The following is a 260,678-nucleotide window of genomic DNA, read 5'->3' on the forward strand; positions in this document are numbered from 1 at the left end:
ATGGAGCAGGTGATGACTGCCCTGCGCAGACATGAACACAAGGGGATAACTGTGCAGGGAGATAGATTTTTGCCCATACAAAGATTTGGGGAAAGAGCATTGGAATAACTTTGCAGCTCACCTGCCATCTCATCCCCAGCTTTTGCTGTTACCCAAGGTGTCTATGAGCATTTTGGTAGGAAGGGCCATGATGGAAAGCCTCTGTGGTCCTGCATTTGTAATTCTGTGTCATAGTTTAATCCCAGCCAGCACTTCAGTCCCACAAAGCCCCTCAGTCACTCCTCTTCCCTGGTTAAAGAGGGAGATAATCATAAAAGTGGGAAAACTCATGGGTTAAGAGAAAGACAGTTTAGTAGGTAAAGCAAAAGCTCCATACACAAGCAAAGGGAAAGTAGGAATTCAGTCACTACTTCCCATGGGCAGGTGTTCAGCCACCCCCAGGAGAGCACGTGACTTGGGAAGACAAACACCATCACTCTGAATGTCCTTCCCATCTGCCTTTTCCCCTCACCTTTACATGCTGAGCATGACTCCATATGTTATGGGATATCCCTTGGGTCACTCAAAGTTGGCTGTCCTTCCCAGCTCATTGTGCACCCCCAGCCCCCTGCTGGGGTGGGGTGAGAGGCAGAAAAGGCCTTGGCTCTGTGTAAGCCCTGTCAGCAATAACAAAAACATCCCTGTGCTATAAACACTATTTCCAGCCAAATCCAAACCACAGTTCATGCCAGCTACTAAGAAGAAAAGTAAAGTAACTCTACCCCAGCCAAAACCAGAACAGCCTGGTTCTATGAGAGAGCCCAGTTATTAAAAAGGAGGTACAAGGAGGTCCCTTAACCACAATGTCCTATCTAATCCTTTTCCTTTAGAACCCAAGAGAGACACAATCAAAAGTCCACATCTTCACCCAGCAAGGCTGCAAATAAAACCAAATGTGTTTAATTTATTTACCTCAAAATCTCCACAGCAGTATACTCATTCCAGATAAACACTTACACAGCATGAAAAACAGGTTTTCTTGGTGTCAGGCAATTAAACCTTTATCAAGGTATAAATCAAAACACCAGGTTACAAATCATTGTCATCAAACATTGCTGGAGGTTAAGTTTGCCTGAATCTTTTCTACAGCTTACTAATCATATTTTTCTGGAATATGCTCTTTTAGATTTGTCAGAGAGTAACACAGAACTTGAATTCAGGTATATGGATGGGGCTTAAAATACTGGAAATAACATTGTGAACATTTGTTAAAGCTGCTTGTGCCTTCATTTATTGGCTGTTATAGTCACTTGAACCCATGTCATGTTATGGAGAAGTATGCACAGATATAAAGCTGTCAGATGTGTCACAGCTTATTGTGTTGGACTCCAAAGAGCCTGAGGGTCTGTCCTGTCAGCTGGATTGTGCACCTGCAGCTGGATTGTGCACGTGCCCCATTTATACATGTTGGGAAGGTGCCCAATGAGGAGCTGGGGCATCTGCCAGCTCACTGATTTCTGACTGTCACAGGCTGAGGTCTGTGAAATTTGACTTTGCTGTGCTACACAATTACTTAAGTGCATTACCTGCCCTATGAGGCAAACAAATCAAATTTGCTGCTGCTGCTGTACACTGTGTTGTACTGGGCACTGTGCCTTTTCTTTATTCCAGCCTTACACCATCAAAGCATTCATTGAAAGAAGTTGTAAAATGGAAGTCAACAAAATGTCTGCATTAAGTGACATTTTACTGTGCAAGTCATGCTGGATGGAGTCCTGTTTATCTCCTCTCTGTTGCTCATAGTCAAATCTTTTAGAAAGGAGAATATTTTGCATGGTTTTATCAAATATTTTGAACGTAGTTCATGCAAAGGTCAAGTGTTCCTATGTGGTCAATAAGTGATAAGCTATGTTTAAAATGCATCAGTTAAAAGACAATCTTAAAATGCTCCTTTTCCAAAGGATCATGCAGAATTCAGAACATGCTGAACTCAGAAACAGGCACATTATGACTTCTGTGGGAAGTGGAGGCCAAGCAAAAAGGGACAAGATGCCTGTGGAGAAGAGGTATAAATCTTGCAGGAACAACAGCCAACTCCACTCATCTTTCACAGGGTATTAATGCTGACTCTAAGAGCTTGCCTTGGCTCCCCTGAAATTAAGAACCAGAGCCTGTGTCTCTCCATGTCTCCTGTGTGCCAGAGTGCTGCGTTTCAGCCCGTGCAGAGGTACCTTGCAGAACAGCTGGGCTTCCTCCTCAGCTTACAGGCACTGCGTGTGGAAAGGATCCTCCACTCCAGCTCTGCAGTTTGGGCCCCAATGTAAAGCAGCATTTTGGAAAAGCATCTCATTGGCTGCTCACACTGTGATTTAGGGTTAACAACTGTTAAGACAGAAGCAGCATGTACATGTTTTTGTTTGTCGCAAGGGCATTTAAAGCCAGACCTTGTAAATCTGCAAACAACAGTGGTATTGGCAACACACTGTGCTCTGTGCAAGGGAGAACTCTGGCCAACCATAGCTGGAGCATGATGATCACAGAGAGGAAGGGAATGGGGCCAGAGAAGGGAGAGATTAGATAATTAGATGTGCTCTTACAAAGCATTTTGGCTGGTTCTGTGCTGCAGGAAAAACCTTTTTCTTTGCAGCACCAAGCATGTTTTCGCTTATTTCCATACGTGGATCAAAAAGCATTGGAAAAACAGTCATTTCACAGTGGTGTAGAAAAAGATGAGAACTTAAATACAGGCTTGGAGCAATCTGAAACACAAAATGAGAGAGAGGGAACAAAATCATGCACAGATGCAACTGTGCAAAGTGACTCACCTGAAAGGCAAAAGGCTGAACAGCTCACAAGAGTCTCAAGGAGCAGAGACCAAGGGCACGTGGAGTCAGGATCCATAAGAACCTGTGAGGGAACACTTCTGTTTACTGAGGTTTTCCCATCTGATGGGGTAACCTTAGGTGTTTTCATTCAGGACTACAGCTGGGCCAGGCTCGCCCAGGATTAGAAGACAGTAGGTGACAGACTGAATCAGGATGTGCCTACCTGTTCAAAATTACCATTCCCTTAGCTAGGTGCAAAAAACAGGTAGGCTCTGCCACCTCCTGTCATAGTAAAGTCAAGAACTAAGGCCATTCTTAATTTTTGTTTTCATAAATATTTACTATAATTTCTTTCAAAACAATTATTTTTAAAATAGCCTTCTGAATTACCCTCCACTTGGTTTTGAAAACATTCAAATAACCCTCCTAAATATCATCCTAAGTAGTTAATCCTGCTCATGTGGATTAAGCACAGTGTGACATTTAACAGTGCAACTATCATACCTCCACCCTGTGAATGAAGCTAAATGCAAACATTACTTTCCTCTCCCTGTATTGAGTTGTCCTGAGAACTAAGCAGGTTTTTCCTTCAAATGCTGACAATAAAATTTGTGTTATTCAATCAGCACAAATGTAGAGTTTTGGAATAATCAGAAATGGAAGAAGATGACAGCAGCAGATATTCTGCAAGTGCAGAATCACAGCACTCCAGATTCCCAGTGCCTGTAATGGGCCTGTACAGAAGGTAGATGGCAAAGCAGCTCAGATCACACACAGAGTATGTTTCTATATGACACTCTCATGCCAAAACCAAAGATTACACACAGCTGAAGCTTCCATTCAATGCTGGACATGATTTTGAATGCATCCATCTTCCTGTGGACGCAGTGCCATCCATGCTAAGTCAACATGAGGATTCTCTGAAATTTCCATATGCTTTGGGTCAGCACCTGCAAGTTCCCAGGCTCACTTGTAAACACAAGATTTCATGGAATTGTTTGCATTTCAAAATGATGCTTCAGGATTTCATTTTTCATGTGGGCCCTGTTTTTTCTGGTTTTATACAAACATGTAATTTAATTTGAATTTTACTTCAGTTTTGGTCTTACAGAAGTGGCATGGATTTACAACACTGAATGCTTATTATCCTATTCTTATTTGCTCTTAAGATAAAGCAGTAACACTTTCTATAACAGCAGGCTGTGGTTAGAGTAACAACTGGTAAGCAAAGATGAGTAGGAAATAAAAAGGAAAAGGAAATAAAAACTGCTAGTAAGTACCATAATACCACAGACTGGGTCAAACATGAGCTATCTTCTGCACAATTTCTACTTTGAGAAATTTGTGCTGATTTCTGCCTTCAAACCCATGAATACAAAGTAGCAACTGCTTTCAGAAAGCACTGTTTTTCTGTGTCAGTTCTAGAAAAGACTTTCTCTTGAGAGTTCCAGGAAGTAAAGCATGGCCAAGCAAGAAGCTACTCCTACACATCAGGCTTACCTAAAGAAACAAGTATAAGAATCTCTTAAAGGATGCTTGTCAGCAATTATCTCACTTCACAAACCCTATTTTCCAAGTCTGCCCCCAGAGACCCCAGCACTGCTGAGGCATCCAACGAGGCTCCCACTGGGCTTATGACAAACACCAGGCAAGTGCCCTCCATTCGGACCACTTTAGCATATTTCCCCCGAACAGCATTTGTTTTCTTGAAGGTGCTCAGCTCAGTTCTGCTAAAGCTGCCTTAAATCCCAGATGTCCATAGCAAATAAGGAAGCCAATCCAAATCAGAATGATTACATAATTGGAAAGCTTTGGAGAAGAGCAGGAGATGTTCTTTACGTTAATGATGCCTCCAGAATTCTCCATCATGAATGGCTTTACATTCTTATTGATCATAAATGATGAATATGGGGTTGAATGATAAATTATGTGATGCCCCAGACAGTTGAGATGTAAAACAAAAAATAAAAGAATGCAGGCTGTGCAGCGAAGAGCTATGCTTGCTTTCTTTTTTAATGGGGAGCTACAAGTCACAATAATTGTCTTGTAGTGGGGGTGAAGCGTAAACAAATGAGAAATAAACTCCCCATTCCTCGGGGCTGTTGAGCCAATGTGAGCATGGCCAGCTCCTCCACCCCTCCGGACGCCTATGCCAGCTCAGCACCAAGAGGTGTGTCCTTGCTCGTCTGGAAAAATGCCTGGCAGGCAGCGAGCTTCCCTCTGAGCTCCAGGCTGTTGGGCAGTGAGGAACTGCGCATGATCCAGCAGTGCTGGAAACGAGTGCCTTTAATAGTGCAAGGCTGATCCGTATCCAGCAGGATACTTAATAGCATGCATTGATCGCTAAAGAAGAGTGGTTGCCAAGGAAACCATTTAAAAGCCTGCTTTAAAATATTTGCTACATATTCGAAAGCCACGATCATTTCCTGCTGTCAAATTACAACAGCTCTTCAAAAATCATTAGCAATATTCTTTAATCATCAAGGCAGAAATAGCCACGTGGTTCTTCTCAGCAGGCAGACGACTGAATTCTGAACTGGAATATTATCTTTGTAAAACTGAAGCTATGATACTGAAACAAAATCAGCTGTGCTGCTGTGCAACCATCCCAAAAATCAGATCTTCCGATTTCATATTCCTAATACAAAGTTATCATGCATGGCATCCTCATATTTTGAAGTATCACAACTTCGAACTTATGATACTTCCTAATAGAATCATACAATCATTTAGGTTGGAAAAGTTCAAGGAGAAATTCAATTTACACAGCTAACATGCTGTAGTTGGAGAATGCCAAAGGCACAATGTGAAGGGCTAGGAACATTCTGTTCTAACTCACTTTTCCCTGCGTTTAACAAGGCATATTCTTCACTAGGGGCACAAAAAGCTCAGCCAAACCTTTTTTTTTTCTGTTTCCAAATAAACTGCTTGAATACTCTAAAACCATTTGAAGTCAGGATAAACAATTCAACCATTTTCTTTTACTTTAGAAAACTCAGTATACTGGGTTTTAACTTTCTTGTAGTAGCCCTCAGTGCTGTGGTTTGTATTTGTAGCTGGAGTGGTGTTGAAAACACAACAGTGGTTTGGCTAGTGCTGAGCAGTGCTGGCACTGCTCGCTCCATAAACGTAAAGAGCATGAACTTGAGAATTAAGTGTTGCACATCATTTGAGCAGTGTCAAAACCAATTTTTTTTCTTGTTTCTAAACAGAATGCTATTAGCTTGCTCAGTCATGTTTCAGTGTTAACACTGTGATTATTTGTGCAAGGGCAATACCTGGCAAGAGTGCCAAAAAGCACATTTCTCTGGAAGAAAAAAGCTGCTTTTTACCCACACCCTGAGGACTGTGTGCAGCCCTTGTCAGCAGGGAGAAGCATGGCTTCTCCACCAGGGCTGGGGATAAGGGGGATGCTGAGGCAGGCAGGGACCTCCCTGACAGCTCCATAGTACCTAAGGAGAACCAGGACAGCTGGGGACAGCAACAGGGGTCAGGTGCAGTCCAGGGACCACCGAGCCTCACCATAGAGACTAGCCAGGTTCGAGGTAAAGATGGAAGATCCATCAGCCAGGGAAGCACAGGATCAGTGAGGTACAAGGCCAATCATGGGCACACCCACAGCACGGCTAAGGCAAGGGCCTGAACTTAAATTTGACTCCTGATTCAAGGAAAAGAGATCCCCAATGAGCTTTCCTGCAGCTCTTTTCTTATCACCAATGTCCACGCTGAGAGCTGGACTATCCAGAGCTATCCATGAGCACAGGCAGTCAAATGGCCATGGCAGGGGTGACACAATAGCTCACCTGATTTTGAAGGGCTGCCTTTGAAAAGTGCTGTGAGAAATTATAGCTGTTGCCAGTTATTTGAATATTAGTGTTAAAATAGTGACCACTTCACCACAGCCACAGGGTTTTTTCTGGTCTCTTCTGACCTGCTAGCAGACCTAGATTGTACAGACAGATAATTAGCCATGAGTGTACCATAAGGAAAAATTCTTCACTTATGAGGATAGAAAGCATGGTGCAAGAGTAAATTCTCCAACCTTTTAACATCATGTGCTGGTGAGAAGAGCATGGCGTTCAGAATCAGCTTGCCCTGCATTTATAGCTTGGTCTGAGATATGATACATGGGGATTAAAAAGGACGTTTATTTTCCTGCCACCAGAATTCCAGCTGCTGTTTATTCAGTTACAATGCTGGGTAGAACAGCACATAGACAACCAGCCCCAGGAGTCTGGTTTGTTTTCCAGTCACACAAGACGGTCCCAGATTAAGGGTTTAGAATTCAAAGATGGAAGCATGCAGGAAAGATGAGTGAAAAAGGGAAGAGGCAGCAGGAGAGACATAATCATAGAAAAATATGTGCAAATCATTAATAAACTTTAATAAAAATGAGAAAAAAATAAAGTAGAATAGGAGGCAAGGGAGGGAAAGCTCAGGAACTTGACAAAGCAGCAAAAACAGAGGCAGTAAGACAGAAGAGAGAGAGAACCTTGCAGGAGCAGAAATTCCTTGTTAGGAGAGCTGGAATCTAGGAATACTTAACTCATCCTTTAGAGGAAAAAAAACTTGTGAGGGGAAAGACTAAATTAACTGTTTCCAGTCAAAACCAAATATTGCATAGTACAAGTTCCTGCCTTTCCTGTTCCTAAATTTTTTTGCCTCCTGTCCTCCAAGTGATATCAGAGGCCCTTCAAAGTACCAAACGCTGCACTGCAGCCCATCCTGCCTGCCCTGTGCCCTGACCTGTTCCTCTGCGTGTTCTTGCCATTGTGCCCTGACCTTGTCTTCAAGCCTTCTGCCTTCTCACAAAGCTATTCTTATGCTTGCTGCCTCTATTTTTCCTGCTGCCTCTCCAGATGCCTCCCACTTGCCTTCCAAAGCCTTGTAAAGATAAGAGCAGTTCTACTGCATATAAAGGCTCAGCATGAAACATTTATCATTTCCATGCTGGCCCTTCACTGCCAACTCAATGGGGCAGAAATTGTCTCCCAGCACTCATGCCTCCATATGGTGTAGGACCCTGACACTTCTGAGAAGACCCCACTGGTGCTGCTCTGTAAATAGTAATACCTGTTTTACAGATAATGTGCTGGTTCTCAGTAATTCACTGTGTTAGCTTGGATATAGCCCTGTATAGATCCTTTGTGCTCAGAACTGCTGCTCTCTGCCCAATGCCAGAAGAGTTGGCAGGAGAGCTTTGTTTTTCCTGTCTTGCTGAGGACAAACGGGAACCAGAGAACAACCTGCAGTGACAGATGACACTGTTGCTATCCCCAAAAGACTCACAGGATCAAATTCCATTCTAAGTGCCGAGTGGGACACCACACATCTGGAAATCAGAATGATCTGGTACGTGCTGTCATATTCACCTAACCCCTTCTTCTACAAGTAGAGCTGTACAGTGAGAGGTCTGAGAGGTATTTGCTGCTTTTCTGGCCAGGTTTTGCAGCAACCAAAAACCTCATTCCAACAAAACAAAGGTTTCTTTACTTCAAAAATATATAGGACAAACTTGACAGCGACCTCCGTAAGCTCCTATGGAAATTGCGTTGGCTCTTTCTGTTTTCGAGTACTCTGGTCTCCAGCAGACAGCACGAGGTGTCAGCATGTTTCAAAGGCTTTTGTAATCAGAGCCATCTGATTTGCCAAATTGCATTAAAGGTCAGAGACTGGCAGTAGCACAGCGTGGAGCAAATGATCCCTTTAAAATCCTGCTCGGACATGGGTCACGTCAGGAGGCAGCAGCGCTTTGCTCATGGAAACAGCTGCCTCGAAGCAGCGCACACAACTGTGCTTTAAATCTTTCAGATATTTGTTGCATAAGGGCATCACTGCTGCTTCCAGAAGTCTCTTGGGCAGCCCGCGGGCAGCAGCTGCAGGCACAGCCTGGCTGTCCTGGCCCTCGGGCTTCCACCTGCCGAATCCAGGCCGGAAAGGAGGCTGCAGCCAGGTGGGGGTCGGGCTCTTCTCCCAGGCAACCAGCGTCAGGACGAGAGGACACGGCCTAGGCAGGGTCAGGAGTGGGTCTCTCCAGCTCAGTAAATTCGTGATTCTGTGAAATTAGGGGGAATTTCTTCACAAAAAAAAAAAAAAAGGTGATTAGACATTGGAATGGGCTGCCCAGGGAGGTGATGGAGTCACCCTCTGCGGATGTGTTTAAGGAAAGACTTCATGTGGTTGGACTCAGTGATTTCTGCGGTCTTTTCCAACCTAAGCGAGTCTGTGATTCTGTGAAAGCAGGGGCTGTGCAGGGTCACCCCGGCCACAGCCACCGCCGCGTCCCTGCTCCTGGCCCAGCCGCAGGCCCGCGTGAGGGGCCGGGCGCGGCCGGCGGGCGGGCCGGGGGCGGTGGGGGAGGCTCGGCCGGCGCGGCCGCCGCCGCCGGGGCCGATTGGCCGGACGGGCTCGGCGGGCGGGGCCGGGCGGCGGCGGCGGGGCCGCGCTGCAGCCTCGGCCGGGGAGGTGCCGCTCTCGCACCGCTGAGGCGCTGCCGCCGCCGGGCCCAGGAGCGGGAGGAGGTAAGGGCCGCCTGCCCGGGTCATGGGCCGGGGGCGAGGGAGGGTGAGGGGCCGCGCTCGCAGGCGTCTCCTCCTTTTGCCCCTTCCGCTCGCACCGCTCTCCCTTCTCCTTCAGCCGCGGCTGCTGGGCGGGAAGGGCCGCGGCAGGGCTGGGAATGTCAGCGAGCGGGGCTGGGCAGGATTGGCGTTCCGCAGGGGCTGCCGGCGGACGCCGCAGTTTTGATACTGCACGGAATAAACGCGGTCTGAGGTAATTTGCGATAAGCAAACTGCAGCAGAGACGTCTTTAAATTGCTGCTGTCTGTGTGCAGTTTGCTGTCCAGGCAGGGAGGTGAGACTAGATTGTTACGGATTTAAAAAAAAAAAAAAAACCAACAAAACCCAAACAACAAAACAGCAACGCACCTGCTTTATGGCGAGGTTAACACCCAGAACCGTACGGTCCTGCCCACATCCGTGGGGTTGGGAAGGCACGCGAGGCAAGTGCACTTGGGCTTGTACATTCCTTTTTACATACGTCGGATCCCCTGGGGCAGCAGTCATGCCTTCGCTTTCTTCCGGGTTTCCTTTTCTTCCCCTTTTCTTCTGGCAGCCTGGAAAATTTCCATCTGCCGAGCAGCAGCCAGCCTGTAAAACTACAGTCTTAATCACCTCATCCCGCTTTAAGTGCTGTCTTTCCCTGCCTGTCTGTAGGAACTGTTTTCCTCCAAGAAAACATGTACAGATGAACAGGATCAAATGGAGCACCTCAAAGCAGATTTCTGTCTAGAACTGTCCATCTTGGACTTTGTCTCTGGTACCCCCCTTTTCATTACCTCGGTCTTGTTTTGACCAGATGGGTCTGCCCAGTCTTTGCAGAAGTATCAGCTGGGAAAGTACAGACTGTTGTGTGTCCAGAGCTGTTTACATAGCAAACTAAAGAGCAGGTTCCTACTTCTGACTTGCAGAGACACTTGGAAGGCAAAACTATCATCACTATTATTACTTGCCTGGTGAGAGTTGAATTTGATAGGGAACAAATGCATTAATTAGCTTATGAGTTTGGATTGATCCTCTGATTCATGCTGTGGATACTGGGTAGTCTAAATATAGCGAGCATTTCATGTTCTCTTCTCAAGCTGACAGAAGTGAAAGCGAGTGTGGGTTTTGCTAATTGACAGGCTTTTAGTTTGGTCCTGCTGTGTTTCACAGAAGGAAGTTAACCTGCTGCTGTTACAAGTCAAGGATAGCATGAAAGAAAAAGCAGCTCCAGGAAGTAAACCAGGTTTAAAATACTTGTAAGTATGCTAAAATAAGGGTGTGATATTGCAATCACCCTGCAGTAAAATGGAAAATCTAAAGATCTCAAGTAGTTCCATGTTCAGCTGATGCAACAACAGTAATTTCCAGAACACCCAGCCTTTTATCAAGTCAACAGTTAACCTCTAAGTGCTAAGTAAAGAAACCTTTCCTCTTTTCATGCAACCTAAGAATTGCATGAAAGGTAAACCCACAGCATCTGAAGCAACATACTTTGAACATACTGGGAACAACATGTTTATTGAAGGCCTTCCAAAAGCTCTGTCACTGCCATTTTCTACTAAAGCAACCCCTTACTAATTTACCTTTGATTGCATGTTTTTTTTTTTGTGAGTACACAGATTCTTATCTAGCAACTTAAAAACATAGTTTTAACAAATATTTCAGATCTAGAGATGCAGTTGTGATTGGCTTGGGCAGAGGACAACAGCAAGGCACTCCAGCCCAGAATTAAAATGTCTCTGGAGTACAAGTGTTGCTGTTTGCTGCCCAATTATGTCAGATCACCCTGCTGTCTTTTTTTAAAAATATTATTATTATAATTATTTTTCATTCACCATAACCCTAGGTATATTTAGATCTTTTGTTATGTTATATTATACTTATCACTCATAATTTTGCCCTTAGCAAACTTTGAGTAATTAAGTTAGAAATTCCTCACTGGGTTTATATCTTTAGTGTGGTTAGTTACAATGATCTGTGTGGTCCAGTTCAAGTTACTCAATTGCAACATGTAATTATTACAAATTGCATCCTTGGACTTGGGTGAAGTTGGGTGTTACTCTACAAAAGATCAAATAATCCAATCTTTCTACACTTTTCAGCATGCTAGGTGAGTCATCACTAGCGAATTTTTGTCTGTGCTGAGCCAAGTGTTGAGTTTGAATTTATCTGGACTGGAAAAGACATCTGAGAAGCCAGTAGATCTTGTCTGCCTGTGTTAGCCCATTTCAGGGCTAGGTGGCAGAGAACTTCAAGCCAGACAAAACAGCAAATAGCTGCATGGGTGTTTTGAGCAGGAAGTTTGTGTGTACAGCTGTGGATGTCCATGGATACAATCTTAGTAGTCATTATTAGAATTAAAAAAAAAAAAAACCCAAACCACAATTAACTTAACAGCTCTGTGTTAAAAAGTATTGTTCAAGATCTCCATAAGTGTGACAGAAACAAATATCACATGCAGATAAAAAAATTAAAATCTAAGCAAAGAGATTTTCTCTCCCTTCCCCCCAGAAGTCACAGTGCAGATATCTCAGCTGGTGTTTGCAGAGCATGCATGATAAGCTCTATTTCTCAGCCTTCTCTCATATTTTCACATATTCATATTTTAGGATTATCATCACTCCCATTTGCTCCATCTCAACCCCTTCAACCTTTGAAAACTCAGGATGTCATTCTGCAAGGGGCCAGCAGAAGTGCCTCCCTGGCTCTGTGTGGAGAGCTGGGGTTGGATGTGGGCTGCTGCTGGGTGTGGGATAGTTTCCCGGTGAGTCACGCAGATCCCGCTGCAGCCGCTTCCAGGGAGTGCTGTGCTCCGCATGATTAGCGAGCTCTCTCAGGGTGACATTGTTTCCTGAATGATGCAACTGAAAATTCCCTTTCCTGTGCTTCTTGTTTCCTGATCGTTTTTCCCTCGTTCTCTAACACATTCCAGCAGCTGCGCATCTTTTGCTCCTGGTCTCTTTTCCCCTACGAATCTCTGAGAAGACAAGTTATGTCCACAGCTACTCTAATTAATTTGGTACGGAATGGAGGGTTCCAAGTAAGAAGGAGAGCCGCGCTCTCGTCCCGCTTCCTGCAGGACGAGAAGCGCCCCGCAGCCGCCTGCTCCATCTCCACCTGCGAGCGCCGCGCCTCCCGCTTCGACCCCGACGGGAGCGGGCGGCCGACCACATGGGACACCTTCGGCATCTGGGACAATCGCATCGATGAACCCATTCTCCTCCCACCCAGCATAAAGTACGGGAAGCCGATCCCAAAGGTGAGCCTGAGCAACGTGGGCTGCGCCAGCCACATCGGGAAGCGAAAGGAAAATGAGGACCGGTTCGATTACGCTCAGCTGACAGAGGATATCCTGTACTTCGCAGTGTACGATGGGCACGGCGGGGCGGCAGCTGCTGACTTCTGTGATAAGTACATGGAGAAATATATTAAGTAAGTGCTCATCAAGGCAATGTGTGTCAAATAAATTACAGCCGAGATTCCTTCCTTAGGGAATCAATGGGTTGTACATTGTAGCTAATCCTCCCAGGATTATGCTTGCAGTGCACACTGTTAGTAAAATCACGTTACCTTTTCACTCAAGCCCAGCATCATTTAGTGGGTGCAGGTAGGAGATAAGACTGCAAAACAGATTGATCAGGATGTATGTTTCTTGGAAAGAAGTTTAATTTCTTTGTTTACTTGCTTGCTTCCAGGGAATTTCTTGCTGAGGAGGAAAACTTGGAAAATGTTTTGAGCAAAGCTTTTCTAGAAATAGACAAAGCATATGAAAGACATGCTAATCTCTCTGCTGATGGTAGGTAAAAAAATATTCTACTCATATAGGTGTGGAGAATAAAGTTTGTTTTTTATTTGGTCAGTAGTTTTGCAGTAAAATGTCCAAAAAAGTGCTTGAAAATAATTTTACTTAACACAGGATTTTGCTCTGGTCACTTACTGCAAATAAAACAATTATGCTTTACCTCCTAAAAATTAAATAACTACTGTAAGTCTCAGTCAAATTTACTGGAGGAGTTATGAATCTGAATGTTAGCATAATCATCAATTAATTTCTCTTAATGTGATTCTAAAAAGAATTATGTCTGTCAAGGTAGTAAAGAGTGATTTAGACTTGCAAAGACCATAATTTTACTGGTAAGAAATGTGGAGAGGGGTGTTTTTGATTTTTTATTAGCTTTTTTTTTGATTTTAGGAGTGGGGGGTGGGTGCTTTTATATGTTTGTTTGTTTTAAAGCTGTTACTCCTGTGGATTAAAAGCAAGTGTCAAAATTCCCCTTCCTAACTTGGCTGCTGCACTTGAGGAGGAACGTAAACCAAAATTAATGCAATCAATGTTGCTTCTGCACAAACAGAATCACAGGAGTAGCTGAGTGGGAAAGGGAAAAAAAGCAGTGAAGAGGAAAACAAGTTTGGCTGTGGTAAGGCTGTGGTAAAGCTGGTACCAGCCCTTTTAGACTCCCATTTAATCCTGGCTGTTAATGAAGTTCTTGTATATGTGTGTAGAGACTAAGTAGATCTGAAGTTCCAGTTGCAGCAAGCACAGCTTATAGAGAGTAACTTAGGAAGGGAGGTAAAAGTCCCTGCCCCAGTTCTGTCACAGGAGCTTTCTCAGCCATGAGTTACAATTTTGAGAGTCAGTTTAGCCAGTTTTAAAAATAAAACCACAAACAAACCAAATTAAAAAAAAAAAAAACCAAAAAACACCTACCCACAACAGGAAAAAAACAAAAAAAACAACCCCCACAAACAACCAGACAAAAAACCTGTCCCCATGCTGGTGCAGGCATGGGCAAAATAACTGAGGTTTTACCAGAAGAACAGAAACTGTAAAAGTCTTTCCTCCAAGAAAGACTGGAAACCAAGAAACCCTGCAGGGACTGAAGTGATACTGTATTCTCAAGCTGCTTTTCTGAAGCAGTGGCTGAATACAATCAAGTAATGGTGTGGCTTTCTGCACTTTAATTGCTAGATGAATCTAAGTAGGCTCAAATGCAGGTCAGATAGCCTGACTGCTGCAGCACTGCCTCTTACCCTAGCCTGCACCAAGGATTGGGAAAAAAGTCTTAAATCCTGAGATGCAGCCCTTAAAAAAGGAGGATTGAATCCATAAAGGTAATTTTCTCATTGCATTTCATGTTGTAAAAAAGACCAGAGTTACTTTTGACATATGAACTGAGTTTTAGCTGAGCTCTTGAAAGACATCAGCAGAGCAGATGTGCTTCCCTGGATCAGATAATTTAATTTTCAGATCTAACAGTCCCCTTCCCTGCCCCTTTGTGAGTAAGACAGCTCTTGGTTTGGCTCATGGTAGTGATCTCTGTGTCAGAGCAGCTCCTTGAGCAGGACTGAGAACTGTACTGGATGCATTATTCTGTTTTTCTGAAAACTATTTCCAACCATAACGCTTTGTAGGTGAGACTTGCAGAATTGGATAACAACAATATTTGACAAACTGTGCAGCAAGCAGCAAGCATTTTAGAACTGCTTATAGGATTTTTTTCATACCATTTAACTAACTGGTGTTGTCTAATGCCAGAAAACGTATGCAATGGTTACCAGGATACTGCACAAGCCCCCTTCATTAAAAAAGCAAAATAGAGGGTAAAAGAATTGCCAAACATCCACAAGGGCCATGGTCTGGCAGGCACTCAGTGTTTCTCCAGCTGAGGCTGAGCACCTGCAAGCTCTTGCAGGAGCCTGGGGGATCTAAGAGAGCCCATTGCTCTTGGCTGAAAATCAAGCTCTAAGGCAAAGAATGGAGTAACAGGGTGCAAAGTCAAGTTTGGATTTCTGAACAGATTAAACTTTTCATATATCTGTTGTTAAAATAACTCAATACTTTGTTGACTGCTTTGTGTAGATATTTTTGTTGTTGCTGATGTTTTGAAAGTTACATAAAATTTCGGTGCTTGGCATATGTCTTTGTTAGAAGCCTGTGTCCAAACTGATTCAGTTTGCCAGCAAGTTCTGATTAAGTGTGGCTATTCTGGATGTGACAGTCAAGACAGTTGCTAGAGTATCTTGAAGTTGGTGGTTGATTATGTAATTTGGTGTATCTGGGTTACACTGGATGCTCTCCAAGTCTGACCTCCTTTTGGAACCTGGCCATAGCTGATGAAGTGCAAAATAATAGCTTTGACTTGTTCCAGTAGATAACCCTTCCAGGGCTCACTCCCTTCACTGTGTCTGCAAAAAAAAACAGTGCACATTCAGGATGTCCAGGTCTTTACTAACACACAGCCAGCTTTAAAACTTGTACCTGGGTGTTTGAAGGAAACTAAACCCTGGGACAAATCCCTGTAGCCAAAATGGCATGCTTGAGGCATTGGTTATAGTACTATTTAAGGGGTAAAGCCTTAAGGCACAAATTTAACAGGACTAGAGACATGCCTTGTTGAGAGACCCCAGCTATGTCTTCAAGGGCATGGCCCTCTGTAGGTCACTTAACAATGATACAGTATTTGAAATTAGAGATGGAAAATACATAGCATGGTAGTTCCTGTGAGCTTTCAATAATAAAAATTGTTTATGTGTGTGTTCCAGGTACTGCTGCTGTGTCTGGCATGCAGTTCACCAGTGCTATTGCCAGCTGTATTGGCCTGCTGGGGCCTGGTCCAGTAACCCCTCTGATAGTGACCTATACCTGTCGTTCCACACAAAAGCATAAGAAACTTGCTGTAGGCAGGTCTGGGATAATCTGTGCTCTGCCTAAATCCTGTGTAATCATTAACAGCTGAGAGCTATGTCTGAGCTCTGAAGCTTGGTGTTTGATACCTCTTCAAAAATGCGTTTTCATTCACTTCCATGCATTTAAATATAGGCCAGTCACTTTCAAGTCACTGCTAAAGTTAGGTATAGAACATAAAGGAAGATCACATCCAACAAATTACATTATCCATGGCCCCCAGAGATGGGCAGAATTTTCTGCTATTTTTACCAGCCATAAAAACTAAAATGTAAAGGCTGAAAGCTTTGCTCATCAAGGATAGAGATAAGAAATTAAATTCTGTGCTTGAGGAAATTTGAGCATTTCTCTGAAGAAACATGAGACACACGCTTTCTTGGCCTACTGGAGTCCTGCCAGGTAATGTTACTGCTTCTGTTCACTGTGAGCCACAGAAAGCAAGAGGGAGTTTGTCCATCAACCTCCACATCCAGTGCATCCAACTCTAATCACATTGGCCACTCACATCTGGAATAGCCATCTTATTAAAACATAGCCAGGTATTAACTTGTCTACCCATGTTTGAAAGGATTCTTACTCTTGACTCTTAATACGCTAACAAACAGCAGAAGTTACTTTAAAGTAATTATATTTTTAAAGTAATGTTTGTTTTGTTGGGTTTTTTAAAGTTACCATTCAAAAAATGATTTTCATTTCTTTAAATATGTTAACCTGCAACACTGAGGGAAAGGGAGAGCTGCAGAAGTTGTACTTGAGTATTTAATAAATTTATCAGCATTGCAAAGGCAGCCTTTTTATCCAAGGACTCTGATTATTACCTAATCAGTTTAGAAGACACTAATTACAATATTAAAAGGATATTTGTTTTGCCTATTTTTCCATTAGTCAGAACAATTCATAAGCTTCTAATCAGCCTTTAAGATGGCCCCATTTCATTTGGCACTGGTTTGAATTCCCCATATTTGTGTAATTACCTTGAGGGAGCAGATGTTCTTCTGTGGCCACTCTTGCCATATATGAGACAACTGGTCCTCTGGCATTGATAAAATTCTTCATTTGATCTGGTGGTTGGTTACTTATCTCCATAGGGGAAACAAAATTTAGATTTTATTTGGGCTGAATTTAAACTGGTTTTTCCACACAGTTTTAGTGAGAAGGCAAGAACAGTGGCAATTCCTCAGAAATACCAAGGCTGATTTACCAAGGCCAAAGATACAGATGCTTCCTACATGACCTGCACAGGGCAGTGCAGGCAGATCTGAGAGTGACTGACTCCATCTACTGTTCTGCAGCCCTTATTCTTGCATCTCCAGTGTTGCAGGTTTATTTTGTTTGAACAAAGTCCCTGGGTGAATTTCCTATTTGCCTCTGTGTGCGTGTTATTTGTGGCAGACACTGTACCTGGTCAGCAGCTCTAGAACTGGAGGCCCTGGACACTTTAAGCTGGGCTTCAGTGGAAAGAGAGATCTGCTTAATTTTGTCCCAGGTGAAGGAGTCCAGCGGTTCCTAGCCTGGACTACTGGAAGGTTTCCACATCCTCTTTGTCACATTAGTTGAGATGACTTGCAGTAGAAGTTGTCCAGTGAGTGTTAAGAACCTATTGAAAGATCTTAGTTTTATAGTGATATTGTTAGGAAAACAAACATTTTAATTGTTAAAACCAAAACGTGTGCTGATGCAACATATTTTGTGTTAAACTAGTAGCAGTTGTAGAAAAGCATTAGAAATGTTATCCCATCATCATTCCTGTGGTTTTGAGCTCTGCTAGAAATCACATAATGCTGTATCTGGCTTCATGCATGTTCTTGCATCCCTACCCAGAGCATGAACTGGATCCAAGGAAGAGATTGTGAGCAGCATGTATTTTTTTTCCTAGGAGTGCTATTTAACTACTAAACATATAAAGTTCAAGTCACTATGTTCTTTACCACAATTCTGGACAATATCTTGTTCTTTAGTACCAGCCCTTGATTTTGTGATAGCAGCTCTTTTCTTTGGGAGTTTGCACTGAAAAGATGCAGATTCACCTTAATTCCAAATATTTCCAGTCTTCTGTGAATTGAAGACTATGATTTAACTTTTTATATATTTCTCAGCATAGTTCTAAACCCACAGAATGAAATGGGAAAGTAGCAGCACTTCTGCATTAATTTTAATGTCTAAATAAAAGGTATCTTCTATAAAATAGAGGTAGTTTAACATAGGTTGTTCTATTTCACTTGTTCTAACTGTTTGCTAAAACAGGTATTTTACTGGTTCTACTAAAAGTTCTAATTGCACTGGTACTTTTTAATATCTTATTTTCAAAATGTGCCTCAAAGTGACCCTGCACTGGGCTAGTCCTTGCTTCAGATGAGAAACAGGATGTCGGTGGCCACCAGTGCCACCGGTCAGAAGCTGCCACATCCAGTTTCCAGTGTCCCAGCCTGCATGGCCCTGGCACAGCCCAAGGTGTGACCATGGCCAATGATGGTCACCCCTGACCCGCTGGTTCAGCGTTCAGCTAAACCCAGTCCTCGCTGCAGTAATAATACCTGTTTTAAATAATAACATCAGCTTAATTAACACCTGTTTGTGAGGGTTTGTGTTTGGGTTTTTTTGATTCATGGACTCGCTGCTTTCACTGCACAACAAGGCTCAATGCATCTTCCAAGGCTTGGTGAATTCAGTTTACTCCCAGCCCCGTTTGACTTACAGGGTGCTGAGACCTCACAGGGTTAGGAAAGGAAGGCTGTAAAGATCTCACAGCTCTTGCATTTCTGTTGCTATCTGTTGGCATCTGGTCAGATTTGGGGCTGCCTGGCCTTCCTTGGGATCAAATACAAAGTCCTGTCTCAAATCTGTCCCATGTCCCCGGGGTCAGGGCTGCAGGGCCAGAGGTAGGAGCACATGTAGTTGTAGCTGATCTCTGCAGAAGCAGTGGTGAAAAGACAGTGACATGTTAACTGTTAGCACATGAAAACAAGAATATAATTGGGAAGTCACATTCCTAAGCAAGCCCAAAACTCATCTCAAATTGGTTTGCTTTGAAAAACCAGAACAACTGGAAAAACCCAGAATGCAGGTGACCTACAGAGGGCCTTTCAAGGGGATTTGCATTGGCTGTAGATGCAAATGTGTTCCAGGCAGTAGCTGGTCCTGTCCAGACATTTTGGTGTAATAGCTCAAGTCAGCAGGGGCTTTCTAGGCTTCTCTTGCTGGGTTTCCTCTGCAGAATTTGCAGATAAAGACGACAATAACTGTAAAGTGGGACTTGTCCTTTCAAAAAGCAAAGAAAACAAGGAAAGCTGGGCAGTTTTTCTGGCATTTCTTCGCTGCAGATGATAGAACAGATATTTTTCCTGAAATAGGCACTTGCATTTCTCTTTTTCAAGAGTTTTTTTTTTTTTTTTTTTTTTTTTTTTCTCCAGACCATTGCAGCAGTAGAAATGAGAAGCCCTTAAATCTGCTTGTATGAGTGAATCCAGGCAGGTCCATGAGTGCATGTCAGCCAGCTCAGCTCACTCCCTTGCTCTGTAGAGCAGAAGGGCAGCACCAGGGCTCTGTTTTGCCCTCTGGGCACTCACAGTGAATCCCTGTCAGGTGATCCCAGCAGTGCCCTGGGCAGGCTTCCCAGACAGCCACTGCCACCTGCATCAGTTTGCAGGCACAAGGCAAGACTGAATCTCAGAATCCAGCTTCACCTTTGCACTGGGACCTCCAGCAAGTTGGCAGGATGTGGAGCACCTTTCCTGTAAAAAGCCAGGCAGCCTGTTGGCTGAATCCTCCACTGAGGGAAGCAGAGGGGAAGTGTAACAGCTCTGACAGCAATAGGAGGATGCCACAGACTGATCTACTGCTTTCCCCCTGGTGATATATATGGAATTAAAATTACTGTAACTATAATTTATATATTACTATATAATTGCCCACTTCACTATCTAACAGAAAGAAGGAGCCATCACCTTTATGGTGACCTACTTGTGCAATCAACTCTGCCCAGGGATAAGAACAATAACCCTGTAATTTGAGGTGAGCACATGAGGCTGAAAAACTCTACTACAAACTGAAAGGAAGCTACTGTACCTTGTACTGCTTTTATCCCATTTGCCCTGCTTGCATGGAGCCATGTTGTTGCACAGAAACACACAATCCTTCCCACCTCCCCTTCCTCTCTTCCTCCAGTTCTACATGCATGCATGTTTGCTTTTTTTTTTTTTTTTTTTTTTTTTAATGTGTAAATTTAGTTTAAACTTCAAAGCAGTTACTTGCTGATTAGGTAGAGCACAAGTTGTCTTTATTTTACCAATTGAAACTGTTGCTGTTATAAAGGGCTCCACTCTTTGAGGCAGTGCTAAACCTTCTCTCTTTGATGACATTTGTAGCAACTCTGCTGAGCTCTGGGACCACTGCAACAGTGGCTCTGCTCCGGGATGGAATTGAGCTGGTTGTGGCAAGTGTGGGAGACAGTCGTGCTCTGCTGTGCCGGAAAGGAAAGCCCATGAAACTCACCATTGACCATACTCCAGAGAGAAAAGAGGAGAAGGAAAGGTACCTGCTGGCTGATGATGTGGCTTCCCAGAGCATGGCCTCAGTCAGGATGGACTTGTGCTCTGCTGCTGGTTGGGACAGGAAGAAAGCAGAGTTGAATATAGAGCTCTGAGACCACTCTGAGCTGACAGTAAGCTCCAGTTAATGCACTGGGTCCCGAGGACCAGGGATGTGGAAAGACCTCCATGAGCGTAAGATCTCAGCAGTAATACCAGCATCACTGAGATTCAGAACAGAGCTATGACCACATGGTTCAGACTTGTCCAAAAGTGCCAAGTTAGAGCCATCTTAGAACCTAGTTGGAAAATGCATAGAGTAAATGCACTGTGATTCCCAGGCCAGGACTCAGCCCACCAAGACACATCCCTTCCATAGAGCCCTTCAAACAGCTAAAGCCAACCCTCAGCCTCCCAGCTTAGGCTCTCCGTACATCATTCCTCATTCTAGCTACTGACAGAAATAGAAGATAGAGATAGGAGTAATGGTGTGAAGCAGTAACTCATGTGCTTTTTCTTTTGTGCCTCTGGACAGGATTAAGAAGTGTGGTGGCTTCGTTTCCTGGAACAGTTTGGGACAACCTCATGTGAATGGTAGACTTGCAATGACACGAAGCATAGGAGATTTGGATCTTAAAAACAGTGGTGTGATAGCCCAGCCAGAAACAAAAAGGGTTCAGGTAAAAGAAGGTCTGGTTTACAGGGACAGCAGCACTTGGACTAACGGGCTTCATAGGTATTTGATGCAGTGGTGGTACCCACACAACATGAGCCCAGGTGAAGCCTGATGGCCACACATTGATTTTTACTGAAATAACCAGAGAACAATTCTCATTAAGTTGTTTCAGAGTAACACTAACAGCACAGAAAAGAATCTGGTACTAAATTCAAACAGATCAACTTCTAAATCTCACTTCTCACAGCAAAATATATGATGAGGGAAGAAAGGTAACCCATGATAAGTATTGCAGGTGTTAGTCTGTTTGGGTCCTGTGGTCAAATGAATAATTTTGAGGTTAATGCTGGTATAAAACCATCACTGAGAACTGAGTGGGATATGGATGGGCTGCCATCAAAAAAGTAAGATGTGTAGAGATTTGCACAGTTGAGAGAGGAAGAGGAGGAGGAAAGGACAGCTGCATGTATCTTACCATAGCTCTGTAGTCATCTAGAAAACAAATTAAACACCCAGAAGGTGTTCAGCCTCCACTTCGGCAGGAAGCTCTCCTGTCAATTCATATTCTGTTTGTTACTTTTCCCCAATGAACCTCCCAGGGCCCCAAGAACTTCTGTTGTTTTGGTCCCAATAAAGTGCCACCCACTAGGGATTAAGGGAAATTACTGTAGTGCCATCATGTCTTCCTTGAAATCCTCAGCTTCAGGAAAAGTTTTGCAGGAGAGCACACAGTATCCCAGAAAGTAAAAAACTGCTTTGCAAGAGTGTAAAAACATGGGGGCAGTTCCCTTGCCTTGCAGCACTCACCCAGGGTCGTGCATCCCATGTGCCTCTGTTGCAGCTGCACCACGCAGACGACAGCTTCCTGGTGCTGACAACCGATGGCATCAACTTCATAGTGAACAGCCAGGAGATCTGCGACTTCATCAGCCAGTGCCATGACCCTGCTGAGGCTGCCCACGTGGTCACTGAGCAGGTAATGCCAGTGCTGCTCTGGGCACCAAAGGGCTCCTGGTTGGGCTGGTTTGGCTTAAGAAAACCTAGGATTTAATTTACACAATACCACACATTCAACTGAATTGAACTGTGCTGGCTGAGACATTCACCAGTCCTGCTGGCCAGCCTTTTCCTTACCCTGGGTCTTGCCACATCCTTGCCAAGCATCACATCAATTACCTTGTTTAGCTCACTGTCCACTGAACTGCATGGGGTTGTAACTGCAGCTTCTGCCTGTGCTGAAAGTATCATTGTCATAGACAGAAATGGCCAGTTTCTGACCATGGTTCTGGATGGTGGCATATCAGAATGGAGTATCAAGGTTGGGAAGGGGCAAGGGAGTCTCCGACCTCGGGGTGTGCTGTCCCAGGTGAAGCCAGACACTTATTTCCCTTTCCAAGTGAGACACTGATGCTGACACTTTGTTTCTTCTCTCAGGCAGTGCATTTTGGCTCTGAAGACAACAGCACAGTTGTCATAGTGCCATTTGGAGCTTGGGGCAAGTACAAGAATGGGGAGATGACCTTCTCCTTCAGCCGCAGTTTCGCTTCCAGCGGGAGGTGGGCGTGAAGACAATGCCACAGCGATCCTTTCCTGCCGTCACCTGGACACAGCATGCTACAGGAGAACTCCATCTATTCCTAGGCTGACTTAGTGTCTTGTCCATCTCTTCTGTTCCCAGTGTTAGAAGATGCCACTGCTCCCTTGGTGCGTAGTGCCCGTTGTTGCTTACGGCTGACCGTGTCTTGCTGCCCGTGTTATTCGCAGCGGCATCGGGGCAGCGCCCTGGGTTTATCGCCCCAGCAGCTCCACACATCACTTTGTTCACAAAGACAAGGTTCTGGGCTTTCACCTGAGGCTGGAGGGGGTGCACAGTCATTTCATGCCTACTTGTATTCCTCAGGACCCTCAGCTCCCTGGCAGCTGGCTTCCTTGTCCGATAAAACACAGGGGAACAAACGCACAATGTTCTTACGTAGACAGAAAGAGGGTTTGTTGTCTTCTTTTGCTGCAGCCACCTGAAACTCCCCTGTGCTCCAGGAGAAATGGGTGAAAAATAAAGGAGACGTTTCAGAAGGTTTAGGTTCTGATGCCAGTGGCAGTTGGTGTAGCTGTACAAGTTCCTGAGACAGTGCTACTTTGTGCTCTCACTGCCATCATCTGTGATCCTCTAGCTCCAAGGAGACAGACCAGGCTGGAGCCATGTGCTGTTGGACAGATGGGAACCTTTCTCCATTGGGTCCAAAGCCTGTGCAGTCTCTGTGGACAATGCAGCAGCCCTTTGCACTGTCTTCTCTTTGCTGTCAGTGCCTGACAGAAGCACAGAGAAGGGAAAAAGACGCACAGTTTTGATATCCAGAGACTCTCATCAACTTGAATTTCTTTTTTTTTTTAAATAAAGAAAGTAAGCTAATTTCAAAGAGTTTACTCTTCAAGATCTGATGCGTAAGACAGTTTATTTCTTCATACATACATGAGGATTTTCCTGCCCTCTGCTGAAGGTGTCTGAGTTAGTTGTGATCTCTCATGTCTCTCCATGGTACACAAGGAGGTATAAAATGCCCCAAACAAGCTAGAAAAAGGAGAGATCATTATAACAATGTAAGGTAATTTTTGTAAGTTTTGGGTATTGTTTCTGGTAGGTGTCAGATATTCAGATACCAGAAAGGAGTTTTATACTTAGAGGAAGGGTTTTCACTTCCCCTCTTGGAGGGGAATCTGTGTCCAGTGAGTCATGGGGAGACCAGAGCTCTGATCCAGCTCATATCACTGCTGTGACATGGACTGCAGGTGACATGTTGGCACAGGTGAAGATTTGTCCCAGTGTGCCTCATTCAGACCTCTTCCTTCCTCCATTCTATTTCCATGTCAGCTGTCAGCTCCTGTGGCAGTGAAATATGGGCAGAGAAGAATTGGTCTTCTCTCAGCCTTTCCACAGTATTTTTCCTTCTATGGATGCTTCCAATAGCACAATTGTAAAAATTGTAAAAACAAAACAAAATGAAAGAGAAGTTGCCTGATACTAAATCACCTTGAAAAAAAAAAAATCTGCCTGGACTGATCCTGATTTTCCATTGTGAAATACATATCTTCATTACTTTTGTCCCTTTCCTTTAGTCCAGGGTTATCCCTTAGGCAATCAGTCCATTAGTTTTTCCTTGTCTGTGGTGGAAGACCCAGCAGCACCCAGCAGAGCACCGTGTTGTACTGACAGCATGAAGTACTGGATGTGCAGAGTGCCCTGGGTTTGCCTGTCCAATCACTTGGTGTGTTACGTGGTATGCACCATGTACTTATTTGGGTTGTAACTGCAGTGGTGTGTGTAAATCTCTGCTGTACTGGATGCTGATGCCCATGCCTGTGTAGTGAGCACACCACTGGTTTACAATCCTAATTCCCTCTCTCTCCTCAGATTTTCCCCAGAGTTGGGGTTCAGTGTTCACCTGAGGTCAGGATTGTTGCTGTTGGGGGTTTTTACTTCTCCTGACATCATAGTTGTCTTCTCAGGGGAAGGATCCATCCATAACTTCTTTGAAATTTTACCAAGGAAGGGATAAGACAAAGCTCTGTGAAACAGATTATTATTAGATTCAGGTGTATTGATGGTTGCTATTGCTGCTTCTCTACTATCACAGAAACACTTGGATTGGGAAGGACTCCTGGGCACCATCTCACCTCCAGTCCTTTCTGTTGGACCCATTGGTTTTTTTTTCCAGTTTCTTTTTCACTCCTGGGGCAGTTCCTGTAGTTGCTGCTGTTGTTTGAGTCCTGCTTCAAGCCCAACCCTCTCATAGCACTGAAGTGAGGCACAGACCAGGCCCCAGTATGGGGCAAAAGCTGCTGGTTTTCACTGGGGTGGGCAAGGCACCCCTCCATCCGGTGACACACCAGTTTGCCAGGGTTGTTGCCCATTCAGGTGTGAAGTCCCAGGCTCTGGGTGGTGATACCTGTGCTAGGAACCTGCCCAAATCCTTCCACACCCTGCCAGCCAGGGAACAGCTGCCTCAGGGCACATTTCAGTATTGCCTCACCCAGGAATCTTCTCTTCTACCATGATGACACCAGATTCCACCAACAAGGACCCCTGGAACCTGCACAATCATCCGCACCAATCCAGAGCGGGGAGAGGGAGATGTATTCCCTCATCCTCTTGTGGAGACAAGACAGCTCCCGCAGCTCAGCAAGGCCATCCATGCCAGGACACAGCCCAGAGCCATTGTTTGTACTAGCACATTCCCAGCTTCAGCCTTATAAAGGATAAGCAGTGCAGCCAGCAAACTCCCTGACTCCCACAGGAGTTTGCTGCTGCTGCAGCAATAACACACTGGATACAAAGCTGCCGTTGTCTGTGTCCCATGCTGGGTGCCAAGAAGGACCATGGAAGATGAACCTTGGCTGGACCACCATCATCTGCCCACCAAGCTGCTCTTATCATTCCCCTCCACAGCAGAGTGGGGGCTGGGGGGAGAAAATAAAATGAAAAAAACCCCAAACCTGGTCAAGATAAAGATAATTAATAAAGAGTGTTACCAGCCTCTTTTCAGGTGCCAATACGCAGCCCAGCACTGTGAGGATGCTGTGGGGAGATGAGCTCCATCCCAGCCAGGCCCAATAAACACTTTAGGTTTTCCATCTGGTCACTAGGCCTACTGCAGCCCATGGCAGCTCTGCAAGCACTCAGCTCCACTGGTACCCCCCCAGGGACTGGCAAGATCCTCCTGCACAGCAGAGCTCCTTCAGCTTGAGGACAAAGAGCAAATTGTCCTAAAACAACAGCTGCCTGCCAGAGAGGTTTATTATTCCAGGACAGTGAAAGATCTCACACTTTGAATGAAACAAAATGGCATATTTGCTCTGTAGCTCACTGTCTTTCTGGAGCATCTGAGGTTACAACAAAAAGAGTATTTTTTGTTTATGACAGACTGAACCAAACATTAGGGGTGACCAGCTGAGCAAACTGTAAAAAATGTTTGCTTTTTTCTACCTTTTAGGGGGTGGATTCTGAAATCCATTGGATTTGGTAAGAATATTTTCCTGCCTGAACACACCCCCTGAAGCAGCGGAATCTCTATATAGGCACTGCAGGAGGGTGGGCTGTGGGTGAGAAAGGCAAAAATGCTGTCCAGCTAGGTATTCATTTTTACTGTGGGGATATGGAAGGCATGGAGGTCATCTCATGTTGCTGGAGGATTTACTAGGAGAGGTGTTGAGACTGTAGATGGATTTATTTCCAGCTTAAGTCTCTCTGCCACTTGCAAAGATGGGGGGGTTCATGCTTTATAGAGGGAACTCCCAAAAAAGTCATTTGCAGCCTGGATTTAGGAGAGCTGGCCTCCCTGGATGATGAACATAGCACAAGAGACTGAAAAGGGGCAGAGATCCAGTAATTAATATAGGCCTTCATTACAGTCAGTCCCTTTGGGCTGAAATGCTCAGGGCTGGAGAATAATCCTGCAGCAGCTGAAAATGGGGGTGTGGAGAGAAATCAGCAATATCACTACTTTTTACATATTTGGAAATTGAGAGGAGCTTAGACTCACCACAGGATTTCTGCTGAGTTCCCCAGGATCAGGGTTCCATGAGCCACATTTTCTGTCTCAGCTGCTGGATGTGCTGTGGTCAAAAACATTGGGATTTTTAGCTAAGGGAAAAGCACAAAACAACAGCTACCAGTGAAACTGGTTTAATAATGATTTCTCTTAAAAACCTTCAGTTGGGCACTGCCAGGTCATTGCTCACTCACCCAAGAAGCCAAATGTACAGTACAACAACACTCTGGGTATTCCTTGGTTCCAAACTGCTGTTCTGAATGCAGAGATACCCATCAGGTACCCTCTTGACCCGGGACATGGAGTGCTTGGGCAGTGGTGCCTGTCATAACTTTCTTACAGTCTTAAGTGCAATTGTGTACATTTCTTACATGCTTTGCCTTGGGGCTGTGTGTAATTTCTGTGGTTTGATGTTTATCTTTGGTGTAATCAGTGTTCGAATTTCATCTACTATGACATTTTATGGAGGTGCCCATCTTGCTTTTTTTTTCTTTAAAAATGTTTTTTCATCTTCATCAACTCAAAGCTACAGTAGAGCAGCTAAGTCTGTACTGGAATGCTTACAAGACCTTTCAATAAAGAATTGGCTTCTAGGAGCTGTGTCAGTGCAAATGGATTTTTCTTCTTCCACCGCATTGCCAACTACCAGAAAAGCCACAGCTTCTCAAACTGTGTCACAGCTGTCCTGTTAGCCCTCAGGGCTCAGTCCTTGCCATAAAAAGTTTTTGATAACCAAGGCTTTGGCTACAAAGATGTTCTCCCAGCGATAACCAGTGCAAAGTATCTCCTGTCTCTGGGCTGTGCTGTACCAGGGTGTCACGTTCTAACTTGCTATTTCTGTCTGCCTGGGTGGCTGTCATGGTGAGCAATGCCAGCCTCTGACACAGGGCAAAGAAACAAATTGGGCCTCTGCAGGAAAATACAGTTTTGCTGCTCATGAATTTGAAGCTGCTCTGTTACATTTGAGGAAACTATAAGGAAAAAGTAAGAGCCGAGGGTTTAAACTCAGCTGCAGAAGTAACCCTGAGATCACTGGTATTTTTAGTTAATACAAGTTTTCACAGCTGGGCTCAAACCTATTTCACTCTCTTGAAGGCAGCAGCCTTGACTTCAATGAGGTCTTAGTTTGCTACAGCTGAGCTCCAGCATTTCTTTTTAGGAATAGAGTCCTTTTTCGCTCTCCTTTCTTGCCAATCCACATCTCAGCTCAGTTTGGAGCTGATCAGCTCTGGGATATACGCACATATCCCATGGTGGTCTTGTAATCACTGCTCACATGGGTAAATTTGGAGAGCTTGGATGGTGTGTTGAAAAACCTGCTGGCCAGCTCTGCCCTTTCACAGGACTTGGGAAATGGCTCCCAGGTTTCTCTGCAGTTGGAGCATTTATCCTGTAATGAGCACCCCTGTGAGCTGCTGCTTTGTAAGAAGCACCATGGTGGTTCCCTCCCCAGCTTCAAGATAGTCTGGGCAGAGCAGCCAAGCTTTTAGGAGAGCTTAAAGCTCTCAGAAGCTGTCCCTGAGAAGGGCTGGGAAGTCTTCCCAGAGCTCATGTGAGCACCACCCCCTGCACCTCACCCACACAGGATTTTCATCACTGCTGTTAGGCAGAGCCTTACTACACCTCACCCCCACCTGTGCTGGCAGTGGAAACACTTCCACCCAGATTGTCTCTGCTCCTGTCTGGCTCCTGCACCAGGGGCTCTGGTGCCCTCTGGTACAGGCAGGACTGCACTTAGGTTTATCCGTGACCAAGTTTTGGTGCCATTCTTTACAAATTGCCCTTTTTGGGGGGCCAGCCCCACATTCAATGCAGTGCCACACAACTCTTCTCCAGGAAGACAGGGCAAGATTTGGCTCCCAGCACATCAGCCCTGTTCCTGGGCTTGCTTACCCCACCCTCCTCCCTACACAGTGTGGCACAGTAACCTCACTAGTGAATCAAATCTGTATCCTGACATGGAGATGTGTCCCACTGCCAGGAATTCCTTAAAAACATTCATGCATTTTATACAGAACATGGAGCCTGGAAAGCAGCTCAGCCTCACCTTTCTGAACTGAGTCATGAAAGACAATTTGGTCACAGCAAATTTGCCACAAATTTGGTTTTACCTGGTAAATGGAATGCCTGGTCCCAGACAGTACTTCCACCTGGCAGGAACTGTGCTGGAGCCAGAGCTAAAGGCTGGGACACTTGCAAGGAGCTGCCCTGTACTCAACAAGTACTTCGTTTCACTCCAAAACTGGCCGCTGGCCCAGCTGATGCCTGTTGGGATTTTACAGGGCTGGGACTGCACTTTCCCAGGATTGTGGGCTCCACCACTTCCCAATGCTTGTTCCTGGCACCTCCACTCTCCACCATGCCTGGAAAATGAGCTTGAAATACTGAATATAGTAATTGACCCAGATGCACAGAGCACCCTGTAGCTGCTGTTAGTAGGAAATCTCTCCCCAAAAAGAGTGGGAGGCAATGCCAGACCCACAGCCCAGAGTTGGTATGGTTACCTGGCTCAGAGTGCTTCGGTGACATTCATCCATGACCTGCTCCCTGGCAGCAGCAGAACACTCAGGCTGCAGCTGTTAAGTGTCTGAAGTTGCTGAGCACAGTTAACTCCCCCAAAACTGTTGAAGAGACAGCGTTTTTTTTTTTTTTTTTTCTGCATGTGGAAAGATTTAAAATGTGGAAATGGCCGAATGTAAAATACTTGCATGTATGAAAAGTGGACATTACCATCCTATATAACCAAGACATGGCTAAGCAAGGCCATGGAAATGGCTTCGCTAACTCCCTCCTTTTCCACTGCCCTTGTCCAGCATGACACAAATAAGTCTTTTCTGTCTGCTTTGGCTGTATTGGCAGAGCCTGTTCTTCTATGCACTGTCACATTCTGCTGTTGCAGCGTGGCAGGGTGGTAGAATTGCTGCGACCTTCTTTGAGGTGTCTCCTTCAGAAGCCGCTCAGAGTAAGACCACAAGAACAGCCATTTCAAGCACACGCACGCGCCAGAGACAGCTCAGCAGAGGAAAGACAGGAAGGGTCTTTGCATGATATATTCCAGTGAGGGGTTTATTGCATCCACCACACCAAAGGGACAGAGACAAAAGACAGGAGCATGTCATCTGCACGACTTAAGTGTGGGGTCAGTGACCAATGACCTGAGGGCAAAGGGCAGGGCCTGAGAGCCCCCCCCCGGAGGGGGATAAGGGATGAATAATTGGGGTGGGCAGTGTCAACTGGCCAATGGGGGAGGCAGTCTGATGTAGTTTGGCAGTAGTGCTGCAGAGCATCACGGGTTAAGTCTTCTCTATCAGCCTACGTGGGGAAAACTCTATGGTATCAGAGGATTCCACATTCTGCTGAATTCACACTCTACAATTTAAAGCAAAAAAAGAACAAACTAAGGCACATGATTTCATGCTACACCATCATGGATGGGCATACTCGCATTCAGAAAGCAAAACAGTTGACAAGTACTAGAAACTTACTCCTCATGATGACACAGAAAAATGTTACTCATTAGTTACCATTCCCGAGTTAAAAACGTTTATTCAACTGTAAATGTATCTTTCCAACAAATGCAAAACAGCTTTTTGGTGGTAAATAGCAGGTATTTATTTGAAATGGAAAAAAAAATACTTCAGTACCTGAACTATTGCATTTAATCATGTATTGTTGTAATTGTGTTACTCTACCTTTTTGCATTGGAGACAAATATACAATGAACATTCAGATATCACAGATTGCACACTAGATAGTAAATCGTCAGGCCTTTTACGTAACCACCAAAAAACAGATATTGGATTCTGCAATATAGTACAAAATTCCACACTCCAGTCTTAGCCAGTTATCTTCAATTTACTCCTGATGCTGTACAAATAAATGGCCATTTAACTAGGGCTTACAAGTTAATAACAGGACAAAAAAAATATACATTGCACTGACACAAAAAGTCAGCTGTGTTAATAGTCATGCAACAAGTAACCAAACTTGCTGAAATTAAAAATACTTTCTAAAAACAGTTTTAACTGCATAAGTATTTTATACACAGTTCATTTACCGAAACAAAAGGAGTCTTTAAATGATACAAAGCAAATATAAGTTTCTACCAATTTTATACATAAGAAAGTGCAAAATAACTTATCTAAAGTGTTTTGCTATTGAACTGATGAATGTTGGCTGGAGGCAGCCAACCCCTCTCAAAAGCATGACATTACAGTTGCACACTACATACAAATGTTAGGAGTACATGGATAAGTTTACTACAAAGAACAAGGCAGGAGAAGACATGTGAGGTACTTGCAGAGAATACAGTCTACTAATGTTAGTGTACATGAGTATATTTTCGCTCAACAGATTTTTACATGGAAAACAAAGCAAGTATTTGCATTAGAAGCTCGAATGAAATGGAAAAAAACCCCACTCCCACATTATACCACAGTTGCCCACAGCACCAGCTGCCAGAGGGAATATGAGCAGGTGTGTTTGTCCCCCTCCACCTCCAACAAGCAAAAACGTGTTTTTTTTTGGGAACAGAATTAAGTCAGAGGGCTGTGGTGGTTTGCTTGCAAAATGTAAACTGGGCCTAGCCTGCACACTGCAGAATTTGTAAGGAATAAGGATTTCTTTAGTGCGCTGCCAACGCCGCAGGCACGGAACAACACCCATACAACGCGTCTGTGGCTGACAGCCCCGTCCTCAGGACCCCACAGCAGCACTCTGTCCTGGCTTCAATGCTGGACCACATCAGTGTTGTTGCCATAGCCTTGCTTTTATTAGGGTTTAACCATGTGGCTGTACAAGCTGCAGTCCACAGGAAAGAAGGCTTCCTTAAATTTGGGGATGATTTGTAAATCTGGAGGCAAGGGGGGAAAAACTGTGGACTCAAAGGCATTTAAGAGTTGTTAAAACAGCCTTTTCTTCAAACAGAAAACGTTAAGGCCACTAGCCTGTCTTCTGAACTATGCTGGTTTTGCATCATTTTGGGAAGGGTGAAGGCAACGTTAGAGAAAACAGCTGAACACAGAAATTCCAGTGCTCTGCACATGCTTACTGAGGACCTCTTCCTGTTTTTAGGGTCAAATCTGCCAGGTAGCCAGTAGTCAGAGTGGCTACTTGACCATCACTCTTTGGATCCAAAATTTGGGTCAGCTAAGCTCAACAAACCTGCATTTACTCAACAGTGTGCAAGGGCTCTAGAGAAGCCTTTCTGTTCATTTGGGGACCTAGTATACATACCAAAACAGGAATATATCTCATTTTACAGACCAGCACATACATAATAAACAAACAAGTATCAAAATACATATTTAACCTTCAGTGCATAAACATGTGATACCAGGGTAAATAGTAAGTGGTCAGAATTAACAAATTATTCACTGCTAAAAGCTCAAATCAAGAGAAGACAGGGGTGCTCCCACAGTGCCAGGGACCCTCTGGAAGGAGCTCACCCCAAAGGAGAGGGCCTGGAATTTTTGATGGTGCAATTCCAACAACAATGCTGGTTTTAAGGATTTGCTGTCCCAGGGCCAGAGCCTGCCCAAGTCGTTCCAAGTGAAGGATAATCTCATCCCTTTGAGTGACAACATTCACTCAAGTACTGCCAGAATCACCTGTCTTCTATTGGTCTGGGTCATATCCTTACCTCTATTTAAAATAATCCATTGTGAATATACCTAGCTCTAGATCAGTTTGTCACCCATTTACAAAATATATACACATATGTTAAAAAACAAAACCAAACTGACCACCAGCCTGCCTGCTACCCTCCCTCTACCCACTTGCCCAAACAAAAACCCACTGGGGCAAGACCTCATGCAGAAATTAAGTCCATGGGCCTATCCCAATGCACATGCTCCAATCCCAGTGGATATCAGTGTCTCTACTTCATCCCACATGTAGTGCAAAATAAATGACAGAGTAGTAAAAAAATACTGCAATTAAATTCATATTGAAACTTAAAAACCATAATGGAAATCTACTGCTGTTCTCAAGCTGATGGCGTGTGCTGAAAGACAAAGAGAGCTCCGAGGAGCATGTCTAACATGACCGAGATCACCCTGCTTTACAGCAATGCCTGTTGTTACAAAAAGGTTTTTTGCAGAGAAGCTATGGGACAACAGCAGTTCAGTTTTATGCACAAGGAATTAATTCTGTACCTATATGCAAAAGCCAATTGCTATTGACTAAAGAAGATAAAAGCTGGTTCTTGCACTGCATGAATCAGCTGCTAATGAACAGTAAGTAATTAACAAAACTGCAGCTTTGATATATGTATAAAAGAGGCCTTATTAAATATGAACAACACTGAGGTGGTAAATAGTTTGGTATAAAATGCAACACAAGTATACAATTTAGTTCCTGGTTATCTTACAGCTAGAATAAAATACTCCAAGTTCCTATTCTCAAAAATGTTTTCTTCTGAAAAAATCTGTGTAATTCTATGAATAGCCTCACTTAAATTAAGATACTGTGGGCAACTGAAAGAACAAACATGCACAGACTGGATTTTTAACAGAAATACACATAATGCCTTTGAGTTTTGTGGTTTTTTTTTTTCTTCCTAACATTCGTATTTAAATTGATAAATGAGATAAAGATGCCAGACAAAGTACAGTGGTTAATCTGAAGTCCCATGTAACAGGCAGTTAAGTTCATATTTAGATAAAAAGGCCGTTATACCTATTTACAATATACACAGTTGCTTGCGAAGAAGGCAGATTTACAACTATCTTCTAAAAAGCCTTGCCCTCCCTCCCCCCAGTTAAGATGACTAACTCTACAAAAACAAGACAAGAAGGGGTGTTTAGGATAAGTAAGGATTTTCGCAACAGCCACCCCAGCATGGGCTTAGGGGCTGCCAGTTCTGTTGGATTTGTGGTTATTAACCATGTCTTCCTGGGCCTTGCTCTTCTCCTTATGCTGTTCGCCTCGTCTGCCTTCTGTTAACACAAACCAATGCAATGATCCCTTTTTACTCTTAGTGCTTAGAATGAAGTATAAACATAAGTGTAAACAGACAATATTCCGATTCCTTCCGATGCCCTCACTGGTTCCTGGAGTGACAGTGGGGCTGGATGAGGTTTGCCAGGCCCCCATCAATTTCTGGGCCCCTCCTCTGAGCCCCGCTCATGCTGCAGGTTGTAGAAGCAGTTCTGGCACACCCTGACCGGTGATGAAATCTTCAGCCTTTTGATTTCTGACTGAAACCGGCTGCACCTGTGGAGAATAAACAACCATCACTGAACATGGGTCCTCTCAGTTTCTACCCAATTTCTACTGAGCTGTGGGAATTATCACCAGGACTTCAAACACCAGAAAACTGTCCTAACTCACCTTGACATGGAGATGCAAGGCATTGTGGCACAAGCAGAATTTAACTCAAATGATCACCACAGAGTCAATGCAATGAGACTGTGTGACAGATAGCTCAATAACAGCTGTTGTCATCAGTTTACACTCAGATAAAACTAGAAATATCATCTCTGACCCAGTGGATCAGAGACAAGACTTGCACTTCAGTCTGTGGGTAAGGAGAGCTTGCACACATCCTCTACATCATACATTTTGTCTGAGGCTACCTGCTAGTGGCCCCTAAATCAGCATCCTCACAGTCCTGCACACAGTTTAGGCAGCCTCAGTCTTCTGTGGTTTTTCACAGCTTTACCCCACCTAAAATCCTGTATGGAAAAGAGCCCAAAGGAGGCTGTTGGCTGCTTACTTCTGGCAGAATAGCTGTCCACAGTTCCTGCAGTGGTGCCGCCTCTCGGTGAGTGAGAAGCGCACGGTGCAGCCTGAGCAGCTGTCGCCGCCCTCGTCCTTCACCCAGTGGTCGGCTGCAGACCGGCCTGGCTGATCGCTCACTGACCAGCTGAACACCCTGCCCCGGCCGTCTCCGATCAGGATCCTGCTGTGATCCCTGCGAGGAAAAGCAAAAGCATTCCTGCAACAAGTCTGGCACAGTAATGCACAAGCACCGATGCCCGATTTTAAATATAAGAGGATGTAAAATGGAAAAGCACTGGTGTGGTGACTAATGCCCCAATTGCCCTGCTCTGTCTGAGAAATGGAGCTGCAACACTCTGTGTAACACAGTGCACCTGAACAGGTTTCCCTCTCTTTAGTGTTTTTATCTCAGTCCTCGAAGAAGGGTACCGCAAACAGAAACACCACAAAAGAGAGTTATGAACAATGGCAGCTCTTCCTGCTGACAATAGCCAAAAATGTTTCAAGTCCTCATGTGCAAGCTACTCACTTGGAGATGCCGAGCGCAGTGATTTCTGCTGGGTGTGCATTGTCTTTGCGATCAAATGCCGTGTGCATAGTTAGTTTGCTTCTGAACACCAGCTGACGCTCCCATCTGTATCCTACAAAGGAGTGGGAAGTGGGAGGGGATAAACCAAATTTGCTCATTTTCATTTTTGTTCCCTCCTCCCTCAACATACTTGTAACTGCAACTTTGTAGTAAGAACAAAATCTCCCTCAGAGATTCAAGTTTTTCTCTTTTTCTATATCATTTCACTTAGGAATAAAACTGAGGGCTGGGCATGGTTTCTTTTACCTGGTTTGAGCTTGCTGTAGTGCCGTGCTTCAGCATAGCTGGGGTGGGGGTGGTTAACCTGAGCATGGGGATGCATTTTCGCTTGTCCCTCCGAATAATTTACAAAGATAAATCCATCTTTCTCATCCAAGCTGAGCTGGTCTGACCAACGCCTGGAGTCATCAGAGCCGCTGTCTGCTGACCATGCTGCTGCTGCTCTGGCTGATGATGACCGAGGCCTGTGGCTGGTGCTGCTTGGTTGGCTCTGGCTCTCCTGCACTTTTGCGTCCTGGCCTATGCATGCATCGTCTGCCTCGGAGTCACTGCTGTCCTCTTCATGGGCTTCCTGCCCTGGATTGGCAGAACAGGGGACAAGGCACTTTTAGTGAGCCTGGTTATGGCCTGAGCTTTTTCCTTATTCTTGTGCTGCACTGCCTGCACCCCAACGGGCATCAGCTGCTGAGAGAGGAACAACTGCATGCAGGCATGTCAGAGACTTTTCAGAGATTTAGCTCCTGCCAGGAATCACAATAACAGCATTCATATTTTTTGCACTTTTCCTGCACTTTTTTCTGTTTTGCCAGAGAACGACACACCTTAGCTGAAGCTATTTCCTACAACAGTCTCTCTGAGGAAGGCTATGATAGACAAAAGGAGCAAACGTGTCAGAAACACTCATGTTGGCAAAACCTTTCAGCAAAACTTACACAAGTAAGCACAGTCAGCTATGCTGAAATTCTGACTGAAAAATATTATGCAGACTTGGACTTGTTAACACAAAAGAGCAATTAACTAAGACATTTATATTCTAAGTGATACTGAAAAAAACCAAAATCTGTATTTATATAATAATTACTAATGAGTATCATGAGATTCAGATCCAAATCCAGATCTTATCTTCAATACGAAGAGTGCAGGAGGAAGACCAGATGGCTAAAAGAAACAATCATAAGGCACAGACCAAAATCTTCCAAGAGCAAAAAAAGGTATCATTGCTTGTCTTGTTTAAGCTGTTTCATCAGTAGATTCAACTTGGCTGTTATGCTACAATTCCATTTCATACTAAAAAATATCTAGCTTTTGGACAATCCGTTGAGCATACCAACAGCCAAAACAAACACAGAGAAAAGCTCCACCTTCACAGAACAAAAAGCTACGATGGACAACATTTTTCTTACTTGTAGCAATATGAAACTGCCTTAAGCAAGGTGGTGAATACAGAAGGCAGATGCTCTGTTCATTGGGCCCACTGGATGTCTACTGCCTTTTGAGATAAAATCTCCATCATTCCATTCTGCACTGTATAACTTGACCTACCTATAGCAAAGATCAGATACAACACTTGTGAGGAGACATACCTATTTGTGCATCCTGACAGTCCTCTTGCATTTCCAGCATCTCCACAGGCTCTGGAGCTGGTGTTTCTGGCACTTGCAAAAACTCCATCCGCCAGAACTGGAAGGACAGGGGATAAGCAGAGTGGCACTTACTGAACTCTTGGCTTTTTCCTAAGCTACTTGAAGAGTTAAAATGGCTTAGTAGAACTGTGCATTCGCACTGGAAGCATGCAAGTCAGGTCCCATCTCCACACTAAACTCTATTTTTGAGGTCTAGAAACTGTAAGAGGACATCTGTGTTCATGCCTGAATCCACTCCACACAGCTGTCTGACAGCAGACTCTGGTTAAGGCTGCACCCAAAAGTACTGAAAATTGGGTTAGACTTGTAGTCATCAGAGAAGACACTAAGTTTCTCTTTTCTTTCTAGCCAAGCAAAATGAATTGTCTCAAGGTGTGTGAAACTAAAATGGTGAACCAAAACAACAGTCTCCAGGTATGAAAGCTGGTGACCAAAACAGAGCAGGAAGGGACATTTATTCACTGCTGACTATTGCTGGTTACCACATCCGAATGGGGGCATCAAAAAAGGAGAAAGAACTTTTCAAGTGAAACTCTCAAGTAAAGCAGGACTGCTTTTGGTCCTGGTCAGGACACTGTGCTGACCTGGATAGGCATGACTTTTTTAAATACTACCACCACCAAGGCATAAGCTTTATTTTCCAGGCAGTGATTCCTGGTACTTACCCGGACAACTCCGTCCGAATGCCCCGTTACGATGACATTCTGGGTGTCCCACTCATTCATCTCTGACACTAAACAACACATAATTTGCTGGCTTCGGCCAGTGAAGGTGTTTACACTTGCAGTAGGGCTGCCATTAATGCTCCACACATGGATGTAAGTGCCAGCACATGATACAATGTCTCCCTGCAAAGACAAATAACACCTCCAGATTTCAATACAAAGTTGCAGGTATTCTTCAGCAAAAAATATAAGTCAAGTTCATTAATAAGCCAAGTTGCAAGGCTGGCACTTTTCAGGAAGTTCTATACAAGAGGAGTCTGGCCAGCTGAAGAAACCTTTAGGATTATATGCATTTTTTTTTAACTCTACCTAGAAAACCACACTTAGCAACATATTTGTTGTATTTACAGCATAGAATGAGTTGATCAAGTCCTCCACATTTCATAGCATAACAATGCAACAGCCTATTTTTAGTACTTTCAGTTTCCAAATACTGCTCATGTTGACACCACTCTTTCTCACAAATACGCACCACCTTAAATTTCATTTGCTTCCTTACTGGGAACAGTCCAAACTAGTGCAGAGGGAGACAGGAGCTGCAGTCTAAAGCACTGGCAGCACTACAGCCAGACCACCAACAGCTAATAAACTGTACTTCCTCCCCTCTGCTTGCATTACAGCCCTTTCTTGTCTTGATTTCAACCACTGCATCTGCTCCGGATGCAACAGGGTCCATCCAGCCTTGATGGCCATGCATGGGGGCTGGATAAATGGTGACTTGTAACTCACAGGACCACCAAGGACACAAGCTTTTAGGATATGTCTGTTTCCACTACAAATGGCGCTGCATTGTCACCCAAGGTATCCCCTGTTTCCTTTAAATTCAGCTTAAGACAAGAAAAGCCAACCAAGGTCATGTATCAAAAGCTCTTCTTAGCTCCTGTGGCAGATCTAGCAGCTCACATGGAATGTCACACTAACTACACTGCCTCCAGCACCGTTAATAAATAACCTCTTCTGAGCTCAAGCTGCTCCGCATGGAATGCACCCACCCATTTGCTCTAGACAAATGACACAAATTATTCCCAAACCAGTTGTTAATCAGTTTTCAGATGAGTTATACAAGTTCTGCCAAATTAACAGGAGAGCCTCGTGGTTTTTTTTCCTTTGGTTTAATGATTTCCAACTCTTGCTACTGCTCCCACTGCAGCCTGGTGGACAGTTTGGCTCTCACCGTTAATTCATTTATACAGAGTGCTGAAATTGGAGCCCTGTGCCCTCGAAGCTGTGTCAGGAAGGAGAGCTTATTCAGATCCCAGATGATGCAGGTGCGATCCCGGGATCCACTCACAATTATGTGATATGCCAGCGATGCCGTTAAGCACGTGACAGTGTCAGTGTGACCCAGCAGTGCCTGCAAAACACAAGGCAGGAGCAAAAATGGAAATCAGGAGAGAGAGCACAAAAATTCCACATCAAAGCCTCTTACCTGAAAGATTCAGATAAAGTAACCAGAATATCCCATCAGAAGATGCACCCACCGTTTAAATATTTAGTTGATAACTATTTCCATAACTGAAAATGGTAGAAGTAATATTTTTTTCCATTTAAAAAGAGCTCTGACAAAACAAAATTTGAAGAGTCTAATGTTACAGATCCTTCCACTGAAGAAAACTCCATACTGCATCAGTAGCCTGTTTATAAGGTCAGAAAGTGTTCCAGGCTGCACCTGAAATTATATTCTGACTCCTACAGTAACTGCTGATGACTAAGAGAAGACAAAAGAGATGAGAAAGAGTTGCAGCCAAAAAAGCAAAGTCAGTTGGAAGGAGGAGAAAAGTATGAGCATCTACTCATATTAGGCCCTACTTCTACATTTTAGGCTTAATCTAACTATTGGAAAAAGAGTCTGAAATACAGTCAGGTTACTGCACCTTACTCAGTTAAAATGAACTCAGTTAAAATAAAACTCGCTGAATACAGTAAATGTGTTCAAATATGCTGCTCCAAAATTTAAGATACCATGTTTTATTGTGTGCAGTTTTAAAGTAAAACACTTCAGAAAAACAGCTTTGGACAGTTGATTACCGCACAAGGGAAGTTACTAAATAATTCCCTAAATGTCTTTTCATAAATTTGAGGGAAAGACTTCCTCTAAAAAACAGTCCTTCTATTGAGATGCTAATGGAACAGTAACACAACCTATAACAATGATACACAGCTGCCAGAATATCTTGACTTAGTTGTGGTTGGGTTTTTGTGGTTACATTTGTTGGGTTTGTTTTTTCTTTAGTAAACACACAAAACTTACTCTGCACTTAGCTGCAGCTGACTGTAAACCATGGGTGCTTGTTTTAGATTAAAAAGTGCTGTAATTACATGTAACACTACAAAGCAGATTTTCACAAAACTCACCTGTATAATTTTGTTAACATCACTATCAAATGCCCTTTGTCTCCAGAAAGCTCCTGGTGATCCACTATTCTTAAAAACAATGCAATTTTAAAGATGCATTTTGCCCACTTTCAATGCAGATCACTCCTGAGATCTGCTGGACTCATGGTTTCAAAGGTGAGCAACACCCATTACACAATTACTTTGATCTTATAACATTACTTCACAGCTTTACTGTATTTTACCTGTTTCAGTGTGAGAGCTTTAGCTTTTTCTTTGGAGACACCCATTTCCCACACACACACTGCTGTGCTTGTTCCTCCAGTGATAACTAGTTTGGGGTTGGGGCAAATGGCACACAGGATCTGACCCCATTCTGACAAGCATTCATAAACAATCACGGCCTAAAAATACAGAAAACAAATAATTACTAGCAGAATTAGTACTTTGTAGGATAAAAAATAAGAAACCTGGCTGCCACCTTGCACTCATTAGGTCACTAAGACCTGGTAAAAAACTATTATGAGTTAGTTGTATTCTGCCAGCATCCTGGTGAAGACCCTCAAGAGAGAGCAGAAAAAAAAAAACTGATGCAGCAGAAGATTATTTCATTCACATGTGAAATAAATGTCCATTGTTATGTTTTTTTTTCACTATTGGGTGCTGATTACTGGAACAAATTTCAGATTACAAACCTTGTCCGACTCATAGGTACCCAGCCTGCAGCTGAGGTCTGCATAGCCCCAGGCAAATGTTTTATTCCACGTGGGTGGGATGAGAACTTTGTTCTGTTCTACTGCCAAAATGCCTTTATCAGTACACACGATCTGCCCCACAGGCTCCTTGAGCTCTGAAAGAGAAGATGAGGTTATGTTTTATTGCTGGGAGAGACAAATACTATCTGATCCCTTTAAGTACCTGCTGCCCTTCCAAAGCAAGGTCTCTGTAGTGGCTATTTATACATTCTTTGCATCAGCTACAGTGATGGCAACTTTTGCTCCATTCCTAACAAATGCAGAGCCAAATACAGATTAGTGCTTTCTAATTTCCTGACTTAGAGTCTTCTCTCTAAGCCCTGCTATGCCCCATTTAATAGAATGGCCTTCTCTCCTTACAGCAGGGAGCCACAGACTATGCTTTACTCAGCTAGGAAAGAAATCTCTTTTCTATCATTTACCTGCCTTGCAGACAACGAACTTTTGTTCAGTCCAATGTCAGATTTGAAGTTAAAAACCACTTTCTTTTGTTTCAGTGCAGCTATACCATACTTTCCTGCCAACATTTCTTAGTATTTCTTGGCACTGATAAATAATCCCTTTGCTGTGAAAATCACAAAAATAGAGGCTACCACAGACCCAGAAACAAGGTACTCTGAATGCTGTTTGTTAAATTCAAACTTATAAAGAGGTGCCTGGGCTCCATTTTATCCCTCTATTTAAAAAATGTCCTATTAAACTGGTGTTTCCCAAGTTCCTTTAAAGTAGCTAAGAACATAACTGTACAGCATTAGGATATTTTGAATTTGTCTCTCTCACAAAACTATGGGCAGTAAGAATATTAGAAGTAAGAAAAAGATGGCAAAGTACGATCTTGCTGAAACTCTGAATGCTTGGGCAAAGAAACAGCAATAACCACTGTGAGTTTAAAGTTTACCTTTCACTGGGGCAAGAGATGGCCGCAGGTTGTCCAAATGATGGAAAAAGATCTTGTCACCTGTGGAACCAGGGGGCACAGAGGTTCCCACAGCCTCTCCATTCAGACGGCTTCTAACACGCTTTGGTGGGTGAGGTTTTTTGAAGAGCTGAAATTCATCAAGAAACTAATGACCATCAAAAATTACAGGTTTACAAGGGCACTAGCTTAAAAAGATCATAAATATATCCAATATATCTTACTAAAAATTCTGCAGGTAAGCAAATGCTTTACTGCTCTCAGTATTCACTAATAACTCACGGTGAACATTTCAAAAACCTTCAACAAACAATACGAAAACCAACAAGGAGCAAAATTGCTCTGCCCCCTCAGGCTGTGGCATCTTGGTACCCTCATGGAGTCTGTGAGAGCCCTCTTCCAAACACACCACCAGCTCTGCAATGTTTTGCATCGTAACTTTTAAAAATATAAACCCAAACTGCCAGGCACATTGCTAGTGGAAGAGATGGGGCAAAGAAGATGCATGTTACATTGTGCAGGAAAGGAGTGCAAAAACGCACAGCAGCCGTGTCACTGAGAGAGCCTGCCCTGGATCCCCTTTGGAAAATAACAGAAGGAAACAGCAAAACTCTACAGTTACATAAAAATGTGCTCTAAGAGCACTCACCATCAACAAAGCCTTAAGGAAGTTTTGAGTTTCCCAAGTTTACTGCAGTCTATTTCCTCTAGCAAAGCATTATGCAATTCCTGGTAGATTTCACCACAGCTTTGTACCTAACAGGCATCTGAGGATGCAGGCAGAGCTCTGGACTCAGCTGCAGTGCTCTTCTATGGCCCTGCCCTCTGCCCCAGTCCCTGTCTGTTCATCTGGCTTTAGCTGGGCCACATCTGATTATCATCACAACAAAGGGATTGGTTATTACGTAAGAGGAGAAAACCCTACAGACACAGAATTAGATTATTGAGAGAGAGCAACGAAGGGAAAGGAGAAAAGCCAGAGAAGACAGATGAGCAGTTCTTATCCTTCCTTCCAAGCAATGAGAGACAGACAGCTCTAAGTGGGCTGCCACAGGAAATATCTTGTGGCTGTCCTGAAACGTTATGTGCTGAGAGTTGAGTTTAGAGTTTCCAACACATGGCTTGAGTTCCCAGCCAATTGCTGAAGATATCTGTGGCTTCCACAGATCTAGGATTGGGAATATTTACCAAAGTCATTTCAGATTTTCACTGGATAGCAAAAAGACTCCAAAGAAATGCCCAATAAAAAACCCAAATCAAAACAACCAACACTGAGACCCCCCAAACCTGATCCCCCAGATTTAATGTTACATTGAATTATTTAATGTAGTCTCTTGAAGAGAACACAAACTTTAAAGCCGCACCAAAAACTGGTCTTTACAGCTCCTTAACTATGGCTGTCCTACAAGAGTGAATCACTCATGAGACTAGGATAAAAAAAAGAAGCAGAAGTTATTATAGAAATTGTTTTACTACAGGGTAACTTCCAATACTTTAGCACTAGGCATTACTTTGAAGTTGCACTTTCATTCCTCCCCTATGACTTTGCAGCAGGAACATACTTCCCTTTTTTTTAATGCTGATTTTTAGAGTTGAGGTATAATTCATTATGCCTTTATTTTAAGGATGTAAAGGGGAAAAAAAGACATTTCTAATCTCACAAGTAAAGCCCAAAGTCGATCTTTGTGTAATTTATGATTTTGTATCACTGGAAGAGTATTTATGAATAAACACTCCCAAGAAGTTTCATTCCTAAAACACTTTCCTGTTTTATATTAACACATTTCAATTTGAGTGTTAACTGGAAAATAAGAATTCTACAAAGGGCATACCTGCTTTGGTATCTGTCCAAAGTTATTAATGAATCCAATGGTAGCTGTCTCTTTTAAAGGATCATTGATGTTATAAATGTCCACTTGTCCCTCATAGAAGAGATGGTGAAAGACATTTACAGCTTCTACTGCAGCAGGACCTTGCTGTTTATAGCCAAAGATCAAGTCAATCCACTCATGCAGGTGAGCACTCACAAAGTCACATTCCAGAGCCTGAAATTCAGAAGGCATGCATTCAAATGAGACAAATTGCTCATTGGTTGAGTTTACTACGTTTGCCACAAGGAGAAATGCACAACATGATTTGACATATTTTTGTTACATTTTGACAAAGCTCTTCATTGAAGCAAGTCTTGCCTCAAAGTACTCTGTAGCCAAAAATGACGGAGAGGAAATGCTGGTTCTACAGACCTTTGCAATAATCAGACACCAGCCCCTGAACTCACAGACTGGCCTGTGACTGCACAAATTGAGCTTAGATTCATGTGCAGTGGAAAGTCCCAACAGACATTCTACTGTCACCAGTAAAATTCAAATTACCTCTCGATGGACTCTGATAAACTCACGAGGATCTCCTTTTGCCCATGGAGGGAGTATTACATCACCAAGTTTAGTGCCATTTTGTTTACAACCTAACAAAAAGAAAAAGAAGGTAAAAATTTGGACAGAAGCACTGAAACTGAACTGCAACAGAAAAAGGTTAAAAAAAAGTGGAAGAAAAAGAAAAATAATAAAATTCTAATATGCATGTATAAAGGAAGCCATTTCAGTCTTTTCTTTAAAATACTATCTTGGTTTTAAATGTCAGGCAATAAAACATGAAAAATTCTGCCTCAGTTGTTCATGTAAGATTGCTTTCAGGAGAAGGAATCCAAATACTCCTCACTAAGGCTTCTGAAGAGAAAACAGTATTTTATCATAGAATGAAATTGTCATTTTACTCCTGACAATAGCCTGTACTCCTGTGGTATGTAGGCAAATACTCATTTCCTAACAGTGCAGAGCTAACTGATATCCCCCACAAGCTCCATGCCCAAGGATACTGGCAATTCCCTGATATGCCCATGGCCTGGGCACAATACATTCACCCTGTCCTGGACAGCCCCCTTCTCACTCTGGACATCAAATAGTGGCATGCTGTGATCAACAAAAATCTATTTGATAAAACTCCTCAGTTATATTCTTGTTCTGTCACTTGTTGTCAAGAGACAATTCCACATTTCCTATTAACTCAGAGGAACACCTACAAATTTCCAACTTTACAGGGGCACACAAAAAATAAGTGCAATGCTCCAACAGAAACATTACATGCATCACCAAACTTCAAATCTTCCTTTCTTTTCATCTGGGAGGAAGGGAAGCAGGACTGCTACAAATTACCACAATCAAAAGTATCACAGTGTTTGACAATTGTTCCTAAAAGAGCCTTTTCTACTGTTGGTCCAAATACTGAATGAAGAATTTCCAGTGCTTGCAGTCCAAAATTATCAGATACAAAGGTAAGTGGACAAGAGCTCAACATTTTTTCAGTAATACCCATATTCTTTAGTGTAAAATATAGATGGAAGAGGTTTTGCAAGGTGTTCTTTGGGTTTTGCTTTTCTTTTTTTGCAAGGCTGTGCTTCCAATCTGTTCCAATAGATATTGAATAAAGGCTTACAGGCTATTAAAACCTATCATCTATTAATCTTTATTGTTGGTAATAAATTCACAGCACAGAGCTCAGAATATAAGAGCTTAATGTCAGTGTTAAGAGTGACATATAAGAAGTAACATGCATCTCCAACAAACAGGTCTCCTTCACAACTCCTGATGAATAATCACTGTCACAACAGCTGTTACAATTCAAAAAGCCATTAGGAATATTTTCAAATAAAGTTCTAAAAGTGAAGATTTGTCAAACAGATTTTGAGAAGCTTAAAAAAATAAACAATGAAGATGGTGAACACCCTCATGGAATAGGTTACATGGAGAAAAATGCAAAGCAGAGAAACTCTAAGTAAAACACGATTATCTGTGCATTTTGAACTGGCAAAAACCCCAAAATTGACAAAAATACACCGATCCAAACAGAAGTCTTTTCAGGGACTAGTTCTGCAGTTCTCAGAAGACACTTTGTATTAAACTGCTTACAAGGAACACGGCTGGAGAAAATACCTGAAGTCTGCCTGGCTCTGCTCTCCCACCCACAGCACTGCTATCAAGCTCTTTTTTGCCTACCTAGGTCAAAATTGTTGGAATTGAGCAGGAACTCGGGGAGGTAGAAGAACTCTGGGATGAGCTCCTTCACGTCTGCCATGTTGTGCTTGGAGGCGGAGTACCAGGCCTCGCGCACGCTGTGGAACATGCGGTCAGCCAGGTCGAAGTGACCGCCCTGCCAGGCAGAAAGAGGAGCACGTCAGAGTCACAGCATCCCTCAGCATGGCAGGCTTTGCCAGGAAGGCAAATCAGAACATCCTCTGCCAAATGAAGACACTAGAACTAGCACATTTCTTTCTTGAATGCAACCAATCTCATCAGCTGCATTACTTTCAGAAAATATAGATACATATATACAGAACTATACGGAAAGAGTCATCTGTCTGATTTCAAGTCTAGTCTCTTTCAGAGAAACAGCAAAATATCTTTCACAATAAAACCCTTTTTGGTTTTTGTCTGCTGCTACTTTGTTTTGCGTACATTTAGAAAAATGTTCAAACTACAAGGGAAAAAAAAAGGTGAAATCCATCACATTTTTTAAAAGGACATATCAAAAACCTGCCAGGCAATAAGAATTCTGCTAAAAGGTGTTTCTTCTATGATATTTGATGAAAACAAAGCTGACTGATCTTATTTCCCAGTGATGTCTGAAATACACAGCAAGCAAATAACTTGAAGTGAGGTGATGTCATTTTTACCTGTAACCGTAAGAAAATCTGAGTAAAAGGCTCCATCCGGACAAGATAGGAAGCCACGATCATGGCTGAGGAATAGTGAGTCCCATAGTGATAAGCTGGGGTTTCCCCTGCAGATTAAACATCATAAACATAGGAAAAATAAGGTAGCTAGGTGACAGAATCAGAACTAACGGGGAAAAAAATAAAAAGAGTGCATTTTAATTACTCTGTGGGTTTGGACACATTCAGAACTGGAATTTGTAATTTTCATTCGCAGATATCTGAAAGCTTTGTTTTCTCACTTGAGTTTGGGCTGCAGTGCAGTAGCCCTAATCCAACAGGGTTCTGCAAAGCAGTACTGAATGGTTACTCATTTTTTATTTTAACTAATTGAAATGCTGCAATGCAACTATGGTGATTTCTGCTGAAGAAACGTTTTTAAAAGAGATCTTTTTTTCAAGTTTTGGTTTTATTTTCTACTATGGATTTAAAATCTTGGGCAGAAATACGTATCAGAACTGTTGCCTACAGATTTTGTACAGCTTTTACTTTCTCAATTTCCTGGCAAAATGTCTGCACAAGCACACTTAGAAAATACTGATTTATTTCTAAAAATGAATGTCTTTGCCATCTACTGCTGTTTGACACAGAACAGCACTGCAATAGTTAAACAGGCATCTTATTTTCAATGAAAGCACACAAGAAAACTTGTCTTGCCAAACACAGAAGACTTTGTTGGACAGTCACAAAAAAACCCATGGTAGAGATCTGCACATCCATATCCAGATCTCTTTACCCACATTATAAAAAAAATCTGAGTCCTTCCTATGATGAGAGGCGCATGTTCCTCTGCTCTTTCTGCAGGGTGGATTATTACTTACCATTGGGATCTTCCCAATCCTTGTATCGCTTCTTGTACTGGGCTAACCTGTCCTCTGTTTGAGCTCCCATGGGCTTGGCCAGGTTTCTAAATGTTTTCGGATTTGTAAGATCCAGTTCCTTTAAAAATACATCAGACAACAGTTTTATAAAACCAAACCACATCATTTGAAAACTGCTGATTACCACAGTTAACACCACCTACCTCTTAAGGCTGTTATCCCTTGCTTTCTACACACACAGCAAGTGCAATGTTGGATATGCTTAAAACAGTCCTTCAGTATGATCCAAGACAGCGTGTTTTATCTGAAATCACATCTGGGCTCTGCACAACTTTTGCCCTGCTCCTCTTATCCCTGGTTCCCTCTATTTTTTCCACAAATACTCAATAAGCCCCCTAATAATATTTTATTTAATGGTTTGTGGCAATGGCTGTCCACAGAAGCATTAATAGGATGTTTCACCTTTTTCAAAAGCTGTGGGGCCAGATTTCATAGTAGCCCCTACCACAGTATTCTGGACAAGGATGGTTTCTCTGTGGGCTTAGAAGTATTCTTCAGAATACACAGGTTAAAGCTAATGCAGCCATTTACAGGAACTGCTGAAAGGCAGAGGGGCAAATGCCTCTCTCTGGATCTCAGCCCTCACCTGTGCATGGACCAACAACATCTGTAAAATCAGCCCAGCCAAGATTCTCTAATACCCTCCCTGTTGAGAAGTGGGAGAAACAAAATAGAAACCTTCAGTAAGATTACCAACAAGGCTGACAAGATATTTTATTTACCTCTGAGTCATAGTCTGCAAGGATCCAGGGGAAGACAGGGTACTGCATGAGGTCATTATAGGATCTGCCGGCCAGAGTGTTCAAGTGCATCAGGTACTGGAAGTTACTGATTTCTCCTCTCTTAAGGAAGACAGACAACAGCACAGTTAAGTTTTCACTGTGCAACAATTAAATGTCAACCTGGCAGACTGTCAATGTGCAGCCCTCCCCAAACATAAAAACTTACTTTGATATTGCAATGCTCACTCTACTTTTACTACAGCCCTCCCCCTGAAATTCAACAGTAGAATAATTTCCTATTTGATGATGATATCATGAAATACTAAAAATTAAATACTGAGATACACTTTCTACAACAGTATGTTCCACCTGTTAGAATAAGAGGATGCAACTTATGTGTAATGATTATTTATGTATCACTACAAAATGTGAAATTTAATACAAAAACTACCCCAGCATTTTCATACTTACTTCCCATCTTTGAGTAACAGATTTTTCTCCGACTAAAGTGCTAAGCAAGCCAGACCTAGTGGGAAGAAGAAATTAATTTCTTGACTTTGCAGTAAGAACTGAGTTACATCTTCACAAGACAACCCAAAATTTCAAGATTAAAAATTATAAATTTCAACTATTATAACAACATGTATCTTTTCATTTTTGCTTTTGCAGTACCTTTTTTTAGAATTCTAAACATACACTGTAAAAATTATGCATGTTAATGATGCAATTCAGTGCAAGTGGTGGCTGATGAGTAAAATATTTTTAACAATTTGGATAAATCTGATGGCTTCAGCACTCCAATTCCTTTCAGAATGTATCAGTATACTGATAACATTAATTCTGATACTCTCCAGATAATCCTGATATCAATGCAAGCATCATTTATTGGAAACTGATGAGCCACAGAGGTTGTGAGGAACAGAACCACCTACCCTTGCTCTACGCTGGTGTTTGGTCTCTGCCCAGACACCGACTCCGAGCTGTCGGTCAGAGATGGCACCACAGCCAAAAACCTGCAGCAGCAGTTAAAAGATTATGATTAGTGTTTCTACTCTCAGGATGTCATCTCCTGAAAAGCAGCATGCATTTAGTACAGTTACAGACATCCTTCTGAGCAGCTCCATGACGTCTCCAACAAAATCACAGGAGCCTCTTCTCAATGAAGGCATGTAGTGCCTTCTAGTGGCTCTTTCCTGCAGCAGTAAGGTGCTTGCAGGCACCAAAAAAAGCCTCCACATAGGTATTTGCAAACATTCATGTTAAATACTCTAATTTATTTTACATTACCTTTGATAAACTTTGTTTCTAACCCCTTTCTGGAAAGCTAGAAGATAGTTCCGTCCATCTCCTGAGAAAACTTCAATTGCAATTGGCTGAAAACAAAGAAGACAAACTCATGTCAACAATAACTTATTTTCTTGTCATCTCTGAATGTCAGGCACAGACCATGCTACATGTGGCACTAAATTACGGTGAAGCAGACTTTGCTTACTGCAACCGAATGTTTTATTTTTGGACCCCTGACGCTGACTAACACGCCCAATAAACTAAATCTGGGTAAGTTCCAACAAGGATGCCCAACCTAAACGCTTCAATTTCAACACAGTCAATAGCTTCACTTTCCAAATACTCCTCAGTTATGTACTGATTTTAATTTCTAAAAATTACATCGTCAAAACACTCCAAATATGCCTCCCCCTATCCACATTACCTGCAAAAGGTATCTCCTTTTATGCACCTCCTTGATATCTTCATATGCGAAAATGCTGCAAGTTCTTTTGAGTTGACTTGGACCTTGCCTTGCTCCCCTGGGTATGATTGGTTCATGCATCCTGTAAAGGAACATAAACAGACACGAGAGAAGTGATTAAAAAGAAGAGAAATTTTCTTCTTGGAAAAGAATTATCCAATTAATTCATATGAGAGTCCAGTTACAGAAACAGCTGATAATATATTTTCACAATATACCATACTACAAATTGCTCAGTACCTGAGGTTTTCCTGCATCTTACATTACCTTGGAGTTGACTCCCCAAAATCCTCTTTGAATACTTCTTGGTCAGCTTCTAAGGATCAAGGAAACTCTCTACGAGTGTACTCACTTTGGAGGCAGTGTCTCGATGTCCCGTATCTCCCTGTTGGCTGTCATGGTAAACCCATCAATGACATAGAAGTGCTCTTTCCCAAAAAGAAGCAGCCCCTCGCTGGTGTCAAGGCCCTGAACCCGAGCACAGCGGTACATGTGCTGGATCTATGAGGAAAAGCAGATGCTTAGGGAAATCAGGTTAAGGAGCACAGGCTCAGACCACTGCTCTTTTAGAACAAGTCCCAGACACTGCTGTCTCACGTGCACATACAGCAAAATTCCTGTCAGTGTCTCCTTTAATCAGACCTAATGCCAGCGACTAGTAACTGGGGAGGAGGTTGCATAAAGCCTCATTGGTATGATACAAATGTATCTATTTACCAGTTTATCCACTTGCACTATGCTGCCTGAACATGTTTTAGAATCTGCAGCCTACTCAACCATGATCACAATGCTATTTAATGGTATACTTCAGATGGACAAAGCCTGAAATACCAAATACACAGCATGGTAAATCAACACTGATCTTGGGGATAAAATACTACTTATCAAGGTTTCCCATTCTAATGAAGGCAACAATTAATTAGGAACAGTGTGCCAAATTCAGCATTTATATTTTCAGTGTTTGTTTTCTATCCTGATCATTAAGTTGACAGGACAATAAATCAAGCATGGGATAGTTCACAGCCTTCATTTCAGGACAGGTGAATTTTTCCCTTGCAGGCAGAAGATAAAAAAAAAGATAATGTTTCCAGTACAGAATTTTTAGGGTCAGGCACACAAAGTACACATTTTAAGGAAGAAGCTGATGAAATATACAGATCAAGGAAGATATATAGGACATTTATTAACGTTTGGGAGACATAATGAAGAAATTCCAACACATTCAGTTCTTAGTGTGTTTGAAACACACAGTACCTTCTCTCCTTCTTCAAGAAGTCGAAGCAAAGTTGTATTGTCAGTCTTCTCCTCTTCATCAATTGAACTCCCCTCAACAATTTGATCCTGTGATTGGTCCTGGTTCTCATCGTCTCCTCCATCAGGAGCAGAGCGAGATCGTTTCAGGGGAGGCTTCACCAGGCCTGGAAAAGAATAGAGACAGATAAATGTCATAAAGATACATAAAAAATTAACTTCACAAAACTTATAATCTTTCAAATTACTGACCCAATGCTAAGAGAGAAAAAACAAGAGTTGTTTTTCTTGCATAAGTCCCGCAGGACTTACGCCTGTCTTAATGCAAATGCATGAGAGGATGACAAACCAAACCATCTAACCTTTGACTCTTGCAATAGTGTCCTCCCCGTGCTCTGGCTCCTGCTGAGTTGTTTCACCCACTGTGTTCTCTTCTATGGCGTCCTGGAAGACCGCGGGGTTTCCGGAAGCCAGGCGCATGTAGTACTCCTTGCTGTCATAACTGATGGCTCTCCGGTAGCGAGCAGGTTTCTTGGGAATAATGGAAGAAATCACTTGGTCAGCCAACTCCTCACTCAGTCTCTAAGTGAAGGTCTTTTAGGAAAAGGGTGTGCAGCACAGTGCATGCCCATTGAGTGTTTTGTGCGTGCTCATACACCAACACAGAGAGGAACAGACTCTTCAGGAGATCTGATCTGTTGGCTAAATTGCAAGGAGCTATAGTGCCACTCAAGCAAACATGGGGTTGCAGAAAAGCCTGCAGTAAAACTAGAACATGGGGAGTAGGTGTAGCCACTTATGAACTATCATAATAAGCTGGGATTCCTGTGCTTAACACTGATAGCTCAGAAGGCCACTTTATCATCTTTTTACTCCTTAACAACATATGCAGTTTATTTGTTAGCCAGCTGACTTCTTTGTTAGGCAGTAATTTGAATAAAAATTTCCTTGAATAAAAATTTGAATACAAAAATGTGGAAGCTGGTATGAACTAAAAAGCACCAAGGGATTGGCTTTAAGTCTCAAAAATTCTTCATTAATTTAGTTGCTTCTTTTTTTTAGTAAAGTTTCTGATGGTTTATGGGGAGGAGACCAGCAAGAGAATATGCATGTACCTGAAGTAAATATTTGAGCATTGTTTGTACCTCTGTGTGGTGCTTTTGGTCTTTTTTTGTGGGTTTTTTTTTGCTTTGTTGAGCGTTTGTTGTTTTGGTTTGGGTTTTTTTTTTCTTTTTTGTGTGATGTTTCCTTCCTTTTTGTCTGTCCCAACCTGCATCACAGGGTAGTTCTTACATTCCTCACTTAATTAAGGAATCAAACTAGCTTTATTACAAGTTGATGCTCAGGATGATAAAGACACTAAGATCAGCAACACAGAAATTTATTATTCAGGTCAAATTGGCTGCTCCCAAAAATCAAAAATTTAAGGCACTGTAATTTAATTTGCTCACTTATGTTTAACCAAGTCTTCACTCCTTATCAGCACAAAATTGCCACTTAAACGATGCTTAAAACATTTGTGGAAACAACTTATGTATAACCTACAAAGAGAAATCCTTTATAGCACTGCTAAGGTGAAGGAAAGAAGGAAAACAGTAACAATTTATATTAGATATTCTGTATAATAGAATTCCTTGCATTTATATGAATTAGATAATTGTAAAAGGTAATTCAAAATGAGTGAATGCATATTACACACTGTACTTAGTGATGGGCAAGACTGCAACTCTAATTAACAGAGAAAGGCATAATACTGAAATGCTTGCAGAGAAGCCACTTCCAAGCATGTCTGTTCTTTTCACGAAAGGATTCATATTTTTTTAGCAAATGTTTGCATCTTATTAATAGCAAAACAAAGAGTCAGCTAAGACAAATATGGGCTTTAACAAAAGTCGACCTTTTAAAGCCCATTATGGACAAAAAGGAGAAAAAACACTCCCCAGATCCTCTCTTAGAAGGAAACACTTTCCCAGTAAGTGCTTCCAAGTGATGTGTTGCCCATTACTAAATGTGTTCCACTGACCAATAGTTTCAGGTCCCAAAGCCACAACACTCCACACAGTGAGAACAGTGGTAGCACAGCCCAACACAGCCTGTTAGTGTGCAGCAAAGAAGGGAAGGTCTACAGAAAGTTTTATTAGGTGAAGGTTGAGGACAGCACAGTAACATCTTCTAATATGATTACTGAAAAAACCCTTAGGTCTGGAATTGTTTACTGAAAGAGCAAGTTGAAAGCCAAACGTAGAAGCCTTGTTAAGACTGCCTAACATGCAGGAGAACTTGTATTTATTTTACATTCTTTCAGTCAGTGTACTTGTTTCTTTACCTTTTGAGGAATGGTATCATCAGATGTCTCAGGAAGTCTGTTTGAGATGTCAGACTGGAAACAGGGCATCAATTACATAAGCATCAATTACATCAGAGAAAGAACACTTTTGAGAAGAATGTATGATGGCATGTTCTCTACTTCATGTGAATTAGACTGTCACTACAGGTACTGTGTGTCAGACCACAAGCAGGCAATAATATCTAATAGTTTAAAATTGATTGACTTCAATGTTTTCTCTGCTCTTTTAAAAGTACTTTGACACTCAGACATAATTTGAGGGAAAAAAATCCTGCATGCATACACACAGGCTTAAAAAGAGATAATAAAGACTGCTTCCTTTCTTAAAAGCAGTGTTCCAAAATTAACAGGAACTAACTGCAAAGCTTTCAAAGGCCACAAACATTTCTGCTCCACAGTCCACATTCATCTTCACAGATTGATGAAAGTACATTTCATAAGTGCACCCAAACCAAGGCCTGTAGCCCTTTTATCAGGTTTTTTTTTTTTTTTTTATCACTGTTTTCCGCATTATTTAGATTAAGGCCAAGAACCCAGACTGAACCTCACACAGTAATGGAACTTTCAGCCTCTGAAGGCTTGTGAAGATGCCAGTGCTGTTTGTTGGCAGGATCACTCAGCACACCTCACATTAGATTACAATATATCCAAATTTGCTTGGTTTTGAGCCAAGTGACTCAGTCCCTTCCCTAAATATATCATGAAGAACAACTGGACTTTACCAACCATTTAGGACAGACAGAAGAATATCAGGTCTTATCAACAGAGTAAAGTATCTTTCTTAAGAAAAACCTATCAAAAAAGAAAAAAAAGCACTTTACAACAGGGTGTGTAATCACCCATCCCAAACTCCTCAATACTTACCATCAAGTTTGTTTCCTGCTCAGCCTCGGGCATGTAGGGATACTGAGTATAAAACATGTCATTCCGCACCATCTTTTTCCTCATTCTGCAGGGACCCTCAGTCATCTCCAGCATCCACTTGTCCAGGTGGGAGCCGATGGGGGGCCCCCAGAGCCCTCGCTCTCGCAGTAACTCGTACTCGATTTGAGACCACTCCTCAGCCACGTATTTCAACGCATTCTGCTGACGCTGAACACAAAGACATTTGTAAATACACGGAATTTGAGAAATGATTTTAAGAATGAAACCTGACAGGAGGACTTCCTGCCCTTATTTGCACAGGAAAGAGAAGTTCAATGAAGCAAAGTTCGGTGGTTGTTTTTTTTTTTAACAAATTGCTTTGAATGACGTGTTTCTCTCAGAAGTTATTTCTTAAGATTTATAGCACGTAGCTCAGCAACCAGTTTGAACGAAATGTCTTTGGGAATGTTTGGCAGACACCACAGGGTGAAACAACTTCATTCTGGAAGGCACAGACCAGCCACTTTCTATTACTGCATGATACCATAGAATTTTCTTTGTGTTACTGTGAAAGTAGCATTTAGACACAATGCTTCTCCACATTTCCTCTTAGTTTCTCCATAATGCTTTAGAAATACAGTGTATTTCCAATCTCTCTCTTTTGTTCCTTTTCTCTTTGTTTTTTTTTTTACACTTGTTAGGAATTTAAGCTTCTTTAAAAAAAATCACACTTAACATGTGATATTGCTACAAGAGTTTTCATCTACAACCAAATCAAAATTAGTTTCCTCATTTGTTTTTTTGATTGTACCTGAAAACCCTTTAAAAATAACAACTGTATGTAAACATCCAAGCATTTCACCTATAAGAGCCCAGTATTTCACAAGCCTCATACTGAGAAATGGCATTGGTACAACCTTAACAGGCCAAAGTATCAGCGTCAGGTAATCAGCACTGCAAGCCATCCATACCTCCTGGTATTCTTTATACTGCATATCAACCAGGTCCCGAACCACTGCAATGTGAGTAAACATCCACTGGGAAATTTCCTAAGACAAAAACAAGGTGACAAACAGAATAATACTTTATAAACAAGAGTTTGTTTGAATGAAAAGCCTAGGAATACACCACGTTGCTGAACTTGCTTACAAAGAATAGTTCCTTAAAATAAACATTTAGAACATTCCCAAACAGCCAAAGATTGGCACTGAGAAAGACTACTTTTCCCTTCTTCCTTTTAAGCAATATTTTGTGGATGGTGCCTAGCTTGCTGGAAATCCTCAAGACATCCTTTGTCCCATGGTATCTCTGCTTTCACTTACTGCTTCCTGTCCTTATACAACCAGGAACAGTTCCTGTCAGCTCTTTGTTAAGTTCTTCCCTTTCCCTTTCATTATATACCTGCTCACCAGGAAAAGGACTGAGAGCACTGAGAATTCATTAATTTCTCAAAGCCACTGACTAATTTTCAGCTCAGAAAGAGAACTAGCAACATATTTTCCCACAAAACTTTCAAATCCCTCTTTCCATCTTGAGGGCAGAATGGAAAAAAAACCCAACATCTGTATCACAGCTTCCATTTCAGTGCAGTATTGCAAACTGAACTTAAGATGCAGACTATCACAGCCATATACCAGAAGCAGCTGAGCAGTCTCACCGACAATGAAAGGTTGACTCTTAGCTTAATATTACAGATATGCAGATGAACCTACTAAATTAGACACACAGAAGCAAGATGCCCAGTCTGGATAGTCAAAAAAGGGAAAGAAAACCAAGCACAAGATAATACTTCCCACACTGCAAGATACCCCACCTTGGGGTATTCACCACAAATCCTGAACATACATTGCTGGATTTTAGACTGCATATTATTTCTTGACAGAAAATACCTGTGTAGAGAGGTTGTGTTTACTCAGCCCACTCTCCTTGCGGTTTCTCCTGGAACCAGTCAGTTTAGAGAGGCCAAATCCACTGCTGACTCTTGAAAGTTTGGACTGTGTGGTTGGAACCAAAGCCTCTCCTCTACTGATGCATTTTTTCTCATGAGCTGAAAATCAAAGTGTTGTGAGTACTTTTTAGAAGGTTTTTTTCCCCTCTCCCCATTACACTTGTTTTTTTTAGATAGAATGACCTTTTCTGTTGCTTCAAAAAAGGTGTAGCTGTACTCAAATGCTTTCTGCAAATATACTATACATACTGAGCAAACATCAGCCAGGAATACACGGAAACACAAACATTGCAAAATAAGTATTCCAGGTTTCCAAATATGTTTTCTGCACATCCAGGTAAACTTCAATTACTTCAGAACGGTGAAATTATCAAATGAGTCACATCTATGGGATCGTAATTTCTGCTGTCTAAACTCTTGCTAATTCAGTCAAGCATCAATTGATCTTTATTACATGAATGCAGAGCTAATTCTTCCGTAACTTGTTGTCCACCAGGATTCCCAGGTCCTTTTCCTGCAGAACTGCTTCCTATGCTGAACAGATTTCCCAGCCAAAGAATTAGTCATAGCATCACTGCTGCAAGAGAAGGACTGCTCAGCCACTGATTTCCCATCTCATCACCAGACCAACAGTTTGCAGGCTGCACCCAGACATACTCAAGAGGATCCCCCTGCCTGCCTGGCACATCAAATCCTGGGAATGGTAAAAGAGGTCATCACAATTCAAGGGTTCATGGGGAGGAGTTCAATGCCTCTACCACTGTAATCCACAATATGCCATTTGCTGACTCACAGAGGGCCCTGTGCACTGGAGTGTAAGAATATCCTGTTTATGGTCCAGTTTTTGAAGGATTCTATATTACCCAGTGCCAGTTTATACAGTATTTACAGCTACAAAAAAGTTAAGCCTATATTAAAACATCCAGTGCATACAGTTTATTCTGAGGAAATCCATCCTTCAGGACAGACAAATCCTCAGTCAGGACTTACCCAAATGATTTTGCCAACACTTTAAACTCGCTTCCTCAATGAAAGGTCTGGCAACAGTTATATCCACTTGGCCACGATCATTGACAGGTAGTGTCACTTTGAAAACTTCTTCCAAAACCTGTTTTTTACTGTGGATCAGCTCTGTCCACACTCTGTTTATGGCTTTTAAAAGAAGCTGGCGACCTGCATAAGTACAAGATCACAAAAAGCAAGCTCTCTACAGTGCTTGTAGAATTGGTATTTTTACAGTAGTTAAATGAATAATTTCTGTGATTACACTGTAGTTTCTCTTCCCCTTGCATGATGTGTGAAATACCTTTGGCCAGTGCCCCTTTTTTTGCCATTATGTATGCTATCAGAAAGTCTAACAATTAATTTTGGCAGTTTTCTCTCTGTGAATTTGAAACACTGGCTCTGATTAGTTTTGACTCATCTCCCACACCCTTCTATTAACAAAATGAGATTGCAAAAATCTTATAGGAGTCTGTGTCTGTAAATATATATATAATTCTATACATACGTTATGCTTCAGCTTTTTTACATATAATGTGTGCCTAAGTACCTGTGTCAATACTAAATACACACATTTAAGAATCACTGAATACTTTCTTCCATAGCTAGTTCATAAATTTCCTTTGAGTGAAAGATTGTAAGCGTGCCACAAAATACCAACTGTATAGTTTATACCATATATTTCTTATCTTAAAATGAGCCACTTCTATTGCATTTAAAAGAGTGGATATAAAACTGTATTTCTAATTCTGGAGCATGTCCAGAAATCAATGAAGAGTTCTTACTGTTTTAACAAAACTTAATTTATCCTCAATCTGTCTATCTTGGTATTTCCAAGAGTCTTTTCATCTATTTTTTACATATTTTTTTATACACATAGCCCCAATGCCCCTCCAGAGAGTAACTGGGTAACACACACATACCACAAGACCCTGCCCCAAGTCACTGGGGTAAAAGATTAGTGATGACAATAGAGAAGTCGCATTACGAGACATCTGTGGCTTTGTCAATCTCAGATTACCTTCACTGACATCTTGATTGTAGACTCCATCTGGTTCTATATCAGAGGGGATCATAATGTGCCAAGTTGTCATCCTGGCTTCTGCTTCCAATCCAAACCCATCAACATTGCTACAAACACACAATGGATTAACAACCACCAGAATAAAAAGACACAAAAACTCAAGCCAAGATAAAGCAGTTGACTTTGTATCAGATTCACAAAGATTAATACACACTACTACAGCAAAGCATCTTCACTTCTGTCCCTTTGAGTTGTGACCATTTGTGGTCACAAGCTGAACTGAAGGTTTATGAAGAGATGATGCGCCACGGATACTCATGTCACTAGCAGAAGATGGTGATATTTGAAAAAACACAAAACAGAGGAGGCTAGAAATGGAGAACACTGGGGTTTGATGACTGTTACTAAGTATCTTTGGATGAAACATAAATTGTGGATCTTCTTGGAAAGAACAAACGAAAATGCCAGGCTGGCATTTGCAGCAATGCAAGGAAAGTAGGTGTCTACAGCACTTGTCACAGACACCTGATTTAATGCACGACTGGCCTTACTCAATGCTATACAGAAGAAATACCAAGATATTGAACCTGTATGAAATGATTCAACAGACAGTAAATCCAGTGACAGAATCCTCTGACTACTAATTATCTAGCACCAGTGTTTCCTTTTATCTTTAAAACATTTTGATTTATAAACGGTTAATAACAAAATAGTTGGATAAACACATTTGTCAGTATTTAAAATATCTCTGCAAAAGGAGGTAAAAATATTCTCTATTTCCAGGTTCTTCAAACCTGATTTTGTCTCAAAATGAATTTCTTAAGCTTGCTTGCAACTCACTGGCTGTAAAATTATAAATAGCCCTCCAAAATTTGCTGACTTATGTGCAAGGTGAGAAAAAAAGGGTCATTTTAGTACTCCCCTGCCCTGGCTGTGGAATGCACTTTTGCCTGAGATATTTACCTTCCCACATGCAGATTAATCAAGCAGTGAGCTAGGCAGCTGATGAACTCCTGATCATGATTTCCAGGTCCCAAAATTAAGTTCCTGTTCACAGTAAGGACCCTTAGGGAATCAAGGAGAGCCACTTGCTGAGGAACAGTTTTGTGCGCTCTTGAGAACTGATACAGGATGGTTCTGTTCAGGCAGTGATAAATGGCATCCAGTGAGAGTCCCTGAGATCTTCTTTTTGACTGATGGGAAGTAAAAAAAACATGATCAGAAGTAGCAGCAACTCATTCTGCTGGCACAAAATCTTCCCTTGAATTGACCCAAGTTCATTTTCCAAAATTGGCATTTTACTGTAAGTGTCAATTCCATTAATTTCAAGGACTGAAATGACATTAATGATTAAACACTTTGAATTTTAGCATCTATAAAGATGCTGCTGATTTCTAACAGTAAGTCTTCTAACAATTTCCAATAAAAGTGTGTGAGGAAGGTTCCTAAAATGTCAAGGTAAATTTAGGGAGCTTCTCAAAATTCATGTGAGGCATATTTTATTGTTTATTTTGGGGGGATTTCTAAAAAATAATGTGATCTGAGAGATCAATTGCTCTTCACAGAAAGATGTGCTAAGAAAGCTCAGTAAAGAGAGAGTGAGCCTGAGAAAGAAAAGCATAATTCTGTGCTGACCCAAACATGTATAACTAGCAGATTGTTTAGTGACATCACTCCATGCATTTCCACATAATCTACAAAAATGGTTTTTCAGGCAGGATAATATAACAGCCCTGTTACCTGTGCAATGAGCTGGATTATGAAGTCCACAAGAAGCTTGGATTCTTTGTTGAACATGCCCTGCCAAAGCTTATCTACCACACGCTGTGTAAAATAAAACACATTGTTCACCAGCACTTGGTAGCTCCCTCCACTCGTTATAGGCAGAGATGCATCTTCACCTAGGTAATAAAAACCCCAAAGTTTTCTACATTTATTGAATAACCCCATCTGCATAAATACATTTACATTAGCTTATGCTTTCTAGACTTCCATAAAAGAGAAAGAGATTCAGTCAATGAAAGCTAAAACCTCAAGGCTTCCCTACAATAAGACTTTCCCTTCCATGTAAGCAACCACAGCTCTGGACTTTTATCTTTTAAAAAATTATTCTGGATTTTAAAAACTGATTCTGGATTTATTTTATGAATGCACTGCACCCACAGGAAGACAAATTACTGCTGTGGCAAGAAATGGGTGCCTTACAAGGAAGTTTGAACAGAAATGCATACAGCCCCTCTCATGACACCTGGGATGGAGGTAGAGCAGCCCAAGAGCTCCTGGGAAGTCCAGCAAGCCACTATGAAATGTGACTGGGCCCCTAAACCATGTAGTTTTCGTGAATAACCTATTTTACAGCTTTGGCACAATCAAGGTAGGGAGGGAACATGCAAGCACATCAACACCATTTACACATCAAAGGAAAGGAAAGGGCAGGGGAAAAAAATTAAGATGATCAAGTCGCAACAAAAAAGAACACCAAAAAAGAAAAAGTCACAGAATCAAAACCTGGTGTCCAAATCGATAGATTGATTATTAAAGTTTGCTATATTACCCAATAAAACATCAGCTGCAAGTAGGTGGTCCATCACTCCATCCAAAACATATGTCTGAAACTCCTTCTGCTGAGTTCGTGTTGATCTTTCAGGAGAAGCCTAAAAAAAGATATTAAAATAATATTAAGATAATCAATATCTATGAGCAAAAAAGAGGGAGAGGAAGGGTGTTCTACATGATTTCCTTTTCTCTCAGCTCCCATGAACTACAGTTTTTTTTTTCTCTTAACATTCTGTCTCAAATAAAAAGTTTTTGCTTGATCAAAAAATCTAAGCATGCACATCAAGTATACACTGGCTGCATGCAGTCTTGCAGAGTAGGCATTCCTTTTTAAATCCAGGAAATTTATCTTCTGCCATAACAGGTACTGGAAAAGAACACATTCTGAAAAGATGCATGAAACTCTCCACTATAAATGTATGTTCAACCTGTGATTTCCTCAGTTGGCACAAGTCACCTCCTTCAGTAAACAAGGAGCAAATGGGACAGATCAAATGTTTAAGTTGCAGAGAGAGAAATAACAGTAAGTTTGGCAGTGTGTACCTACCAATCCTATTTATGCTAACGGGTGAATAAAGCTGACAAGTGATAACAACTTAAAAGAGCTGTGAAGAACTGCAGCCACTTGAACATGATCTCAAATATGCCTCCCAGTGTCTATGGATAACTGACATCTTCTGACATTTTATTTGTTTTTGCTTTGTGCCAACTGCCCCAGGAAATTTGTTAGGAAATATACAAGCATACAAGCATGGCTCAAAATTCCTGCAGCTTTCAAAAAAAATCAGGGAGACTCAGCAACACATAAGGTGAGGTAACTAACAAGTAGATCAAGGTGAATGAGAAGTGATGTGAACATTTCAAAATGTACTGTGTCTAAAGGTGTAGGCAGTTAAATAGTAACTGAACTCCTCACCTCCTTGCCTCACCATTAGTAGGACAATGCTTTCTTCAAGTGTCATGAACTTCAGAAGTTGATTTACAGCAAGATAACACAGTTATTTTGTGAGGCTTTTTAGTATATGGCCTCATATGTCTTTATATCTAACTGACACCATCTATGGCACAATTTCTTTTTATCTAACACAAACAGAACAGAAACCCTAATTTCTGCAGGGGTTTTATATTTTCAACAAAGTCAATACAGATGTTGTAGTTGGAAAGGTGTTTAACCACTGAATCATGCTCCATACTTCTTATGCTGGTTTTCCAAGCCATTGAAGAAAGGTGAACAAGCTACTCTTTATGAGACGTTAGTGTTTCTTTTTTTTCCCCACTCTTATTTCATGACAATTCCACTGAATCTCAGGTCATAACTAGCCTAACTTTGTAAGGTAATAGAACAAAAAACATTTTAGGAAAATAAGGTGTCACAACTAAGCTCAAATAACAAAAACAAACCAAAACACAAATCACAAAGAAACTCTACCTCTAGCAGAAGATCTACCAGTGGAGTCTGTTTGCTGGCTGGTGTGAGACACAGGTTATCAATGATCATCACACGCATGAAGTCAAACACAAACTTCTTGGCAGGGTGGTTGGTCAGGTAGGTCTTGGTGCCCACATTGCAATATTCTGACTGGCTCCTGTTCATGCCAGAATCAGCTGCAAAGGCTTTAAACTCTTCAGCTGGGGACCCAACTTCATCATCGAGATCAGTGACCTGTAAAAACCAGCATGTTAAAACTGTAGAGATCAGTTTTAATAGCAGTTTATTCACTTTTCTATTCTTTGCTTGTCTTTCTAATGGTATTTCACTTCACATTTTGCTTCTTAAGAAGCCTTTTTAGAAAATTATGATGTTCAGAATCAGTTCCCCAGTATGAAAACATCCAGTTTTGAATTCCCAAGGCAAATGATGATCTGGCATGAGTTACATTTCATGCTCCCTGACCAACAGAATTGGGTGATTTCTAGATACTTGGCAAAAATAAATGTTCTCATTAAAAAAAAAAAAAAGAAAAAGAAAATTTTGGAAAAAGTTATTAACTAAAGCGGTTAAAATAAAATCAAGACAGAAGCCAACAAAAAAAGGCCATCAAGCTTACATAACATAAAACAAAAAAGGAACTGAGCCTTTTTTTTTTCTTTTAATACAATACCTTCATCAGAGTGCAGTTATGGGTAAGCCGGTTTCCCAAAAATCTCTAAAAGAAGAAGAAAAAAAAAAGGGTCTCCACAGCTTTCCCATTTCTGATGAACAGAAACCTTGAAAGGCTAGCTCTTAAAGAGGACTGTAACAAAAGCACAAACAGTAATGAAAGCTGTCAAATCCAGAAGACTGACTCTTTCTATGCAACTCCCTTCTTTAAAGGAAAGAGGAGACAATATGATTTCCCTCAACAGGCTTCTTGCATCGCCAGCTTACATGTCAAGTAACCAAATGTTTTGAGCATTTGGTCTGCTTTAGCAGGAGAGTGTTTTCAAGAAATTAAGAGAAACCCAAATACATATTCTTTCTATTTTAACAGCAATCTCAGAAAAGCTGAAAGATCTTGTAAAAAGTTAAGAATCTTCTTTCAAAGCTGAATTTAGATTACAATGTTTTGTTGCAGAAATCTGGCTGTGATTCAGCTATTTCACCAAGCACTGATTGGTGCTACACATCTGGGCAAACAGAAACACTGGAGCAGTAAACCAATTTGGAGTGAGGAGCACCCTCAAAAAGCAAAGAGCTCAAGTTGCCAGGCAGCTATACAGAATTTCAAGGGTTCTGGTAGTTAAAGCCTGCTTAGAGACACAAGGCTCCTCTAAAAACTCTGTACAAGTGAATGCCAAATCAACATTACCAGTTTGTAAGAGGAACTTTTTTTGTTTTTGAGAGAGAAAACTCCTAGAATCTACTTTAAATGCAAGTTTAACAAAACAGCAAAAACTCCATGTCTTTATGAGAGACTCACCAGTAGGCACTGTTAAAAATTGGTCTCCCACTTTTATTGACAACAAAACAATAGCACACCACAAGTTATTATTTCCTGAAGTTTTTTATAATAGTCTCCATAGTTTTAGCATTTGGCAACCTCTAGACTAATTATCCTTCCATGTTCTTAATAAAATTACTTTTAGATGTTGGCTAACAATATCTGTTTTTTTGCTTTCCATTCATATTCTAGAAATAGTATCATTTGCAAATGACACTAGGCTCAAAGAAAACTTTAGCCAGCAATGCAAGCAAAGTTGAATTCCCACCCTCTCTTGGCTTGAACTCAGTAGTTTCAGGAAATATAAGAACACTGTTTTGCAGTTAAGCCACAAAAACAGAAATATGAATGGGAATGGGAAGCGTGAGGAAAAAGAGGTTTTAGGGTTCATCACATCCTCCATAGCAGAGGGCTGACAGTCTCTTTTGCTTGTGTAAATTTGAGCTAGCATTTGTCATACCATTGAAAATAATGTCCACTAGAAAACAAGCAAACTGTCTATTGCCTCTAAAATGCTGCTTCTGATGTCCCTGCACAACAACTGCCCTGCAGTTTAACATATTCTTCTCTCAGTTCCACAACCCAAGTACAAAACATCCAGCTCAATCCTGATGATGACTTCTTGTGTAGTTCTGATGATGACCTCTTGGTATGACTGGCAAATCCTCAAAAGTAATACTCATGTGAAAAACTGAACAGGCAAGCAGCTGGATTTCCTACCATCTCAGAGTATGGTCGGATGTTGAAAGGAAACACTGTTGCTGCCAGCGCACACAGGAACTCTGGACTCATCCACAAGGAAATGAGGTCGGGTACATTGTGATACAAATACCGAAAGAACTGCATCAGGGTGACTGGATATTCCCGAAGCCAAGAGCCTTCTTCCTCTGACTGCCAGGGCTGGGTTGAGAAACAAACACCAGATTAGCACAGACAGCACTAATTGAATATTTACTTCAGAAAGGAAGAGCACACTTTCAAGCACGCCTCAAACAGGAGACCAACTGCATTTTACAGCACATCGTTGACCATAAGCTAAAATGTGTGCCCTATCATGTTCATATATCATATTCAGAAATATTCACCATCATATTCAGAAATATTGGCAAACATAACCAGACTGAAGCCAACCCAAAATGTGATGGCACAGTTGAACACACCTGGTGATAGCACACAAGACACAGCACATGTCTCTAAGCATGTCTGAAGTGTATCCAAATAGGTGAGGACCAAACACAATGATTGGTCACCAGCAGAGAGACAGAACATGTGACAACACGAATGGGTACTGCAGCAGGTACACTTGTCCAAAAGATGCTTCTGGACATGTTACCTTGGGAGAAACATGCAAACAGTAGAGCATATCACATACACATGATGATCCAACACGTGACAACCAAAGAGGTGCTGCTTTTCAAGCACTTGAGGAGGCAATTTTCAGCAGATAACACATTCTGGCTTCAAGGAAATACATAATTTTCCCACTGAGAAACAAACTTTCCCTACTCTTGATTCAAAGATTGAAAAGATGAGAAGATGACACATTTCTCTGGCAGTATATTAATTTCCTCTGGCATGGGGCTATTCATAGTCAGGGACTTCTCCGTATGGGGAAGGTTCATGAATGAAATCTGTAACTCACACTGCTCTGAGCAGATGGGATACAGAGTCTCAAACATTCTCCCATGATGTTAATCGGGAAAGAAATTGAATTATCTCTGCCAAGGACATTGTATCCTTCTGCTTTCTTGTTTTGTTTTAACTGCAGCTAAACAGAAAGCCCAGCCTTTTTGTGGAAAAGCAGTGATAATTTTGTGGCTACTAATATTTCTACAGATACTGGGTAAAAAGTAACATCGAAAAACCCAAGAAAATTACACTTTCCACCCAAGTATTAAGAGACTAACTCACTGCCAATTTTGTCATGATACTATCAAAACCTCGACCTTTCTAATTTGGCTTTGAACCATGTGGAAAACTTGAACAACACAGTTGTTCTGAAATACAAGCAAAATTTCTGATGCTTACAGAATTCAGCATGCTCCTCAGCATTCCCAGTAACAAGAAGGCAGCTTCTGTGCAAACACTGTGTATTGAGGAGGTAACAGTGCCACAGGAGGCAGGAACTCCAAATATGAATGTCCAAATGGAATCTAAATCAAACTGCAAGAGGGCAAAGAGAAGACATGAAATAATCCCTTTCTCCTGTGCAATTGTATATTGCCTTTTACTACAGATACAATATACTCATTTTGCAGTAGATAAAAAAATTAGTTGTTTTAAATCCTCCGAACTTCATCACCAAACGTCATTTGAAGGTCACATGTCACTGAAGAAAGTTTCTTTTAACCATGAGCTAATAAAACTGCAACTCTCATCTTCTTACTTTCTTCTCACTTCTCATAAAGTATGTAAATGTTTTGAAACAAAAGAATTGTCAGCACATGTGCCACACAATCATCTTAACTCACTCACATCTAGCAGTAAAACCCACATGGTATCCCATAGGAAATAAAAAAAAAAAAAAAAAAAAAAAAAAAAACAAACAAAAAACCAAGTTGCATTTTCTAGCAAGTCTAAATAATTAAATCAATTAAAAAAAAAAGGGACCAAGTGTCCGCCTCTAGCATTAAGATAGCTACTAAGTAGTTGAATTTAGTTTCAGTTTAACAGTGTCATACTTCAATGCTTCAGAAGGCAGAGGAGTGAGTTTCACACCTCTACCTCATGCTAGCAGTCCTGAATGTGCTGTCAAGTATTCCTCTTGAAAAAGAAGGCAGGCACCTTCTGGTTTGAAAGTTTTATGTTTCAAGTCTCACTGACAAATAATGTCAGCACTGCACCCATTCTAAATAGGCACCCTGTCTATCTGGAGTGTGTGTGGCTTTTCTTCATAAAGCACTACCCTGGGGTTTCCTAGGACTGTTATAGGTCATATATTATCTACTCATTTACTTCAAAAAAGCCCAAAAGAACCTGTTCAATATAAGAACAACAAGCATTTTTCAGCAACAACTGAGTTGTCTCCCTATAAAACCACAGAGACTTTCTGAAATAAAAGCAACCTTGTTTTGCCTGTAACCCATGAGCTCTCTTTTAACACAGCAAAAACCACAAAAAACCCACCTCACAACCAAAGAAAGCAAGCAAAAGATTATGTTCCCTTCAATGCCCACAGCATGCCAGCTTGAACTAGGGATCTACTTCTCATTTGACCCCAAAATGGACTAGAGTGACACCAGTGACTGCTAAGCCACAGCAAGCTGGCTTCTACATAGTCCCAACCCAAAGGGCTCAGCACTAAACACCACATTGTGACTGTGAGTCAGCTGCAGAGAAGGAGAGGGCCTGGTTAATTCATTATTTTCTTTCATGACAGACAGAATGGCATTCACATCTTATTGGATAATCCCTACCTTGGCACCCTGATTACACTGGCTGCTGATGACAGGTGCACTGACCTGCAGGTTTTCAGGCAGTTCAGTGACTGGCTGCTGCAGGAAAAGGGCCATCAGGAGGAAATAGAGTGCAGGCACATTAGTGTGCTTTGGGAGAAGGGATTGCAGAACAGGGAAGCCTGGGAAGTGACAAGCATCCCGGTTTATCTCCCGCACTGTCGATCTGCCACCAGCACTCCGGCCAACATTGAACCCTACGAGAGAAAACAAGACACAAAGCCAACAACATTAAGAGGGAATTACCTGTGAGGACCCTTCTTGCTCACCTAGTGAAATCAAAAGAGTACCTCCTCAGAAACTAAAATGCTGTACCACACAAATGTGCACATACAGACTATCACACGATACCAATCTGCTTCAGATGGCTCTATTTTTGTTTTAAACAATTAAAAAGTAAAGGAAATTACTGCTTTCCAGTAGCACATATATTACACTTTTCCATACAGAGTGCTTAATATAACTGCTTACACACACACACATCCATTTTCTGGCTGTGACCATCATTTCTGACTTTTAAAACACCCAGGTTTCTGAAAATAGGTATTTTGCTGGCTGAGAATGAAGTATCACCAGATACATATTTATATAATGAAGCAGCAACCTATGGTCCATTTAAGTCAATGGGCAGCTAATTTGTCTCCAGAGGTCTCAAAGGCATCTTACTTCAGATATTTTGTTAATGATTAATCAGCTGGTATTAAGCACTAAACACTCTTATTTTATTTAAGTTCTGCTAGAACCACCTTTTGTGACCATGCTTCTACCTATATATTTCAACTCCCTACTTAAAGAAAAAAAATCACAAATAATACACCTGGGTGGCAGAAGCATTTATCTTCAAGCAAGGAAAGAGGCACCGAGACCGTTCAGTCTCCACATCAGCACTGAGCTATTGGTCTGATACTGCCAGTGGTCAGGTGGTTTTTCTGAGGCTCAAATACAGATACACTTTCCATCAGAAACTGACTTTTTAAACAGAAAACATCTATCAGGAATCAGACTAATGAAATCTATGCTACACAGTTGAAAAAATTCCATCAGTAACCTTCAACAAAAATTCATCATACTGTTTAATGAGAAATCTTGGAGCCAGTATATTATGATTTCTTAAAAAACACAGCATACAAAAATTAGATAAATCTGTCACTATCAGGTTATGAGACTCAAATTTTAAAATATCCTTTTCACCACAGTCTAGCTTGGATTCAATTAAAGTGATAGTATAATAGGAAAAATAGGGAAACTTGAAAAATTGTTTCAAATGTAATTGCAAATCAAAATCTTACTTATAAAGATTTTGTGAGTGAGGAAAATGTTTATGCTATTGGATATTTAAAGTACATACCAAATAAAGAACGGGTATATTTCCTAAAATGCCAATGGTTTTCAAGTTTTTAAAGCACAATCAGGCAAGGGAAATGCATGTGCAAAATTGTTTCTTAAAGAGTGCAAAATTGTTTCTTAAATAAAATACAGAACCTTAATCAGAATGAGCCAAAAAACAGAAGCTTTTTATTTTAACAATAAAATATTTGCATGTGTTTTACAGCTTCTGAAAAACCATTTTACTTAATCCTCCTATTTCATGGCAATGCAAAGAACCATCCTATGCTCGTAGCTGAATATCCTGAGGGATACAGTGTGGGAAACAGTAAAAAGAGAGTTTTCTTTAAGCAAAAAATAACAAGATACTATATTTGAAATCTATCAAAGATACAAAGCAGAAAGAAGTATTTTTCGTATTTTTGTATTTTCATTTCAGGAAGAGCCCTCTTCCTGAAGGAAGATCACTTCAACTTCAATTGAAGATACTTCTATTACTTCTTATAGTAAACCAATTCAGAAAAACTTTTAGTACAGTAACAAATCATGTACTGCTGCAACACATCAGGTGCCTCCTTGAACAGCTATTTACAACAACAAAGTACTATTGATACCACTGCTCTGATCTAAAGGCTACTGAGGCTTATGAAAGACCCTCATTTAATATCAACAGGTTTGCACCAGAGCCTGAATACACATTCATCTGAAAAGCACTATTTTATTTTGACTGGAAAAAAAAGCCAGGGTGGTGGGAAATTGCCACTACACCTCTTTATAAAAGAACTGACAAATGTTATTTCAAAAATTTGGAGATACATTTCAGACAGCTCAGAGATGCTCAAAATGGGTCCTGTAGCACTAAAGCCTTATACACAATTCTAGGTCACAAGAGGTAACTGAGAGGTCTGATAACCTGGCTAACTGAGGATTTAAGAACCTGGAGAAAAGCCTTTAATAGAAAGTGTGCTTGTGTACACAAGAATGCAGGAAAGGGAAAGGAAAAGGAATGCTGAAATCATATTGTGAGCACAGAAATTTTCAAGACAGCAAAAATTCAAATTGGTAAATCTGATGGACACAGCACTCACTAGTCAAAGCAGCTCAGATATAACGCTGCACAATTAACTATTAAAAGTAAACAAACAAGCAAATTTTACTGAATCTTTATTAGTCTGTGCATTAAGTGCTGCTCTATGCTTCCTTTGCATGTAGCTCAGCCATGCCTGCCCACTGGACACAGTTAACCTTACCCTGATGGTAAGAGAAAAAAAACAATTAGCTACATATGATGCACCAAAACTGGACTTAGAATGACATCTGTGTCACGTCAGCTAATGCCAGCTTTGTAAAACCACCCCCTTTTGCCTAGGAAATCTAAACTCTTGCTTGTAAGAAAAATGAAGTGCAGAAGCATCTGATGGCGGCATAGACAAGAGTAACAGAAAGGCCTCAGCCAGACAGCACCCCCACAATAACCCACAGCTCAACACCCCAGCACAGGTGCTCCCAGCAATCCCTGAGCCCTGAGGGGCTGAGATGCCTACCTAACACAGTACCAATCTTATTGGTCAGGACAGAATCCGTCTGATCCAGCCAGCCTCCGCCACTGAGACCCTCCTTAAACTTAATAAGGATGGACTGATTACTCAACAGGACCACGAGAATTCGCATGGCTGCCGTGACTGTGGTGGAATGAAGATGTTCTTCCATAAACATCATAATCCAATCGAAACCCAGTGTCTTGACCAGCTCTTCACAAGCCCTAAGAGAAGGGAAAAAATAAGTCACATTTTACAGCATTTAGTTTCCTTCTAGACAGCAAAAATCAATGTCATCCACTGCAGGGTAAACCTTAGGAGCAAATTTGTAGTTAAGTTTGCTACAAACAAGTAATATCATTTATCAACTCTTTATATGAAACAGGTAATGTGCGTTTGTTTAGAAGAAAGGAAGGACTAAATACAGCTCCTGGGACTAATTCCATTGCATGAGATTTCTCCAATTGCTGCTTTTGATAACAAATATGGAATTCTGAACTGAAATCATCTTGTTGAACAAGAAGTTTTCATATGTCTTCTTAATGAATGGGTATTAAAAAATGAAGGAAGATTGTTTCTTTCTTTGTTTTTATTACGGGAAGAGTTACTTGGGAACATTTGAAAGTGCTTTTTGTAATTTTTTGTAATTTTAAGGGTCATTCTAGGGTTGATGATCTTAATGATAACCCCTAATGAAGCTTCTGGATCTCCACGAAATGGGAAGTTGACCATCCCACTTCTCTAAAATCAGAAGTTTTCTCTTTGACAGGTTTTATTTTTCTATAGCCACACATGAAGTTGAGAGAAAACAACAAAATTAATAATGCATCCCATTTCTACTAGCATACCTGGGAGTAATTCAGTAACATCTGCATAAATCATTCAACATTTCCTATAAAACGATGCAATTCAACTAGTGATTTGAAGGGAGGCTATATAATTCTTCCCCTTGAAATAAAATCTTTTCTCTGCCTCAAGGGTTTTTATGTACTTACTGCAAATTAACAGTTGTCTTTTCTTTAGATGTATATAGAAGTTTCAGAAGGATATCTAAAAGCCTGTTCCGCAGTAGAATAAGATTAGCTGAAACAAGTCCTCCAAAATCATCCTCTGTTCCTAAATATTGAATAAAACCAAACAAAAAAAGAGGCAAAATTAGGATTTTAGAACTTGGGCATTTCAAAGGCTATTCATAAATTCCATACATAAGCAAATACAAACTGACTCCCCACTCAGGCTCCAAGGAAGCTGTGCTAAAGTGCAAGCAGCCTGTAATACAGGGCTGAGAAATGTCTGGTGCCTCCTTATCACTGTCCCACAGACTTCAGGAGCTTGAAGAACAGGTAAAAGAGAATCATAGCTTCTCAGAGAGTAATCTGAACTGAGGTGGTCACTATCTGTCACCCTTACTTCCCACCCCTCCCTTCTCACAAAACTGCAAAATGTGGTAATTAAATAAACATTTTGCATTTTGAAAGTGGAGTGGTTGCGGGGAGACGTGGAAGTCATAAGGAATTTACCCTGATACTTCCCAAATCCCTCCAAGTCTAAGAAATAGAGAGAAAAATTAGTCTCCTTTTCTTTCAACACATCCCCAAGCTCATCATCAGTTGAAAAATACATTTACTGCAACGAAGGCAATCCATGCAGCTCAGGACTAACTTTACAACTATTTTGCAAATCCCTCTTCCTGTAGCTTATATTGGTCTGTCAAAGGAGGACCCTGCTTTTATGTTATTAAAAAGAAAAAAAAAAGGCAGCACAGCTTGAGGCATTATATGCAAAAATGAAGACAGACAGATAAATGGAAAATTTCTGGACCAAGGTTTTGTGCACAAGATACGGACACAAAGGATCTCCTGTGGCATAAATCCTACAGAAGTGGTGAACTCCAGTAGCCTAAAAATCTCATGCCTTTTGCCTCAAAAGCTTCTCTTTTCATTTCTGCCACACCCTGAATTTCTCCCCAAGGTTCTTCAGTCCCCTATGTAGGCAAAAAGCAGCTCACACTGCTGTTAGCATGGGTGGGAACACCAATCTGGATCTCTCTCCAATACCCAATACCCTCTTTTTCACTAAAAAGCTCAGATTTAATAATCTTTGAGACCACAAAACCAAAAGTATTCAAAAGGAACAGGTGAGGCACAGGAAGATAATGATGATGAATCCCACCAGACCAATATAACTAACTGTAAAAGAAGAAACATCTCTCTCACTTGTCCCTCTGCACCAGTATATTCCCAAGAGATGTATAAACAGAGCTTCTTTGGATAATCCTTCTATTTATTTAGCTGACATCCACTGTGGGACTAGAACATTTCTGTTCATGGAGACTGTTTGAAAATGCAATTGCACAAGGTAAATAAGAGTAAAAATGGTCTCAAAACAGTTCAGCGTAAGAATTATTGAAGGATGGTAAAATTTCTTTTTTTGCCTAAAAAAAAGTTACTAGTCTGTCTTAGCTAATTCTTTCACTTCTTTCACACCTGGAGGGCTGATGCACCTAGCAACCAGTTGTTTGGGTTTTTTTTCCCCTCTTTTTCCATCAAAGAAGCAGAGATGCACAGCTGATTGGAAGGAGCAAGTGGAGGAAAGAGAACAAAACCATACAGTGCTAAATGAAGGAAACAATAAAAGTTTCCAAGTGCTCTGCTTTGCACTCAATACTGAAAACTAAAGCCCCACTAACTGGCAGCCAGGTTATAACAATATTGCAACATTGTTAATGACACTATTTCTACATTTTTTTGTATTCAAGCACAGAAGAGACCACAATGTATTTTATTCACTGCTTCTAAGTACTGTCAACACTTACCACTATCAAGCTTTTCTTCATTGTTTATTTCCATGACCACAAACTTCTCACAGACTGCAAATGTAGGTAAAGTGGAAGAGATGAACTGTCCAAACCTTGATGTATACAGAAAAAACATCACTCATTGATATGACATGTCAACGCACTCTCACCTATCAATAATTCACCTTAAATATAAAACCATGACACCAGTGACAGGGAGATACCCAAAAATGTCAGCTTTCTCACATCTGAAGATAGTTGAAAATGGTCTTCATTTAAAGTTACTAGCCAAACAGAAATTAATTTCTAGTAATTAATAGAATACTTGCAGACAAGTCTGCAGGTAAAGGACCCTGAAAATGAAAGGATTCAGGAAACAGAACTGGGAGATACCGTTGAGTCCTAGTAAAAGGAATACCTCAAGTTAAAGGAGAACAAAACATTATTCTCAACCCCTTACAGCTGAACAATTATTACATCAAAACAGTGGTTACTCAACTCTGGAAGAACATTTATGCCTATAGCTTGAGGTCATGTAACACAGGGTAATGGTTTTCCATGATAAGACACTGATGTACCACTCCAAGAAAGGAAATGCAATATATTCCTCTTTCTTCTGCAACTAACCTGAAATGGCCCCTAGGTAGCCCAACTTTTCCCAAGTTATGCAACATTTTTCATTCTTTATTTCCAGGAAGGAGAACACTGAACACTGGTTTACAATCTATTCTAATCATAATTAGAATAATCTAATCATAAAATAATAATTAGAATAATCTAATCATAAAATCAATAGTTTTATTCTTGAATCATTATTTTTTTGTCCTGTATAATTAAAACAAGGACAGGTAAGATGCTCAGGTTGAGACTTCTGATACCTTTAATTGTACTTAAAAGTAAGGAGCTGCAAACATGACCATGCATATGCAAAGAGCTCCTAAACCCCACAATATTTTATCCATTTCCATTATAATGAAATAAGAGATGAAAAAACTCAAGTTATCAAGGAGTTAAACTGTTCTTAAAGCATTTAAAACACTCCTGTACATATGAATTGCAGTAAATAGTGTAATTTTCATCAGTCAGAATCAGTAGCACTATATCTGACAGCCTTAAATATCTTTTTATACAGTGATGATTAAGAAAAAATCTGGAACTAAACCTTGCATTCAAGATAGTAATCAAAACTGCATTTAAACCAGAAATATCTTTTTAGCCTGTGTCGAGTAATATTCAGTGGCATTCAGGAGGAATGCTTAGTGCTTTACATGATTAGAAGGGCTTGCTCAGCACCTGTACTTTTCACCAGCAGAACATTAAACCAGTCTGACCATTCAACTGTGCTTGGTCAGTACAAATTGAAAATCACATGCAAATCGAGGCTTCAACATATTGCTAAAGTCTAGTTCAATCTGGTTCATAGGGGGGAAAAAAAAAATCAGTCCATGAGCATTCCATGTCACACACTCCTCAGCAGTATGACCATGAAATACTTTTGACCAAGGTAACAGACCCAAGAAAGACAAAATTATCCAGGTGTGGGCTACCTGAGTAGGTCATAGCTGCTGGGGAAGCCCTGAAGTAGAAAGCTCAGCACATTGCTAATCGCAGCAATAGTGGGCTGAGACAGGGACATGTCTCGAAGAGTCAACAGCAGTCTTGGGATGAGCTGGAATTCCCTCATTAACTTGGCATTCTTTGCTGCTTCACTGGAAGAAGAAAAGAAATGAGACAGCCATTTAGAATTGGAGTATCCTCTAAATATAAACTAATCCTGTAAATTCCATTACTAGGCTTGAATCAGTTCAGCTCGTACCTTGACTCGGTGAGGAGTTCAATGAAGTGCTCAAATAATGACAGATGAAGCTCATAGGGTGCATGAAGCCAGACCTGAAATAATAAAAATCAGTATTTTTTGTACACAAATCAACTTGCAGGTTAAAAACAAGCATTAATAAATCAAAGGTTATGAAGATACTAAAATCACTCATATATATGACTGTTTACCTGGGCACAAAGAACCACACGTTGGCTCCAAAAATATTCTCTGTAAGAGTACCATGCTGAAAACTTATAAAGAGATCTAGACAAAAGGTCACACATCCTTGTCTTTTTGCACGACAGTGTAATGACTCCAAAGGAGCTATTGGGGTTTGCAAGGCTGTGTTAAATTAATTTTGTTTAGGTGAAGGTTTATGTCTTCATAAAATTAACTTACTACCTTCCACCAAGATTAAACTCAAGGTCTTCCCTGCTTTTATTTTTCACCTAGCATCACCTGCACTTAAATTATTTAGATTCTCTACTAAAACCCCCAAAATATCAATTGTTCAATCAATAGAAGTAATAGAAGACAAGAAAGCTCACAGTTACAACTGCAAATCTTAAAACTGATTTGCTATTGAACAAAGCATAATTAATACTTGTGTTCTGGTGTATAAAACTGGCTTAAATGAAAAGCATTCTAGTTTTTGCTTTTCTTCTAATCTTATAATTTAAAATGATGAGAACAAATCTTTTAATTTCCCTGTTCTGCATGAATAAGAACATCTAATTTATCCAAATTAAGTGAAATCTTCGGGTCACTGATTTCTGAATAAAGTAAGTAATTAAAACAACCATCAAAAAACTGAAAAAACAATAGCCAAAATCTCAGACTTTCTTCCTAAATAAGGTTTCCAGGAGTTCTTTGAAATACTCAAATAGACATCTAAAAGGAGGAAGTGGTTAAGTCTGTTAAGTCATTTGTGCAAAACTGACTTCCAATATTAAGTCAGCAACTTATAGCTGGCTTAGCAGTGGTAGCAGGGTTTTTACTTACTTACTTTAATGTATGTGAGTCAGAATTCTTTTAGTCAGTCTATGTAAGGTACAGATAATGCCAAAGGAGCACACACCAAAGGGTAAGTTCTGGGAATCTTTTATCAGTCTCTACTGCATTAGCATTTCCCTCTGAAATTTGCTACTTTCCTTACTTGAACACAACATTTAAGTATTTCATAGGTCATGCAAACAAAATTTTCACTCCCTTACTAATAACCTTGCAGGAAATGTATGATAAAGCGATTCCCATATGCTGTGTTGAACGTTTACCTCCTACTTGTGTTTTTAGGGCACTTTTCATGCCTTGATAAATGTACTGCAGTAGAACACACAGGTGAAAAGAAATTGAGGAACAAAAAACTACAGAATGTTGTCTTCTAAAACAACAAAAAGAAGAAACACCGGTGGCACCCATCCATTGTTTGTGCAGTGATTCAAGCTATTTCAGTGGGAAAAGTTACCAATAATCTTGCTGCTCAGCTGCTTTACTGTACTATATAACAGGACATTCTCAGGATAACAGCCTAATTTGCTACTGTTGAATATTTAACATACACTATCAGCATCTGACTTAATCACTATCCAGCATAATAATCACTCTTCTGTGCAGCTCCACATACTTCAAAATCACAGAGCAGGTCCTGGAAGGCAGCAGAATTTGGGATAATGGATGTCTCGTGGCCGCTGTCAACAGTTCCCACCAAGGAAAAGGTCAGGTGGAGTATGTGGCTGTTCAGAAGGGACCGTTTCTTCTTTAACAGCATTGCCAGCAGCTTGAACAAGTAAACAGAAAAGGAATTAGTCCTGTGCGCACACAGCAATGTTGTCTAAGCATGCAGGAAAACAGATGAAATGCCTGTGCCCCTTTTGAGAAGGCCTTAAAGTATGTCTGCTGGTTAATACTCTGGATGAAAGAGTTTGAAAGTGGCAGTACAGTTCATTACAAAAGTGGCATATCCAGGACGCTCTCCAGCTCATAAAACATCTGTTTACACCACAGACAGGATCTAGGCCCTGAGGATTAGGGACACACACACCACTCTCAGCTCTTTGGCAGTCAGTTTAAGACAGCAGATCTTCAAGCAGTTGGGATCCTAAACATGGCAGACAAATGGAGCAGGCCTAGAGCACTGCATGCCCAAATGAAAGGTACTCTGGCACTGAAAAGAAGTAACATAAATATGAATAAGCATCTTTTTTTCTTGCTACGCTTTGTTCCCCTAAGCATGACTGCAGTCCCCGCTTCTGCTCTAACTTCTTATAATCTGGGTTGGGAAAGAACCATTTGCCAGATTTAACGTTATAGTCTCTTTTCTTCTGAAGCAAACTTGTTTAAACACTCAACATCCTGGCCTGTGCAGCTTTACCATCCTCAGTGAAACACTAAAGAAATACAGATTTCTGGGAATCTCCCTCAAACCACATTGTATTTACTGATGTCAGTACAAGTGGAATGTAAGGTCATTTGTGATGATCCACTGACTACTCATGGTACAAGAAGGACACTGTCTGGACTTGTTTGGTCACAGTAAGCCAAGGTCTGCACCAGGCTCCTTGGAATGATATGTTTGATGTAACTGCACCAGGCATTAGCATTTCAAGGTTTGTAAATACACAGCCCAAACCACAGAACTTTCCATTTCAGTAAAGCAGCCTTCATGAGAAACATAAAATGCATTGCTCATGTGAAGACGTTTTCAAATCAGTCAACCATCCTTCTGCTTAAGTGATTGTCTTTTCCCCATCCCAGTGGAGAATTAATGTCTTCAGCTTGAAAGGAAACAGCATCACTAACTACAAAATCCATGCAGTCTCCTTAAAAGGATGCTTCTAGGAGTTCACTTGTTTGGGTTTTTTATGTGTCCTTAACCTTTCTCTTGGCACATCAGAGACACAAGCTCCCAGGCTTGCAGGGGTGGGTTCAAAATCACAAGAAAAGAGTTTTTTTGTGCTCTTCCATGGTGGTACTGAAGGCTCAGTTTTAGCAATGCAGCTAAATGTGCACAAGGGCTTAGCAAAAAACTTTTCACCCTCTCCTTTAAAAGACATTGTAAACAATTAATATATGTTAATTAACCAAGAGCTCAAGAAACTTTTAAAGAGAAATGCAGGTTACAACACAAGACACTTCCATGGGAACTGTGATGACAACAGTGAAATTCAATTCAATCAGCCTAGTCTGTTTTAAGACATTTCGTACATACCTGATAACCTTTGATTCTTTCCATCTCTTTGCTGGCCAGTGGATTGCTCTTTACTACACAGACCAAGGCTTTCACAGCTGCATACAACCCTTCCACATCTGATGCCATGGCTACAAGTCCCAAAATAGCAGCAGCCCCACCAATGTACTGTAGTGTAGTGGCAACAGGTTTGGGGACAAATGTTCTTACTCCTGAGCACAGACAGAGAAAATGAATTAAAATATTATCAAATTGAATTTTTGTAAGAAATAATTGTGAAAATGTGAAAGCAATTTTCATTTTAGCAGTACTTGAATTATAAAAAGAATGTTACTAGAAGAATTATGACACCTCAGAACAGGAAGCGAAGGAAATATAGAACAATAGTTTATGACCAAAGGTAAACTAATTGAATATATTTTCATAATAATGAATCAAACTGAAACAAACAACTCATGTGAGCAAAAAAGATAATAGTATATCCATAAAATATAAAAATGTTCAATAAATACAATGCACCATTAACATTCATCAATCACGTGATTTATTTTCTAGACATAAGTTCTTACTGACAAGTAATTAATAACTTCAAAGCATAATAATTCTTAAGTACTCAACTCACCCAAATACCCTATCAAAGCTGCACCAAGGGAGCGTGCTGGTCCATTCAAATGCCCTGCTGAGTTATGTAGCAGCTTCACAGGTGTGGCATTTTCATGAGAAGAAATTGCCAGCTGAAGAAAACAAGAAAAAAACAGCAGGGGTTGACGGGAAGAGGCTATTTTTATGCAAGCCTAAAATTCATAACTTACGAATTTTCTTACTGTGATCACGAGTAACATACAACAAACCCAGTTAAAGGAGAGCCTTTCCTCTCAGGAGAGATGCTCCATCCCTCTAATCACCTTGGTGGTCTTCCCTGGACTTACTCCAACACGTCCATGTCTTTCTTGTGCTGGGGACCCCAGAGCTGGATGCAGCCCAGGACATGTTTGGCTTTCTGGGCTGTGAATGCTCATGGCTGGGTCATGTGCAGCTTCCCTTCCACCAGCACATCCAAGTTCTTCTCAGCAGAACTGCCCTAAATCTGCTCATCCCCAGCCTGGATTGATACCCTGACTCAGGTGGAGCACCTTGTGCTTAGTGCTGTTAAACCTCATGAGCTTCCAACTGGCTCACTTCTCTGGGCCCACCTAGCTCTGGAACTCATCTAGATCCCACTGGATGAAATCCTGGCCTTGAAGTGTGTCAACAGCACCACTCAGCTTAGTTTTCAGTGAATGTACTGAGGGTGCACTTGATCCCTCTCTGTTATTAATGAAGGTATTAATTAATGCTGGTCCCCACACAGACTCCTGAGGGACAGCACTTGTCACCAGTTTCCATTGGGACACTGAGCCATTGACCACTACCCAGTGGATGCAACTGTCCAACCACTTTCTCATACATCTTAACACCCACTGAATCTTTCTTTCTCCAATTTAGAGAGAAAGATGTTGTGGGGGACTACGTCAAAGGCTTTACAGCAGTGCAGATAAATGACATCTGTAACCCTTCCCTTGTCCACTGATGCAGTCACCCCATCATAGAAGGCCCCAAGATTGGCCATCTAGTGCCTAGAGAAGCTGTGAGTTCTCAGTTCCTGGAAGCATTCAAGGTCAGGCTGGAGTGCACTTTGAGCAACCTGACACAGTGAAAGGTGTCCTTGCCCACAGGAGGGGGATTGGACTAGATTGTTCCTGGCTGCATTGAGCAAATTGTCTTGAGCTAAGTTAAAAGAAAGGAAAAAGTCATACACACTAGCTGACTGATTTCCCAACATACCTGTTTGGCAATAGCTTTACTATCCAACTTGTTGTAAACTTTCCTTATTTTTGCCACTGTAAATGAAGAAACTGACAGTGCATAGAGACCAAAGGAGACCTTCTCTTCTGGTACCAAAGATACTGGCGATGGATTGATTCCTTCCGACTTTGAATCTTTACCTTAAAGACAAAATAGAAGTTCCCTTCATTAGTGGCATTGTTTTTCTTTTAATTTGAACAGTAAAACCTTAAGAACTTATACTGCAGAATAGGTATAAAAAAAGATTTAGCAAACAGCTGAGATGTGATATTGTCCAGCCTAAAGGCTGTAAACTTCCCATCCCTTCTGAAGGAAAAAGCAATCAAAAGCCAGAGAAACATTTGGTAAATCTGCATCTTTGCCTGTGACAACTGGTTTTTTACTACAGTTTGATAGGAAAGCAGCCTTGGAATGGTATGAGAGATGCAAGATTCAAAGAGAATACATAACCATATCTTTAAAATTTTGTATCTTTTCTGATTTCACTTTCTAGAAATAAATTTCACATACAGTATGAATAATGACTTTTCCAACTGGTTTAAAACCAAAGTGAGGAATACAAGCACTTCTACTATATCTCAGCACAAGAATTTGGATTCCTATCATCCTCTTCAACAGCAGCTACTAATCTTCCTCCTGTGAAGAGCAACCTTTTCCTCCCTGCTCCTGGCACACTCTCTCACCTGTTCTGCCAGTATGCACACCAAAATTTCAGCACAGCCAGCCCAATTTACCAAGTGCCACCTGACCTGTACTTACATGGAACATAAACTGCTTGGAAGCTCCCAACATAATTTGGTCCCAGCTCGTAAATGGTGCTGACCCCTGGGGCAGGCAGCACTTCCTCCAGGAAGTGCGTGGGGCCCAGGCGCCACACCAGGGAGGAGAGCTGGCGCTGTGCGGGTGGCGTGCCGATGTAGGCGTACACTGTGCTGACCACGGGGGGGTTGGCAGAGCCAGAGCCACTGGGGCTGCTGTGGATGTAGTGAAGCTGTGAGGGAGCAAAACACAGGTAAGTTAGTGAGGGAGCAAGGGCACTGTGACAAGATCAGGAATTTTGTCCAAAAATGGTTTTGCAAGCCAGGAGAGGTATCAAATGATTGCTATGTAATGCAGGGTATTCTGACACTGTACTGAACTAGACAGTGAAGAACTTTAAACAGAAAGGAAATGTGAAGACCAGAAGTGGCTATCAAAAGATGAGGGTGTGTATGGAAATACGGAAGGAGAACATGAGAATTCTGCCTAAAGAAGTTGTATTTTGATTCTAAAGACATGGTGCTCAAAGTAGTGTTGTTTCTTCTTCCCCAGCCTTTGGAAATTACACCATTTCAAGCTAAAGTGAAAATGTGATGAACTAAATTCAGCAAGACTTTTAAATTTCAGCTAAACAAATACACGAGTAAGATCCGGGCCAATATATAAAGACAATAACAACCTCACAGGCTTTTTTCTATTTACATTTTAAAAATTCTGTTAGTATTTATTAAATGTAGTCATGCATAGCCAGAGAGATAGCTACATAGACACTCAAATATTACAGCTGTCAGCATAACAACTTACTGTAGTCCCCCTCTTGCAAAAGGAATACTGGGAGGTAAACTTTGAAAGTCAACATGTTGTTTTACCTACAGCAGTACAGTAACATTAGCTAGTTTAAACCCCACACCAGGTTATGCTTTATACCTTAAAGCCCACACCTGCCAGTTGTCAAATGATGTTTGGATATCTGTTACAGCTTGGGAATATTTTGTGCTCAGTGGACAGGTCCACAGTGCTCTTCACTGCTCTCCGCAGTTTCTTCCACCTGACAATGAGGCATTGACCTTTGCAAATAAATGTGGTGTTTGCTTGTTGTTTTTTGTTTTGTTGCTTGGGTTGGGGTTTTTTTCTATTCTGTTCAGGGTGATCACCTTTTCGACAGGGTGGTGGTGGTTAATTTTGTTCTTTTTTCTTGTAAGGTTTTTTTATTGCACAGAGAAAAAAAATCACTCCAATCAGTAAAAATGATAGCTGAAAGATTTATTTTACCTTAACAGTGTTAACAAGCTGTCCATCGAGGTAGAGTGCAGCTGTGCTGTTCTTCAGCATGCCTTTACTCATGACCAGGACTAGGTGATGCCACTGACCTTCCACAATGAGGTCACCACAGCGGAAACGGGCACAACAGGGAAGAATTTCATAAAATGATGATTCCTCACTGAAGTCATCAACTAAAGGAAAAGCACCAGTTAGTGGGCACCAGCAGAAATGTTACAAGAGCTTAAAAATCTCAGGATATATTCAGACTTTTGACAATTGTATTTTACTTCTCACCTTCTCCTCTCCCTTCGAAATTTTAGCTGGAATTAATAGTTGGCTCAAGTTTTTACTTTCTCATGCTGCCATGCAAGTCACAGAAAGATTTTTTGTTGTTTTCTTAAATAAGTTTCTACAACAGCATTCACCAAGAACCAATAGATGTGTCCCCAAACCCACAGAGCTATTTTTCACCTTTCTCACACTGTGGAGAGGATGATACTCATACTCCCAGACTTTTTATTCCCACTTTTGCATCACAGAAATGACCCTTACTCTACTTAAAAGCTGTCCCAACAGAAAGAAAAAAAGAAAAAAAAATTCCCCAAAACCCAGGGAATGTTTCAACCATGAACTTTTCAGATCCATCTTCATTCTTTCATACTGAAGGACAAGAAACCATTAATCCTCTTACTACAAAAGCTGCCTGCACAGGGAGAACACTCATTTCTTTAGAAACAGCACAAGGAAAATGTTAAAAGCAGAGTACTTTGAAGTAACGTTCAGATACAAAAATAATCTCAAGTTCTTTTTCTTAGCCAAACATCTCTGAGCACAATTCTTGCTCTCATTAAGGGTCCTTAAATCACTCCATTTATTCTTACAAGAGACTGTCAGCACTTCCAATCCCTGTGCTGTGCACAACAATTCCAGTCTCAGTTATCCAGGTCCCCACCTGCTCAGCACTCAACTGTACACCACCAACTATGACTTAAGACACAAGAGAGTAGCACTTGAGTGAAGCAAAGTGTCCTGGTTGAAGTAAAAAACAGTCCTTATAACCAGAAACCTTCAGATCTTCTCTGACAAAGTGTTTTCAAATCCAATCTCTTCCAGAGAGTTTGATTATAGATGCTCACTAAACTAAAAACATATGAACAATAGCTTCAGTGCAGGCTAAAGTAATTACTGTGAAGATAAACTTGCTTCATTCTCTAAGAATTTGGTCCTCTGAGAAAGAAAGCACTCTCCGTATCTTTGCAATTTAGGGGGTTTAATTCCTACTTTACACTCTATGTTTTCAGCTCTCAAGTTTCAGGTTTTGAACCTGACTTCTACCAAGAGACACTGCTGCAGTTAATGTCTGCTTACAGATTATTCCTTATTTTCATGCTAACAGTCCGCTTAGTTGTTTGTGGGAGGTTTTTATAATAACAACAGTTGTATAAATTCTTTTTTTAGTCCTGCCTACTCAAAAGTAAACAACAGAAGCAGGAATAGGTTTCTGACAACCATTTGGGCAGGTCTGGTGAAGAGCTAAGCCTGAAACACACACATAAGGCTGGCCTGCTCCTCTCAGTTCCTCCACAGACTCACTGTGTAACAGCCTGTCAAAACCAACCACTCTTGGAGGCTCTGATGGAGGACAAGGCTGGAGACAGGAGACAGCTCATCCTCAAGTCCCTGAGTGCACTGATAGCTCTCTCTAGCAAATTTACTGATATCACCAGCTTCACTTAGATCTTCACTACACCTCCTGTAACTCCTCCTTTGGTCACAGATACTGAATGGAGATACAAACTGTTTCTGAAAACTGACCACAGCATTAAAACATGAAGTGAATTATTGCTTGCCTTCAAAAAACCCTCCAGTACTGGGACTATCCAGACTGAAAAAGCCTTCAACCTATTAGTTTACTATTTATTTCCAAACTTCTTCAAAGCAAAGACAGTTAAAATTTGCACCTCAAGACTTAAAGAGATGATGTCTAAAATAAATGACACAAGATACATCAAAGGCAAAACCTTTCAAAATCAATGATGTAATCCCTCCCCTGAATACGTATTACCTGGGGTTTTGGCAAAAAAATTTCTTTTATATACAGACATCGAATCTTCTTTGGAAATTTTAAAAGCTCCATAAATTCATGTTTACATTTTGCATTTTTCCATTGTCAAAAAATCAGGAACTGGTGAAGCAGGAACAAAAGTTCCATCACGCACAATTCTTCTGGATAGTGGGTTTAAAATAAACTCACCGTTGCATCCCTATAATACTGCCAACATTAGCTGACAACGTGGCACAACTCTTACCATAATTCTGAAGCAATTCTTCTTTAGTTGAAACTATCAGTGAGCGGTCTTTTGCTGAGAGGACAATGGCAAGGCAGACGTAATGCTGCTCCGAGGAGTTCGCACGCCGCACTACAGTGAGGAGTCTCACAGGATGGTTATTGGGAGGTGTACTAAAATGTTCAATACAAAACCAAGTTGAGTAGCTTAAACCAGATGGTGGTGGGAAAAACCTTTCACCTAAAAATAAAAAGAAAGCCCATTACACAGCTGCACTTAGGATGCCTACTTGATCCTGTTCCTTTTTTCATATCAGCTCAGCTAATACTAGCCGTGTTTTCTCAGATGCTGAAGAAGCCTCTGTTAAGGGAATATCTCTCCACCACATGCATCTGACTCCACTTAATATCCCAGGATGCTCCCACTAATTCTATCTTACTGCAGTAAGCCTTCACCTTAGTTTTTTACACTTGTTTAACTAAGTGACCATGTTCAATGAACCCCACAGCTTCTAATTAAGCATTCCAGGTTCCTGTAGGGTGAATAATCCACAACAGCATGTAAAAGTGATGGCAAACAATTTAGATGGGGCTTTTGTGATGGTGTGTGCAACTACACCTGTAATAAATGCAGTCAAGGATTCAGCAGAACAAAGTCACAAGTATGGCATTACAATTCATTCCACATTTCCTATGCTCTACACACTGCAACCTCAACTTTTTCTTAATGCATCTGGGTTATTATTCATACGCCTTGGTTGATTACAATTTAGCCTTCTACTTTAAGCTTTGCATTTTAAAGCAATCACACATTTATATTTTATATTGCTTTTCATTGTTTTGGGGGCAACAGAAACACAGAGAAAAAAGACACAAGAAGTTCTTGATTGTTGGTGCACAGCATCCAACACCATACTATCAGTTCAAGACTACTCAAGAAGTCTAAGAGAACTAAACATCAGATACAAAACATTGTTTGTTACCAGTCATACTAGAGTACTCACCAGTTCCAATTCCGCTCACAACGGCACCATCAACAAGTCCTGTAGTAACAGCATTATTTGTAGGTGCATTGTGGGGAGCCAGACTTGGCAAGAACAGGCAGCTGTTAAAAACAAGACCAGTAACACACTGCAGATCATGGAAGTCAGTGTAAGAGGAGTTCAATACAAACAAAACATGGCTTAGGAAAATACATCATAAGCACACAAGCTTTGTGATTTTATGTAGTAATGAAAAATAGGAATTAATTCTCAAGATTGCTCACTGTGTGTCTAAATTATCTCTAGCACAAAGAACTTTGGCAGTGTATGCCTTTGCTCTGAAGGTACAGAGTCATGTCCATGTGGTTCCATAGCCTAAGATGTTCCCTTGTGGGCACCTGCACCTTGCAGCAGCCTTTGAGCTGTTCTGAACCTTCTAAAGAGACTGGAACTGCTAAATAGTCAAAGGATCTGGCAACTGCAGACAATGATGTTCTTATCTTAATAAAGTATACTCTCACACTAATATTCCATCAACTTAGCTATGTTTGGTCCTTACAAGAGTCACTGATGCTGTGGACACAATGGAAATCAATATAAGGAGAAAAGTTCTTAGATTTTTCTTAAAATTTATTTTAGAAGCCTTTTTACTTGACTTGCTGATATTATAAGAAGTCACAACTGCATTATGTGAGTTACTTCTGGATGTGTTACCAGCATCCACAAATCTCCGGAAGCAAACAAAATGAAAATTCATTCTGCCAGCCTAGTTCAAGTTCTTAGGTCCAGACAATTTTCTTTTCTTCTCTCTTACAAAGGATGTAGAACACAGCTTAGAGTAATATTTGTTTACTGAAAAAATAAGTCTCTTCCTGACTGTACCGTATGGAAAGGCTAGATGGAAAATGGGAGCTGCATCTTTGCTTTGCAGACCTGAAAAGAGAATGTGGACAGCAGCAGAGCTCCCAAGTATTCAAGTTTTTCTATTCCATTTTTATAACCAAAAAGACCAAACATTTTCCTTAAACAGATGTTGAGAACAGTGTCATGCTTACATCTTCTGAATAGTTAAATCATATTGCATGATTCTCAAAAAGTGCATCACTCAGCAGGTGCTTAATTAGAGAGAAAAATAAGTAAGTAGTGCTAAAAGAAAAAAATGAGCTAAGCATGATATCCAGGCTATGCCTCCAGTTAGTAATACTAAGTTTCTTTCAGTTATTTACCCTCATGTCTGCTCATGAACTCGTCATGTCTGCTCATCATGTCATGAACTCACTTGTCTGCTTCATTTGTATTTCTGATACATTTTCACATTTTCATGTTTTTCAGCAATTTTAAGTGGGTCTCAGAATACCTGTACTATCTAAATGTCAAACAGAAATCTCAGCAACCCTTCAAGGGTATGTTGCCATTCCTTTGTTTTAAAAGGGATGTGAAACCCAGAATTGAGAGGGTCCCATCAATGATACATACTTCTTTTTTTCACTTTCACACATAGCAAGCAAGCATTTTTTATCAAGGTATTAGTGAATGAGAAAGGAAGAAAGTGGACATTTATGTGACTCAAAGCATTCCTTTCTCCTCTTTGAAGAGTTCATTTGCTCCTTACTTGCAAATAGTCTATTAAAAATTACAAGGATTCCTTTGGGAGAAAAGGAAGTAAGCAAACACTCGAGAGCAAGGCAGGACCTTACCCAAACCCTTCCAGAGATGTGTCAAACTCGATGAATGCTGGCGTAACTGATGATCCGTGAAGCCTGATATCATGTGGGGTTGTCATGGAGACCAAACACTTGACTCTGGTCAGGGGCACTGTGCTTCCTTCTGCTGGCTTGAGCAGGCTCTTGCTTATCCGATAGTGGCTGTCCTCGTGCACACTGAAGACGCTGTCAGGACCCAGACCTTCCATGGAGGTGACCATGCTATCTACAGGAGAAGCCAAGAAACAACACAGCATTGCAATACAGCGTTGCAAAGGGAGGCATTTTTAGGCTGTTTATTTGGACCTTCCAAGTCTGGTGGAATAGCTGAATTGTCACACATCGTCAGCTAGTTCAGCCTCTCGTAAGATAATGAGATGGGCAGCTCATTATCAATTGCTTTGATAATAAAAATGCTCAACCAAGGCAGAAAGATGAGCATCTTGCACAAGATGCCAAGGAAAATTTGTGGTAAAGCCAAGAGGCCCTCCCATTACCTCATGTCAGCACGGTGTCCTTTTTGCAGAGGCTCCTCTTCAGATGCATTTCTGCTAACTGACTTAACAGGTAGGGAAAATTCTGCTTTGTGCTTTTCAGATGCAGTCTCAGAGCTCTTAGTGAGCAGAAAGTAGACTTAGCTTAGGCGATTTAATATAACTTGTGGTGTTCAGAAGGTAGCTTTGCATTCTCTTTCCTAGGCTAAAAACTTTCTAGTCTCATGTTTTAATAATTTTCATTGTTTATTTTTCCCAATGATAATACCTTAATGCAAATATATACATATATAAATAAATGGAGCACTGGCCAAGAGAAATTTAATCTCTTCTTCTCCCTTCTTTTAAAATTTACTGAACATGATAATATAACATGAATTCAGTTAATTTATTTTGTTTATTTATTTCATTATTTAATGCTTAATCAGTATCATCTAAGATACTTTCTAGTTTCTTTTAAATACTTCAAAAATTTCAACTAAGGTATTTTTAATATGTTACAGCCAGCCATACAATGACCAAGCTGACACACAGAAATAAATATCCTGTGCTTTAGAAACTTTTCAACAATTTTTTGTATTATAATTTATTGAGACTCTCCTATACTACAGGAATAGCCATTCCCAAGCTCTACAACTCATGGATAATTGGAGATTGAGCAGTTATTTTATCTGACACCTTACTGAATACATGGGAGATACTACACAGATATAATGATTTGTTGCGTGCTCATGAAAGTAGCTGAGAAAAAATGATGTTAAATAACTATAAATGCAGGACCTACTCAAGACTTAAAAACAAACTACTACCATATTTAACAGTTACTGTTCCTAAAATAAAAACTTGTAATAATCCTTGCTGGATATATATATTCAATATAAGTACTACATTCCCTTTGGTTTTAGAACTTTTCCAGTTCTAAAATTGTTCTGATGATTTCACATTCATACAAAGCTGGGGTAAAGTTGGATTTTTATGAATGCTTACCTAAAAATTTTAAATAGGTATGCAACTGGGGGACATGAGTGAAACATTATTTACACACATTTTTAGCACTTCAGCACCTACTTCTGATTTCTGGTTCAAAACTCAGTGAGCTGGGTTTGTGCACTCGGTACTGTTTCAACAACTTTTTGTCCCAGGCTCCGCAATTCAAAGGATTTCCCAAGCGTAAAAATTCCCTAAGAAAGAATAAAAAAAATTGGAAGTCATTTTCTCTATTTATTTATCTATATAAATCTAACAGCAGTTTTTAAAAAAAGACAGTAATTGCTTGCAATAAGCATAACTTTTTACTAAGAAAATAATCCCATGCATAATTATGATCCATATTTGATCCATTCAAAACAATTTTACTTTGGAACACATGCTCTCAAAAGTTGACACTATTTTAAGTAATCAAGCAATTTTGATAAAAGTAATTTATCATAAAATAAAGCAATTTTGATAATTCCCTTCTCTTCATTAAAAAACTTGGCAGGAGGCTGCTGCATTCTGCAGGAGAACATCAGGACATTCGATGATGCATGTCCAGCAAGCTAAACTCTTCTGGAGAGGCAGATCACAGGCTGAAGTAAGCAACCTCAGCTTTGTTTTACCAGTGTGTCCTATTTGGTTGGGGGAATCATTTCACAGCTATCAACACCTGTATCTCTAGATAACTATAGTATCTCACTATAGAGCTACCCAGGGTAACAGTGTCTATGGCTAGGGAAGCTTAAGTCCCTGTAATGTGACTATGAGCTAGAGAGCTCCTTGCAAATCCCTTCTGACACAGCTACATGTCACTGAAGGGAACAGAGCAGCTGTCCTGGCTACAGGTCAGCCAGCCAGTTATCTGTAGGAGATAATACAATTAAATTCCCTCTTACAGCTGAGATCACAGAACCCCAGGACAGTTTGGGTTGGAAGGGACCTTTAAAGGTCATTTGCGTGTACCAGCCCTCTGCTGTGGGCTGGTACAGCTTTCACTTACACTAGGCTGTTCAAAGCCCTGTCTAACCTGACCTTGAACAACACCAGTGACGGAGCATCCACAACTTCTCTGGACAACCTCTTCCAGTGTCTCACCTCCTTCACTGTAAAAAATGTCTTCCTCATGTCTAATTTGAATCCAGTGTCTTGAACTTTAAAACCTGTGTGGTACTGTCACTACAGGCCCTGGTAAAAAGTCTCTCTCTGTCAAGAGACAACCTATTTGATGAGAAATACAAGGGGATATTGTGCTATCTCTACCACATCAGGTCACTAAGGCTCTCTACCACTGCCAGCCATTTACAGCGAGCCAGGGACAGTGCAGGCTGCAGGCTTCAGTCCAACTGAACTTCAGGGCTATCCTTCTGACCTCAACACCATGGGCTGCAGAGCCTGGGAGGCCAGCCTTTCAAACATCCTTTGGAGTGGTGGATGCAAGGAGTGGTCCTCATCTGCCAGAGCAGCACTGCATCTTTGCAGAAGTCGTGCGTGGAGCCCAGCTTCACACATGACTTGCTGGTTTCTCTCTGTATGCACCAGAGATTGCAGGATGTTGGCCACTGCCAGCTGGAGATCCAGTGCATGCTGAAAAAGAAAACAGCACAGGGCTTGAGAAAGTGCAAGCTGAGGAGGAAAACAGAAGAAAGGCTTTATACATAATAACAGAAACTACCATTAGCAATAAATATAGAAAATTAACTATACTTAAATATATGTGCATGCACTTGTATGTTTTTGGGGGGTGTGTGTGCACATCTGTATAAAGAAACACTCTGTACAAAAAAGGGTAATTTGTTAGACAAAGGATTACCAGAACTATGGTCAAGAAAAATAATTCAGGTAAGAATGGCTAACTAACCTCTACTTTTCACCAGCAAAGAGAGCCAGCTTAGACAGAACTAGAAACTCTTATTTTTGTGACTATTAAGCTATTCCTAGTAACTTAACATAGAAATATAATCATTTAGGTTGGAAAAGACCTTTAAGATCACTCAGTTGAACTCTTAATCCAGCATGGCCTAGCCCACCACTAAACCATGTCCCCAGGTGCCACATCTACATGTCTTTTAAAGACTTCCATGCCTGGTGATTCAAACAGTGCTCTAGGCAGCCCATTCAAGTGCCTAACAACCATTTTGGTGAAGAAGCTTTTCCTAATATCCAACCTAAACTTCCCCTGGCACAACTTGATGCCATTTCCTCTCAGTCTATCACTTGTTTGACTTGTTGAGACTGCCTCTCCCCTTGATACAACCTCCTTTCAAGTAGTTTTAGAGAGGGGTAAGGAACCTCCTTAAGCTTCCTTTTCTCCAGGCTAAAACACTCCCAGCTCCCTCAGTTACTCCTCACAGGACTTATGCTCCAGACCCTTCCTTAGCTCCTCTGCCTTTCTCTGGACCCAGTCCAGCAACCTCAACGTCTTTCCTGTAGTGAGGGGCCAGAACTGGACACAGGATTTGGGGTGCAGGCTCAGCAGTACCGAGTACAGCGGGATGATCACTGCCCTGATCCTTCTGGCCACACTTGCTGATGCAGGCCAGGATGCCACTGGCCTTCTTGGCCACCTGGGCACAGCTGGCTCATACTGTAGACCAGCACCCCCAGGTCTTTTCCAGCCACTCTTTCCCAAGCCCTTAGCACTGCCTGGGGATGTTGCGACCCAAGCGCAGGGCTCAGCACTTGGCAACCTCACACAGCTGCCCTCAGCCCATCAATCCAGCCTGTCCAGATTCCTCTGCAGAGCCTTCCTGCCCTCCAGCAGATCAACACTTTGGCTGAACTTGGTGCCATCCACAAACTGAGAGTGCACTTGATTCCCTCATCCAGATCAATACAGATACTAAGCAGAACTGACCCAGTTCTGAGCCCTGGGGAACACCATTGATGACCATCTGCCAGATGGGTGTAACTCCATTCACCACCACTCTGGGCCTGGCCACCCAGCCAGTTTTTAACCTAGTAAAGAGTCCACCCATTCAAGCCATGAGCAGCCAGTTTCTCCAGGAGAATGCAGTGGGAAACAGCATCAGAAGCTTTACTAATGTCCAGGTAAATGACATCCACAGCCTTTTCCTCATCAACCAAGAGGGTCACCTTGCCACAGGAGACCAGGTTAGTTAAGCAGGACCTGCCTTACAGAAAGCCATGCTGGCTGAGCCTGATTTCTGTTCTGTATGTGCTGCAGCATAGAATGTGTAATGATCTGCTCCACAGCCTTCCCCAGCACTGGGGTCAGATTGAGGGGCCTGTGGTTCCCCTGATCTTCCTGGCCAGTCTTGTAGATGGGCATCACATTGACTGATCTCCAACCAACTGTAATTTTCCTGATTAGCCAGGACTACTGGTAAATAATGGAAAGTGGCTCAGTGAGCACTTCCACCAGCTTCCTCAGCACCCTTGGGCAAATCCCATCAGCCCCATAGATCTGTGAGTGTTTAAGTTGTGTAGCAGGTTGCTAACTACTTCCCCTTGGATCATACTGGCTTCATTTCTGCTCCCCACCACCACCATAAACCTCTACAAAACGAAAGACATATGCAACATAATTGTCAAATTTATGTCGTGAAGGCAGAAAGTTACCACACTCATGACCAGTAGAGACCAAGAAAGAGGAATCCAGTAATTCTTGAAAGCTTTTGGAATGATTATTTCTTTTTAAACAAAAAGTATTCTTCAGGGAAGACATCTCAAATAAAAAATACATAAGCAACTTCCAAAAATGTCCAACAAATCCTTCATATACAAAGTACCAGAAGACATTCTGGGTTGGGAATTGTACAAAGCAGTCATTACAACTTCAGAACTAGAACAAATTTGGAACTTTTAACTTTAACTAGAACAACTAGAACAACTTTAGAACTAGAACATATTTCAGCTACTTCAAACAGTGTGCATAGTCCAAGATATGATGTTCAGTCCTGTGTCCTCACAGTGTGCATTAATACCTGATACATCAGGGAAAACACGAATTAATCACAGTGCTTGGAAACTTATCTGATGGCCACTTCATAAACTTACATTACTAACAAGAGTCTGAAAGAGATAAACAAAAGAAAGCCTATGAAATAAAGCAATTCCTCCTAGACATCTATGCCACCAGTTATACAACTCAACCTGTGAAATAGATGTTTTTCAGCACAAAATGAGAGGACATCACCAGCTTTCCTATTTCCCACAGCCATCCTTTTCCCCAGCAACTCCCAAAGCTTCAGACCACACATTTTTTTCCCTTACCTCTGGGTGTGTAGCTGATCCAACAGAAGCCAGAAGATCCAGCATTGCAAGCATAGCACCAGGGTGAATAATGACTGCATCAGAGCTTTGTATGGACGTGGGTCCTGTTTGGAGTTTCACATCAGCTATGTTTTTCTGAGGGCAAACAGGGGGTGTTGAAACAGAATGATATGCGTGCCTGCAGGACAGAAAACATCCCATGGTTACAACACCCAGCTATTTATTATGAGCTCTGCATTTTTTAAACAGCTGTAAAATTGTACTGGCCTATAGATGTTACTCCCTTTTCCTTGCTCTTCCCTCAGTTAGACAGAACAAGTGTTCCTCTTCTCAAACCTGTTGGGCATGTTTCCCTAAAGACAGCCTGCAGAGGTTTCAGTTTCTCAACCATTCTTGAATTTGGAAGTGCCTTCCCCAGGAGCTACATGGTTTCAAGAACTTAAGAGATTGTTTTTATTGCCTCCTTTTTATTCTAGTTGCAGTGGCAGCACACAACAACTGCGGTGAGCAACCTACCAATGCTCCTGTTCTCTGGATGTGTGTCTCCCCATTTGCTTTTCATTAACACCTGATCATGAAATGTACTATCGCAAAACCCTCAGCAATCTAATCAGCCATGGGGAATAGAAGGGCGGTCTCTGTGTTTACTCATGCCAGCAATCTGTATGTTCTCAGTAATTCTGTGACTGCTACAGCCATTAGGTTTTACATGAAGATGCTTTAGTCTGATCCAGGGAAAAGAGGATTTGACACAATGACTTAGAAGCAACCACTGGTCCTGAAAAATGCAGACATGTTCTTCATTGAAACTCTTGGAGATATCAGCTTGATGCCACTCTTCTTTCAGCAAGGGTTTCAAAACACAAACAGCATGAGCAGCTTACTAAACATATGCTTTCAAAATCTTGCTTTAGAAGCAAAAGCAAGATCCAAAGACTCATGCTCACCACAAAAAAAGAAAACCAAAACACACAAGAAACCCCCACAAGAAAAAAACCCACAAACCCAGAAAAGCCCCAAACCAAATCACCCATAGCCTACAGTATTTATCATACACTTATTTGTAAGAAGCAATAGAACAAATTATGTGTAAGAATTTTTTTTTGATGATCACAATGTCCTTCATTTTACAACTGAATACAGCAAAACAAGAAGGGTTTCTTCTTATCAAATCAGTTGAAAGAAGTATTTCCTCTCTTCTGTTCTCAGTGATAGAAATTTACTCAAACCCTGACCCTAAGTTAAGACTTTGAGACTGGCTGTTCCTCACCCTTTAGACACTTCCAACAAGGCAATCTCTTTCTCCTGGGAAAAACAGAACATAGATGGGAGATGAGGAAGGCTGCAAACACAATTCTGCCCTAAACACAGCCACCAAGCCCAATTCCCCTGCAAGAAACACATCTATGGGGGAAGGCTGAGATATTGGATTATTCAGCCTAAAACAGGACAACAGGAAGCACAGCACTTGCAATCTTCTTGTGCTGGCTGGAAAACTGGTTCAATAAATAATGTTCCAATAAAAAGGTTCCTACTGAAAAGCTTTGTGGCAGATCAGCAAAAACTTGGCACCTGAACAACCCAAGAGTACTGTTCAAAAGGGAGTTTTCAAGAAAAATTAGATTACCGATGGTTTACTCATTTAGCTAATGCTTACAGGAACTAATATGACAATTCTACTGAAACCAACTGCTAAGAAAAAGATCTCCCTAAATGAATTTTTCTAGTGTCTTTTACAAACCCTTAAGCCATTAATTTTCTAAACTTCTCTGTCAGCCTCACCACTTATGGAAACATCTAGCAGGTAAGAAAGACTTCACTGTTTCTTTTAAAAAGAAATGGAATTAAGAACAGTGTAAGAAATGGTAATACTGTCACAAAGAGATGCTATCTGAAGCCTCTGCCCTAACTTACTGCAGAAATTGGAACACAGGCAATTTTTTCTCATGCATCCTAAAAGCACTGCTCTCCGTTTAAGGAGAAAACTGCAGCCTCTTTCCAATGTCACCTTGAGCATCTCAATGCCAGTTTTACAGGATGCAGTTAAAAAGACTAAATATCCATTTATCTTTAAGAATTCTCATAAGCCTAGTGAAATTCCATTCCTTAAGACATTCTGTCCACTTTTAAGTACAAATTTTACTTTTAAGCACACTGATCTGCACTATCACATTCACCTTGTTAGGTAAATTATGAGGTTAAAACATGGTAGTACACAGAGAGCATAACAAAAACATTGCTCACAGTGAGTCACAAACACAAATATGATCCTGGTCTCAAACCACCTGGACTGCAACATTACACACAACTGAAAAAGCAATACAGTCCAGACTAGGCTTCCTGTTAGCAGTCTAAGGAAAAATTATCTTTTTAAAGCATCTATTATTGAAAGCTTTTCAAGTAATTTTAAAATACCTTCTATTTTTAATTTTTCCATATAAAGAGAACTTGTAACACTTCAACAGGAAAAAAAAAACCAGTTTGTAAAGATATCTCTACGCAGAAAAAAGAAAACAGATCTTACAAAATCCTTCCAAAATATTAATGTTATAGTTCTATGGGTCAGGGTAGAAGTTGCAATAAATTAATTTAGCCATACTTCCACATTCTTATATGTCTCCTTTAAGGAACAAAAAAAAAGAAGCAGATAATGGAAAAAGGCAGTGTACACAAGATGACATGCATTTGTATGTCTAATCTGTTTAATTTACTAAAATATATAATAGAAAATAATTAATTAATATAACTTCAGTTATATAATTAGCTACAATTATTGATGAAAATTACAACAGCATTTTGATCTGGAAAGAAATAAGTTAGATTTACTGTAGATAAACCCTCTGCATATCGTTCCCCAAGAGTGATCAGTATGGAAACTTTTTAAAAATAATGGCTAAAAAGTCAAAGCTACATTCTATTCTCTACCCTGTCAGGACCAAGATATCCTAAAAAAAAAAAAAAAAAAAAAAAAAAAAAAAAAAAAAAAAGCATATTTCTGCTAAAATTTACAACAATCAAAGAGTTGAAAAAGCTGTAGTTCTCGATTCAAATTACACAGGTGTGGAAGAACAATGCATTCTAGGTAACAGAGAGGAAGCCACGTACTGCCATCCCAACACGTGCCGCAGGAGTCCCACCTACTCTGCTTCCATAAAGGAGAACAATTGGATGGCAGCACTCCACAGGGAAATACATCTTTGAGACATGTCTGAGAGAGAATATTAGCATATCAGTGCATTCAAAACTATTCTAGACTGTGTGAGAAACCAGAACTGTGCTATTTTTATAAGAATTATTTGTGTGCACAGTGTCTGCTTGCTCTTTTAGCCAAACAACAGAGGGCACTCCCTCAGGCATCTGTCTTACAAGTCAAAAGGCAGAAAACCAGGCCACAACAACAAGGGAGATCCCAAGGATGCAAAGCAAAGGAGACAGAAAACAATCAGAAGAGCAAACATTTCTCTGGGAAGAGTCAACTTCGACAGAATCTGACCGTATCTGACATTTAGGAGGAGAAAAAAATAATATTGGACTACAAACCCCAAGCTGCTTATTTTTGAAAGCAGAAAGATTACAGCCACTGGCAATGAATTCACTAGGAATGACAAACATGATGCTGTGAGAAAGCAGACAGCTGTTCAAACAGACTTTTTGGAAAGCCTAGTTCTACTTTTTTACTTAAAACATGCTTTTCAGAAAGGATCTGAAAGTCACCCAAGCAAGCATGATCAATCTTTCTGTCCATTTTTACTTTGAGTCTTACACAATTTGTTACAACCCAAAGGCTTTTTTTGTTTGTGAAAATCCATTTCAAAAGCACTTAACCCCAGCAAGTACCTACATTACTGTACTGGAGCTTACCTGAATTGCTGAAAGCACCCACAGGGATAATGACTTTTTAAACTACCCAATCTTTACCTCAGGTTTTCAAGCAACTGCTTGCATTTTCAGTACCACAAAAAACACCCAAGGGAAGCCAAACAGATCTATTCATATATAGCTATATTTATATTTTTATTTCCAGGCTACATCAGCCACCCATCTGGCAGTCTTGTTCATCACACCCTGGAAGCAGCTCCTCTTTGGCAGGCACTGCTTGTGTGCAAGCCTTTGCATATCCGTGTGTTTGAGTAATTCAGTGAACCTGAGCAGCCCTGCCACCTACACCTGGGAGAACGGCAAAATGTAGCAAAGGGATGGGCAATCTGCAACACTAGAAGTTAATGCAGGGCTGAAGCTGTAAAGAGCTTCCACAGGAAACACTATTTTCTTACATGTTTCTTCAGAGTAAATGACAGGGAAAAGACTTTGGCAGCTAAGGTTTTACTCTGTAAACTATAACGTTTGTTCTTAAATGCCTCAGTGTTGTAAAAGAGGTTCTGGGTTACTGGGAAGGTGCCTTTGTCCAAGCCACTCCCTGGAGAATAGCCAGGTATGACTTGGGTAACTTCACTCAGTAAAGAAAAAAGGTTCTCTTTACTAATCTGCTTTAATATAAACATTCCTTTCAAATCAGTTTCCAAAAGCATCTTTGGTTGTTTTCCTTTGCAAAATATTTTACATTCCAACCATGAAGCTTGAAGGCCTATCTTAAGCAGTATACCACTCAATAATGATCGTATTTTCTACGCATGGCACCTGCATCTCAGATATCTCTGTGTCTTTCAAAAGCAAACCTCTGTCTAACTTGCATCTGTAGATAGTGAAGGTCTGCTCCCTTCCCTGGGGACTCCAGGAAAAAATTTTTTCACATTTGCACAAACCTGTAAGTAACACTGTTCAGACAGTAACATCTATTTAAAAAAAAATATTGAAGTCTACCAGACACATTAAGATGCATAAGAAAAGACTGTAGCTTGGGAATGAAAGTGGGTAGTTGGATTTCTGAATTGAGCCATTTGTGCTTTCTTTCTAAACCTTTCAATAATAAATGATTTGGTAGTCAAGTACTGACAGGTTCATTCTTTACTTTTTATGCTCTGGAATTACTAATAAATGGCACCTTTACAAGCCATTCACTTTCCACCAAAAGTAAGCTTTCTTGAAAAATTAGTCAGGAAAAGAGAAATCCTGCCGTATTCATTGATCTACTAGCATAGTCTGAATGCCTTTGAACTGCTCCTGAGAGGGTCATATATACCTCCTTTAGATAATTTCTTATACTGGGCTTTATTGGGTTTTGAAACACAAGCCTAAATTTAAGTGCTATGGGAATCTGGAGACATCTCTAATCTCATCACTGCCTAGGATTCACTATGAAACATGCCTTTACATTTTTTTATCCAGTAAATACACAAGCGGAAATGCACTCCTCAGAATAGCAATTTAAGAGAAACATCCCTCCCCCCAAAACTAAGAAACACAACAGTGAGAGAGAAAAATCAGAAACGAGATCAGCTTCTCTTTGAAGGGTCGGTACCTTTTCCTGGATAAAGCTGGAGTACCCCAAGGAGAGGGGAGAGAAGTCTCATTTGTCAGGCAAGGAGGGATCTGTTCTGCACGACTACAGACAAAACAGACAGGGGTAGGACAGAGAGGTTAGAGAAGAAACCAGAGGCCATAAGCTTGTTAGTTTTACAAAAGCACCAATAAAATTGTTACTTGGATCCATCCTTCAGAAACAACATGGATGACAAAGGACAAACTGAACAACAGCCTCAGGTGAACACAGACATGCGAAGTGTGCACAGGTCTTGTGGTGTGACTCTGCACTGCTTGCTCATTGCTCTGCTGAGAGTTACTGATAACAGCAGACATTCAGAGGAGAAAGTAAAGCTTCAGTAAATTCGATATAACCAACAGAAGTAAGAAATAAAGTAAATGTAAATTCAATAATGAATGATGAACAGAATATTTAAAGAAGAAAAAAAATCACTGAAAATAACAGCCAAAAAAAAAAGGAATTTAGTGAGGTATCTTATGCAACATCACCATGTGATTTACTTACCCCATTGTTTCCTCATTCTCTATTGTTAGCCAGTGTCAACTTCTACAGTACAAGTAACACACTCTTAATAAAATTGTCCTCCTGCTACCTGAATGCTTTAATAATGCTTCAAAATGAGATCAAATAAACTGATTTCTGAAGTTGGCTTTTTGGTGAGTGTGTCAGAGTGTGAGTGTGTGTTAGAGTGGTTTTTTTGTTGGTTTGTTAGTTGTTAAAATTTTCTTTAAAGAAGAGAAAAGCATTAAGTCTCCTCCTTTGGGGGCAAGACTGCCCATCTTATTAAAACAAGATCACATACATTCAAAGGCTAGGGTATAAACAGCTTAAAGGTCCCAGACACAAAGCTTAGGTCTGTGTTTCATGTTTTGTACCTTAAATTGTGGAAAAAACTACTTTTAAGACAAGCCAATCTTCAATACATATTTCACAAAGTTTTGTTGTCATTTTGAACCTTTAAAACACATTTCTGTTCATTTTGAGTCTCATTATAATTTAAATTCAAGTTGTTTCACTCTGGGCATGTGTCCCAGTTAAATTTAAAATACCAATAATTTACAGACTACCTAGAACTTTAAAGAACAAGCAAATCCATGTAAAGCAAGATGTCCGTCTTATGTGCTAGCAAGGAGAAAAAGAGTCACAGGGAAGGTCTTATCACTCTGTAATACTACTTGAGAGATGGTCATAGTAGTAGTGTCCATCTCTTCTCCCAAAAAACTAGCCAAAAGGCAAGAGGAAATGGCCTCTAGTTGAACCAGGGGATGTTTAGATTTGATAGTTGGAAAAAAATTTTCACCAAAAGGGTTATCAAGCATTGGAATAGGCTGCCCTTGGATGGAGTTGAATCATCATGCCTAAGGGTCTTTAAAAGATGTGTAGATGTGACACCAAAGAACATGGTTTAGTGGTTGATTTGGTAGTGCCAAATTTACAGTTAGACCTGATCTGAAGAGTATTTTCCAACCCAAATGATCCTATGTTTCTAAATTAATCATGGTATTATTTAATCATCTACTTTTAAGCTCCATATCAAATGAAACATGAAGTTAAGGCATGACATTCAACAACCAAATTTTAATTTCACTTAATAAAAGCACAAAAATATAGTATTTCTAATGATGATAATGCAACCTGTCAGCCTATCAACCAACAGGTTGCTTCAACACATCAAATATAACCATGAACTGATATCTCTGTATAAACTGCTGCCATTATAAAAACATCCAACATCAGAGAGAACACTGGACACCCTGGAGAACAGCAGCAAGCTAAGTCATTATTTGGTCAGATGTTGACACATTATCCTCCTCTCAGTGGAGTGAAGGAAGAAAGAAGTTGATTAAAATGGAAATACAAAAGCTTGCAAAGAAGGCATTTGAAGAGAACTATTTTGGAGAACACTGGCGTAGGCAGGCAGAGAAGATGAACGAAAAAAAAAAAGCAAAGGTCATACCTGTCAAAAGAATCTGTTGCTACCTTGTAGAGGTAAATAAAAAGTTTGCTGCAATGTCTTAGAGTAGGTGACACAGAATCCAGGGATATTAGGTCATCATCCAAAAGTCTTTGAAACAGTTGTGTATTTGAAGGGAAGACATTCAAGGGACTTATTTTCCTCAAGTCTGAGAAGCAGCCAAGTAATCGAACAGCATCTGCCAGTTTTTCATACTGGATCTCTGTCTTGAAGAAGTGAGAGTTGGCTGGCTCGTAGCGCATTGCTGCAGTCAATGTGCAGAACACAGTGTGAAGCAGTTCAAACACTTGGTTCTGGTTTACTTTTTCCCAGCCATTCTTAGGTGGTGAGCACAAAGATCTTTCCATGGCAACAAGTAAAGATGTGACATACACAAATCCACCGACTTTCCTAAAAACAGTTCTTGTGCGGTGACTCTCTCTCAGTACCAAGAGTAGGGCCTGTGGACAAAACAAACAATCAAAACAGGAAAAAAAACAGCAACAACAAGCAGCAGCATTACAAACAGCCTAGAAAAAGGTAGGAACATTTTTGTTCACACAACACTGTTGTGCTAGCAAAATCCTTGTGTCATTTGTCAGAACCTGGTAATGCCTGAAGTCTCTGAAGATCAACTTTGTACTACAAAAATTCCCATACTCAAAAGTTTACAAAAAAAAAAAAAAAAAAAAAAAAAGAGTAGGGGGAAAAGTAGAACACTGCCCCTTATTTAGAAATAAGAAATTACCTTCCAACAGAAAAGACCTGACCAAGCCCAGAACGTAACCCAAAATTGCCAAGTAATTCTTTTAGTGACAAGGTTGAGAATATCTGTTAGAAAGGAATCTTCTCTGCCATCACACTTCACAAACAATCTCAAACAAGAGAAGGCAATTGACTTCTTGCAGCAATGAAAATCTAAACCTTGGAGCATCCTAACAGTCTCCTAGAAATCAACAATGCGGAAGCACCTGGCAGCTTTGAATTAGCCAAATATGCCCACTTATTTTTAGCTTTCCTCTATAAATCTTTGAATTGAGACTAAGACTATATTTTAAGAGTTTCTTCTCAAAAGTAAGCTGTAGAGAGAAATGAAAGTGGATAAAACCTTACTTCCTGAACGAATAAATGCAAAGCCATGGTATAAAGAGCAGAAAATACATGAACTTAGGTACTAGAGAATAATACTCATTATCTGTGAAATCAGGGGGTGGAGAAGCCCCTCCACACAACCAAAAAAAAACCAAAAAGGACACCTGTCATAGGAAGTTTGACCCATGTGTGAATATAGAAGAAAAAGTCTCCCTACAGAAAGCATCATAAACAACAGAAAAATGTTACTGATAGAGAAAAATAGGCCAGGGGGAATTTTCCATGACTGAAAGTGCTTTTTTAAGCACTCATAAGATGGGTAGTGAAATAGCAAGACTGTCATTCCTCTGAAGGAACTATCTCCTTTCCTGACAAACTTGAACAAATATTAAGAGACACATCACCACATGGTTTTGGGCTGTCAGTTCCATAACCAAAACTTCTGAGAACAGCACCAATGGAGGACAAGTACAATAGGAAAGACAGAAATCCTGATTTTCTGTTAAAGCCTCTGGGGAACTCCAATATCTTTTCTTTCCCCGTAAGTATGGTGAATAACACATATTTGAATAACAAAAATTGCTGAAGACCTTCATAGACATTGCACAGTAAATGAACAGTTTTATTACCAGCTCTCCTTTCTGTCTTTTGGAATAATATGAAGCTGTTCATTTGCCAGAGAAATACTACATCTCCTTTGAACAGAAATGAACCTAGATGTCTGAATTCTCTTTGTTAAGACTCTTTTACTTTATACTATTTGCCTCAGCTTTTTTACCCTAAAATAAATCAGTATTTTGTCAATTTAAAAAATAGTATTAGCTACTCTGAAGAGAAATTGTGGGTCTAGATTAGCAAACAAAACACCTAATACAACAGGAAACAGACAAGAGTTTTCTTGCTTCTTCCTCCACTCCAGGCTTACTTTCTTGCTATTCCACTATTTTGCTTAAGCAAGCAAGTTCTTCAGCTTTATCTTTTACTGTGATCATTACAATTTGCATTTATATTAATTATTTCAGCATTCATTGATACAAATTGGTAAAATAAGATGCCACAGGAAAATGCAAGCCAGAGCTGAAAATAAATGCATGTTATTTGCTTGCTATTTTTCCATACATATTCCCATTATTTTTAACTGAATAAGACCCCACCAGGGAAAATTATCATAACTGCAGAACCTCATTTTCTATCCAAAAACGTGATGACGCTAAAAACATATTCATTAGCCTACATCTCCAGTTCTGAAGCCTACCATGGATAGATGGTAAAAAAAAAAAAAACAAAAAGCCATGGAACAAATATATGTATTTCAACTCCAGAGACAATGGAGTTGTCTAAACACCACCCATCCAATCCAGCTCAATCCAATGCACTTCTCAGTGTTTTCCCTCTTGGAACTCCACCTTAGGAGCAAGACTGCTGAAGAACCCTTCACCTACCCTTAAGATGTCGGTTTTGAGCTGCAGTTCCGTAGGTGGGGCTGAGTGCATCAGCCCCAGCAGGGTGCCCATGTCGTCCTCTCCACTGGGTGACAACACCAGCTGCTGGATGATCATCAGGGCATGCTGGCGGCACTGCGGATACTTCACGATATTGTGCACGCACCTGGCACCGCCAAACTCCCTGAAAATGCCTGCTCAGAAAGAGGGCGGCAGGGTAAGCGCTTTAAGAGTAAGCAAAATATAAGCAGTGGCAAATAAACAACAAAACAACATCAAAGGTTTTAATTTTCATTTCTACAGAATGAAGGGCAGAGGTTTAGCTCTATGGATGTGTAATGATTTACTATTATTTTTCCTCCCCTAACAGAAATAAAAACAGAATTTCAATGTCTTCTGACAAAATTTTTCACTAAAGGCATTGGGTATATGGATGGAAGTCAGCTCTAAGAATTTCCTCAATAATTCTGTTATTCTAACAGCAGTTACTCTTTATATGCTAAAGGTCAAAGGGTCTCAGGATGAAATAAAAAATGTACAAAACCCTCCGTGTTTTGTGAAGACCATATACTGTTCTGGTTTAGGGCAGGGTTTATCTCACATTTAGCAATGACCTAAATGCAATATGAACTGAAATTATAACTGGGATGTTTCTGGACACGAGCATGGTTGAGAAGTGGTTCAGTCTATCCACATCATTTGTAAGATTCTGAAGATTTTTTGTGACAAGACCTATCTCTGTGGAGATTAAGCTTAAGTCAAACAATGTTTTTCAAGTTTGCTGGCTAGTGTGATAACCAAAAATTATATGAAAATCAATTCTGAAAGCATTACAAACCCCAAAGTAGAATATATATGGCATATATAATGTGTGTTTAGTACTGTGTCAGCACCTAGAGCATCGTCCTATGTTAATTACTGAAGATGAAAACTGACTGGGGAAATGGATCAATGCTCCATTATTGCATCAAAAGGGATCATTTTCCATGTGACTATAAACTCAAAGAGCAGTTTAAATGACCAAGTTCAGGATTAGCAAGTTGATTCCCTCTAACATGTATATACATACAGACATGAATCCCACTATCCATTTCCTGCCTCCTGCTTTCTCTAATGTCCTTTGGATCAGAGATGGATTCATTGCAAAAGGAGAGGCCTCAGATCTTGAGACAGGTGAGCTTGTTGCACCCCTTCACAAGTATAGCCCATCTCCTTTGTGGTCAGGTTTTCATAGAGACTGAGGTAAGATTTTATGTTTCTCCCACTCTCAGTGTAGGTTCTCAACTATCCAGTGAACCTCTGTGGGTCTGGACACCCAAATTTCCTGTTGAAATGTAGTTAGCAGCTCTGCAATACTCTGGAAAGCTTATCAGAGAGAGTGGTTTAAGATCAGAAACCAAGCACTGAGTGTGGTATGAATCACTGCAAGGCTGTGCCTACTAATGCTTCTGTGATGACCTATAACGTCTGCTGGCCTCTAGATACAGCGCCACTGTGCTCACATCCCAGCACAGACAGCAGCCAAACTTCTTGAGAAATAGTTTCTCAGCTCCTCCTGTATGTTCTGTCCTACTCCTGAAATAGGAGAGCTACTGATGAAATGAGGCCCTTGAACTCCCCAAGATTCTTCAGAAACATCATCTGTGGCATCATCCCAAAGTGCCGATGTCTTTACACTCCCGCTGTTGTTTCTCCAGTGGATATTCAGAGATTAAATCAGTCCTGAGAAGCAGCAAGGAGGTCCTGATGGCTGATTGGTGCTTCCTAGATGAGGTCAGGAATGCCATCTAACAGCAGCCAAGGGTTTGTCACAATGCAGGTGGATGCCACCATAGTCTCAAAATCACTAAGTCTTGATTAATGAAGCATAATACAAAACTGCCTGATTTACAAAAGGACAGTTGTAACAGAGCCCTGTTTGTACGTACTGACTGGGAATAACTCTTTAATGAAAATGAAAAAACATCTTTAGCTAAAGATACAGGCATTACATTAAGTAGACGTGACTCTGTGAACACTGAACTCCATTTCTAATTATGTGCTTAAATTTTTGAATATCCAAACAGTCTTACAAGCACTATCATGAATTATTATAGAACTGTTGAAGAGTGATGGGATCTGGTCTTACTTTGCCTTCAAGTAAACAATACTAAAGAAATTTAAGTTAAACACTATCTTGTTCTCCTTATTTTATGCACTCTAGACTGTGCTGTCTATTCTCTTTGCTGGGAAAACTTGGCTAGAGAGAAAGTGTATTTCAGTGTATTTGAATACTGGCCTGAAGATAGAAAGTCAAGACACGATTTTCCTTGTACGTATCTTGACAACAATCTCTTCACTCACCTGCATTTGTGTTTGATCCTTGTAGTAGTACTGTCAGGGTCTCCATAACCAATAAAGCCAGCTGCTTTTGGTCCTCAAATGAACTGTTTCTTGAATCCACTACAAAAAAATTTCAGAAGCTCAAGTCATAGAAAATATCACTCTTTTCAAAGATGCTTTTTAATACTTTCCACCAACACTTTTATTTTCTTTGCTTCCCCAGAGAGCATGCAGCCCCACCATTTTCCAAAGCAAGCTGAGATTTAGTCTACATATGAATTCCTGGGACAGCTTAACTATGAATCATATGAAAAGTTAATTTTATAAAGACAAGAATTTAAACAGAGGTTTTAGAGCACTGTGAGCTCCACTGTGAGTGCCTGACATTGCAGCTATTGTTTCTTCGAGCCACAAAACTACACCAGTTGAAGATTAACAGCATCTGTTCTTGTTCACTTGTCAGTACCTGAAAAGAGAAATTCCACACAAAACCCACCAAACTACACTCACATAATTACAGCAAATGTGCTGATTGCTCAACAGATGTAGCAGATCAACACTGCAATTGGCATAGTACACACAGAGAAACACTCCAGGAAAAACAGTGGGGTTTTGGTTATTTTAAATTACTCTAATAAAAAGTAAGCCCCAACACAAGGACATGTGCACCCTGATTAGATGACAGTTTCATCTATTTATTTACAGGAACATAAGAACTGATATATTTTCCAATGGAGTTAAGGGGAACAAAGCTTTCTAACTAACCTATAGCTACTACTCACTAATGAAGCTTCCTACAATTAAACCCAGGTGAAACACCCAGCAGTTATGGTTAAAAATTAAGTGTCACTGATGCACACGAACTGGACTGCAGTTTGAATGAAGAACGTAAAAAAAAAAATGTCTTTGTGTGCATGTAGGCTCCTATGGCACGTGGCAGAGCCTGCTTTGGAGACCTAGCAGCTGTGCAGCTTATCTGAGATGCTCCAGTCTGGAGACAACTGATCTTAATTTTTTGTTTCTTAAATGTTTAGAAGACCCAGCTTATAAAAAAAGTCTCCTATTAAGAGCTCAGCTATGCACTCTATAGTATTTTTTCAAAGCTGGGGCTAAACACAAAGGCACAAAAAGTATCTTTTGTTAGGAAGAACATTGATGTTATGTATTGCCCCTATACTTTTTTCACATCAAAAAAAAAAACATTTAGAAAGGAAAATATGAGCCTGTACTACTTTGCATTCATACAGTATCAATCATTAAAGTTAGACTCGAGCTTCTCTCAAGAAACTGAGAGAAGCAACTCCAGTGAGCTTTCAAGATGGCACAGCAGTCCTCAGCAGAATTCAGCCCTTGAGGTACATATTCAGACTCTCCCATTTCTCCTAAATGGTAGACTCTACTATTTCCAGCCAAAAAAGACAAGTATTAGAAAAATGGAAATGGACACACTACCTTGATCATTCAGTGCTTGAGTGGGATCTTTCAAAAGGGCTGCATATTTATGAAGAAGATTTACCATCACCTCCAGAAGCCCCACTTCCCTGAAGACATCCTTAAAGATGTAATCATGACGGGTGAACTTCAAGAGTGTCTTCATGGCAATGATGCTACACTGAAAAGAAGTGCTGGATTTTAAAAGGATGCTCACACTGATCAGTTCTTTACAGGGTATGTAATTCAAGCTGAAGACAACCAACTCCAGCATCTCAAAGTATTTGGTCTGCACTTCTGGAAGTTTAGGAATTTTCTCTGCAAACTGAGACAATGTGTGCTGCGATTCCAAAATGAAGTAGTTGGCATTGTCCGCCATATAAATATTCGTGATGGCATCAAGGATGATTTGTGCTAGATAGTTGGTTTTTGCTCTCAAAAATGCATTCTGGAGGACAGAAAATGCTTGAATATTCCTCACACTATGACCTAAATCAGGAAACAAAGTGGGATGGGAGGAGAAAGGAAAGAGAAATTTCTTAATCATCATAAACAATGAATACACTTATTAATAATGACCCATGCATTTTAATAAGTGGGAATAAAATAACAGTGTATGATGTCACTTTTAATAAAAAATTAATTAAAATTTAACTTCAAAAAAGCCTCTGCACAACCACTTACACTGCGAATTCCACAACCTACTATTCTTTAAGATGTCATCTTTGATAGTAAGAGTTTATGTAAGCAGCTAAAGATGCTGATCAAAGATAATGTCTTTAAAATAGGTAAGTACACTTATTTAGTGTTAAAATGGGATACAGTCCTAGAGACAAAACAAAGCCTGCCCATCACGTACCCAGGCCATAGGGGAACTCATTATAGCAACAGTGATATGTTCTGTGTTCCGTAATGCAGAACACAGCCCTTTCAGGTGAGTATTAAAAAACTTTGGCAGGGTCCAGTATTATTAACAATTAAGGAAATAAAACACAGGGAAAGAGTTGTAAAGTATAAAGTAGCTATAATATTAGCACACAAACATCTCACAACTTTAAAGCTCAGTCACATTTCTTCTTGTAAGTACCTTCAAGTTGATTGAAATCCCATTCACTCAGCTAAAGAATGCACCATTTATGAGTGTGCCCCAAAATTTTCTATGGGCAGATATTATTCTACTCAAAAGATGCCTCAAATTTGACTTTTTAAACTTCTGTAGGAATAGTACAAGACACAGTGGACAGATCCCATGATACAGAAAAATAGCTAACGGCAAAAAATAAGAATAACTATCAAAATACACAATCAAGAGTGAGAACTTTGAAGAGATTCTAAATAAAGCATTTAGGAAGTTTTAACAATAAAAACTTGTTTTATTTTTTCAAATAAAGGTATATGCAAACTGTTAACCTGATCTGAAACCCCCTTTCATAAACAAAAAAATTAGTAATTATTATATAAGGACACTGCTATGGCATGCTATTATCTTCATTTTTGTAAACTGAATTGTCTAATTTAACAGTAAATTCAATTATCTTCATTCCTAGTCTCTCCACTTTCCATTTCAGTATTTTTCCAGAAGGCAAGAGATAACTCCCTTGTAAATGAACATTGGAACAATTTCACATCTGGAAGAATATTAGTTACAATATAATACAGTTGTTCCTAAAAGGACTTTTTTACATGCTATCTTTACTTTGAAACCAAATTCTAACCAGCTTTTCAGAGTTCAAGAACTAAAATGATTTAAATGGAAATAATTGAGAAAATCAGTAAATTGAGAAAACACAGTCTTCATAAAAAGACAATTTGCCAACATTATAAAAAGCAGGTAAAAGGAACAGAGATGTCCTGACAAATACCACAATGTTAAAGAACTCTTTTGCAGATTGTAACTGACCATGGTACTCTCATAATATTGTATCAGAAAAGCTTATTAACCTAAAAAAATTAATATTATTATTAAATTAAAATTATTATCAAAACATGGAGAAATTAAACTCTGAGTGTTCACCTTCTTTCTCTATTTAGTGCAAAAGAAAAACAATTCCTAAGAACAATGAACTCTCTCCATACCAAAGAAAGGAAGTCACTGTCCAAGGAACCTGATATTGATGTATATTCATTAATCTATACATCAATAAATGCAATCCTAGAACAAACTGTTCTTGTGCAGTGGTATATCTAATAAAAGTTCAGCAAAGTAGCTCCACAGTCACTATTAAATTCCAAACTCCTTAGTTACATACAAGACTAACCTGAATCATAAGTTTATGCACAGGATACAAAACATAAGTTTATTTTTATACAACCTTTTCTCCCCCAAGACTTCCTCAACTGTATCTCCAAATTGTAATTGACTGTGGTTTCAAGAACACCACAGATTTTATCATTCTGATCACACTGGTGATGAAATAACAGATGTCAGCTCACAACTTACATTTGCCTAAGCTGACAAAAGCTAACAGAAAGCAAAGTGGAGTAGGGAAGGGATTTTACAAAAGAAGAAAAAAAAATCAAGCCAGCGGATCAGCTTTTCATATCAATTTAGTAAGAGAGCAGCTTAAAACACTATAAATCAAATCAGTGCATTTCTCCATTAAGATAATCTCTTCAAATCTCCATGTAGAAAACTGTCAGCTTTGCAGCCAAGAGGAATTGTCCTCAAAGACAAAAGTCCTAAGCTTTCTTCTTTGGGTACCAACCCCAAAATAAAATATTTGAGACCAAAATAATGGAGTATTTGATACACAATCTTAGATAAAGAACCTAGACTTACTTGCAAAGGGTTTGTGCAATACATAGATGCTCTGTATCTTGTCATTTGCACTTAGAACAACAAAAAAGCTAACAGAGAGAGAAAGCAAGCAGACTCACCTTTGCCCGCAGGCTGTGGGACTGCAAATCCAGGTAGCAGGAAAGGTACTCCAGTGGTAACACCAGCTGGCTTTAATTCATTGACACCGTATGTTGTTAAGGAAGTTATCAAATTAACTAAGTCCTTCAAAGCATCCTTAGATTCAGCTTCTTTTGCCTGTTCTAATCTAAAGAAAATACAATAGGATCAAGTTAGCAGCACTAGTTTAGCTGAACTCAAATCACTTTAGTAAGATCTGTTTTATTCTATCAGTTTAGAGACTAATTTTACTGCCTCATTCCTGCAGTATTTTCCATGTCCTTGTCATACCATTAGGTTAGTCAAACACTGGACTTAAAAGAGCAAACAGTTATTTGCCATAGGAATTTACCTCATAAATCTCTCCTTGAACTCAACAGTCTGGTAAAAACCAAGAGACATGAAAATTACATTAAAAATCCTCTCACAGACATGAAGATACTGTATAGTACATGGATAGTCTGTAATTAAATAGATCTGTAATTAACTTGGTAAGCTACGTCTGCCACTGTGAGAGTGAATATTTTGTGCTAATGAAATGGTATCTTGGTAAAGGCCTAGCACTCATAAGCATGAAGGATACAACATAGTGAGGGATGAAACACCCTCACTAGAACTACAAACTCTTACCACCTTTGAACACAAGAGAACAGAAATGTTAACATTCCATTCCAACCCTTGTTTACTGACAGGAAAACACCATCAGACCAAACCCTAAAAACTGACTCTGAATCATAACACCAACCTCATTTTCCTGCTACTTCACCACAAATAAAACCATGTTGAATTATTTACTAACTCTGTAGATCTCAGAAGTGAACTGGGGACCACATTCTTCTACAGATTCAGGTAGTGCAAACTCTGTTTTGCTTCTTGGTGACAAACAATTGTAGGAGCCCTTTACAAGCAGCTCATTCTGCATCCTCCATCTTTTCAGTCAGGCTGAGGAAGGAACCTCCTTCAAACAAAAACCTCCTGCTAACAGTCACTACAGAAGCACTGAGCTCACCTGTTATTATTCTACTAATCCTCCACATGCCCTGCCCTTTCACATCATCCAGATGAAATTACCAAAGTGCTCCTCTTGCCCTCACAGATTTTCTGCAATTTATTACTGAGCCCCCTTCTTCACACATCCTTCTGCTTTTCCAGCTCCAAAGCCTTTCTTCTTTGCAGCTTGAGACCCAGTGTCCAGATTTCATACCCTCACATGACAGTTACTGTCAGAAAAGTGCCCCAGAGCTGAGCAAGTCTCTGTGGGTAGGTTTGAGCCAAAACAGGGAGAATACATCACTGTGGTCCATCAGTGACCAATGCATGGGCTCAGTCAAGATAATTGTTTTTTGAAAGGAACTATTTTCTTCTAGAAAACCCCCTCAGGAAGAAATGAGGATAACACATTCCTATGCTACTAACCTTTACTGATGTCACCTGATGATGCCAGGTGTCCTCCTTTTTCAATGAGACATGCAAATCCCTAGTCTTCCTATACAATTGGCAGGAATCCACCATTCTTTGATTTAAGGATGAGCAAGCTCAGGAGAGAATTTGTTTAAAGCACTTGATCTACAGAGAATCACTTTTGTACCTCAACATGTAACATGACAGCATGTTCCCCTCATATTTCCCCTAAACTCTGGCTGACAGTTTCTGGAAAACAAGTGCATTTGAATTACACTACTTTGAATTAATTCATTAGTGAATATAACTTACTCCAAAACTCCACTTATAGAACAAGAAAAATAACAATTCCTTAACAGGTGCTTTAGCTTTTGTGGCACCAAAGGTAACTCATGAGTAATTTTAAGTGTGATTAAAAATGTCAAATGCCATGTCTGTGTCTGGTATCCATTTTAAACAAACAAAAATCCACTTTAGAAGTATGCAATGTAGTGGAAAATTTAGTTCAAATATTTGGGTGCCAAAACTCAGCAACTAACACCAAAAATAGGGAGATAACAACATTAGCATTTCTCAGTAATAATGTCTTAAGCATCTTTGACCCAAATATACTTTGTAAGGTGTACACTTACAGTTACCAAGTATGTACCTTGGATTTGTAATATATATATTTTTTACAATAGCAACAGATAAGCATTCTTCTTCAGAACTTCATATTCAATCAAAGCAACATTGTCTGCTCATAGATTTTACACAAATAAAGCAACAGACACTCTTTTCTTTCTCAGTCAGAAAATTAAAGAAGTTTCTTTCATGGAAAGAAAAAAGAGATCATGGATAGATCATATACCGAAGGTTTTTTGGGCAGGCATTTTCATTACCATATTTTTTATGCATTAGCAGTTTAGAAGTACTTTTAATTAGGAAAAAAAAATATATTCCCTCATAGCATTCACCAAATTTACATATGGGATTTTTCATTATGATAGCGTGATAACACAATAATTATAGAATTATTTAGGTTGGAAAAGTCCTTCAAGATCATTAAGTCCAGCTGTTCACCCAACACAGCCAAGCCCACCACTAAACCATCTCCTTAGACAAAACAAACTCCAACCAAATTAAAAAATCACTAGTTGCAGCCAAAATGTTATGTTCTGGACTCCCTCCAAATATTTAGTACAATTTTTTTTAAGCAACTGCTGTCTTTGCAAAGCAAGAAACATTTAGTAATAAACCAGTACTAAAGAACAAAAAGTTAAACAATGTAGTTTCGTAAAGGGAGAGAAACACAGAATTCAATGTTTTGGTCCTAATATCTTAATTCCATAATGATGTATAATCACTTATTTGTTTAAACCTATTCATCTACTCTTTATTAAGAAAACTTTTTTGAAAAATGCTAGGTGATCTGTCTGCATTTCTTCAAGCACTTTTGCCTACCTGAGGAGGAGGTCACAGAGGAAGTTGTATCCTTGCCATATCCTAAAATCATCCAACAACGTTTGGGATACATCACTGGAGTCTTTGAGAAAACAAGAAAGTCCAGCAAACATCTCAACTATTTCTAGGGGAGAGAGGTCATCAGACTGCTGCATGTTCTGGACACACGTGGACAAACATTCCTTTTCTGAAAAGAATTGCAGTGGAGAAATTTAGGATTTTACTGACATTAACGACAGCAAGAAGCTTAACCAACACACAAAACACAGCAATAAGGTAACTTACTCAAGTATCACTTGTCACAGAACACTTAATACCACTTGAGGATGAGAAGGATTCTCAAGTGGCTTTGGATCAGAACCCTAACCTCTTTTTGGCAACCTCTTCCTCCCTTTTACGACCTTTTCTCTTGTAAGGAGGAAACTGTGTAGATAAATACTAATTTTTACCTAAAAAATCTGACCAGAGAACTCAACAGGATAAAAAGACAAATATGGCAACTTTAAGTAATTCTAAACCATATTTTTTTCTTTTAAAACACTAAGTAATACAAAGCACTGCCTTGAAGTGTTATTAAAACCCTACATATAAGCCTTTACACCATGTCATCTTATTCCTTCTCTGGTTGGCATTTCATTGGCTGGCTTCAAAGAGAGATAGCTTGTCTTGCCCTGCATAATTCTCATATTCCATCAGTTCATTAGGTCAGTAACAAAGTTTTCTCAAATCTATAGTGAGACTTTAAGTTGCAGGCTGTTTTAAAGATGCTCCCTTCAATTATTTGCTATTTTAACTTTGCAGCATGCACAACACAAGCACAAATCTTTTTAGCTAGACTGATAACAAAATTTCCCAGAGGTTACATGAGATCATGAGAGCGTGAACGGATGCTCCTTTGCTTATGTTGAAATATCTTAAATTTTTCCTGAATATTAGTTGAGCCTTGTGACAGATGTTATCTCTTAAGTCAGGTACACTTTTTAAACCAAAAAGAAAGAGGCAATGCTGACTGGTTTTCCTTTTAAGACTCCATTTCACTTCTTAACCTAGAGTATTTTTTCACATGCCAGCTTTCCTCCTCTATGGATCAAGCCCATAGGGAAGCAATAATGGCAGCAACTGTAACATGCCAAATGACAGTCAAAACTCCAGTTATTTCCTTTGTTTATTACTTAATAACAGCTTCACACATGTACATACACCTTCTACACTCTTCAGAAGCCCACCAGAAGCCTATCACCTTGTAAGTCCTATCTAAAAACTCAGCTGGTGACTATGCTGTGCTTTGAGTGATACTGTACATTCACATCTTTTTGCCTGGAATTGGAAACCCACTGTTAGCACAAGAAAAAAAAAAAACAGACTGATATTTTCTGTGAAATATGTGGGAGCAGGGTGATGTATTCAATAAACTGTCAATATGGAGCCTTGTAGCTACTTGCTTCTCAGGTTGTGAGCAGCCCAAAACTGTGGGTTTCTTCTTTTCCAGTAGGTGTACACTGCTAAAATGGATGTTTTAAGGATGTTAGTTCACTCCAACAGTTAGTCCAATTTAAAAACTACAAATGCTTCTTATGTGGCCCTACAGTCTAAAAGCCTTAAATATAATATTAGAAACATATATTATCAGATTTCTTACCTCAAGTCCTGCATACCTAAACACCCATATGGTTTTCAATTAATGCAAAAAGAATAATTTGTATGCAAAACTGCTTCCAGACAGCTAATATCTTCTCCAACACTGGTTTTCATCTGCAAGTCCTTGTGGAACCAGCTTGGCACCTCCTTCTCTACCAGCTCCTTGCAAAGATTGATGATGACTAAAGTACTACTTTCATTAGCTACCAAAATCTGTAACCAGCTACACAAATGTCCCTGTACACTACAGTTTCCATGCCAGAAACAGGCAGGATCTACTTGTCTTAAAAGTGGACAGGAGACAAACTGGAATGATTCTGGATGCTTCATTCACTTAAAGATTTACAGGCTGGATTAAGCCCATGAGATAACTTTAACTTGGCCTTCAGCATGCACAAAATGTTCATTCTGTAATCTGTAAGGCAAGGTGGGGAAGACTGGGGCCTGGCAGAAGAAATGCAGGATGACTGAAGTGTCAGCAATCCAGTCAGTGAGAGACCAGGGAAAACATAAGGGCTCCAAATCCATCCAGTACAAGCATGGTTCTCAGCCAAGCAAAGAGCCAGGCCCTAAAAACAACATCCTTGGGTTGGGAAAGCTGGGCTGGACCACAAGGGGAGGAAGACAGCTGCCTGCTAAGAATTAATGCATCTTCACAGCAAGTATTTTTCAATACACGCAGTTACTGAAGATACTGAAAGCTTTTCCTTTTGCTTATCATGAACTCTATACCAAACCATGAGAGAAAACAATCCTTCTAGTTAAACTGAAATATGAATGAGACAGACTCAGCTAAGATCACCTCTCTCACTACACAATGGCTTAGAAATGTTACATGTATGTAAATAAGCACATGTCCAAACTAAAAGCCTAAAAGCTTTCCTATTATTTTAACGCCTATTTCCCAAATAAGAAAACTATGAAAGAAGAGCAGGAAAAAACCCCAATAAATAATACTAAAGAAAGACACATACCATGGATGTATTTCACTACATTGACACTAAGGCCATGACGAGATATGGTCATTAGTACTTCTCCTGCACTCTTCCTCCAAGGCAGGTTATAGGGAGGGCACCATGAGGTTATTGCACTGAACAGAAGCTGGAGATCATCCTTCTGAGCCAGTTCTTCCGCCGGGGACACAAAACTGCACAATTTTACTAGGATCTGAAACAGGAAGTCATTAAACAACTAGCATTAATACCTTTATCACTGCTAATTTTGCCTAGACTTAGTAAAAGGTGAAACATTCTTCCACTAAGGAAACACATTAAAAAAGGTAATGTGCAGCTTTCTCTTTGTGTGTTTCTGTACTTTGAATACAAGACAAGGTTATTTGACACATGGTTATTTCGAGTCCCAGTTCAGTTTAAAATGCTTACCAGAAGACTGGAAGCAGAATTTAAATCTCTTAGGCTGACACAGCATATTTGCATGGATACCAGAATATTCCATTCTTGGAGAATGCGCCAGTTGCCTAATTTGCAGGTTTAAATTTTGCACTGGGGGAGAAGCTCTGTGAGGCAAACTGTATTCCTTCCTAATGCAGGAAGAAGGCTATTGATGGGTTGTTGGCAGAGGAGCAACCATAACATCTTGGTCAAATTAAGTTTGTCAGGAAAGGCTACAGCAAAACTGCAGACCTACCTGAATAACTGGCACGTAGATGTGAATTTCCTAATTACCAAAACCAAGACAAATGCAGCCATACAAGCGAAGCTACTACGTCGTGTTCCCTTTTCTGCATGCTTTGAGATGTCTGATTTCTTGCATCTTGTGCAGGAAAAACTCAGGCTCCCTCCCAAAAAACTGGAGAGAGGCTGTCTGCAACTGGATGGGGAGGTCTGAAACCTCATTCATTCCAGTCAGTTCATTTGAGAGCACTACTTTATTATCAATACGAATGTTTTTTACTACGTCTATTTCAATCAGTAACAGCCAAAGATAACAAGTACTAGGACCAGTTAGATAAAAACAGAATAGTAGTTCACATGTTGCTCCTTTTAAATATCTGTGTAGAAGACCTGCATGGATTTCTGTGCAAGGAGGTATTTGTCAAAGCCAAAAACTAGAGACGGATTGGGAATTTAACCTCAACTGTGCTTGCAGGAAAGTCCACCTCTCTCTTAGCTATCAGTTTTTTAAGAATCAAGGAAGAGTAAAACCTGGCTCAAGTGAAAGGTTTCTAGACTTTGCTCATATGAAGTATTTACATTCCTCTTGCAAATTCCCTGACGTATTTTACCTTACCTGTACAAAGACTTTCTGTAGTAGCGCTCGGCGCTCTGCGAGAGGTAGTTCATTCTGTGCTCCTCCAACTACCTCAGGCACGTGTGGAAGGTCAAAAAACAGATACAGACATTTAACAAGTGTGGAAGGCACTGACATTGTAGTCATGCAGTCCACAGTTTTCTGAGGAAGAAGAAAACACAGTGAAAAATACCAGTTCAGCATATTATATATTCCAAACATCGATGATAATAATGCAGTTGATTGAAATGCTGTTTTTTCTTTTTCACACCTTTGGTCAGGTGTTGACACAGCAGTACAGATTCACCATCTATTCTTGAGTGCCTATCCAAACAGTAATTTTAAAAATAGGATGATGTATTTACATGACAACAGCATCTCATAGCCACAGTTCAGAGTAGTCAATGCACAGGACAGAACCAAAAGCTGTCAGTCTCTGCCAACAGAAGTTAACAAGTTAATTACAAGACCTTCAGCCAAGACCCTCATCAGCTATCAATTCTATGTAGCAGAAGAAATGGGAGTGGGAGGAGGACTATTTCATTTATGCTCTCATTTGGCAAGAAGATGTAAGGAGCTGTAAGAAGCAAGGTAGTAGAAAATATGAAAGCATCAGTGAGAAGAAAAGACAAATTGGCGTGGAGGCTGGTGACATACTAAAACAGAGATAAGATGATGTGCTGAATTACAAAGGCAGATTAGAGCAGAAATAACAAACCACACAGCTGCCCAGTATACTGCCAGAGACAGCTCTCTGATGGTGTGCAGCACAGGCAGGAATGATTCACTACCACTCCCATTAATCACTGCTGCTGGCCTTGCTTTTTGCAACTGCTGTGGCCCTCCTCCAGTGAGATGTGCAAAGTTCAAGGTCTGAACTATTTAGGTGCTCTATGTGCCATACATCTCATGGGGCACTAAGCAGCAGTATGCAAGAGAAGCCTTTGGGCAGCAATAAAAGTTGCATGCATTATTCAAAACATTATAAATTAAAGTCTCGAAACTACTCTTTTTTCATGCAACTGAAACCACAAGGAGCTAAAGCCTAAGTCCTGTGGCAGTATAAAAGAAAGAGGATCTTAACACAGCAAAACAATATAGTTACATCTTTTGGTGAGTGTTCATGACGTTCATGTTATTATTGCTTTTGTCTCTTCTACTCCATAATTTATTTTTAGCTTTGTTGTTTCAGACTAACCTGTCCTGATGAAGCTAGTAAATTGATTGTGGTGAGCAGCATCCAACCTCTACTTGCTTCTTCACTTTGATTGACCTCCAGAAACTGGACTATGGCACGACTTGCAGCCTCTGTAGGAGGCAGTAAAGAGAGAAAAAAAAAAAAAAAAAAAAAAAAAAAAAGCAGTAAGAATTCAGTCTGCTAATCTGCAGAAGGGAACTCATCCTCTCAGCAGCCCCAAGCACTGAGCATAAACTCAGCTTAACAGCACTACTTAAAAAAAGGACTAGGCTTAGGCCTATGCCTTCCAGACAACATTCCAGTCTTACACACACACTTGGCTTTGACACAGGCAAGGCTGCAAAAGTACGTTCTTTGGTCACACATCATCCTTGACCAGCAGACAGATTTCAGTAACCTTCAGTGACTTCTGTTTGAGTAATTTTTCTTTATCAATATACAATATACTTTTTCCAAAGACATGAAGTCACCATCAATTAGTGGCCTCCATGGAAATAGCTGAAATTTCTGAAAAAAAGCACTGCACTGTAACAACAGTATGGAGGATAATGGGGATTGTAGGGGAGGAGAAGTGCTGAAAGACAAAAGGAATAAAAAAACAGGGAAAAAAGTAACATTAAGAGTATGGTCACCAATTACCACATCCTCATCCTACATTTTTTGAGAATGAAAACAGTAACAGCTTCTGAATAATTCTTATGATTGAGAACCCTTCTGGATGCTATTCCATATCAGTCAGAGCCAAAGACAAATACTCAGCCTAGTAAACAAGTTATCAGCCTCAATAAATAAATCAAGAGAAAATGCAACCCTATATCACTGCTGCATGAATACACACTTATGTAAGAAGTCTATAATGCCAGTTGTGATGTCTGCCCATTACCTTTAATAGACATCTAAAAACATTTTTCATTAATAACTGTGTATCAATCATCTCCTCTGCTTTTAGTGTCAACTAGGACAGAAAAGGAAGGTGAATAATATCACATAAAAAAGAAATTACAAAGGAATTACTAATGGTGGAATAAATCTGCAACTGAAGAAAAATCCTATTTCAATATTGGCTTGTTTGCTTCATCTGCTTTTAAGATTCCCCAGCACATACCTAGGAAGTTTACCTGAAAGGCAGTCCCTTTCATATGGCAAAGTACTTATCAAACTTGTAGTATCAATTACAGTAAGAAGATCACTTTCTGAAGCATCACACTGTAAGCTGTGCAGATGTGCTTCATTTGTTCAATGGCTTCTCTCTCATGTTTTTGTCTGGTGGACTTTTTCCCATAACAGGCTTTTGTACAAACCAGTGGCTTTTCCAATTCTGGTGCTAAAGTAAGGAGAGGCCCCTACCACTTCCCTTCATGAGACTGAGATAAAGTTTGAGATATCAAGGTGAAAAGTAAATCAGTTTATAAAACTCACACAAACAAGTAGGAATTTCCCAGCATGCTGACCTGAAACTATCAGTGCAAAGCACTGGTCAGGCGGTAGTGTACATGAACAGGCCAACTTAGAAAGCACAACAGCCATGACACAGCTGCATTTCCTACACTAAAGACATAGGCAAAATACCAGAATTCCTGACAAAAGCCATTTTTCCTCAGTTCTGAGAGCCAAGCATATCTAAAGCACACACTGCTGCTACAAGGACAGTACCCCACCAGCACAGCATAAGGTGTGATTTTGTAGGCCTATTGTCTTTCTATCCCACCACAGACAGAGCTGGGCAATCAGTCTTTGCCTGCAAGAGACTGTCTATGCACACCAAACTGGACGTGCACAGCCTCCTTTGAGCACAGTCTCCAAAGCCACCTATGAAATAAGTGCTCGTTCAGTCATCTTTGAAAGTGAGACTCAGGGGTTAAGTCCACGCTTCTGAAAAAGTTGTCGTGCTGCTGTGGCATCCTGACATAGCAGTTGAACATTATAAATAGCAGTTTCAAAACTGTCACTCTTAATTAAGCACTACCTAAAACACAGACAGCATTTTAAGTGCTGGAACACGTTCTCTTGTCATCTGCTCTGAGCAAATTTGATAGTGCTATCATTTAAGATTAACTTCTATCATCAGCTCTAGTCTTATTTTATTCCTTGAACCTTTCCCCTGTTTTTGAAGTGCCCAAGTCGTTGTTTAATATAACATCCTCTATGTGCCTCACTCAGGTGTCCTTAGCCCTTCAACTTCTGCTGCAGAAGAAAGCCAATTCAGGAGCAGGATATGCTAACCAGTAAAAACAGCAAAAAGGCAAAGAGAAAAATCTATAAAGTAACATCTAAATATACCTACTGTTACAATGGTGCAAGCATGTACACGTGACTATGAGCATGATTAAGTGGTTACATGGTTAATACACAGGAGTCAGATTTTCCAACATGGATTCAGAATATATGGGATAGAGGCTTGGTAGAATCAAACAACAAAATTTGTTTCACGCGTAAGAGGTGCACTGCATCCTGGACTTCAGAAAACCAAAAGGCAGCAAGCAGTGGGATTAGAGTCATTCAGATGGGTAGCAAAAATCAGTGCTACAAGCACTGCAAGCGATGTTGCTGCCTGTAGCAATAGCACTAAGGGCAAATTTAGTACAAGAAGCTTTTAGTTGGATGATCTAGAACCATAAACAGCATATAATAGCATAATCAGACTTCTTTATAGCTTATTCTGAGGGGAATATTAGTGAAAAAAAAATCTGTGCATGTGCCATGGGTGAGAGGGGACATGCAGTCAAAGGTATGGATGGGTGTGTTGGGGGTGGTGAAGGTGAAGCTGAAGTCAGGGATCCTTTCTCTAACACAGCCTTCTAGAAGTCTCTGCTTCTTCTTTTGGGAAATGCCTGAAGACACAGTCAGGTACCTAAAGTTACAAAATATAAATAATTCTAACTACACAGAGAGTAAGAGAGAAGTATCAACCCAAATAAAAATGTGATGGCACAAAGTCTGCCTTCCATCATCAGGAGCAGAGTTGGACTGTCATCACACGTGGCAGATATGAAGAGGCTGATGCCTTTGCAGTGTGCAGAAATGGAGGGCTGCTCATCCAAAGATAAAACAACTCAACCGTGCCAGCTTTTAGCCTCACTAACACAATGATAAAAGAACAGGCTTTCTAGGATCTCTTGGAAAGGCTCTATATTGTACTACACTTGCTTTGTATAAGATCTGGTAGAAAGCACCAAAAGAAAACAGAAAGTTGACCAAAAGTAGTGAGATATAGAAGTTGTTGATTGGAACTGGCTTTTAATGAACAGTAGCTGACAAGACACTTCTTTTTCCCTTCCAGAGCAATTTCAATAAACACAAACCTGAAAAAGAATCACCTTGTAAAGCAAAGTCCCCCACAGAACAGGAAAAACATACACACGCAATGAAAAAAACCAAGATGTGCAATCCCAGCATGTGAAATAATTTCCAACAGTCTCTTCTCAGCAGAAGAAAAGTTAACATACCTAAAAAAGTCTGAAAGCAGCCCCTAAGTGCACTTATTTTTTGACAAAGATCCTCCCCTATCAGGAAAACTTCAGACTTCATTTGGGGAGGAGCCTGAAAGGCACTTTAGTAGCAGAAGAAGATCCCTTCAATTATCATCTGTAATTCACCTAAATGCAAGATACACTTAAACAAATTATACTAACTTCTGTGGATTGAGAATAAACATAAAATTAGTTCTGCTGATGTGACAGAGATTAACGCCAAAAAAAAAAAGACCAAAAAAAAAAAAAAAACCAACCCAAAAAAACCCCACAAACCCAAAAAACACCACCCAAACAAACACCAGAGTTTGTAGATTATTGTATCTTTAAGAAGAATAAAGGTAGGCATTCTCAGAGGCCAAATACCAACCAGTGATGTGGTTTTCTGCAATGATGATGAATGTTTATCAACTTGATCTCCCAAAATGATTTGATGATGAGATAATGGTAGTCTTCCAGCATATCTGCTAGAAAAATGCCTGAGGAGGTTAAAAGCATTTGCAGTGGTGAAACAGTTTGAGTAATCTGTGAAATTAAGTGGAAAAGAAAGAAACTGGGGGTAGAACCTCTCCCCCCACAAAAAACCACAAACGAAAAAAATGAAAAAAACCCAAAAAACCCAAAACCAACCAATCAAAGCAAAAAAACCCCTAAAAACTAAAAAGAAGGTGAAAAAAAAATCTAAACTGAAAACAAACCAACCTACCCCTCCGTCTCCCCCAGAAATAACCCTTTAAAAAAGACAAAATCACTACAACAGTCAGAGGGTATAAACAACAACTGAAAGTGCTGGAGGTAGGAAGGATTAGCTGAACAGCCTAGCAATACAGTAAAAATATATTTAGCATTCAATAGTAAATACTGTAACAAACACAAACAGAAAATGTAAATATGACATTAAAAACTGACTGAAAATAATAGGGACACAACTTAACTGAACTTAGAAGGTGCACAAAGCAGTGATGTACCCTAGCTAGCCAAATAAAATCACCAAAAAACGAAACAAACTTTTGAAATTGTCTTTGAAATGAGGCTAAAAAGTTCCAGACCTGTGATGTACCACTTTGCTTTCTCATTGTTCAGTTTTCTACCCTTCTTCACTTTCACCTGTCCTCATAACCACATATTTATATTCTGTCTACAGTATGGCTTTCCAGGTAGCAGGACTGCCCATCACTTAAGCAATCATTCTGAATCTCCCTGGGATAACTGTTAATGCATTACATAATGGGCCCTGATTGGATGTTGTTTGGTGTGCTCAAGATGCAGACAATGGAGAGGACTGAGTTAGAAACCCATTTTAGCAAAAATTACCACAAATAATAACCAATAACCACCAAATCAGGTCTGCACATCCTCAACTGATGAAATATGAGAAGGTGTTTAGAGTGAAAGAGAGGTGTTGGTTAGAGCCTGGTGCTAATAACACCAGGTTATGGGTACAGGTTGTGGGTACAGTTCACGTAGGGGCCACTGACCTAAGAGCTGGACTTGATGACCCTTGTGGCTCACTTCGAACTCGGAATATTCTCCAATTCTTCCCTTAGCAACTTTAGTTTAAAGACATGCTGCTGGAATATCTGCAAAATCACAGAACCACCAACTTCACCCTGAGAATGTCTTTAGAAAAACATATTAAACAAAAGTGTTGCTTCGTCTCCAGCCTAAGTAGCCATTAGTAGTCACATTGGTTCTACCAAGTTTCAGCTGTGCCTGTCCCTTTTTTCAGAAGTCTTTTTCAGTTCTGAGCCAGATGCACTTGCTCTCAAAAGAAAAGTTCATTTCAGAATTGAGACTAGAGAAACAGATGTTTGAACATATATTTTACATAGTACTACCACAACTTTTTGATCCATTCAGTCACAAAGTTTGACTTATTTGTGACAATTGTGGCAGCTAAAAATCTCAAGTATATAGAGCTATCTCACCCATGACCCCACCAACTTCTAAACAGACTAGACAGTCCATGGCAAGGGAAACTATTCACTAATCCTCATAAACAGTTACTGCTGTCACCAGAAAATCATCCCTGTTGTACAGCAAAGACTGAAACCTGCAAAATAATTTAATTCAGATTTAACTGCCTAATTTTTCTTACTATCCCTACCAGAGAAATAAGGCAGTTGAAATGTAGCTGAACATACAACTACAATGGCAATATTCAGAGACCATTTAAGACAGGGTGCTGACACAGTTACTACTGAATCACAAAACACTGTTCTGAGGAAACTACTACAGTCTGCCAAGAATAACTGAGATATGCCTCCACCATGGCAGGCATTACTCACATAGCTATTAGCATAAATATTCAAAGGCCTGATGAAAATAATTGCCCTGTGTTCCATTATCAGATGGAGTAGAAAAAAAAAAGAAAAAGGAAAGAAAAACAACAACAACAAAAACAAACCAAAAGAAAAAAAAAAAAACCCACAAAAACAAAAAACCCAAAAAAATCCCAAACCACTACAACATACCTACGGGGAAGATTTAACCATACCACATTCCCCACTGTAAAATACTGTCAACACATTTATAGAAATCAAGTTCTTGCAAAATTTCTTCCCCGGCATTAACTATTGAAAGTTGACTTTTGATTGTATGTAAAGCTTGTCTCTAACACAGGCTCAGCTATTTTGTTGACTTACATGGAGCACTTCAAATCAGCAGGAATTTGCACTTGGATATTACCAGAGACATTTCCTGCATGTTATTGCTACTGAAGTTTTTTTTCTTTTAAAAACATGCTAGGAGATATAATTACCTGTCAGCAACTATTAAGACACGTTGTATCTTTTTGTTTGAGACACAAAAAGAATGGAAGTTCTAAAAAAAATTATGCAAGAGTCTTCACAATCCACAGACAAAGTATGAGGTTGTTAACATAAAACATATTCTAAAAAGCCAGTAATTCCTATTTTTTTAAAAATCAGCATCACAGGAAGTGTATATCTAGCTCTAATCACTTTGACACAGAAGTCTACAAAATGAGTTTTAACAGCATGTTAATTGGTTATTTCAGGAGGGTCAACTGCAACTCACTGGTCCCACCGAGAGAGTCACAATGCAACTGCACAACATGCACCCATCACGCTTTCTTGAGGTCTAAAAACGGTTTACTGCCCAGAGTAACAGCAATCCTGATAACAGAGGGAAAATGACTGCTTTCTGTTTTAACATAAACATTGGTATTCATTACATTAAAGTTTAGAAGAGCACCAAATTGTGTTTTTAGTCATTGTGGTCAAGTTTCCAAGTGGGCTGGAAAACATGAAAAATACCCCAATATACCACCATCAACAAAAATCTACCTCTGACTTGTGAGGTTTTAAGAACTGGATTATCTTGGAGCAATAAGCAGAGATATGGCTGAAGTAACACACAAAAATGGTTATTCCCCGCAGAATTCAACTGACTAGCAGGCATAACAGATGTTCCCTGGGAAAAAAGGTCAAGCGAACACCTCAGTTCTGCCAGCACAGCTGCTGGACACTTATTTCCCCCTAATACTCAAAGAAAAGACATTTTGCACTTATTTACCCATAGAGGACAGGTTTTGCCTACGATATCTGTTTAGCCATCTGGAATGTTTCACTGCTTCACTGTTAGTCACTACTTAAAATGGAAATATATTGTAATTGGCACAGATTGTGACTCCTGACTTCCTGCACAATAATTTTCAGAGCCTTTTCCAGTCCTCATTTACCACCAAATCCAAACTGAGAACACAGAACAGATCTTAAAATTATCTAGTAGGCAAAGACTTGATACTTCTTGGAAGCACTCCTCTTCAGAAAAGGAAATTTAAGAGGAAAGCTAATGAAATTGCCCTCTTGGTGCATTGTCCTCAGTTATGCAACTGCCAATACATCATCAGGTTCTGATACATTCAGGGGTCAACAGAACCAAATCTCACCCTGACATTTAATAATCAGAAAAGAACCAGAGGAGTCCGCTGACATTTTTCTAGGGCTGGCAGTGATGGTCCTAATGTGGGACTTGCTGTACTTTCACATCTTGTTAGCTTCCTGGCCAGCAGCTAATTTAACTCAGTTCACACCTCTCTCTCATATCTGATGAAATTTTGTGGAACTCAGCTTTCTCCATAACCCAGGGAAGAAACCTCTAACCTCTTCCTCCTCCTCTCTTTCTCAGTCCAAAGGAACAAAAGACATTTTCATTGCTAAAAATTCAGTTTCTGAGCCTGCAGAGTTGCTGTGAATGGCAGCTCTTACTACTCTGACTGATCTGAAAATCATGATGCACAGATGTTGAAAAGGCCACCCTTGTGCCCCATGCAATACCTGTGGACTTATTTGATGCTCTCCGTCGAATTTCAGTCACCATCAATCGTGACACTTGAGTAGTAAACTGCAGGAGGTCAGAAAACTTCTCTGTCATTGTACTTGGAGGAGCATTTCCAAACACCTAAACCAAGAGAAAAATGGATGCATTGAAATAATTCAGTTTACAAGGATCACTACAAACTACCATGTTCCTTTGCGAAGAAGTATTCCTATGGAGATTACAAGCCTTTCTTTACATGCTGCAGCATTCATCACTGCACTGGTTTGCACAGTGCATGCTCTAAGATACGTTCAGGGTTGGAATTCAGATCTCATTCAGGGAGGTAAAATCTGATGAATGGACAGAAAAAGAGAGTTTAAGTTTTCTTGCAAGATGAAAACCCTGCAGAACCTCGAAAGACTGAGATTGCACTTAATGGGGTAAAGAACAGGTACCAGACCAAATTCTCCAACAGGACTTCTGTTTTTAAGATCAACTCCTTTACTATCTACTAAATACAAGGACATGTGTAAAGTCTTTTAAAAGGACTAAGAATTAGAACTGCCCTATTATGTCCTTCCTCAATAAACTCACAATATCAGGAAGTTTCCCATGTTGCTGATATCCCAAGGACTTACTCTCCTCTTTTGAGATCCTCCTGAACACAACAGCAGGCTTTTTTTTTTAGAAATTGTCACTTAATTCTAGTAACTTATTCTTCATGATTAAGTTTTGATTTTGTTATTAAATAGTGTATTAGATCACATATAACAGGGGAAAATATGTTAACTCTGTGGTATTACACTAAGCTGTGGAAGACAATCTCAAAATGGATTAGCTAGTTGCTACAGTAATTTACTTTTCATTCAAGACTGCACAAAAAACTGAGTCTTTATCCACTTTTCCAATGTAAAACTTGCACTAAAATGGTCACAATAAACCCATGATATTCATCATCAAACAAAGCACGCAATCTCAATTATGGTATCATCACTTGTGTTAGTGCTGAAGAAACAGAATAGCCTGCTCAACACCTGAACAGCCTCTGCTTGTTTAAATTTTTCTCCATTACAGATATTTATGTAACCTTCAGTAGTGTCCCTGATGAGCATAAAAGATGACAGTATTTTTCTAGCAAAACCTAAGTTCAACAGGTTACGCTGGCCTCCCAGAAGGAGGATGTGTTCTACAACAGTACAGTTGATTTGGACTCAACAGCTGCTTCACCCCTGTCTCCTTTCTCTGGGTGACCCAGTTACCCTATTACAGCTGAACTGCTGACATACTTGGCTGAGGTCATTCTCAAGTCCAGGGACATTCAGCGAAATCCATGATTACAGCCAACAGGGACACAAGGTAATTGTGGTGCCAGCTAACCTTGGAACCCCTAAGTCACTGAGGAAGACTTAAAAGGCAGAAGGAAAGAATAAGCTTTGTCAAACGTTTGACTTCTTACCTCCCTTAGTGTCAGTTGCTCTGGCACATCACAAAACAGCCAAAAATATTTTTTCTGTCTACTTGAGTTGCAAAGTCATGATGAAATGGAGTCAGAAATACAACATTGAAATGGAACACTCAATTTCCTCAAAATAAAAATAATTTTCACCAAAGGCATAAGTATTTCTCATACTGGAAATCACCATTATCATTAAAGCAAGGCCCATTATCATTAAAGCAAGCAAATGGGAGACCAGACACTACAAGCAGACAACTGTTTTCTGCAGACCAAGAAAAACACCCCTCATTTGAATTACAGACTACACAACATGCCTAGAACAGACAATCCAAGTTTCCCTAAATATTTTACAAGACCTCCTTTTGCAGTTGTCTGCATCAACTCCCAATTCATCCAAAGGCCCCTAACTTCCATAAAGCTGTTTTAAAGAAGGGAAGAGGGCCTTGAGGTTTGCATGCTCACATAACATAAGCAAGATTATCTAGACCAGAATGCACATTAGCATCTTGTCGTCACTAATTGCTTAAAGCTCTTTCATGCAGATCAAGTGAAGAGGAAAAGCTATTGGCCCTGTTACCTGTCCTGAGCTTGCTCAGATTTGTCAGCAGTTACCAGGAAACACAGAGAACTCAAAGTTACAGTGAAAGGTTAACTGAGGTCAAGTGGATTTTAATTAGTTGCCCCATATAACCAAGCTTGCACTATGTAGAATAAGCATCTCCAGTGGACATTTACATACCCTTAGATTAAAAGTGGTAGTAAAAACCAGGAATGGGATGTTACACATTTTATTAGCAAATCATCTTTTTAATATAGAAAAGCAAGGCCCTTTCAAGATAATGTAACAATGTATCACTTATTCAAAACCAGCCTCTTCACCATTCCATCTACTTTTCTCACATACTGCAGAAGCATTGCCACCACCTTTGTAGAGCAGCGCTTCCACAAACTCACTGAACTCTGAAAGGAGCCTTTTGAGTACTCTTCCACGGGGCTAATCTTTCATTAATTATGTACCAATTTAGCTTTTCATTACTATGTGATTCATCATTCCATAAACCTCCCTGAACAATGAAGAAAAAGAAATGGTCTGTAAACCCACTTGTTAACAGAACTAGCAAGATGGTTTTATCCACAGCAGGTTTGAGACATGCTCTATCTATAAACCAAACTTAAGAATGCTTTAGCTCTGCTGAATTTACTGATTAATAATCCTCAAAATAATAAAAAAATGAAAAGGAAATGAAGCTGTGTTTCCCACAAAACTTGAGATACCTCTGATGAAAGGAAAAAAATCAACCCCATGGCTAAGCAAGAAAGCCTCAAGAGCTCCTGGATACTCTGGTTATTTAACTGGCTGCCAGCTGCTGGCTACTTGGATGCCTCTGGGAAGCAGAGTTACTTTCTTCACTCTAGATCTTTGCACTCAGCAAAAATAATGCTTCTCCCAGGACTCCCTACTGCATTTTGTGTGCACACATAAACACACAGATTCCAGCCAAACACATGGAGCTCCCACTTCCAACAGCTCAGCATTCTGGTATAAGAGACATTCTAGACTACGCATAAAGGGATGGCACAGAAGTTTTGATCGGAGCTTTACAATTTGTTGGAGTTTCTCCTCCTAACACAAACATCCAAATCTTGTAACAGAAAATGCTTTTATAATACACCACCATAATCTCTGCTTAAGACAGTAACAGAAAAAGTACTCTATCACACTTCAAAATCTTCAACAGAATAAAGATAACCATGGAAAGTAACTGATGGATGGATTCACAGTCTGAATTTGAACAAAGTTATTAACCAATCATTTAAAACTTCTGCAGCTAAGGATTATATTTGAGAAACAAGAAAAATTTTAGAAAGGAACTTCTAATAATGTTTTCATCTTTCCTGACAGCAAAAAGTGTCCCTTCTCAGAGAAGAATTTTAGAGTGAACCAAGATTTACCAGATCTGCCACTGAAAATCTCTTCCCAGACTCTTTAGAAAATGAGATTTTTTTCTTGTACTATTTTTTATTCCAATCAGAGTTTGTCTTGCTGTGACCTGTAGCATTACTAAGCTAGCAGGATTGTTCCAAAACAAGCTGTACCATCAAGAGTTGACACTCCAGAAGACATAAAACTAGATAACTGAGGAAGCCACAGCACACTCTGTATGTGAACAGAAAAAGAAGGTGGCATTAACCAGGAATCTAAAGAGGTAAACTGTTAGAGTAGAAATAGATGGCATCACAACTGCTCAGCCTCTTGAATACAGGAAAACAAGAATGCCTTTACATGAAATGCAAGGAAAAAAATCCCCCTATAACAGAGACAGGATGAGATCTGACTGGAAAAATCAGTTTCGTTTGGGTTACACTATCTCAGTTCATCAATGACTGGTAATAGTTACCAAGGTCTGCAAGAAAGGAAGTAGCAAGAAGGAGCAGAAACAACAACTGCTTTCCTCAGTATGTCGAACTATGATCCAGATTTTAGAGACTGAAAACTCAAGTGACTACATCTGGCAAGAGCCTGTAGTTGTGGCATGAAGGACAGCTCCAAGAAGCTCACAAGCTCAGAGCAGGTAGAGCTTGAGGACAGTGATGTTAAAACTAAACAAGGAAACTGATGGGGGGAAAATGAGGAAAGAGGAAGAAAATAGCCAGAAGTAGGACTGAAAAACAAAACAGCTGGCGAACATGTAAGAATGTGCCTTCAGCACCAAGTTCACTTCAGTAAAGAAGGGTACAAAAGAGTCTCTAGGACTCAGAGAAAAGAGCCCATAAACAAAACCAGATGGATTCTGCAAAGAATAGAGACATGGGGAACCTGGAGAAGGAAAAGCTACTGCAAAAAAGGGGAAAATTGAGGAAAAGAATAGCTAAGATGCATTCATACAAATAGAAATCACAGAAACCATCAATCTGTTCAAGAATATAAATGGTACCTGAGATTACTTAGACAAGAGCTGATTTTCACAAAGTAAAAAGAAAACTTGGGGCTACTGATTTGGTTTTCAGAATCCTTCAGCACATGAGCTGAATGAAGGACAGTTAGAACAAGTGGTGCAAATACATGAAGTAACTTCAACTGGGCTTCAGCAGAGTGCAGAGGAGGAGATGAGAATTAGGACAAAGCCAGCAAGTGGTGTAAAGGGTGGGGAGGATGTGTATTAAGAAAGAAAACAAAAAAGAGAAAAAGCAGAAACAATGGAGAAATTAAAACTTAGCTGGTTTTTTTCACCTCAGAAATCTAACTGAAGTCTTTCCTTAGACTGCTATACATGCATTGCTACACTAGTTTTACTTAAACCCAGTAATATCATCCCTGCAATTTCTATATATATAATGCTTCTGCCAGTAGTTACCACAAAGGCTAAGAAAAAATTCTTCTCTAACTGCACATCAGAGTTATGTGCTGAAGAAGCTCAATAGAGGCATTCTGTTTTCCAGAAGCATCAGCCTCATGTAACTACCAGGGAGAGATTTCTAAGCATAACTGCATCAAAATAATCTTGCCTTGAGCCCGTGAAGCTTAAGATTCTACTGTGCTTATTTGTAAAAACAAATCAAGAAAGTCCATAACTAAAAGGCATATAATCTAAGAAGACAAATTAAAGAGGAGGCATATGAACTGAGCTTACTTCTCCCAAACTCACAAAACAGGTTACCAGCAGAAATAAGACCTACGGCAACAGAATGGCATTCAAGTGATCCATCCACTAAAGCACACTAACTAGTAGTAGTAGATTTTCAGTAGACTGAAAATCCTAGTAATACCATGTCTTGACTAAGATTAATTTTTCTATATAGCATTGTTGTAGTTTAACCTCTACTGGAAGCCAAACACCACACTGGCTCATTGCTCTCAGGTGGAACAGGGCAGAGAAACAGCAAGGTAAAAGGTAGGAAACTCATGAGTTGAGATAAAGACACTTTAATAGGGAAAGCAAAAGCCACACAAGCAAGCAAAGCAAAACAAGGAATTCATTCACTGCTTTCCATGGGCAAGCGTGCCCAGCCTTCTCCAGGACAGCAGGGCCCCATCGTGGGTAACAGTGACTTGGGAAGACAAATCACTTTGAACATCCCCTCCACCTCCCTCCCCTTCTTACCCCTGTTTTATATGCTGAGGCTGACATCATATGTGGGGGATATCCACTGGGTCAGCTGGGGTCACTGAGTCTCCTCCCAGTTCCATTTGCATTCCCAGCCTCTTCACTGGTGGAGTGGGGTGAGGAGCAGAAAGGCCTTGCCTCTGAGTAAGCACTGCTCAGCAATAACTAAAACATCCCCATATTGTTAGCATTATTTCCAGCATAAATCCAAAACACAGCCTACACTAGCTACTATAAGGAAAATTAACTCTATCCCAGCAAAACCAGCACAAGCATGGAAGCAGCTCAGTGTCTAACACCTTCATAAAGCCATACTTTCAACAAACATCCTTTTAGTTTTTGGCTTATTCCAGTTCTCTGAGGTAGCATATACAAGCACAAATCTATCACCCAAGAAGCAAAGAGTAAGAGCACACAGTGGGGAAAAAACCCCCAAAGCTAGAAAGCTAGATGTGTACCTACTGGTATTTTACAACCCTAAAACTACCATCAAAATTATTATTCACAGTAACCTGGAAGGGTAACTGACTGATATAAGACATCAGGAGGATTTAGTTCCTATTAATTCCAGTGACAGTTGCCATAGTTCTGCCTCAAAACAAAATCTCTGCCTAAGTACAAGGGAGTAGTGAAATATAAATGCCACACTAAAAGTGGCTATTATACATTCCCTACAGATTGCTTGTTCAAAATCTCCCTTGTCCATGAAAGGAGATTCAGACTCAATACATATAAAAAGGCCTATAAGAATATATAACATGAGAAATTAAAATTGTTGAGCTCATGTAACCTACAAAAACCAAGCTGACAGGACATATTATGATTGCTATCTCTAAATATGCATCAGTACAAAAAATGCAAAGAAGGGAGAAGAGCTATTTAGACTCAAGGAGAGTGCTGTCACACAAAAAAGTGGGTATAAACTTACTCCCAAAGTTTAGGTTGGAAATCAGATGACTGTAATAGCAGTGAGCTGCAGTGAACTGCAGAAAAGCTGCGAGCCTACATGCATCTGTGGATTGCTCTTGAGAAAAAGTGATAAGAAAAGGAAATCTCCAAAGGTAAGTTTATCCCCTAACACAAAACTGTGTGAGGAGAAGGGGAAAATTGAAAGGATGTCAACGGGAGAAAACCTATTATGCTAGAACCAAAAGGTCTTGGGAATACAAAATATGAGCAAACAATTCAAATAAAGAAAACACTTCTTGCAAATTGCCCGGCTTACCCTGTTGAACACAGGTAACATCATGTAAAGTTTTTCTTCCTGCTCTTTCTGGGTCATGTGCCGTGGAGGATGACAGAGCTCCGTGAAGAGGCGCCGCAGATGCATCAGGCCCAGCGCGTTGTCCTGGGGGCTGCACTCTTCCTGCCGGGGCCGGCCCATGATCCTCTTCACCATATTCATCTTGGCTGACTTCTGGAAGCTCCCTTGTATCCTGTTCAGAACGGAAAAGGAACTTGCTGAGTACAAGAGACTGAGGCATTATTCCAGTAAAGCCTTCAAATACATAGCACCCTCTCTCACAATAAATACCACACTGGAGTTAAGAGCATTAGCTAATTTTACATGCCAAGCATTGGATTAGGAGAATTTACAGCCAACAGTTTGAAACAGCAAACATCTGATATTCTCCAGCAGAAAGCATGGCTGACCAGGCTTTGAACACTCCAAAATGCTTTGGTACTTTTTATCGGATGAGTTTTACGATCCTTTGGTGCCCATCCCACAGCATTTACAACAGTGTTATCTACATAATGCAAAATATTCTCAAATTAATTCTAGAATAAAAACAGTACTTTAAAATCTAATCACACAAGACCTTCCAACTCTCTCAGACATTGGCTTTATCATACAGAGACAAGCATAGATTTTTTTCCTGATTTTCCTGTGGCAAGGAGACAAAGCTATCCAGTGGAGCTGTTGTTCATCTCACCCCTCAGCTACTGGCTCTGCAGAATAACACCTCAGTCTTCAAAACATGGACCAAGTCTTCCAACTTTGCAACTGAAGTCTATCGGGCAGGACCTTGCATGAGAGGTGTGAGGGTCAGAACAGATAAATCCCTAAACAGATGCAATCAATTGGACACTGCAGCAAAAGGGACTAATCTCACAACCATGTTCACATTAGGCAAGGAGTAAAGGGAATACATGGAAAACAGTTTCTGCTCCATATATAAAGTAAGGACCACCAACAATTAAATACTCCACAGAATTGCAATGCCTACATCTCACTACTTAAATGCAGCCAAAAAAACCAAAGGTCAGTAACAGCTGTAAAAATTATTCAAGAGTAGAAAATGCCTTCCAGCAAGAAACGTAAAGAACTTATTATTTAAATTATCAAAAAGAGAGGCTACCACAAAGGGTCAATTAATAAAAAGAGAAGTGATGATTCCAAAGGTGCTGTAATTAGAGTAACAAAGGGAAAGTAGACATTACTGAAAAACTCCAACCCCAAGATTAAGTTGTGATGAAAGACTGTAGTTGGATGCTAAAGCCAGGAAAATAACATCAATAACAAAGTGGAGAGGAGCTATGCTTGTAAAAGTGAAGGGAATTAACTACCAATAAGAAATATTAATAAAAGAAAAATATTCTCTCTGTAACCCAAGAAAGAGATACCTTTCTGGAACATGTTCATAAAACGTATTCATAAAGTATTTTACTAATACATAGTAAAACATTAGGAACTAAAGCTAATGAACATTTTAGTACCATGTAAAAAATAGTTCATGAAATGAGAAGCCATCAAAAAAGCTAAGGTAAATTACAAGCCAGCAGCTCTAAGTCCATGCTAGAAATGTGCACTAGCTTTTCACAACCGAGAAAAATTTAGATAGAGCTGGGTGTTGTCTTTTAGCATATTGTTCTTAAGAAATAACATAGGTAAGACTTCAAATCAGCATTAATCATTCAGCTAAAAATAAACACAGTTTCCCTCAGAAACCCATAGCTTTTCCAAAACTCCTCACTTTGAGGATGCTTCTCTTGCTGTAACAGGTAGACTAACAGAACATCTGAGCTCAAAGACCCAAACCTTCACTGCTTAAGCAGCAGGAAAAAAGCCTGCATCTTCTTTTCAACAAAATCTTTTAAATTTCTTTTTATGATTCACAAAATGCTGAGAACTTATATACCCACCCAAAATTCATATTGTCATCAAATTCATGACTGTTGTGGACTTCTGCTTGTGTGGCCAATTTTTCTTTTAAATTCTATTGCTTTATTCAGCCTAATACCTAAAACAGAAATTTACACTGGTTCAACCACACACTTCTAATTATAGATGTGACAAGTTTTGTGTAGTCAGAGAAGTCTAAATAAACGTTACACACTATTTTCCTGATATAAAGGAGCCTACTGGAATGGCATTCCACAGCTGTGATCTATTTACTTCCACCAGGGCAGTTAACCCCAAGGGATGACAAATGCAGAGAACAATTACAAAGTCCTCACTTCCTCAACACAGTCATGGTCCCTCCTGTCTATTCCCCACTACAAGGTATTCAACTTCAACATAAATGAGAGGAGGGGAAGGGAGGGGAGGAGAGGATGTAATACCAATTAACTATTTTTTTTTCTCCAGAAGTAACCGAATTCCAAAGTAGATACTACTTCTGGAATTATTCCAAACTTGTCTCCTACTGTGTTTCTCTCTTATTAGAAAAAATGCTAGTGTGGGCTTCAGGCAATGTCATCTGAAATACATTGTACATAAAAGCTGAAAGAATTCCTGTGATTTATTTTCCAAATCCAGTGATATTTTCTCTGATTATCACAGCACAGATTATCTATGGGAAGAGAGCTGTTGGCTCTGGGATCTCCCACATTAGGACCAAATCACAGATATGTTAAAGTGAACAATGAAAGAACAGTGTTATATTGCTACTTCATCTTGTACAAATATTTTGACTGATACTTTCCTTGTTTAGAATTAGGCCTGCAGAAGAGAAAGCAGTACACCTAAACCTTTTACTATAAACAAAAAGTATCTAGAAAAAAGGGTGCTCCTAGTCTAAATGAAAGCATCTGCATAATCCTCAGTCAGTTGCAACCATCACATGTGACTTGAATTTAGCATTAAGACCTGTCAGACCCTTAATGTCAAAAATTAAAAGATTCCAGTATTTTCAGTAACAGCCACTTCACCTGCTCACAACTGCTTGTTTACAGCACATGACAATCAAGCACCCTGCACAGTAATTAAGACAAGCAAACTCAAAAGTTAGGGAACACTGGTCTTGTAAATGATTGCGGAGCTTGAATTTGGCCTGGCTCTGCACATGCAGTAGAGTCTTATATTGCACACTCACTTCCTATAGTCCCCAAACAACCTCCTGCCTCTCTCAGCAGATCCTTCCTGAGCAGCTGGTTGGTATTTTGTTACTTGCTCCCTCTGAGCATGATGCTACACCTTGATTCCTACAACCTGGACTGAAAGGCTGCTCTGCAGACCCAGCAGTGCATTTCCTCAGGCATCAGAATGCATCACAACTAATAAACCAACTTCCTTTCACAGATATGCCCCACAGCACAGGCACTGCAACAGCCTCAATATCCACACAATGAACACACATCCTCCCTTATGCTAAAATTGATGATGTTTAATAATATGGTATCTATTTGAAGATGCTTTGGAGAGCAGCTAATCCTTCAATCTTGTAATTTTCAATCTTTCTGCTTGCTTGCGTTGTGTCCCTTAGAGACCAGCTGATGTCCTTCTCCTCTCAGCTTGTGATCTTAGAGCTAAACACCCAGTACACCCAGATGCAATTAGAGGGCAGCTCCAAAAACCTCAGGTGTTTTATGGAAGTGACAAGGACAGAAACCTGTTCTCAGCACAGGAGTCTCTTCCCTGCCTTGCATTCCCTCTTCTGGCACATACATCCCACTGCTGCCCCACATTCTGTACTACACAGCCCTGATGAGTTTCTTCCCCCAGCAGGTCCAAGCAGGCACACTCTTCGTAGCGAACCTATGAGTTGGACATTCCAGCTTTTTAAATTGAGGAACAAGTTAGAAGTTCTTATGAAAGAGCAAACTAAGCAAGTGGAAATTCTATGACGCAGCCCCACCGCGATAGGCACGTAGTTTATCAGAAGGATTGAAGCATTTCAGCCTATTGTACCCACCTTCTGCTACTAGAGCTAAAAATATGAGTTAATGGCAGTTGCAGAGCATCATGTTCTGTATGGACCAAGACTAAAATAAGATACTCGATGAGTAGATTACAAACACGCACAATAAAACCACTGCTCTTATAATAAACATTACAGTTTTCTCTTACCGGTAGAAGCAGAAGAATCTCCATGTGAGGAGAAATGAAGCAAGCAGTGAAAGCACAGCATAAGTATCCTCACTTTAAAAACTGCCCTTTGTTTTTTTCCACAGGCTGTCAGATGTCTGCATATTTCCTCATGAGCATAAGCGAGGCTGACTCACTTGAACAGCTCTGATATAAAGCCATTCACCAAGGTTCTTCACTTTTCTGTTAAATTTATATGGGAATCGCACAAGATGAACCTGTGAGATTCTCCAGCAGTTTCACAGGAGTTAGTGTAAGAGCTAATTTCTACCCTTCAAAATATTTTAAAGTGTTTTCTACCATTAGTGGAAGCTATTGGAAAAATGACCATAAATTATGTTACAGAAAATACCAACAACTTACAAAGCTCAAAGACAGACACTACAAGAAAAGCACAACACACACACATTATCATTAACGAGAGTTAGGGTATGATACTGTATGGGTAATACTATTACAGCTATCAAAACATCTGTGAAGAAAAAAAAGTAGACATACAGAACCTACATGAGACACACTCATTTTCACAACAGCTATTATAAGTCCAAGCTCTGCATCTAGTTCCAAAAGGATGTTATTTAAATAAGCAGCTAGGCAATTAACTGCTTAGTAATTACAGTCACAAGTGCCTGTTTCTCCAGGCACTATATTGTTATTACATTAGCAGCTTACCAGTGAAACAGGAATCAACTTCTTTCTTTGCAGATTATAATGGGAGACCAGTATATACCTCCACCTCAACTATCTCAGGAAAATGAAATTGAAGTCTTCCTGCTATACTCAATCACAGAAGTCCATCAGAATCAGTAAATTCCACACCTGACAGTTCCCTCCCCACTAGATCTGTTACTTCTTTCCTGAATTTCAGGTTCCCTACCCATGTAGTGGGTACTAACATTCTGAAGATGATCATCAATATGCACTATTCAAAAGGACATTGTCTGGCCTTCAAAGCAAACAATAAAGAGCTGTTACTGGCTAGATACACATCCATTTTTGCTTAGAACTGAGCAGGAATTAAAAATTCTCTTTGTAGACAAAAACATCAGTAGGAGGGGAAGTGAGGAATGCAACTACTTCCTTCCATTCCCTTTCCCCTCACCAGTCCTGCCACCAAACACAAAACAACTACTCACACACAAATAAAATCATGCACAAGCAAGCTGTGTTGTTGAAAAGGATGCCATGAGCTCTCCCTGGCACACATGCGTTTGGAGAACGTTATCTGGTAAGAGAGGGCCTGAAGTAAATCTCATATTCTGCCCTGGTAATAAAAGTGCCTACTCCCATACTATGATTTCATCTTGTTAAACATCCAGTCATCTGGCTGAAACAGGAACTATTTCATTCAGAAATCTTCCCAACACGAAAACACCACCAGCTCCCACTCCAGCTTTTAAGTATTGCTAAGTATCATTAAGGAAGTTAAGGAAGGTGAACAGGCAAGGATATGCAAGGTCACACTATTATTTCAAAGTCATGACTTTTGTGTGTATGGTTTGGCTTTTTTCCTCCTTTGCACTGAAAATTTATCTTGAGCAACCTTATGTTACCACCTAAAAACAATCTTGACCTTTTCAGATGAACAGAAGAGCTAATACTGGTCTGTTTCTATAGGTTGAAGAACTGCTTACAGAGGTGTCTCAGTTCACAGGGTAGTATCCAAACCTGATAATTCCATGCAGCTATTTTTTGCTTTAACCCCTCTAAGGAACAAACAAACAAAAAAGCCTTGCTATCCTTACTCAGGACATGTTTTTCCTGTTCTCTGAACTCCAGTCAGATGACAGCTAAAGATAAAATTTCTCTGTTATTTGCAATATTAGAAATGCTATTCTTATGTTCAATCTGACCTTAATGCCTTGAAATCTCTGCAAAAACAAAAATTCCTAATGCTTCAACAAATATGAAGAACTTTAGTAACTGTTTATTGAGAAAGACAAAGATATAAAACATGGACTATCAGTCTTCTTCGATTTCCCACAAATTATTCATGATAATGACACATAATAGCAAGTGCTGATAGAGTCGATTTCCTGTGATTTGTACCCTCCTGAAGGTTAATGTTTTATAATCAGTGCAAAAGGACAACAATTAAATAACAGTGATACTTTTGACCTATGCTGCATGGATGGACCAGAGCTGTCTTGCTAAAGACTAATAACGCACATATTCTTACTTAGTAATAACTTAAATGAAAATGACCTTTAGTTATATCAACTTTTTACACTTAATTTTGTTCAAATAAGAAAATAAAATACTGCTTTTGACTTCTGCAAATAGCCTGTTTTTTTCCTGACATACCGTGTAAAGCTTGTATCTAGAAGATAACTCTGTCACTGCATTTTCTAGGGCTTTAATAACCACATTTCCCAAAATTACTCGCACTACTATAACAAAATATTTCCAGGCTACAAACACTTCTTCTGCCACCTCTGAAAAATAAAGCCTGTGAACCAAAGTATTAAATCCTACGCCAGCTCAAAACAGTGTGTAGTACTTCTCCAAACTGCAGCTGAAGTTGCATCACTTTTCTTCGTTGCTATCTCTGTGCAAGAAAAGCACAGACAACTTGGATACCTTGAGTGAAGTCTCACAATCCAGACTGCCCTTGGGAATGAAGAGCCTGCTTCAACATCATTGTTCAGAGCAAAAGCACAGAACAATAGTTACCTGGCAGAAAGGATTACCCATTCAAGTGTGGAGACAAAGGATGTGACTGCAATCATTGCCCACAGACATCTGGGGATGGTGTACAGAACTCAGGCTTTGATGAAACAGAAGGGAGCTACGAGTTACTTTTACAGAGAGTAAAGATGAGACAGTGCACAACGAAGCAAATGTGTGCCACCTTTTCCTACGAGGAACAAATCTGTCCACACTGCATCTAGAATGTGATTTTTGGCCGGATGATGATAATTCCACTTCCTACATCTTTACTTAGCACTCATTATGATCTGTCATCACCGTGAACCCAATTCTAAGTACTGTTTTTCTTTGAGGAAGCCTTTAACAAGACTTAAGGACTTCCATTTTCTCAGCTCAGTAATAAACTGATAACCAAGCTTAAGAATTGAAAATGCTGAAAAAGCAAACTGCCAGAAAGCTCAAATAAAGGCTATTTAGACTGGAGACACGTTGATTTAAGGTGTCTGCCTTTCCACACTTTACATATTTTTTAACTAAAATGAAAGATGAATTCTTATTTTGTCTCAAACTATCACACACAATCCTGGGAATCAAAAGGTAAATCTGCTGTTGTAAACATTTGAATAGCTAAATCCACCACTTGTTTAAAAGCAGCTTTTGAAAAATGTCAAGGGAACTGAATGAGTAATTTTCACTTTTCAGAAGCCAAATGGAACGTAATGAATATTGTATCCAGCTAGGAGGAGCAGAAAACCTCATCTTTGAGGTATCTGCAACAGATGGTCCTCATTTCTTCACAAGACCAAGAAATACCATCCAACCAACCCTAAGGCTACCTGAAATCCATATTTGACTGCTGGGTTCTACAGACTTTCATCTCTGAATTTCAATGCAAAGTCTTAAACCACATCATCTGCATATAAACACAGATCTGATCTCCAAAAACCAGTTTAGGTTTGCTAGCCATCAAAGAAGGTGGAAAATTCCATACCTCAAACTTGCTCCATGGTATCTGCTTAGGTTGCAAAAAACCCACCAATATTTACACCAGAAAAAGGTTTTCAGTAATTTATGCAAGGCAGAAATATATTGCCTATGCAGGACTAAGGACCAAATAACTCTTTATGTGTAAAAGAAACCTTTCTGCTTTACGAGATGAGGAATGGTCATTCCAGAAAATAAATCAATATTGCCATGTTTCATTACCCCTAATCATCACTTACAGTGAAGATCAAAGTACAGGGCTCCGTGCAGGTATTATGTTAGAAAGGAGACACCTGCATTAGCACCTTCATGTGGCTCATTCATAGACATCCAGTCTCCAAGAAACCATTTGCCCCTGCTTGTGCAATCATACCATTGAGACATTTTTTCCACTCCTCTTGACCTGTTCCAGTGTGGTCTCAAAGCCGGCAATCCAGTTCTGAGTGCCACAAAGTCTGAACTAGCTCTGGACATACAATTCCTCCTCTACTCAAGGAATGCAAAGGACATTTTTTACCAGAAAAATATGCTAACCGAGGAGATAAAAATATGTGTAACACAAAAATCCTGACAGGCAGAAGCAAAGTCCAACTTGGCTGGAGCAGACACAAAACATGACAAAAATAGAGACATTGCTCACCAACATGTATTTTTGAAACACTTATTTATAGAAAAATGATGCCTAGTAAGTTAACAGGTTTTCTACTGAGGGAACAGAAATTCTTTTCTTCAGGGTAACCAGTATGAATACATTATAAACCCAGCAGATTACTTTTGGAACCTATAATTTGTGAGATTAATGTTCATCTGGAACTTTGTAACTAGACATTTGAGGTGGGAATGACCCCCATTAACGCCTGCTGGTTGACAAGACAGTAGATGAGCAAACTCATAATATTCTGCAAACTTCAGTACTGCTATAAACACCTGGAGCTGAAAAACACATGGAGGAAAAGTAAATACTGAAACATCAACTTCGTTTTGAACATATGCTGGCAGAGTGGAAACATGTCAGAAACATTTGCACCTCAGCAAAATTATCTGAAATGGAGGAATCAATCGGAACATTTTATCGAAGCTTATGAACCAACTAACCTATGCAGCATCAGAAAAAATATCCAGAATACCATGAAGATAGATAACGACTGGTTAAAAAACTCAAACTAAAACAGAACAGACTATTTGCTTCCTCAATATCTTTGAGAGCAACTTCTAATTTAATTCTCTACGTGTTCTGCGGTAAAATATCTTGAGCATCTTTGAATACTGGTTTTCTTGTTTTTGTTTTGTTTTCAAAAGACCTAAATAAACTGATTTGCATTAATTGGACAAACAGGATACTAGTTAGAGCCCATTGGGAATACAGCAGAACTGAAATTTTAGCTTGAAGTCCTGAACTGCATGACAATGACTAAACCATACAATTCAGGAGAGAAAATTCTAAGAAACCCCTAGAAAATACAAAAAGGGTGAGAGGATGAGAGGGGAGGGGACACACAGAGAAAAACAAACAAAAATGCAAAATAATCTGGGATCTGAGGAGACAAGCCATCCCTTGTTGGAATGCAGACATCAACAAATGCATAGGAATAATAACACTGCTCTGGAGAGTGGCTCTTGCATTCACAGTAAACAAGCAAAGAAAAAAAAGCCTTCCTAGGAAAGTTATTGCATTCGAACCAATAGTGAAACAATGAGCCACCATCAAGAATGGGGAAGAGTGCTTTGGTCTATTCACTTTTCCAAGTAATGGGGAGTGGAAGGGTGTGGTGGGGAAGATGGGGAAGGAAACCAGCTAAACTGGAACAGGAGAGAGTTCATACATCCTCACAGTAAGGCCATGCAGGAAGCAAAGCACCCCCAAACAGGACATGGTCAGTAAGGACAACAGTGACCCTAAGCACGGTTCTCACATTTAGCTAAAAAAGGCACCGAATTTTTTAACAGGAGCACGGTCCCCATTTGTGATGCTGGTGGTAGTGGGTTTTCTTCTCAACAGCAATCTAAAGCAAAAACTTCCTGCAGCCATGTAAACCAGCCATTTATACACCAAAAAGAAAACATTTCTTCTGCCTTTAGGAAATTTGCATATGAAGGAGCAGTAAGTAGAAGCCCATTACCTGTAAAATGTCTCCATAGAGCCACCCTTGTTTCTAACAACACAGATAAGAAAAACAACAAAATGATCCTACCAGCACATGTTTGCCTGATGTAATAAAATTCCTCTCTCTGCTACCATCGAGGCAGAAAGAATGTAACAAAAACAGCAGCGTATCTGCACTTAAATCACCATTAAAGGCTGGGCACAAATGCCTGTTTATTTTTGAAGTAAATAAGAGTGAACAATAATAGGAAGTAAATAAGAGTGAACAACCCCAATGTTTAAGCTGCATGTTCATAGTATTTCTAAGTGCAAAAGAAAATACAACAGCTCAAGACTTTATAATTAGCAATTCAGTCCAGAGATTAATGGAAAAGAAACATAAATACTTGCATACACGTTAACTACTGCCTGAAATTAGGATAGTCCAAAGGCATCCACTGAGCTCCACTGAAATCAAGTTCTGCATAGCATACAGGACAGAACTAAAGACCACTTAGGCTGGAAAAGACCCTTAAGATCATCAAGTCCAACCTCTAACCCAGCACTGCCGAGTCCACCACTAAACCATGTTCCCAACTGCCTCATCTGCACATCTTTTAAATACCTCCAGGGATGATGACTGGAGCAGCTTCTTCTCTGGGCAGCCTCTTTCAATGCTTGATAATTCCTTCTGTGAAGAACTTTTTCGAAATACCTAATCAATGTCTTCCATGGTACAACTTGAGGACATTTGATGGCTGGGGCCAATGGGATCCTGGGGTGGACCTGGCAGACTGGGGGAGGTGATCCTGCCCCTCTACTCCGCCCTAGTGAGGCCACATCTGGAGTGCTGTACTCAATTCTGGGGTCCTTTGGACAAGACAGACAGGGAGCTACTGGAGAGGGTGCAGAGGATCTGGACGATGAGGGATCTGTATTACCTCTAATGTGAGGAGGGACTGTGGAAGCTGGACCTGCTTAGTGGGGAGAAGATTGAAGGGGATCTCATTAACGCCCATAAATATCACAAAGGTGGGTGCCCAGAGAACAGTAGCAGACTCTCTGGCAGTGCTCAGTGACAGGATGTGGAGCAATGACCATAAACTAAAACACAAGAAGTTTCACCTCAACATGGAGGAAGAATTTCTTCATACTGAGGGTGGCAGAGCCCTGGAACAGGCTGCCCACGGAGGTTGTGGAGACTACTTGTCTGATGGCATTTCAAATCCACCTGGACGTGCTCCTGTGTCACCTGCTCCATGTGACCCTGCCTTGGCATTGGGGCTGGACTGGATGATCTCCAGAGGTCCTTTCCAACCCTAATGTTTCTGTGATTTCTTCTCATCCTGTTACTCGGGAAAGAAGACTGACACCCACCTCACTAACACTTCCTTTCAGGTAGTTGCAGAGAGCAGTGTGGTCCTCTTCAAGCCTCTTTCCCCAGGCTAAGGAGTCCCACTTCCCTCAGCTGCTCCTCATAGGAGGCACCACCAGTGGGAAAAACAGTAAAGATTCCTATACTTTGTGTAACTAAGCAAGTATGGTAATAATGGGAGAAAAGTACTGCCTTTTCTCCTCACCTTCCCTCTCTTCTCCTCCTTCTCCTTCCCCTGACCCCTCTCTGTTGGGTGGCAGAAGATCCTCTGGGGATGACAGTCACAAATTGCAGATAAAAGCAATTCAATCCCTCTCAGTCTCATCTTCAGTCTTCAAACACCTGAGGATTGCAGGTAGAGCTAGATTACCTCCTGGGCTCCCAGGGCGGTTTTGGATCCAGCTCCACCAGACTGCACACGGAAACACATCTCAGGAGCCTGACATGGAACAAAGACAAAAGAGCTGATTGTGAACCTTTCTTTACAGAAAACAGCTCTAGCTCCTCAGTAACACAAGGACTGCTGCTCCCAGAACACTGTCTTGCAGAGAAAGCCTGGGACATATCCAAGGCAGGACCGAGCTGTTTGGATTCAGAAATAGCCCATCAGAGCTACAAGGTTTCCATCCCCAGCAGTGAATGTGTCAAAGGATTAAACAGGAAAAAATAAAAGAGGGGAAAGAAAAGACAAAACACCCCACAAAATAAACACTTAAGAAAAAAACACAAACCTACAAAGCAGACTAAAACTGCAGACTTTAAAAGCAATATTAATTACTCAAATGAATGGATTCTTTCAGTTCTCCAGTGGAATTTTTTTTCAATGGTACACTTATTAAATGATTGAACTGGGCGTAGATATTATTGTAAATTAAAGCTGGTATCTCTCATAAAGGGAAAAAGCTGTAACAGTTTAGAAAACCCATGCTTATTTTGCTCAGTTTTGATTGCCAATAAAGAGGTTGGTATATTTACTATTTACCATAACTACTTTCAAAACTATTTTTGTTTTTCTCTTCATTACTCATGTTCTAGCCCTGCTTGGTAATAGTGCCTAAATAAAAGCTGTATTTCACAGTGAATAAATGATTTCCCTACACCAGTTTGCAGTGTATTACAAGATTAAATAGGACCGCTAGAAATCCCCTGAAAAGTGAGTTTCTCTAATTCAAAGAGAAAAAAAATGAAGCCTATAGCACTCAAGAGACAGGGAAAAGACTACCTTAATATTATTTTCTCCAACTTGTTCCATTTCGTAGAACATGTGTAACATAACTGGACAACAAGCTTGCTTCACAGCACAACTACTGCACTCAAGGCTAGTATTAGCTGTATTTTGAAAACTACCCATGTGACAAACTAAAATCAATTATTTTCTTCCTTAGCTGGGATTATAAATGTCTACTACCTACTTTTAACTTATTTCTCTAGAGCCAACATCCTAAACACAGAAAATTATGTACTGGTACATTACTCATTTTATTCAAAAATATCACTAGATTTTGACTAAATCTCTGATCAATCTCAGCTTTGGTTCAAGTTCTCCTATAACAACAACTCTGACAACAAGAGGTACAACTTCACATGTGTTAGTCATGGAATTAAACTTTAGTCTGTGGGGATAAAGTATTATGCAAAGAAGTAAGAGGAGCTGGGATTCATTTAGGTCTCATCCTACCTTGAATTCTTCAAGTTCAGTGCCAGCATCTTAGTTTTCAAGTCATCCCCTTGTAAGACACTAGAGACAGGAGACAAATTCCCCTGCCTCCAAGATGCTGCCAGCCCTTGGTCAGTAAACATCCCTGTGGCAGTCAGGCGGCTCTGCCGAGCTTTGCGCCACCAGCCCCCGCGAAGACTGTACCAGTGCCCAGGCGGGAGGGATTGTCAGCAAGGAGCAGCTGCTCCCTCCAGGCAGGCTGGGACTCCAAGGGAAGGGATCCCTCGTCCTTGCAATGCACAGGCCCCAGTCACTGATACAGCTGCTTCACAAAGAATAAATCCAACTCACACAAGCGCCGGATCAAGATTAAAAACTGTATGCTCAAGCAAATCGACATCTGGCCAGCAGTACAATCACGGCAAAGGAGAATGATGTACCGTGGCTTACAAATTAATTTGCAAGATAACATTTTCCTGCTTCTCTTATCACACAGGAAAGTAAATACATTTCAATTTTGGTTACAATAGAACTAATTATTCTGGGGGAAAAATAAACCAAAGACAAGAGACTCTCCTTACTAAAATCTGTATCAGATGCAATGTGGATTTTCTTGACTAACTCTTCTACTTTTCAGGGCTTTCTTGGTTTGTCGTGTTTTTTTAACACTGTTTAGTATTCTAGCTTGCAATGCTACTTTCGTGCACAGCACCGTACAATCTAGAACTGCCAGGTGTTTTGTTTCAGTAACAAAAACTATTCAGAAGTGGTAGTATTTTCCAAGGAAATCCATTATGTTATCCAAACTCGCATGTTATGTCTCACCACTACACTTGCTCCTTCCCCTAGTAATAACCAAGGGTAGAGAAAACAAATTATGATTGAAGCTGCAGTTCTCTGAAAAGAATTCTCCCAGAATGACACCCAAATGGCTATCCTAAGTGGATACTGCTTTCCAACTAAAGCTAAGAGAGCTTGAGCACCCACTTGGTAAAAACACAACTACTGACATGGAGTTTATTCACATTTTTCCCTTGGATTCACCTACACATACACACAATATTCACACTAAGGAAACAGAGTTCCTTGCTGGAGGAAAAAAAAATAAAGAAGTGAACAAAAAAAAGAGACAGTAATTGTCTATCAAATGCACTGTAATGTCATTTACAGGTACAGAAATCACTGAGTAGTTATTTAATGCAAATCATTTCTTCCTCAGTGCATCTGTTGAAGTGTATGGCCTCACTTAGACGACCTGCACTGTGCTTGGCTGTTTCTGAATGCAAAGAACCTGGGGACAGAACTTGCTCCCCACAAGAGAGAAAACAAGACTTTTTCAGTTGCTATCCCTTTTCTCTGGTTTTGTGTTCCTTTTAAGCTTTGACAGTAAGCAGTGTACAGAATGAGGATAACTACTCTTATTTTCTTTTTTATTTTTAAGACAAACACAATGCAATAAACAGAGTGAAACCCACTAATATGCTGGCAAAGGCACATGAAATAATTAGGTAAATAAATGCTCAATACTAAGATTTAATTGCAACAATAGCATCAAAGCAAAGGCTTCTCTTAAACATTCATATATTCCTTCACAATTTTATCCTACATATCTTTCTTTAGTTTGATTTTACTTCTCTGTCTTCTCCTAAGGTGACCTTTTAGCAATAACAAAGAGTAAACAGTACTTCTAATATACTCTCACTGCAACACAGGCAGATGTTAGCCCACTTCTGCACTATTATTTCCTCACTTACAAAAATTACTGCATATCAGTTTCATCTCCCAGCACTTTGAACAGTTATTCTTGCATCTATAGGAATGTGCCTTTGAGATTCCTCCCAGGCATCTTCTTGAAATTAAAATCAAACAAGGGAAAGCTCTAAAACTAGGTTTACCGTGCCTCCACTTTGTTTCAATTCATGGGACTTAGAAGTCTTTCCAAGGGACTGCCTAAGGCTTGCCTTTCACAGGCTATCACTTATCAGCAGTGGCTCTTCCAATATTCCCCCTCCCTTTGGGACAGAAGATGGGGCATGAAACTTTCACAGCATTCTTGTAATTCCAATTACACCACTGCTGCACCGCTCTCTGCTGCTAAGGTGTATCTTCTTAATTTGTAGTTTTGCTAGCAAAACATTTGCTAGATATCAAGGAAAAAGCCATACCCCAAGAAGTCAGGAAAATAGCAGCAGGGATCACAGAAACAGAGAACAGCATCCCCACAGAGACAACCTAAACAGAGGTGTTTTTTTTTTTGTTTTGTTTTTTTTTTGGTTTTTTTTTTGCCTCACTATGCTTCCCATCCGCAGGAAACTATGGCATCACAGATGGGAACATGTCAGACAAGGGAGTTTCAGGCATTAATCTATTGCTAGCAAAAATTACTGACCCAGTGTGAAATATTAGTGTTTACCTCTAAGGGAGCCATGAAATGAATCTTTCATGATAACCTGACAACTGTGAGAAGAGCATTGTGCACACAACAGTATGGCACACAAACACCCCTTTCTATCACAGGGAATTTAAAACAAAGCAGTATGACAGACTTCTCTGACACCAGCCCAAGATAACAATTATGTCCATATTTCATATCTTATTTTAAAAAAGCTCTTAAAAAATATGGTCACTCTTCCCTACTCATACATTTTTCTCCCTGTGGCAGAATAAAGAAACTGCTACAAATAAACAAACACTTCCTTACAAGTTCTAGGTTTCAGTGCTGCAGTTTTCTAAAGGATAGAAAAGTACCGTAAGTGTTGTGGGTGTTGGAAGATGCCACCCAATGCAGTAAACTCAGCATAATTAGGTTCTGCATACTGACTGAGGTCCTTTGGTATAAACACAGGGTGAGTTGTGTCAAGCCAACATACACACTTTGCTTACCCCAGTGACAGATTCATATCAACTCTCTGGACTGCCCATTCTATCTACTCCCAAACTGACCTCACCTGCACAGCTCGTAAGTAAACTCTACTCCATGTACTAAAATCTAAATCATGAGTGTCATTGTCAAACCCAGCCATGACAAGCTAGTATGGTATGGAAGCCTACTTCAAATGCTTTCCAAGTGATCTTGAATCCCTATTAAGTGCTCTACAGAACCATTTTTAATAAATTTTGCTCCTGCAATATAGTAATTTAAGGAAGATCCCATTTAAAAAACCCAAAACACTGCACATATTACACTCAAAAGAACATCCTTCAGAACCTTATACACTTCTATTTGTATCACTTCTATCCCTTGCCTCCCTTATGCACTAATCTAACTCATCTGTCAAGGAAGCAAACTAATGAGTTTGACACAATTTTCTCCCTAGCAAATTTATGTTGTTTAGCTGTCTTCCCTTATCTCATTATCTCCTATGTGCTCATAAACTGCATCACAATTTTTACTACTATGCATGTAGCTGCAGGTAAGTCATTCCACAGCTGGAGAGAAACTCAATGTGGCCCCATGGAGAGCTCAACCCAATCAAATATAGCAGGCTTGGGTCTGAAAGAAACATAACCACAACCCTAAAACCAAGCTGTTAAGTTCTGCCAGCTCTTGGATGTCCTCAGAACTGGAAGAACAGGATGCATGAAGTGCCAAGGAAATATTTACTACATAAGTATCTGAATAGCAGATTGGGATTCTAACAAGACAGTCTTCACAGAGTCACAAAATAGTCTGCATTCAACAGGTCACTTGAAACCAACTGCTTTTACTAAGTCAAGAGGGAGACTACCACAAGAGGAGATGGATCTTTCATCTTCTTTTATTCTCCATAAAGTAGTATATATGTCTCAAAAAAATCTAAACACAATAGGTTGAAGGGAGCTAGGTATTTTCTGTTAAAGTAAAAAAAAGGCGTATTTCTGTCAGACGCCCTTGTGGACAGGTTTGTGGGTTTTGTTAATGAATAAAACATTGGAAAAAAAAAAGCAGCAGCACAGAACTAGAATTGAAAGCATTGATGTTGGAGTGCAGGATTTCACGTGGAAGGACGTGCTTTGGGGTTTCTGTCTTTCTGTATGCTTTTGTTGAATTAGAAGTGATACCTCACCCTTGAACAATTTACAATTCTCAGTTTTATATGAAACAAGATAAAGATGGCAAGAATACATCAATGACCAAAGCTCTTGGTAAGAAGTAGCAGCACTTGCAGTTGTTGAGCTCTTCGTGCTTCAAAGAGTGATGCCAACTAACAATTCCTTGTTTTTTCCCACTGGGTCACCTCTTCACTTTCAGTGTCTGTGACATGCTGCAGCCTTTTTTCCATTGGGTTGTTTTTCTTTTTGCTCCAAACGGGTCTGTATGTCAAAGGGTGTCCTAGCATAGCTTGGACATTACTCTTCAGTAGTCACACCACACACACACACCTATGCTTGTAAAGTAAGCTAACAAAGATTAGAATCCTTTACCATAAAGCAGACAGATTTAATAGATTTTAACTCAACTGCTCCTATAGAAATTCACCTCTTTGCTTCAGGAGTGCACTTCAAGCCTACCTCTTCCCTCTCTCCTTCCCACTACTCCATCTAATTTACTTGCTACATTCGTGTTTCATTAGTAAAACCAAGCCTTACTGAATTTAACAGCTACACAAGCTTTTTTTTACTTCACTAGTTAAAAAGTAATCCACTGGGTGATAAATCTACTTAATCCTTGGCAACTTTCCAAAAAACATGGAAGTAAACTAGACTGAAAGTTCTAGCTGCAAAAGGAAGCCTCCTGTAGTCTGTAATGTTTGTAGCAGGATTATAGAGCTCTGGGGAAAAACATTCACAGCAAGCAGTGTATACAGTTTATACAAAACCAAGTAAACTAGGATATTACACTGAAATAAAAGTCACTTGAGGCAGAAGTAGATATAACACTACCTCTGTGTGGATACAGAATGGACCCTTCCTAGCCTGTCAACTCTACTGAAGATCAGCAGTATTCTTCTCTCAAAGTAAAAATGAGAGACTTGAGAAATTCAAAGAAGAATCAGACACTACAGACTCATGCATTATGATAATTTTTACCCTTTTTTTAACCTATTGATAAAAATCTCCAATTTTAATGCAGCTTGCCATGAGCACGCATCACACCCACACAACTTTCTGTGACCACTCAGCAATGTATTTCCACAGCATCCCCACAAATAAACAGAATCCTAAATTTTGTTTGGGTACAGCAATTTTAAGCTGACTGTGTTCTGATAGTGCCTGAATTAACTCCCTTTCTGTGACAGGAAAATGAACTGCTTCACACAGAATTTATTGAAGGGTGTGCCAATTACACACCAAAAGGCAATTTCCACAAAAGCTCTTCAACATTCACATCACTAACCTCTACAGCATTCCTGGGATCAGGGCAAACAGCTTCAAGAGAACAGGGCCCATTCCTTTCCGAGGTTTCTCTTCAACACCAAAGCTGCTCTCTCACTAGGTAAAAGAGAAAAAGGTTAGAATATAAATGTGACAATTTAAGTCACATTTATAAATCACATTTTAAGTCACAGAGCTCTGCTCTTCTGAAATGAAAGAGGAGTCATTCCTATGACAGCTGGACTTTCACAAAGTAAGGAATCTTTTAAATAGCTCTGGAAAAAGGAACAGTAGCAAACTAGAAACTGACAACACAGCAGTATTTCTCTGATTAAATGACACTCACTGAGAGCACATGAAGTGCTAAAAGAGTTAATGCAAAGTGCAAGCCCAGTAATGAATGCACTGACAGCCCGTGATCAGCAAGAGCATCCCTCTCAGGAACCAAGTAACTTATCATTACAGCACGGGAATAAGAACTAAGCTACATTGATACTAACCCAGCTGAGCAGCTGTGAAGCTACTGAACACATGGTTTTCCCTGGCCTCTCCCCTAGTTTGTCTGCCTCTTATTTTCAGAGTTATAAAATATTCATCTTAGAACTTGCAAGCAGACACACACAAGCCAACAAGGGGCACCAAGTCTGAGCTCACTTCAGCACAAGGTTCTCCAGCTAACCCAGATATATGGTAAAGGCAGTAAACCCAGGAATGGCAACTTGTAGGACCTGGCAAATAACTAGGTGAAATGCTGCGCCTTGGTTATTAGCCATGAGTTGGCAGACCTCTGATTATTTTACCTCTGATTCCCAGTCAGTCCCATTTGGCACTATTAGTACAGTGTTCCTACACTCTGGAGTACTACACAATACAGGCATACCTAAAGCAACTGGATAAACTTTATAATACAATTTATATAATTTATTGTTTAAATATTTTGTACATTAAAAGAGCAGATAATATTTTGGTGGGGGAAAATTGACTTGGGTAAAAAAAAGCAGTACAGCATCAGGTACCTTTGAAAGGCTTTGTAAGAGAGATGGTGCTAATGTGAAAATCCTCCTCACAGTAATGTTGCAGAGGTTAAAACAAGATAAAATTTTGTCACTATGTTGTTCTATACTCTAAAATCTTAAGTAACTTGCTGGCTAGTTCAAGTGTTCAGCATTAAAAACTAAAGGAGAATTTCTCTCTTAACTCCATAGTCCATGACCATGAAACCCCTCCAGTTCCATCTACTCATGGGAAACGTAAGGAACCACCAGCCACAGGCAAACACCACCTGTGTGCACAGCACGTAAAACTGTAGAAATCAGACCATGGAACTCAGAAATAGCAAAAGTAGGGAGAGCACTTGGATTTTATCTCTGCAGAAGCAAGTAAATATTTAAACTAAGATGATAAACAAAATGTCCTTTTGTAATAGGAACAGTTACTGGACAAACCTTAAAACAAACAAGGAACTGCCATTTCAGCTATCTTCATTTCACCCTTTTAAGAACTTTATTATATAACCAAATACCCCTCAGATTCAAAATGATAGATTTTTGTTTTTAAATACAGACAATGGAGGTTTCAGGCTCCAAATCAGACCAGACTGTGATTGCACTGGACTTAATGAACCCTTACTATATTTGCAAAGCTCAAATGACCAATTACACTACAAGTACACAAAACCCACAAGCTTCCTTGAGCAGAAATTAAAGGGTAGTATCAGCATCTTTTCCAGCTAAAACTGTAAAAAAGGCCATGAGGAAGTACAACCTTGAAGATAGCTTGCAACTCTCTTTCATACGTGTTATTTACTTGGTTCTGAACCAAAAGTTTATCTATGGTTTATCTATATTCCCACAGTACATTTGGAATGCCTTGTCTCTAAGTCCTGATTCCCTTACATTTATCCTACTTCCATATTTTGTCATGGTCACAATAGCTTGAGAAAGACTTTATCAAATGCATCTGCGTAAAGTTAATTGTTTTGACTTGCAGTCTCAAAACCAATAAACACAGGGAAGCAGGAGGCCCTGTTTAAACACAGTTAAAAAGAACTAAATGCCTTCTGTGGTGCCAAAAATTAAAGCACTCCTACTTTACTTCCATCAACCAATCTTCAGTATTGCCCAAGCTTTAATTCCCCTGTGCTGATCAGTTAACAAAAGTGACTGCAAGACCAAGAGCACACACCATCATACTGCAGCAATGAGAAAAAAGATGTTTTCAACCTTCATTATCCAAAACCACAAACATCCTCCGAAGAAATGCAACTAAACTAAGCAAAAAACCAGGTTAGTTTTGAACCCACCAGTCACAAAGAGCAAAACTCTGGAAGCACCAAAGACAGTTCAAATGACTCCTCACACCCTCCAGCCCAGTGGAAGCACAGAAGCCCTCAAGAAGAAATGGTAGCTACTCTGACAAAAACTCTGCTGCAAGTTCTGAGAAAGGATAACCAGTTCTGGTCTTTGTCAAGAGGGTGGCATAGCTTAGTCACCCTCCTGCCTTATTGAGTCTCCAGTGTAAAGGAGAAATATCTCTGGGAAGTATACTGACTGGCATGTTCAACAAAACCTTTCCAGGATGAAAGGATTATGTTTTTCACACAAGATTCAGATTTAGCTTTCCTGGATGATTTCTTAGGGCATTCACCCTATCTCCATCTGAACTAGATTCCTGACTTTCCACAGGGACAATGGATCTCTTGGCAACACGCAGACAATATGGTACTCCATGGCTATGCTGCCTCCAGGCTTCCTTGTCCATCTCTGTCTACTAAAAGGGTGCAGAAAGGAATGTAAGTACACTCTAAACCTCTCCAGACAGGCAGCACCTTGCTCTCTGGCTAATGACTTTCCCATTTGCAGATCACACACTATCCAGAAGCTGCTCAAACCCACAACAGAAAAGCAGCACAGCAAAGAACCAAACTGCCCTTTCCGTATCTGGTGTCTGCTCCTGACCACTTCAAAAGCGTCTCAAGCGGCAACTACCTCATGAAAAAGTACACCATAAGTAACAAATACAACAGGGAGTTAGGGTGGTTCTACTTGCAGAGCAAAACGAACAGGGTGGTGATTGCTCCTCCCCAGAATGCTGCACGCACAGGTAGCGTCTGATTCAGCCGATGGCAGTGGAGATGGCGTCTGCGTCACCTTGTTTTCATGACCCACCACTGAACCCTGGCAGCAGCCATGTCTAGTATTTTCCAGAAGTGTCATTCAGCACATTTCCAAGTGTCATTCAGCAAACAACTGTCAGCCATCAAAAACATCCCCACCCATGGCTTACATAAAGCTCCCTGCTGCACTGAAGGGCTTTCCTTCAGTTCAAGGAGTTGGAACATATAATTTGCAACTATTTTCTCAAAACATAATATTAGGGTGGCCAGCTTGAGCGTGACCAATAAAAACCTAAGTGACACTTTGCTGCAGTTACCATTAATTTTAACAGACATCATCTTTTTCAGACAAGTCCCAATCTACAGGCAGTTCTTGAAGAATTTATTTAGGTAATCTGTCTAAATACATAAGGTAATTAAAAATATTTTTTCCATCATATGAATAAAAGCTTTTTGCCTTTTCTAAATGCAAAGTCCATTGGCTGAACATGTATTTTATAACATATGCACTCTGGAATTATAAGGGGTTTTTTTAATATATATAAACAAGTTGAACTATTTCTTATCCAAACACACTTCTTCAGAACTGATGCAAAAAAGTTTAAATCAAGTTCTAATAGTATGTATTTATGACTTGAATAACTTCTTTTAGCTGCCATTACTCCTTTTTTCTGGTGAATTAAATAATTTGCTTGCTGCAACAAACATTTCCAGACCTACATTCTACGGGTGTTTTAGGTCTTTTTTTATTTTGCCAGAGTATCTCAGTACTGACTATTTCTAGAGCTTAACAAATCAAATAGAATTTGATTGCTACCCCCACCAGACATCACACTAAAAGTGCTAAAATAACAAAACCTCAGCAATCATAAATCACTTGGTTCCTGCAAAGAAGAAAACTGATCAAGTAACACCATTCAAATTTGTTTCATGTACATCTTATTTCTGAAAAAGAAATACAAACATTATGCAGACTTTTATCTTAGTTGCTTTCCCCTTATTTATTTTCCAAGTATTCCTCTGTGGATAAACTATGTTTATCAACTTTATGCACACCATACTGGTGCCATCAGAATGGAAATGAAAGTCCTACAGGAGCATAAGGTTTCTTCTGTGCCTACACACACCACAGGTATTCAACAGAAACCTATTCACATCTAACCAGGCATTTTCCTCCCTGCTTCCACTTTTTGCAAAGTTACAAAACAAACTCACATGTTACATCAAAGAGGAGACAAGGAAGACATTACATATAAACTGTTGTTGATAGGAATTACAATAGCTGAGTGCTAGCACTTACTCCACATAGGATAAAGATAAAAATCCTGCCTGTGATGGAAAGAAATCAAAGGGATCATAAACATGTGATCCAAGTACATTTTCTGCCTTTTCTAGTGGAGATGTGTGCTTATCATGCATTCTTGACCTCACTGGTTCACTTTCAGACACACTGCAAGGGATGTGATGTCAAAGCCTGCCTTCAGCCAGATGAGGTCAGAGGTCAGGATCACAGACCAGCAGGAGCCTGGATCTGAATTCACACTGCCTACTATGATGAGAAATAACTTTGGCAACAATGTATTCCCGCTGTACATAAAATCTGAGAGAAGAAACACAAATGTGGGCAGTATGTTGTAGAAGTACTCCCAGCTGTTTTAACAACAGGATCAGGATGGAAGAGCCAGATGTTTTCCTCCGACAAAGACAAGACCTTAAAAACCAACATAAGGGTCAGACTCATTTGTAAAAAACAAACAAAAACCTCAAACAGGTGAAAAACTACAGTTTCTGGCTCCCTCCAAAACATTATTTTCATTACTGTTTCTTATTCACTACTTCTGCTAAAACGAACTATAGTATTGCAAAACTGCATGCAGGAACAAGCAAAGAAAGGTACCACATCTGTTTCCAGTAAAGTTCACAACTCCAACACCTGGGTACTTTCTTCTCTTCACCAGCATTCCTGGATTCTTTTGCTTTTTGTTTATAAACCCAACTCTCAGCAATCTTGTCATACTTCCAAATGAATGCATACTTCCTAGTAAAGACTCCATTAACCTCCTCCTGCTCAGGGAGGATGAAGGAATACATTAAAGCATGCACTTCACTTTCTCAGAGATCAACTCCAGAGGTTCACAGTAGAAAACCTCAAAAATGGCACACCCAAGTCTACAGACACTTGTCACAACAGACTGCTTAAAAATTTTCACTGACTATAATTACATCTTCAAATTAGAATATGGTTGAACACCAGTAACTCAGTGTTCTTGCTGTCCCCAAGACCCAGCGTAACACAGCTTGGAAACACTAGAAAGATGATACCAGTGGTGAGCACAGAGAAAACACCACTACAGCTTAAATACAACTTTCTGGAGGTGGAGGGGGAATATATAATCCCAACAACTAATCATGTTTAGACAGGTAAAAATTAAATGGGTGGAAAAAAAATGAAGATACCCCACTCTGTGCAGCAACATGCCAAGTTCCAGGCCAATCCTCAAAATACCTTCACATTCAAGAGTGAAGTGAAGTACTCTCACAAAAGGGGTCTTAATGGCAGGCCATTACAGCCACCCTACTATATACAACTCTTAAATGTTGCTCCTCTTCACTGAAGTTGTCCAAGAGCCAAACACAAATAACAGAAACCCTTGACAGATGGCTTGGGAACCATGCACTTTACATCTTTTAAAGAAGTTCCTCGTTAATCTAAAAATTCTAGTGCTGCCTTTCAGCCAGGTTTTTCTCAATACACCAAAGCCTGGTAAGATATAGATGCAAATGGCCAACCAGACACAATAAAAGGGGACATCACCCAAGAGAAACTGCTTGAGCTGCAGCTGCATTCACATCTCCTCCAGAAGCATCCTCTACACACAGAGGCAAAATGCAAAACAAGAACTTCAACAGTCTGACATTGGGTACAATTTAAAGCAAAGAAAGTTTAACACCAACAGTTTAAACTTTTTAAAAGCAAGACAATGAAAGTCAAGGAAATAAATCCAATCTCATTTATTGTGGGCAAGCTCTGTTGGACAGCCCAAATCTTCCTTCAGTGTAACTGCAGTCATTTGGACGTCAGGAGGTCTTAATGCAACACCTGGTTTCTACGCCACTGGAAAGAAGAATGCCCCACAAACTGCATTTATGTTAAGTCAAAGCCAAAATCAGTCTGAAAGAGCACAAGAAAATTGTCATACACGCTTCATGTTACTTCACCTTTTAATTACTCCCTAATTAAATTTGCATGCTTTGATAATATCTACTATTATAAGTTGATGCTCCAAATGGAAATAAATGCTAATTCCCTCTGCAAATGAACCATCAAAACCACGTACATTTAAATAGATTAGTAAAATTTATTTCAAGCTGTCTTCAGAATGCTCTCACCTACCGAACTCAATTTACAAAAGTCTGCCAAGGACGCATTAATTCAGTCCCCTATAGTCTTCTGCTCTTAACAGCAAAGACAAGTGCTTCTTGTAGAAATAAATCACAATGTGTCAGTGCCAAACTCCAGATGCTCCCTATGCAGACATGCTGAACTGACTTCTAGGTCACCTGTGACATAAAATTCCATTAATTATATTGCTTGATAAGAAGCATTGTCTTTTTTACATAGAGGTTTTCAAACTAAGTAACTGGGTCTTAACGTTATAGAACTATGATCTCTGTCACTGAAATACTGGATGTTGTTTGCATGTAACTACAGAATGATATAGGATGGAAGACTTCTGTGAAGCTCAGTGCAGTCCAACCTCTGCTCAGCACAGGGGCAGCTTAGATCAGTTGATCACGTGAGCTCTGAGCATCTCCAAGAGTGGACATCCCATTGTCCCTCTGAGAAACCAACTGTGCTGTCTACCTTCATGGTATAAATTTATACCCTACTTGTAACTGGCCTTGTGCTGCTTGTGTCCAATGCCTCTCATCTTATCCCTGTGTATCTCCGAGAATATAAAGATAGTAAAAATTTCTACAGTGGTCATCTCTTCTGAATTACAGATTAGTGACCATAGAGATACTTTATAAGTTGATCAAATATCTGAGGACAGGGCCCTTAATCAGATCAGTCAGGTACACACTGAAATAGTGAGAGTCTTTTTTATACAAGCTATTATTTTATTTATGAATTAATAAAATAAACCTAGATAAACACACATATCATTTTGCTTCATCAAATGGGAAATAAAGACCAGAATAATAGAGAAGGGTTCTTTGTTTATTTCAGGAAGCTAATGCCTGGCTCACTCTTTAGTTTTCCACAGGATGAACAAAACTCTCTGGATATAGAGACAAACCCTGATTATCTAAATCACTGGTATCTAAAATTCTGAAATCCAAAAGTCAAATACCTGCCTGGAGGACAGATGCTCTGGCATTTCTAAGAACAGATCTGTTACCTTGATATTTGGAGTCTTGCAACACAATTTTAAATCTATGTTCAATGGCCTCACTGATGTGTGCATGGTTATTTGTTTATTTTAGAAAGAGAAGTGTATAAGTTGTTGCAAACAGTACACTCAAAAGTAAATAATGATTTTTCCCTCTCAATTAGTGTCTACATGATAACTTGGTCAATATAGCTACACTCACTGATGCTATATTGCATAATGTAATCAATATATCTCTGTTATCCCTGCCGTTAATTCCAAGCTCATAAGCACTTTTATTTACTTTAATTAATCACAAAGTTACAATTTCCTAACAAGTACTGAAGGCTGACCTATATTAAAAAGTGCCACAGGCTACTGGCAAACCAAAGACGAAGTCAGGCTTTTCACAGCACTGCATGGTGGGAGGACAAGGGACAACAGACATAAATTGATACAAGAGAGGTTCAGACCACACATAAGAGAAGCTTTATTCTGCCACTGAAGACAGAGAGGCACCAGAATGGGGCCCAGAGAGGCTGTGCTGTCTCCACACTTGGAGGTTTTCAAGACACGACAGGATCAAGCCCAGTGCAACCTGGTCCCATTTCAGAGCTGGTCCAGCTGTGAGCAGGAAGCTGGACTACAGCCCTGCCAAAGTTTCTCCCAACTTGAGACCTTGAGAGGTTCTCTTCCCCACTGTCATGTACAGAGCAAGTCTTAATCCCAGTGTCCCATTCTAACTTTTAACGTGCAAAGTCAGCTGACTTGCTGCCCTGCTTTCCCAACCTCCCAACTGTTTTCCCTCTGCAGCCTTCAGCTTCCTGCCTATCCTGACACTTTACAACAGGGAAGGTAACCCTTCACCAGTGGACATAATTTTCTCTCCAGGCATCTACCTGAGGGCCAGAAAACCAGTCACTATGTCCAGAGTACATGAAAAACAGCCGGTAAAATCAGAAAGCAGACAGTCTATAGAACATGCTGGGCAGAGGGCGGGTCCTCCCCAAGCATACAGACCTCCTGAACAGCAGAGCCTTTTGTATTTGCCTCACATCCAGCCCTACAAGTCCCAAGCAGGCTCCTCCAGAGCTCTACCAGTCACCCAGTCCAGCACACAAGTCCTGTGACAAGTTTCTCTCCAGCTCCTGCAGTGAGGGGGTAACATTTTGGCCTGTGCTAACAACCCTTCCTTAACAAGGATCACAGAGAATCTTGGCAAGACAACATTTTGGTGGTCCTGCTTGGAGTCAACACCAGGGTAATACCCAAAAGCAGCTGTCGTGGTGAGCTGCCTTTGACAGCAGCACAACCATTTGCATGGTGCTGTACTTAGGTAACATTTTAACAAAGGCAAGAGCTGTCTTGCATCAAGTTGATTCTTGCATCTCCGCTTTGTCCATCCGCGACATGGAGAAATTGTCCCAGAGCTAATGGAGCTGTAGCTGTGATTCCTGGAGAGCAGCTTTAGCCTACATGCACCTCCTCAACAGTGTCCTCACCCTCAAACACAGCACTGAGCCACTCACAGCATGCACTGCACTGGGCCACTTGCTCAGATTGTGCTGAGAGAAAGGAAAATTAGGGCAGCTGGCAGAGGCGAAGATGACTTCCAGGTAACTGGCCAGCCAGGCTGCACACACTTCCCACCAGTGCTCCTGCCCTCGGCTCAGCACACAGTTCCCAGGCTGTGTGCTGCACAGCTGGTGTCCAGGTATATCCAGAGATCAGAAGAAACAGATCTGCAGCAGAGCTTCCATTTCTGGGTTTCCAGGTAGCTATTTCTGTTCTACAAGAACTCTCTTCTGGTCAGTGACCTTCAACTCCAAGCCTTGGAGGGCATGTATTTCAATAAATTGTTTCCTTGTTGTTAAATTAGATGTTACTCTTCTGAGAAGGTCTGTGCATCATGTCTCTTTTTGACAGAGAATTTTGCCAGCTCAGATAGAGCTAGGGCAGCAAGTAGCCTGTCCACCAAAAGAACAGATCAGAATGCATTTAAATGTTTATGAATAGCCCAAGGATTCTGTTCAACACTGTAAATGAACAAGTCAAAGTTGATGATATACAGGAATTCAAAAATAAAGATTTATTACTCTATCACACACTCCACCATGAATCTTAAGCTCACAGATTCTGTTTCCAAGGCCCATGCACAGCTATAAAATGTTCTGTAGTTACTGTGATGCTAGTCATATCATCACAATTTGCCAGCCGTCAAGTTTCAGGATAGTTCTGCAGAACTCTGACTCTCATCTCACAGAAGAGTCTTTTTACTCAGCTCCTTGAACTCCCACTAATAACCAGTTGTTCATACTCTGCAAGTTTGCAAGGCTGGAATATATTTGGACAGCTCTCTCCAGGTCCAATTTCTAAATTAAATGAAGTAACAGGGCATGTTAGAAAAGGAACATTAGGACAACAATTTCCACAAATACTGATTTTACTGCAGCAGATGATAGTAAATGAGATGATGCCTTATTCTAGTAACTGCATAGAAACAAAGAAATCCACTGAACTGCAGCCACCATCCTGAGAGAAGACAGATATTCTGAATATCATCTAAGATCACTTATGGTGTTCCTGGGAGAGCTTGTTCTACAGACTGCCTGCAAAGTCCTCACATCTTTGGATTCTGCCTTTTTGGCAGCTACCAGGGATCTCATTTTGAATCAAACCTCCCTTGTCTTGCCCATCTAATACAAGTGTTAGAAATAAAATTTTTTAAAAGCCCAACAAAGATCAGCATAATAAAATGATACTGAATAGCCCAATAACTGCTTCAGTTTGCCATGTGAAATCAAAGTGTCCAAAGTAAAAAGCCACCTTCTTATTCAGCAACCCCCAAGTTGAACAGACATCTCTCGACAAATGGGGGTCAGACCTCCCTGTGCAGCTCATCACTGGCACTTAATAAACTCAGCTAATTGACCTTTCTTTTTCCTTGAACCAAAGGGAAACTAAGGTACTGCAGAAAAAGTCCTACAAGAAAAAAAGAAGTGTCTAAATGGAGTCATGCTTAAAATCATCTGTAAAAATTATGACCATGTACTTCTTTCTCTTCTTTCAGAAAGCAGTACTCACTACTTGAAACATGCCAGTCTGTTTCTCAAAAGTGTCTCCCTTGACTATTACTTCATTCCTCAACTCATTCATTCCTTTTTCCTTTTTGTCTGAGATGTTAGATCCAAGAGAGATCACAGGAAAATAAAGATCTCACAATACTTACTCCTGATCATTATTGATTTAAATCAGATTCGGATGAGTAAGCAATACTCACTTTTATTTTTATAATACATTTTTATCCTCCAAGTAACAGTATAATTTGATGTATTGCCTAACAGTCCTAAGAAGTTGGAAGTGTAAGAATGCAGATAATACATTTAGTTTTCCATGTTTTCTTTCTGTCATTCTACACAAAAAGCTTCCTGCCAAGACTTCATACATGATATCTTTACATAAAAAAACATGGGTTCAGAGCAAAATCTGTAAAAACACCTGGCTGCAAATTTCAGATCCAGACAATTTTCAATGGCTAAATTTTAATACACACAGAAGGAAAAAAAAGTTAAAGACACTGAATGACTTAAGGAAATGTAACTTGCCAATATGAAATTACAATGTCTCTTCATCAGTCATCCAGTAACCTCAATATTTGCGTGATCTGCATGACCAATCATGAAGAAACCTCGTAAGAGAAAATATCAACACATCAGAGATTTAACTCTTTTTCCAGTTATCCAGCTCCCCCTCTTACACAAGCACAGAATCATATCTTCATTAGTAAATACTTCTAATAGATTTGTAGTTACTGAGTTTGTGTATGCATGAAGTTTTTGTTTCCATATGGATTTTTGTCTTACTCTTTTTGGGGGCAGGTGCTTCGGCTTGATTTAGGGTTTTTTGCTGAGGAAAGGTAAGGAGACAACATTTAGAAAGAGAATTCTAACAGCTACTTGATGATACACCTTGATACTTCCTTGGTCTTAACACATTCTTACTCAATTTGCTGCAAATCTAAGTTGAAGAACTTATTCTTCCTCTGCCTATGAGCTACCAATAGTATCATTCTTTTACAATTTTCCTTCAACTACCTGCCTGGAGTGTTTCCTAAATGAAAAAATCCTATTACTTATACTAAATGAAACCTAATAATAACTAATCATAATTATTTTCCTATTGAAAAGTTACAACTATTTGAAAAGTTTGCACTAGAATTATCAAAGTAAACCAGAAATGCAATATTCTGGCTAAAATTGTGAGTGCCATAACAAAGTGTACAAAAAAACCCCATGTCCATAATGGAGAAAAAAAAGAAACAAATCCCCAAGCCAAAAATAAAGTTTCATTACCATTCTGCTACATGAGAAATAAGTGAAGACGTTAAAAAAAAGCTAAAAACTGGTGAGGCATGAAAGTTACTCGTCAACACTATTTAAACTATTTAGTTTATTTGTGTTTGGCTATATTTTTCCAGGGGAAAGGAAATGTCTTTACAGTTACTCTGAAAAATATCATTAATGACATCAGGTAGTCATAATTTAATTACTCTAGATTCCTACCCATTCTGTAAAGAAATGGCTTGCTGTCACATTTGGCTTGCTGTCCATGTCACTGAAAAACAAACCAAAGTTTACGTGATATTACTTTGAGAAAATTGAGCTTTTCATGACATAATCAGAAATATTTAAGTTTGCTCTGGCAAAATGAGGAGCACTGATGAACACTTCAGAGTGCAAAAAAAACACATTTAAAAACTGAGATTTGGTGAAACACAGCTCAAGAAAGGTATCAGGAAATACCATACATACTTCTCTTGTATGAGACATTAAGCTTATTGATGTCATCATATTCCTAGATAAGGGCTTCAGTTCTTCTTTAGAAAAAGAAGCTTAACCAAGATAAGATACTAGATTTTCATGCTTTTCAATGTCCAAACAAAATTGTTTTTCATATTGCAACCAAAGTCTTGACATCAGGAGATGTCAAGTTGGAGTTAGTTTCTTTAGAGAGACCAATTCAGGCAATAAGATTTTGCTGTATTTGCAGTGAAAAGTTATCACCTTAGTTCTCTTCTCGCTCTAGGTTTGAAGTGCAGTCTTTAAATAGTGTGATCAAGTACCACTCTTGATCAAAATTCTTCTCATGTCTCTCCTTAACAGGTAGCACAATTGAGATTTACCTCTTGTAACAGTAAAGGTACAGTGGACAGATTAGTCTGAAATCTCTTTTAAGAAAATTAACATTTCATTAATATGTCCTTAGTACTTAATTAGAAAATCCAAACAGTGCTTAATAGGAAAGAGAACAGACTGAAAAAGAAATTCTTCAAGAATATTACTGAACTTGAGCTGCTGTTCATTTCCAGTGTGCTCCTAATACCATTGTAAATTGGTACCAACCCTCATCTGCAATTCAACAGATGCATTCATAGAATTATCATTTCTCATTGCCTTCAACAGAATATAAATTCTCCAGTAACCAAACTCAACACTGCACTAAGAGGAGATTTAGGTAATGGCAACATGGAAAAGAAAGATTTAAAAGCAAACAAAAAATCTCTTCTCCAAAGTAGGAAAGAAAGATGTTCCTTCTAAATTGTTCAATTCCTAAGTTTTCTAACTTAACTGCTGACTAGTTTTCAAAACAAGTAATAAGAAAAAGCAAGTCTAATTTACCAGTCTACACCAGACCGTGTCATCTAGTCACACACTAATTTATGCACACATTCATTGAAACAACTGAACAGTCATTAAATGTTTCTCAGGAATCATATCACTTAAACCCTTGATGAATCACTTGGAAAAACTACATTTATAAAGCAGAGACATGGAAGCAAACAATAAATACCCCACTGCTATTAGGATCACAGAATATTTCCCTAAGGTGTGAAAAGCAATTTCAAAATTCCCAGTCAAGTTTTCTACCTTACAAAAGCACTGCTTTTGTGAATTCTGCATTAGACCAGGGCATTAGCACCATGCTGACAAAGAATTAGACATAATATCAAATTTTTTTCCAGAAAAAATCTTTACAACTCTTCCCTTCTCATCATTACTTTCTGGGTTTTTCCAGTACCAGGTGCTCTGATAAAATATAACATTCTCATATTCAGAGTTCAAGAACTGCAAGGCTGACGGAAGAATTCTAGCAGAACCTCCGCTAACAATGGAAATAATCAAGTAAGTCTTTGATAAATGTGGCTACAGCATACAGTCTCTTCCAAGCCAGAACTCAGTGTCTCTGTCATGAGAAACTGGAGGGGAGAGATGTAAGTTGACAAGACTGAAGCATACACGCTATATATCCAGTCTTTTGGTCGCAAAAGAGGGTATCTTCTGTACACCTGGTCTGTTGAAAGCAGACAGGGACAGACTGCCACTGAAGGAAAAGAAATGCCAACAAAAAGAGACCAGAAGAAAGGACCCAAATTTCCTACAAATGACAGCACCTTCCATCCTCTCCAAACACCTGATCTACAGTACAGACACTGTGAGCAAGAAAACACAATCTTTGCACTCCCTATAACATCTTTAGCATGCTAAAGACTTATAACCTAAATGAGGACCTTAAACCCTTAGCCCCAGTTTATTTCCTGATATAGGACACTAAGCACTAGAGCCTATTTATGACTGATGCAGATCACACTTGGCATGGCAACAAGCAGTGCAGCCAACAGCGTGGTATCACAGATCAACTATTATTTCTCTCTGCTGGGACTTGTAGATGATATACTCAGTTCATCTGTAAGCAGGGAATAGCATTGTAGTCTACAAGTCTACCATCTCTTCTCCCATCCCTAAATGTTTTATCAAGGATCAAAACAACCTGCCTTGGTCACTTATGCTCACAGGAAGCCATGGAACATGAAATGAAAATGACATGACATAAAACTGAGAACTGAAAATTAAGTGTGAATAGGGCAAACATTTTTACAATATATTAACTGCCTTTATTATACTGCAGTGAGATCACTTGGCTGTAAAAGTATGAGATTTACAACTCCTTCATCTTATATGTAGGAATACTACATTTTATTTGGTGATCTCAGGGCAGGGCCAGGGGGAAAAATGAAAATTTCTCTCAGGCCCACCCTTTGAAGGAAGAGGAAAAAAAACCCAAGGAACTAAACAAACAGCAGTTATTTACATGTTTCTAAAATCATGAGAACATGAACTTGCAACTTTTGACCTGAAATCCAGCAAAGGCCATCTGCAATATTTCATTTAGATCCAAGTAAATGCCTTTTCTTATGTGCCCAGAAAGTATCCAGTTATTTTATTTCCCTATACATTTTATATTTCCCATGATGTACATGGGCAGTTTGATTTTGCAGCATAGTGAATTGAAGAATGAACCCAAACAAACCACTGTCTCACTGGCACTGGAAAAAGAAGGAAACAGCGACATGGGGAAAAAAAAAAAGACAACTTGTTCACAAACAAATCAGGGCAGGGGCAGGGGAGAAGAAAGAAAAGGAAAAAGCAGCAACCAGAACACAAGCAGCTGGTGCTCAGGGACTAGGAAGGACTTTGGCTCCACAATAACAGGATCAGTTGCATAATCACTGCTGCCTGAGAAGTTATACAATGTCTGCCCTTCTCATCATTAAGAAAACAAATAAGCAACCAAAGTCTTTTTAGGGCACAGAAGCTAATAAATGAAATACCATATGTGAAGTCCTACTAAAGAGAAGGGGTTCTGTAGTTTCAAACATTACTTTTTGGCTTACTGAAACATTAAACATCAAATTATATGTTGACCTTTGCTAAAAACATCTATTTCCTCTAGAAGCAACAAGTCCTAAGCCAGTGTCAAACCACAAGAATTTCCCACCTGGCTTTTCCAGTCCAGTTCTCAGAAGACATATTTACATGGGAGAACGCTGTCCCTAAGGCCTACTTGCATGACATGTGACCTCTCTTGCTGCTGTAGAACTTTATGAATTCCATGGCATTTGAACCAAAGTCATAAACTACAAAAATATCTCAAGCACTAATATGATTCTAATTGTCTAACTGGATATTTTGCAGATACTTACAGGAGAACCAGTGTAACATTTATAAGAGAAATGAAGACAAATCAACCTATGAGGAATGACATCACTGAAGAATGAGCAGGAAAGAGGTTTTCCTGAGTGGTCATGTATTGTGCAGACCTGAGACTGAGGCACTGCACGAAGAGTGAAAGTGAAGCCTGATTCAAGAGTGAAACACCATGAAGATACTGCATGCTAATTAAGAGACAGTTGAATTTGAGTTTGCCAGCACTGAATACATAAAGATAATTCTAGCCTAATTATAGCTCTCTCATTAAGGACTTGGGCCAAAAGAACAAAAGCTTTATCTCCTCGTCTAAAATTTGCATTTCCCTGTGATTACCTCTCTTTTGCTCCAATTCTCATCCATTTGGTTCTTCTTACCTCTGGGTCAGAAGTTTTGTGTCTTTTCACCACGATTTGGGCCCACAGCCCAGAGCTACTGCATTGCAGAATCAGCAAAGACATGATGCAGCAATATTCCTGAATTTCTTTGGATGTGGAAGTACATGTCATTGCTGCCAATCTCTGAAAGCCATCCAGATAAAATTCAGAGGCCCACGGCACTTCAGAAAAAAAATTTAAGAACCCACAATGATGACACTAAGATGGCCACCCTGACAGTTTATGTCCTGTTGCTATTTTCCAGCTAGCATCTAGAACACTGCAAAATTCACTGATTGTGCAAAGACATAACAAACGTTTACTCTGCTGCTCAACCCTAAAACTCCAAGCGTTACCTCCTGTGCTCAGCACACACCACTTCCAGAAACAATTGTAGGAATTAGCAGAGAAGTAGAAATTCCAGGATCTGTATTGTAGTGGAAGTACAGACCAATTTCAGAAGGAAGAGAGACACCTAACCTGTATTCCTCTTGCCTCCACTCCAGCCTGTCAGCTCCTGGATAAGCAAAGGGAATGAGAATGGCAACATCCCTAGTGAAGGGAAAAGGAAGCTGCTAACCTGAAAGCCTGCACAAAGGAATATGCTAGCCACACACTGATTCTGTATATACAAGATATTGAGGGACCAGCAATTAGAGAAAGGCACACTGCTCTCTGCTGTTCTGTCTCACCAGCCTCACTACACTCAGCAGATTGTCTTGACCAGTTACAACTCCAGAACCAGTGGCCAGGTCACAGCAGCATTCCATTAGCAACCACCTTAACAGAAGAGCAGCACATTCCAACTCCACATTTCTTATACTTTTTCTTTTTCGTATCAGGGATTGCTGCAGATGGCAATAATTCAATCCTTAAAGCCCCTTACTGTGAATATGCTACAAAGCAGCACAGCTTTATCCATAATGTCTCAGTTCTGAATTAAGTAAGCCACTTACCTCTCCTAATGCTTCTGCAAGAACTCAAAATTTTGATTAATGACCTGCTCTGCAACAAGCACCCCTTATACCAACTTCATCAGCAGTCCCCTCACTCCCCTCCTGACTCTGGCAAATGCTTGGAACAATTCTCATGTTTAGGATTCAGGGGAGCCATTTTACCTACTCCAAGAGTAAAGCAACGCCAGGCAAATCTCAAGACACTACTGTACACTAATCGAAGTGCAACTGGAACAGCTATTGTGGATGAAGAGTGTGATGCCCTTCCTTGTGGAAAAGAAAGGAAGATCCAAAAATCCCACTCACTCCCCCATTCCTATTGGACTTGGTGCTAAAGAAGGAGAAGAAGGAGAAAAACAACAAACATTAAGTGCTCCAAGACTTCAACAAGAAAAATCTGGCACAGTAAAAAATTTACTTATAAGACAGATACTAAAAATGCTAAAAACTAAGTAAATCTCACAGCTAAGCTTCCAAAGCTCCTCACTCTGCTACTCACTTTCATTAGCAATGGTTTATATAAAAATGTGTCTTATTAGCAAACTCACACATCAAATAGACAATTGATTCAAAAGACACTTCTTAGGTGGCTAGGGTTGTCCTAGAGTTCATAATTTCTGATTGAACAGCTCTCTGAAAGTATGATCTTCAAATCAACACCTAAGGTAATGGGAATTAGGTACCTGCAAAAGACAATTATTTCCTGCCAAGGCTGCAAGGGCATTCCACACTCTATCTTGATTTTGGACAGTTGGGTTCTCACCCTTGTGAGAGGTGAATTCCGCCCTCTGTGCAGCTCGAGCAGTTTCTCTTAACTTAATCACCCACTATCCACTATCAGATACTTCAAGTCCATAATGATCTCTTTTCCAATAAAGAATGGACACACAACTAACTCAGACTCACTGCAGAACCCCTCCTAAGACTCCAGGCTTTTTACATCCTGGTAATTTGTCTTCAGGCTTTGCAAATGTAATTGAGGCTCATTCTGGGTCCTGAAAAATCTTCCCCATTACATTTAATCTATCTCTTTCTTCAAAGGGGGAAGAGAGAAAAGAGCAAACTAGAAAGAAAGAGGAAAAAAAAAAACAAAATACAATTATCAGTGACGTGGAAAAAAGTTACAAAATTGAGCAGGCAAGTTCTGGATACAGGAGGTAAAAAGGAGACACATCCAGAAGACATGAAAGAGATGGAAAATGGAAGATGGACTAAAACTGAATAAAACTGAAGTTAACTCACTGATCACCAATCCTATGGACAAAAGGAAGCCATTCCGGATTCTATTACTTAGAAACAATTACGCTGATCCGAAATTACCTGTGCATGTATATACTGAAACAAAAATAACAGCAAATTATTTGTCTAAAAAAAGCAATAATATTTAGAACATCAATGCTATCCTGGATTTAGATGAACTGAAATTATTAGAGGCAATTAAGAGGGGAAAAAGTCTATTCTGTCTTCAGTTTATTCTCCCTTTGATTTTTAATGATAATAAGGTCTCCATATTTAAAAAAAAAAAAAAAAAAAAAAAAGGAGGAGGAGCAAGTTTTGAGATGGGTCCAAGTGCATCAGGCCCGTGCTACTATCTGTGGCTTCTCCCCTGTTCTGATGCATTTCCAGGAGGACACTGGAGGAATTCTCTGTAACAATATTTTTCCAAACAGTATTTTGGCAAGATTCCAAAGCACTTGTTTTAAAACAGAAGCCCAGTAGTCTGGATCAGCAATACACCTGCAGAAAGTCCATAAAGCATAATTTTCTTTCAAGAGCAGATCAGGATCACCATACAATTGAGATTATATTGCACAAAAAAAGACTCCAAAAAATCTCTCAAACCAGCAGAATGGGTAAATGAATGCTCTGACAAACCAGCACAGTCATACACACACAACTCTCCTTTGCTTGCTCCCATAAGCAGCATTTTTTACACGAGCAAAATATTAACAGACAGAAAAACAAACAAACCAAACTCACTGGGCCAGGAAAGGGAATTAATGCAATTGTTTCATTTAAAGCACTCCCAGGAGCAACAGTAGCACTTACATGCCAGACTTACAAGAACAAACACTGCAAGAGAAACACTAACTGTGAAACAGAGATGGGTCACTAAGCTGAGTTCTCTTTATTGTGGCAAGCTGACACATTCCTTCCGTCTGCCTGTCCAGATTTGTCAGCATTCTGCTAGCAAGTGCCTGAAAAACCTATAGCCATGTTAATAATCTAAAGTACATTCAGAGAGCACCTCCTCCTCTATCAGCCCCAAGGGAGAACTCCACCACCAAGCAACAAGTGCCCAACTGGGCACAAGGGTAAAAAGGTGTCACTAACCAGACACATGAAGGAGGAAGGCAACAAAGACCACAAATAAACACTCAAGGTGACTGAAGAGTAAACAGTGTCAGACGTACAAAAGAAATATTCCCTCTTAAATTTAACCAAACTTTCTCTTTTAATAAAAGCAGGGACAAATCTCTGCCTATGTCCAAGTGAGACTGACTAGTGCTATTTCCTAAACTGAAAGATGATGAGGGAAAGAGTATTGCATGATGACTGCAACACAATTTTCTTAAGCTTGCAGATGTATAAAGATAGTTCAGAAGAGAAACTGTCTTCCAAGACATACTGTGGAACAAATGGCACTGCTTTGTCTCCACTTCCATCTCCCTGCCCTGTTGACAATACAACCAGCACACTGAAAGCCAAAAAGAAACAAACTGGTTTAGTACTGGCAGGACCTCATATTCTGAAATCATCTGACATGCTTAAACTACTGAAGGGAAATTAAACAAAAAAAACCCTCACACAGATAACAACAAAACAAAACACAGCACCACAAAAAACACACACCAAAACAACACCAAACCCCACAAACCAAATAGACACAAAACCCCAACTCCCTCCAAGCCCTCACCTAGTAGGATGAGTAATTAAATTTCTACCATTTTGAGACTGAATTGTGACTACGATAATGTTATTTAGACAGCTATATTAGTTCAGATTTGCCAGACATCTTTCTCAGAGACATTTATACTTGCTATCTCACCTGTATTATTAAACTGATCACTTTGAGATCAGCATGGTATCTTCACATGAATATACTCAGCCACTACCAGAGCTGGCACATGCTGCTTAGGATCATTAAACTGATACCTTCAGCTCAGCAACCTCCCTTTAATCACATTAAAGATACACCAGCTAATATAAGAAACAGAAGCCAGTAATTCATGTACCTGGATGAGCACGCTGGAGGAGTAGATGGTAATTATGAGCCAATTATTTGGATACAATTATTTGCACCTCTTGCAGACAGGGCACCTTCCAATGACACCCATTTTAGTACCTCCAAATGCACGGCTATGAGCTAGATACCAGAGTGGGAAGAAGAGATCTGAACACACAGAACACAAATCCCCAAAGAACCAGCACGCCCATGGCAACATAAGTTACATGACCCTTGCGTGCAGCAGGAGGCATCTGTGAATTGAGGAAGGAGGGGAAGGTTTCAAAGCAGGCAAGAAATATTACTGCATAAACCAGCACAGCAACAGACTACTCTGAGACATCTAAAGGTCAGCCTTCTTATAGCTCAAGAGAGCAACCAGAATACAAATGACTACCAAACACTTAAATATATTTTATTACTGAAAGCTAAATTTATTATTGAAGGTCAAGATAAAGTTAAAAAGAGCCTGAGTCGTCATCTCTGCATGCAGATCATATTTATACAGCTCAGGGCTCTTGGACCAAGCAGATAATGGCATTACAACACATACTGGAAAGTGAGCAAACTCACTTTCAGTATGAAAATGAAACCTCTTAGGACTGGTAACTGGCCAGGAGAACAGATTATTAACCGTGTAAGATTGCCCTTTAAGTTACAGCCATTAATTACACAGAACATCTTTTTAGAAGAGACACCTCCATTCAAATAAAAGATGTTGCAACCATTGCAGCACTGCTTATGTGGATAAAAATTTCTTACTGCAAAAAACCATTACAGTCATCCAAAGTTGATCATCACCACTGAAGCAACAGATTCTTCAAAAGGCAGTTGGTTTCAACTAAGAAAAGACACCACATAGAGTGAAAAGATGTAAAGTACTGTAATTATAGTGCTCCAGTACAAATGTTTTTCAGATATTGCTCTGGGAAGCCCATGTTCTCTGTCCTTACCTCTTCCTCTCCTCTTACCATGCCTTTTTATTAAAATAAAAAATAATTTAGACTTGGCTAGCTATTCTTCAAGATGAAACAACATGACATTTCAAAACAAACAGAAAATGAGAGTAACCTATTAAGAGGTATAAATTTTGAGACAGTACTACAAGCCTACATACTTAGTAAAAGCCTTCAGCTCATGATGAAGTTTTGCCATCGTCCTCCCAGACCAGTTCAACATTTTCTGTGAGGTCTTAGAAGAGTCCCATCTCAGGAGTACTTGTTACAAATGGTATAAACTAACATCAACATACTTAAGCATAGCAATGAAAAAAAGAATGGACGGTGTGAACACCACATTCTGCAAGAGAGGAATAATGATCAGTATTAATGCAATATCTGTGAGCACATACACTCCACACAGCTCAGCCTAAGCATTATTCTAACAGTACCTGAGGAGAGAGCTGGAGGGCAACACAACTTATTTTTAACCCAAACACTAAGAGTTACAGTAAAACAGTCAAAACAAAATCCTCATGTCTTGCTTGCCAGACTAGGGTTTTTCTTCTCCTACTTACATGTTGTTAATAAAGAAACTAGGGATAGAGGGAAAGGGATCTATTTTGCTGGTTTTACTTTTTATTGGTAGATTTTTGCTTGTTAACTGTCAAACTGGACATTGCCATAAAAACAAATTTAAAAAGAAGGTGAAAAGAATTCTACAAAACTCAAGATACATGCAAACAAATACCTCTTGTCCAGACTAAAAAATAACAACAATACTTGAATTAAAGAGAAAATAGCATAGAAAAAAAATAAAAGTCTTCATCATGCCTCCATTTTCCATTCATGTAGACAGAGCAATCTTCCTGAAATATTTATACAGAAAACTACTCAAAGAGAGTCTCTCATACGTAAGAAAATGCACCACTGTGCACCTACTTTTCTTCTTTAAATATCAAGGCCATTCATGAACCCCAAACAGTGCAATTCTTTTAAAAACATGGGTTGTTCAGAGACTTTTCATCCAACATTATTTAATGCTTAAAATGTGACTTCTGACCAATGTTCTTTGCATGTTCCAAGTTAATAGTAAACTTTCAGTCAAGTCAGGGTGCTCTTGATCAAGCTCCTGTCCTTCTCCACCTGATTAAGTGGCAGGCTCATTTCTTTGAACACCCACCCTAAAGTCAAGTAAAAGGGTCAAAGGGCACTTGTTTGTAATTAATTTGTTTAAATTCACAAAAGCAGCTTGCTTTCTCCTGGGTAGAGGTAAGAGCCCTCTGCAAGCTGGGCTAACTTTCCAACAAGATTTCCCTCAGCCACTGCTGGGACCTCACAGCACATCACTACTGCCCACCACTCCAAGAGCAAACACAAAAGTCTGAGCAACAGACCAGTTATAAGCCAAACTGCAGACAAAAAACCAGTTACAGTAAAATATCAAGTACTTTCATAGCCTACCACATTAAAAATTATCATACTATCTTCAGAAGAGAAAAAAAAACATCACTCTCTGCCTATTTGCCACTGGGCTTCACAGTGGACATGAAATATATTCCCATGTTTTCATTTGCTATTTAAAGCATACAAAAAGCTTGTCCCATACCCTTACCTCTTTCTGTAAAAAGTCAGGCCTCTAAACACCATATTCCCAACCTCTGCAAACGTCCTGCTTCAAGCATGATTACAGATGTCCTTTCCAACCAAAATTTATCTGGTGCGTTCAAACTTTTCCAGGTGAACTTAAAATTTAAGATGAATCCTTCCTCATATCACATAATAAAGATGAGTATTCAGAGACAGCAGCAGTCAGTCTGTTGAACCAAAGTCAAGAAAATGTATTTCAATTTACTATGACTCTGCAGTGCTTGAGGTGCTCCACTTTCCTACTCATTGTGAGTATTTCAAAGGCAGGCAATAAGCATGTCCAGGGATTTCCACCTCAGCACCACAACTTTCAGCTTAATCCAACAAGACAACTCTAAGCTGAATTCCACACAATATGAACGTCTACTACTGATAGTGTCCTTTTCTTTTCATTAACCATTTAAATAAGCTTATTCCCATACTTTGTGCTATTATGTTTTCATTTCAAATGTTTATCCTTACTCAGATGGCAAGTTCAACTTTATCCTGCAAAGGATCATGGAAAAGAGGATAGACAGGAAAGAGTGTTTTCATCTTTTAAATTTATTCTGTCTGTGCCAGAGGAACCTAAACCCTCACCTTGGTATATTTTCTACTCAATCTGAGCTACTTCAGAAAAACATCAACTGTATTGATCTCCTCCTATAAAGAAAGATCACAATGGAAAGACACATAGCTAGACTAAAAGATTTTTCCAAGTACATTATTTGCAGTACACACACCTCCTCTGCTTCCTTTTATTAAAAAGGAGAAAAAAAAACCCAACCAAACCCAAACAAACAAAACCCTAAACATTCATATTATCATCTGTATTTGAAGCATACAATATCCACATATGTGCTTTACTGAAATAAAAACAGGTTACAGCTTTAGGGTTTAACTGATCAGTAGGCTATCCCAATTCATACCAGGAAACTTTATGTCCTGATTTTGGCTGGGGTAGAGTTAATTTTATTCACAGTGGCTGGTATGGGGGTGTGTTTTGGATTTATGCTGAACTCAAGAGTTGATAATACAGAGATGTTTTTGTTATTGCTCTTACACAGAGCCAGAACCTGTTCTGCCCTTTGAACCAGCCATGACAGCAAGGAAGCTGAGGATTCCTGGGATGGTGGGAGGAGACAGCCCAGACAGGTGACCCCAGTAGACCAAAGGGGTATTCCAGACCATGTGATGTCATGCTCAGTATACAAAGTAAGGGGAAGAAGGAAAGGGGAGTGATGGTGTTTGTCTTCCAAAGAAATGGTTATCCATGATGGGGCTCTGCTCTCCTGGAGAAGGTTGAACAGCTGCCTGCCCATGGGAAGCAGGGAATCCATTCCTTGTTTCACTTTGCTTGTGTGTGTGGCTTTTGCTTTCCCTGTTAAACTGCCTCGATCTCAACCCACAGATTTCCCAGCTTTTACCTTTCTGATTCCCTCCCTATATCAGGTGCAGTGCAAGTGAGCAAGTGGCTCCATAGGGCTTGGTTACTGGCTGGTTACTGACACTGTACAAGTAATCAAAAAAAAAAAATTCCAGCTACTTATACAGCACATCCAGAGTCCTGTCTGTACAAAAACATCACCAGCTGAACTGCAAGGGCTTTCAATGGAGAGCAGGGAAGCCATGGAAGCTCCCCTATCTTGATCCAACACTGCTGGGAGCATGGCTATGTTGCTGGAAAGAAATGCAAGCAAAATATTTCTGTCTCCAGAAATTGCTACAGTCAATGTAAGACACGTTGCTATGGTGCCTTTACACACTCCAAGGATGAAAAGCTTGAAAAGATACTCCCTTGTTACTTCACGACCCCTCAAAACCTAAATTAAGTATTCACCACTAGCTTAGGCTCACTGCTCAGAACTGTTAAAAAGAAACTTTTGCAAACCTAATTAACAAGCAAATTATCACTCCCTTAGACCATATCCATAGAGACTTTGTTTTTACATTTGTACTGCGGCTCACTGCTCAACTGCTGACTCAAGTATTAGTATATAACTTGTGATGCAATACCAAAACTGTTTCCATGCCTATTCCACATGACTGCTTATAAAATTATAACGAATGTTTACTTCTGCCTGTTCAGAGAGGCATCCCTTCTTCTGCAAGTATAAAGAAACTTCCAAATAAAATAAATTTCACTCCTCCTCAGTCACCTGATTAGACAGGAAACCAGTGATGACAAGAATATTACCAGCTCTGATCACAGCTTTCTCAGTCTCATACCTGTGGCACCCCAGCCCAGAGCATTTTACCATGTGAATATTCCAAAGATGATGTAACCCTCACAGCTGTGGGAAAAAAATGACAACTGCATGCTTAAGGCTCAAAATCAAAAAAGAAATCAATTTGGTTTGTGCTTTAAATGCTTTAAAAGCCATAACTTGAGCCAGTCTCACTACTGAGGGCTTCCACCGTGACATTTCAACTCCGAGAACAACAAAAGGCCCAACTTTTACATTAAGAAATGCACTTGTTAGCTGTTTTGTCTGTCATTCTGCCATGTAATATATTCTGTACTCTGTGCACTCATGCAAATACAAACCAAGGCCCCATCCCGTTCCTGGCTCTCACTTGAAGACCCAAGGACCTCCTTAAAATCCCATTAGAAGTAAACAAGCCTTGGCAAGCATACAAACGTAGAACCAAATCCTAAGACCATCAATGGCACTCTGAATGCCATCAAGGTGGTGAATTCCTGTCTCTTGGTTCCCATTATTCCTTTGGTTGACTTCAGGCAACTGTTCAGTTTGATTTTTTGTTCTTTTAGGGGTTTTTGTTGAGTCTTTTTGGGGTGTTTTTTTTCTTTGTTTCTTGAGGTTTTTCCCTTAAACCTAAGTATCATTTCTGAGCTTGCTTCCACACATTGCTCACCACACTGGCTGCAGGAATCATGTGAACTGGTACTGCCACTGATGCCTCCATATCATAAAAACAAGCTTCCCTTAGAATAGCTCTCTACCACAGGCCAACACTCCCCACTGGTCTAATAAACCTCAAACAAAAGCTCAGACTCATTATGCCAAGTGCACTTACATCTCATTAACCTTCTCAGGGATCTTTACCTAAGGCAGTCTGAACAGTCTTTCTCCCTTTCAGGATTGCCAATCATCCAAGTACTTAAAAAGTCTTTAGAAAGTTTTATTATCAACCCAAGTTGACATTTTGGCATATTTTATCCCTCTGTATCCTTTAAACCACATACCTTCTGGATACCCTAAACTTTTGCTTAGCCCTGCAATTTCTCCTTCTAGTCCCCTTATCTCAAATTAAAAAAAAATAAAAAAAAAAAGAATATGCTTACAGTGCCAAATAACCAAACACAAACTTTAAGAAGTTCCTGTTGTACAAACCCCCTCTTCCTGTTACTGCCCATCTGTGAGCTCAGATTGTGGTTCTCAACAAGAACCAGGAATAAGAAGCAGCACTATTTATCACCATGGCATTCAAACACATTCCATTTTCTGAAGCAACATCCCATCACCTATTTACACAAATCAAACCATCCTGCTTTGGACAACACCGAGATTTTTACCATGTCTTCAGATGAAAATAATAAATCATCTGGTAATATAAGAACATAAAACATGGTTCACTAGCACCCACATTCCACCTGGCAGAATGATACTGACAAAAGTAGCACTAGGTAGAGCCACTCTCTCATACCCAATGCATGGTGATAACTCTGACAAAAGCTGCAGTAAAACAGAAAGCCAGATGTACACTTTTCTCAAGAGCTACTGATCCACACTCTCACTGAAGTAATCACATTCCAAAATTGAAAGACCCCAAAAAAACTCTAAACACCTAAGAACGTGTAGGAGTATCTTCTCCTTCTAGCCATGTGTCTATCTTTGCACTACCAAATTGTCAGCTCTGAAGGTTTGGGGGTTTTTTCCCATTTGCTTATTTGATATAGCTGGTTTAAAATAAGGATCAACTTTGCTAACTCGCCCTTAACTCTGAAATCCTTCACTACAACTCCTCAAATGCAAATTCAAAATCAAAACTGTCATGGCCATTAGTAAGAAAATGGATGATTCAATAGAAGGACCAGCTTTATAGTAAAATGGGTCTGACTTCTCTAAAATAGATATCTTAGAATTAGAAAAAGAAGCTTAAGTTACCCATGGAACAGATGAATACTCACCCAGCCTGAAAAAGCAGTAATGTATCTCTTACATGCTTCCAGTGCAACAAAAAAATTCTGAAGAGCAAGAGAGAAAGGGATGAAATAAGCCACCCGGAAAATCCACGTCTCCTATGTGTTTCCAAATTTATTATTGTCTGTACATTAGGTTAGCCAACCTGATGAAAGCTTTTTCTATGTCATATTGTAGTAAAAACACATGGAAATAATATTTGTGAAGGTGTAAGAACCAAAAGATCCTATTAATGCATTTTTGATTGTTATAATTCAGATGTATCCATATCATCTTTCCCTCACATTTCTTAAAATTTGCCCAGAAATAAGAAGCCACTCGCCTTCATACCATTCAACATCCCTTATTGTTTATGATTTCCCTCTTTCCTAGCACAACACTGTTCTACTACATTTGAAATTTCAGAAGGATTTTTTTTACATGCGCAAGTTCTGCAAATCTGTTCCTATTCTGTGATATGTGAGAAGCATTACAAGTCACATGCTTAAGACAGGCAGAAATCCATCAGAGGGTAGTGAGGAAACACCAAAACCAGCAAAGCGGTCAAATCCCTCTTCTCTCATATGAGAAAGATCCCAAAAGATGGTATGTAGTTCTCTCTGGAATAAAGTAATTCCAAAGAAACATCAAACTCTTTTTCCCCCCAAATCTCAATACAGTTTTACTTCCACTAACACAGCTTTGCTCAACAGGTAGGGAGAGAAAAAAGAAAAAGAAAAAATTACACCATAAAAAAGCCAAAAATATTCCCTGCTGTCATTCAAAATTTCAAAAACATCAGCACAATTGTCAAAAATCATGTCAACTGAACATTTCCACACAGAACAAAAATCAGAAAATTTTATCCCAGAGCTGTTCATGGGAAAAATCTACGATGTAGGTCATCTTCACTCATAAAAGACTTAAACAAAAAAAAAAAAAAAAAAAAAAACTCCCGTATACTAAGAGCAAAGCAAATAGAAAAGGAACAAGACCTATTCTTCCTTCTTTGGACTGGACAAAGCACTTGTTTTGAAAGCCTTGATACCAGCCAAGAGCTCAAAGCAGGTGTAAGAAAGCTCCCCCAGCAGTGTCACCAGCACCTGAGACCATGCCATGCCCTCCTCAGCAAGATGTTGCCATTCAGTCCTCAGAGCAGTCACCAAGTCCCTGTTTGTAGCAGGGAGGTGCTGTACACATTTACCTGTAATATCCAGAAGAACAGAGGATGTGACTAAAAATCCAAAGCCTGCACTATTGCCTCATCAGACATGGGTTGCTTGCCAAACAGATGCTCTCAAGGCTGGATGACCACTAAAGCATACTCAGTCCTGCAAAGCTTACAGTGCTCTCACCTGAGCCAAGAAGCTGTTCAGTTAAAATGTTACATCCTGCCAGCTGGATCTTGTACCCAACAAAAGGATATGGCAACACTTTCTACATTGTCTGCGGAACAGCAGCTTTAAACAAATGTGCACAGGGACCCTATAATTATGTCCTCCCCAGCCTGGACAAAGTATGAACAGCCCAGCAGCAGGATGAAAATCTCCAGAAGAAGATAAACAGTTTCACTCTTTTATAATGAAACTGTAAACAAACTGACAAAGTTAAGGAGATACGACAATCTTACATCAATGCACCTCAGTCCTTCAACACATGAAGGTTTAAAGACTCAAGGTGTTGGTCACTTAGGACAAATAGGTAACAAAAAAAGCACTTTTTAAAGCAACCAGCATTCCAAACAGATCAAAGAAACTAATACTGTTAAGTATTTGTCATAACTTGGACATTTTCAATAATGTACTACTGCAATCAGCAACACCACCAGCATGAAAAAAAGAATCAAGAAGGAAGCCAGTGAAGCTAAAAGCTTCTATATTAAAGCCATGAGAAAATAATTTGTTTTCCACCTACACACGTATCCAGAAATTGTACTGTGGACCAACAGAAAATTCCATTTCCCATTACAAAATGCAAGTTACATTCTAGTAACATATCATAAGAATAGACTTCCATGGTACTAATTATCAGAAAAGCAAGCAAGCAATAGGGGGTAAATTATGACTTAGATGTATGGTTTCTCACAGCATACTTTATCTGCACTCTTCAAAATCTGTTTATTTTGGACAAATGACACAAGACTTCCTCATGGCAGGAAGTCCTGCAAGTCAAAGGCCACTGCTGAAACAGTATTTCCACTATTTTGTAATAGGGACTGAAAATCACTTACAGACATGAACAAAACTGCTAATTAACATGAACAGATTTGTCCTCTGTCAATTTAACCACCAGAGAAGGAATCACTGTCTTCTCTTTACATTTTTTAGCTTTACACATCTTCAGAAACCCAAGTGAATGCCCAGAACCCAGCCACGAAACAATTAATATCAACACTTGGGAAGTGAAACACCATGTTACAACACCAAAGTTTCCAAACAATCTCATGACAGTCCTGAGCATTTCAAAGGGTAAGCAGAACATCTGCCCACACTCACCCCCATTCCCTGCACATAAAGCACCACTGAAGTTTCCTGAACGTTAAAAATCCCACAGAACACTTGCGGAAAACTATGAATTAGTTAATGCAAGGTTGGTGGATGTGAAACACACTGCTGAATTCCTCTAACAGCAGCACACATCAAAACATCCTGAAGACCTGCTCGCCTTGCACACTTCTGCCAGTTTAGCTCCACTAAACCAGAGTTAAGTACCAAGGTTTGCATAGCCACACAGACGACTATCAGATCACCTTCTCAGACCACTCCTGTGCCAAGATGCAACAAGATAATGTAGCCTTGTTATGTCAAGGTTAAAATTATCAAGAACTATTAATTATTTATTTATTTAGCATCTTCCTGTTACCATTTTGAACAAAAAGATTCTTTTCCCATAGTCCCATTCTCTTTCCCTAGTACTGTGTGGTAGCAGAACTACCAAGTAGCTGATCTTGATGTACTGAACTGGAAACAAACAATTGACTGGACACACCAACCCTTACTTAAACCTTGACAGAGAAATGTCGTAATACATTTTCAAATGGGTGCTGAAGATACTAAGTCACAGCAGCACTGTGATTAACTTGCTTCAACTAGATAATCAGCTGGCTAAGAGATGCAGCATGACCATAAAACCCAAAACATACTACATTTTTATTCAGAGTCTAGCAGCCTAAAACTGCCCAACAAACTAGAAAAACAAATGCATACAGTTCCTAGCAAACACATACCAAACTGAAGAATACTATGCACCATCCTCCAATCTGATATTTGAGGGATTCTTCTACCCAAAACACCTTGTTATCAACAGTGTTGAGTATGCCAGAGCTGGCTCCAATTAAGCTCAACATACCCACACCACATAGTGAGGAGACACCCACTCAGTCCAAACACGGAACAAAGGCACAATGACATGTTAACGTGGACACATTTCCAGGACACAATGCCTGCTCACCTATAACCTAAAAGCAAAGAAAGAGACTTGGCTGGCTTACTGCCACTGACCAGGTCTCACAGCAGGTAAGTTCATATCTTCAAATGCTGTATGTCTACCAAGATTGCACAGGATGAGCGAAATGTTGCAGAAATGCGAGGCCACACAGACTGTACAATTTGTTCACATAGCCTAATTCAAGATACTGCTAGCTTGTCACCAAAATGTGCCAAGGATGCAATCAAGCTGGCTCTCTGCAGAGCCTGACTGGATCCATAGGAGTCTGTGAGCTCAGGAACATCCTACAGCTGTACAGCCATAACTGGGCACAAAGGCATGCACAGGCATCAGGGAGAAACCCAGCTCTGATGAAGAAAAATAACTTCTATTAGCTACAACATGCAAAAATTACTTCTCTTAACAGGAAACCCACCACTTGTTCTTCGTAGTAAAATTTCATGGTCCAATATGTGGACATGCATGGACCTCGACACAAACCTACATTACCAAGAAACCAAAATCCAGTCATTAAAATAAGTCCAGGACTCACAGGTCTACACTGAAATCTTTCAAGTTACTCTAGTTAGCCAAAAAATTTCAGTTAAATCATTCATGAAACTACAGGTTAAAATAAATACATCTAGTCTTTTGAACTTTTTCCATAAGTGTTTTGCTATGCAGGAACAGCTAGAAATTTTAATCTTAATATTTCAAGGTGAACATCACACAAGGTTTCAGTACCCAGCACTACTGATTGGTCTCTCTGCAAACCTCTGCATTTGCGTGGACCACCTCTCAGAACTGCAGGGCGAAAACGACGCTCAAGACAAGGAGCAGGTACTTCATCAACCTCGCAAATCCCTCCAACACCGTGCTGCGAACCCTCCCGGAGCCACGACTCCCCTGTCCCCAGGGACGCACCGGGGCCAAACCTGTCGGGTTCTGTAACTTCAATGTCCCTGCCGCACCGCGGGGTCGACAGCTCAAGGCTGCCGCCAAAATCAGTACCCGCAGGAAAAAATCAAAATATAACGCGGGGAGGGGGGGGGTGAAAGCCGACCCACGGTCTCTGAGCCGCCCAGTGCCCGCGGCGGCCCGGTGCGACCCCCTCCACACTCCCCGCAGGCCTGCCCAGGGCTGGGGCCGGCGGGCCCCTCCCGCACCCCGCCGGGGCTCCGGCGGGAAAGCCGCCCGCCCCAGCCACAACAAAGGCGGCCGAAGCGGCCCAGCGCCCGCGGGGCTTCTTCGCGACCCCCGGGCTTCCCCCGAGGCCCCTCGTCGCCGCGGCCCCGGCACAGCCCCTGCATTGGAGCCGGAGGGGGGGTGCCCACGCAGTGACAATGATCGGCCGCCCCTGCACTTGCGCCGCCGCCCCCTCCTCCAGCCCGGCCCGGCCGCTCGGCATCCCCGGGGAGCGGGGCCTGCGCTCGGGCTGAGGGGGCGCCGGGTCTCCCCGAGCTCGCCGACGTCGCAACAAAGCGGCGGGGCCCGGGGGGCGGTGGGCAGCGCCGACGGGCACTCACCGGGGGGCAGCGAGGTCCCGGAGGTGCCGCTGTGCCGGCCCGGGGAGGGGGCGGCGGGCGGTCCGTCCTTCCTCGCTCTCCTCTCTCCGCTGTGCTCTCTTTCTCCGCGAGCAGGGCTCGACTCGGGGGGTTACGCGGCGCGGCGGCCGCGGCCGGGCGGTGCGGGCCGGGCTGGGAGGACGGCTCCTCCCGGGCGGGCTCCGGCGGGAGGCGCCGCCGCCGCCACTGCTGCACCGTCCGGGCGCCGGGGTCGTCCCGGCCCCATCAAGGCCGGGCCGCGCCGAGGGGGCCGCGGAGGGAGCGGGGCCGCTCCCCGCGGCAGCTGGTGGCCATCTTAGTCCTCCTCCTCCTCGGCGCCGCGTGCCCCCTCCCCGCCCGGCTGCCAGCGCTGCCTCCTCCCTCCGCTCCTCCTCCTCCTCCTCCCACTGCTCCCGGCTGGCTGCGGTCGCTCCCGCGGCCCGGCGAGGCCGCCCGAGGAGGGCCGGTTGGTCCTGGCAGGCCACGGGCCTGCTTTTTAGTTCTGGGGCTTATTACAATTATCTTACTTTTTGGTGGGTTTGGCTTCTCCCCGTTCTCTGATAGAATTCCTACTTCTTTAGCGCTGACCGCCCGTGTCCTCTTCCCCTCTGCCCCGCCGCCACAGGCCTGAGCAGCTGACACGCGAGAAGCCGTCCCGGGATCTGGATGTACGATGAGAAGGGGACTGCGGGTCGATACCGGAGTAAATAACCCACCCTTGAGCTGGGCTTGAGGTGCTTTCCCTTTTGCTCTTTGTCAAGTGTACGTGTAGGGAAAGTCCACTGGATATCCCTAGTGCCGACCACAAAGAGGATTGTATGCCTGTGCTGACCGACCACTCTCATCTGTATGATCCAGATGTTTAAAAAGAATTAGTTACCCTTTTCCTACTTAATCCAGAACTCCTGTTAAAGTCCCAAAGCCGAAGGACTCTTTTTTTGTCTGCGGGACATAACATCGGTTTAGCCTCGCGCTGGGCACACAGTGCAGGGTGTAACTGCAACCCCGAGGCAAGGTTCACACACTTGGACACTCCTGAGGAGCAGTGCAAAGCTGTGTCCACACGTGTGTGACCAGATATCCTTCTGCCTTTTTCCAATCACTTATACACTTACCTCCTCTAAGAAATCAGCTGCTAACAGCCTTCACTCTCTAGCAGTTTTGTTTGGGGTATTTTTTTTTTGTTGTTGTTGTTTACAAAATCCCTTCTGAAGCCTTCATTGAAAAAACAAAATAGCAGTTTGGAGAATCTGGCTGCAGGGGTAAAAGCTGCACTAAACAATGCACAAGCCATCCTAGACCTCTGTTTCATTGGCAAATTATCACAAGCACCAGTAACCAGGACCATCTCCTCTTGCCTGTGCTACAGGGGCTTATCGAAGGAAGCTGTGTACTCTATTGTGCTTCAGGATAAATGAAGTAAACACCATTTATCCATTCTTCTTTCTCTGGCCGTTAGCATCAAACATGTAAATGCACTTAATGTTTTTTCTGGCTGATGTTCTGCTGTTCAGTGGAAATTATCTGGTCCCATTCGGATGGGAAAAAGTGCTTAAAACTTAAAGATGTCTTGAGTGATACTAGCTGTACTTCAGGTCCTAAGAAGCACTCACGGCTGAAGGGAACCCGGAGAGAAATGAGAGCACCCCTACTGCAGACAGCTTGAGAAGGGGAAGGGGTGGGGCGCGGAGCTAAGGGCTACGCAAAGGGAACTGGTCTCCAGGGGAAAGGGCGCAGCCACCAGGGCTACCCAGCCAATGAGGAAACAGGGAAAGGAGAAACCAGGGGAAGTCCACGCAGGAGTGTGTCTTTTCCCTCGAGGAGGACTACTCTATAGTAGTTAGTCACAGCCGTCGCCAGGGCGGAGGACTTGTGAATTGACTGAGAGCAGAGAGTTCATGGGACTTTTCTTGTTTCTTCTGCCTGATTTATAAATAGAGAAGAGAGGCCCAGAGCATGCAGATTTTCTAGATGCAAACCAGAACCTACTTGGATTTCTGTACTGTAAGGCCAGCCCTGAACGGTGCTCATAAAGATTAATTAATTAAGATAGCCAAATATTTTTAAGTAGGAAACGTCTCAAAGATTTTAGAAGGCTTAAAATTAAGAAAAATTCCTAAGACTGAAAGAGTTAATGGGATTTTTCAGCCCATCAGTGAAAAAATGTCTTCTTGTGGAGGAAATCAGAGGTGGGGTGCTCCTGCCCTTGGGTATCACTGAGTGACTCCACCTCAGGAAGCTTTATCTGGGCTGCTTTGGGCCATCACACTTCCAGCTGCTGCTTCCCCTGCAGCCTCCCATCCTTTCCCTGATGTTTTCTGTGGAACTCAGCACCTCTGGCACTTTCTCTGTTTAACTCTCCCCGTAGAGACCAGCAGTGAGTGAAGTAAACACTGTGCTCTTGTTTGCAGTATGCAGGAAAGCCAGAGAAAGGCTCAAGTCCTGGCATCCTTCAGGAAGGCTGTTCGGTGCAAAACTGGGAGCACAAAAACACTCCAGGAAATATGGCTTTGGTAATGCCTGAAACTTCCCTCATTTTGGGAGTCTCTAGCTATTAGAGCTCTGCTAAGGATGATCTCTCTCCAGCTTTACCCCTGCAATTACAGGGTGTGCAGTTTGCCAGGCAGTTTTAAGATGAAAAAAATGGCCTGAAGGAGGGCTCTGGCAGCTGGATGCAAACTGGAGCAGGCCTGAGCCTATACCTAAGTACCCAGGGGTGAAGGATGCCAGGATGATGAAGGTAGTATTCAGTTTTCTCCTCCCACCTCACATTTTGCAACATACGGATTTTGACTGGATCTACCCAAACAGTTTTATCAGCAGGTTGCTCCTCAAATTCTGACTAACCTCCACATGACATTGAAACAGGTTTGGTTTTATACCAGTACTGCCACTCTTCACTTAGCTTATGACATGGCATGAACACCAACTAGAAACCTAAACATCAGCACAGAGAGCTCACAGGTGTGTTGATTTCTTTTTGCTTTATTTTTGGGTCATATGCTCCTACAGGTGGCCTCTAGGAAGAAGATGTAGTTTTAATAAGAAAAGTCTGGGTGTGTTATGGAATGCACCTAAACTTGTGAACACTCTTTTTTCATTGTATATTGCCAGTTGCTCTAATGCTTTTTCCTGCTTGTATTATGCCACTGAAATCTTCAGAAAATAAAGCAATTTCTGAAGCTAATGCAATTTTCTGAGGCAATAACATCATTGTTTTCATGATGCACCCACAAATCATTCCCCGACACACTCCATGTTTCAAACTGAAATTTAACATATGCAAGTGTTTGGGGCCGTGCTACCTTTGAATTATGCTTCTGTGCTTACTGTTCTAAGAGGATTTTATTTCTATATGCTCTGCTATCTCAGACTACACACATGACAAGAGCAAATATCTCCAAGTTTTGAGAGTTCTCAGAAAAGAACTTTATTCTTGAGAAAATTATTGGGCAGTTCTTATTAAATCCTACTTAGATCTAATTGTACACTAAAGTTCTGTAATAATTCATTTCCCCATTCAGACCTGAAAGGCAACTGTAAAACAAAATTGTTGGTGGTGGCCTGGGGATTCAACTCTAGGTCCACAATCAAGGAGAAAAACACCTGTACCTATTCCAAGTGAAATCTTCCAAGTCCCTGACACACCAAATGTTAAGAAGCCATCTTGTTTTTCCACTGTGTTCTACTCTAAGTGTGACATGGAAAACTTACTATGCACTCATAGATGTGAAAACCAGCTTCAAATAATGCAGCACTGATGCTATGTGCACCAAAACGAATATATGATTCCAAAGATGACAAAAACCACAGGTATTTAGGTTTAGCAGTTTTAATTTAGGCACAAAGAAATGCATTGTTGGAAGGAATGGGGCTTACCTTGTTTCTCACTTAAATGATCCAGGTTTGAAATATTATCAGAGTACTTCTGTATTAAAAAAGAAAAAGTCTTCATACAGTGCGGTACCCTTCCAAACAGAGTATCCAAAAAGAAAGGAAAGTTATCTGAAAAGGGAGAGAGGGGAAGGGAGGGGGAAGACTTATTTTATTTGCAGCAGAGTGCACTTGTGCCTGCCTTTAAACAGCTTCACTTTGACCCAACCTAAAACCCCACTGCATTTGCTTTTCCAGTGTCTCTAGTCCCCATCTTCTATTCTCTTTGGCAGTTAGGGCACCTCACCAGCAAGAGGAGGAGACCTCAAGGCAGTCTCAGTGCCTGTATTTGGGGACTCAGACCTTCACCTTTCAGAATTCGACTTTTTGGAAAAAAATCAACTGAATTTTCAACCGAGCATTTGTAATAGGATGAGAAACACAAGCAGGAGGAGGAGAGTCTCCTGCATAAATGAAACACAGGAAATTGACCCCACAAGAAAAGAGAAATCAATGAGAAAAAGTGATGGTGAAATTTCTCCGAATTAATCATGCGAAAGAAGAAGCTGCTGTATGGATGGAAGATAAAATAAAAGAAAACATGAAAAATTTTCAGCTCCCATTAAGTTTGAACTGCCAGAAACTTCCTCGCTCTGCAATTACAAACTGGACTTTGGGGCTTCAAATGTATATTTAGAAACTGGAAAATGCTGTACATATCCTGTCGGCAATGATATCTTCTCACCTGCCCATAAAGGTATCCTTCGAAAACTCAAAACGGTGACTGGAAAGGCCGGAATGATCCTCGAATATTAACAGCAGAAAACACAATCACGTTAGACAATTCTTCTTTCTATTTGTGAGAGTGTTAGAATCTGACATAAGCTCCAGGCCCCACACAAGAAGAACAATGAAAACAAAAACATCCATTTTACCGTAAATATTTCTGAAAAATTCTACTTACACTTTGCCAGTTATAATCACAGTGTGCTTCAGAAAGCTAAAAATGAAAATAAAATCACTTTTGCATATGTAAGTTGTTCTCCCATGGCTTCTACCAATGGACGAGGTCACAATCAGGCCTGAGGAGCTTCAGCTCCCAAAGGGAATGCCACCCAACAGCCCCACAGCGAGATCCTCCTGCCACCACCCACACAGCCCCCCAGCTGCCCAAAAGCCTCCAAGTTCAGCTTGACTCACCATCGCGACGTCCGGCACAGTCCCACGCCGTGCTGGGAGCCGGGCCCTCTGGGCAAACCAAGCTGGGCACGCAGAGCAGCGGCCAAGAGGCTGCACCCCTGCTTACAGGGAGCTCAAGCCGCTGCCTGGACTGCAAAGTGCCCGGGACCCCAGAGCACTGGCCCCGACTTACGGGGCGGCTCTGGTCCCCAAGGCCTAAGCAGGCTCCTTCTCTCCAAGTCCGGCGCCATCCCCACTAACGGGGCGGGCGCCCCACGCAGGCTGCCAGCTGAAGGGAGCACAAAGGCCCCCAGACCCGCAGCCTGCTTACAGGCCGGTGCACACGCAGGGAGCCACCGAGCTCGGCCTTCCCCCAAGGCAACAGGAAGCAGACTCTACAGTCAGGCAGTCCAGCTCACGGCCTAAAGCCGAGGCGCCCGAGGGGCCGCGAGCCCGGCCCCGAGGACAGGGAGGGCACGCGCCTGGCCCCATGACTCCTGGCCCCACGCCTCTGAAAGACCGGGGCCAGGGGTACCCGCCTGATTACAGGGGGTCCCTCCAACCGCCCGCCGAGGCCAGGGGACGCACACAACCCCGCTTACGGGGCCGCCCCCCGCAGCCCGGCACCCCCCAACAAGCACCGCGGAGCACAGGCTCCGGCCTGCGCCCCACTTAGGGGCAGGCCGGAGCCCGGCCGCAGCGCAGCACGGCAGCACAGCCGCCTGCAGGAGCCCCGGGAGCCTCCTCAACAAGGCCGCCAGGGAGGTGGCACCGGCCCAAAGCAGCGCCAAAGGCGGGAGCGCGCCCTGCGGCACAGCACTTCTTCAACCTGACCCCTGGCAAGGGCCCGGGAGCGCTGCTTCCTGTCACCTGGCTAAAGGAGCCTCCCCAGCCCTGCTTACAGGGACCCGGGTGGGGCTGCTCCTGGGGACAAAAGGGCGCTGCAAGGTCCCGACACCTGCCCCGAGTACAGGGCCGGCGCGCCGGCAGCTCACCGGCACGAGCCAGGCCCTGGCTACAGGCGGGTCACGGTGCCCCCGCTGCCGCTAAGCGGCTTCGCGCCCTCCTCAGAAAGCAGGGCCAAGGCCGGACACTTTCTCCACCCGTGCATTTTGGCCACCCGCCTGTGGCTGCACAGAGCTCCTCTCTCCCACCTGGGAAAGTCTAAGCTACGCTGCTCTATTTCTAAAGGGGGGGGCTAAAGCACAAGCACACTTCCTCACTCACACCAACTAAGGGCAAGACAGGGGACGGGGAGACAGTCCCACAAGTGGGAGCAAGTTCCGTGCAGCCAACCTGCTCTAGGGAGCCATTGCTAATGCTGAGCGGGAGAGGAAAGCATCAGACCTGCCCCTGCACTCCAAGGAGGCCACAGGGGCCGCGAGGCCCTGAGGCGCTTCAGGGCTGGCACAGGGACACGGGCTGTGACGCGCCCCGAGTACAGGGGGTCACGCCGGCCAGGGGCCGGCAGCAGGCAGAAAGCTGCCGGGGCTGGGGAAAAGCCCTGCCCTGCTTACAGGGTAGCTGGGCTGGGGGCCGGGAGAGCTCTGTTTCTCCTCTGTTTCAGCTGCGGAGACAGGGGCTCTCACCCTCCTTACAGGGTTGCCCCTCTCTCCGCGCAGCCAAAGGAGCACAAGGGCAAAAGGCCAACCACAGCAAAGACCCAGCCCTGCACACAGGGAGGTCGCCCAGCGCAAAGCCAGCCGCGGCACCCTGAAGGTGCCCTGGCCTGGAAAAGCCCTTTGCCCAGAGGGCCCCTCTTCAGCTCCAAGCTCGCTCTTGCCTCGCCGTTCCACGCTTGAGCTCCAAGACGCTGCCGCTCTTGCCTCGTCGTCCCACGGCTTCTGCCAATGGACCATGACACGCTCAGGCCTCAGAAGCTCCACACCCGGCGCCTGAAGGGAACCGCGACCGCACAGCTCCACGGGGACAACCTCAAGCAGCCACCCCCAGATCCCCGGGCTGCCCACAAGCCTCCAACTTCAGTTCCAAGCTGCTGCTCTTACCTTGCTGTTCCACTCCTGAGCTCGAAGACGCCGCTCCTCCAAGCTCGCTCTTGCCTCGCCCTTCCGCTCTTGAGCTCCAAGACGCCGCTCCTCCAGCTGGCTCTTGCCTCGCCGTCCCACGGCTTCTGCAAACGTTGGTGAGGTCACAATCAGGCCTGAGGAGCTTCAGCTCCCAAAGGGAATGCCACCCAACAGCCCCACAGCGAGATCCTCCTGCCACCACCCACACAGCCCCCCAGCTGCCCAAAAGCCTCCAAGTTCAGCTTGACTCACCATCGCGACGTCCGGCACAGTCCCACGCCGTGCTGGGAGCCGGGCCCTCTGGGCAAACCAAGCTGGGCACGCAGAGCAGCGGCCAAGAGGCTGCACCCCTGCTTACAGGGAGCTCAAGCCGCTGCCTGGACTGCAAAGTGCCCGGGACCCCAGAGCACTGGCCCCGACTTACGGGGCGGCTCTGGTCCCCAAGGCCTAAGCAGGCTCCTTCTCTCCAAGTCCGGCGCCATCCCCACTAACGGGGCGGGCGCCCCACGCAGGCTGCCAGCTGAAGGGAGCACAAAGGCCCCCAGACCCGCAGCCTGCTTACAGGCCGGTGCACACGCAGGGAGCCACCGAGCTCGGCCTTCCCCCAAGGCAACAGGAAGCAGACTCTACAGTCAGGCAGTCCAGCTCACGGCCTAAAGCCGAGGCGCCCGAGGGGCCGCGAGCCCGGCCCCGAGGACAGGGAGGGCACGCGCCTGGCCCCATGACTCCTGGCCCCACGCCTCTGAAAGACCGGGGCCAGGGGTACCCGCCTGATTACAGGGGGTCCCTCCAACCGCCCGCCGAGGCCAGGGGACGCACACAACCCCGCTTACGGGGCCGCCCCCCGCAGCCCGGCACCCCCCAACAAGCACCGCGGAGCACAGGCTCCGGCCTGCGCCCCACTTAGGGGCAGGCCGGAGCCCGGCCGCAGCGCAGCACGGCAGCACAGCCGCCTGCAGGAGCCCCGGGAGCCTCCTCAACAAGGCCGCCAGGGAGGTGGCACCGGCCCAAAGCAGCGCCAAAGGCGGGAGCGCGCCCTGCGGCACAGCACTTCTTCAACCTGACCCCTGGCAAGGGCCCGGGAGCGCTGCTTCCTGTCACCTGGCTAAAGGAGCCTCCCCAGCCCTGCTTACAGGGACCCGGGTGGGGCTGCTCCTGGGGACAAAAGGGCGCTGCAAGGTCCCGACACCTGCCCCGAGTACAGGGCCGGCGCGCCGGCAGCTCACCGGCACGACCCAGGCCCTGGCTACAGGCGGGTCACGGTGCCCCCGCTGCCGCTAAGCGGCTTCGCGCCCTCCTCAGAAAGCAGGGCCAAGGCCGGACACTTTCTCCACCCGTGCATTTTGGCCACCCGCCTGTGGCTGCACAGAGCTCCTCTCTCCCACCTGGGAAAGTCTAAGCTACGCTGCTCTATTTCTAAAGCGGGGGGCTAAAGCACAAGCACACTTCCTCACTCACACCAACTAAGGGCAAGACAGGGGACGGGGAGACAGTCCCACAAGTGGGAGCAAGTTCCGTGCAGCCAACCTGCTCTAGGGAGCCATTGCTAATGCTGAGCGGGAGAGGAAAGCATCAGACCTGCCCCTGCACTCCAAGGAGGCCACAGGGGCCGCGAGGCCCTGAGGCGCTTCAGGGCTGGCACAGGGACACGGGCTGTGACGCGCCCCGAGTACAGGGGGTCACGCCGGCCAGGGGCCGGCAGCAGGCAGAAAGCTGCCGGGGCTGGGGAAAAGCCCTGCCCTGCTTACAGGGTAGCTGGGCTGGGGGCCGGGAGAGCTCTGTTTCTCCTCTGTTTCAGCTGCGGAGACAGGGGCTCTCACCCTCCTTACAGGGTTGCCCCTCTCTCCGCGCAGCCAAAGGAGCACAAGGGCAAAAGGCCAACCACAGCAAAGACCCAGCCCTGCACACAGGGAGGTCGCCCAGCGCAAAGCCAGCCGCGGCACCCTGAAGGTGCCCTGGCCTGGAAAAGCCCTTTGCCCAGAGGGCCCCTCTTCAGCTCCAAGCTCGCTCTTGCCTCGCCGTTCCACGCTTGAGCTCCAAGACGCTGCCGCTCTTGCCTCGTCGTCCCACGGCTTCTGCCAATGGACCATGACACGCTCAGGCCTCAGAAGCTCCACACCCGGCGCCTGAAGGGAACCGCGACCGCACAGCTCCACGGGGACAACCTCAAGCAGCCACCCCCAGATCCCCGGGCTGCCCACAAGCCTCCAACTTCAGTTCCAAGCTGCTGCTCTTACCTTGCTGTTCCACTCCTGAGCTCGAAGACGCCGCTCCTCCAAGCTCGCTCTTGCCTCGCCCTTCCGCTCTTGAGCTCCAAGACGCCGCTCCTCCAGCTGGCTCTTGCCTCGCCGTCCCACGGCTTCTGCAAACGTTGATGAGGTCACAATCAGGCCTGAGGAGCTTCAGCTCCCAAAGGGAATGCCACCCAACAGCCCCACAGCGAGATCCTCCTGCCACCACCCACACAGCCCCCCAGCTGCCCAAAAGCCTCCAAGTTCAGCTTGACTCACCATCGCGACGTCCGGCACAGTCCCACGCCGTGCTGGGAGCCGGGCCCTCTGGGCAAACCAAGCTGGGCACGCAGAGCAGCGGCCAAGAGGCTGCACCCCTGCTTACAGGGAGCTCAAGCCGCTGCCTGGACTGCAAAGTGCCCGGGACCCCAGAGCACTGGCCCCGACTTACGGGGCGGCTCTGGTCCCCAAGGCCTAAGCAGGCTCCTTCTCTCCAAGTCCGGCGCCATCCCCACTAACGGGGCGGGCGCCCCACGCAGGCTGCCAGCTGAAGGGAGCACAAAGGCCCCCAGACCCGCAGCCTGCTTACAGGCCGGTGCACACGCAGGGAGCCACCGAGCTCGGCCTTCCCCCAAGGCAACAGGAAGCAGACTCTACAGTCAGGCAGTCCAGCTCACGGCCTAAAGCCGAGGCGCCCGAGGGGCCGCGAGCCCGGCCCCGAGGACAGGGAGGGCACGCGCCTGGCCCCATGACTCCTGGCCCCACGCCTCTGAAAGACCGGGGCCAGGGGTACCCGCCTGATTACAGGGGGTCCCTCCAACCGCCCGCCGAGGCCAGGGGACGCACACAACCCCGCTTACGGGGCCGCCCCCCGCAGCCCGGCACCCCCCAACAAGCACCGCGGAGCACAGGCTCCGGCCTGCGCCCCACTTAGGGGCAGGCCGGAGCCCGGCCGCAGCGCAGCACGGCAGCACAGCCGCCTGCAGGAGCCCCGGGAGCCTCCTCAACAAGGCCGCCAGGGAGGTGGCACCGGCCCAAAGCAGCGCCAAAGGCGGGAGCGCGCCCTGCGGCACAGCACTTCTTCAACCTGACCCCTGGCAAGGGCCCGGGAGCGCTGCTTCCTGTCACCTGGCTAAAGGAGCCTCCCCAGCCCTGCTTACAGGGACCCGGGTGGGGCTGCTCCTGGGGACAAAAGGGCGCTGCAAGGTCCCGACACCTGCCCCGAGTACAGGGCCGGCGCGCCGGCAGCTCACCGGCGCGACCCAGGCCCTGGCTACAGGCGGGTCACGGTGCCCCCGCTGCCGCTAAGCGGCTTCGCGCCCTCCTCAGAAAGCAGGGCCAAGGCCGGACACTTTCTCCACCCGTGCATTTTGGCCACCCGCCTGTGGCTGCACAGAGCTCCTCTCTCCCACCTGGGAAAGTCTAAGCTACGCTGCTCTATTTCTAAAGCGGGGGGCTAAAGCACAAGCACACTTCCTCACTCACACCAACTAAGGGCAAGACAGGGGACGGGGAGACAGTCCCACAAGTGGGAGCAAGTTCCGTGCAGCCAACCTGCTCTAGGGAGCCATTGCTAATGCTGAGCGGGAGAGGAAAGCATCAGACCTGCCCCTGCACTCCAAGGAGGCCACAGGGGCCGCGAGGCCCTGAGGCGCTTCAGGGCTGGCACAGGGACACGGGCTGTGACGCGCCCCGAGTACAGGGGGTCACGCCGGCCAGGGGCCGGCAGCAGGCAGAAAGCTGCCGGGGCTGGGGAAAAGCCCTGCCCTGCTTACAGGGTAGCTGGGCTGGGGGCCGGGAGAGCTCTGTTTCTCCTCTGTTTCAGCTGCGGAGACAGGGGCTCTCACCCTCCTTACAGGGTTGCCCCTCTCTCCGCGCAGCCAAAGGAGCACAAGGGCAAAAGGCCAACCACAGCAAAGACCCAGCCCTGCACACAGGGAGGTCGCCCAGCGCAAAGCCAGCCGCGGCACCCTGAAGGTGCCCTGGCCTGGAAAAGCCCTTTGCCCAGAGGGCCCCTCTTCAGCTCCAAGCTCGCTCTTGCCTCGCCGTTCCACGCTTGAGCTCCAAGACGCTGCCGCTCTTGCCTCGTCGTCCCACGGCTTCTGCCAATGGACCATGACACGCTCAGGCCTCAGAAGCTCCACACCCGGCGCCTGAAGGGAACCGCGACCGCACAGCTCCACGGGGACAACCTCAAGCAGCCACCCCCAGATCCCCGGGCTGCCCACAAGCCTCCAACTTCAGTTCCAAGCTGCTGCTCTTACCTTGCTGTTCCACTCCTGAGCTCGAAGACGCCGCTCCTCCAAGCTCGCTCTTGCCTCGCCCTTCCGCTCTTGAGCTCCAAGACGCCGCTCCTCCAGCTGGCTCTTGCCTCGCCGTCCCACGGCTTCTGCAAACGTTGGTGAGGTCACAATCAGGCCTGAGGAGCTTCAGCTCCCAAAGGGAATGCCACCCAACAGCCCCACAGCGAGATCCTCCTGCCACCACCCACACAGCCCCCCAGCTGCCCAAAAGCCTCCAAGTTCAGCTTGACTCACCATCGCGACGTCCGGCACAGTCCCACGCCGTGCTGGGAGCCGGGCCCTCTGGGCAAACCAAGCTGGGCACGCAGAGCAGCGGCCAAGAGGCTGCACCCCTGCTTACAGGGAGCTCAAGCCGCTGCCTGGACTGCAAAGTGCCCGGGACCCCAGAGCACTGGCCCCGACTTACGGGGCGGCTCTGGTCCCCAAGGCCTAAGCAGGCTCCTTCTCTCCAAGTCCGGCGCCATCCCCACTAACGGGGCGGGCGCCCCACGCAGGCTGCCAGCTGAAGGGAGCACAAAGGCCCCCAGACCCGCAGCCTGCTTACAGGCCGGTGCACACGCAGGGAGCCACCGAGCTCGGCCTTCCCCCAAGGCAACAGGAAGCAGACTCTACAGTCAGGCAGTCCAGCTCACGGCCTAAAGCCGAGGCGCCCGAGGGGCCGCGAGCCCGGCCCCGAGGACAGGGAGGGCACGCGCCTGGCCCCATGACTCCTGGCCCCACGCCTCTGAAAGACCGGGGCCAGGGGTACCCGCCTGATTACAGGGGGTCCCTCCAACCGCCCGCCGAGGCCAGGGGACGCACACAACCCCGCTTACGGGGCCGCCCCCCGCAGCCCGGCACCCCCCAACAAGCACCGCGGAGCACAGGCTCCGGCCTGCGCCCCACTTAGGGGCAGGCCGGAGCCCGGCCGCAGCGCAGCACGGCAGCACAGCCGCCTGCAGGAGCCCCGGGAGCCTCCTCAACAAGGCCGCCAGGGAGGTGGCACCGGCCCAAAGCAGCGCCAAAGGCGGGAGCGCGCCCTGCGGCACAGCACTTCTTCAACCTGACCCCTGGCAAGGGCCCGGGAGCGCTGCTTCCTGTCACCTGGCTAAAGGAGCCTCCCCAGCCCTGCTTACAGGGACCCGGGTGGGGCTGCTCCTGGGGACAAAAGGGCGCTGCAAGGTCCCGACACCTGCCCCGAGTACAGGGCCGGCGCGCCGGCAGCTCACCGGCGCGACCCAGGCCCTGGCTACAGGCGGGTCACGGTGCCCCCGCTGCCGCTAAGCGGCTTCGCGCCCTCCTCAGAAAGCAGGGCCAAGGCCGGACACTTTCTCCACCCGTGCATTTTGGCCACCCGCCTGTGGCTGCACAGAGCTCCTCTCTCCCACCTGGGAAAGTCTAAGCTACGCTGCTCTATTTCTAAAGCGGGGGGCTAAAGCACAAGCACACTTCCTCACTCACACCAACTAAGGGCAAGACAGGGGACGGGGAGACAGTCCCACAAGTGGGAGCAAGTTCCGTGCAGCCAACCTGCTCTAGGGAGCCATTGCTAATGCTGAGCGGGAGAGGAAAGCATCAGACCTGCCCCTGCACTCCAAGGAGGCCACAGGGGCCGCGAGGCCCTGAGGCGCTTCAGGGCTGGCACAGGGACACGGGCTGTGACGCGCCCCGAGTACAGGGGGTCACGCCGGCCAGGGGCCGGCAGCAGGCAGAAAGCTGCCGGGGCTGGGGAAAAGCCCTGCCCTGCTTACAGGGTAGCTGGGCTGGGGGCCGGGAGAGCTCTGTTTCTCCTCTGTTTCAGCTGCGGAGACAGGGGCTCTCACCCTCCTTACAGGGTTGCCCCTCTCTCCGCGCAGCCAAAGGAGCACAAGGGCAAAAGGCCAACCACAGCAAAGACCCAGCCCTGCACACAGGGAGGTCGCCCAGCGCAAAGCCAGCCGCGGCACCCTGAAGGTGCCCTGGCCTGGAAAAGCCCTTTGCCCAGAGGGCCCCTCTTCAGCTCCAAGCTCGCTCTTGCCTCGCCGTTCCACGCTTGAGCTCCAAGACGCTGCCGCTCTTGCCTCGTCGTCCCACGGCTTCTGCCAATGGACCATGACACGCTCAGGCCTCAGAAGCTCCACACCCGGCGCCTGAAGGGAACCGCGACCGCACAGCTCCACGGGGACAACCTCAAGCAGCCACCCCCAGATCCCCGGGCTGCCCACAAGCCTCCAACTTCAGTTCCAAGCTGCTGCTCTTACCTTGCTGTTCCACTCCTGAGCTCGAAGACGCCGCTCCTCCAAGCTCGCTCTTGCCTCGCCCTTCCGCTCTTGAGCTCCAAGACGCCGCTCCTCCAGCTGGCTCTTGCCTCGCCGTCCCACGGCTTCTGCAAACGTTGGTGAGGTCACAATCAGGCCTGAGGAGCTTCAGCTCCCAAAGGGAATGCCACCCAACAGCCCCACAGCGAGATCCTCCTGCCACCACCCACACAGCCCCCCAGCTGCCCAAAAGCCTCCAAGTTCAGCTTGACTCACCATCGCGACGTCCGGCACAGTCCCACGCCGTGCTGGGAGCCGGGCCCTCTGGGCAAACCAAGCTGGGCACGCAGAGCAGCGGCCAAGAGGCTGCACCCCTGCTTACAGGGAGCTCAAGCCGCTGCCTGGACTGCAAAGTGCCCGGGACCCCAGAGCACTGGCCCCGACTTACGGGGCGGCTCTGGTCCCCAAGGCCTAAGCAGGCTCCTTCTCTCCAAGTCCGGCGCCATCCCCACTAACGGGGCGGGCGCCCCACGCAGGCTGCCAGCTGAAGGGAGCACAAAGGCCCCCAGACCCGCAGCCTGCTTACAGGCCGGTGCACACGCAGGGAGCCACCGAGCTCGGCCTTCCCCCAAGGCAACAGGAAGCAGACTCTACAGTCAGGCAGTCCAGCTCACGGCCTAAAGCCGAGGCGCCCGAGGGGCCGCGAGCCCGGCCCCGAGGACAGGGAGGGCACGCGCCTGGCCCCATGACTCCTGGCCCCACGCCTCTGAAAGACCGGGGCCAGGGGTACCCGCCTGATTACAGGGGGTCCCTCCAACCGCCCGCCGAGGCCAGGGGACGCACACAACCCCGCTTACGGGGCCGCCCCCCGCAGCCCGGCACCCCCCAACAAGCACCGCGGAGCACAGGCTCCGGCCTGCGCCCCACTTAGGGGCAGGCCGGAGCCCGGCCGCAGCGCAGCACGGCAGCACAGCCGCCTGCAGGAGCCCCGGGAGCCTCCTCAACAAGGCCGCCAGGGAGGTGGCACCGGCCCAAAGCAGCGCCAAAGGCGGGAGCGCGCCCTGCGGCACAGCACTTCTTCAACCTGACCCCTGGCAAGGGCCCGGGAGCGCTGCTTCCTGTCACCTGGCTAAAGGAGCCTCCCCAGCCCTGCTTACAGGGACCCGGGTGGGGCTGCTCCTGGGGACAAAAGGGCGCTGCAAGGTCCCGACACCTGCCCCGAGTACAGGGCCGGCGCGCCGGCAGCTCACCGGCGCGACCCAGGCCCTGGCTACAGGCGGGTCACGGTGCCCCCGCTGCCGCTAAGCGGCTTCGCGCCCTCCTCAGAAAGCAGGGCCAAGGCCGGACACTTTCTCCACCCGTGCATTTTGGCCACCCGCCTGTGGCTGCACAGAGCTCCTCTCTCCCACCTGGGAAAGTCTAAGCTACGCTGCTCTATTTCTAAAGCGGGGGGCTAAAGCACAAGCACACTTCCTCACTCACACCAACTAAGGGCAAGACAGGGGACGGGGAGACAGTCCCACAAGTGGGAGCAAGTTCCGTGCAGCCAACCTGCTCTAGGGAGCCATTGCTAATGCTGAGCGGGAGAGGAAAGCATCAGACCTGCCCCTGCACTCCAAGGAGGCCACAGGGGCCGCGAGGCCCTGAGGCGCTTCAGGGCTGGCACAGGGACACGGGCTGTGACGCGCCCCGAGTACAGGGGGTCACGCCGGCCAGGGGCCGGCAGCAGGCAGAAAGCTGCCGGGGCTGGGGAAAAGCCCTGCCCTGCTTACAGGGTAGCTGGGCTGGGGGCCGGGAGAGCTCTGTTTCTCCTCTGTTTCAGCTGCGGAGACAGGGGCTCTCACCCTCCTTACAGGGTTGCCCCTCTCTCCGCGCAGCCAAAGGAGCACAAGGGCAAAAGGCCAACCACAGCAAAGACCCAGCCCTGCACACAGGGAGGTCGCCCAGCGCAAAGCCAGCCGCGGCACCCTGAAGGTGCCCTGGCCTGGAAAAGCCCTTTGCCCAGAGGGCCCCTCTTCAGCTCCAAGCTCGCTCTTGCCTCGCCGTTCCACGCTTGAGCTCCAAGACGCTGCCGCTCTTGCCTCGTCGTCCCACGGCTTCTGCCAATGGACCATGACACGCTCAGGCCTCAGAAGCTCCACACCCGGCGCCTGAAGGGAACCGCGACCGCACAGCTCCACGGGGACAACCTCAAGCAGCCACCCCCAGATCCCCGGGCTGCCCACAAGCCTCCAACTTCAGTTCCAAGCTGCTGCTCTTACCTTGCTGTTCCACTCCTGAGCTCGAAGACGCCGCTCCTCCAAGCTCGCTCTTGCCTCGCCCTTCCGCTCTTGAGCTCCAAGACGCCGCTCCTCCAGCTGGCTCTTGCCTCGCCGTCCCACGGCTTCTGCAAACGTTGGTGAGGTCACAATCAGGCCTGAGGAGCTTCAGCTCCCAAAGGGAATGCCACCCAACAGCCCCACAGCGAGATCCTCCTGCCACCACCCACACAGCCCCCCAGCTGCCCAAAAGCCTCCAAGTTCAGCTTGACTCACCATCGCGACGTCCGGCACAGTCCCACGCCGTGCTGGGAGCCGGGCCCTCTGGGCAAACCAAGCTGGGCACGCAGAGCAGCGGCCAAGAGGCTGCACCCCTGCTTACAGGGAGCTCAAGCCGCTGCCTGGACTGCAAAGTGCCCGGGACCCCAGAGCACTGGCCCCGACTTACGGGGCGGCTCTGGTCCCCAAGGCCTAAGCAGGCTCCTTCTCTCCAAGTCCGGCGCCATCCCCACTAACGGGGCGGGCGCCCCACGCAGGCTGCCAGCTGAAGGGAGCACAAAGGCCCCCAGACCCGCAGCCTGCTTACAGGCCGGTGCACACGCAGGGAGCCACCGAGCTCGGCCTTCCCCCAAGGCAACAGGAAGCAGACTCTACAGTCAGGCAGTCCAGCTCACGGCCTAAAGCCGAGGCGCCCGAGGGGCCGCGAGCCCGGCCCCGAGGACAGGGAGGGCACGCGCCTGGCCCCATGACTCCTGGCCCCACGCCTCTGAAAGACCGGGGCCAGGGGTACCCGCCTGATTACAGGGGGTCCCTCCAACCGCCCGCCGAGGCCAGGGGACGCACACAACCCCGCTTACGGGGCCGCCCCCCGCAGCCCGGCACCCCCCAACAAGCACCGCGGAGCACAGGCTCCGGCCTGCGCCCCACTTAGGGGCAGGCCGGAGCCCGGCCGCAGCGCAGCACGGCAGCACAGCCGCCTGCAGGAGCCCCGGGAGCCTCCTCAACAAGGCCGCCAGGGAGGTGGCACCGGCCCAAAGCAGCGCCAAAGGCGGGAGCGCGCCCTGCGGCACAGCACTTCTTCAACCTGACCCCTGGCAAGGGCCCGGGAGCGCTGCTTCCTGTCACCTGGCTAAAGGAGCCTCCCCAGCCCTGCTTACAGGGACCCGGGTGGGGCTGCTCCTGGGGACAAAAGGGCGCTGCAAGGTCCCGACACCTGCCCCGAGTACAGGGCCGGCGCGCCGGCAGCTCACCGGCGCGACCCAGGCCCTGGCTACAGGCGGGTCACGGTGCCCCCGCTGCCGCTAAGCGGCTTCGCGCCCTCCTCAGAAAGCAGGGCCAAGGCCGGACACTTTCTCCACCCGTGCATTTTGGCCACCCGCCTGTGGCTGCACAGAGCTCCTCTCTCCCACCTGGGAAAGTCTAAGCTACGCTGCTCTATTTCTAAAGCGGGGGGCTAAAGCACAAGCACACTTCCTCACTCACACCAACTAAGGGCAAGACAGGGGACGGGGAGACAGTCCCACAAGTGGGAGCAAGTTCCGTGCAGCCAACCTGCTCTAGGGAGCCATTGCTAATGCTGAGCGGGAGAGGAAAGCATCAGACCTGCCCCTGCACTCCAAGGAGGCCACAGGGGCCGCGAGGCCCTGAGGCGCTTCAGGGCTGGCACAGGGACACGGGCTGTGACGCGCCCCGAGTACAGGGGGTCACGCCGGCCAGGGGCCGGCAGCAGGCAGAAAGCTGCCGGGGCTGGGGAAAAGCCCTGCCCTGCTTACAGGGTAGCTGGGCTGGGGGCCGGGAGAGCTCTGTTTCTCCTCTGTTTCAGCTGCGGAGACAGGGGCTCTCACCCTCCTTACAGGGTTGCCCCTCTCTCCGCGCAGCCAAAGGAGCACAAGGGCAAAAGGCCAACCACAGCAAAGACCCAGCCCTGCACACAGGGAGGTCGCCCAGCGCAAAGCCAGCCGCGGCACCCTGAAGGTGCCCTGGCCTGGAAAAGCCCTTTGCCCAGAGGGCCCCTCTTCAGCTCCAAGCTCGCTCTTGCCTCGCCGTTCCACGCTTGAGCTCCAAGACGCTGCCGCTCTTGCCTCGTCGTCCCACGGCTTCTGCCAATGGACCATGACACGCTCAGGCCTCAGAAGCTCCACACCCGGCGCCTGAAGGGAACCGCGACCGCACAGCTCCACGGGGACAACCTCAAGCAGCCACCCCCAGATCCCCGGGCTGCCCACAAGCCTCCAACTTCAGTTCCAAGCTGCTGCTCTTACCTTGCTGTTCCACTCCTGAGCTCGAAGACGCCGCTCCTCCAAGCTCGCTCTTGCCTCGCCCTTCCGCTCTTGAGCTCCAAGACGCCGCTCCTCCAGCTGGCTCTTGCCTCGCCGTCCCACGGCTTCTGCAAACGTTGATGAGGTCACAATCAGGCCTGAGGAGCTTCAGCTCCCAAAGGGAATGCCACCCAACAGCCCCACAGCGAGATCCTCCTGCCACCACCCACACAGCCCCCCAGCTGCCCAAAAGCCTCCAAGTTCAGCTTGACTCACCATCGCGACGTCCGGCACAGTCCCACGCCGTGCTGGGAGCCGGGCCCTCTGGGCAAACCAAGCTGGGCACGCAGAGCAGCGGCCAAGAGGCTGCACCCCTGCTTACAGGGAGCTCAAGCCGCTGCCTGGACTGCAAAGTGCCCGGGACCCCAGAGCACTGGCCCCGACTTACGGGGCGGCTCTGGTCCCCAAGGCCTAAGCAGGCTCCTTCTCTCCAAGTCCGGCGCCATCCCCACTAACGGGGCGGGCGCCCCACGCAGGCTGCCAGCTGAAGGGAGCACAAAGGCCCCCAGACCCGCAGCCTGCTTACAGGCCGGTGCACACGCAGGGAGCCACCGAGCTCGGCCTTCCCCCAAGGCAACAGGAAGCAGACTCTACAGTCAGGCAGTCCAGCTCACGGCCTAAAGCCGAGGCGCCCGAGGGGCCGCGAGCCCGGCCCCGAGGACAGGGAGGGCACGCGCCTGGCCCCATGACTCCTGGCCCCACGCCTCTGAAAGACCGGGGCCAGGGGTACCCGCCTGATTACAGGGGGTCCCTCCAACCGCCCGCCGAGGCCAGGGGACGCACACAACCCCGCTTACGGGGCCGCCCCCCGCAGCCCGGCACCCCCCAACAAGCACCGCGGAGCACAGGCTCCGGCCTGCGCCCCACTTAGGGGCAGGCCGGAGCCCGGCCGCAGCGCAGCACGGCAGCACAGCCGCCTGCAGGAGCCCCGGGAGCCTCCTCAACAAGGCCGCCAGGGAGGTGGCACCGGCCCAAAGCAGCGCCAAAGGCGGGAGCGCGCCCTGCGGCACAGCACTTCTTCAACCTGACCCCTGGCAAGGGCCCGGGAGCGCTGCTTCCTGTCACCTGGCTAAAGGAGCCTCCCCAGCCCTGCTTACAGGGACCCGGGTGGGGCTGCTCCTGGGGACAAAAGGGCGCTGCAAGGTCCCGACACCTGCCCCGAGTACAGGGCCGGCGCGCCGGCAGCTCACCGGCACGACCCAGGCCCTGGCTACAGGCGGGTCACGGTGCCCCCGCTGCCGCTAAGCGGCTTCGCGCCCTCCTCAGAAAGCAGGGCCAAGGCCGGACACTTTCTCCACCCGTGCATTTTGGCCACCCGCCTGTGGCTGCACAGAGCTCCTCTCTCCCACCTGGGAAAGTCTAAGCTACGCTGCTCTATTTCTAAAGCGGGGGGCTAAAGCACAAGCACACTTCCTCACTCACACCAACTAAGGGCAAGACAGGGGACGGGGAGACAGTCCCACAAGTGGGAGCAAGTTCCGTGCAGCCAACCTGCTCTAGGGAGCCATTGCTAATGCTGAGCGGGAGAGGAAAGCATCAGACCTGCCCCTGCACTCCAAGGAGGCCACAGGGGCCGCGAGGCCCTGAGGCGCTTCAGGGCTGGCACAGGGACACGGGCTGTGACGCGCCCCGAGTACAGGGGGTCACGCCGGCCAGGGGCCGGCAGCAGGCAGAAAGCTGCCGGGGCTGGGGAAAAGCCCTGCCCTGCTTACAGGGTAGCTGGGCTGGGGGCCGGGAGAGCTCTGTTTCTCCTCTGTTTCAGCTGCGGAGACAGGGGCTCTCACCCTCCTTACAGGGTTGCCCCTCTCTCCGCGCAGCCAAAGGAGCACAAGGGCAAAAGGCCAACCACAGCAAAGACCCAGCCCTGCACACAGGGAGGTCGCCCAGCGCAAAGCCAGCCGCGGCACCCTGAAGGTGCCCTGGCCTGGAAAAGCCCTTTGCCCAGAGGGCCCCTCTTCAGCTCCAAGCTCGCTCTTGCCTCGCCGTTCCACGCTTGAGCTCCAAGACGCTGCCGCTCTTGCCTCGTCGTCCCACGGCTTCTGCCAATGGACCATGACACGCTCAGGCCTCAGAAGCTCCACACCCGGCGCCTGAAGGGAACCGCGACCGCACAGCTCCACGGGGACAACCTCAAGCAGCCACCCCCAGATCCCCGGGCTGCCCACAAGCCTCCAACTTCAGTTCCAAGCTGCTGCTCTTACCTTGCTGTTCCACTCCTGAGCTCGAAGACGCCGCTCCTCCAAGCTCGCTCTTGCCTCGCCCTTCCGCTCTTGAGCTCCAAGACGCCGCTCCTCCAGCTGGCTCTTGCCTCGCCGTCCCACGGCTTCTGCAAACGTTGGTGAGGTCACAATCAGGCCTGAGGAGCTTCAGCTCCCAAAGGGAATGCCACCCAACAGCCCCACAGCGAGATCCTCCTGCCACCACCCACACAGCCCCCCAGCTGCCCAAAAGCCTCCAAGTTCAGCTTGACTCACCATCGCGACGTCCGGCACAGTCCCACGCCGTGCTGGGAGCCGGGCCCTCTGGGCAAACCAAGCTGGGCACGCAGAGCAGCGGCCAAGAGGCTGCACCCCTGCTTACAAGGGAGCTCAAGCCGCTGCCTGGACTGCAAAGTGCCCGGGACCCCAGAGCACTGGCCCCGACTTACGGGGCGGCTCTGGTCCCCAAGGCCTAAGCAGGCTCCTTCTCTCCAAGTCCGGCGCCATCCCCACTAACGGGGCGGGCGCCCCACGCAGGCTGCCAGCTGAAGGGAGCACAAAGGCCCCCAGACCCGCAGCCTGCTTACAGGCCGGTGCACACGCAGGGAGCCACCGAGCTCGGCCTTCCCCCAAGGCAACAGGAAGCAGACTCTACAGTCAGGCAGTCCAGCTCACGGCCTAAAGCCGAGGCGCCCGAGGGGCCGCGAGCCCGGCCCCGAGGACAGGGAGGGCACGCGCCTGGCCCCATGACTCCTGGCCCCACGCCTCTGAAAGACCGGGGCCAGGGGTACCCGCCTGATTACAGGGGGTCCCTCCAACCGCCCGCCGAGGCCAGGGGACGCACACAACCCCGCTTACGGGGCCGCCCCCCGCAGCCCGGCACCCCCCAACAAGCACCGCGGAGCACAGGCTCCGGCCTGCGCCCCACTTAGGGGCAGGCCGGAGCCCGGCCGCAGCGCAGCACGGCAGCACAGCCGCCTGCAGGAGCCCCGGGAGCCTCCTCAACAAGGCCGCCAGGGAGGTGGCACCGGCCCAAAGCAGCGCCAAAGGCGGGAGCGCGCCCTGCGGCACAGCACTTCTTCAACCTGACCCCTGGCAAGGGCCCGGGAGCGCTGCTTCCTGTCACCTGGCTAAAGGAGCCTCCCCAGCCCTGCTTACAGGGACCCGGGTGGGGCTGCTCCTGGGGACAAAAGGGCGCTGCAAGGTCCCGACACCTGCCCCGAGTACAGGGCCGGCGCGCCGGCAGCTCACCGGCGCGACCCAGGCCCTGGCTACAGGCGGGTCACGGTGCCCCCGCTGCCGCTAAGCGGCTTCGCGCCCTCCTCAGAAAGCAGGGCCAAGGCCGGACACTTTCTCCACCCGTGCATTTTGGCCACCCGCCTGTGGCTGCACAGAGCTCCTCTCTCCCACCTGGGAAAGTCTAAGCTACGCTGCTCTATTTCTAAAGCGGGGGGCTAAAGCACAAGCACACTTCCTCACTCACACCAACTAAGGGCAAGACAGGGGACGGGGAGACAGTCCCACAAGTGGGAGCAAGTTCCGTGCAGCCAACCTGCTCTAGGGAGCCATTGCTAATGCTGAGCGGGAGAGGAAAGCATCAGACCTGCCCCTGCACTCCAAGGAGGCCACAGGGGCCGCGAGGCCCTGAGGCGCTTCAGGGCTGGCACAGGGACACGGGCTGTGACGCGCCCCGAGTACAGGGGGTCACGCCGGCCAGGGGCCGGCAGCAGGCAGAAAGCTGCCGGGGCTGGGGAAAAGCCCTGCCCTGCTTACAGGGTAGCTGGGCTGGGGGCCGGGAGAGCTCTGTTTCTCCTCTGTTTCAGCTGCGGAGACAGGGGCTCTCACCCTCCTTACAGGGTTGCCCCTCTCTCCGCGCAGCCAAAGGAGCACAAGGGCAAAAGGCCAACCACAGCAAAGACCCAGCCCTGCACACAGGGAGGTCGCCCAGCGCAAAGCCAGCCGCGGCACCCTGAAGGTGCCCTGGCCTGGAAAAGCCCTTTGCCCAGAGGGCCCCTCTTCAGCTCCAAGCTCGCTCTTGCCTCGCCGTTCCACGCTTGAGCTCCAAGACGCTGCCGCTCTTGCCTCGTCGTCCCACGGCTTCTGCCAATGGACCATGACACGCTCAGGCCTCAGAAGCTCCACACCCGGCGCCTGAAGGGAACCGCGACCGCACAGCTCCACGGGGACAACCTCAAGCAGCCACCCCCAGATCCCCGGGCTGCCCACAAGCCTCCAACTTCAGTTCCAAGCTGCTGCTCTTACCTTGCTGTTCCACTCCTGAGCTCGAAGACGCCGCTCCTCCAAGCTCGCTCTTGCCTCGCCCTTCCGCTCTTGAGCTCCAAGACGCCGCTCCTCCAGCTGGCTCTTGCCTCGCCGTCCCACGGCTTCTGCAAACGTTGGTGAGGTCACAATCAGGCCTGAGGAGCTTCAGCTCCCAAAGGGAATGCCACCCAACAGCCCCACAGCGAGATCCTCCTGCCACCACCCACACAGCCCCCCAGCTGCCCAAAAGCCTCCAAGTTCAGCTTGACTCACCATCGCGACGTCCGGCACAGTCCCACGCCGTGCTGGGAGCCGGGCCCTCTGGGCAAACCAAGCTGGGCACGCAGAGCAGCGGCCAAGAGGCTGCACCCCTGCTTACAGGGAGCTCAAGCCGCTGCCTGGACTGCAAAGTGCCCGGGACCCCAGAGCACTGGCCCCGACTTACGGGGCGGCTCTGGTCCCCAAGGCCTAAGCAGGCTCCTTCTCTCCAAGTCCGGCGCCATCCCCACTAACGGGGCGGGCGCCCCACGCAGGCTGCCAGCTGAAGGGAGCACAAAGGCCCCCAGACCCGCAGCCTGCTTACAGGCCGGTGCACACGCAGGGAGCCACCGAGCTCGGCCTTCCCCCAAGGCAACAGGAAGCAGACTCTACAGTCAGGCAGTCCAGCTCACGGCCTAAAGCCGAGGCGCCCGAGGGGCCGCGAGCCCGGCCCCGAGGACAGGGAGGGCACGCGCCTGGCCCCATGACTCCTGGCCCCACGCCTCTGAAAGACCGGGGCCAGGGGTACCCGCCTGATTACAGGGGGTCCCTCCAACCGCCCGCCGAGGCCAGGGGACGCACACAACCCCGCTTACGGGGCCGCCCCCCGCAGCCCGGCACCCCCCAACAAGCACCGCGGAGCACAGGCTCCGGCCTGCGCCCCACTTAGGGGCAGGCCGGAGCCCGGCCGCAGCGCAGCACGGCAGCACAGCCGCCTGCAGGAGCCCCGGGAGCCTCCTCAACAAGGCCGCCAGGGAGGTGGCACCGGCCCAAAGCAGCGCCAAAGGCGGGAGCGCGCCCTGCGGCACAGCACTTCTTCAACCTGACCCCTGGCAAGGGCCCGGGAGCGCTGCTTCCTGTCACCTGGCTAAAGGAGCCTCCCCAGCCCTGCTTACAGGGACCCGGGTGGGGCTGCTCCTGGGGACAAAAGGGCGCTGCAAGGTCCCGACACCTGCCCCGAGTACAGGGCCGGCGCGCCGGCAGCTCACCGGCACGACCCAGGCCCTGGCTACAGGCGGGTCACGGTGCCCCCGCTGCCGCTAAGCGGCTTCGCGCCCTCCTCAGAAAGCAGGGCCAAGGCCGGACACTTTCTCCACCCGTGCATTTTGGCCACCCGCCTGTGGCTGCACAGAGCTCCTCTCTCCCACCTGGGAAAGTCTAAGCTACGCTGCTCTATTTCTAAAGCGGGGGGCTAAAGCACAAGCACACTTCCTCACTCACACCAACTAAGGGCAAGACAGGGGACGGGGAGACAGTCCCACAAGTGGGAGCAAGTTCCGTGCAGCCAACCTGCTCTAGGGAGCCATTGCTAATGCTGAGCGGGAGAGGAAAGCATCAGACCTGCCCCTGCACTCCAAGGAGGCCACAGGGGCCGCGAGGCCCTGAGGCGCTTCAGGGCTGGCACAGGGACACGGGCTGTGACGCGCCCCGAGTACAGGGGGTCACGCCGGCCAGGGGCCGGCAGCAGGCAGAAAGCTGCCGGGGCTGGGGAAAAGCCCTGCCCTGCTTACAGGGTAGCTGGGCTGGGGGCCGGGAGAGCTCTGTTTCTCCTCTGTTTCAGCTGCGGAGACAGGGGCTCTCACCCTCCTTACAGGGTTGCCCCTCTCTCCGCGCAGCCAAAGGAGCACAAGGGCAAAAGGCCAACCACAGCAAAGACCCAGCCCTGCACACAGGGAGGTCGCCCAGCGCAAAGCCAGCCGCGGCACCCTGAAGGTGCCCTGGCCTGGAAAAGCCCTTTGCCCAGAGGGCCCCTCTTCAGCTCCAAGCTCGCTCTTGCCTCGCCGTTCCACGCTTGAGCTCCAAGACGCTGCCGCTCTTGCCTCGTCGTCCCACGGCTTCTGCCAATGGACCATGACACGCTCAGGCCTCAGAAGCTCCACACCCGGCGCCTGAAGGGAACCGCGACCGCACAGCTCCACGGGGACAACCTCAAGCAGCCACCCCCAGATCCCCGGGCTGCCCACAAGCCTCCAACTTCAGTTCCAAGCTGCTGCTCTTACCTTGCTGTTCCACTCCTGAGCTCGAAGACGCCGCTCCTCCAAGCTCGCTCTTGCCTCGCCCTTCCGCTCTTGAGCTCCAAGACGCCGCTCCTCCAGCTGGCTCTTGCCTCGCCGTCCCACGGCTTCTGCAAACGTTGGTGAGGTCACAATCAGGCCTGAGGAGCTTCAGCTCCCAAAGGGAATGCCACCCAACAGCCCCACAGCGAGATCCTCCTGCCACCACCCACACAGCCCCCCAGCTGCCCAAAAGCCTCCAAGTTCAGCTTGACTCACCATCGCGACGTCCGGCACAGTCCCACGCCGTGCTGGGAGCCGGGCCCTCTGGGCAAACCAAGCTGGGCACGCAGAGCAGCGGCCAAGAGGCTGCACCCCTGCTTACAGGGAGCTCAAGCCGCTGCCTGGACTGCAAAGTGCCCGGGACCCCAGAGCACTGGCCCCGACTTACGGGGCGGCTCTGGTCCCCAAGGCCTAAGCAGGCTCCTTCTCTCCAAGTCCGGCGCCATCCCCACTAACGGGGCGGGCGCCCCACGCAGGCTGCCAGCTGAAGGGAGCACAAAGGCCCCCAGACCCGCAGCCTGCTTACAGGCCGGTGCACACGCAGGGAGCCACCGAGCTCGGCCTTCCCCCAAGGCAACAGGAAGCAGACTCTACAGTCAGGCAGTCCAGCTCACGGCCTAAAGCCGAGGCGCCCGAGGGGCCGCGAGCCCGGCCCCGAGGACAGGGAGGGCACGCGCCTGGCCCCATGACTCCTGGCCCCACGCCTCTGAAAGACCGGGGCCAGGGGTACCCGCCTGATTACAGGGGGTCCCTCCAACCGCCCGCCGAGGCCAGGGGACGCACACAACCCCGCTTACGGGGCCGCCCCCCGCAGCCCGGCACCCCCCAACAAGCACCGCGGAGCACAGGCTCCGGCCTGCGCCCCACTTAGGGGCAGGCCGGAGCCCGGCCGCAGCGCAGCACGGCAGCACAGCCGCCTGCAGGAGCCCCGGGAGCCTCCTCAACAAGGCCGCCAGGGAGGTGGCACCGGCCCAAAGCAGCGCCAAAGGCGGGAGCGCGCCCTGCGGCACAGCACTTCTTCAACCTGACCCCTGGCAAGGGCCCGGGAGCGCTGCTTCCTGTCACCTGGCTAAAGGAGCCTCCCCAGCCCTGCTTACAGGGACCCGGGTGGGGCTGCTCCTGGGGACAAAAGGGCGCTGCAAGGTCCCGACACCTGCCCCGAGTACAGGGCCGGCGCGCCGGCAGCTCACCGGCGCGACCCAGGCCCTGGCTACAGGCGGGTCACGGTGCCCCCGCTGCCGCTAAGCGGCTTCGCGCCCTCCTCAGAAAGCAGGGCCAAGGCCGGACACTTTCTCCACCCGTGCATTTTGGCCACCCGCCTGTGGCTGCACAGAGCTCCTCTCTCCCACCTGGGAAAGTCTAAGCTACGCTGCTCTATTTCTAAAGCGGGGGGCTAAAGCACAAGCACACTTCCTCACTCACACCAACTAAGGGCAAGACAGGGGACGGGGAGACAGTCCCACAAGTGGGAGCAAGTTCCGTGCAGCCAACCTGCTCTAGGGAGCCATTGCTAATGCTGAGCGGGAGAGGAAAGCATCAGACCTGCCCCTGCACTCCAAGGAGGCCACAGGGGCCGCGAGGCCCTGAGGCGCTTCAGGGCTGGCACAGGGACACGGGCTGTGACGCGCCCCGAGTACAGGGGGTCACGCCGGCCAGGGGCCGGCAGCAGGCAGAAAGCTGCCGGGGCTGGGGAAAAGCCCTGCCCTGCTTACAGGGTAGCTGGGCTGGGGGCCGGGAGAGCTCTGTTTCTCCTCTGTTTCAGCTGCGGAGACAGGGGCTCTCACCCTCCTTACAGGGTTGCCCCTCTCTCCGCGCAGCCAAAGGAGCACAAGGGCAAAAGGCCAACCACAGCAAAGACCCAGCCCTGCACACAGGGAGGTCGCCCAGCGCAAAGCCAGCCGCGGCACCCTGAAGGTGCCCTGGCCTGGAAAAGCCCTTTGCCCAGAGGGCCCCTCTTCAGCTCCAAGCTCGCTCTTGCCTCGCCGTTCCACGCTTGAGCTCCAAGACGCTGCCGCTCTTGCCTCGTCGTCCCACGGCTTCTGCCAATGGACCATGACACGCTCAGGCCTCAGAAGCTCCACACCCGGCGCCTGAAGGGAACCGCGACCGCACAGCTCCACGGGGACAACCTCAAGCAGCCACCCCCAGATCCCCGGGCTGCCCACAAGCCTCCAACTTCAGTTCCAAGCTGCTGCTCTTACCTTGCTGTTCCACTCCTGAGCTCGAAGACGCCGCTCCTCCAAGCTCGCTCTTGCCTCGCCCTTCCGCTCTTGAGCTCCAAGACGCCGCTCCTCCAGCTGGCTCTTGCCTCGCCGTCCCACGGCTTCTGCAAACGTTGGTGAGGTCACAATCAGGCCTGAGGAGCTTCAGCTCCCAAAGGGAATGCCACCCAACAGCCCCACAGCGAGATCCTCCTGCCACCACCCACACAGCCCCCCAGCTGCCCAAAAGCCTCCAAGTTCAGCTTGACTCACCATCGCGACGTCCGGCACAGTCCCACGCCGTGCTGGGAGCCGGGCCCTCTGGGCAAACCAAGCTGGGCACGCAGAGCAGCGGCCAAGAGGCTGCACCCCTGCTTACAAGGGAGCTCAAGCCGCTGCCTGGACTGCAAAGTGCCCGGGACCCCAGAGCACTGGCCCCGACTTACGGGGCGGCTCTGGTCCCCAAGGCCTAAGCAGGCTCCTTCTCTCCAAGTCCGGCGCCATCCCCACTAACGGGGCGGGCGCCCCACGCAGGCTGCCAGCTGAAGGGAGCACAAAGGCCCCCAGACCCGCAGCCTGCTTACAGGCCGGTGCACACGCAGGGAGCCACCGAGCTCGGCCTTCCCCCAAGGCAACAGGAAGCAGACTCTACAGTCAGGCAGTCCAGCTCACGGCCTAAAGCCGAGGCGCCCGAGGGGCCGCGAGCCCGGCCCCGAGGACAGGGAGGGCACGCGCCTGGCCCCATGACTCCTGGCCCCACGCCTCTGAAAGACCGGGGCCAGGGGTACCCGCCTGATTACAGGGGGTCCCTCCAACCGCCCGCCGAGGCCAGGGGACGCACACAACCCCGCTTACGGGGCCGCCCCCCGCAGCCCGGCACCCCCCAACAAGCACCGCGGAGCACAGGCTCCGGCCTGCGCCCCACTTAGGGGCAGGCCGGAGCCCGGCCGCAGCGCAGCACGGCAGCACAGCCGCCTGCAGGAGCCCCGGGAGCCTCCTCAACAAGGCCGCCAGGGAGGTGGCACCGGCCCAAAGCAGCGCCAAAGGCGGGAGCGCGCCCTGCGGCACAGCACTTCTTCAACCTGACCCCTGGCAAGGGCCCGGGAGCGCTGCTTCCTGTCACCTGGCTAAAGGAGCCTCCCCAGCCCTGCTTACAGGGACCCGGGTGGGGCTGCTCCTGGGGACAAAAGGGCGCTGCAAGGTCCCGACACCTGCCCCGAGTACAGGGCCGGCGCGCCGGCAGCTCACCGGCGCGACCCAGGCCCTGGCTACAGGCGGGTCACGGTGCCCCCGCTGCCGCTAAGCGGCTTCGCGCCCTCCTCAGAAAGCAGGGCCAAGGCCGGACACTTTCTCCACCCGTGCATTTTGGCCACCCGCCTGTGGCTGCACAGAGCTCCTCTCTCCCACCTGGGAAAGTCTAAGCTACGCTGCTCTATTTCTAAAGCGGGGGGCTAAAGCACAAGCACACTTCCTCACTCACACCAACTAAGGGCAAGACAGGGGACGGGGAGACAGTCCCACAAGTGGGAGCAAGTTCCGTGCAGCCAACCTGCTCTAGGGAGCCATTGCTAATGCTGAGCGGGAGAGGAAAGCATCAGACCTGCCCCTGCACTCCAAGGAGGCCACAGGGGCCGCGAGGCCCTGAGGCGCTTCAGGGCTGGCACAGGGACACGGGCTGTGACGCGCCCCGAGTACAGGGGGTCACGCCGGCCAGGGGCCGGCAGCAGGCAGAAAGCTGCCGGGGCTGGGGAAAAGCCCTGCCCTGCTTACAGGGTAGCTGGGCTGGGGGCCGGGAGAGCTCTGTTTCTCCTCTGTTTCAGCTGCGGAGACAGGGGCTCTCACCCTCCTTACAGGGTTGCCCCTCTCTCCGCGCAGCCAAAGGAGCACAAGGGCAAAAGGCCAACCACAGCAAAGACCCAGCCCTGCACACAGGGAGGTCGCCCAGCGCAAAGCCAGCCGCGGCACCCTGAAGGTGCCCTGGCCTGGAAAAGCCCTTTGCCCAGAGGGCCCCTCTTCAGCTCCAAGCTCGCTCTTGCCTCGCCGTTCCACGCTTGAGCTCCAAGACGCTGCCGCTCTTGCCTCGTCGTCCCACGGCTTCTGCCAATGGACCATGACACGCTCAGGCCTCAGAAGCTCCACACCCGGCGCCTGAAGGGAACCGCGACCGCACAGCTCCACGGGGACAACCTCAAGCAGCCACCCCCAGATCCCCGGGCTGCCCACAAGCCTCCAACTTCAGTTCCAAGCTGCTGCTCTTACCTTGCTGTTCCACTCCTGAGCTCGAAGACGCCGCTCCTCCAAGCTCGCTCTTGCCTCGCCCTTCCGCTCTTGAGCTCCAAGACGCCGCTCCTCCAGCTGGCTCTTGCCTCGCCGTCCCACGGCTTCTGCAAACGTTGGTGAGGTCACAATCAGGCCTGAGGAGCTTCAGCTCCCAAAGGGAATGCCACCCAACAGCCCCACAGCGAGATCCTCCTGCCACCACCCACACAGCCCCCCAGCTGCCCAAAAGCCTCCAAGTTCAGCTTGACTCACCATCGCGACGTCCGGCACAGTCCCACGCCGTGCTGGGAGCCGGGCCCTCTGGGCAAACCAAGCTGGGCACGCAGAGCAGCGGCCAAGAGGCTGCACCCCTGCTTACAAGGGAGCTCAAGCCGCTGCCTGGACTGCAAAGTGCCCGGGACCCCAGAGCACTGGCCCCGACTTACGGGGCGGCTCTGGTCCCCAAGGCCTAAGCAGGCTCCTTCTCTCCAAGTCCGGCGCCATCCCCACTAACGGGGCGGGCGCCCCACGCAGGCTGCCAGCTGAAGGGAGCACAAAGGCCCCCAGACCCGCAGCCTGCTTACAGGCCGGTGCACACGCAGGGAGCCACCGAGCTCGGCCTTCCCCCAAGGCAACAGGAAGCAGACTCTACAGTCAGGCAGTCCAGCTCACGGCCTAAAGCCGAGGCGCCCGAGGGGCCGCGAGCCCGGCCCCGAGGACAGGGAGGGCACGCGCCTGGCCCCATGACTCCTGGCCCCACGCCTCTGAAAGACCGGGGCCAGGGGTACCCGCCTGATTACAGGGGGTCCCTCCAACCGCCCGCCGAGGCCAGGGGACGCACACAACCCCGCTTACGGGGCCGCCCCCCGCAGCCCGGCACCCCCCAACAAGCACCGCGGAGCACAGGCTCCGGCCTGCGCCCCACTTAGGGGCAGGCCGGAGCCCGGCCGCAGCGCAGCACGGCAGCACAGCCGCCTGCAGGAGCCCCGGGAGCCTCCTCAACAAGGCCGCCAGGGAGGTGGCACCGGCCCAAAGCAGCGCCAAAGGCGGGAGCGCGCCCTGCGGCACAGCACTTCTTCAACCTGACCCCTGGCAAGGGCCCGGGAGCGCTGCTTCCTGTCACCTGGCTAAAGGAGCCTCCCCAGCCCTGCTTACAGGGACCCGGGTGGGGCTGCTCCTGGGGACAAAAGGGCGCTGCAAGGTCCCGACACCTGCCCCGAGTACAGGGCCGGCGCGCCGGCAGCTCACCGGCGCGACCCAGGCCCTGGCTACAGGCGGGTCACGGTGCCCCCGCTGCCGCTAAGCGGCTTCGCGCCCTCCTCAGAAAGCAGGGCCAAGGCCGGACACTTTCTCCACCCGTGCATTTTGGCCACCCGCCTGTGGCTGCACAGAGCTCCTCTCTCCCACCTGGGAAAGTCTAAGCTACGCTGCTCTATTTCTAAAGCGGGGGGCTAAAGCACAAGCACACTTCCTCACTCACACCAACTAAGGGCAAGACAGGGGACGGGGAGACAGTCCCACAAGTGGGAGCAAGTTCCGTGCAGCCAACCTGCTCTAGGGAGCCATTGCTAATGCTGAGCGGGAGAGGAAAGCATCAGACCTGCCCCTGCACTCCAAGGAGGCCACAGGGGCCGCGAGGCCCTGAGGCGCTTCAGGGCTGGCACAGGGACACGGGCTGTGACGCGCCCCGAGTACAGGGGGTCACGCCGGCCAGGGGCCGGCAGCAGGCAGAAAGCTGCCGGGGCTGGGGAAAAGCCCTGCCCTGCTTACAGGGTAGCTGGGCTGGGGGCCGGGAGAGCTCTGTTTCTCCTCTGTTTCAGCTGCGGAGACAGGGGCTCTCACCCTCCTTACAGGGTTGCCCCTCTCTCCGCGCAGCCAAAGGAGCACAAGGGCAAAAGGCCAACCACAGCAAAGACCCAGCCCTGCACACAGGGAGGTCGCCCAGCGCAAAGCCAGCCGCGGCACCCTGAAGGTGCCCTGGCCTGGAAAAGCCCTTTGCCCAGAGGGCCCCTCTTCAGCTCCAAGCTCGCTCTTGCCTCGCCGTTCCACGCTTGAGCTCCAAGACGCTGCCGCTCTTGCCTCGTCGTCCCACGGCTTCTGCCAATGGACCATGACACGCTCAGGCCTCAGAAGCTCCACACCCGGCGCCTGAAGGGAACCGCGACCGCACAGCTCCACGGGGACAACCTCAAGCAGCCACCCCCAGATCCCCGGGCTGCCCACAAGCCTCCAACTTCAGTTCCAAGCTGCTGCTCTTACCTTGCTGTTCCACTCCTGAGCTCGAAGACGCCGCTCCTCCAAGCTCGCTCTTGCCTCGCCCTTCCGCTCTTGAGCTCCAAGACGCCGCTCCTCCAGCTGGCTCTTGCCTCGCCGTCCCACGGCTTCTGCAAACGTTGGTGAGGTCACAATCAGGCCTGAGGAGCTTCAGCTCCCAAAGGGAATGCCACCCAACAGCCCCACAGCGAGATCCTCCTGCCACCACCCACACAGCCCCCCAGCTGCCCAAAAGCCTCCAAGTTCAGCTTGACTCACCATCGCGACGTCCGGCACAGTCCCACGCCGTGCTGGGAGCCGGGCCCTCTGGGCAAACCAAGCTGGGCACGCAGAGCAGCGGCCAAGAGGCTGCACCCCTGCTTACAAGGGAGCTCAAGCCGCTGCCTGGACTGCAAAGTGCCCGGGACCCCAGAGCACTGGCCCCGACTTACGGGGCGGCTCTGGTCCCCAAGGCCTAAGCAGGCTCCTTCTCTCCAAGTCCGGCGCCATCCCCACTAACGGGGCGGGCGCCCCACGCAGGCTGCCAGCTGAAGGGAGCACAAAGGCCCCCAGACCCGCAGCCTGCTTACAGGCCGGTGCACACGCAGGGAGCCACCGAGCTCGGCCTTCCCCCAAGGCAACAGGAAGCAGACTCTACAGTCAGGCAGTCCAGCTCACGGCCTAAAGCCGAGGCGCCCGAGGGGCCGCGAGCCCGGCCCCGAGGACAGGGAGGGCACGCGCCTGGCCCCATGACTCCTGGCCCCACGCCTCTGAAAGACCGGGGCCAGGGGTACCCGCCTGATTACAGGGGGTCCCTCCAACCGCCCGCCGAGGCCAGGGGACGCACACAACCCCGCTTACGGGGCCGCCCCCCGCAGCCCGGCACCCCCCAACAAGCACCGCGGAGCACAGGCTCCGGCCTGCGCCCCACTTAGGGGCAGGCCGGAGCCCGGCCGCAGCGCAGCACGGCAGCACAGCCGCCTGCAGGAGCCCCGGGAGCCTCCTCAACAAGGCCGCCAGGGAGGTGGCACCGGCCCAAAGCAGCGCCAAAGGCGGGAGCGCGCCCTGCGGCACAGCACTTCTTCAACCTGACCCCTGGCAAGGGCCCGGGAGCGCTGCTTCCTGTCACCTGGCTAAAGGAGCCTCCCCAGCCCTGCTTACAGGGACCCGGGTGGGGCTGCTCCTGGGGACAAAAGGGCGCTGCAAGGTCCCGACACCTGCCCCGAGTACAGGGCCGGCGCGCCGGCAGCTCACCGGCGCGACCCAGGCCCTGGCTACAGGCGGGTCACGGTGCCCCCGCTGCCGCTAAGCGGCTTCGCGCCCTCCTCAGAAAGCAGGGCCAAGGCCGGACACTTTCTCCACCCGTGCATTTTGGCCACCCGCCTGTGGCTGCACAGAGCTCCTCTCTCCCACCTGGGAAAGTCTAAGCTACGCTGCTCTATTTCTAAAGCGGGGGGCTAAAGCACAAGCACACTTCCTCACTCACACCAACTAAGGGCAAGACAGGGGACGGGGAGACAGTCCCACAAGTGGGAGCAAGTTCCGTGCAGCCAACCTGCTCTAGGGAGCCATTGCTAATGCTGAGCGGGAGAGGAAAGCATCAGACCTGCCCCTGCACTCCAAGGAGGCCACAGGGGCCGCGAGGCCCTGAGGCGCTTCAGGGCTGGCACAGGGACACGGGCTGTGACGCGCCCCGAGTACAGGGGGTCACGCCGGCCAGGGGCCGGCAGCAGGCAGAAAGCTGCCGGGGCTGGGGAAAAGCCCTGCCCTGCTTACAGGGTAGCTGGGCTGGGGGCCGGGAGAGCTCTGTTTCTCCTCTGTTTCAGCTGCGGAGACAGGGGCTCTCACCCTCCTTACAGGGTTGCCCCTCTCTCCGCGCAGCCAAAGGAGCACAAGGGCAAAAGGCCAACCACAGCAAAGACCCAGCCCTGCACACAGGGAGGTCGCCCAGCGCAAAGCCAGCCGCGGCACCCTGAAGGTGCCCTGGCCTGGAAAAGCCCTTTGCCCAGAGGGCCCCTCTTCAGCTCCAAGCTCGCTCTTGCCTCGCCGTTCCACGCTTGAGCTCCAAGACGCTGCCGCTCTTGCCTCGTCGTCCCACGGCTTCTGCCAATGGACCATGACACGCTCAGGCCTCAGAAGCTCCACACCCGGCGCCTGAAGGGAACCGCGACCGCACAGCTCCACGGGGACAACCTCAAGCAGCCACCCCCAGATCCCCGGGCTGCCCACAAGCCTCCAACTTCAGTTCCAAGCTGCTGCTCTTACCTTGCTGTTCCACTCCTGAGCTCGAAGACGCCGCTCCTCCAAGCTCGCTCTTGCCTCGCCCTTCCGCTCTTGAGCTCCAAGACGCCGCTCCTCCAGCTGGCTCTTGCCTCGCCGTCCCACGGCTTCTGCAAACGTTGGTGAGGTCACAATCAGGCCTGAGGAGCTTCAGCTCCCAAAGGGAATGCCACCCAACAGCCCCACAGCGAGATCCTCCTGCCACCACCCACACAGCCCCCCAGCTGCCCAAAAGCCTCCAAGTTCAGCTTGACTCACCATCGCGACGTCCGGCACAGTCCCACGCCGTGCTGGGAGCCGGGCCCTCTGGGCAAACCAAGCTGGGCACGCAGAGCAGCGGCCAAGAGGCTGCACCCCTGCTTACAAGGGAGCTCAAGCCGCTGCCTGGACTGCAAAGTGCCCGGGACCCCAGAGCACTGGCCCCGACTTACGGGGCGGCTCTGGTCCCCAAGGCCTAAGCAGGCTCCTTCTCTCCAAGTCCGGCGCCATCCCCACTAACGGGGCGGGCGCCCCACGCAGGCTGCCAGCTGAAGGGAGCACAAAGGCCCCCAGACCCGCAGCCTGCTTACAGGCCGGTGCACACGCAGGGAGCCACCGAGCTCGGCCTTCCCCCAAGGCAACAGGAAGCAGACTCTACAGTCAGGCAGTCCAGCTCACGGCCTAAAGCCGAGGCGCCCGAGGGGCCGCGAGCCCGGCCCCGAGGACAGGGAGGGCACGCGCCTGGCCCCATGACTCCTGGCCCCACGCCTCTGAAAGACCGGGGCCAGGGGTACCCGCCTGATTACAGGGGGTCCCTCCAACCGCCCGCCGAGGCCAGGGGACGCACACAACCCCGCTTACGGGGCCGCCCCCCGCAGCCCGGCACCCCCCAACAAGCACCGCGGAGCACAGGCTCCGGCCTGCGCCCCACTTAGGGGCAGGCCGGAGCCCGGCCGCAGCGCAGCACGGCAGCACAGCCGCCTGCAGGAGCCCCGGGAGCCTCCTCAACAAGGCCGCCAGGGAGGTGGCACCGGCCCAAAGCAGCGCCAAAGGCGGGAGCGCGCCCTGCGGCACAGCACTTCTTCAACCTGACCCCTGGCAAGGGCCCGGGAGCGCTGCTTCCTGTCACCTGGCTAAAGGAGCCTCCCCAGCCCTGCTTACAGGGACCCGGGTGGGGCTGCTCCTGGGGACAAAAGGGCGCTGCAAGGTCCCGACACCTGCCCCGAGTACAGGGCCGGCGCGCCGGCAGCTCACCGGCGCGACCCAGGCCCTGGCTACAGGCGGGTCACGGTGCCCCCGCTGCCGCTAAGCGGCTTCGCGCCCTCCTCAGAAAGCAGGGCCAAGGCCGGACACTTTCTCCACCCGTGCATTTTGGCCACCCGCCTGTGGCTGCACAGAGCTCCTCTCTCCCACCTGGGAAAGTCTAAGCTACGCTGCTCTATTTCTAAAGCGGGGGGCTAAAGCACAAGCACACTTCCTCACTCACACCAACTAAGGGCAAGACAGGGGACGGGGAGACAGTCCCACAAGTGGGAGCAAGTTCCGTGCAGCCAACCTGCTCTAGGGAGCCATTGCTAATGCTGAGCGGGAGAGGAAAGCATCAGACCTGCCCCTGCACTCCAAGGAGGCCACAGGGGCCGCGAGGCCCTGAGGCGCTTCAGGGCTGGCACAGGGACACGGGCTGTGACGCGCCCCGAGTACAGGGGGTCACGCCGGCCAGGGGCCGGCAGCAGGCAGAAAGCTGCCGGGGCTGGGGAAAAGCCCTGCCCTGCTTACAGGGTAGCTGGGCTGGGGGCCGGGAGAGCTCTGTTTCTCCTCTGTTTCAGCTGCGGAGACAGGGGCTCTCACCCTCCTTACAGGGTTGCCCCTCTCTCCGCGCAGCCAAAGGAGCACAAGGGCAAAAGGCCAACCACAGCAAAGACCCAGCCCTGCACACAGGGAGGTCGCCCAGCGCAAAGCCAGCCGCGGCACCCTGAAGGTGCCCTGGCCTGGAAAAGCCCTTTGCCCAGAGGGCCCCTCTTCAGCTCCAAGCTCGCTCTTGCCTCGCCGTTCCACGCTTGAGCTCCAAGACGCTGCCGCTCTTGCCTCGTCGTCCCACGGCTTCTGCCAATGGACCATGACACGCTCAGGCCTCAGAAGCTCCACACCCGGCGCCTGAAGGGAACCGCGACCGCACAGCTCCACGGGGACAACCTCAAGCAGCCACCCCCAGATCCCCGGGCTGCCCACAAGCCTCCAACTTCAGTTCCAAGCTGCTGCTCTTACCTTGCTGTTCCACTCCTGAGCTCGAAGACGCCGCTCCTCCAAGCTCGCTCTTGCCTCGCCCTTCCGCTCTTGAGCTCCAAGACGCCGCTCCTCCAGCTGGCTCTTGCCTCGCCGTCCCACGGCTTCTGCAAACGTTGATGAGGTCACAATCAGGCCTGAGGAGCTTCAGCTCCCAAAGGGAATGCCACCCAACAGCCCCACAGCGAGATCCTCCTGCCACCACCCACACAGCCCCCCAGCTGCCCAAAAGCCTCCAAGTTCAGCTTGACTCACCATCGCGACGTCCGGCACAGTCCCACGCCGTGCTGGGAGCCGGGCCCTCTGGGCAAACCAAGCTGGGCACGCAGAGCAGCGGCCAAGAGGCTGCACCCCTGCTTACAAGGGAGCTCAAGCCGCTGCCTGGACTGCAAAGTGCCCGGGACCCCAGAGCACTGGCCCCGACTTACGGGGCGGCTCTGGTCCCCAAGGCCTAAGCAGGCTCCTTCTCTCCAAGTCCGGCGCCATCCCCACTAACGGGGCGGGCGCCCCACGCAGGCTGCCAGCTGAAGGGAGCACAAAGGCCCCCAGACCCGCAGCCTGCTTACAGGCCGGTGCACACGCAGGGAGCCACCGAGCTCGGCCTTCCCCCAAGGCAACAGGAAGCAGACTCTACAGTCAGGCAGTCCAGCTCACGGCCTAAAGCCGAGGCGCCCGAGGGGCCGCGAGCCCGGCCCCGAGGACAGGGAGGGCACGCGCCTGGCCCCATGACTCCTGGCCCCACGCCTCTGAAAGACCGGGGCCAGGGGTACCCGCCTGATTACAGGGGGTCCCTCCAACCGCCCGCCGAGGCCAGGGGACGCACACAACCCCGCTTACGGGGCCGCCCCCCGCAGCCCGGCACCCCCCAACAAGCACCGCGGAGCACAGGCTCCGGCCTGCGCCCCACTTAGGGGCAGGCCGGAGCCCGGCCGCAGCGCAGCACGGCAGCACAGCCGCCTGCAGGAGCCCCGGGAGCCTCCTCAACAAGGCCGCCAGGGAGGTGGCACCGGCCCAAAGCAGCGCCAAAGGCGGGAGCGCGCCCTGCGGCACAGCACTTCTTCAACCTGACCCCTGGCAAGGGCCCGGGAGCGCTGCTTCCTGTCACCTGGCTAAAGGAGCCTCCCCAGCCCTGCTTACAGGGACCCGGGTGGGGCTGCTCCTGGGGACAAAAGGGCGCTGCAAGGTCCCGACACCTGCCCCGAGTACAGGGCCGGCGCGCCGGCAGCTCACCGGCGCGACCCAGGCCCTGGCTACAGGCGGGTCACGGTGCCCCCGCTGCCGCTAAGCGGCTTCGCGCCCTCCTCAGAAAGCAGGGCCAAGGCCGGACACTTTCTCCACCCGTGCATTTTGGCCACCCGCCTGTGGCTGCACAGAGCTCCTCTCTCCCACCTGGGAAAGTCTAAGCTACGCTGCTCTATTTCTAAAGCGGGGGGCTAAAGCACAAGCACACTTCCTCACTCACACCAACTAAGGGCAAGACAGGGGACGGGGAGACAGTCCCACAAGTGGGAGCAAGTTCCGTGCAGCCAACCTGCTCTAGGGAGCCATTGCTAATGCTGAGCGGGAGAGGAAAGCATCAGACCTGCCCCTGCACTCCAAGGAGGCCACAGGGGCCGCGAGGCCCTGAGGCGCTTCAGGGCTGGCACAGGGACACGGGCTGTGACGCGCCCCGAGTACAGGGGGTCACGCCGGCCAGGGGCCGGCAGCAGGCAGAAAGCTGCCGGGGCTGGGGAAAAGCCCTGCCCTGCTTACAGGGTAGCTGGGCTGGGGGCCGGGAGAGCTCTGTTTCTCCTCTGTTTCAGCTGCGGAGACAGGGGCTCTCACCCTCCTTACAGGGTTGCCCCTCTCTCCGCGCAGCCAAAGGAGCACAAGGGCAAAAGGCCAACCACAGCAAAGACCCAGCCCTGCACACAGGGAGGTCGCCCAGCGCAAAGCCAGCCGCGGCACCCTGAAGGTGCCCTGGCCTGGAAAAGCCCTTTGCCCAGAGGGCCCCTCTTCAGCTCCAAGCTCGCTCTTGCCTCGCCGTTCCACGCTTGAGCTCCAAGACGCTGCCGCTCTTGCCTCGTCGTCCCACGGCTTCTGCCAATGGACCATGACACGCTCAGGCCTCAGAAGCTCCACACCCGGCGCCTGAAGGGAACCGCGACCGCACAGCTCCACGGGGACAACCTCAAGCAGCCACCCCCAGATCCCCGGGCTGCCCACAAGCCTCCAACTTCAGTTCCAAGCTGCTGCTCTTACCTTGCTGTTCCACTCCTGAGCTCGAAGACGCCGCTCCTCCAAGCTCGCTCTTGCCTCGCCCTTCCGCTCTTGAGCTCCAAGACGCCGCTCCTCCAGCTGGCTCTTGCCTCGCCGTCCCACGGCTTCTGCAAACGTTGATGAGGTCACAATCAGGCCTGAGGAGCTTCAGCTCCCAAAGGGAATGCCACCCAACAGCCCCACAGCGAGATCCTCCTGCCACCACCCACACAGCCCCCCAGCTGCCCAAAAGCCTCCAAGTTCAGCTTGACTCACCATCGCGACGTCCGGCACAGTCCCACGCCGTGCTGGGAGCCGGGCCCTCTGGGCAAACCAAGCTGGGCACGCAGAGCAGCGGCCAAGAGGCTGCACCCCTGCTTACAAGGGAGCTCAAGCCGCTGCCTGGACTGCAAAGTGCCCGGGACCCCAGAGCACTGGCCCCGACTTACGGGGCGGCTCTGGTCCCCAAGGCCTAAGCAGGCTCCTTCTCTCCAAGTCCGGCGCCATCCCCACTAACGGGGCGGGCGCCCCACGCAGGCTGCCAGCTGAAGGGAGCACAAAGGCCCCCAGACCCGCAGCCTGCTTACAGGCCGGTGCACACGCAGGGAGCCACCGAGCTCGGCCTTCCCCCAAGGCAACAGGAAGCAGACTCTACAGTCAGGCAGTCCAGCTCACGGCCTAAAGCCGAGGCGCCCGAGGGGCCGCGAGCCCGGCCCCGAGGACAGGGAGGGCACGCGCCTGGCCCCATGACTCCTGGCCCCACGCCTCTGAAAGACCGGGGCCAGGGGTACCCGCCTGATTACAGGGGGTCCCTCCAACCGCCCGCCGAGGCCAGGGGACGCACACAACCCCGCTTACGGGGCCGCCCCCCGCAGCCCGGCACCCCCCAACAAGCACCGCGGAGCACAGGCTCCGGCCTGCGCCCCACTTAGGGGCAGGCCGGAGCCCGGCCGCAGCGCAGCACGGCAGCACAGCCGCCTGCAGGAGCCCCGGGAGCCTCCTCAACAAGGCCGCCAGGGAGGTGGCACCGGCCCAAAGCAGCGCCAAAGGCGGGAGCGCGCCCTGCGGCACAGCACTTCTTCAACCTGACCCCTGGCAAGGGCCCGGGAGCGCTGCTTCCTGTCACCTGGCTAAAGGAGCCTCCCCAGCCCTGCTTACAGGGACCCGGGTGGGGCTGCTCCTGGGGACAAAAGGGCGCTGCAAGGTCCCGACACCTGCCCCGAGTACAGGGCCGGCGCGCCGGCAGCTCACCGGCGCGACCCAGGCCCTGGCTACAGGCGGGTCACGGTGCCCCCGCTGCCGCTAAGCGGCTTCGCGCCCTCCTCAGAAAGCAGGGCCAAGGCCGGACACTTTCTCCACCCGTGCATTTTGGCCACCCGCCTGTGGCTGCACAGAGCTCCTCTCTCCCACCTGGGAAAGTCTAAGCTACGCTGCTCTATTTCTAAAGCGGGGGGCTAAAGCACAAGCACACTTCCTCACTCACACCAACTAAGGGCAAGACAGGGGACGGGGAGACAGTCCCACAAGTGGGAGCAAGTTCCGTGCAGCCAACCTGCTCTAGGGAGCCATTGCTAATGCTGAGCGGGAGAGGAAAGCATCAGACCTGCCCCTGCACTCCAAGGAGGCCACAGGGGCCGCGAGGCCCTGAGGCGCTTCAGGGCTGGCACAGGGACACGGGCTGTGACGCGCCCCGAGTACAGGGGGTCACGCCGGCCAGGGGCCGGCAGCAGGCAGAAAGCTGCCGGGGCTGGGGAAAAGCCCTGCCCTGCTTACAGGGTAGCTGGGCTGGGGGCCGGGAGAGCTCTGTTTCTCCTCTGTTTCAGCTGCGGAGACAGGGGCTCTCACCCTCCTTACAGGGTTGCCCCTCTCTCCGCGCAGCCAAAGGAGCACAAGGGCAAAAGGCCAACCACAGCAAAGACCCAGCCCTGCACACAGGGAGGTCGCCCAGCGCAAAGCCAGCCGCGGCACCCTGAAGGTGCCCTGGCCTGGAAAAGCCCTTTGCCCAGAGGGCCCCTCTTCAGCTCCAAGCTCGCTCTTGCCTCGCCGTTCCACGCTTGAGCTCCAAGACGCTGCCGCTCTTGCCTCGTCGTCCCACGGCTTCTGCCAATGGACCATGACACGCTCAGGCCTCAGAAGCTCCACACCCGGCGCCTGAAGGGAACCGCGACCGCACAGCTCCACGGGGACAACCTCAAGCAGCCACCCCCAGATCCCCGGGCTGCCCACAAGCCTCCAACTTCAGTTCCAAGCTGCTGCTCTTACCTTGCTGTTCCACTCCTGAGCTCGAAGACGCCGCTCCTCCAAGCTCGCTCTTGCCTCGCCCTTCCGCTCTTGAGCTCCAAGACGCCGCTCCTCCAGCTGGCTCTTGCCTCGCCGTCCCACGGCTTCTGCAAACGTTGGTGAGGTCACAATCAGGCCTGAGGAGCTTCAGCTCCCAAAGGGAATGCCACCCAACAGCCCCACAGCGAGATCCTCCTGCCACCACCCACACAGCCCCCCAGCTGCCCAAAAGCCTCCAAGTTCAGCTTGACTCACCATCGCGACGTCCGGCACAGTCCCACGCCGTGCTGGGAGCCGGGCCCTCTGGGCAAACCAAGCTGGGCACGCAGAGCAGCGGCCAAGAGGCTGCACCCCTGCTTACAAGGGAGCTCAAGCCGCTGCCTGGACTGCAAAGTGCCCGGGACCCCAGAGCACTGGCCCCGACTTACGGGGCGGCTCTGGTCCCCAAGGCCTAAGCAGGCTCCTTCTCTCCAAGTCCGGCGCCATCCCCACTAACAGAATACAGTCAGGCCCGAGAAGCTCCAGACCCTGTGTCTGGGGGGAACTGTGACCGCACAGCCCCAGAGACTGATCTTCTTTGTATCCAGCCCCAAATACTAGGAGTTGGTCTTTAAGGTATTCCTTCTTGGAATGATTTATCTATTTATGTCTCCCAGATTGTAGACAGCCCTCAGTTCTTGCATTTTTTTTCCATGGCTGTGTTACATTAACTTTCAATGAAAATTTTTTTTCGTAGGTTTAATATACTGACTGTTGGTTGAAAACAGTGCATTATACTACACTGTTTTTTATCGTATCTGTATGTTGTAGCAAATATTTCTGATTAAGATATTGTTGTGCAATTGTTATCTTAATAAATTAGGTAAGTTTACCTGAATACATGTCATTTGCAATCCTTTATTCTGAAGAAAATTGGATAAAGTTTTAGTTATGTGTACAAAATCTTTTAGGCAGTGGCCTGTGAGAAAATCTGAGGCTACGATTTTATTACCCTCACCCAGGTTCCTCTCTGAGGAGTTTATAAAGCAAGGGGGTCATTTTTACACGTCATGACTCATCAGGAAGGCTTTTCTAAGAGATTTTGTCTGCAGGTCCCACTCTGCCCACGACAGTACCCTTATGAAGAATCCCAGGTTTTTATCTAGAAATGTCACCTCTTTCCCTTTTAAATTATCTCAGATTGTCTATCAAAGCGCTCCCTCTAACTCCTGTGTTACAGCAGACTCTCCCTCAGATGTGCTGTTTTTCCTCTAAATTACCCATAAGTCACCCATCAGGAAAGCACTAATTTGTTTTATGTAAGTTACTTCAGGTTTTTTGACTACAGTGGGACTTTGGTCCCCCTCAAAAGAGCGCCTCTGATTTTCCCTCCAAAATGTCCCCTAGCTGTGTTGTATACGTCACCTAAGATTTTATCCAAAAAACATTTGTTCTCTCTCCCATACGCTTCTTCAGATTTCCCCTCAAAATATCTCCTAGAGATTAACACAGATTTTGCTCCTCAAAAGTTCTATACCATAGAGATTACTTGAGATTTTCCTTTCATTCATCACATTTCAGATTTACTGAGATCTCACATTTAAATGTCCCCTCTGGCCCTCTAAAATTACCTCAGGTTTTATCACAAAATTTTCTCTGCCCGACAGCCCCAAAATACCTCAAACTTTTTCCCCAAAACAATTTTCTTCCCTAGAAAGCACCTGCGATTTTCCCTCCAAAAATGCCTGCTCTATGACCGCCATAGATTACCGCAGCTTTTGTCCTCACACTACTCCGTTTTACCCAAAAGGTTCATTCCTTGCCCCACAGATGAATCTAGGAAATCCCAGCATCCCTCTCCTCTGCAGTTCTTGCTGCCCCTATGAGTTACCTGATCTCTACCCCTCGCAAACTGAAACACCGTGCAGACCGGCGGCGGCCGCCGTCCATTCCTCCTCTGTCTCACCCCGAGGGCGCCTCCCGGACCGCCCATGGCAACCGCCCAAGGCAACCCACCCCCCCCGCCCCCGCCCCCGCCGGCGACGCGCCGAGAGACGCAGCCACAGAGGCTTCAAGTTCCCGCCGTCGGGGCTGAGGGGACCTCAGGAGCGAGGGCGCCGCCCCGGGCGCACGCAGCTGCTTCGAGTTCCCGCCTCTGCAGCTGACGGAACCGGCGAGGCAGGGCCGCCTCCCCTGGGCGGAAAACGCGCCCTGCGGGCCAATCGGGAGGCGGTGGCCGCACGACGGGAACACGCCCGCCCCTCCCGTCCCCCGGGGAGGGACGTTCCTCAGTGGGCAAGCGGGTCCGCATCAGGGACCCTCCCGTGCCCGCAGCGACGCACGGCAAATCCGCATCCCCCCCTCACTGATCCTCACACCCCTCAGTGGCACGCAGGGCATCTGCCACCGCCTCAGTTACATGCGGGCTACCCCGCGTGCCTCTCTCACAGCTTCCTCAGCCACACTCGAGGCACCTGCCTCCCCTCAAATCACCTTGGTCCCCTCAGCAACATGCAGGGCACACACCACTCCTTCAGTGACTGTGTGGCCTCTCAGCAACACGCAGGACATTTACCGACCCTTCAGTGACACTCATGTCCCCTCAGAGGAGCACGGAGCACCTGCCTCCCCTCAAATGAGGCTCGTACTCCCCCTCAGAGGAACACAGGTGGCGTCTGAAACCTAAGAGGTACGTAACAAAAGGCTACGCGTTACACTGTACCAAGGAATTGTAACACGTAATAGTGGACCAAGATGGGCAGGTGAAACAAGCAAGACTGCGAAGCCAGGGAGATAACAAGCACCACCATGAGCAAAATAGCAAATCTTAATGGAACTTGCATACTGCAAAATTATCAACACTCATAGAACACAGTTTTACACAAATATGATACAGCTGTACACAAATATGAGTATGCCAATGACACCTTGTAACTGGGACATTACAATTTAGAATGAAACCGAAGGCAAAACAACATTGAGTGAGGTTTGCCAGAGAGATCCACCTCACTCCCAGCTCTGAATATACAAACATCTGCTCTGTAGCCGTCTAGACTATAGAGTTTTGTTTTCTTCCCCTTGTTTTTCTTGGGCTTCACATCGACTGCCCCTCAGGGACACTCAGGGCCCCTCGGGAGAACTCAGGGAATTGGCCATTCCTTCAGTGATCTCTTATTTCCTCAGTGACACATGGGACACTTGCCACACATCCAGAGACCAATGTCCCCTCAGTGACACTCATATTCCCTCAGTGACCCTCAAATCCCCTCAGCATCACCTGGGGAGCCACCTCACCCTCATTGTCCATTTTGGTCCTTACAGATTACCTCAGATTTTCCTTCAAAAATATTCATTCAGTCCCTTGCAGATTTCCCGAGATTTTACTCCAAAAAATGTTCCTTCTGGCCATTAAAAATGACCTCAGGTTTTATCACAAAATTTTCTCTGCCCAACCTCCAAAAATTACCTCAGACCTTTCCCCAAAAACAATTTTCTCCCCTAGAGGAAAGTTTTTCCTTCCAAAAATGTCCACTACATGATCACCACAGATTACTGCAGCTTTTGTTCCCACACGCCTCAATTTTACCCCAAAATGTTCGTTCCGTGCCCTCCAGGTGATGCCGGGGAATTCCAGCATCCCTCCCCCCAAAAAGTTCTTTTTGTCCCCTCTGACTCACCTCATCTCTTCCTCCCGCAAACTGAAACACCGTGAGAATCTTGAGGGCCACCGGGCTGCCCGAGGCGGCTCCCGGCCCGTGCATGGGTCCCCGCCCGACGCCTCGCCGAGAGCGGCGGGACACAGCGGCTTCGAGTTCCCGCCTCGGCACCTGAGGGGCGGGGGCGCCGCCCCGGCCGCACACAGCGGCTTCGAGTTCCCGCCGTCGGGGCTGAGGGCACCTGAGGAGCGGGGGCGCCGCCCCGGCCGCACACAGCGGCTTCGAGTTCCCGCCTCTGCGCCTGAGGGGACTTGAAGGGCGAGGGGCGGGCGGGAATCGCGCCCTGCAGTGCCAAAGAGCCACACAGGCGGCATCCACCTCCCTCAGGGACACTCAGTGACCCTCACACCTCCTCTTCATCACTAGGGGCACACCACCTCAGTGTTCTTTCTGGTCCTTACAGATTACCTCGGATTTCTCCTTCCAAAATGTTCTATTCCATTGATTACCTCACATTTTCCCTTCACGACATTCTCATCTGCATCTATATATTACCTCTGATTTAAGCCTCAAAATGCCACCTAATTATTCTCATCTCGGATTTTATCTCCAAAATGTCCTTTTTTTTCCTCTACTGATTCCCCTCAGATTTTCCCTCAGAAACCTTCCTTATTTGTCTCGTTCTAGTTACCTCAGATTTTGCCTCAAATATATTCATTTACAACCCTGCATATGACCTCAGGTTTTAACCTCAAAAATTTTCTTTCTGGCCTTTAAAAATTACCTCAGGTTTTTATCACAAACTTTTCTTTCCCTTCCTCCCCAAGTTACCTCACTTTTCCCGCCTTTTCCCAAAACCAACTATCCCCCCTAGAGATCCCCTCAGATTTTCCCGCCAAAAATATCCTCTATATGTCCTGCACAGATTCCCACCATCCAGTGGAAATAAAACTCCTCAACCTTACCCCCAAAATGTTGATTCTATGCACTACAGGTGATGCCAGGGAACTCCATTCCTCCCCTCTGAAGTTCTTGCTGTCCCCTCTGAGTTATCTCAGCATTTCCCCTCACAAAGTGAAACACCATGCAGTCCTGTGATGGTGCAGGCCATTCCATTTTTACCATAAATTCCCTGTTCTTGGTTTTCCAATTGTCCACAACCATTTCTCCCCAGTGTGACATTTCTTACAGTTCTTTCATTCCCACCCCACAGGTTTCCAGTCCCTGTTTTACATATCCATTTCAGCTGTGCATCACAGTTTTACTTCTCTTCCTACCATCTGTCTTCCTCATTATCCTGTCCTAATTTCTCCCCTTAGCATTCAAGTAACCTTCTTCCAGCTTGCTGTAATTTGCTATGAACATCCCCAAAGACACCCAAAGCTTTACTTTCCCCTTCATGAAAATAAAGCACTTTACCCTTCTGGATGCTTTCTGGACAAACTCAGTTTGGGAACAAGCTGGTAGCATGGGCACTTTGACCCTCAGTCTGGGTGACAGCCTATAGCCCTCACAGGTGACTCCAGAACCGTAACCACAGGGTTCTGCCATTCCCAGGACTGGATATCTCAGTCAACATCTTCAGGACATTTAATGACTAAATTAATTACAAATCCATTACAAATATGCAATTATTATATTTTTTCGTTTAAGGCTGTAAATGTAAACACTTTTGTAGAGTTTTGGTACATGAAGAGAAAGAGTGTTCATCTGAAACAAAAGCTACCACCTTCTTCCCCTGGCAACTTTTAGCCCTCACTCCAGACTTTAGGAAAGTTAGAGACAGGTTTACCACAGTGCTTTGAAGGCCTTTTTTGTACCTTGAGAGCACTGTTTAACAGCCTCACCTCTAGGATGGCTCTCTGCCAGAGAAACTGCCAGAGCACAGAGCCCCATGGAGACAAAGGCAAGCTCTCACACAGCTTCAGAGCTGCTGGGAGTGGAGAACCTGATGCATTGACTTGTTCCCGAAATAGCACCCGCTGGGAGGTGCCTGACTGGCCAATACCTGTGATGCTTCCATCACCGATTGTGATGAAGTCCGGTGCCAGGAGTCCTGGGGTGGTTTCCTTGACAACCAAAAGAGATGCACAACCAAGGTGCACGCGACTTTTCAGGTGGTGTTTTAATTCTGAAACAATGAGCTGCACCATCAGAACTCAGATAAAGAACACCTAGGTGTACAGCCAAATGGTGAATGGCATTTATGTTCATGGACAAATTTGAGCTGAGCCTGAAATCTGCCATGAAACAAACCCTCAAGAGAACAAGCAGGCTGGAAGCATTTCTCCTATTCAATAAAGCAGAGATCTTGCAAGATTATCTACTCTGTTATTTTATAGGCTTTAGATGAGAAATTTCAAGAGATGGAAGTTATTTCCATGAGATAAATAGATAAATCTAACATTGAATTAATTTGAATGTCCCAGCTAAATCCAAAGGTTTCAAATTTCAAAGCTGATTGCAGACAACACACTGTTCATCAGAAGCACTAGGGGCATTTATTGAAATCAGAATGTATTTTGAAATTGTTTTAACAAAACAGTGTACATTTTAAGCCAAAGCATATAACATCAATAGGAGTAACAGTATATTGTTACTTGTTGTTTGTATGTAGGCATGGCCACAAATTTTCTATAGACAGTAAAGTCACTGAAAACTTCATATTTTCATGAATTCAAGTTACATTGAGAAGCATTTTAAGTCCTATTATGGCAAATATTTTTTCAAGGAAGAATTCCATTATAAAATATCAAAATACAGAATTTCAAAAGGAAATGGTTTTTTTTTGTTTCATGGTTTTGGCATTTTGTTTTACAAATTACCTACTCTTTAAGGAAAGAAAAAAAAAATAAAAAAAAGAGAGAACCCCACGAAATATCATGTACAATAGATTGACAAGTAGTGTTAAGACCAAAAATATGTTGGGGATTTTTTTGGCTTCTGCTTTTAGCCCTTTTAGATGAAGGACCAAAATATTGTTATTCCAGTTTAACAGAGAGTTTAATTTTTCAGTTTATAGTAATAAACATCCATTCCTCCCTGCTTTGTGCTTGGGAGGAATAAGCACATGTGAAGAAGCTAGGGAGAAATTGAAGGGGATGGATTGCCATGGATGACATAAGGAAAGCAGAGGGAGTAAAGAAAGGACTTATCAAAGGTGACAAGCCAGATGACAAATGTAAATGTTTTTGAACTCTCTGCTGACATCAGGATACCTCATAATAATTTCATTTCAGACCTTTCTGATAACTCTGCTCTTTCATTAACTCCTTTTTACTGAGGTAATAGGGAGTTATTTTGTTTGATGATTCTCTAAAGATCCAAGAAGGCTAAATATTCTAACAAGGCAACTTTATTTCACAAATAATATTGCATTCACCAATATAATTGAATTGTAGTGTTTTCTGCAGTAGGCCATGTCCCCCAGCAATGGGGTACGCAACACCCTAATTCAGAGGCAATTTTGGAAAAATGAGTTTGTCCTTTCCCAGAGCTACGTATCAGCCAGTAGAGAATCATCAGACAGACGGTTTACTCTGAGAGAATATTTAATAACCCAGGAAAAAGAGAGAAGAACCCTGATCACTGACTTCCTCTGGAGTAAAATTCCCCATGCTGGGGGTTTTGCAATAGTTGATATCCTCCTTTGATTGTAGGTGCAGCCTCAGGAAAGGAAATTATTCTCAAGTTGTCTTCCTTCTTATCAAAAGCTTCCCTTCTTCATGACAAGAGATGCAGAGTCTGAACCAGGGTGTCAAGGATGTTTTCTGCTTAAAAGACAGAACTCTCTGATGCAGCATCAGAAAAATCTTGCAAATAACTTAATCAGTCGTTCTTTTACCTACAATACTTAACAACTAATTAAACATGTAATATAAAAGTGGCCTTTAATTTGCTGGCATTCAGGAGATGTTTTAGGGCAAAGCAAATTGTCTGCTTAGTCCAGTTTACAGCAGGTTACTGCAGCAGGCACTGACTCAAACCCTGACAAAATGCACTGCCCCATAATATCCTGAAACAAGCACTGAGAGGTCCCACAAAACCCCTTCCATTTCTATTTCTGTGGATCCCAATGGTTTAGAGAGAAATTAATATGTGCTTTTCCCTCAGTGTTAGGGCTTTCTATTTATTTGCAGAATGAAAAGCTTTTAATGTAGGTCAGACTCAGCTCTTCACAATGTATTCAACCAAGATGCAGCTATTAAGCTTCCCTTTAAAACATTCTCATTTCCCAAGCCAAGAGCCCTGGCTCAGTGCTGTAATTATAAACAGCAAGTTCCAAAATTAGCAAGTGGTAAAGGTAAAAAAGGATGGAAGCACAACACACCCACGATTCATTATTTGTTGAGTGAGGTCCAACACTGGATGGGAAAACTAACAAGCACTTTGTGCTTTGAGCTGACTCGACAAAATAGAAGTTTTCATTGGATGCACAGCGAGCAGAGCTCCCACTCCAAAGGCAAAGATGCTCCTCTTGCATCGGTGTAGAACTCCAGTGGCTTCAGCAGATGAGGGACCTCTGCCAGATCTCTGTAGGCAGAGACACTGCAAGTGCAGGCATCAGGTTTTCAGGCAACTCAAGTGTCTGGCAGAGACCAAAGCAACAATTTCACAGAAACAATAAAACTTCTGTACACTGAAAACTGAAATATTGTAGTATTTTTTCACTTAAGACAGCAGCTCTTTCATAGCAGAAGAGTTCAGGCAAAATACAACAATATATCCTGGGAAGATGTGATAAGGGCCTTTTCCTAATCCAGAAGTGAGATTTCCTAATCTCCCCTTTCTTCTTCCACAATAAACAGGCATTGTTAAAACAACAAGGGAAATGCATTAATTTCATGTTTTCCTTTCTTGCTGCTTAACTGCACTTCTTTGCTTTTATCATGAGCAATAATTCCCCCTCACACACCCCCTGCTTCAGCCAGTGAGTTTCCACATTACTATCATAGGGCTTGAGTGTTGTTTAGCATGGAAACAGCATCAGATTACCCAGTTTAAAATAATATTTTGCCAGGGTTCAATAATTGTAGTCAAAGGATGCTTTATTTGTATTTCAGGTAGTACAGTACTAAATTTTCTTCTTTATACTTGAGGGGAATTTTAAAATCCTGGGTTCAGAACAAGCTAAGCCTTTTGTGTTCCTTGGGAGATCTGAAATGTGTTAAAAAAAAAAAAAAAAACAAAAACAAAAAACCCACAACAACCCAACATTAAAAATCTTCAAGGCTCCAAGTCATACCTGTCCTGTCAGATCTGGGGCTCAGCACAGAGAGCTGGAGGCAGCCCATAAAGGAGCCATTGTGTGGGGGACACAGGACACAGTCCTGCATTTATGGAGGATTGACTGTGCTCTCGGTTTTTTAATCAAGCTTTGTCTCAGAGCACCACGGTCAAATATCCCAGTGGCACCTTTGCCTTTCAAGTGCATCCTTCACTTGATTGTCAACATAATCCATCCTTCTGTAAAGACACTCCAGGCTTTGTTTTATTAATGAGATCACCACCTCTCCTCTCCACTCACCACTCTCACTGCCTTGACCTGGGCTGCTTTTTCAAGCTACCAGACTGGCTTCTAGTGCCATCTATTATAGTACATTTTCTCTTTCTCAGCATAAGAACAATGACTAAATAGAGCTACGTTTTTAAAAAGTTTAACTTTTGTGTCCTTACAAATTATCCATTTCTGGAGGCATCTTGGAACTCAAAAAACAAATTAAAAAGGGAGGGATAATTGCTATTTTGCTTCTCTCTAAGCATTCTTTTTCATAAGTAAATTTGGGAGAAAAAGCATGATGAGAAAGACCTGCTTTCCACAGGTGCTGAGTGTCAAGGTGCTTATTACCACAACTTTTAAAATTTGATTGTTTGAAACTGATTTTCATCTCTCTGCAAATATTCTGTTGTTCATGTGCAAATTTTCTGTATATTTCTTGATCATGCTACCTACCTACTAGTTGTATGAACAAACAGTCCCTGCTCAGTTAATGCAGTTCTGTTGATTCTTGCTTTAACTACAGACAGAAAAAGCAAAATTTCAGCCATCACTTTTTTAGAGGGTCATGCCATGGTTTGGGAATGGTATTCTCCAATTTAGTTCTCCTAGTAAAACCACTCCGTCCTCTCCAGGGTGGGATGGAGAGGAGAACTGGAGGCACAAAAGGTAAAACTCTCAGGTTTTTGTCTTCAGCTTTGAACTTAAATTATGTTAAACATTATGCTTTTAGTTTCAGCATCAAGAAACCTTAATAAATAGAGCAATTTAAATTATATTATGAAGATACAAAATAGCTATGTGTAATTTTTTAACACGCCTGGGTTTAATTGATATTTTGCACAAAGTTTGCAATGGAAGCATGAAATAATTCCAAAGAATTCCTCTGCAGTGTGTTTATCGTGGGCCAGCCTCCCTCTCTCATAAACAGGCTGTGCCTGGAAACTGGAGTTACTCACTTAACACAGCTTTGTTTAAAAGCCTTTCCTTGGCACCTCCATACCCCCTGAACCTTCCAGCAGGTAGAATGAGGATGTTTGGCCCCATTTCACTCAAGAATATGCCTAATTTCATCATAGTCAGCAAAATACTTTGGCACATGCTGTGCTTTGTCTTTTATTTTCTTTTTAAAGTGACCTCTTTAACTTTGTTAGCCCTTACCTCTTTTTCAGAAAGTAGAGGGATTTACAAGTGGTTTTATATCCCTTAGAGTTCTGTTAAAATGGAAATGAGGTTTTTACTTGTGTGAATCAATCCTGAAAGTGAAAAATCCCAACCAAAACAAACAGCATAAATACACTTTTTTTTTTCTTTTTTCCTGAGAAGAAAGATTTGCAGGAGATAACAACTTTTCCTAGAGCAGCTGGCATAGCTGAAGGAAAAAAAAACATGGACAAGCTTTCCAGACTGCAAACACTTCTTCAATTCCAAAACAGGAGTCCTGAAAAGCACAAGGAGTTTTTCAGATGAGTTTTATTAAGTCAGGCACTGAGACAGATCCTGTAATACTTCAGGACCCGCAGGGTGTTCCATGGACCTAGAGGTTTTGTGTGTGAAGTCTTTCTCTCCCATTTCTGGAGCAGGTTCTGCAGTTCCTTTTATTTTCTTTTTTTCCCCTTTCCCTCCCCTGCCCCAGCTTTTACTAGAAATACAGCTCTTATGCCTTCCCTTGAACATTTTGTAATAATTTTACGAAGCTGTGCTTTGGGGCCTCATTCCTCCTTACTCCCCTTGAAAAAATGAGTCATAAATCGGACGTACAAGCACCTGGTTTCCCTGAGAGAACACAAATTTTAACTAGCTGCTGCTAATTTCACATGTCCTAAAGTGCAACCCTGATCAGATTCAGCTAAAGTAAATCAAGGTGCAAACAGACAGTAGGAAATAACCTTGTTTTGGCAGGAACAGGAATATCCTGGAGTGTGTTTGTTCCTAAATAAAGCAAAGGTGGCTATTGACTGAGTCCAGCTCACTGGGATGATTCAAATTAAGTACCAGATTTAGGTCTTGCTGCTCAGATCTCAGTCACAGAAACTTTCCTGAGAGCTTGCATGCAAAGCTGCTTGTATCACTTGCAAGTATGCACTCAGGGCAGTTTTTCTGCTTATCAGAAGACAGAAAGAGCTCAGAAATAGCTCAAAGACACAAATAAAAGATGTCAAAATTGTGTTTGAAAGACACAAATAAAAGCTGTCAATTGTTTGTTTGTTTCCAAGAGGGCAAACAGGGACAATACAAACCTGGGATAAGGGTCATAGAGAAGAGTTGGGAGAAAAAGGCAACGAGAGGAAATCAAAACCAGGGAAGTTCAACAGAAAAGAAATTTGTAACCCTAAAGGAGATATTCTTCAGAGCTGAAATAAATGCAGAACTCCTAAAACTCAGCAGGCTTTTACTGTCTGTATACATTTATTAAACCCAGTGAGAAAAGGCACAGCTCATTTCCCTTGAAGGTCTGGGCTCGTATCTGTGCTGAGCAGTAAAGAGAAAAACCAGCGATTCCTACTCCCAGTCTGGAGCTGCTAAAGAATTAGAACATCCTTATTAGCCAGCATGCCCTCAAAAAGCTTATCAAAAGTCATAGAAAGAACCTAACTTATATTTCTGACTGTAAAGATGTTTATTTAAATAGATACCATTATTCAGGATTTATTTTTTTCAATGGGAGTAAGAAACATAATCAAACCCACTGTAAATGGCATATTCTATTAACATACTCTTGCAGTTATTCCATGATCTGCTGTTCAAAATTCTCCAAATTTCAAAAAGGCTACAGGCTCTAGACCTCTAAGACCAGCCTTTGTATAAAAAATTTGAAATATCGAATATTTTCAAATATATGATCTGCTTTTCCCACTTACATTTTTGCATTCATGGACTATAAATATCAAGGAACTCTTGCTACTTTTGCCTGTTTCTGCCAAAGTTTCTGTGTGTGGGTGTGACACCTAAAATTAGGTAAAGGAAAAAAGATGTAATCCCTTTTCCCTCCTTGTCAGGGAGTTTCCCTCTCAGGAATATAAGAACTATTTTCATTCTAGAAATTATTGACTTATCCCCTTCAAGTGGCAAGTGTCAACTGGAAACAATTACCTTTGGAAAGAGGAAATTTTCAATTTGACTATCAATTTTCAATTTTTTACCATCTGTAATTTTGTGCCTTCAGGCTGCCTTAACTAAAAAGTTCAATAAGTTAAAGCCAGGAAAAGGAAAGAGGGGGGAAAAACCCAAACCAAGACCAAAAAAAAAAAAAAAAAAAAAGAAACACCAAGACTTTAATTATTTTCAGCAAAATGAGTCTTTTAGCCTTTTGTTTGCACACAGATATTATGCTTGTGGAATGGTTGTAAGTTGTGCTTTTTTTTTTAGCATTTTCTGAGTTTGTTTAAAGTGTCAGTGCTACAGCATTGTGAGGATGAAGTAGAGATGTCATCATTTTGAAGTCCAGAGCAGATGATGGATGATCCTCAACACTGTTTATAAACAGAGGGGAAACACAGAGCCAGCATAACAGCCTGGCTTGTCTTGCATTCTAGAAACATAAAAAAAAAAAAAAAAAAAAAAAAAAAAAAAAAAAAAAAACCAACAGATATTGCTTCATTCAGAAGAGAGTTCTAGAAATTCCATTTTTAAAAAATATCATTTTACATAAGAAAAAAGCCCCAAATATTCACACAGAATTACTTGCCCCTCACACAAAGGAAATATTTCTTATTTGATCTTAATACAAAGCATTTCAGCAACTGGCAAACTGCAAAACCTATCACTTCAGTTAGAACAAATAACTGAAAATGGGGGCTTTTATCTGAATCTTATCCTAACCCCAGAATATAAACATATTGCTGGTCTGCAAAGAGGGCCTGGCAATATCACAAAACACAAAACCCGACTTTCTGACATGGCTTTCAATCCCATTGTTTAGGACAGGACTGGAATTACCATTTTCATACACAAAGCATGGTTTTGAAGCATTTTAACCCTTCACATCCCCAGAGTTAAAACAATTTTTATTTTATTTTTAAATAGATGCAAAGAAATTAGCTGAACTGTATGCAGTAAGGCAAAGGGGTTTGTTAATATTTTATGTTATATCATTATGTTATATTATTACCTTATGATTGCCGATCTTATTCAGGCCTTATTTACACCTCAGAATTGCTGATTTTATTCAGGCATCAGTGGTATTTTTCTCCCATCTATTGTTTGCTTGCTTTTTCTAAGAACGTTTTAAATTTCTGGATGTCTTATAAACCCCATTTACCCTCTACTTTCTCCAAATGTAATTCTTAGCTAAAGAACTGCATAAAATTGGTTGACATCAACTTTTTGATGCTACATCCAAGTATTCTTTATCTGATCATTCATGAAATTCAGCTGGTTTGGATTTTTTTTTTTGGGGTGTTTTTAATTTGTTGTAGTGTTTTTCCTGTTGAATTGATCATATTGTCTTGCTCGCAAGGGTTTTTTAGCACAGCCGCAAAGTGGAGCCCCAGCCCTCAGATATTCAAGGGTGGGAAGGGTGAAACAAGAAGCAAATACAGAAGTGATGTGACTCGAGGGCTGCACAGCCCTGTTCTTTTCCTGGGGAAGGGGAAGACCTTGATCCACAATTAGGTAGAGACCTTGTAACTTGGGAAAGAAAACAAGGCCAAAAAAGATAAAGAACTAGGCAGGATTTCTCTAATACTTTTGCTTGCATGCCGTTGTGGGGCCTGATATATTCCATTTTCTGCCAGTACTTTGCTTCATCCTATTATCATTACCCTTGAACTTAATGGTGTTCATCCCATAACAGCAGTGCCTCTAAAGGAACACCTCTGCACATCAAGACATGATTTGCTCTTTTGCTGATGGTAAAAGCCTCTTAAGGGAACCAGGAAGAAGCTTCTTAAAACACATATGGAAAGATTAATGCGTCTGAATTAAGGGAGACATTCTAAAATTTTCAAAAGCTTAGTTCACATTTTGATCAGTTTTGGATGTATAGTACCTTACTTGTCATTAAAATAATGCAAGAAAGGCATCAAAAATATTTTTTAAGTTTTATCCTGCTTGCTTTCAGTGAGAGCTGCTTTCTAAACTTCCAAGTCATCTGTGAAAGAGTATAACATTATCATCTGGATAATGCCTTGAGATTCAGCTCTCTAACTCCCTCTGTCTCTCCAGCAGCTCTCCCAAAACCCCAACAATGCCCTTTGGGTCCTTCCCAAGGACCCCTTACCCCGTTCCCAGGAATGGTTTGGGGTGGTATAGAATAAACTCCAGGTCCTGGCCATGAGCCCTCATGGCCACTGCAAAAATTAAACTTCTCCTGGCTGGAACCAGGACTCCCTGTTTTATGATTTTACATTTTCACACAACCCCAAGAAGGGTTTGGGACAGTCCTTCCAGACTCCCTGCCTCCCTCTGAGCCACTCTGTCACCATGCCCTTCCTCACCCATAAAAAGGCAAGACAATAAATTGGAAAAAATCATTGGGCTGAGATTAGGACAGGGAGATTACCAGTTACCATCACAGGCAAAACAACCTGGGAAAAATTAAATTTATTGCCAAATAAAATTCATTTGGACAGAGATATATCAAGAGAAATTGAAATAGCAGCTTCCACCCACTCCATACCCACAGCTCCTTCAGGGATGTTCACCTGCCCCACCATGGTCTTCAGGCAGCTGAGGCAAAGCTTTCAGTGCATGAAAGCAGTGCTTGAGCTCAGCAGTGTGTTTTAATCAGAAGCATCTGAGAACAGACTGCAGCATGAACATAGCCCCATTAACACCACTCTTCTCACCTCCCAGTCAAAGTGCAGGGAGAAGAACAAAACCAGGGAACTTTCCCTTACTTTTTACTCTCGGCATGCCTGGTTTACATGAATTCCTTTTTAAGAACCGAGTATCAGCTGAAACAGAAGATCTGACACTTCAGTCTGACCCAGCATTCAGCTCTTACGTAAGTTTTCATTTCTGTTTACGCGATTTTCCTCTCCTCCTCCTCTTCATCACTCATCCATATCCTTCTGCAATTCAATTTGCTTTCAAGTTATGTAAAATGTTTTCATCACTCACTGCTATGAGCTATCATCTGAGTGTGCAATCCTGTTCCAGGCCACAGAGTCCCTGGAGAACACAAACCCTCAGGAGAAATGGGATTTCTTTGATGTCACTGCACCGGGAGGAGGAAAGTGGCCAAGGCATCCTTTGAAACCACTCCATTCAACCAGGATGCTTCATTTCCAAGTGTCATATTTGCAGCCAGCTCACAAGGATATGAGGCAGTTCAGAAGCCCTGGGTATTTTCTTTTTAAGTACACCAGCCAATTGTATTCAAACCAGCCAAATGTTTTTCTCTTATTGATAAGTGCTGAAAAAATTACAAAACTTGCTACAAATAAGGATGCAATGAACAGTCAGCAGACAATCCAAATTCCATGGAAATTTTAGTAGTAATAAGGACATTAATAATCCTCTCACAGACTTCTAAAATCAGTGAATTTATTGCATGTCCTGAGTTGCTAAGATTCCCAGGAAGCACAAGTTACAACATGAACATAAACTGCGAATAAAGATGAAGACATTAGACTGAAAGTTCAAAAATCCGTTCTTTATGTTTTTCTTTTTAAAAGATTAATTTGACAAGATCAGCTTTAACACAATGATCTTAAAGATGGGGACACAGATCATGAACTCCAGAATCTCCTCACAGAAGTTAGTCTGGGGATTTTATTCAGGAGCAGAAAACATCTATTCAACACCTCCTTTTACCTGTTGCTAAAGTACAACCTCCTCCCCAGTGTGACAGCACAAAAAGCAGGAAAGGACCTGGCTCTATATGAGCCCTGCTCAGTAATAACAAAAACATTTCTATATCATCAACGCTGTGCTCAGCACAAATGCAAAATGCAGCCCCACACCAGCCCATGGGAAGAAAATTACCTCAGCCAAAACAAGCACGTGTGCAAAAAAAGCTTCAGAGGGATAATATATGTACATAAACACATGCATATATATATATATAAATATCTGGGATTTGTTGGCTCTTTAAAATGTTTTAACCTTAAAAAAGGCTTTCTGTTGTTTTTGTTGGGTTTTTTTTTTTTGTTTGTTTTGGTTTTTTTTTTTTTTTTTTTTTTTTTTTTTTTTTTTTTTGCATATGACAAAGGCTTGAAAAGGCTGGTCTGATTCACGTCCTCCTAAGAAAGAGCTGATGATATTATGAGGTTTGAGTGCCTCCTCGAGAGCTGGCAGAGGTGCAGGGATCCAGCCAGGGATGCAAAGAGCTGTGCTGCTCCAGCCCTGCTGTCCTGGCAGAGGATGCTCTCCTGTCCATTGTCCCCCTGGCAAGGAGCAGCTCTTCTCCCAGTTCGTTCTGGCCTCACAGCTGGACACCAGCTCCAACCCAGCCTGGACAAACCAAGTAAGATCCAGCCTCCCAACACATTTTACATTGTCAAAACTGAGGAAGAGACCAAATTTCTGCATTTCAACCTGGGCAGTTCACAGCTATTTCAGTAAAGCCTGGGCTCATTTGTGACGCAAATCATCTACTTGTTGTTTTCAATTGGCACCCTTTACAGAGAAGGAGAATCAGCCTTTAGCAAAAAAGAGTAGGGGCCAGAAGTAAATTCAGTAGGCACAGTGAGAGTTATCTGGAGTAACAACTTCAAGAGGAATTAACTGTGCTATTACAGGAGAGAAGGAGTTGCTAAATTGGGAGATATTGACTCCCTCTGAGGCAGAGACACCTTGCAGAGAGACCCAGACAAATGAGAGGGCTGGGAATCACCAGCTGTGATTTTAGGAAAAGTTTCTTCACTGACAGGATGGTTAAGCACTGTGACAGAGCTCAAGAAGTGTTTGGACAGCGCTCCCAGGGATGCTCACGGTGGGATTGTTGCGGTGTCTGTGCAGGGCCAGGAGCTGGATTCAACGATTCTTGTGCGTTCCTTCCCACTCAGGATACTCTATGTTTCTATAAGTCCATGAGTCTCAGTTTTGGGAACAGCCTCCCTGAAACTGAACCAGGAGGATTTCTCGTTGCTGTATGGAGTTTTGCATCAGGAGATTGTTGCTATTGAGTGTTTATATATTTGTTTATCCAAAAGAGAGGCCACTGCCCTTGGCACCGCCCAGAGTTTGCCCTGATACTGGTTTGCCTGGAGCAGGATGTACGTGCACACCTCTTGCAGGGAGCCCACATGCTCCAACCTGGCACAAAACCAGAACATTTAATCCAGGATCTTGCTTCACTCACCAACTTGCCATATTGACAGGAATTATCTTGTTAGGGGAATAGGCAATAAAACCATAAATCTTGTCTGGCAGAGAGAACTCCATGCCTGAGGAAGGCTGTGTGACCTCTCTTTCTGCCATGAAGGATCCCACGTTTGGGCAAAACATCTGCTTGGAATGGCTGTCTGCATGTCAGAGTCCTTTCCCCACCCTGTTTCTTGAACATTTTGACAGGCTATTATTTTGTCCCTCATCCCATAGGATTTTATGGTGGGAAGAGGGGGGGAAAAGGTGATTATATGATTTTGTTTGAAATTTAAGAGCAGCTTTAATACTGATGAATTTGCCAAGAAAACTGTACGACAGCAAATATAACACAGCATTTTCCCCCCGTGTTTTATACAAATTAACATAATACACATTTCTAAGCTGTTAATCCATGTCTGACTGCCATTCCCAGGTCTGAACAAGCAGGACACTGTGCTGTGGAATTTCAAAGTGCCCGATGTTTACAAGCAACCTGTATATGGCCTTTTGCACTGTAATTTTTCACAAGAAAATGCATTTTCTTCTCAGCTGATAAAGATGTTTCTGCAAACACTGAACTATTTGCCAATCTTTTAATCCAGTAAAACCCAGTAGTAGGTCATTACCTTGTTGTTGTGTATACATATCAGCTACTGTAAATGATAGTATTTATAAACACTCAATGCTTTCCTTTCCACTCCCAAATTTGAGTGATGAAAAACCAATGATCACTAAACACACAAGTAGATTAGCTGTCTAATAAGTCTGAAAATTGCAGGAAATTTATGACTTCACTTTCTCCTGTGCTTTTGGTGTTTTTATTCCCATTAACAAACTCTCTGTTTTCAATAGTTACCACTCACCTCATATTTGCCAGTTCAGACAAGAGGAAACTAGAATTCCATCATCATCCATTAACCAAACTGCCTTTCTCCCTTGCAATGATTCTTAACACATTGTTCAAAAAGAAAATATTACCAAAGATCTTCTCTAAAGCATGGTTTAACATTGAAAAAATACCACTTTTTAAAATATTAACATTATTGAAGCATGGCTGAGCGAGGTCTGGTTTCCCAGGCAAGCTCCAATTTTGCACCACCTCATTTAAATCCACATAGGCCAAGAGATGCCAGTGTGACAGAGACTAAGCATAAGACTGGGGCTTTATGAATTCTGTTCTGTGACTGAAGCTGTTATTTTACTCAAGTTTTCAAAATACTTGGTCACAATGCATAAAACAAATCTGGCATTTAAAGTGCAGGGCCTTCCACAATGGGCAGATCTCCTGAGGCTGACATAAGAATACATTATTTCAAATCCAGCCTTGTTTCAAGCCTCTTTTCCTTCTCTATTTCAATTCATTATTGTATGTATTTTAATGTACTACTTAATTTTTAATGTGGAGACTCTATTGGTTATTGCAATATGAGTTTCATTGTCAATACTGAATTAATTCTAATTAATTAATATAAAATGTAAGGAACAAAAATATTGGGAAAAAATAAAAGCTGCTGGTAAAATGGATGAGGCAAACTAAAGATTCATAGAAGATGGATTTAACCTTTATCTCCATGGCTGTGATAGCAATACTGGCCATAAATCTCACTTAAGAGATTACTAATAAGGGATATCATTTGTTGATGGTTTGAGCAAATTAATTAGGAGCAAGTGAACTGTTGATGTGAATGGAGCACCTCTAAAACTAAGCTACAGATCAATGACAGAATAACCATTTGAATTGCTACTCCTCTCTGTGTGATGAAGAGCAGCTGGCCCTGCCAAGGATCACAAAAATAGACTGGTATAATTTTAAACAGTGCCAAATGCTGTAACTCAGAGCAGGATTGATGGAAGGTCCTCCAATTGTAAAGAAGGAAGTTACAGAGCATTCTTTCCTCAAGGATGAAACAAGGAATTCTATGAGAAGAAGATTTCCCATAAAGAATTATAGGATAATTATATGAAGAAGGAGAACAGAGTAATTCTGGGCCTCTCTACCAACAGGACCTGGGTCTGTCACTTAGGAACTCCAGAGGTTCTGAGAGCTATGGAATCAGAGGTGGCAATGGTCAGTGTTCTACATCCCCCCATCAATAATCAGTGTCCTCTATCCCCCATCAGCTTGCATCATTTGTACATTTTGTATTTTCACCTGCACAGGTCAGTGGTTTCAGGAAATAGGTAACAGTCAGTAGGAACCTGTCTACAAAAACATCACTATTACTCCTTTAGATCAATCTAATATATGATTTCTTTGTAACTGCTCGGAGAAAATGAAAAAAGTGTGTAAGCCTTTGCTTTAGATAAAGGGGGGATAATTTAGATATAAAGTACATAGGGATGGTGCCAATCTCCTCAGTTTTGATGTCTGACCTGAAATATTCTTATATACAATGACACCTTTGTGTCATGATCCAGGGACATGTAAGCCTTAAGGGTGGCACTCCCTGAGATAGGAAATCATGTATCAATTGTATCTTCCAAGCTAAACATTTTTCAAAACTAGAGGGGAAAAAAAATCTTCTTTAACCTCTTCCTGTGCTCACAATTTAAATCTACCCAGTTTTATTTCTCTCTCCCTTAAAAGCACTTGAGCTCTGCCATCTTTGCTTAGGATGAAGTGCAGCTGACTTCATCAATAGTGCCAGTTATTTTCCATAGAGTGAAACAGACAGATTATATTGCCTGTCCTCAGCTGCACTTCCTACTGCAGCTTTTTTTCCCTCTTTTCAAATGCAAGGTGTGAATGCAAAACAATTGCTGAGTGGGCTGTTTTGTATCCTAACAAAATATAGCGAGTGACAAGGGACTTTTATGGTATAAAAGGAAAATAAACAAAAGAAACATGCAGTACTTGGAATGGAAGGCACTATAGAGCAGCACAGAAAGGAAATTATCCTTTAGGAATCTACTACGTGTACTGTTATGCTGTAAGTATTGAATAATATTTCTGGGGCGAAAGAAAATTACATTTTCCAGTCATTTTGCTGGCATCTTATCTTTCCAATTAAATTTTAATAACAAATGGAGTTCCTTCAATATGCTTCAGTTGATTCCATGGACACATGCCATTCTTGTTTTAAATTCCATGTTCTCTAATAAGACTTTTAATACACCTACTTATGGGAAATGGGGAGGAGTAAGAGTTCAGATCATAAATTTGAGTTATTGTCAGATCATCAACTTCGACACAGTGACAACAAATGACATCACTGGTAGTTTTGTCCGTGTTATTCATTATTCCACTCTGTGTGGTTGGGAAAAGGGGATGTTTCCCAATTGACTAATGGCTTCAGTAGCCTCCCTTGCATATATATTTTTCAAGGTTTCCAGAAGTCTTCAGGTTCAGCTGCCAAAAACTGAAACCAAGCTGAAATTATAATCATCACCTGTTCCAAGCCTAGCTCCATTTCAATATCTTCTTAGGAAAGGATAAATAAAACAGCAACAAACAGAGCTGGAGGGAGGAAGGTGAAGGACCAGAATCAAGATTGCCAGCTGTGGGCACCCACTGCAAAAATATTTAGACAAAAACTAGAGACTACCTCTCAGTTCCTCCAACCTGGTTAAGAATTTTCCTTTTGCCACTGACATATGAGACAGTCTGACAAATTATTGCTATTTTGATTTCCACTGTGTCATTTCTATGGCTGAATATTCAGTTATATCAAATAATTAATCAGTCATGGTAATACTGATGTGATCAAGTTCAAGCACACCTCTCTTTCCAAACAGGTTTTTTGTGTGGTGGCATTTTGAGACTTATAATAAATAAAAATTATACCAATATATAAATATATCAGCAAAGCTTCTTCCTTTTTCATACACACTTCCTTCTGGAAATTCACTGTCTATTTCAGGATAAATTTCTATCATCACAATGCTATTGATTTTCAATATTCTGAATTTTGACCATGTGGAAATTTTCCCTTGAGGTAGTTCAAGACATTTGTAGCAGTGGGGTGGGATGCTGTTATGGATTATAAGGTGATTAAGATGTATGAAGAACAGAGGATAAAATGTTCTCTCCTCTGCCACACAGTTTAAAAATATTAAAGTTCCTTATAAGGGCTCTTAAGAGCATATTTTATACAGCATTTTGCAATACTGAAATATCTGAGACAAATGTAAAATTAATGCATTTTCATGAGTCTGTGATTACTTGTAAAAAAGTGAAGGGAATTAAATATAATCAAAGAATGATGAGAAAAATTTTGAAACCCAAAAATAAAAGCCAAATAAGATTTGATGTCTCCTGTAATAAAAGTTATGGGGCAACTGGATTTTGTAATGAAAGTAACTTTCTCTGAACCTGACAATTCTTTGGTTATAAGGATATTTCCAACAGCACTGAAGGAAAATGCCAGCTTAAAAATAAGCCAACAAATATATTCTAAGTATCAATTGTTAGTGCAATAAGTATCAGATGTCACTGTCATAAAAATATCATAACAGATTACACTTCTAATTGTCCTACAGGAGAAGACACAAATTCAATCAAAATATGAACTACAGTTACCAAATGACAATAACCTAAAAAATCAGACAAAATTATTTGCAAGATACTGGCAGAAATACTGAACTGTAGATAAATAGTCTCATATCTTCTTAGCCAATCCCAAATTTAGAGGTTTGTGATTTGATACTAGAACAAAAATTGTTTAAATTTCAATTATTAGTATTATAGACAGGAGATGTTCTAAGTTACTGAAATTTGACAAAGCCAGGTACCTGCTTATGTTGCCAATAAATATATTTCATCACTATGGTTGCAAAAACAAATAGTGACTAGCAAAATGTGGTTAAGTGAAATGAAATGATTGAGGAATGGAATGACACAGGGTCTGAATTGCATTAGCCTGCGGAGTGCTTGAGCAAAAGTGGATTTAACTGGATGTACTGGTGGAGTTTGCTGTCTTAACTGCTATAGCAAGATCTATTTTCTTCTAATTTAAACTGCAGGACCTGGGTGCAATTCCTACTTCCTTGTTCAGGGACTTCAGTCCTTACTGAAGGAGTAAGGAGTGAGATCTGTTCTAATCATCCCCCTCCTGTAACTTCATTTCCATTGAAAGAAAACCTAAACATGTGTGCATGAACTGAACCACAGCTATATGAAATTAATCTGTCCTGCATTCTGCCCTTCCATTGCTCTTCATTTTCCTTCAGTAAGTCCTTTAACACTTACAGAAAATAACTTCCAGTCGACTATAAGTAATTCTATAATTAAACTGACAAACAGAAAGGCAACTTGTTTGGAAATTGAATGTTTGGACACAGTGGAGTGTAGTCATTTTTTTTTTTTTAATAGATCCTCTAAATTTTTCCATTGATGGAAAGGACACTATGCAATAAATCTGGTCTACTGACAATAAACTCTTGTTCTGTATTCACTGGTGGGCCGCAGGTGGAACAAAATCTCATTTTTGCCTAGCAGGTTCCAGAATAATTTACAATTAACCTGAGGAGCACACTGGACCTCCAGTGCTTGACAGGAATTTCACCATTGCCTGCAGTTTCATGGAGAGTCAGATGGTTTCTTTTGGGGGCAAATCATTCAGTAGGAGTGAAAGAAAGTTAAGTTTGAATAATATGTGTGTTTTGAGTCCGATCCAAAGCACACTGATTGTCAGAGGGAGCATTTGCCCACATATTCCTCTGCTAGCAAAGATAACTTTTATAAGAAGCAATCATTTTAACGACTCAGAGTATAAATGGATAGCATGAAGTCATAAAGGTATTTCCTTTCTCTCCCCTGCAGATCTATGGCTCTTGCATGGCACAGCAGTTCATATTGAGAGCCAGACAGGTTGCTCACAGAGGTGCACTGCCATCCTCCATAACCTGCAGCGTCAGGATTCAGTTTTATGTGAGAAAAGGTCTATTTAAAATTAGTAGACGTGTAGTGAATCCAGCAGTAATCATGAGGCCAGGAAACATCTCAGCAGTGACACAACTTCACAGGAGAGGTGATGGGTTTTCTGTCTTGTAGTGACATCACACCCAGGCTGGATTTCCCTCTGCACCCAGAGCGATGTAAATGTGCACTTAAATTACAGGCAAAGAAGTGTGGTATATGTAAAAAAACAACTTCTGATTTAAAGATATGATTTAGAATTTAGAAACATCTTGCTGAAAATAAACCCAGAGTTTCTGCTTTCTGTAAAATGATGTGTTCCAACACTGGTGGGATTCATTTTTTAAATTAAATTAAAGAACAAGTGGAATGTACTGAACAAAAAATTCTTCCTGACTCTGTTAGTGCCTGTGCTAGTAGAGGATAATAGAAGGAAAAGTTATGTAATTCCTTAGCACACGTAACTGAGCCTTTCCCAGCTCAGGGATACCTGGATGCTGTGGATCTCAGTTTCCTCAGGGCATGTCAGTGTCCCAACCAAATTCCATCGCCGTGCAGTAATGAATGGACAGGTTTTCAGCCTGTAGTATGAGATCACAGGTTTCTTCTAACTTAAAAATTGCTATAAATTACCCATGAGCACCATGACTGTTTTTTCAGCCGACATCTTCATCCCTCACTGAAGACCAAAGTATAACTCCAAACAAAGAAAGCCTACTTCTCCCAACTGAAAAACAAAATAAGCAAGGAAAAGTGCATAACATCCTTGCCTACACAATACAGTGCCATCTTTACTTGTTAAAGACATCTTCAGGCATTCAAAATTCACTGTGGCCAGAAGCAACATCTAGCCCAGCTCAGGAGAACAGTCCAGGCTATAGTTTGGTTTGGAATGGAGCCAACTGTCCCTTTGCAATACCTGTATTTTTTTCTGTGCAGGACAGTCAGTGGAGAACAGGCACCAAGAGAGAAATCACGCACAGTATATCAGCCGTAGTCCTGTCACAGCAACTGTAATATGATCAGTGGCAGAAGCTCTTAAGACAGTTGGTATTCCTGTGTCTCTCAAGAAAAACTTAAATTTTATTCCATGTGTATCTTGTTTTGCCCCCCCTAATGAAATACTTACTTTTGCCTACTTTTTAGACATAGAGCATTGTAACAACTTCTTCCCAACCACTCTTTGCAGCCTCCCAGTCCCACATCACCTGCTAACACCTGAAATTGTCACTGTCTGCTACAGAAAAAAACTATATTTGTCTATGGCTAAGGCCATATAGGAAATGTTACAAGGATTCAAAACATGAAACTATACATTTTATTTCAGGGGATGCCTTTCTGAGGGCACTCACCATGTTTTGTATGGATCATATAGCAGCGTATACACAGAAAGAAAAGTATGTGTGTTGGGTTGCTTGCTATCACATACCAGGCTGACATGATTTACCTACCCCTTGAGTGAAGGCTAAGCTCAGGAGTCAGTGGAAAATATATTTCTGCTACAAAACTGCCAAGGTCTCTATCTCAGTCCATTCAAAGCTAACATGCACTGAATTTTTACATATGCATCCTCCAACCATGCCAATCTAGAAACAAAACCACAATGAACTCTGCTAGGCAGAATTTGGCTCCATTTGGTGCTTTTATTCTGAACTGCAGCAAAGGGAAGCACTGATTCCATCAGCTTGTTCCGACAATTATTTCACTTACAAGATGCAGGCTGTAAATGGTACATAGCAGCTACACTTCACAAAACAAAAAATCTTCTCCCTGTAATTTACGTGTAGGAGGAGACCTGTATCTTTCTTAGGTAAAGGCTTATCAGGACCTATCTGAGAGAGCTCTAGTGTGTAAGAATCAAAGCTAACAGAGATGGTGCTGTTCCTAATTCATTATAAATAGCAGGAAATCAGCAAAATCCCCCAGGATGGCAGTGGGAGTTGCAGGGATAGCTGTAGGCTATGCCAGATACATATATTGCTGCATGCCAAGTTACACTGTTTTTTCTTCCTGCACAGCTAATGCTCATTGCATTCCTATTTTTAGTTCCCATCTTTCGGTCAGTTGCCACAGTTTCAAAATAAATAAGGGCAAGCTGTAATGTTTCATACTGAGTGACACCAGACACTCTTTCTACCTTCTCAGCATCTCTCCTTTCACAAAGCTCATCACAGGTACCCGCTTGTCTTTCTCAGAGAAGGTGCGAAATAGTAATTACAGTGCTATAGTTAGACAAAAGAAAGTATTTACAGTTAATCTTTCTTCCACTTTGCAAAGCAACTGTGCACAAGGGATTGCATCAATCATTAAAAAACGTGGAGATATATTTAAATTTCTTTGCCTCCTTTTTTAGAGGGTAGGGTGAAACTAACACAATTGACTTCCAGCGGTGCAATGCCAGTCTGCTTTCAGGTGAGATGCTCATATACTTCCATTGCACTTATTTCACACATCTTGGGCATAAAGCTACATCTGTCCTCTTTGCATATACTAGCTTATGGCAAAGTACAGGCAAATCCAGAACTGGAAAGAAATTGCTACAAGAAAGTGAAATAAAATTGAATTAATTTTAGTCTTTTTTTAATTAGAATTTTTTTTAACAGAAGAAAATAGCACTGCTTCCCAAATTTACACAGCCTAATGTTTTAATCATACAGGATTCTTAATACTTCCTCTGAGAATTACTCTTCCCTCCCTCCTTCTTGCTTGTTTACAGATCGTTTTTGGTATTAAATAAGAGGAAGAGTGGGGCTGTCAAGGGTCTAGTGCCCCTGTCCTGTGATGCTCATGTTGAATTTGGCTGAAATTTGAAAAATAAAAAAAAAGTTAAGTCCCTTGTCACACATATTTTTGAGAAAAATAATGGCCTGCTTGCCAGAAGTTAATAAATTATACAATCCCCAAATAGTCTACTACTGAGCTCATAGCATTTGTAAAGCATTAACACAGTCATCACAGCAGAAACCCCAGCAACCTGATGGAGTAACAGTCAAAGAAACAGCAGCCAGGAGTGCTACTCCTTCACCCTTGGGGCCCAGCAATCCAGCTCCACTTTGGATAAAGAGCCTTTCTTGTGCTGTCAGTGTTAGTCACATCGTTCAAATAAATAAACATTTGCATCCCAGTGCTGCAGAATCCAAGTTTGAGGGTAGATGATTTAAGAATAGTTTGTTACAGCTGGACATAATGTGTAGGTTTTTTCTTCTAAGACAAAACCACTAACAAAGCAGCATTGAAAGCAAGAACATGAGGATGAAGGGAAGAAGCAGAACAGAGGATGGGGAGATAACAGAATTCCCAGCCCACAAAGTTTTAGGCCACATCTATAACTGTAAAAAAACCCAGAGCTTTCAGTTTAGTTCTCAAAATCCCTGCTCTGCTTCAGATTATTTGTCCAGAACTGAGTTCTTGCAACAGAAGTTACAAGTCTAGTAGTGCATAACTTGTCATACATAACTTGTGTATAATGAAATATTATGCAAAGAATAAAGCATTGATAGAAAAGAACACGTGCCAAACTTGCTTGTAGACAAGTATTACATTGTGCATGTATGTATATGGAAAAGAGCATGTAATTAACAAGAATATCAAGTAAACTTCATGATACTTAATACTTAGAGCACGTGGAAAATTTAGAGGTCAGAGCCGTATTCTGTGGGTCTAAATTTTTGCGTACCTGTATGCTAATGATTCTTTTTAGACTCTCAGACCTGCACAGGCAAAAGGCAACCACAACTTCAAGGGCCTGGATTGTGTTTAGGACACCTGAATGTGACTCTGCATGTTCAATAAAAGTAAGAAAAAGGAGCAGGTGGCAACAGAGAAGGTGCAGTTCAGCTGAGGTCATTGTGGCTTATGAAGCCTCAAAGCCTGATGATCCTAGGAGTGAATCTGAGAGGATGAGATCACACTCAGTGAGGGGAAAAATGCTGCCATCTGGTGCCTCTGGAAAAAAAAAAAAAAAAAAAAAAAAAAAAAAAAAAAAAAAAAGAGGATTATGTTGATGGCATGCTTCATCTGCAGTGGGGTATCAGTGCTTCTGATTCAGTCCTGCAGACCTCCAGCTGTCTTTTTGTTGTTAGGAGGTGTTAACATTCTGCAAGTCTTACTTTAAACAAACAGGCTGAAAAAGTGCATTTTACAGTGGTTTGCCCACAAGAGGAATATCGTTAAGTATTAATATAGTCTTTAAGGCAATTTTAGGAAAGATGGTTTCACACAAAGTCACTTACATCTGAGAATAACATAGACCATATTCATTTTGATGAAGTTATGGATATTCACAGCAAGAGATTTCAAAATGCTCTTCTATCACAAATCATATATATATGTATATATTTTACTATTATGTAGCAGAAGAAACTTGTAGTCTGTTAAGTACATCCGAGGGAGAATGAAAACGCTGGATTTTGCTATCAAGTTGAGTGAAAAAGTTTAACAGAATAGGAATTCAATGCATTTCTTTTGCAGAACTGACTTTGACCTTGAGCATCACTGCCCAGCCTCTAATGCCCACTATTTTATCTTATGAGCATTGTAGATTATACTGAGTGCATGTCAGAAGCCTCAGAGGATACAGGACCAGACACTAACCACCACTTACTTTTATAATTCTCCTTTTACATCAGTCTATTTCGGATTGTTGTTGATAGAGCCTCAGAGTATGTGCCAAATATGTACTGAGACACTCCACGGTGTTAGAATGAGGGAGTGTTATTTTTGTCTAAGATATTTTTATTTTTATAAGCTTTCGCAGAAAGCCATAATGGTAGCTTGGGGAGATTGAATTTACTGATTAAATTAAAACCCATACATTGCTCTATTTTAGATGTAATAAAGATAGCACTTTCTGGGAACTTAAATTTGTTTATCCCCTGACTAAGGGAAAATCTGAGGGCCACAGGTCATCTTCCAACTGGAAGTAAGCTGAGTAAAGTGGTTCATATACCATATTCATTTTTAGACACAGCATTTTTGTAACAAAGTGGTCACAAAACCTCAGGAATGAAATTCACTCTTGCAGATAAACTAACTCAGGCAGCTTCCTAGGAAGATACTCTAATCTAAGAACAGCTTCAAACTCATGAAGTAACCAAAGGACCAGAGAGTCTTGCAAAGGATTTATTGTACAACTCTGCTGAGCAAAGAAAAGGAACACTTTCCATTTAGTTCCTAGCCTTAATATATCTACAGCCACTTTATACATGTTTTTCCTAAAAAATCCCTACATTTTCATCCAAATCAGAGCTAGATCCTTATATCACTAATGTTGCATTGGAAGAACTTGGAGTTTCTCCGTCTCCAACAACATTGGAATTACTTGTGGATACATGGAGGGAGTCTGGATTTTTTAGATGTGTACATAACTTATGGTAGAGGAGTAATGTCTTTGACCGTCCTTTGACCATGAACAAATCAGGCAACTTGAAGCCCTTCTAATATTCTTAGCCATATAATATAAAACTAGGTTTAAGAAACAACAAAGAAGTTTTGTCAGTGTCTGTGGCAGCCTTGTTAACAGCAACTTCAGTCGTCGGTCTCCCTTCAAGTTACAGTCTGGGAAGGGCATTTCATTTCACACATAAAAGTGATTTTGCACAAGTTCCACCTCCAAGTAGAGTAACAGAATCATGCCAGCAAGGTGATCCAAAGATATTTCTTAGTAGCCAAACTTTTGGCGATTCTCAAGGGATTTGATGAGAGTTTTCTGTAGTAGATGGCTAAGCAATCTTCTGAGCAAGCCATGGGAAACGTGCCTGGAAAGAGCCTGTGCCTTATCAGTGGGCTTATATTAACCCGGTCTACAGGGTCCACATCTCCACTGGATCACTCTTTAGGTTCCTGCCTTTTGAGAGGAGTGGGAGAACACCAGGCTAAAATAAGCAGGGCTCCAGATATCCTTGGCCCAGAGAAGTAGAATTATAGTAGAGATAAGCTACAGCCTTGGTGTATATGTAGGGTCTTGAGGATAACAAAACACAGCTCATGGTCTCTAAAATGACTTGCCTAATGCTTTCCAAATGACTAGATGTGTTAACCTTTGGACCTAGGTTGCCACGATACCATGAGATGTCCTTACAAACTCAATTAGTTTCTCAGAATACTTTAGCCATCAGTCCACAACCATTGCTCAGTGCACTCATGCATTTCAAAACCTCCGCTGCAGGGATACGAGAAAGATGTCGCATATCTTAGCTTTTCCTTAATTTATGCATTGTCCATCTGTGCACTAGCATATGCTACTTTAAACATGTAAAAATGGCACTTTGCCTTCAGTCACAAGAGGAAAGCAGCGACTCCTGGCTTTTTTATGTCATCACTTTAGCCAACCAGCTTTTGCAAATAAGATTTTTTGATACTCAAAATGGATGCTTAAGCAGTTCTGGAAGAAGATATGTGCAAATATCCCATAGTAAAACTACTAACAGCTCAATATGTGGGCATCAGCTTCCTTACGCTTTTTAAAGAATTTTTTATATATAAATACTACCTAAAAGAATGGCTTCTTCTTTCAACACCCAATTGCCACTGCCAGATGTAGACTGTTGGCTTCTGAAAATGAAGCAGACCCCCCAGCTACCCCCTGAAGCAGAAGAAGTGGTTGCAGCTTGATGTAATCTGCTGCTGAAGTTCAAGTCAGCCACATGGCCGATCACACAGGATGAGGTTTGAACACTGCTTTGCCAGATGCACATTCATCCCAATGTTTGTGGCTAGCACGTGCACTTATTTTATTGTGGATGGTTAGCATCTCTGAAAATAAGACTTGGGTCTGAAAGGCAGCAGTTTTCTGCATGATGTTAAGCTTGTTTTTTTTTCCCCTCCCCATTAAATCAACTGATCAAAAAGTACACAAACTAGCTTGCATGTTCATTTTAATCCTCTCATCTATTCTCCTCCACCATGTGATCCTTTCTTCCTCAAAACACCCAACAGCTTTGTACATTGTCAGCAGTAAGAAACCAAGTACGGGAACCTCAAGAATTTCACAGGCCTTTGACAGAAGGCAGTCCTGAGTGTTATTGCACACTTGTCTCTTCATGAACCACCCTGCTTTCTCAAAACATCTAATGAAGACTTGGAAAACTCATAAACTCTTCCTGAGAGTATTTCTTCACTTGTAATACAAGTCTTTCCTGTCAACAAATTTGCTCACTCTCCTCATAATTTCCTCTTGTGCCCTCTGAAGAGATAAACTGCAAACCCTGCAACTGGCTTTTATTTCCTCATTCAGGCACTGACCAGAAAGGCACGGGGATATTCTCTTGTCGAGTCATCAGCATAAAATGCTGACTATCACGACCAAGTGAAAAGATGGCAGTTCCTGCAAAATCTCTGTTCTGGGAAGTGGCCAACAGAGCTTGAACAACCTCTCCTAGCTGGTTAGTGGGAGTATCCATTAGTACATCTGAAACATTACATTTTCCAGCAGAGGCTACAGGAGGGAAATCAAGGTAAAAAAGTGATATTTATGAGGAAAATAATGTATGTCAATTCAATTGCTTCTAATTATTACAGAGATGGTCCTGTGCAGAAAACACTTCAGCTGTTCCTTCTCCCTGTCACCTAATAAGAAATGATGCAAGGAGATTTTTCTCTCCATTTTGAAGGAAAGCCACAAATCACATTTTTAGGAGGAGTGCCATGCTTATCTGCTCTTACTAAAGCCAAAGAGGTAGAAGGTAATGTTTGCAGAAACAATTTTTGCAGTAATTCCATTCTCCAGCCTCTTCAAGAGGTGCCAATCCTTTGGCCACCAAAACCTCAGTTATCCTCTTAAGGAAGTAATTGATCTAGTTTATTCTGTGATTTGTGACACAATGTTGAATTATTATGAAAATGATTCACCTTTGGTCAGAGATAAGGACTGTAGGAGAAAAGCTGCTAGCCTTCAACCTCTGTGATATAGACTCACCAGATTCTTCTTCTTTCCCCTCACAGGGATTCACCCTCACATACAGAGCCTTCTCATTCTCCTCACCTGGGAATCACAGCTGGTTCTTAAACCTACTTATTGCAAGTTTGCAGATAAGATTCCTATGGAAGTGGTCTTCATTTCAGATTCTACTAGCACAGTGACTGAAGGGGAAAAATGAAGAAAATTTAAACAAATACTAGGACTAAAGTGGAGAACAACTTCCTGTGTTCACAGCAGAATTCATGCTAAGAACAGAATTTGTGGTAGACTCGCGCTATTGGATTAATTTAGGGGATTTTAACTTTTATATGCAATCTTAAACAAGAAATATTAATTGGGGGGAAAAATCAATGTAATGTTTTGTTACATGATTTGTCTTTTCCTCCATGACTGTCTAAAGACTGGGTGAGGGCAAGAAAAACCAAAAATCTCAAATAATATTGTCTCACATGACTGACTCCTAACACTCAGAGAATCACATTTCTGTGACAATTTTCCAGCAGTAACAAAGCTTCAAAATTAAAAGTGAGATTGCTTAGTCATCAGGACTTGGTGGTGTAGTTGTACCTGCTGTAGGGGATTGTATTACATGAGCTATGATTACCATTCTATTCCTACTTCTCTGTTGCACAAACGGCCCAGCAGAATTCCTAAAATTGAAAGGTGACTCAATCTCCCTATCCAGAAATAACATTGATATTTTTTGCATGAGTATAAGCTCTAGCTTGCAGTTTTGATGATAAAATCCTTCCTGAGACACCCAGGGAAGATCTCTACCATGTAGGAGTTTCCATCACTGTTCCTAGAGGCTTACTGAGCAATTCACATGCTTCCCACGTACCACATTTCCACCATCTGCAGCTTCCACGTGGTTTCCAGATGTCCTATTGCCACCAGCAGCCGTTTGTGAAGCAGCCTCCAGAGCAATGCTTTCTCACAGTTTCCAGGGCAATGCAACATGGCCACACAGTAGCCCCAGCTCAGCAAATCACCATCTCCAGCTTACACAGCATCCTACTACCAGCCAGAAGGCTAAGCTCAGGCCAGACTCACCTTGTCTTAATTGCACAAAATGATTCAGAGCTAGAGGAATTGTGTCCAGCAGGCTGCAGAGGGGATTTTTTTGTAGGTGGATGGCAGGGGGTGAGAGCTGCTTGCAAGAGACAGGTGCCTGGAAGGGGACAGAACTTTTGGGGGATGGGAGTGTTTTCTGATGGAGATGTCATGAAGAATATGATTTGTGTGCTTGAGCAGGTCCAACCAGGCTGGCCAGCTTCGGTTAGGAAATGCTGTGTCTTCCTTCCTGATCATGGAAACAGATCTCAGAGTTGGCTATTTTGCACAACTGCTTTCATTTCAGGTCATCTCAGTCCATGCAGAAAAACTTTAATCTGCTTCCTCTATCATTCTCTTTCCAAAATACAGAAAAGCCTTCTTTTTTTTTTTTTTTTTTTGGGGGGGGGGGTGGTTTTTTTTTTGTTTGTTTTTTTTTTTGGTTGGTTGGTTCAGTTTGGTTTGGTTTAGTTTTTTTTGCTCAATGAGCAGGTGAGAAGTGTAAGTGACCAATTCAGAAGGACAGTCTGTCCCAAAATTGCAGGAGGTGTTTGCATGCCCTTGTGAAAAAGATGTGGCATCTTAGTAGATTACTTGATTTTCAAGTTGTTGCACCTAGACAAAGTCATAAGGTAGAAACTCATTTGGTGTTTTAAATAGCTAGTTCTGGCAAAGTGTCATCTTTCCCTCGGGTTTGGGGAGTTCAGTCTGTGAATACAGCTAATTTAGGCATTATACTGCATTCTCTTGGCTGGGTGGGTGTTCGACCAGGTGCTTGTGGCTCTGTGGGACCACAAGGCAGGTGGACTCTGCAACACCATCCTCAGTGCCAAGGGCTGAAGGCTTGCCTTCAGGGTGGCTGGAACATGAGAATGGCACCTCTAGCACCTAACACCCAAAAAAAAACACCCCATTCTCAAGCCTCTGGCCCTGCTTTGAGGGTTTTTTTTTACAATACCTTGCAGAGGAGATGCCTGGTACAATCTGTGTTTCACAGCCGAGCAGGTGGATGCTGCAGGAGAGCTGTAGGTTGCAGACAGTGCAAGAGGGGAGGGAATCAGTATCTTCTGTGGAACTTCAAGCAGCTTCTTCTGGGGGCAGGCACACAAACTAACTTCCTCCTCTCCTCTCTTACTGTACTTGTTGAATCAGACAGTGTTCAAAAATACTAGCCTGGTTTTGTAGGAAAAAGGGCTGTTCTCTAAAGATATTGGAAGCAGGCAAAGCATCTAGCTTGGTCCTTTTGTCTAAAGGAGACAAATTTCATTTGAACTACCAAAATATATTCCAGTATTTTAGTCCAGGACACAAGTACTGTTTTTCAAAATACTGCATTCAGCTGTCAGTCTCTTGTTACGTGAATGCACTTGATTTCCAGATTTCTCCTCAAAAGTCTTGCTGTAGAGATTTCTGCTTTAGGGTTTTACGTGTGTTTTTTAAAATAATAATTAACTCCCCCTAACAAATGTCCATCTTTACATCTAAAAAGACAAACATAAAATAACCTGTTTACTGATGGCTATATAGAGAACAAATCTGAATGGTGTCAAGGTTGATTTATAATGCATTTTCCCAAAAAACAGTTACTGAAAGAAGAATATGAGAACCAGGCTTAAGCAATGGAAAAGTTGTACATCATTTAATAATAATAAAAAAAGTTGCTATATTGATCCTCAGTTAAACAATAGTTTAGTCCTTCTCCACTCTAGAAGTACACTAAACTACAGTCTGAGCAAATGTAATATTATTCATCCAACTGTGTTCTCACTTAGGTCAAGTTTAATTAAGACTTGTCTTAATTCAAACAGTAACATCACATCCCTGATAAAGAGCAAGTTAAACCTCCTCTTGCATTGAACACCATCACGTTCCCAAGAGTTTCAGTGTTAGCTCAAGTTAATTATGTTAAAATTATTTCCTTTACTGAGCTGATGTAAAGATCATCTGACCCCTTAGAACAGGAGCAGCAAATTAAAGCTTTCTGCCACTGCCAGCAAAGGCTGCCTTACCACTGCACCCTCGTGGTGGTTTGTCCGCCTTGAATTTTAACACTGAAGGGCTACATCATATAAAAATCATTGCTCAGTTACACTGCTTGGCTTCTTAACTCTTAAGATTCTTCCAGGGAGGTTTTCAAAGTTCTCATCTTCCAAATATCTTTGTCTGGCAGTAGCATGAAAACAAAAATCACTGAGCATAAATGCTCACCTGTGGAAGTTTTCAAGCATGGGAATGTGTAAATTGGAAGCTCTTTCTGTCTTACAGCACAGCTAAAGACAGATAACTTCCAGGTGAGACAGTTGAGGAAAACCCGGTGTTTCTTGGGCAGCATTCCTCTTTTGACTGTTTTTAAATGAGCCCTTCAAACAGACAAGGGACAGGAATGAAAGAAACTGGACGAAAATGCCTCAAATCTGTTTTACAAGTTTCCAAAGTTTTTAGCCCAGGAACATTCAAATTATCAGACAATTGGAACCCTTTCCACATATTGTGAGTATACAGAGACTCTGGTCACAAAACCAAACCAAACAGCAATGAACCAGAAGAATTTGTTTGTAGTTAGTGTTATCAGTGGCCTGAATCCTTGTGCTGAAGACATGCCAAATCTCTGCACAAATTAAAAACCAACCATGAAGTACACAAAGGGACCTTTTCTGATTCTGGCAAATGCTTTCTTCTGACCTTTTGTGGTGAATTTCTACACTATAAATAAATAAAAAAATACTTAAGGCTTTCTTCTAGACACTTACACTTTGTGATCTGATGGGTAGGGATGATGCCATCTGCATAAGACAGGCCATTCCTTTGTCCTGCTGTACAGGGGTTTTCACAGAAAAAAGCTTAAAAGCATCAGAAATCTACAAGCTGTTTTTTCTTATAGCCTCTGTTCAAAAAGGGTGGCATTACATTTGCTGCATACCAGATGAATAAACGTGATAACCTCAATGCTGACAAATTGTTTAAGAGAAGGCAGAAGGCAAATACTATGTTGTCTTCTAGCCAAAGCTTCAGAGGGCTTTGGTTTAAAAATTAGGTCAAATACAGTGATGCCTACAGACTAGCACTCTTTTCAATTTCACCCTAGGAGGGGGCTCAAAGTCCCATCCAACCTGGTCTTGAATGCTTCCAGGCATGGGAATTTTAAAGCCATTCTTCCTTTCTCTATCACTACATGCCCTTATAAAAAGTCCCTCTTCATCTCTCTTGTAGCCCTTTTCAATACTGGAAGGCTGCTAGAGGGCCTCTTCAGGGTCTTCTCTTCTCCAGGCTGAACAACCCAAACTCTCTTAGCCTGTTTTCATAGGAGAGGTGCTCCCACCCTCTGATGTTCTTTGTGATGTCCTCTAGACTCCCTCCAACAGTTCCATGTCCTTCTCATGTTGGGGACACAGTACTCAGGGTGGCGTATAGGAGAAAAGAGTAGAGGGAAAGAATCACCTCCCATTACCTGCTTCTTGTGTCACTTTTCATGCAGCCCAGGACACATTTGGCTTTTGGGGCTGCAAGTGCACATTACTGGGTCATGTCAAGCTTCTCATACACCAACATCCCCAGTTCTTCTCAGAGCTGCTTTCAATCCCTTCACTGCCCAGCCTGTACTTATACTTGGGATTGCCCTGGCCCAGGTGCAGGATCTTGCACCTTGTTGAACTTCATAAGGTTCACATGGGCCCAACTCTCAAATCTGTCAAGGTCCCTTTGGATGGCATCCATCCCTCCAGCATGTCCACCACACCACACAGCTTGGTGTCATTGACAAACTTGCTGTGGCTGCACTCAATCCCCCTGTCCACGTCACCCACTAAGATTTTAAACAACTTCTTTTCTAGCTAAGCCTTCTTTTTCCCTTTGAATAGAAAGTGTTTGTAAACACGTATTTTTGCTATGTGAAATTAGTTGTGTAATGACTATAATTTGTCAGTTTACAACAGAGCAGGCTAAGGTCAAATTTACATGCTGCTTTTGAAAGTACATCTGGCATTAGAAGAGCCAAGGATGCTGCGAGCTGAAGAAACAAGCTTCCCCTCACGTCCATTCACTTTGCCAAGCAGCCTCCCTAGTTTTTGTTTGAAGCTGAAATTAGCTAGCTTGGGACTGGGTGGAAATTCATTTTTGCTGAAGAGAGGAGGGTCAATCAGGTGTGGGAAAAACTGTTTAGTAACAAGGTGTCAGATATCTTTGAGCCCAAGTTGAAAACCTAAATTTTTCCTTTCTAATTGCTAACTATGCTTAGCCTTGAAGTAGTACTGTTTGCATGGGGTAGGAACAATTTGGCCACTTTGCTTGAGTGCCTGGGTATAAAAGCCTCTAGAAGAAAATCCATCAAGATAAAAAAAATCTTTCAGATCAACACGATATGTTTCAATTAAGCCTGCTCCAGTTAATGCAAAATCTAGAGTTTCATTTAACCTTTGCTGCATGCTTGGGAAGCCATAATCTCAAATTACATTTGAAGTAACTTTTGCTCAGACAAACAGAAAGGTTAGGGAGTATTTTAATCTCCAAATCCAGATATGTGTTCTGCAGGATTCCTGCTAACTGATCCTGAAGGTTTTGACAACACAAAGGCCCACAAGCTTTCAAATTAAAGCTCCCCAGGTTCATCAACTTCTGCTTCTGGGACAACTCAAAACATGAGTCTCTTTCAGCCTGAGGAGTAGCCTGCATATCCTTACTTATCCTGAACACATCAAACCCAGATCACGGCTTGCCACATCCTCCCCTCTTAGGTGCTTGGCATGCAGTGTCTGCAAATGACAGCGTTTTCCAGAAGAGATCAGAAAAACATGATTGCTTCCCAAGACAGAGAGAGCACTGGGAATTGGGATGTGCAGCTTTGGAGGTAAATGCCTTGCCCTTTAGGATAACTAACCATGGAGTTTCCTTCTCAGACAACCTCCCCATCACAGAATTGTGCTACAAACAGGAGACAGGGTTTCATTCCTGACATAGTACAGAGGCGCTCTCTAGAGACAAGAAGGAGACTGGAACCTGAGCTGGCCACTGTTGTACACTGGCATAGACAAGGAGGGGTGATGGCTGCATTCCTGCTCTGCTGCTGGATGTGGAGGGAACGATGGTCCTTGCTTGGCTCTCAAGAGAGAAGAATTTCTTCTCTCTCTTCAGCAGCAGGAGGTACCTCACTATAAATCACAGTACCAAAAGGCACTGTATTCTGACCAGAAAATTAAGGGGCTCTAGGATGTACAGGGAATCTGCAGCTGACACTGCCAGCTCCTCATTCTGAAACACCCAATTCTTATCAACATTTTTTAAAATGCCTGTTACCAAGATTATCCTGAAATCCCCAAACACATCAGGACGTGCAGATTTCTAGCCTCAAAACAGTGTATTCCTGGTGCAACTGGAAGTCTGCTGAGACACAGCTTTGCCCAGTAGAAGCTGCCCTTTATTCCTGTGACCTCTACCACGGCTGGCTGTCCCTCGCTATTCTTTCTGTGAAGAAAGTTTTCTAATACCCAAGCTGTGTCTCCCCTAGTGTAGCTCATCCTGTTGCTTGCTACTTGGGAGAAGAGACTCACCCCCACCTCACTACACCCTTTTCTCAGGTAGTTGTAGAGAGTGATAAGTTCTCCCTTGCCCCCTGCTCCCGCTGCTCGGCCGCCAGGCGCGTCCTTCCGCAGCGCCGCCCGCCGCGAGGGGAGGGAGTGGGATGGGGCGGGATGAGGAGGAGTGCGGCGGGATGCGCGGACGGCGGGGACCCCTAGTGGCACCCAGGCCCGGCCGGGAGAGGTTTTAGGTCCTGCTGCCTCACTCAGGTATCGGTGAAATGCTTGTGGAAAAAGTAAAGTCAAGTCAGTATTTTTGGACCACTCTGTTCAAAAGAGGGAAAAAGCATGTTCAGTGTGAGTAATTGTCACAAAACCGGCTCCACAAAGTGTGGCTGTTTGCAAGTGGCACACACTTATTATTTAGTCTAACACTCTTTAAGTCTTACAAACCGAGCTTAAGAAGGGAGATGAACTGTTAGAGAGGAGAAGGAGGGTCCATTCAAAAATAGGATGTACTCAATAATTTTTTACACCAAAAGCGTAAGGGCAGATCCTTCCTTAGGGAAACTCCAAAGGCCAGATCCTTCCTTAGGGAAACTCCAAATACTCTTCTGACTTCATAATTTTCAGCTCATGCTAGGCCACGTACTGCTGTTGTCCATTTAGGATGTCTCAGTGTAGTACAGACGTGCCATATACTCATGGGGCTGCAGTGTTGTGGCTAGCCCTGGGCAGAGGGAAGCCCATGCCATGCCATGCCATGCCATGCCATGCCATGCCATGCCATGCCATGCCATGCCATGCCATGCCATGCCATGCCATGCCATGCCATGCCATGCCATGCCATCCATGGCACTCACCTGTCTGGGTCTACCATGTCAGGGAGG

The 260,678-nt window shown here is 44.2% G+C and overlaps 4 protein-coding genes and 2 long non-coding RNA genes across 11 annotated transcripts; 1 reads left to right on the forward strand and 5 right to left on the reverse strand.

The window, feature by feature from the left end:
* Nucleotides 1–1,194: 1,194 nt before the first annotated feature.
* LOC128786808 (uncharacterized) lies at nucleotides 1,195–10,123 on the reverse strand. The gene is made up of 3 exons (XR_008430483.1): nucleotides 9,731–10,123; nucleotides 8,331–8,880; nucleotides 1,195–2,886 (listed from the first exon to the last, which is right to left on the reverse strand). It is a non-coding gene; the product is annotated as an uncharacterized LOC128786808 (long non-coding RNA).
* Nucleotides 9,234–27,375, forward strand: PPM1K (protein phosphatase, Mg2+/Mn2+ dependent 1K). 3 transcript variants are annotated; one of them, XM_053940447.1, is made up of 7 exons: nucleotides 9,234–9,325; nucleotides 12,279–12,778; nucleotides 13,042–13,142; nucleotides 20,396–20,561; nucleotides 21,093–21,237; nucleotides 22,075–22,209; nucleotides 22,668–27,375. In XM_053940447.1, exons 2-7 carry the CDS (start codon nucleotides 12,339–12,341, stop codon nucleotides 22,797–22,799), a joined length of 1,119 nt encoding a protein of 372 aa, XP_053796422.1. In that variant the 5' UTR covers nucleotides 9,234–9,325; nucleotides 12,279–12,338; the 3' UTR covers nucleotides 22,800–27,375. The 3 variants fall into 3 exon arrangements, with proteins under 3 accessions (XP_053796422.1, XP_053796423.1, XP_053796424.1); XM_053940448.1 differs by having other exon boundaries at nucleotides 12,282–12,778; XM_053940449.1 differs by lacking the exon at nucleotides 9,234–9,325 and adding an exon at nucleotides 10,525–10,602.
* A 2,924-nt stretch (nucleotides 27,376–30,299) lies between these two features.
* On the reverse strand, nucleotides 30,300–181,159 carry WDFY3 (WD repeat and FYVE domain containing 3). Of its 4 annotated transcripts, none has more exons than XM_053940305.1 (67): nucleotides 181,095–181,159; nucleotides 149,361–149,455; nucleotides 131,213–131,423; nucleotides 124,443–124,566; nucleotides 116,672–116,781; nucleotides 115,474–115,635; nucleotides 114,198–114,390; nucleotides 111,586–111,772; nucleotides 108,723–108,889; nucleotides 105,867–106,334; nucleotides 104,436–104,534; nucleotides 102,093–102,286; nucleotides 99,562–100,019; nucleotides 97,581–97,664; nucleotides 92,162–92,339; nucleotides 89,298–89,512; nucleotides 88,022–88,134; nucleotides 86,454–86,685; nucleotides 84,778–84,878; nucleotides 83,796–84,014; nucleotides 81,496–81,677; nucleotides 80,224–80,455; nucleotides 79,444–79,604; nucleotides 78,242–78,353; nucleotides 77,641–77,831; nucleotides 76,057–76,209; nucleotides 74,430–74,503; nucleotides 74,161–74,322; nucleotides 72,632–72,726; nucleotides 70,812–70,932; nucleotides 69,823–70,040; nucleotides 66,959–67,149; nucleotides 65,526–65,660; nucleotides 64,218–64,397; nucleotides 62,006–62,239; nucleotides 60,575–60,674; nucleotides 59,761–59,921; nucleotides 58,984–59,213; nucleotides 58,018–58,127; nucleotides 56,985–57,167; nucleotides 55,936–56,093; nucleotides 55,018–55,095; nucleotides 54,047–54,274; nucleotides 53,162–53,215; nucleotides 51,198–51,366; nucleotides 50,839–51,002; nucleotides 49,937–50,085; nucleotides 49,546–49,666; nucleotides 49,122–49,207; nucleotides 48,767–48,847; nucleotides 48,306–48,360; nucleotides 47,835–47,954; nucleotides 47,053–47,170; nucleotides 46,193–46,299; nucleotides 45,516–45,669; nucleotides 43,836–43,927; nucleotides 43,296–43,508; nucleotides 41,446–41,593; nucleotides 40,488–40,642; nucleotides 40,038–40,196; nucleotides 38,633–38,812; nucleotides 37,399–37,581; nucleotides 36,674–36,770; nucleotides 35,337–35,666; nucleotides 35,031–35,142; nucleotides 34,497–34,694; nucleotides 30,300–33,994 (listed from the first exon to the last, which is right to left on the reverse strand). In XM_053940305.1, the coding sequence occupies exons 3-67, from the start codon at nucleotides 131,390–131,392 to the stop codon at nucleotides 33,874–33,876; spliced, it is 10,539 nt and encodes a 3,512-aa protein (XP_053796280.1). In that variant the 5' UTR covers nucleotides 131,393–131,423; nucleotides 149,361–149,455; nucleotides 181,095–181,159; the 3' UTR covers nucleotides 30,300–33,873. The 4 variants fall into 4 exon arrangements, with proteins under 4 accessions (XP_053796280.1, XP_053796278.1, XP_053796282.1 ...); XM_053940303.1 differs by having other exon boundaries at nucleotides 66,914–67,149; XM_053940307.1 differs by lacking the exon at nucleotides 97,581–97,664 and having other exon boundaries at nucleotides 66,914–67,149.
* A 3,784-nt stretch (nucleotides 181,160–184,943) lies between these two features.
* On the reverse strand, nucleotides 184,944–187,165 carry LOC128786622 (uncharacterized). Its single transcript, XR_008430373.1, has 3 exons — nucleotides 186,186–187,165; nucleotides 185,731–185,789; nucleotides 184,944–185,117 (listed from the first exon to the last, which is right to left on the reverse strand). It is a non-coding gene; the product is annotated as an uncharacterized LOC128786622 (long non-coding RNA).
* A 9-nt stretch (nucleotides 187,166–187,174) lies between these two features.
* Nucleotides 187,175–188,914, reverse strand: LOC128786844 (uncharacterized). Its single transcript, XM_053940512.1, has 4 exons — nucleotides 188,822–188,914; nucleotides 188,444–188,678; nucleotides 188,171–188,295; nucleotides 187,175–188,008 (listed from the first exon to the last, which is right to left on the reverse strand). Exons 1-4 carry the CDS (start codon nucleotides 188,912–188,914, stop codon nucleotides 187,613–187,615), a joined length of 849 nt encoding a protein of 282 aa, XP_053796487.1. The 3' UTR covers nucleotides 187,175–187,612.
* A 48-nt stretch (nucleotides 188,915–188,962) lies between these two features.
* On the reverse strand, nucleotides 188,963–193,189 carry LOC128786845 (uncharacterized). The gene is made up of 5 exons (XM_053940513.1): nucleotides 193,132–193,189; nucleotides 192,687–192,811; nucleotides 190,702–190,936; nucleotides 190,429–190,553; nucleotides 188,963–190,266 (listed from the first exon to the last, which is right to left on the reverse strand). The coding sequence occupies exons 1-5, from the start codon at nucleotides 193,187–193,189 to the stop codon at nucleotides 189,871–189,873; spliced, it is 939 nt and encodes a 312-aa protein (XP_053796488.1). The 3' UTR covers nucleotides 188,963–189,870.
* Nucleotides 193,190–260,678: the final 67,489 nt, after the last annotated feature.

The sequence above is a fragment of the Vidua chalybeata genome, chromosome 4 (genome assembly GCF_026979565.1).
Source record: "Vidua chalybeata isolate OUT-0048 chromosome 4, bVidCha1 merged haplotype, whole genome shotgun sequence".
Taxonomy (NCBI): domain Eukaryota; kingdom Metazoa; phylum Chordata; class Aves; order Passeriformes; family Viduidae; genus Vidua; species Vidua chalybeata.

Coding starts and splice junctions, on each gene's coding strand:
- PPM1K (XM_053940447.1), top strand. CDS start 12,339: ATGTCCACAGCTACTCTAATTAATTTGGTACGGAATGGAGGGTTCCAA. Junction 12,779..13,041: donor TACATGGAGAAATATATTAA/GTAAGTGCTCAT, acceptor GCTTGCTTCCAG/GGAATTTCTTGCTGAGGAGG. Junction 22,210..22,667: donor CCCACGTGGTCACTGAGCAG/GTAATGCCAGTG, acceptor TTCTTCTCTCAG/GCAGTGCATTTTGGCTCTGA.
- WDFY3 (XM_053940303.1), bottom strand. CDS start 131,392: ATGAATATGGTGAAGAGGATCATGGGCCGGCCCCGGCAGGAAGAGTGC. Junction 81,678..83,795: donor AGAATTGCTTCAGAATTATG/GTAAGAGTTGTG, acceptor CTTTTCCTTTAG/TTGATGACTTCAGTGAGGAA. Junction 53,216..54,046: donor AGCAGGAAACAAACTTGATG/GTAAGTATTGAG, acceptor CCCTGTTTCCAG/TCTGACATCTCAAACAGACT.
- LOC128786844 (XM_053940512.1), bottom strand. CDS start 188,914: ATGGGGCCAGGCGCGTGCCCTCCCTGTCCTCGGGGCCGGGCTCGCGGC. Junction 188,296..188,443: donor CTGTGCCGGACGTCGCGATG/GTGAGTCAAGCT, acceptor CAACGTTTGCAG/AAGCCGTGGGACGGCGAGGC. Junction 188,009..188,170: donor CTCAGGAGTGGAACAGCAAG/GTAAGAGCAGCA, acceptor GTCCATTGGCAG/AAGCCGTGGGACGACGAGGC.
- LOC128786845 (XM_053940513.1), bottom strand. CDS start 193,189: ATGGCGCCGGACTTGGAGAGAAGGAGCCTGCTTAGGCCTTGGGGACCA. Junction 190,554..190,701: donor CTGTGCCGGACGTCGCGATG/GTGAGTCAAGCT, acceptor CAACGTTTGCAG/AAGCCGTGGGACGGCGAGGC. Junction 190,267..190,428: donor CTCAGGAGTGGAACAGCAAG/GTAAGAGCAGCA, acceptor GTCCATTGGCAG/AAGCCGTGGGACGACGAGGC.